This window comes from Tetranychus urticae, chromosome 3, assembly GCF_039701765.1.
Source record: "Tetranychus urticae isolate SD_2017Ah chromosome 3, NJAU_TeUrti_SD_1.0, whole genome shotgun sequence".
In the NCBI taxonomy this organism is placed as follows: Eukaryota; Metazoa; Arthropoda; class Arachnida; order Trombidiformes; family Tetranychidae; genus Tetranychus; species Tetranychus urticae.
The window spans coordinates 18,864,299-19,091,293 of record NC_142960.1 but is presented as its reverse complement, the minus strand read 5'-3'; the positions used below and the strand labels follow the sequence as shown (position 1 = coordinate 19,091,293).

The 226,995-nt window shown below is 32.1% G+C and overlaps 17 protein-coding genes and 5 long non-coding RNA genes across 47 annotated transcripts; 11 read left to right on the top strand and 11 right to left on the bottom strand.

The window, feature by feature from the left end:
* The first annotated feature begins 235 nt into the window (after positions 1 to 235).
* Positions 236 to 2,920, top strand: LOC149093551 (uncharacterized). Its single transcript, XM_089269368.1, has one exon. The coding sequence runs from the start codon at positions 236 to 238 to the stop codon at positions 2,918 to 2,920; it is 2,685 nt and encodes an 894-aa protein (XP_089125494.1).
* A 281-nt stretch (positions 2,921 to 3,201) lies between these two features.
* Positions 3,202 to 7,240, top strand: LOC107362844 (puromycin-sensitive aminopeptidase). Its single transcript, XM_089269601.1, has 3 exons — positions 3,202 to 3,561; positions 3,639 to 4,663; positions 5,644 to 7,240. The coding sequence occupies exons 1-3, from the start codon at positions 3,222 to 3,224 to the stop codon at positions 7,012 to 7,014; spliced, it is 2,736 nt and encodes a 911-aa protein (XP_089125727.1). The 5' UTR covers positions 3,202 to 3,221; the 3' UTR covers positions 7,015 to 7,240.
* Positions 7,241 to 7,767: 527 nt separating this feature from the next.
* LOC107370276 (puromycin-sensitive aminopeptidase-like) lies at positions 7,768 to 11,321 on the top strand. The gene is made up of 3 exons (XM_089269602.1): positions 7,768 to 8,077; positions 8,155 to 9,179; positions 9,855 to 11,321. The coding sequence occupies exons 1-3, from the start codon at positions 7,861 to 7,863 to the stop codon at positions 11,223 to 11,225; spliced, it is 2,613 nt and encodes an 870-aa protein (XP_089125728.1). The 5' UTR covers positions 7,768 to 7,860; the 3' UTR covers positions 11,226 to 11,321.
* IFT46 (intraflagellar transport 46) lies at positions 10,990 to 12,475 on the bottom strand. 2 transcript variants are annotated; one of them, XM_025160977.2, is made up of 5 exons: positions 12,223 to 12,475; positions 11,963 to 12,131; positions 11,502 to 11,889; positions 11,352 to 11,437; positions 10,990 to 11,285 (listed from the first exon to the last, which is right to left on the bottom strand). In XM_025160977.2, the coding sequence occupies exons 1-5, from the start codon at positions 12,339 to 12,341 to the stop codon at positions 11,268 to 11,270; spliced, it is 780 nt and encodes a 259-aa protein (XP_025016745.1). In that variant the 5' UTR covers positions 12,342 to 12,475; the 3' UTR covers positions 10,990 to 11,267. The 2 variants fall into 2 exon arrangements, with proteins under 2 accessions (XP_025016745.1, XP_089125733.1); XM_089269607.1 differs by lacking the exon at positions 10,990 to 11,285 and having other exon boundaries at positions 11,313 to 11,437.
* A 711-nt stretch (positions 12,476 to 13,186) lies between these two features.
* PH4alphaEFB (prolyl 4-hydroxylase subunit alpha-1) lies at positions 13,187 to 15,601 on the bottom strand. The gene is made up of 3 exons (XM_015930153.3): positions 15,497 to 15,601; positions 14,926 to 15,357; positions 13,187 to 14,657 (listed from the first exon to the last, which is right to left on the bottom strand). The coding sequence occupies exons 2-3, from the start codon at positions 15,248 to 15,250 to the stop codon at positions 13,261 to 13,263; spliced, it is 1,722 nt and encodes a 573-aa protein (XP_015785639.2). The 5' UTR covers positions 15,251 to 15,357; positions 15,497 to 15,601; the 3' UTR covers positions 13,187 to 13,260.
* Positions 15,602 to 21,328: 5,727 nt separating this feature from the next.
* Positions 21,329 to 24,357, bottom strand: LOC149093550 (uncharacterized). Of its 2 annotated transcripts, none has more exons than XR_016200133.1 (3): positions 24,092 to 24,357; positions 23,860 to 23,933; positions 21,329 to 21,686 (listed from the first exon to the last, which is right to left on the bottom strand). It is a non-coding gene; the product is annotated as an uncharacterized LOC149093550 (long non-coding RNA). The 2 variants fall into 2 exon arrangements; XR_016200134.1 differs by having other exon boundaries at positions 21,521 to 21,631; positions 24,092 to 24,233.
* LOC107362993 (A disintegrin and metalloproteinase with thrombospondin motifs 18-like) lies at positions 22,076 to 38,267 on the top strand. Of its 2 annotated transcripts, none has more exons than XM_015930150.3 (16): positions 22,076 to 22,709; positions 29,227 to 29,305; positions 29,592 to 30,019; positions 30,316 to 30,466; positions 30,957 to 31,342; positions 32,337 to 32,467; positions 32,619 to 32,777; positions 33,072 to 33,474; positions 33,551 to 33,949; positions 34,023 to 34,146; positions 36,296 to 36,499; positions 36,596 to 36,734; positions 36,802 to 36,977; positions 37,110 to 37,307; positions 37,384 to 37,855; positions 37,966 to 38,267. In XM_015930150.3, exons 1-16 carry the CDS (start codon positions 22,596 to 22,598, stop codon positions 38,150 to 38,152), a joined length of 3,750 nt encoding a protein of 1,249 aa, XP_015785636.2. In that variant the 5' UTR covers positions 22,076 to 22,595; the 3' UTR covers positions 38,153 to 38,267. The 2 variants fall into 2 exon arrangements, with proteins under 2 accessions (XP_015785636.2, XP_025016744.2); XM_025160976.2 differs by lacking the exon at positions 22,076 to 22,709 and adding an exon at positions 25,539 to 25,652.
* On the top strand, positions 26,397 to 27,313 carry LOC149093549 (uncharacterized). Its single transcript, XR_016200132.1, has 3 exons — positions 26,397 to 26,508; positions 26,946 to 27,045; positions 27,175 to 27,313. It is a non-coding gene; the product is annotated as an uncharacterized LOC149093549 (long non-coding RNA).
* LOC149093548 (uncharacterized) lies at positions 27,342 to 27,866 on the top strand. The gene is made up of 2 exons (XR_016200135.1): positions 27,342 to 27,440; positions 27,714 to 27,866. It is a non-coding gene; the product is annotated as an uncharacterized LOC149093548 (long non-coding RNA).
* On the bottom strand, positions 37,882 to 40,067 carry LOC107362996 (nucleolysin TIAR). Its single transcript, XM_015930154.3, has 2 exons — positions 38,583 to 40,067; positions 37,882 to 38,145 (listed from the first exon to the last, which is right to left on the bottom strand). The coding sequence occupies exons 1-2, from the start codon at positions 39,862 to 39,864 to the stop codon at positions 38,138 to 38,140; spliced, it is 1,290 nt and encodes a 429-aa protein (XP_015785640.1). The 5' UTR covers positions 39,865 to 40,067; the 3' UTR covers positions 37,882 to 38,137.
* A 168-nt stretch (positions 40,068 to 40,235) lies between these two features.
* MED24 (mediator complex subunit 24) lies at positions 40,236 to 43,989 on the top strand. Its single transcript, XM_015930151.3, has 2 exons — positions 40,236 to 40,761; positions 40,853 to 43,989. The coding sequence occupies exons 1-2, from the start codon at positions 40,410 to 40,412 to the stop codon at positions 43,894 to 43,896; spliced, it is 3,396 nt and encodes a 1,131-aa protein (XP_015785637.1). The 5' UTR covers positions 40,236 to 40,409; the 3' UTR covers positions 43,897 to 43,989.
* A 617-nt stretch (positions 43,990 to 44,606) lies between these two features.
* On the bottom strand, positions 44,607 to 46,766 carry LOC112538915 (uncharacterized). Of its 6 annotated transcripts, none has more exons than XR_016200128.1 (4): positions 46,557 to 46,766; positions 46,210 to 46,480; positions 45,687 to 46,129; positions 44,607 to 45,516 (listed from the first exon to the last, which is right to left on the bottom strand). XR_016200128.1 is itself a non-coding variant. In XM_089269608.1 (3 exons), the coding sequence occupies exon 3, from the start codon at positions 46,094 to 46,096 to the stop codon at positions 45,779 to 45,781; it is 318 nt and encodes a 105-aa protein (XP_089125734.1). In that variant the 5' UTR covers positions 46,097 to 46,129; positions 46,210 to 46,480; positions 46,557 to 46,766; the 3' UTR covers positions 45,656 to 45,778. The 6 variants fall into 6 exon arrangements, 3 of the variants coding, with proteins under 3 accessions (XP_089125734.1, XP_089125736.1, XP_089125735.1); XR_016200130.1 differs by having other exon boundaries at positions 46,537 to 46,743; XR_016200131.1 differs by having other exon boundaries at positions 46,210 to 46,506; positions 46,557 to 46,710.
* A 1,738-nt stretch (positions 46,767 to 48,504) lies between these two features.
* LOC107363235 (uncharacterized) lies at positions 48,505 to 87,500 on the bottom strand. Of its 2 annotated transcripts, XM_089269600.1 has the most exons (9): positions 86,768 to 87,486; positions 57,658 to 57,734; positions 55,496 to 55,681; positions 54,522 to 55,283; positions 53,885 to 53,968; positions 53,574 to 53,747; positions 52,551 to 53,487; positions 50,910 to 51,160; positions 48,505 to 50,854 (listed from the first exon to the last, which is right to left on the bottom strand). In XM_089269600.1, exons 1-9 carry the CDS (start codon positions 86,820 to 86,822, stop codon positions 50,849 to 50,851), a joined length of 2,532 nt encoding a protein of 843 aa, XP_089125726.1. In that variant the 5' UTR covers positions 86,823 to 87,486; the 3' UTR covers positions 48,505 to 50,848. The 2 variants fall into 2 exon arrangements, with proteins under 2 accessions (XP_089125726.1, XP_015785917.1); XM_015930431.3 differs by having other exon boundaries at positions 48,505 to 51,160; positions 86,768 to 87,500.
* On the top strand, positions 55,677 to 57,520 carry LOC107363236 (uncharacterized). The gene is made up of 3 exons (XR_016200126.1): positions 55,677 to 56,309; positions 56,401 to 56,880; positions 56,992 to 57,520. It is a non-coding gene; the product is annotated as an uncharacterized LOC107363236 (long non-coding RNA).
* Positions 87,501 to 88,930: 1,430 nt separating the features above from the next.
* Positions 88,931 to 190,700, bottom strand: LOC107362958 (uncharacterized). 11 transcript variants are annotated; one of them, XM_015930104.2, is made up of 12 exons: positions 190,560 to 190,700; positions 166,070 to 166,351; positions 150,611 to 150,656; positions 118,741 to 118,792; positions 98,122 to 98,289; positions 93,592 to 93,759; positions 91,915 to 92,100; positions 90,794 to 91,798; positions 90,656 to 90,730; positions 90,425 to 90,598; positions 89,694 to 90,339; positions 88,931 to 89,593 (listed from the first exon to the last, which is right to left on the bottom strand). In XM_015930104.2, exons 7-12 carry the CDS (start codon positions 92,071 to 92,073, stop codon positions 89,118 to 89,120), a joined length of 2,535 nt encoding a protein of 844 aa, XP_015785590.2. In that variant the 5' UTR covers positions 92,074 to 92,100; positions 93,592 to 93,759; positions 98,122 to 98,289; positions 118,741 to 118,792; positions 150,611 to 150,656; positions 166,070 to 166,351; positions 190,560 to 190,700; the 3' UTR covers positions 88,931 to 89,117. The 11 variants fall into 11 exon arrangements, with proteins under 11 accessions (XP_015785590.2, XP_089125719.1, XP_089125714.1 ...); XM_089269593.1 differs by having other exon boundaries at positions 90,425 to 90,592; XM_089269588.1 differs by lacking the exon at positions 93,592 to 93,759.
* On the top strand, positions 190,413 to 192,277 carry LOC149093547 (uncharacterized). The gene is made up of 2 exons (XR_016200125.1): positions 190,413 to 190,523; positions 190,589 to 192,277. It is a non-coding gene; the product is annotated as an uncharacterized LOC149093547 (long non-coding RNA).
* A 4,650-nt stretch (positions 192,278 to 196,927) lies between these two features.
* Positions 196,928 to 200,620, bottom strand: LOC107362957 (WD repeat-containing protein 3). The gene is made up of 4 exons (XM_015930102.3): positions 199,441 to 200,620; positions 197,424 to 199,382; positions 197,235 to 197,328; positions 196,928 to 197,124 (listed from the first exon to the last, which is right to left on the bottom strand). Exons 1-4 carry the CDS (start codon positions 200,058 to 200,060, stop codon positions 196,951 to 196,953), a joined length of 2,847 nt encoding a protein of 948 aa, XP_015785588.2. The 5' UTR covers positions 200,061 to 200,620; the 3' UTR covers positions 196,928 to 196,950.
* On the bottom strand, positions 200,065 to 200,620 carry LOC149093546 (mitochondrial import inner membrane translocase subunit Tim9-like). The gene has a single exon (XM_089269599.1). The coding sequence runs from the start codon at positions 200,540 to 200,542 to the stop codon at positions 200,273 to 200,275; it is 270 nt and encodes an 89-aa protein (XP_089125725.1). The 5' UTR covers positions 200,543 to 200,620; the 3' UTR covers positions 200,065 to 200,272.
* A 651-nt stretch (positions 200,621 to 201,271) lies between these two features.
* On the bottom strand, positions 201,272 to 211,555 carry LOC107362956 (MAM and LDL-receptor class A domain-containing protein 1). Of its 2 annotated transcripts, none has more exons than XM_089269587.1 (7): positions 211,431 to 211,555; positions 209,929 to 210,066; positions 206,374 to 209,615; positions 202,847 to 206,263; positions 202,296 to 202,761; positions 202,162 to 202,218; positions 201,272 to 201,694 (listed from the first exon to the last, which is right to left on the bottom strand). In XM_089269587.1, the coding sequence occupies exons 3-7, from the start codon at positions 209,479 to 209,481 to the stop codon at positions 201,453 to 201,455; spliced, it is 7,290 nt and encodes a 2,429-aa protein (XP_089125713.1). In that variant the 5' UTR covers positions 209,482 to 209,615; positions 209,929 to 210,066; positions 211,431 to 211,555; the 3' UTR covers positions 201,272 to 201,452. The 2 variants fall into 2 exon arrangements, with proteins under 2 accessions (XP_089125713.1, XP_015785587.2); XM_015930101.3 differs by lacking the exon at positions 211,431 to 211,555 and adding an exon at positions 210,134 to 210,459.
* Positions 211,556 to 211,610: 55 nt separating this feature from the next.
* On the bottom strand, positions 211,611 to 214,346 carry LOC107362965 (uncharacterized). Of its 2 annotated transcripts, none has more exons than XM_015930118.3 (2): positions 213,885 to 214,346; positions 211,611 to 212,141 (listed from the first exon to the last, which is right to left on the bottom strand). In XM_015930118.3, exons 1-2 carry the CDS (start codon positions 214,106 to 214,108, stop codon positions 211,973 to 211,975), a joined length of 393 nt encoding a protein of 130 aa, XP_015785604.1. In that variant the 5' UTR covers positions 214,109 to 214,346; the 3' UTR covers positions 211,611 to 211,972. The 2 variants fall into 2 exon arrangements, with proteins under 2 accessions (XP_015785604.1, XP_015785605.1); XM_015930119.3 differs by having other exon boundaries at positions 211,611 to 212,138; positions 213,885 to 214,280.
* On the top strand, positions 212,059 to 219,812 carry LOC107362959 (protein white-like). Of its 4 annotated transcripts, none has more exons than XM_015930109.3 (11): positions 212,059 to 212,197; positions 215,977 to 216,365; positions 216,481 to 216,648; positions 216,842 to 217,020; positions 217,620 to 217,751; positions 217,826 to 217,924; positions 218,015 to 218,356; positions 218,420 to 218,641; positions 218,736 to 218,867; positions 218,940 to 219,274; positions 219,351 to 219,812. In XM_015930109.3, the coding sequence occupies exons 2-11, from the start codon at positions 216,263 to 216,265 to the stop codon at positions 219,685 to 219,687; spliced, it is 2,049 nt and encodes a 682-aa protein (XP_015785595.2). In that variant the 5' UTR covers positions 212,059 to 212,197; positions 215,977 to 216,262; the 3' UTR covers positions 219,688 to 219,812. The 4 variants fall into 4 exon arrangements, with proteins under 4 accessions (XP_015785595.2, XP_015785594.2, XP_089125723.1 ...); XM_015930108.3 differs by having other exon boundaries at positions 216,478 to 216,648; XM_089269597.1 differs by lacking the exon at positions 218,420 to 218,641 and having other exon boundaries at positions 216,478 to 216,648; positions 218,015 to 218,131.
* A 3,219-nt stretch (positions 219,813 to 223,031) lies between these two features.
* On the top strand, positions 223,032 to 226,347 carry LOC149093545 (protein white-like). Of its 2 annotated transcripts, none has more exons than XM_089269598.1 (9): positions 223,032 to 223,489; positions 223,609 to 223,776; positions 224,022 to 224,332; positions 224,403 to 224,501; positions 224,592 to 224,933; positions 224,998 to 225,219; positions 225,303 to 225,434; positions 225,521 to 225,855; positions 225,932 to 226,347. In XM_089269598.1, exons 1-9 carry the CDS (start codon positions 223,390 to 223,392, stop codon positions 226,266 to 226,268), a joined length of 2,046 nt encoding a protein of 681 aa, XP_089125724.1. In that variant the 5' UTR covers positions 223,032 to 223,389; the 3' UTR covers positions 226,269 to 226,347. The 2 variants fall into 2 exon arrangements, with proteins under 2 accessions (XP_089125724.1, XP_015785599.2); XM_015930113.3 differs by having other exon boundaries at positions 223,118 to 223,489; positions 223,606 to 223,776.
* Positions 226,348 to 226,995: the final 648 nt, after the last annotated feature.

Genomic DNA, 226,995 nt, shown 5'->3' with positions numbered 1-226,995 from the left:
ATTACTACAGGAGTACAACTCAGTCACAATCAACTCATTCATCATAACCACTCAGGACTCATCATGCTTTCATCAGAAATATACAGCCATCATCATAGATAAATCAACACATCCTAAACTTATCTATCAAACTGATTACTTCACCATTATTACTTTCAACTTTAATAACTCAAGAACTTTCTGTGCTTCACTCTACTTACCTACGCCTTCCTCATCTAAGATCAACAAGGAAATAATGATAGATTTCTCCAAGGGAATATCAACTGTATCACATCTACCTGGATTTATCTGTGGAGATATGAATTGTGACAACTCCAACTGGTCCTTTAAACCTAGACCTAAGCTTATCTCGCAATCAAATCATATTTGGAGAATCCTTGCAGAAATCGGTATGAAATGTCCTTTCAAACCTACGGAAAATAATTATACCTTCTCCAAGGGTAAAGATGTTTCATGGATAGACGCCATATTTGTCAATGAGCAACTTATTGCTGATCATTACACTCAGGAATACATAGGAAACGAATCTGACCATAAATGTCTCTCATTTGATCTAACTATAGTTAGAGCTACCACCTCATATCAATCGCGTGAAAGAATTGAGTATCAAAGACTCAATAAAGAGATATTCTTGGAAAAGACACTAAACTGTTTTCCTGGTGAAGACAAATGGAAGCAGATAAACAACATCATAGAGCTCGATAAAGAGCTGACATCTCTTACACACAATATATTATTATCTGGTGAAGAAGCAACTGAAATGATTACAAGAAAGAAGACGGATAACAAATGTAATTCCATGCTATATAGAGTTGTGAGAAAAATTAAGAGAAAGTTCAAGAATGATAAACATCCTGATAGACGCTTCATTTTAGACCATATGAATGCGGAATTAACAGCTTCCTACGCACAATTACATACCAATCACTATCAACATGACGATCCCAACATTTGGAGAAAACTGAAAAGTCTTGTGACACCCAAATCCTTTGAAAAACCTGAGTTTGAACTCAACAAAAAAGATCTTCTATCTACTTTCGACCAAGAAGTTTCTATCAGAGATACATCATCAATCTTTAAGCCCACATCCCTCCCACCTCAGCAAAACCAACAGCTGGACGACCGGGAGATACAGGAAGCTATTCAAAGTATGAATAATAATGCAGCTCCAGGAATTGATAGAATAAATCTAACACTATTTAAACGGATCTATCAAGAGAAATCTGAAGAAATATCATTAATATTCAGAAAAGTTTTCAACTTTGGACTGTTTCCAACCTCATGGAAGATGTCTCGGGCTACTATCATTCCTAAATCTGATGGAGTACGCACAAGAATGATACAAATACAGAGCTGCTTTAGCCGTATACTTGAACAAATCATAGCGAAAAGACTTGCAGTCGTAACACCATCGAACTACTTCGAGAACCAGTATGCCTTCCAACCAAACAAGTCTATAGTAGATGTATTGATGAGAATTAAAAACCACTACCAGACAGTCACTGGCTTCAACAGTGTACAACTGATGATAGCCGATGTTGAGTCTGCATTTGCGAAAATCAGGCATAAAGATATAATCGATGCGCTAATTGCTCTAGGTATCTCGATTGATATGGTATACATGTTGATATCCTTCTTAACCGATCGGAAAGTATGTCTTGTTGAGAAAGATAAGCTGAGATGGAAAAAAATCAGTAATGGCGTCCCTGAAGGGTCTGGACTAGGTCCAATCTTATATGCTTATGGTTTTCAAAACACTCTAAACAAGCTGCAAGAAGTTGGTAAATTTGCTATTTTTAGTAGATCATTAAAAGTCAAACCGATAAGTCCAGCAATGACCTTGGCCTACGCTGATGACCTCATCAACATCGCCTTGAATGAAAGAGATCTTTTACCATCCATTGATCGTAGATTCAATAAGATGAAGAGTATCATCAATGAGATCCAGTTAAATGTCCTTCCACAAAAATCAAAAATAATACTCAACGTAATATCGTCTTCGGAAGTCAACCTGAAACAAGTCCTAAGTGCCAGTGTACTAGGAGTTCCTATTACGACACTCAAAAGCTTCATGGACTACAAGACCTTGAAAGTTGACCTCGAAAAGAAAGTTAACCTCTTATATGCTAGAAGAAGTATCCTTAAAATAATTCCACCTCGAACATCACAACTGGCGCTTGAAGCTTTTAATAATTCTCACTTTCTTAGATTAGCTCCATTAATTGTCGAAGATATGCTGAAGAATTATTCACTAACTAAAGAACTAGAAAGACTCTACGGAAAAACATTCAGATTTATAACCAAATCAAGAAATTATCACAACCATGAATTACTGGGATATATATCCAGCAATGGATGTCTATTATCTAGATGTCTCAGCATAGCTTTAACTAGGAATCTCAGTAGATTTTTCGAAGGGAATCTCACCCCTGAATACCAAAGAATGATAGAGTTCAATAACACCTTTGCTCCTCAGATTATCTCCAACAGATTATACTTTGGGCTAAAACCAATGGTAAATACAATTGTCCATAGTTATATGACAGAAAGGTTCTTTAAGAAACATCATTCGAGACTATGGTATGTATGGCCTGAGAAATACTTCCCAAAAGAGACTGAAATCAGTTGGATGCACGCTTTTGTCCTTGGATGTTTTGATTGGAGATATGATCCCAGAATTAAATGTTCTTGTGGCCTTGGATCGGCAACTCCTCACCATATTATTCAATCATGTCCAAAATTCATGGACTGGAAATATTATTTGTCCAGCCAAATCTTCCGAACCCCTGGCAAATACTCATGGCTACTAACAAAAATAAATAAGCCAATAGTAAAGAAGCTGATTAAAGCGATGTATAGTGAACTGGCCTCCACCATAGCTTCCCATCATAGATCCCTAGCTCTAGGAAACCAACCTTAATACTCCCCTTCACAACTCCACGACTAACATTTTCGATTAAAACTATCCTCTAACAACCCATTAACCCACTTTCTTACATCTTTTTCCTACCAAAATATCAATACTGATCAAAAGAATTTGAAATATTGTAACCCTCATTGATCAAATCCAAATTGTACACTAAGAAGTAACTATTTTGTCAATAGTTTACTCCTTACCTTGAATTTAAATTAAGATACACATTTTGTAGTTCGCAAGCAGGCGAACAGAGGGCATACCCCATAAGACTACCAATAAAACCGTTTGTAATTGAGTAATTCAAATGCCCCTTCAAATTATAGTTACCACTTTGCGTTCATCTGTTACCAAATTTGCAACCCACTCTCTTGGAAAGGTAATACGTACACAAAAAAATACTTTTTGTTCAGTTACATTACAATCTAAAATGACATCAAGTTTAACTGCAGTGAAAACCTATGAGCGTTTACCTAAAAATGTGATCCCTCAACTGTACAAGTTGGAACTTACCCCCAACCTGGAGAATTTTACTTTCACTGGAAAAGAGGATGTCGAGGTTTCAATTAAAGAGAGTACAAATCAAGTTATCCTCAATGCAAGTCAGCTTGAGGTTCAAGAGGCGTTATTCAAAGACCCATCTGGCAGTAAGTTTTGATTTTATTTATGCTATCTATTGCTGATTCAATTATATAATGTCATTCTCTTTTTATGGCATTTAAAGGTACTTTAAAAGGAAACGTCACGCTTGATACAAAGGATGAAAAAGTATTGATCAAATTCGATGAAAGCTTGAAGATTGGCTCTGGTACCCTTTCAATAGCCTTTTCGGGTATTCTTAACGATCAAATGAAAGGTTTTTATCGTAGTAAATATACAACCCCTTCTGGAGAAGAGCGATATGCAGCAACAACTCAATTTGAAGCTCCTGATGCTCGTAGAGCATTCCCTTGTTGGGACGAACCTGCATTCAAAGCGCAATTTGAAGTTACACTTATCGCTCCTAAAGATCGAACAGTGCTATCTAATACCGAACCAGTTCAGCAAGTCCAACACCCTGACAACGCTAATTTGCAAATTGTTAAATTTGCTCCAACGCCCATCATGTCAAGTTATCTACTTGCTTTCATTGTCGGGGAATACGATTTCTTGGAAACAATCACTAAGAATAAAACTCGAGTTCGTATTTACACACCAGTTGGAAAAAAAGAACAAGGTCAATATGCATTGGAAATTGCCTCAAAATCTTTAACTTTCTTTGAGGATTATTTCAACATTCCTTTCCCTTTAAGCAAATTGGACCATATCGCTATTCCTGATTTTGCATCTGGCGCAATGGAGAACTGGGGTTTGGTAACTTATAGAGAGGCTCGGATTTTGACTGATCCAAAAAATACCTCAGCAATAAACCGTGAGCAAACGGCAATTACTATTGCCCATGAAACTGCTCATCAGTGGTTTGGTAATTTAGTTACAATGGATTGGTGGACTGATCTTTGGCTCAATGAGGGTTTCGCATCTTTCATGGAATACCTAGCAGTAGATAGTATACATCCTGAATTTGATATTTGGTCACAATTCGCTTCATATGCAGCTCTCCCAGCACTTAAACTTGATTCACTTCGTGATAGTCATCCAATTGAAGTTCCCGTTTCTCATCCTGATGATATTGATTCGATTTTTGACTTGATATCTTATGAAAAAGGAGCTTCCATTATCAGAATGTGTCATGACTGGATCGGTGATGAGGTAAATTTTCTTTAAACTCAGTATTTTCTTCAGTTTTATGACCGCTGGCTTCTAAGTGAACTACCGGGGCAAACAATTAAATTTACATTTTAAACGATTGGTTCAATATAGTGTTCCCCTGTAGCCTCTCTCCTTTTCGCTTTAGATATGCCCTTCACCAGCTTGGGCTAATTATTCAAACTGAAAAATTTAATTCTTTTCCCTTGTAGTTCACATGCATGTCAAAACTCCCAAAAGTCAAAAAACTCTATGGAGTACTGTAATTTATTATTTTGCAATATCTTGAACTTTTCTATGAGTTGGCAGTTGGTGAAAAACTGTTTAGTTTTGAAGTTGAACTGACGTAGAAGGGATAGAAAGAAAGGAGAAAGAGCATTTGCGTAATTTATATGAGTGTAACCAATTATTTCTGCAACTATTACAATTTTGCTAGTGTTATAAATTGTCACTGAGATTCGTCATCAACTCACCTTTGTTCATATTTCTTCACTTAGATTTATCTTTAAGAATTAACTTGTTAATTTGTTATTAAGAATACTCTTTGCAACCACTTATATGCAAGCTTTTCATGAACAAGTACCAACAAGTTGTTTTATTCAATCGCAACTTGTTTGATCAGAATCCAAAGAAATTTTACAATGTATTTCTGTTGCTTGAAACGGTAAGAGTAAAGACAAACGCTTGTAGTAGACTTGAAATCCACTGTTGGAATTGTGAAGAGACAATCTTCTAATTAGTATTTACTTCTAAGCAGCTAAGTAAGTAATTAGGATGATCAGTTAATCCACTGCAGTTTATTGAATCTGATTCTTCAAAGAATATATCTCTAACTTTATTAGCTTCCTTTCCTGTTGTAACTTAATTTCGATTATATGATCAACTTATCTGAAATTTATGGCTATGATTATTGTATGATTACATATCATATTACGTTTGTATATTTTTTAATTATATTTGAATTTTTTTTAATATATTTTCAGGCATTCCGTAAAGGATTACACAATTATCTAACTAAACATGCTTACAAAAACGCAGTTACTCAGGACCTTTGGGATGCTCTTGAAGAAGTTAGTGGTAAACCCGTCGGTAAAGTCATGGGGTATTGGACCAAACAAAAAGGTTATCCAGTTATAAAAGTTGAATCTAAACAAGATGGCAATAATAGAATTATTAAACTAACGCAAAGAAAGTTCACAGTGGACGGAACGCTAAATGACGAAGAAAGCAAGGTTCAATGGATGGTACCAATCACTATCATCACTTCTCAGGACCTTAATAAAGTTGCTTTATCAGCTCTTATGGCAGAAAAATCGACTGAAATAACCTTACCTAATGTTACTGCTGACACTTGGGTTAAGCTCAATCTTAGATTAAATGGATTCTATCGTGTACAATATTCAGCTGAAATGTTGAAAGCTTTAGCACCGGCAATTTCAACTAAGCAGTTACAGCCAATCGACCGTTTACAAATCCTTGATGATCAATTTGCCTTACTTATGGCTGGCCAAGTCTCGAGTGCACAATTTCTTGAGTTGCTTAGCTCATATGCTAATGAAGATAACTACGTAACCTGGGTTGCTATTGATAATTGTATCAGTAAATTAGATTTACTATTATCTTACACTGACCTGTCTGAGAAATTCGCAAAGTTTGGTATTAATTTCTATTCTAAAATTTACAATGAGCTTGGTTTTGATATTAAAGACGAAAAATCTCATACCGAGAACCTTCTCCGATCATTGGTTTTGCTCCGTTTGGCTAAATTTAAGTATGCTCCAGTTATCGAGGAGTCAATCAAAAGATTTAAAGCTCATGTTGCTGGTACACCAATTCACCCTGATATAAGAAGCTCTGTTTATAGAGCCGTTGCATCTTCGTGTGATGATGAAACTTTCAATACCTTTTTCAAATTGTATCGTGATACTGATTTACATGAAGAGAAAGTTCGATTAATTCAATCAACTGGAAGTTCTGGTGACCTTGCTAGGATTCGGCAACTTCTTAATTTCACTTTTTCACCTGAAGTAAGAAGCCAAGACGCTTGGAGAGTATTTATTTGTACTGTTGGAACTAAATTAGGTCGTGAAGAAGCCTGGAAGTTTTTCAAAGATAACGCAGACGAGTTTAAAAGAAGATATGGTTCTCATATTGCTAATGCATTCGTGATTGAACATCTTACTAATGGTTTTGCTTCTGAAGAAAAATATAAAGAAGTTGAATCATTTTTCTTACAAAATTCATTTTCTGGCCATGAAAAAGTGGTTCTTCGAAGTTTGGAAACGATAAAAACACACGCTGAATGGTTAAAGCGGGAAACTGATAGTGTCAGAAACTTTTTGGAATCGATTTAAAAGTCATTGAAAGACGTGTTCTTTTTGCCTTTTTACTACACCTAACCTTTTACAGCGCAATTAATGGTTGAAATTGAACAAAAATTAATTTTGATGGATAACAAATTTTAACATTAGATCCAACAATTCTCCACTAGATCATGAAATTTGATAAATTTATAGTCCATTTATAACATACTTGATTGAATTGAAATACGAAATAAATTCAAAAAGATTGAACAAGAGATTTGAATAATTGCGGTTTTAAAAATTCTTAAAATTCAAAGGGTTACATTGGTGTTGATCAAATTTGTTTGACGTGCTGTTATAAAATAAAACAAAATAATTGTCAGTCAATTATTTTCCTGGTTTATACAATTGAACTTACCTGCGAATTTGAAACTCATAATAGAGATTGAAAAGGTTTGGTTGAATTTTCTGTCTTGGTAGTTTCTGAACCTGATTGCTTTACAGTGACTTCTTTACCCATCGTCCTTAACTTTAAATTCAATAGAGCTGGGTCCGATTGATTTCGAGAAGAATGTTCATCAATAATTGTTAAGCCTAAACTATCATTGACCTTATCCTGCCTTGGTACCAATAATGAAATTATATTGTGCATACACATTTAGTTTGATATCTGCTAAGATTTAAAGCCTTATCTAACTTACTTTAATGAAACCATCAATATCTCAGACAGCAGCGTCTTTACTGTGATTGGTTTAAATCGTGTGTTAAATTAACGCTCCTCCTTGTGTCAGTGTAACTAGACTTTTACCACAATATGTTTTGAATTGCTGTCTCTTGAGTAAATTAAATGCCCCTTGAATTATAGTTACACTTTACACTGTCCCACTTTGCGTTCAAATGACCACAAGTTTAACTGCAGTGAAAACCTACGAGCGTTTACCTAAAAATGTGATCCCTCAACTGTACAAGTTGGAACTTACCCCTAACCTGGAAAATTTTACTTTCACTGGAAAAGAGGATGTCGAGGTTTCAATTAAAGAGAGTACAAATCAAGTTATCCTCAATGCAAGTCAGCTTGAGATTCAAAAGGCGTTATTCAAAGACCCATCTGGCAGTAAGTTTTGATTTTATTTATGCTATCTATTACTGATTCAATTATATAATGTCATTCTTTTTTTATGGAATTTAAAGGTACTTTAAAAGGAAACGTCACGCTTGATACAAAGGATGAAAAAGTATTGATCAAATTCGATGAAAGCTTGAAGATTGGCACTGGTACCATTTCAATAGCCTTTTCGGGTATTCTTAACGATCAAATGAAAGGTTTTTATCGTAGTAAATATAGAACCCCTTCTGGAGAAGAACGATATGCAGCAACAACTCAATTTGCAGCTCCTGATGCTCGTAGAGCGTTCCCTTGTTGGGACGAACCTGCATTCAAAGCGCAATTTGAAGTTACACTTATCGCTCCTAAAGATCGAACAGTACTATCTAATACCGAACCAGTTCAGCAAGTCCAACACCCTGACAACGCTAATTTGCAAATTGTTAAATTTGCTCCAACGCCCATCATGTCAAGTTATCTACTTGCTTTCATTGTCGGGGAATACGATTTCTTGGAAACAATCACTAAGAATAAAACTCGAGTTCGTATTTACACACCAGTTGGAAAAAAAGAACAAGGTCAATATGCATTGGAAATTGCCTCAAAATCTTTAACTTTCTTTGAGGATTATTTCAACATTCCTTTTCCTTTAAGCAAATTGGACCATATCGCTATTCCTGATATTGCATACGGCGCTATGGAGAACTGGGGTTTGGTAACTTATCGAGAAGCTCGGATTTTGACTGATCCAAAGAATACCTCAGCAATAAACCGTGAGCAAACGGCAATTACTATTGCCCATGAAACTGCTCATCAGTGGTTTGGTAATTTAGTTACAATGGATTGGTGGACTGATCTTTGGCTCAATGAGGGTTTCGCATCTTTCATGGAATACCTAGCAGTAGATAGTATACATCCTGAATTTGATATTTGGTCACAATTCGCTTCATATGCAGCTCTCCCAGCACTTAAACTTGATTCACTTCGTGATAGTCATCCAATTGAAGTTCCCGTTGCTCATCCTGATGATATTGACTCGCTTTTTGACTTGATATCTTATGAAAAAGGAGCTTCCATTATCAGAATGTGTCATGACTGGATTGGTGATGAGGTAAATTTTCTTCAGTTTTTGAGAGCATCTAATTGTACTACCGGGGCAAATAATGCAATTTACATTTAGACAATCGGTTCAATATAATGGTTCCCCTGTAGCCTTTCTCCTTTCTTCTTTAGGTATGCCCTGCACCATTGATTTGCTTATTTCATATGAGCGTAACCAATCATTTCTGCAGCTATTGCGATTTTGCTAGTGTTATAGATTGTCACTGATAATTAACGTGTTAGATTCGTCATCAACTTACCTTTATTCATGTTTCTTCACTTAGATTTATCTTTAAGAATTAACTTGTTCATTTGTTATTAAGATTACTCTTTGCAACCACTTATATGCAAGCTTTCCATAAAAAAGTACCAAACAAGTTTATTTGGATTCGCGGCTTTGACTTTCTATATTTTGCTTTCTGTATTTTGTCTTTCCTTGTTTTGTCCTTCTCGGTTTTGAGCACAAACCAAGTAGGTAATTAGGATTAGTTAATCCACTGCAGTTTTTTAAATCTGATTCTTCAAAGAATATATCTCTAACTTTATTAGCTTCCTTTCCTGTTGTAACTTAATTTCGATTATATGATCAACTTCTGAAACTAATCTGAAATTTATGGCTATGATTCCATATCATATTACGTTTGTATATTTTTTAATTATGGTTGAATTTTTTTTACATTTTCAGGCATTCCGTAAAGGATTACACAATTATCTAACTAAACATGCTTACAAAAACGCAGTTACTCAGGACCTTTGGGATGCTCTTGAAGAAGTTATTGGTAAACCCGTCGGTAAAGTCATGGGGTATTGGACCAAACAAAAAGGTTATCCAGTTATAAAAGTTGAATCTAAACAAGATGGCAATAATAGAATTATTAAACTAACGCAAAGAAAGTTCACAGTGGACGGAACGCTAAATGACGAAGAAAGCAAGGCTCAATGGATGGTACCAATCACTATCATCACTTCTCAGGACCTTAATAAAGTTGCTTTATCAGCTCTTATGGCAGAAAAATCGACTAAAATAACCTTACCTAATGTTACTGCTGACACTTGGGTTAAGCTCAACCTTAGATTAAATGGATTCTATCGTGTACAATATTCAGCTGAAATGTTGAAAGCTTTAGCACCGGCAATTTCAACTAAGCAGTTACAGCCAATCGACCGTCTACAAATCCTTGATGATCAATTTGCCTTACTTATGGCTGGCCAAGTCTCGAGTGCACAATTTCTTGAATTGCTTAGCTCATATGCTGATGAAGATAACTACGTAACCTGGGTTGCTATTGATAATTGTATCAGTAAATTAGATTTGCTATTATCCTACACTGACCTGTCTGAGAAATTCGCAAAGTTTGGTATTAATTTCTATTCTAAAATTTACAATGAGCTTGGTTTTGATATTAAAGACGAAAAATCTCATACTGAGAATCTTCTCCGATCATTGGTTTTGCTCCGTTTGGCTAAATTTAAGTATGCTCCAGTTATCGAGGAGTCAATCAAAAGATTTAAAGCTCATGTTGCTGGTACACCAATTCACCCTGATATAAGAAGCGCTGTTTATAGAGCCGTTGCATCTTCGTGTGATGATGAAACTTTCAATACCTTTTTCAAATTGTATCGTGATACTGATTTACAAGAAGAAAAAGTTCGATTAATTCAATCAACTGGAAGTACTGGCGACCTTGCTAGGATTCGTCAACTTCTTAATTTCACTTTTTCACCTGAAGTAAGAAGCCAAGATGCTTGGAAATTTATTATTGGTACCGTCGGAACTAAATTAGGTCGTGAAGAAGCCTGGAAGTTTTTCAAAGATAACGCAGACGAGTTTAAAAGAAGATATGGTTCTCATATGGCTAATGCATCCTTGATTGAACATCTTACTAATGGTTTTGCTTCTGAAGAAAAATACAAAGAAGTTGTATCATTTTTCACACAAAATTTTTTCTCTGGCCATGAAAAAGTGGTTCTTCGAAGTTTGGAAATGATAAAAACACACATCGATTGGTTAAAACGTGAAACTGATAGTGTCAGAACCTTTTTGGAATCGATTTAAAAGTCATTGAAAGACGTTTTCAAAGGATTACATTGGTGTTGATCAAATTTGTTTGAAGTGCTGTTATAAAATAAAACAAAATATTTGTCAGTCAAATATTTTCCTGGTTAATACAATTGAACTTACCTGTGAATTTTGAAACTCATAATAGAGATTGAAAAGTAGATGTAGTGAAGCAATTTTTGACTGATGGATAGGGATGTCCAGAAGAGCTATATAATTAGACGTTAAAGATAAATTAATTTCATTTAAATTTTCTGTATTCAAGAAACTCACAACAAATTATTGTAACATATTGATCAAGAGTGACATCTAATTCTGCTGTGGGTAAATTGAAATTGGAAAGAGCCGATTCAACTGATGGATCCCATTCTTGCATCAACTGTTCAACATCTGGCAATCGAGCTGAGGAAATCAATGGTATATTTGTCGCTATCGAAGCAGTCGTTTCATGTAAAAGTTTTATTGAATCAATCCATGAATCAATATCTTTGGTTGAATTTGCCGTCTTGATAGTTTCTGAACCTGATTGCTTTACAGTGACTTCTTTACCCATCGTCCTTAACTTTAAATTCAATAGAGCTGGATCCGATTGATTTCGAGAAGAAGGTTCATCAATAACTGTTAAGCCTAAACTATCATCGACCTTATCCGGCCTTGGTACCTATAATTAAATTATATAAAGCATACACATTTAGTTAGATACCTGCTAAGATTTGAAGCCTTATCTAACTTACTTTAATGAAACCGTCAATATCTCCGACAGCAGGTATATAATCGGGAATAAAAGGTTCTAATCTCATGTCCAAGTCAATGATTTGAGGCGAGTAAAGAGTTATATAATTAAATAAATTTCTGACTTCTGATGAAACTCTCAAATCCTTGAATTCTTGAGGATCATAAGCCCTATAATCGAGTATAATAGCCAAAAGGGTGAAATATTAATAGATCATCACAATTAAATAATATCGAAAAATGCTTCAGAGAAACAACTTACCCAACTATTTCGGCTTGTTCATCTTCATCTTCTCCATCCTCTTCCTCATCGTCTTCATCGTCATCATCTTCTTCATCGTCAATCTCTTCCTTATTTGGGTGCAAATCAATTTTTGACATTTTAACAAATAAAATTTATCAAACGAACAATCTATTGTTTGTAAAATTAGAGAAGGTAAGAGTTTGTTATTGTGAAGAGATGATCAGCAAAAGACTGATCTCCATGGTTTCATTGGACAAAACAAAGATGGAATTAATCATTCTTTAAGTTACCTTGAACTGAAGCTTGATTTCAAATGAAATTTGGCAGAAATTCATATTAAAAATTGACTATTTTACCATCTATATTGGGTTTTAATCAAAATTTGATTATCTGACTGTCTTCAAACTATGGATATGCATTTTCATTTGTCATTATCATTAGTAATAATTGTTCGAGGCTTCGGTTTTAATCGATCAACCGATCAAGAATTTAGTAAAGAAAATATTAGATACTGAAGCTAGTGAACTTAGTGAGTGAGTGAGCCGGTTATAGCCTGGCTTTAGTTTTAGCCAATTTTTTCACCACTAAGCCAGCTTTAGTGAGTCAACTAAAAGCTCGCTAAAATGACTGAAATTTGAATTTCGAACTCAAGTTCGAGTGTTTTCAATAGTTGGTTTGACACTAACCAAAAAAGGTCACAGCTCACTCCTAAAAAATTGAAGAAAATTCTTTGCAATCATGACAATTCTGAATTTGTTTGGTATGATTGATTGAACTATGATTGGTAATATCAATTTCTAGTAATAAAATTTTGTCATAAAGTCAAAACAATACACCTTTTTGCCTTTAGTCAGTCAGCTAGCTAAACATAAATTTCCAACTAAGACTAAGCCAATTAGTCGACTATTAGCTTAGTGAGTGAAAAATATCATCAAGTTAGTGAGCCGAGAGACTTTCGGCTCACTTCGGTATCTAGAAAATATTTTGCTGATTTAAAAACAGAATTTATTTTGTATTGCTATCAATATATAAATATGGCGAATTATTTAATAACTCTTAGTCGTTGCGTTTTAATCCACAAGGTCTTCGAAATTCTTGACCGCGTTCGTGAAACCATTTATTTGACACCCATTTTGATCCAACTAACACGGGACAAGCTGCATGTCGTGTTAACAAATCACCATCTCCGCTTGGATGAAGATTGTACCAAAAAGCTGCAGATCCTTTTTCAGGCCAAAGAGCCAGTTCGAGTTGAGGGAAAACAGTTGCTCCTCCGGCTTCAACATTGGACATATAATTCAACCAAGTTGATATTCTATTTCCAGTCCCAAGGCTTGCAAATGGGTCCGCTTTGTGATAGTCCATTTCTCTTTGAGTAGCGAAATCAAAATGAGGTTCATAATGGCCTCCAATACCATAGTTGACAACTTGGAGTTCCTCTGCGGTATCGACTGTTAGTCCTGTTATATCTTCAATCCGTTGATTAACTCTGTCAACAACTTCGTGATCTGATCCTTTTAACCAGGCACTTTTGCTTATTCGGTAATTTGCTGCTTCCAACTGTCCAGTTTTGTGATTTTGTACAGTTGCTCGCTTTAATCGTGGAAGAGCTAATTGTTTGACTATTTCAATTTCATTATCAGACATGATGCCATGATAAATCAAAATGGCTGGTTTGTTGTAAGCCTGTTCAACTTTGACTCTCATCAAACGCAAATATGGATGCTTATTAGTTGTATTCAAATAAAAGCAAGTTAAGGTTTTGGCAATTCTGGGTGGTAGAACAGTTTCCCCACGGCAAAGAGCTTCATATGATTGTCTTTCAATGGATGTTGAAGAATCACCAGCTGATATATTTTCATCAATGGGAACATCATCATCACCGACATCTCCTCGTAATTTTGCTTTGCCGTTTTTACCCAATGACTCTTCGTAATAAATCTTATTTCCAATAGCTCTAGGATGATTAGGAACTAATTTTAGAAGCTCTGTTGTTAATTTCAAAGCATGTCGAACGTTTCCTCGGCGAAATGTTGAAAAAGCAAGATATTCAAGAATTTCTGCTTTATCTGCTGTTTTCACCACTTCATCTTCCCAGCGATCCGCAGCTTCTTGCATCCAAAGGATTGTATGATAATGGTCACCATTTACATAAGAATATCTTCCAAGTTCGAAACAGTCTCCGGCGCTCAATTCCATTTTCTTTGGTGATACTAAAGTAGCTGGCGAGTTTTCATTATTAAATTGTTGAGTATATGATGGCTGCTGAGCAATACGAATTTCACCTCGAGCTAAGCTTGATGTATCCAATTTATAAGTATCTTGAAGCCGCAAAAGCGCATCAGCTGCTCCATTGAAATCTTCGGTTGAAGGAAACGTTTCTCCGCTTGAATTTTGTACTCGACTGACTGATTGTTTACCAATTTCATAGGACTTTTCGATCAATGCCTCAGCTAAAATAAAATGAAAATAAAAAATTAGTTCAAGAGATCAGATACATGGAAAAAAACTTTGACTTGCCGATACGTTAAATATCGATATGATCATAGTTTCATAATAATTAAGTGTTCATGCTAAGTGCAATTCTAATGAAAATCTAATGAATGGGTTAAAAACAAATGTTTCCTAATAGAGTGATTGGTACAAATAAGTTGAAGAGATTGTTGAAGAATGAAACGTAAGAAACCTAATCAATAAAAAATGCTGAGTTAACTACTTTACCATGTTTCCAATCCGAAGTAAGTGTTTTGACAAGAAGAAATGCATTAACAGGGTTGGCCAAATATGAGTGGACATCTTGACTAGCAATTGACTCTATGGAAGCAAATTTTTCTCGTATATTTTGCAATTGTCTTAAACGTCGCTCTTCACCAATTAGATAATAATCTAATGAAGATACAATTAGTCTTTCAATTTCAAGAAGTTTTTCCAAATCCACTAAGGCTGTAAAAACCTCTCCATTTACATTGAATCCAAAAATTGACACAAATAACAAAAGCTTGGTGAACTGAAAAGGCCAGCTTCCATAAAGTATAGAGACCTTCATTTTAGTTGTACAAAAGGTAAGAATAAATTAATCCAAAAATTATGAATTGATGAACACTTTGAGTCCTTAATGTGATGACAAATTCACTGATCCATTATGACTGACATCTTAAAAAAAGAAAAAAAACATCATGGAATTACGTTAAAAAAAGAGATACACTTATTTCGCATTTTCACAATATTTCTCGCTGTAAACAGCCATTGTGTACAGAGGAAAAATGTAAACAAAGTAAACAAATTGACTTACCTCGCTAGTATCGAAACACATTTTTAAACAAATTAATTTATATTCACTGATTGTTAAGGCAAGACAGTAGATAGTTAATTACCAATAAAGTTTACATCTTAAATTATTAAAATACAAGACCAAAAAATATCAAAGAAGTTAACCAGGAGGAGTCATGGATCTCAAGACGCAGATGTAAGATGGTGGATGAAGATAAACACACAGATGGAAAAACAAGTGTAATTTTAGTATCGAGAGATTTTTTCAAAAACAGAATAAAGATTCACTAGAAAATAGATAAATTAATGAAAAACCATGCAAAGGCGCAAAATTTTCTATAACCAGTAGCAAGATTTAATCCAAGCTTGTCAAGCAGCTTTAACAACAGAAAAACTAGAAAACTTTGTCACAAAGTAGAGCCAATTCTAGCTCTCGAATAGTCATGAATTAAAGTTGAAATGACCAGAAAAATTTACTTGATCAAGAAATGAATTAGTTTGTGATGATGATTAACTTCAATAAAACAAACCAAGCACAAAAACTTAAAACATATGTTCCTCTCTCTCTTTCAACCTTCGCCACTAGGGCTTTTTCAATATAACTTAATGCATTACAAATGTATCTTTCCAATCAAAAGCAGGTAACCCTAGCGGTAAATGTAAACGTGAAATATTGTACTTTTAACTACGCTTATTTTACCCATGATATTTATATGTTTATTATGATTATTTTTTATACTGAATTTAACTAAACCATTTGTACCCTGACATCTCTATGTCCCATGGGAGACATATATACTCCGAACTTTTCTCTAACATTATCAATAAAGTTTGACTTAAACTTCCAACTTTGCCTCTTCACTCCCTTGTGCTGCCCTCTCTCCTTCTTACTCTTCACTTGAGACCGAAAGGTCTTAGAATAGTAAGATCCCTCCCCTTTCTCTCTTACTTTTCACTTTTGGTTCATCTCCATAGAAAAGTAAGTTCAATCTTCCTCTTTTGACTGTTAACAGTTGTGAACGGTCACATTTGGCGCAGTCGACAGGATCTCTTCTCCTGTTTTTCATCAGACGTATCTCTTGTCTCCATCTATCAGCCGACTTTTCCAGCCTAATTGTCCTTTGGTGGAACAGAACCCCCCTAAAACCAGTTTGCCGACCCAGCTTCCTCCGTTCTTTGATAACTCCTCAAGTTCAAGCTGTTGAAACTCCCGCTGGTCCTTCTGCTCCATCTAGTGGTCTAATTTAACCTGGTAACATTTAACTTTAGCCGAGAACAAAATGGCATATGATCATATGGATACTAACCTCTCTGATCAAATATCCACAGATCCAGATGCCCAAAGAGACAACCTCGACTCGAACCCAATCACAAATCCAAATCAACCAACCCATCCACCCTTGGGTAACCAACCAAATGGTCGTCTACCAACATTAATCCGTAATCCATACCTCCCGCCTACACCAGCAGTTCGATTCCAAGACCAAAATAGGAACCGTTTATCCACTACATCACAACTAGACACGACTATCGACCAACCAACGCAGTACATAACCTTACCACAGAAGAAGGTTCTCAAATGTTACACGGGCGAACCATCTGGCATCCGCATCCAAGCTTGGTTAGTCCTGTACGAAAGACATATCAACACCAACGATCCATACACCCTTATCAGAGACTTAGTCTACAGCCTAGACAAAGAAGCTCTAAGTTGGTACGCCGAGGAAATCGCATCTGAAGAGCATGTTGATTGGAACGCTGTCAAATCTTTAATGATCACTCGCTTCGGTTCTGAATTTAAGGACCCACTTCTCGAAGCTCAACGTATCCGTCTTGAGCGTACAGAGACAGTGACTGAGTATTATCGCCGCAAGATAAAACTCCTCCGTGAAGCAAAATTGGCTGAACATCAAGTCATCTCTCAACTAACTTCTGGTTTACCCTTTGCTTGGACTCTCCATATGAGCTCTGGACGCCCTCGTACACTCTCTGATTGGCTCGAAATAGCCACTGAAACCGAAATGCGTTACAAACAAAAGGAAAAATTCCTAACAAAGCAACAACCAAAGAAACCCGCTGCTAAAACATTGGTCGCCGCACCTCCACATAACAATAGCCGCCCTCGTCAATCTGCTGAACGCCGTCCTCCAGTCTGTAGGTACTGTGAAAGACTTGGTAAAAAGGAAAACCATTGGCATCGTGAATGTCCTAATCGTTCTCAAACCAGTCAACCTCGACCATCGACCCACACTGCCGAGGAAGAACTCCATCCAGATGACCACGGAGACGTATGTTTCGCTAAAAACATATCCCCAATACTGAAATTCATCGATATCCCGCTAACAATCGAAGGTATTTCCGTCGAAGCCTTCATTGACACCGGTAGTACAATCAGTATAATGAGTCTAAAGACATGTAGAAGACTCAACCTTCCTATCAACAATAAACAACAGATAACCATCAACCAATTAGAAGGTTCAACAAAGAGTGTTGGATACACTCTCGCCTCAACTACCATCCACAAAACAACCAAGACGATCAAGTATCACATAATCTCCAACTTCCGCTATCCAATCTTAATCGGTCTCAACACCAGTATCGAATTCGGTCTTCACCTTAACCTAGAAGATAAGACTGTCAGTATTCGATCTCCAGAGACTCAAGAATTAGTAACCCTGTTAGGAGAGACACATGAGAAAGATCAACTTGCCGCTCTCATCGAAAAACATAAATCTGCCTTCGCCCAAAATGAAACAGACATTGGCCGCATCACTGTTGCCAAACATCGGATAACCACTATAAACCATCCTCCAATTCAACTTAGAGCCTATCGTCGTCCTCAAGCCGAACTTGATGAAATAAGTCGTCAAGTCAAGGAATACAAAGAAAAAGGATTGGTTCGTGATAGTGAAAGTCCTTGGGCCTTCCCAGTCACATGTGTACCAAAGAAAGATGGTGGTACACGACTTTGCATAGATTTCCGTCGTCTCAATGCCCTCACCATAGATGACAAGATGCCGCTGCCACGGATCAATGATGTCATTGATCGTCTTCAAGGTAGTAAGTACTTCTCGACACTTGACGTCAAATGGGGATATTGGCATATTGAGATGGACCCAGAAAGCATCGAGAAAACTGCTTTCGTAACTCATGAAGGACACTATGAATGGCTCGTCATGCCATTTGGTCTCAAAAACGCCCCAGCAACTTTTCAAAGAATTCTCCAAAGAGTACTTGGTTCTCTACTCTACAACGGCGCAATAAATTACTTAGACGACATCATCATTTACAGCAAAACCTTCTCTGAACATCTTCAACTCTTAGAGAAGATCTTCACTCTTTGCAAGGATAACAACATCAAACTGAAGCTGTCTAAGTGCAACTTCGCGCAAAATGAAGTTGACTATCTTGGATACATCATCAGTGAAGAAGGGGTTAGACCATCCAAACAAAAGGTCAAAGCTGTTGAACATTTCCCTGTTCCAAGTAATGTCAAGGAAGTTCGTCAATTCTTAGGACTTGCAAACTATTACCGTCGCTTCATAGACAAGTTCTCAACCATCTCTAAACCATTAACCAGACTCCTTTGTAAAAACATCGCTTTCCACTGGAAGGATGAACATCAAACCGCTTTTCAAATCCTCAAAAACAAGTTAATCAATGAACCAGTTCTCGCTATTTACAACAAAGATGAACCGTGTACCCTTTACACTGACGCTTCAAAGATTGGTATTGGAGCTACGCTAGTTCAAACCGACAAACATGGTCTTGAACATCCCATTGCTTATTTTTCCAAAGCACTCAACGAACACCAAGGCAACTATACCGCATTCGAACTTGAATGCCTTGCAGTTGTAGAAGCTGTTGATCACTTCGAAGCTTATCTCAGCCTCCCATTCAAAGTCATCACCGATCATAGTGCATTGAAATGGCTCCTCACACTCAAGAAACCCAAAGGGAGACTCTATCGCTGGAGTATCAAGCTCTCTACTCGATCCTATGAGCTATTTCATCGAGCTGGCGTCTCTCAACAACACGTTGATGCCTTATCAAGAGCCCCAGTTACTTTCCTCATCGATGCTGATGAAATCAAGCAACATCAAGCTACCACTGACTTCTCTCATATTCAACAATCTTTCAAAGTGGATGGCATTGTCACCGTGAAAACCCGTGGTTCCACTCGAGCTATCATTCCACCATCACTCCGTAATAAAGTCTTGCAGCATTTTCACGACGATTACAGTCACCCTGGGAAAAACAAGACTGTGAAACTTATTACTCGTTTCTATTGGTGGCCCTATATGATCTCAGACATCAAAGCTTATGTCGATTCATGCCGTTCATGCCAGCTTGTCAAGCAAACCCATCGTCCAAGTATTGGTCAAATGATCCTCCCTTCAGTTGATCTCGAACCTGGTGATCTCGTCGGCCTCGATACTATAGTCATGGGACCTGCAGCTGGTAGTACTCGACATAAATACATCCAAGTCTTCATAGACCACTTTTCACGTTATGTTTGGGCCTTTCCCACAACCACCAACACATCAGCATCCGTAGTAACCCTCTTAGACAAATTGATTCAATCTGGTATTCGCATCAAAGCTATTCTAACTGACTGTCACAAGAACTTCCAAAGTACAGTCTTGAAACAAGCTTTTAAACGACACAACATAAAGCACATCTTCAGTACTCCATATCATCCACAGACCAACGGTATTGTCGAACGTATCAATGGAACTTTGATGGTCAAAGTAAGAGCTGCTTTACAAGATCATCCTCATCGTAAATGGACAACACTCTTACCCAAGATTGTCACTGACTACAACAATACTCCGCATGATATCACTGGTTATGCCCCTGCATATCTCTTCTTTGGAACCGATCCAACTCCGACTTTCTCCGGTGAAACCAACAATCTCCAAGAAGCACGAGAATTAGCCAGGACCAGGACACGTACGGAACAAGAAAGAAGGAAACAAAGACATGACGCTAAGCATCCCGTCGCAAACTTTGAGATTGGATCCAAAGTACTCAAGGAAGTACCATTCAACCATCCATCCAAGACTAAAGTCACAGCTAAGTATACAGGTCCATACTATGTCATCAAAAAGATCACGGACGTAACATACATCATCTCGGAATCACTTTCAGGAACACCAATTCAAGCTCATTCATCCCAGCTCAAGCAGTTTGTTGATAGACAACAAACTCAAATTACAGTGGGCGAATGTGATGATGATTAACTTCAATAAAACAAACCAAGCACAAAAACTTAAAACATATGTTCCTCTCTCTCTTTCAACCTTCGCCACTAGGGCTTTTTCAATATAACTTAATGCATTACAAATGTATCTTTCCAATCAAAAGCAGGTAACCCTAGCGGTAAATGTAAACGTGAAATATTGTACTTTTAACTACGCTTATTTTACCCATGATATTTATATGTTTATTATGATTATTTTTTATACTGAATTTAACTAAACCATTTGTACCCTGACATCTCTATGTCCCATGGGAGACATATATACTCCGAACTTTTCTCTAACATTATCAATAAAGTTTGACTTAAACTTCCAACTTTGCCTCTTCACTCCCTTGTGCTGCCCTCTCTCCTTCTTACTCTTCACTTGAGACCGAAAGGTCTTAGAATAGTAAGATCCCTCCCCTTTCTCTCTTACTTTTCACTTTTGGTTCATCTCCATAGAAAAGTAAGTTCAATCTTCCTCTTTTGACTGTTAACAGTTGTGAACGGTCACAAGTTAATAAATAATAAAAAAAAATATGGCAAAGATAAAGATTAAAACCTCTTCAATGTACCAAAGGCTTACAGAGTAAGTTTACTAGCGTCACTCACTGGGTATTGGTGGTAGTCCATTGCAAACCGTTCATTGAACGAGAAGCTATTCTGATGAGGAAAGGCTTCCGATTCCATCCAAGCATGGATTCTCTTACCATGGTTTTAACCATTTCCTTTATCCACTTGTTTATTCACTTCAGCTTTATATCCTTAGGAGTGGCAAGCTTTTTTGTTTCAAGCTTCCGGAATAGCTAAGAAAACGTTTCAACTCAGAATGGCTCAGATTAAGTTAATTAATCTCGTCTTTTCACACATTATGTTGTCACCAAAGTCAACGGCCTGACTTGTTTTGTATCAGGTCTATGAGTGAAAAAAGCCACCAAAGTCAGATCAGTCTTTCATCTAATGGTCAGAACTTACAATCACATGGTAAATTTAAATAATGAATAATCCTGATTGTTGGCTATTTTAAACTGAATTTGATGTGTTTCAGGGTGAGACATTTGACTATTCAGAAAGCCCATTCAGAAAAAATGTAGGCAAGTTTTTAATGAGGAAACTTAACCATTATTTTGGCATTGTTTAGCTTTTATCAGTGATTGGGTTCAGTTTTCAATTGAATAAATGTCGGTGTAATAAACATCATTTTGGTGAATAAAAAAGCGTTTATAACAAAAATCTGAGGGAGCAACTTTTCTGGTCCAAGTAAGAGGAAGAAAGATGGAAGGAAAGAGAAATTGGGAGCAGCTTTAAATGGGAGAGAGAGAGAGTTGTGTAAGGTTTTTTTTCATTTTGAACTCCCAAAACTGTCCTTAAGAAGTTTCTTTTATTCTTTAAGATCATTCAATGATTAAGTATCATTCTCATCGCTATCAATTCCATCTTAGTCATGTTCAATCTTATTCCATGTGCAAGTCATTCACATCACTATTATCATCTTAATCATCACCAATAATCAAAATCAAATTGTCAAGCTTACGGTGAAAGAAAAAGTGAAAAGCGTTTAGCTTTGAAAACAAACCCAAAGTCATCAGTTCAACTTTATATTCTCTCTGTTCATGTTTACTTCTCTGGATTCAGTTATGGTTCATTGTTCGGTGTTTCAGTCAAAGTGTTCTCTTAATTTGTTCAATTGTTCAAAATCTTAATAAATAACTTCTAATTGATACCATTGTGGTCCATCAATCAGTGGAAAGTTTAAATTGTGTAAAGCCTTTTCATCTATTTATTTGGTTCTCCTAAAAATCTACTCTTTCGATGGTTTTTTACCTCCGTTGGATTAAATGAGAAACTCTAATCATCTCTGGTTTTGTTTTAATCAATTATGCTACAAAATTTTTATCAACCAACAATTTGTATCAATCACACTAAAATAAATTTCCTTCTGTTAACTATTCTGATTATTTGGCCCTTTACCTCAGGAACCATTCAAACAAAGGTAAATATAACCAAAATATCAGTCAACAGTTTAAAGTAAGTTTATGCCTTTGCAATGTTATTCAGTGATCATGATTTAGAGATTTCGGTAAATATGATTACCAGATTATTACATGGTTATATTGTTTTGAATACTAACAATTTGGTCATCCAAAATTTTAAGAAACCTGAAAATAAACCAGTAATCGTTAGTGAACTTTGTTATTTCATTTGCTTTTACTTTTACTTTTCTTTTCGCCTCAGATTGCAATTCTAATTTCTCAGACCGATTTATAGTCTTCCAATTTCAATTTGGCTCTTTTTTTATCTAATCTCAACTATCATGATCTTCTTTAATTAAACTCCTACGGAAAATTGAGAAGATGATCAAAATTGCTGCTTCATTTTCACTCAATTTTTCCTCTTATTTTGCATATGCCTTTTTCAGGTAAATCATTGACATCATCGTTACTCACCTTAAATTTAATGTATCTTTATATTAAACATCCCGATGTCATCTGTCTAATGTCAACAGTTGATTATTATTCAGTCAGCTATTATTATCCAAAATCTAACATTTAAAGACTTCTTTCATCACTTTGGATGACCATTCAATCGGTCAATCATCATCTGTTTCTAATGAATATAAATCAATTTATATATTGGAACAGATACATTTTCGTATAAAAAAACTTAATATTGTCCAGTAACTGGATTAAAAACAATTGTCAAAACCTTTCATTTGTGTTTATTGTTGGTTATTTTTAACACTGACAATTGTGAATCTCAACCTATTTTCAAACATTTGATTAAATGCAAACTTTCACTTGTCGATATCAAAAGATTATCAATTTTACTTTCAAAGCTTGATAAAACGTCAATTAGAATCGTTTTTACCATTTCTTTCCATCTTGTTTATTAGCGATTAATTTTAATTGTTAAACCAGCATATCAATAAAAAGAGATTTGAGGTTGAGCGCGCAATTTAAACTTAACTTAATCGAGAAACCTTGACATTAAACCGTTAACTCCTTACATTGTGTTTATCTCATTATACAATTTACTAATCAATCCACGCTTACCTCATCACCATCATAATCATATTCAAAGGTTTAAACATCATTTATAATATCAATTAATTGAAAAATTGTAATCAAGAAAGGTTTACTTACTTTTGAAAACCCACTTACTGGTTAACTTTACCAGTTTTCACGTTGCTATCAATTATTTTCAAACCTTTTCTCTACTGTAAAATAGAAAAAATTTTCACAGCATTAATTAAGGATTGATCTATTAAAGTTGCGAGTGAAGTCAATGGTTGAAATGAACTTGAATTAAATCTGAGTCTGAATAAAATCTGAATCAATTAAAATATGAAAAAAAAACTCACGATAAACAACAAACCTTTATATTAACTTTCACATCAATAAATTGAAAAGCATAAAGTACAAGGTGAACAATTTCAAATTCAATTAATTTACATAATTTAGGATAAGGATATTAAATGTTGTTCAGGTAGTTGTTAACAGTTAACTATGATTAGGTGTGAAACTGATAGAAAGTGAAAAAAGAAAATAATTAAATTACTAAAATAAAGCAAATCCACTTTTTGGTTAAAGTCTTTTGAATCCGTTGTTGAGCTTAACCCAAAGTTACTCTTTGGTTTAACCCGAAAATTTGAATTGTTTCCCTTTTTGCTTATTATTAAACTTATCTTGATCAGTAACTATTGGCAACCGCCACTTCTGTGGATAAATAAATTGTTAGACTTTCATTTGAACTGTGATAATATTTTCTTATCAGTAAAGCCGTTAAAAGTGTCTCAAAATATAACCTTTGAATCAGTTTTAACCAGCTTTTTGTTAACCAATAAAACCGTTTTGAAATTCACTTTTCAACTTAAATTTCATGTTATGTATTTGATTGTTTTTAGATTGTTATTTTGAATTAACTTGATGTGATTTGATCAGCGTGTTTATATTTAAAATGATGATTACTCCCAACAAATTAAAAGTTTTTCCATCAACACCAATCTTGATTAATATTTCAATTAATAATCAAGCAACTTTTCATTTTACCTTTTACGTTTTAACCTTAAATTGTTTTATTCCTTTCAGTCTTTTGTAAGCGTAACTGTGTTATTGTGGTCAGTTATTGATTTAATCAAATGGCTACTTACCGCTTACCTATTGTAACCAGTCATTACCATTTCTTGTTGGTAACCTTGATTAATTTGCGATGATTTAAACTGATATGGATTCTGAAAGAAAATGATCTTCTGATTGTTACCAAACGTTTATGTCTTTTGTTTGTGGGCATACACTAGAGTACCCGGTTAAAGCAATTTTTTTGTGTCCCATTTAAAGCAATTTTCACAGTCGCCATCTATGATTTTATGAAAATTTACATTGTTTTTATAATCCTTGCATTACAGTAAATTCACACTTATTTTGACCAAAAAATCAGAGCCATCTATTGGTATCAGAGCTTTAGCCCTAGCATAAACAGTGCTAGGATAACTTAAATAGTACTCTCGTCTTACTATTGGCAGTATAATAGACGGCGCTGTTTTTTTGGTCAAAATAAGTGTGAATTTACTGTACATAAATCTTAAGCGCTGCCACTTTCTGAAACCCATTATCACTAGATGGAGACTTAGAAAAAAAAATTGCTTTAACCGGGTACTCTAGTGTACTTTTATATAAAGTCGCCTTAATGGATGTCAACATTTGTTTGTGTGACTGTTATATCAAGTTCAGTGTCAATTGTGTTTTTTTGAATACTTGCATTTGTCTGTCTTTGTTTATTGAGCTTAATTATTTGAACATAGATGAAATGATTCAATGAGAATATACAATTCAAGTTAATCGTAATGACAGTATGGTGAGTACAATTGATAAAAGTCAACAATATCAATGACAACATCAACCTTTCCGACAACCAAGAAGGAAACAATGAAGCTCAAGTAATTTTCATTTTTCTTACCTTTTATTAATTGTATTTCTTCTATTTACCTAAACCATTTTATTCATGATCATCTGCGATTGTGTGAGATGTGTATTAGACGGTATTATCCCAACAATTGGAACAACATATTCGTAGATTAGAAAATTAAATCTGAAAAACATTTTTTCTTTTCATCTACCAAGGCAAAACGTTTGCTTCTCTCTCCACCCAAAAGTGCTATTAGGGTCATGTCAACAACCATTAAACACTTAATTATGTAATTTAATATACGATTATTATCAACTTTTGATTTTAATTGTATATTCTAATTTCTGATTCATCAACACCATGAGCTTTCATTGTATTAACCTGTATTAGTAATAATAAGGTTACTAATTAATATCCATTTTGTAGCGCCAATGGATTATAATTTCGCCTTCTTTTTGGATCCTTTGTTGTCTGTTTTGGGTTTTGTTGTCAATTTCAACTGGAAACTCATCTGGTTCACTCTAACAGTTTAATTGTGATCTACTTATCCAAGATTATGAAGTCATCTTAACCTCATTTTAATTGATGTGCCATTGGAACAGTTGAAAATTCAACTAGAAAATTCAAGCAAAATCTGGTATTTTTCTGGTAACATTATTTACCGGGAATCTTGTTTTTGGATTCATGATTCAACCAAATCTCTTGTTTAATGTTACATCGTAATTTGGTATTGCAATTACTGTTTGTCGGCGATGAAATACTGAACAATAATTTGGTTCTTTATCAACACCTTTATACCTGTTTGGATCGTTGAGCTGATGAAGATGACCAACAATGGAGGAAAGAAAGCGTTTCCACTTTGTTTATTTACTAATTCAACTTTATTGGTTTGTGTTTTTTGCATTTACAATTAAACATCGTGATTGAGATCACACAGTGAAAGTGTTAGAACAGGTTAGGGTGTTTATTGCAACCCTGTAAAAAGGTGAATGTAATGATGATTATGAGGATGTTGCCGGTCGTGAGAGGCGTCAAGATGTTAATACACTTAAATGTACTTGAGACTAGCAAGTAACTGTCATTAATCAAGACCAATTTTGACCAATTGATTGTTAGATAAAATATACTTCTCAATACTTTTTGGCTAAACCCATAATGATGAGGAAAAAAGTCATTGAGTACACTCGTGAGGTTTACTTTTTGATACATTATTCTGTATTGGATGTTGTCCTTACGCTATCTTTATTAACATCATCCTCATCTTCATCTTCATGATCTCCTTTCACTCATTTCCTCTAATTAACTCATTGTTATGATTATTAAGCAAAAAACACACACAACCACACATATCAATATGATGACCACAATCAACCTCCTCATTGCAATTTTAGACAATTACACATTTAGTGGTGAAAATTATTTTGGTAAGTTGGACTTTTGTACACATTCACATGAGTTGATCTGTTCCCGATTCCGGTCATATCATCTCATTAATTTCCAACTTTCATTTTAAAACAATCAACAAAATTAACTAATTTTTTCATTCTTTGCAGGTTAAAGGCAAAGCTACAACAATCCTGGAAGATTTGATGAAAGGACGATCACAATCATCTTGATATATCTCGATTGTTATACAGTTTTGTTTAACCTGATGATACAGTTAGCATTTTACTCGTGATGAAGACTGCCTGAAATTTCAATTCATCTAACATATTCAACATTTACACGTCAATAGTGAAAAAAATTGGACAAAAAAAAGTGAAACCAACTCACCTCTTTTTTAATCATCATAATCATCATTGGCAACAATAACAACATCGTTATTATCATGATTATTTGTTTGCTTTGACTTTTGCTTTCTTCCCTTTCATCTGACTTCATTTAGAAATTTGATTATTCATGATTTTAATTTTATTTTTGAAATCAAATTCACCTTGCATGTTATTTTTTGTAAAGCTTTACAAAAAAAAACCTCTCAATCAGTTGATTGTTGTATTAAACACAAGTATCTATCTCAGGGAGGAGGTTAATGATGAAAAGGAAGGGAAAGCAAATCAAATTAATTAATGAAATACATTTCTCATTCTTCCAGTAATTCAGATTGAAATGAAATCTAAATTGTAAAGCAAATAACATTTGCATGCTGATCGATTTCCGCAACTAAATTGTGATGTTGGGTTAAATGTTGACTAATCGAAAGCGCCGTTTACTTGATGAAAATGAAACAAAAGCAAATTGTCGTTAACTTGCTATCAATTGTTAACAATTTCAATCTCAATCTTTTAATTTATTTAGCAAACTTTTAGCAGTAATTGTATGAACAATTTGAAAACAATCAAAGTCTAAAAACGATTAACTCTATCAAATGATGAAAATTAAAATTCTTTGATTCCTCATCATATGTTTATATCTTCAAGGTTATGCCTTTAATTGTTTCATTGCTTTTCGGATTACATTTTACAATTAACCTTGATTTGATTCTTTTGTCACCTTAATTTTTTGTAATGTTTGTCAACAGTTAACTGTGATTTATCCTGAAAAATCAAATGCTTCTCATTTTCAAGGATCAGATGAGATTCACTGGGTGAGATTTTGGCCTTTTGTTGAAGCAAACATTTGATCAAAAACCTTGAAACAATTTATTAATGTATTACCAAACAATGAATTGATTTAAGAAGCTAAAAATTGTAACAATTAAGCTAAAATGTTTAACAACAAATTAAGCTCTCAACATGAAAAAAAAGGTTACCAATAAAGGTGTTGCTGGTGTAAATAAGGAAGATTCACAATGAACATTTTCAATTCTTTTCTCACCCTTAATCCATCAGTCGAATCACACAATTACAATCAACGGTTAATTGTTAAACCTTTAATTGTAATATAAATAGTGAAATATTTTTCGCATATATCTTACAATCAAAGCAAAAAATCAAATTGAAAATCCCAAAGTATTCAAGTTAACTTCAACCTAAAATAGTGAACCAACCATCAAATCCAATGCAAGATGTTAATTTAATTTTTAAACGATTAGATGACAATTCTTGTAAAATCAATTCTAAATAACTTCAGATGCTTCCGTTTTCTGATTTAATTGTTACATCAAACTGTTGTGGGTTCATTTGATTACAATTCATCTTTCAATTTCTAATCACATTTGCACCAAAAATGACTGTAATCACTGGTTACTTTCATCTTTACTTTTGACTAAAGTCTTCATTACTTGAATGGCGATTTCATCTAATTTGAATTTTCTGATCACTGAATTTTAATCCAACTGGTTATTAGCTAATCAAGGCTCCTATCGATTTAATAATGATGTTATTTTGACAGATCTTGATTTACAATCAACGCCTAATCTAACCACTTATTTCCAGAAAACAATCCAATAACTAAATCTAATCTTATTATTATAATTTTTGTTTTTAAGCTAACACATTAACCATCATTGATGAATATTGATCAACAATTAGGGAAATATTTCACCAATTGATTACATATAAATATTATGCAAAAATATGGTAAACTGTTGACTGACAATGAATTTAACTTTCCATTTCATTATAACTTGATTTTAATTGTTGCTCCTTTTCATCTTATTATTACAGCTGAAAGATGGAATCAACTGGGTTCATCAAGCAATGTCAGAATCGGAAAGGCTGCTGTTTCTTGATGGTAACAATCAAGGTATGGTTAAATCAAACTCCTTAATCCTCCTTTCATCGATAAGATCATCATTCAGGCCAAATATGCCAAATGAAAACCCAACCCTACGCATAGGAAATTATATTAAAGATCAATCAATATTTTCTGTTGATTGGTTAATGATAATGATAATGATGATTGTAAACAGTTTCCGATGAAACTTCCGACTTAAATTGTTGACACTCCAAACATTCACTCACCTTTTTCTTGTTTACTAATCAACCAACCTTTTCTTTTTCTTTTCTCCTCATTTCTCCTCACAATTTAGATAATGATTACCAAATTATTGCCTCTTCAAGTATTTCTGGACTTGATCCATTCAAATCAAATCGTAAATTGGTTCGACGTGATACAACTTCATCTTTGGACAATCAATTTAAATCATCTCCTAAGTCAACCTCTGAAACATCTGATCACTTTGGAAAGCCTTCCAAGTTACCAGATCAACTTGAGATACAATTTACTGTTTTCAATGAAACATTTAACCTCTCATTGAAACGAAATACTCACTTAATTTCACCTCATTTTACAATTAAGGAGCAATTTGTTGATATCAATAGTAATAATTTTAATTATAATAGTAGTAATAATAATAAATTCAATGATCTCACCATCCAAGAGGCCGATTGCTTCTATCAAGGAGTTTGTCTCAACCATTCAAACAGTAGTGTTGCCTTATCATTGTGTGATGGATTGGTAAGTAAATAAATAATTAACTCTCCTTTTTAATCAAACAATTTATAATAAGGAAAATACGTTTTGTGTTCACGTAATTGTTTATTGTATACCTTTTTAGTAGCAATAATAATGAAATGATTATTGATTACAATGAATTGAAACGTGGTTAAACATCAGCAATTGATTTTATAAGCAAATTAATTTCTTTTGTTCTTATCCATCAGTTTCAAGTTAATTTCAATTTTCCTTAACAAATTGTTTTCATTTTCAAAATCATTATCAACTAATTTCTTGATTTACCTTTTACTTTACAGAGAGGATTAATTGAGACAAATTCTGGTATTTATGTGATAAACCCAGTTCCACCGGGATTAGCTTCTCATCCGAGATTTAATTTATTTGATACTCAAGCTCACATAGTCGTTAAGAAAGGAGCTTTGGATGATTATCATTGTCCTCACTCAGGTAGCTACAGTTTATTAATAAAAAAGGTTGATAATTATAATGGATGTTAAATTGAGCCAATTGTCAACTGTCAACAAACCAGCAAACAAAAAGTTAAACAAACAACTCTCCATTTACCAAGAGCAACCTAATTGACCAGGCAATTAAATTTTGACATGCACTTGAACTTAAAACTTATCGTCAGATAGCATTTCAAAGGTTGTTAAACATGAGTTAATAGTGATTCATGATAAATTAATTACACGCAGTCATTAAAGTGTACAGTAACAATAGTAACATTATTAATATGCAAAAGTAAGGAAACTGAACAAATGGACAAATTGCAATTTCGATTCAACAATTATATGTTGACCAACCGTTGACCAAATACAATTGACTCAATAATTGTCAATCATTATAAAAATGACATCAAATAATGAAGTAAAATGTGGTTTACAGAATCAACAGTTAAAATCTCAAACTAATCATTTCCAATTTTCTTTATTTACAGGTAAAAGAGTCCCAATTACACTGAATTCATTTACAAATTACAACCCACCTTTATCACCTCCATCAACATCACCTACACCATCAATAACCACCTCATTTCAACAGTGGCCACTTTCATCCTCCTATTTATCATCCAACCATACCAATCGTAGTCGACGGTCAGCAAAGGACAAGATTACTGGGATAACAGTTGAAACTGCCGTTTTCATTGATGAAACATTATATCAGTTGATGCAAAAAACTTTTCCTGGTGACACTGAACACCAAGTAGTTACTTATGTGTTAACCATAATGAACGCTGTTCAATTGCTATTTAGACAACCTTCACTCGGAATGTCAGTTAATATCTCAATTGTGTTACTTGACATTCTTAAAACTCAACCAAAGGTAAATGATGATCATCATTTACAAGTCTCTCAATTATAATACCAGCTACTATTATTATACATTCACTAATACAATAATGATAAAAGAGAGCTGCTTTTTTCAGCTTCATTCTTGGCCATTAACCTTACTCATTTCCTTTCTACTGTTATCCTTTTCATCTTCTTATCATCAATGGTCTTTTCAATTATCATCTTCCTTTTCATTATCACTTAAATAATGGAGAACATGAAAGAAATATCTCAACTGAATCAAGCTTCCCCTGTTTGTGTCATGTTTGTATATTGTTGTTAATTTTGTTAAACTAGCCATCTAACACCAATGGTTTATTGACCTTCTAGTAACTTTTTGGTGTATTGCTTTATTAATATCAACAATTACAGGGGTAACAATTCATTTATGCATTCAGCTTTAAATGAATTTAATGGCTCTGAATTCAGTTGAAAGATCTTTATGTTCCTGCTTTTTTTCAGCTCAATATCAACCTGACCATTGATATCGACTTAGATGCTGCCTTTCCTTATTTAATTTGATGATAAATTTTACAAAACTAAATTTAAGGCTTAAATCATTCAATTGATGACATATTTTCATTGAACAATCTATCATTATTTGTCTATGATTTATTGACAGACGATTGATAGTGAAATGAAAAGGTTTTACATTTCACCTCAAATGCTCACCTCAATTTAAATAGTATTTCCTTGATATCTGAATGCTACTAAACCAGATAATAAAGTATAAAAAGGTTAATCGTTATAAAATTAGAATTAAGTTAAAGTGTTAACAATAAAATTCCTATTCAGAATGACAAAGTAATGATATCGAATGTATTTAATATACATTATACTTGAATCGTTTTTGAACGCAATTCCAGTTTAATCTTTGAATTTTTTTCGTTTACCTGTTAGCTTTTATTGAAATGAAATAACCATTGATGAATGAATTGTTATTAACTTGCTATTTTACTAATTTGTATTTTTCATTCTTCTTCCAGGATTTGATCTCTTCAGATAATATTGACACTTATTTGACCAATTTTTGTGTCTGGCAACACAATAAAAGAACAATTAATAATCAAAATGGTGAATCAAAGGCTCGATGGGACCATGCTTTATTATTATCAGGGTAACCACTTGAATAAGCATTCATTGATTGACTCAACCATGGAAATCGTGTGAAAATTGTTTACTTGTATGGAGAGAGTGCAATCAATGAATGGTATTTTTAATTATTGTTTGCTAATGTTAATTTGTATTACCGATTTCACTTTCAATAGGATCAACATGTATGTAATAGATAACCAGGGACGGAAAAAGCGTCATGTTGTTGGACTTGCCCCGGTAAGCGGAATGTGTAACTCGCTTAATAGCTGCACCATTAGTGAAGGGACAAGCTTCCAAACTGTCCTGGTTGCCGGTCATGAAATGGGACACAGGTAAAGTATCACCAGAATCATCATCTTATTAACCTGCCCAGAGAAATTAGTTTCACTAAACAATTAAAATTAATTGGAACGAAAGTAAAGCTCAATGCTTAAACTTTCTATCAATTAGCTTTTACTTAAAATAATTACAATCCTTTACACTTTTCATTTTTGTTTCTCACTTTAATTTGCCCTTTCTTAACCAAAACCCTGACAAAAGGAGGAATACATTCAATTAGAATTAAATAATGTAAACTAATGTTGATTCTTCTGATTCTTTTAATTCTCTAAATGGTCAACTTATAGCTTAGGAATGGAACATGATGGCAACCAAGATGGAAATTCATGTGATCATGACAATTTCATAATGTCACCGACCCTTGGAGCTGGTAAAACATCTTGGTCTTCATGTAGTCGAGATTATCTTGAAAAATTTGTATCACAGCCTCAAGCTTCATGTGTGTTAACACCAACCTCAAGTGTCAATATATTGAGCTCATTTAATCCCGAGTCAAGTAAATTACCAGGACAGTTATTTGATGCCAATCAACAATGTGTTTTACGATTTGGTTCGGACAGTAGACGATCTCATGTTCAACCAGAATCTGATGTTTGTCGTTTACTTCGCTGTGATACTGGAACAGCTCGGAATATTGCTGCTTTTCATGCTCATCCAGCTCTGGAAGGAACCCGTTGTGGTGAAGATAAGGTTTGTTGACAATCAAAGCGCTTCATCTTTTTCATTGTTTAACTGGTCTAATTGCAAAACTGCTTTCCATTTTTAGTGGTGTCGTGAAGGGAAATGTGTAGTTAAATCAAATTTAATTGAAACGGCTGAAAGTAAAATAATAATTAGCTCAAATGTGGTTACAATTCCTGGTCCAGAAACACTTCAAGATGAACCTAAAAAACAACTTTGGAGTGATTGGTCAACTTTTACACAATGCACATCAGATTGTGTAGTTAAAGGTCATTTAAAGCCAATAGGTGTTATGGTTTCAGTGAGAACTTGTAATACACCTTCGCTATCAGCATCAAAATCACTAAATTCATCCGAAACAATGACATCAACAATAGCCACAACAACGGCAAGCACGATGACAACTTCATCTTTGCAAAAGTCTAATGACACAACAATGTGTTTAGGGGTTGACAGGAGACTCAAAATCTGTGATGCATCACTTGTAAGACGAAATTTACTAATTTAAACTAAATTGAAAACGCCAAATAATTAATTGATATTTCTTTAATCCTTAGCAATGTCGATCGATGCCCCACAAAATAATTGAAATTGAAAATTACGTTCAAGAAATTTGTAAAGCGGCCTCTTTACGAGATCCTATGGTTAAACCATTAGGAACTCAATATCCTGGTTATGGTTGTAAGTTACATGTCTTACAGCTTCATCAAAATTTCAAAAGGAAATCAATTGTTTGATTATTTGACCACAATTTAGGTTATGAAAACAATCTGGCTTCAATATTTCCTTAATGATAATTTAATCACTTGTTACATATATCGGTGCATAATTGAGCTTGGATAAGTTGACCAACAAAACATTAAAAAAACGCACTATTTAGTATAAATTAAAATTTAGTTTGCACTCAATGTAAACTTGAAATGACCAAGAATTGAATTTACTGAAAGGGTCAGTGTAGTTTGGCTATGAAGTGCGATTAATTTAAATCTAAATTGTTACAGATTAAGTTACAACTCCACTTTGTTTATTTACAGATTTTCACAAGTAATAATTGATGTTAATCACAATATTGACATTTGACAAGAGCTCATATCGTGTTAGTTTGATTGTACTTGAAGGCAAAATGTAAAACAATTGTCGCATATTGTTGAATATCATTAATAATGAAGCAATAATAGTTTTGTTTAATGTAACAATTAGGTTAAACGGATTCTATCTACCGAATCGTGTTTAAATGGTAATTAAAAAAAGTATATGAGTTAGCCTGGTCACTTTTCAATGATTTTTACGCATCAAATACAAACAGTTGATTCAATGAATTTTGTAACTGGCATTTCAACAGAAACAGCTTAAAGCTTCACTAAAAAAGCTAACGATTAACTAATTAATGACAGTTTGACTTGCTGGTATCGCCATCATCAGAAACAATAACTCTTGATCAATTGTTTTCATCTTTAACCTAATATTTTTTTCTCTTCTTATTGTAAACAATTTAATACCTTTTGGTGAATTCTTATACAGGGCTATTCAGCTACTTAGTAAGATGTTGAACGCCAATAACTTTGCAACCAGACATATCTTTGACCTGGGAATCGAATATAGTGAGTTTGGGGGACATTCATTTTTTATGTTTCAAGGACAAGGTCATTCAAGGTCATTTTTCGGAAATCGCTGCTGCTCATGTTAGAGGTCATTCTGAGAACAGGACATCATTTTTGAAGACGAAAAATCTTCCTGGTCAAGTTTCGACGCTCTGTGATGAACGCTGCTTGAGTTATTGACATTTAAGTTACAAAACTTCGTTAATTTAAATTTTTCATTTTTATGAAAATCTGCATTTTTTATGCTCATTGGGGCGCAATCAACCCCTAAATTCATTTTTCACTACATTTTCGTGATCCAGATGACTGAGCAAAGCTCCAGCAGCGCTTTACACGAATAAGGTTAAGCAAGTTTATTTAACAAGGTCTTATTCAATTTTTACAGTATAAGATGGATTATTTCTGTCAATTAGTTCCAATTTAGTCTCAATGAGCATAAAAAATGCAGATTTTCATAAAAATAAAAAATTTAAATTAACGAAGTTTTGTAACTTAAATGTTAATAACTCAAGCAGCGTTCATCACAGAGCGTCGAAACTTGACCAGGAAGATTTTTCGTCTTCAAAAATGATGTCCTGTTCTCAGAATGACCTCTAACATGAGCAGCAGCGATTTCCGAAAAATGACCTTGAATGACCTTGTCCTTGAAACATAAAAAATAAATGTCCCCCTAACTCACTATATTCGATTCCCAGGTCAAAGATATGTCTGGTTGCAAAGTTATTGGCGTTCAACATCTTACTAAGTAGCTGAATAGCCCTGTAGGTGTTTCTCATGTATGATCTTGATTCCCTTGCAGCTCAAATTGTTATTTTTTACATTCAGTTAACCCTTAAGGCTAATTGTAGCTATTATGTCAAGGTTAATCTGTTCACGATTAAAATCACTTACACTTTATTGATACATTCGGTGAAAAACATTGTTTACCATTTAGGATTGGAGTTTAAAGCATTGATCAGGATTATAATGTTATTACATGTAAATTGAGTTATTAAATGGTTTAAAAGAATAGAGCTTAGAGAGAGAAAATCAAATCGAAGTGTAGATTCATCAAATTGAGATGCAATTGTAATTTAGAGTGTAATTAGGTGAACAGTAAAAAAGTGAAGTTGATTTTTTCATGTCTAATATCTTGATTGGCTTTGAATTTTTGATAAGCTTACTTTGTATTGTAGCCAAATTGTAGGCAACTTATTATAATGTTTTTATTGCAATTTATTCCTAATAAGATACACACTCTTGTTACGTATGGTGTCATAAAAGAGGAGGAGGATTAATAACTCATGGATGGAAAGTGCCTGATGGTACTCCTTGCGGAGTCACTGAATCTTCATTAACTAATCAATTCTGTTTCAATGGTGAATGTAAATCGTTTGATTGTGCGGGTAAAAGTTTAGAGTCACCAGAAGATGAGGCATGTCCTAAGATATCAGGTAAAGCTGACTTCACCACTTCAAGTTAACCTTTTGTTTGAAACAATTCCAAGTAAAAATCTAATCATGAATTAATCTTTCTCTTCTTTTAAACAGTCGATAATACAAACAAAGTTGAAACAATTGATCTCTGGAATACATATTCGGGTCCTTGGATTCCAACAAGTAGCTGCCGTTATCCATGTCTATCAGGCAGTCGAGGGTTAAGATTGGTTACTAAAGAATGTAGTCCTTTGTAAGGCTTTAAACACGATAATTGTAATGAAATAGAAATTAATTGTTCTCTTTCTATCTATTTTTAGTGGATTTTGCCATAAAAAGAAGGATTCATTCCAACTGTGCTCCAGCTCTGATATAGCTTGTCCAAAGAGAAGTATTAAATCGGTTGATAAATATGCTGATGATTTGTGTTCAAAGTACAAGATTAAATATCCAACTCTATTGAGCGGAAGAGGTCGACAACTGCCTCCTCGACCAGGTTGGTTAAATCAATTAATATCCAAAAATATACTTTCTATAAATATCAGTCGTGTACATTATTATAAATACTTATATTTGCTTGAATCTGTTAATCTAATATTTGCCTTTTCATCGATCAATTTTGATTCAGACAACCCTCATTCAAGTTGTGTTATTGCCTGCCAAGACCGGGTTTGGAAAGATATGCACTACCAAATGGATGCCTTTGATGATGGCAAGTTTCCTTTGGGCACTAAATGTTCATTGGGTGTCAATGCCGGTAAAAAGGCTTATTGTGTCAACGGTCAATGTGTTCTGTTCGACGAAAATGATTTGCCCTTAGTTGAAGGTAATATCTACCTACATAGGAAACTCAACAATTTTATTAATCACTGTTTCTATAATATCTTGAATTATTATTACAGGAGAGTCTAAATTGGAGAATATTAAATTACTGTTTGGGCGAAAACATCAATTTTTAAACCGTCACCGGCGATCAGTTGTTTCAACCAACATCTCACTAAAGAATGAAACCGACACGGAAAAAAGGAAACCCGAAAAACAAGCAGTTGATGGTTTCAATGGTGGAATCAATAGTGAGATAAATAGTGGTCAATGGTTTACTCAGCACGAACGGAAGAAGAGTGAAAATCTCAAAAACCTTCAACAGTCAAGAAAGGTTGAAATTACTCCCTTGACCATGAATAATACTAATGCAATCTTTTCTTGGGGCATTTCTTTGTCTGCTTGTTCTAATCCGTGTGGCGGTGGCTATCGAACATTTGATATCTATTGTCACAATGGAGATCAAATTGTTCCAGATTCCTTTTGTAATTCGATGGAACAACCTAAGATTAATAGAACCGAATCTTGTAATAATCATCTTTGTGTTGGAATGTAAGTTGCCAAGAAACTAGTTTAGATTTGGGTTTAATTCTCAGAATCTCTTCAATTGAGATTTTTAATTTTATTTTTCATTCTTATTTTATTTTTGTATGACAATAAAGATGGCGAGCTGAAAATTGGAGCCAATGTTCATCATCCTGTGGCAATGGTTACCAAACTCGTGCAGTTGTTTGTATTCAAAAAGTGGTCGATGGAATCGATACAATTTACTCTCTCATTTCTCATGATCATTGTTCACCGAAAACTAGACCAAAATCATTGAGAATCTGTAATTTACCTCCCTGTTAATAAAAGTTGAATGGGAAAGGTATTAATAAATCAATGATTAAAGTACTACATGTTAAATAATACAATTGTTTTTGCTTCATTCAGTGTTAATCTCATTCACTTTCATATTTTTTTTTCTCGGGAATCAAAAAGAGCAAACTATTTGAGATTGATTTTCAATGCAAAATGTTGGCTCACATTGCTCACAGTCATCTTCAGATGATATTATTTTATAATATTAATTTTATACATATTATGGACATTAATTTAAGTCAATTTTGTATTTAAAACTGATGAAGATTTAAGGACTGTCCCTGTTATTAATATTAAGGTTGTGTCAGTTTATCAGATGATGTAATTTATTTTCATAATTAAACGATTTGTTTTTAATTAGGATAGGGCTGCATAGGGTAATGAGTACCGATCATCGCAGCTGTCGGTTGCTGTATACCTTGACCTAGAGGATTTTGATGATGCGTCGCAGCGGCAATGTGATGCGGTTGTCCAGCGGCTCCAGAAGCTCCAGCTCCAGGCATACCTGCGGCTCCTTGCCAAGCCATTTGCATTCCAACAGCTGCAGCAGCCGCAGCAGCAGCGTTAAAGCCTGCCGCTGATGTACCGGTTGGAGCATTATAGTATTGACCACATGGGTAAGTTTGAATTGGTTGTAAATTGGAGGCAGCAGCAGCGGCACCCGCCGGATTGAAAGATCCTTGCATTTGAGGATAACCTTGAGCATACCAGTAGCCCATTTGATGAAAAGGATAAGTATATTGTGCGGCAACTGCACTGGTAGCTGGAACCTGGTTTGATGGGTCACCTGTTTCTTTGCCCCAAGAACATTTAACTGCTTGACCATTTATTTCGGTATTATGTGTTGCCACGATTGCAGAGGCGGCTGCCTCCTTGGTTGCGAATTTAATGAAAGCATAACCTTTCTCCTTAAAAGTTCGAATCTCTTGAATCATCCCAAAATGTGAGAAAGTCTTTTGTATTAGCTCATCACTGAGACCTTGTAAAATTCCACCACAATAGACGGTACAGTTTGATGGACTTGATTGTTGATAAACTTCATCGAATGAGAGCTGCTTACTGCTGGAAGTAGTTGTGATATCTGTGCTTCCTCTAGTAGGAGGTTTCCTTGTGGCCCAATTGGTTCTAATGGCTCTTGATCCTAACCATTGTCCGTTCATTGTTGAAATGGCTGTTTCGGCATCAGTTTTTTTAACAAATGAAACAAACCCATATCCTTTGCTTTTAAGGGATTGAGGGTCTCGGACGACACGACAGTCAGAGATTTCACCAAAAGGAGCAAAAGCCTCCCTCAATTGTTGTGTCTCTATTTCTGGACTCAAGTCACCCACAAAAATATGATAATGTTTACTGGTATCTTGTTTAGGTCCCGAGGCTCCTGGAGATGTTGCCCAGTTTACTTTCAATTCTTTTCCAAGACACAATCTTTTGTTCATAGTTAACAGGGCATTCGATGCAGCAGAATGTTCCGCAAATTCAACAAAACAATATGGATCATTGCCGGGTTCATGGATAATTTTGACATTGGTCACTTTTCCCAGGGAACCAAATAAAGCTGCTATCAGTTCATCACTAACCTGAGGATCCAGGTTACCAACATAAAGAGTACGAGGCAAATCACTGACATGATTGTTACTCAGTGACATTAATGATGCCGACATTTCATTTAAGTTTGTGTGGTTGTTTGTTGAGCCCTCCATTTTGTGGAACTTAACCCACGTAGAGTGGGGTAGACACTTTTCAATCTAGAAATTGATTACTTTGGGGAAGTTACGAGCACAATAATCATATACCATGTGAAAGACTGGGTGTAGTGAGAATAAAAATTAAATAAATAATGACTGAGTTTATAATTTATGTTGATTAACCAATTGTTAATTTCTTTTAACCTTAATCAATCTAAACCACAACTGAAAAGAGTAATACAGCTTCCAAACCAAGGCACACTCTCAAATCGAATGGATACTCATTTTATGACTACCAGATGGCTCTGTATTCTGCATCTTTTGGTAACTATCGATACTTATCGATTTCGGCTTGATCATCTTGTTTGAATTTCTCAAAAAATTTCAAGTGTAAAATGTTTGCATTTTTGGTAATAATTATGTCAAACTTTTACTTTTAATTATCAGTATAAATAATATTATTTCAACCATTTGATGTTAAGTGCTTTTACTTTTCTAGCTTCTACTCTATCGCTTCAATCCATCATTCATCACCCCTGTCTGACCTGGAATTTAGTTTAATGATTGGTGGACCTATCATACCTCCAATGGATATTGGTGCAAATCTTGTCTCTACCTCCAAGACCAGTAACATTAAATCACTACTTTTGGAGGCTTGGAGGCAACGATGGAGCCCAATTGACTGGGCTGTTAACATTAAAAGAGTTCTACCTCGTGGTGTTAGCGGCGATGTCTATGATCTTTCAAACTGTATTATAATTCAAGCTCTTATTGGACCGGCTCCCAACCCGCTTTTCATATCCTACCTTAATCATTGTATTAGTGCTCATGTAGTTTCATATGGTGCTGTTCTCTCGTCGATATCTAAATATCAAGAATTCAGTAAATCAAAGTGTATCATCTGTTTACTTGGTGAGTACAGTTGTGTTACGTAATTGCCTTCACAATATTTTGATGTTGGTTTTCAAGTTTCTAATGTGTTCTTTCATTCATCTTTTTACAGATCTTTGCAATGATCTTAAAAAAAGGGTCAATTGTTACGGTAATGAAGAAGAATGTATATCATTATGTAAAGCAATCATAGCTCTTGCTCATTGGCTCTTCTCCTGCTTATATCATGCACTCAACAAAATAACTGAACTGAAATCCGTTACATCAAATCAAAATACAAATCAATTTGGTAACTTGGGCCACCATCATGGATCATCATATGCTGCATTAAGTGGTTCTTTAGGTGCATCTGGTAATTCCTCAGTTTCCGGGACTAATTCACAGTTAAACGAATTTATTTCCATTACCGAAAAATCTTGTGACATATTATCATTTATTTCGAGTTCATCATTCATCAAATCTCTCTTTCATGTGGGTAAAATGGAAGATCAGTCTGGTTATTCACAGCTTGTTTCTAAAGTTGATGCAGTCGAATCTTTGCTATCTTCTGGTCCGTCTTCATGTTTCCCTCCAACTTTAACCAATGCCAAGGAATTATCCGATGTAATTGTCAACTTTTTGAGTACCACCGAGTGGAATAATAGAGATCCAACAGTATTAGCAACAGAAATTCTTACAAATCGTGAACTTGCCAAAGGTCCTATTATTCATTGTTCTTCTCCATTGGACCTTTTTGCTCAGAGCTGTAATACTATAATTGCTATCAATGCTATTCTTTACCCAACGAATGAAATTGAAGCACTTGCCCGGCAAATCTCTTTGGCGGCTAAATTCAACGATATCCCGTATCCCGAAGTTTGCTGTGAAATAGTTCGCTCGTGTTTTATCGAGTTAGTTGATTCTTCATCAACAGAGAGATCAATCAATCTTAGGGAAGATGAGAAGGTTGGGGAAGACTTGAAATGGGCAGCTTTTACTTTTCTCAAAGTTCCTCATATTTTTGCAAAGCTTGATTTCCCGAAAATGGACAAAAAAACTATCAGTTCCGATCTCGAAGCCGGTTTTGACAAACTTTTAATGTACACACCGCTTCTTGATTTAACTGATTCAAGATCTAATTGTGACTGTCTTGATCTCTTCTTAAAAGAACTTTGCCAAAGTGAATTCACAATTGAACAGAAAAACGCTATAATGGCTCGAAGACACAAAGACTCACCCAAGATCAAAGATAAAATTATTGAACCAGCTCCAGGCTCAGGTGGACAAGGAGCAAGTCTCATTTTGAGAGCTGAACCAACTGTAACAAGTATTCTAAAAACTTTAGATTCTGATTATTCTAAAAATCAAGATGGACTACTTGGTGTTCTTAACCATATGGTGCCGGGTAAAAGTTTTGAACTTATTTTGAACGCTGCTGCTGCTACTGGCAAGCTGAAAAGTTTTTCTATTAAACTTGTTAAGTTCAACGAGTTCAACAAACAAATTAACGGAGAGGGGGGCAAACAATCACAAACTCGTGCTCTTTTATTCGATATAACTTTCTTAATGCTTTGCCATATTGCTCAAAACTATGGAACTGATTTCATTACTCAAAACGCTGAAACAAAAGATTCTTTTTTTGCTACTTGGTGTGCCCAATCATTACCAGAAGGGGGTAAATATCGTTCTTCAGATGCTCTACTGTTAAATTGTGATCCACTTAAAGTGGATAATCTACTATCACAATTTACTTCTCCTGATTTTGAATTGAAAACTAGTCTTGTTAAATGGCACGAGGTGTGCCTTAATGCACCTGCTGCAATAAAAGAAGTCCTTTTGGCTTGGGAACATGGAGTTATCACTGCAGAAAATGTAAAAACTATTTTCGACAATGTAAAAAGTAAGATGTGTTGCCTTCCAGTAGTTATCTCAGCTTGGTTGTCTGCCTACATAACAACGCTGCCTCATGAAGAAAGAATAAAACCCATGAATATGATTCAACAATTCATGACTCCAGCATCATTTAGTGAAACAACTCCTTTATCTGGTAATGGAAACAATGGTAATAATGGAAACAATACACCAGGATCAGAAGGGAATTCTAATAACGAACCAACAAATACATATTATAAAGAAAGATCTATGCTCATGTCTAATATAATTAAGAAAATGTTTTGGGATCTACATCCGACTTCTCAAACCAAATCTAATGGTGTTTTATCAACAGTTTCTCATGGATTAACAACGGAAACGGTTTTATGGAAGCTATTAGAGGATATTTTTATGAATGCACACAACCGGTCTTGGCTTGATCAGCGCGATGTTTACAATATCGATACAATTTTTTGTGTTGGTGGGCCTAATTGGTTTGTGGAAGCTCTTCTTCGTTTATTAGTCAAATTTGATCATGCTTCTGAATTGAATAAAGCCGTGGGATTGATTTATGGTTTATTTCACATGGATATTGAACAATGTGCACTATCCTTGTTAGTTAATGGTTTAGTTGGTTACATTTTAAATGAAAATAAGCAAAATGCTCTTACTGAACCGAAAGCATCTGCCTTGGCTAAATTAACTGTTATGACAGTTCTTGCTGCCCTTGCTGAAGCTGAAGAAAGGCGTTCAACAGATTCGAAGACGAGCCTTAAAAGGCATGGATATCAACGAGATGTTTCTATGGACTTTGTTCCAATGGAAGTCGACGCCAACAAAGTTAACAGTGTAAATAATACCAATGAAAGGCCAAACAAGATGAGGCGCACCGAAACAACTAAATCTTTAAATATTATTATTGAAGATACTCCTTTCTTTTATACAATGAATCAACAGCCAATTGACCCTCGTATTTTGAATGAACCTTTAACCAAAGCGATCGCTGATCTACTTCGTTTGCTTAGTACTATAATTGCTGACTCGGTTGTTTCTCAACGAACATTATTTCCATTGATTTTCTTAGAGCAATTAATTATTTGTGGGAAACAGGATGCTCATAAAATTATTCAATTTTTGCCTTTCCAGGCTATTAATCGACTCATCAAAATGATGCCTGGTTCTTTATCATATGAATTTTTACTTTCCATTAGCAATTTACAAACATCTAAAGCTCGTAAAATTGTAGCGCGAGCTTTGTGTCAATTGAAAACAGCAAAAGTGGATATACCACGCTTCTCATCATAGACATTGTCAAAAAACTTACCTTTTTACATACCTATTTAATTATCTAAGAAAAAATATTTATAAAACGCAAATAAATTTCTATCTCTTCACCTACACTTGTTTAATGATATCAAATTTATTATCTCTATTATAGCTTCAACTAAATTACAAGAGCATGAAATTACCGGATTCAGTTGCAGGGTTCCTTTTGTTCTCAGGATTTTTAAGAAAATTTTCCCAATTGTTTCGAAGCAAAAACTTAACTATCTTCTTCATACTACATCTGAGCTACTTCAGTAATTTGGTGAATCAAATTGAATAAAGTAAATTGTAAAAGCTTGTCCCATTAATTTTGCCTCTCCAGTCTTACACAATTAGAATCTAATTTCTCATGTATTAATACAAGCAACAGAAGCCTCAATTGTTGGATTGTTTTACTCTTATAACATTCTCGAATTGATGGTTTCATTGAAAACTCTTTCATTGATTCCTGAACTATTGTTTACTAACATGATTATGCATCTGAATTAGCTAGTCCCTAAATTAAAGACCAGATTGTCGATTGTTGAAAGTAGTGACTACAGTCAGGAATTGTACAAAAAAGCCAAAGTCTACATGGAAGAATGATTCCGTTTCTGAGAGCAAATTGTCCAATACTAACGGCAATCTTGTTTAATCACTCATTACTTCTAGAGAACTAAATCGAGGAATATTAAGAGGATCAATTTATATAAATGATATAAATGAAAATTTATTTGCAACGCTTTAACTACAATTTCTGCATTAGGAAGATAACTTTGATGATAGCATCCTTTTAAGTCCACTTTTTAAATTCACAACCATCAGGGGGCTTGACTTCTGTTTTTCCTTTAGACACTTGGTTCCAGTTAGTGCTCAAAACAGTTCCTCCACTTTCCGTGAAACTTTTAACCATCGCTCGTCTGACCTCTTCAGATCCGTTGGCGTAAATTTGGCGAAATAAATCATCAGCTGATCCTTCATTATTTTTAGCTTCTTCCTCTTCGAATTCTTTCACGATCTTGTCCCAATCTTTAATAAAGGATTTTTTCGTCTCTTTCTTCGTATCCATATCAAATGTATTTACAAAACACAATTAGACAATAAGTTAAACTCAATTGAATTGAACAGCAAAACCAAAACAAAAACAATTTCTAGAAAAAACATTGAACCTCAACTTAACCATAACAACGATAAACAAATTGAAATGCCCTCTATAAGTAAACTCTAACCGCAAAATTTAAAAATAACAAGTCTGTCAAAATTTGATGTTGATTTTTGATGCCAACAATTGATTTACAATTAATAGTCAACATTGGAAACTATATTTTATTATTAATAACCTTTGACAAGATGCTCATTATATTTTGACTTGCACACTTATTCATGCTCGTTATACAAAGTTGTACACAAACATAAGCAAAAAATGTAACATGAAATCAATTAACTTAATTGAATTTATTGTTGACCCTGGATAAACTCTTGTTTTTGGATAACTTTTTTGCTTCACTTTCGTTTTATCCTTTGACCATTTGTAACACGTTCTCGAGTTAATGCCAATCTTAATCACGTAAACTAAATTGTGTGGCTAACTGTTTGTAAAAATGATTGGTACAAGGTTAACTAAACAACAACAGGGAAGAAGATGAGAAAAAGGCAAAAAAAAGGAATGATTAAGTTACTCATGATAAGGTAAATAAAACTAATTTTGTCACGAAATATTAGGCAAAGAGAAGTAATAATAATAGTAAAAAGAGATATATAATTGATAATAATAAGCTTTTTAATCTTACATGTTTTTTTGATGGTCAACAAACATTGGAAAACAATTAAACAATTAGATTATTCGTAGCTTTCAATTAAATTGATTAGAATGCCATTTCTTCTATTTTCCATGTTTATCACATTTTCTATGACTCAAATCTCCAGGCTGATCACCATTTTCGCCAGATTCTTCTGAACTGGAATCGTCATCATCGTCATCGCCATCATCATGATCATGATCATCGACATCGACATTTTTATCTCCATATCCATAACCGTCCATGGCATCATTTTGACCTCCTTGATCTGGACTAACCAGTTGGGATTCATCATCGTTATATGACCATTGATACAGACTGTGACCAGCAACTGGCTCAAACAATAAGCCAACCACAACTAAACACGAAATGACTGTTATCGCCAATAGATGTGAGTTCATGGTTGAACAACTCACTTGTGACCACGAACAGCACTAAATATGAATAAAAAACAATTTTCAAGTTTACTGGGTACTAATTGATTGAATAATGTTACATTTTTTGTAAACCTCACCTGGTCTTATACTGATAAATCATAATGATCTGGGTATTGACTTTAAATAATCCAAATAATGTAAATACATGTAAAAGCAGAATAAACAAATTGTCTCCAGCATAAAAGATACCTTTGCATTGGTCGAGCAATCCTTTGTTTAAAACTGTCTTGTAAATATTTTTAAATATTAAAAATAGGATGGAAATCATTAGCATCAGGTTGTTTAATCAGCCTCTCCAGAAACCTTGATTGATTGGAAGATTTGTTATTGTATTTGTTCCATAATTTCCTAATGAAAAATAAAGATTAAATAGACTACAATTAATGATTTATCAAATCACTTACCATCACAGACACAAACGTACCTATTTAAAGTATTAATATGTACTCTAACAAAATTCATTGCTGTACAAGTAAACTTTTCGTTACCAGAAAGCAAAGTTTGATGAATCTCCTTGTTCATTAACACATATTAAAAATAAATAAATAAATAGCTAATGAATTTATAATTGCAAGATGTAATTACTGTAACAATTCAGTTGATATCAAAACACGAAGAATCACCAACAGACCACCGTTGTCAAATATAGTTAATAGATGGCGTCAACAGCATCCAAATGCAAATAAATAAAATTTAATTTTCTTCGTTAATCAACTCTGTTTAATTAATTATCCAACAACCATAACCTTTTCCTTACACAAAATTTACACGCCTAAATGTCCAATCACGAGAAGCAATCCAAACCTTTTTATTTCATCCATTTTCACCCTTTTCAACCTGATATAACCAAAGATCCAAATCCAAGCCAGAAAGCAAAGAAGGAAAATTGTAACTGAATCAATCAATTGGTTGATCAAAATTATAATTTTCATGTTTTAAACTTGATTTCACTCAAATTGTTCCAACAGAAAAATCTCAGTAATTAAGGATATTTGAAAGAAACGCCAGAATTGCTAAAAAAGATTGTAATTCAGGTGCAATCTTCAAGATTGGTTAGGTTGTAATGTAAAGTAAATGAAATTCAACTCTTAAATGATTTTCTATTTAAACTAATATTCCTTGCTTTTTTATAATACCTTGAGTTATCAAAGCTATCAGGAATAAATACATTAACCAGAATCAATATTAATTCAAAAAAGTAAAACATTAATCTTAAAGTAAGTAGGAAATTGTGAACATAATGATTAGGGAGGAAAAAGATTGTCCACAGAAATGGCTGGTTCATATGCTAATTTTGTCCATTTTATATATAAATGGGAAAATTATGGAAAAATGATTAAGATTTACTCTTGTATTTACAATAATTGTACCTCTAATTCACCTTCTTATTTCTCACCAGGTAATGCACATGAGAAACCAAGTTGACTACTCAATGATAAAGCTAATTAACCGTTAACATACATGGTAATCATGGTTAGGTTTACATCGTTGCTTCCTCTCAAACTTAATCAACTATCAAACTCTTTTTTTTTTCTTGTTCACTGTGCACCATTTAACGGTAATTTAATTCCTCTGCTTGACTCACCATTTGTTTGTTTATTTGTTTCATGGTTTCAACCTTTTCTCGGACAGATATGTTTCCGTATTTATCATCATTATCTCACAATGTCATGAGTATTAATACCTTTTAAAAATGATAATGTGAAAGGAACCCAAAAAATCCTGCAAACAATGACCAGAAGAGTATTAGGTTACTTTATCCAGTAATGTTACATTACCAGTTAAATCATCATTAGAAGGTAAATTACAATATCACTGATCCAGTCTCATTCATCTCAATCACCTAGAAATACATTGATTTTTGTATTCATCTTGAGACCTTGATTAACTAACCATTTAGGTGAGCGTAATAATCAAACCTTGTTGACAACATTTTATCCTCAATCCATTTTAAAAATTTCAATGATTAATGAATCAAGTTTCAATATTTTCTGATCAACTGTCAACCTTTGGGTAAAATTGACTTGAAAATTGCTGATCAAATGGTGTTTAACTGGTCAAGGCGAGACAAACGTTTTGATCGGTAAAAGTCAAGTCTGATTGTTGGTGTAATTTCATTTCTCAGCCAATCTGACAGATTGAATATAAATGATATTTTCCAAACCATTTATCATAGACAACAACCAAAACTGGTCAACATCTTTTGCATTCACAATTCATTCAATTGAACCTTTTGTTACCTTGACTTGATTAATGCATGGCCAGTGTAACAAATATTAACAGATATTCAATGTGTTTTTTTGTTGTCCCGAAACCGTTAATGAAAGATCTTCAATATTCCGAGAAATAAAAAGCAATATTGTCAGCAAAGGTTCAATTTTTTGCTCATGTTTTATTTTCAGTCTCATTGCTGTTTTAGTGACATGATGATAATTTATATGCCAAGGAAAAAAAACACAAGACCAGGAAGGAGAGAAAAGTAAAGATGATGATGATGATGAGTCTGGTGTTTTCTTGATGATAAAAGCCATTGACAAAGAAAGAGGTTTAAGAAGATGACCATCAATGGAAAGTGTTTTTGACATAATAAAGATGATAAAGATGAGCATGAGATTGGTGTCCATTTCTACATGTTAAATCGGGTCCATGCGACCAGAATCCAGATTATTGTTGAAGCTTTTGTTACTAAAATTGTTGCCGCAAGAATCATTGGTATTAATATCAATAATATATTTATATATATATTCAATAGCAATAATGGTTATAAATTAAAGTAAAATGTGAAATAACAAATTGAAAGATTTTTGCTTTTCCATATTTTCCTTGGTGAAGTTACATTCAACAGATAAAAACAAAGGTCAAGAATGACAAACATGAAAAGGTAAGATTAAAACGGAGAGAGGAAGAGAGATGAAGATGAGGATGAAAAATGGTGAAAGGAATGATAATTGCCATGGTTAGGGTTCCTTGTTTTAGGAATGGGAAAATGTTTTGGATAATATGTTGATGATGAAGATACAAGTGAAGTTAATGATTTATTTGACTATATTGTGTGTGTGTGTTTTTTATACATGATCATCACTAACATCATCATGATCATCTTCATGACAAAAAACGAGGATAAAAAAGGTAAGATTGCATTGATTTATTTTGTCTTATGACTAATAATCAAACTCAATAGTAATAAGAATGATAATAGCAATAGTAATAATAATAATAGTAATAATAATAATCATTCATATTCATTTTTCTTTTGTTGCTTTGCCCTTTTTTTCATACTATTTTGTGTTTGTTTCTTGTATATATTTATCATGATCATTAATGTGTTAGATTTTTGTATTGTATCATTTCAGTCTGATTTCTGATTAAAGTAATAATAGTACATAATATTGTTATTATTATCAATTTGGCTGTACAATTAAGAAATGAAAAAATGTCTCATCTCCATACAGTTGTTTCATGGTTAAAAATACACTTGAATATGTATAAATTGAAAACGGGGAGAAACAAAAGAAAAGTAAATTGTAATTCACAATTAATGAGTGTCTATTGTGATTTATGTTAGTGTATTTTGTGTCTTGTAAATTATCTTTCCTTTCCTTTTTCATCATTGTTAATCAATTTATTAAAGGGTTTACTGCATTTGTTAAACGGATTGAGTGTGTTTGTTGTGTGTTCAGGTTTGCTATTTGATTATTATTAGTGATGATAATGTTCAACTGGAGTTGTTGATAGATGAAACTGTATCAACAACTCATGTGCAGTAACTAATGATAACTTTTCATGTAATATTATTATTATCATTATGCATCAGTTGATTTTTATAGTTTAGCCTTTTTCCAATTTGGTATTGTGTTACTGTTGTGTGAATCTTTGTTGAGTGCCTGTTAATGGTTTCCTTGCGTTACCATCTCTCATGCGATTGAATAAAAAAAAAGTAAGGTGAAAAGAGGAGAAAGGCTCAAGTTTGTGATGAAAAAGGAAGGTTGAAAGGAGTTTTCAACTCTTTGCTTTTTAAATTTTATACAATATCCAGAAGGAGAAGGAGGAGAAGAAGATGGATCAGAAAGGGATTGGAGCTTAAATTTGCTGGGAGTGATAAAGAGGATGAAATTTTAAGCATATCATTAACATTAACAAGATGGAAATAAAAGTAAAAACAGAAAAAAACAACGGGTATTACATTGAATTAACTGATTATTTGACTGCCAGTAAGAGGATCAATTGATTTGCACCAGGATGCAGAGTCAATGAAACTGTTCAATTTTTCTGTTCTGAGTTTTCTTGAAACTGAAAAATTAAAAGACTACTGGGACAAATAATTAGTTGAGAATGTAGTTAATAATGTTTTTGATAAGTAGTATGATTGAAGTAGAGATGATGAAAGGACAAGTCATCAGAGTTTAACAGGTCAATATGATGGTGTTGATGCAGGATGCCGGGTAAAGATATATTTATAAGTATCTTAGAGTACTTTTGTTTGATCTTGCTTTTACTGTTCAATTGGCGATGGAATCGGGCTGTTTGGATTGCTGTTTGTCAAACCATTTGAGCCCATTGAAAGGTTTGCGTGAAACGGTGAACCTGATCCATTAGGTGTTGGTGAGGTTCCAGATGAATTGGGCGGTGGATTTATTCGCTTCTCCTTTTGCCTTCTATTACAGAACCAAACTCGAACCACTTCTTTCTCCATGCAAAGGGAACCTGCAAGCATAGTTATCTCTTCGGATGTAGGCTTAGGATTAGAGATGAATGCTTTTTCAAGGGCAACACGTACTGTTGTCTCAATGCTTGTCCTCTTCTTGCGCCTTCTTCCAATGGCATCAGCAGAAGCCTGGGACGATGACATGACTCCAGGATTGGTCAGTGAGGCATCAGCGTCTTTCAACCATCTTTCCAGTAACGGCTTTAATTTGCACATGTTTTTAAAACTCAGGTTAAGAGCCTCGAAGCGACTTATTGTTGTCTGACTGAAATCATTTCCATACAGTTTACCCATTGCCAAACCAACGTCACCTTGGGTATAACCTAAATAACAACGAGATAAAAAAAGTGAACCGTACGTTAATATCACAATTACAGAATCAATAACAGCAGTTGAAATCAGTTTAGCCTAAACATTTTATGAAAGTCAAATTTGTGTTATTAAATGCTATTCCAAATGCAATTGAATGGTCTTATCATCTATCATTTGATGGAAGCTTTAAGGAAACTAATATGCAACAACTGTAACAACAAGTTTTTTATGTAAAACACATTGAACATACAATTATCGAATGCTAATACAAATAATATAAATAGTTCGATAATAGGCAAAGGATCCTTTAAGTAGACTTAATTTTGTAAATTAAATATGCTTAATAAGGCCGAACACGCAGTAATCCATTTTTGCCAGAAAAAATTCATTACATGTTCATTCCCACTATTTCTTGGTGAATCTTTATACATCAATGATAACCTTTTTAACCTCATTTTTCCTAGAATCTTATCCAACAAAAAAAAATATAATTCTCACGTGACAAAATGATAAAATTACATCAAAAAAGGTAATTCTGTATAGCCAAGAATATCAATAGAAATCAAAAAAGTTAAGTATCTGAGTTGCTAGTTTATTAATGATGCGGTTTTCATTTTTCTTGTGATTGCCGATCCACTGATCCATGATATTTTAAGAATCATAATTTTTGTAATACATTAATAATGGTAAAAGCTGAAAAAAGAATTATATTTAACTTTATTTTCATTCCCTTTTGATACCTTATTACCTATGATGGTATTGATGATGCAAAGCTGAGGAATGAAAAAAGTTGAAGTTGATTACAGATAATGATTTTGTTGGACTCTTTTTTTCATTCAATAATGGCTATTGAAAAAGTCTAAATCATCTGATGTGACCAGCATTGAAAGGCTAACCAAAGAATCAGTTTCATTGAATGGTGAAAATTGATATTATACAATTTGTAGCACTTGATTTACATTCATTTTCTGCTGCTACTTATTATAATATCCATCAATATGATCATCATAATCGTAAATACTTTGTCTCCAACAGTCATAAATGATGGAAAGGGACAAACTTTTACATTCTAATGAATATTACTAATATTAATCCTTGTTATTAATGTTATATATTATATTAATGCATGGATATATAAATTATTTAGGTAACATTCTCACTCAAGATTAGTCAATAAACATAAGTTTGTTCATAAGATGATGCTAATGAACATTGTAGATATAATATTTCAAGTCAACAATAACAATAATAATTGTCTTTACCCTGTGCTTTGATTACTGCAAATATATTAGATATGATTTATTAAACTTTCAGAGTTAATCTTTATGAAACTCCCACAGAAGAAAGATGTAAGAAAAAGGAGAAAATGAAGAAATATCAAAATAAGGTAACAATTCTTACCCAATTTGATTCTTCGCTGTTTAAACATTTTAGCAAATTGTTCCAATTCTTCAAGATCAGTCATTTCCTCTGGACTTGTTTCTGTACGAGATCGTACAGAAGATAGTTGATGATGATGTGAATTAGATGAAGATGAGGAAGATGCAGACGATGCCGATGAAAGGGGATCATTTAAACCATTAATACTGTGGTGATGGTTAACTAAGTTAATTACTTTATTTTGATTGCAGAAAACATCCGATGGGTCCGAAGTGTTTCTTGAGTTTTGCTTATTTGAATTATTACTAAGACTATTGGTAACACTATTATGACTATTGTTTAGTGCGGATGTTGTTGATGATGATGATAACATTAATTGACTGACTTTAACATTAGATAATGAGTTGGTTGATATTGAAGACGATGATGTATGAGAAGATGATAATGAGGAGGAGGATGAAGATGACAATGAAGATGGACTTTGAGTTGATGTACTGATGACATTTGCCATTGATCCCGCTGATGTTATAATTGTTGTAGGAGTTTCGCGACCATTCACTTGTTTAACCATAGATTTAGATGATTTTGAACCAAGCAAACGATTTATCTGCTGTTGAGCTGTTTCCTTAATTGTCAAAGGAGATCGTCGATCAGGAATGGGACTTGACTTCCGATCACTTTTATTATGATTAGCATTGTTATCGCCATTGTGAAAATTACTATTAACAGAGATGGATAAATTTTGATGGTGATTAGCTGTGGGTGACGATTTGTTTAATGATAATTCCTGAGATAATGAAGATGAGGTTGATGATGATGAAGATGATGGAGATGAACCATTGAGACCAAGTGATTCTTGAAGTTGTTGCAATTGTTGAACAGCTACAGCTACTTGAGGTAAGGACATTCCATGACCAGCTAAAGATTGCAGTGTTTGTTGAAGATAACCTTGTTCAACCTATGGAAATGTAAAGCTTGATTAGTAAAAGTAAGAAACCATTGACTCTGAAATCAATAAAATGTGGTGAGAAAAGGGTAATTTACCTGATTCTGTAATAACATTGTTTGTAAATTAGGAGCCAGTTGTCCAGTTGATTGAAGGAGAATTAACTGTTGAAGGCTTTGTAAATTTTGCTGTTGTTGCTGTAATTGCTGTTGAAATTGCTGTAAATCATTAGGATTTAATGGAAATCCACCTAGATTAGGTGTAACTTGAATCTGTGTAATAAAATTAGACAATATGGAATAGAAATTGTATGTTAAAACAACAAGAAACACACATAGCCATTGTGGATACAATGAACTCAATATAAATCAGGGTTACATGCTATTTGAAAAATATTTACAAAACTTACCTTAGAAGTTGCTTGTTGTAATTGCTGAGCTAATGTAGCTTGCAATAATAATTGCCCTTGAGCTGCACCAGCAGCAGCCATTAACTGAAACATATTTAAATTAATAATTAAACAATTTATTTAAAACAATATTTTAAACACTAGAAAGAAGAAGAAAGCAGACGAGAAAATCTTTTGGCTCATCAGTTAAAAAACGGTTAAGTAAGGAACGTGGACGACAATGAGGACTCTCTTATCTCTTAAGATTACATTAAGGAATCTAAAGCTTTTGTTTATTTGAAAACATCCTTTCTTTAATCATAATATTCAGCAAAAAGGTTCAAATCAAATTGTCTATTATTTCATGGTATTTTAAACGTCTGAGTTTTTATAAGAAAATGTGCAAATATTCACAAAATGCGATGTTGACGTCTTAAATGACAGTTTCCTCAACCGCGTGGACTTTCGTACTACTTGACTGGGTTATCTAAAGACTTGTTTTTTGTCTCATTTCATATCTTTATTTTCGTGTATCTCAACATCTATCGACCTTTCATCATGTTTTGAACATAGAAAAACGTGTTAACTGTTTTGTATGATAAGTTCTTTCCTCAAGTGCATATCTTCACATTCAAAACAAGTGTTTTTTTATTCTTACCTGTGCCAATTGATTGATTGGTAAATTAGATCCTGTTGTTGCTGCTGCTGCCAAAGCCGCTGCTGATGCTAACAAATTAGGTGCTAATGAATTGGCTCCACGATTTAAGGATGAACCAGTTGAGAGATCATTTGAATTGGATAAGCCACCATCAATATCATTATTACCATTGATTGTGTTTGATGGCAAGCTTTTATTGTCATTTTTACTCTTGTTATTACCATTGATAGAGCCCGAGGAGAGATCATTGTAACCATTTATCGTTAAATCAGTTCCACTAGCATTAGCGTTACCTGTTCTAGTGTTTATTCCACTTTCACCATTTCCATTTCCTCCACCCTTAAGATTCAATGGTATACCCTGTAATTGGTCTAATTGGTGTAAATTATTAGCTGATGCCGCTGATGCATTTGGTGATGATGATGATAAAGGTGAAGAGGCAGGAAGTGGAGACATTGTTGGAGGCGATGTTGAATGACCAGACGAAGGAGATTGAGAAGATGAAGGCAAAAATGCTGTTTGATTTGTTGATGCCGTTGTTTTAGCCGTATTTGGTGGTAAAGGTGATGATATTGAAGGTGAATTGAATACATTGGAAACAGGATTAAGGATAACTCGATTAGCAGGATTGAGAGATGATAAATTATTGATCAGATTGACGGTTCCATTGGATGATGAAAAATGTTTATCACTGTAATTTGTTGGGATAACCGTTGTAGTTGATGTAGGAGTTGACGTATCCATTGAATTATCTCCCATAGTCTATAAAAGAACAATTAACGATAAGAGTCAATCAACATATTCAACAAGACTAATCACCATCCTTCATGCTATCATTAAATATTCATCAACATTAATATTAAACTTGGTCAGCATCAATTAAACAAGGAGATAATAAATAAAGCTGACTTTTGACTACATCACTCAACGAAAATGAAAAAGAGGGCAAAAAATCAACTAAAGCAATTTCTCACCAAATTAAGAGATTTTTCCGAATCCATTGAATCACAGTCATCGTCTGGCTCCAGATCGTCCATCTCGGAATTATCGGAACAATAATTATTTGATTCTTTGTGATTACCATTTTGGCCAGCATCAATCTTTTCACTCATTCCGTAATCTTCATTGGCCATGTAACGAACCTTAAACCGAGCTGATTCCTATTGAAAGCCAACAAAATAAAGCCAGGTTATAAATTGGAATGCAAAAGATGGCGATTGAAAAAACAATCTGGATGACTTGTTACAATATAAAACAATCAAATCTAAATGCTCATGTAAATTGAATAACTTAACTCATCATCAACAACAATCAAATCAATTGGAATAGAGTTTAAATGCGAAACAAGGAAGGATATTGAATTATTATTCCATATTTTGAATTGATAAAAGATTTTGCCTGTTTTTTGTTTCCTTCATTCACCATCACCGTTAAACTGAATACCTTCGGAATGCAATTTATAATAAAAGTAATAATGAAAGTAATGATGATGCAGATAAAGATGAAGCTGGTGAACAGAACAAGAAAAAAGCTTGATTGGATTGCCCGTGGATGGAGAGTCAAAGATGATGGAGATGGCAATGATGATGATGGCGATGAAAAAAAAAGATAAATACTAATACAAAGCAGGCAAAAAAAAGGGCGAAGGAAAGTGAAAATTAGGTTGTTGTTGTCGAGCAAAAACCTTTTTTTTCATAGGAAATTAGAAGCCATTTATATTAACACAAAGACGAGGAGAAAGCAAAAAACTTATTCCCCAGGAGTCAAACACAGGGAATGAATTGGGAGGTAAAATATGAAACACAATATCAATTAGAACTGGATAACATTTTTTTTCTCTTCTATTAATATATATAATTTTTTTCTCTTTCTCTTCCAGTTCAACTCAGTGTAACGAATGGACTTTTTGCCTTCCTCTTTTCATCCTCATCATTTTCCTCCCATTTCAACATCAACATCATCATCATCTATTATAAAATGCACAAGCAACATTCATTTCCATGTTAATCAAGTTTCCATCATTATTAATTTTCAATTTCATTTCCTGTTAATTTTAAAACAATTTTCATGAAAGGATACATTCAACACCAGCTAAATTGGAATCAAAAAAGGGTTGTATTGCCATTCATTATGCAAAAAGTATCCAAGTAAACAAGAAAATCTTTTACCTCAATCTTAGCAATTTTCAATCTCAAGCCTAAAAAAGACTGTTGAATGTAAAATGAAATTCAACTTTTTATCCAAATCTTTTTAATCCTGTTAAATCTAACTTCATCTTCTGGACCCAATTTATTATCAATTTTACTCTTAAATATATTTGAAATAAATATATACATGAGAGGTAAAAAAAGCTGAGAAGGTAACAATAGAGAGAAAGAAGGAAAAGATTTCTTGTTTATTTTGATGCACAGAATAAGGTTAATAGTGAATAAGATAAAGAGGAATATACTAATTTTCTTTTCATTTTCAGAGAAAAAAAAGAACCGGACAAAAATTCATTCTTATGTCAATTCCAGGAGCAACAACATCATCCTCATCTTCATATCTTCATCTCCTTAAGGCTTCAAGAAGATTTCCATTGGTCTTCAAAAGTTTCAAGCAAAAAAAAACCAAGTCAAACCAAAGGAGCAAAAAGGATGAAAAGTTTCTTTCCTCAACGAATACATTTGACTAACTTTAAGAAGCAAAAATTCAGTTTCATATATTACATTTTTTTCTCCCTCTTCTTCAGCTCAGGTATATTCTTACTCTGATTGTTATTAGGCTGCATAAATTTTCCTTGAGGGATTTGTTTGTTTATTTGTTTATTTCATCTCATTCTTTGAGTTTTGTAGTAATGTCTCTTTCTGTGTGTTTTTAGTCAATAGGAACAGTTTTTATGTACATTTTTGCTTCTTAAATAAACCTCACTTGACAGGGTCAAAGGTAAAAAGATCAAATTATTCATTGAATTGTATGTAAAAATGTAGACAGTAAAAAAGGCCTCTAGGTATTAGTTACTAGCAATGAAATATTTTATTCAAAACTATTATCTCTTTTGGGTTTTACCAGCAACAACCAGGATACAGAGTAAAAAAAGCTGATCACAAATTGATTGATTAAAACAATTGTCAAATGATAAGGAAACATTATTTACTTTTGAATCAGGTGAATCCAATAAATGGTGATGAGAAAGATGGAAAGGTGAATTTACCGATTTCAATCCCAAGTTAACTGTAAAAGGAAGAAACAAAAATGGTTAGATTTTAATTTGAATAGCGAAATGATTGGATCAAGAGTACAATATCAATCAGATATTAAATTGACAATTTACTATCATTTGATTCAATGAATATTTGATGAAATGAACAAATAGATTAACAGTATAAATAGTCAATGGTCAACAGTTATCAAGTAAAGAAAAAACAAAAATCATCAAAAAAAGGACCCAAATAAGATGTACAAGAATGACTTGAGGCAAAATTATTTTCATATAAATGTATGTATTAAAACTGAAAAGCTATTGATTCTGAAATCATTTTTTTTGCTTCTCTTTCATAATGTATTACAAAGTAATGAGGTAAAAGTTGAATGAAAAATGAAAAGATTACATTAAATTGTGGTAAATTTAATTACTGAATTAAGATGTTAAATGATAACCTTTGGTTTATACACTGAAATAGTGTGTAAAGTAGAAACATAAATTAGATGCAAATCCCAATTGATTTTGGTTAAGGGTTAAGGTAGGGTTGAGTAGCAAACAAATTGAAGTAAATCTTGTAAATCTTTTGGGTTTTCATTTAAACACCAAAATGTAAACCATTGTTATTAAATAATCTAACCGTTAATTACATTATTATGAAGATTATTTATAAACACAATTTGTAAATTGTGTTATATTGAAGCAAAGCAAGCAAAAAAGCCTTTGACTCTCAACAAGAAAACCCAAATGTATGTAAAGGTGTTGAATGAAAATGTAGTATAATTTGCTTTCTCTCCCTAATATCACCATTATTATGATTATTATTATTGTGATTATTTTTATTATATCTGTTGGTTGTTCAACTAATAACAATAATAATAATAATGCATGTATAGATGAGAGGTTGGAGTTAAATCATCAATTCTCAACACACACATACAATTTGAATTAATAGACAATAAGATGAGAGGGAAAAAAAGCCCAAAGATTTGAGATTTGAGTTGATTAGTGAAGAGTTGGAAATCATGATTTGCCTTTGCATGGTTAGGTTTACAAATAGATGATGATGAAGGAAGCAAAGGGTTAATGCAATAATAATGATAATAGGAAATAAATTTGAGTTAGCAAAAGAAGCTGAATGAAGAAGAAGAAGAAGAAGAAGAAAGTGAATAAATGAAGATGAGAATGATGTTGATGAGGGAAGATGAGCTTGACCAGACAAACAATTGAAATCTCACAAGGCTTTAATTATATCACTGTTTCAAGTGACCTGGATCAAGTTGAATAATGATATTGAAAGGAAAGCTTGAATATTATTGATAAATCTATAAGAAGATGAATAAATGATGACAATGATGAGATGCAAAAATGATTACCAATTTTTGTCCCTTTTTGGCTTTTCTTATTAAGGTTAGTCCCTTTGGTCGAACCCATTCAACAATATTTCAATCCTTTTTTCCCTTCTTCTTCTTCTTCTTCTTTACTCTTTGGTTCCTCTGATGATCACAGAAGATGAACAAAGAAACCAACAGATAAATCTATTCAGATTGTTCATATTCATCATTTCTCTCATCATCACTATCATCCTTCTTTTTTGTCTCTCATGCATATTGAATCCTTAGATTATAACATTGATTTCCATCTTAACTCATACAAGTCCATAAGGAATCAGATTATTCACAAAGAAAGTCCCGAGAAGAAGAAAGAAGAAGAAGAAGAAGAAAATAAAAAGAAGATAAAAATCGTTTCTTCTTCCATTCATTCTCATCATTTTCATTCTCATTTCAACTCATCCTTTCTCAATCAACCAACAAATACTATTCAAGTTACTCACAGTTTTTTTTTCATCATCACAACCAGATACATTCACTCATCTTTTTTCCTTCATCTTTTCTCATCTTTTCTCATCTTCTCTATTTCAAACTCTTTTCTCTTCATCCAATGTGTGATCATCATTTATTGATGAAAAAAAGGCATTCACTGATTGCTCCTCAATTATTATCATCAGCTACAGAGTAACTCTCCTCTTTGTCTGCCTCAATAAAAACACAAACAAATAAACAAAAAGCTGAATCAAACCGAGCAACACCATTCATTGAATTCACAGGCAAAAAACACTCAGCTTCATGTATTGATATAAATCTTCTTGTTTTCACCATTCCTCAGTCTGATCATCATCTTTCATCTCATGGTAAAAAAAAGGAGTAACAAATAGCATTAGTACGTAAGTTTTTTTCATATTCATTGAGAAGGAGAAATGGTCAAAAAACATTTTCTCCATCATAATACATCAATACTTATTAATAATTGCAAGATTGGGTTACACTTGAATTTTGTGAAAACAACAAAAACCATTCTAATCTGAATGCTGATTGATTGTAAAGTGAAATGGTAAACGATTTGTTTCCACAAATTTAATATTCTCAAATTAAACTGATTTATATCATTTGATTTTAAATTGTTGTCCAAATTGCCGATCATTTAGGTAAAGGTTAAAATGATTGGTAAAAAAGACTTGGCAAAAAGATTGAAAACACTTTTGTCAAAAGGCAAAGGAAAAAGAAAAATGAAAATATCGAGTTTGGACTAAATGAGTTTCTTGGGATTCTTCATGTTTCAACCATTGGTGTTGAATGGGCAATCACTCACGACTTGTAACTTGATAAAATATTAACAAGCAACGAGAATCATTTGCATCAAGTTGATTGAATTTTGTCAACAATTTAACAGGCAAAAAAAGCAACAGCAGTCATCATCATTATCTTCATCACTTTCCATGTTTGTCCTTTTACCAGTTTGAAGGCAAAAAACTTTTCATTTTCATCCTTCCATCTCTACCAGTTTAGACCAAAAGTGAAACGCTTAATTTTACCCAATTTTACAAATGCATTGTTATTTGGATACAAAAAAAAACTTATTGGATTGACAGACAAACACTGAAGTAAACCGTAAGATTTGTGGTTGATATTGAAATTCAAATTGTATCCAATAAAGTTGAGCACAATTTTCCGATATTAAGTGTGCCCTGTGCCCATGAGCCTCATCTGCATAATCTTAATAACATTTCATTTCGATTTTATGTCACTTTTTTTCTGTTATTTCTTCCTTTTTTTCAGCTTATTTTTTTTCTCTCTCTCTCTCCAGCTTAAGTACAATGAGAGGTAAAAGCAGATGTTGATCACATACAGTTAAGGAGTTTTGCATAAAAAACAAGGTACAATTGATAAGCATCTTTTCATTCCCATTGAGCATCACATTGCAATAATGAAAAGTCGCCAGAAAATGTTGGCGATAATCACAATAAAGTACAACACAAAAAGTCCATGTTCAGACAAAAGGGAAGAGGAGAAAGCGATAAGTGCGACCGAGAAAAAAAGCTTTCAATTTGAGGATAAAAATGTTGAAAAAGTGCAATAATATTGAAGAGAAAAGTGAAAAGTAAAAATGGAATATTTTGTTGAAGAGAAATAAAAAAAAAGTCCATCAAAAGTTTACATTTTTTATTTTCTCTGTTTGTTGATGAAAGCAGTGAATTGGGAGCGAATTAACGGTTGATTGTTGAAGATGATGAGAGGGAGGAAGATGAGGTTTGCATCAAGATGAGGAGGTCAGACTGGGCTACTGTTTAAAGTGGGAATTAGTGATGAACCAGGGATGAGTTGGAGAAGAGGAAAAAGTGGCTTAAAAATGCAAGTTTATGAAGGAAGAAGATGAAGATGAAAAGAAGGCAGAAATATGCAGAAATAATGGGAATGATGAGGAAGATGGGTGAGCTGACCAGATGAAAAGAAGAGGAAAACAAAAGACATTTGATAAGCTAAGTCTATTTGAATAGTGCTAAGTCTATGCAAAAAAGGATCATTTCCTTGGTTCCATTTGATCCAACTTTATCCAAGTTCATTTTCATTTTCAAAGTACAGGTCATTTTGAAGAGACAAAAAGATATCTTCTTTATCCTCATCTTTTATCCTCATTTTCCAGGCTGATCGCCCAGATTCATTGTCGCTTTCACATCTTCAGATAACAATCCAGAAAACATTGACATTTACATTGGAAAACATTGGAAAGCCAGAGAGAAATAAAAGTTTCCCAGATTAACATCATTAACCATTCCATCCAAATTTACATATAATTTGATTCTTTCATCATTCGTCCATTCACTGTTCGACCATTAATCGGAAAAATTTTGCTTTTCCTTCAACTTTTTATTTCTTTTTCTTATTCCAATGTTTTATGGAAAAAGGTTGAATGAAGATGGACTTACAATTAATTAATAGAGTCAACAAGATTAAATGACAAAGAATGGTGGAAAGTGATAAAGAGAAGATCAATGTTTCTTGACCATCATCTTCATCCTCATCTTCATCTTATTTAACCTCGATCAGGATCAAAGAGTAAGACGATGAAATTAGCTTAATCAGGGTTACACTTTGGATTCTTTTTCCTTGAAACATCCTTCTAACCTTATGGTGTCGAGAGAGACACCAACATGTAACAAGACCATTTAAGAGATTGACCTTTTTGTTAAGAGAATGGAGCAACTTGTAAGCTGACCATAGGTGACCTTACAAGTCTTTGATATCTCATTGATTGACAGGAGAAGAAACAACAGAAAGAAATCTTGAAACACCGAGCAAAGTCAAATTCACCATTCTTCCAGAGTCTAGAGTTTCCTTTATACTCGTCACTCTGTTTGATTAATGAATCCAAAATGAACAAAATCAAAGCCCAAATACACACAAAACCAATGTACAACAGTTGATTGTAAATTGAACATTTTCCTATTCTAATCATTACTTCATCATGTCTCAAGGTTCACCATTTATTATAATTACAATTATAATTCGATATTCAACTTACCATGATAATTCATGTTAACCTTTAAACTCTTTATCACACTTTTGCAGCCTTTTATAAACCAACATCCAATAGAAACAAAACCAAGGGAACAATTGTTTATCATTATTCAAATAATTAACAATCGAACGAGAAAAATTTTCGAAATTTGGAAAAAATCGAAAACGAAAATTTCGAAATGAATTTTCTGCAAAATTTTCAGACTCAAACTTTTCTCGACTAAACGTTATCCAAAAACTCCCAATAGCTGGGAGTGAGATTCTTGGAGTTGATAAATATCATAAACTGTTTCAACTCTAACTTTTGAATAAAAAAATTGAAAAGTTTAAAAAATTCGCATTTTCCTTTTTCTGAAATTTCCATTTTGAAAAGTTTTAATTTTGAATGGCTTTTAATTTGCCTTTGAAAAGATTGCTGAGAAAAAGCTGAATGTTCAGTAATTTGGCGAAAAGCTGAAAAGATTGAACTGAAACTTCTACTTGAGAAGCTTTTTATTGATCAAATATGATGATCCCGTTGTTTTGCATGTTGACAACATTTTCACATCACTTTATCCTGATCATAACCCTCATCATAATGATAATCATCTCCTTCATGGTTATCTGAATATCAGATTCATCTTTTCAAATTGACCTAACCACTTACAGATTCTCAATATCAAAAACTTATTCTCTCACCAAATAACATTATCATTATCATAATAATAATCATCATCATTATCATCATCGTCATCATCATCATCATCCAAGAATCAACCTTGAACAACAACCAAATATCCATCCATTCAATGGTCACTCTCGCCATTTATCATGACCATATTATGTAGAATCATTTCATCTTCCAATCCAAGTCTCATCCTCCTTCAACATATCATCATCTCTCACTCTATTGTCTCCATCCTTTTTGCATGCTCACTGCCAATAAATATCATTATATCAGCATCAAATTACTATTTGTCTTCCCTTAACATTTCAATGGAAAAAAAGTCAGAGAAAAAAATTTCTCTCCTTTTCCCTTCTTTTGACCCCAAAATTTCATCTTCTCTCTCCACTTTTTATCTTTCATCTCTTCTCATCATTTTATGCCTTTTCTCTACCTTCTTGATTCCATCGTAAAAACTGGACATGACATGAAGATTCATTTCAAAACATTGAACAAGAGACACACAGAGAAAAAAGATGAAGAAGCAAATATACATAAACATATACATATCCATATATTTATCATAAGGATACAGAACAAGAAGAAAAGAACGATATTTTTCATCCTTTTTCCTTCTTCTTCTCCTTTTCATGTAAGAAGTGATATTATTGTGAGTGATGCTTGAAAATGCTAAACAAACTGACAAGAGTCTTGCAAATATAAGCAAAATACTCAGCGATATGACTTGAATACATTCACTTTTTTTTGGTCCTCTTCATGTTGGCCTTTTTCACATTCACAGCAATCTTTTTTTTCTGCCTTACAATACACTTTCTTAATATGCAAACAAACAATATTTTTTGCTCTCTTTTTTTTGCTCTCTTCCTTTCCCTTTTCCAACGATTCAGATAAGCTGAAACCAAATTGACATGAGGTCAACAACAAGGCTGTCCCATCAACCATGAATGTTGAACATGTTAGTTACTTGAAAATCACCATTATCCGTCTTGAAAAGCAAATGATGTAAACAATTTGTTTTTTTGGCTGCTCTTCTCTTGATGTCTCTTTACTCTTCATTTTATGTATTCATTTTCATGGTCGCTTTACATTTTGCCTTTTAACCTTGCTGAGTTATCATTCCATGAATCAAATATGAATGAAACATATAAATGCATTTTTAAATAGAATGGACATTTGCTTTTCAACTTGACAGCTTTTCTGGTCTTTTGTTTCGAGCTGCTTCTCCTCTTTTAGTCACAATACATTTCATTATTTCCTATCAAACTTTGCTTTTTCATCATATTTTGCTTTCTCTTTTGGATTCTGTGTTTTTGTTTTTGCATCCACAAATAAGTAAATAGTTCAAGACCATGATGGATAAAGGTTTCAACTTTACAATTCCCAATGAAACTGTCATTTGACAGTTTCAAGAAATAAAAAATGTCTTGCAATGGAAGGAAAAATGTTGGCCAAAAAGTCGACATTTTTCATTCTCTTTTGCATTTTCCGAGATTTTTTGCTTCTGCCAAAAAAAAGATTTGGTTTTACTTGCTGGTTAAAGGTTTGGAATGACTTTTGTTTTTTTGTTTCACCTTTGCTTCATATTTTATTTTCATAGTCAACAATTGATTGTAATAAACTGTCCAGTCAATTTGAACATGTTGTTTATTGACTCGACTGTGTGTGTCTTAAATTGTTGATGTTGCCGTGTTGATGGTTGACAGTTGTTTTTACAGATTATGTCATTGATGATGAAGAGACTGGTAAAAACTGATTGAGAGGAGGAAAAGGGAAGATAAAAGTTTCATCTCACAACATTCACCATTTGCTTACAGTTAAGAGTCTTTACAGGAGGACAACTTGTTTTACAAGTCGAGTCTTGTTTTGGTTTGATAACAGATTGGATAACGAAAGTTGCGAGTTTCAACATGAAATTGTTGACAGAATAATCAGATGTAAGATTGAAAGGTGAGAAAATGAAAAGATATAATGAAGGTGAAAAGAGTGAAAAAATATGAGAATATGAGGAAAAAATAGTCTACTCAAGAGCTTCACAACAACCTAGCAAGATGACTTGCTTAGGTTGAAAAATTTTTAAATCTTGGCCTGAATCAACTTGTAAATGTCTCTAAAAACAAGTAAATTATCATGATAAAAATTACGAGAATGTTGGAAATGGAATTGAAAAATCCCAAAATCCCAATTGCAATCAATTCATTTCATATCAAAAAATAAAAATTGCGAAAATAATTTGAAAATTTATACAAAAATTGACGGACAAAATAGGCCGACTAGAGACTTCATTTTGTGCAGTAAGAGCAACCTTCTAGGTTGAAGGATTAATGCCATTTAGCCTGATCGTCTTTGTATATTGTGATGATGGAAAGACGATGAAGATGGTGATGAAGGAATCTCTTGAATGTAGTAAGGTAATCAGAATGAGATTGATCAGTGTATTGCTGGAAGCAAGGTCATGATGGGTCAGAATTGAGATGTTTTTTAGCTGTATTTTTCTTGTTTTGGCTTTGTCCATTTTTGCACAATAAGATTTGCAAGACAAAATGACGAATGATGAAAGGCAAGAAAAAGCTAAAGATAAATTGAAATGGAAAGGAATCGGAAAATATACAAAATCAAGTTATTTCCTTGTTTTACCTTTTTTTATTCTTCTTTTTTTATCCAAATAAAAATGATTCATTTTTGACTATCTAAAATCTCTATTCTTATTCATCATGTTAGTTGGGAGTTTTTGCTATTCTTTTTGTTTCTTCTCTGCATTCCCTGTACATTTGTTTTTACTTGTTCAGTTTAGGGTGCAATTTAAGTTGATGAAAATCCAATAAACAGTTCAAGTAAGAGTTTAAGGTTTTAGTGAGCTGACCATTGGTCAAGCTGTTGTTGAAGGTAGGAAAGAGGAAAAAGGAAAAAAACAAAAACAAAATGTGTTCCATGAAATGGTCATAAGCATACTTTTACGATTAGTAAGTTAACAAAATGTAATTGCAATCCGATAAACAATCAAATTCAATCTGTAAGATGATTTACTATTGCCTTCCCTGTTGATGCAGAATTATCAAAGTTGTAAAAACTGAACGATGAATAAAAAAAGCAAACATGAGATTAGTTTATTAAGATGAGGAGTTGAGGAAGGTTAAAATGATGTAAATAAGATAATGATATTACAACAACAAGTCATCCATTTATCATCAGATTTGCAGGTAAACAGAAAGATTATGAAAATGATGAAGATAAGGATGAAGATGAAAGTGGAGAAAAAACAAGAGAAAAGATGATAAACTGATGAGCAACTGATGAGGATAAAAGTGTTTGTCAATCAGCTTGATGCAAACACGATGATCAAGAAGATAATTGAATATTAATACAAGTTGATTAGTTTGCTTAAAGTGTGTGTTTACATGAAAAAAGCACATGCAAATAATCATTTTATTCATAAAATTCTTTGCCGAACATGAGTTTGGATATCGAGACTAATGATAAAAAATAAATTCCATGTGATGAACACTTATGTTTAAATTTACCGCTAACTGTTCAGGGTGTGTACCAACCAGGCCGCCACCTTATCATTCATGTTTTATGCAACTTTCTAGTCTCAATATATCCTTTATAAAATCTAAGAATATTTTTTACTATTTCAAGTTGAGACAATCAGTAAATTGTCATGAAGAACTGCTAATTTAAGTCTTCTTCATTTTGTAATTAAAACAATCAACTTTATTGAATATGTGCTTCAGCAAGATATAACTGTGTCGGAAAGCTGTTTCTAGATAAGCTAGTGACATTAAACACTCGGTTTAAACAGTCAACGGTGACTGAGCTTAATTATTACATAGAGTCAGGTATCCTAACCACTAGACAATGCCGTAAAATAATTGAACAAATATCTAATCGGGTTGAATCGATAAGATAAGCGAGCATCTGAAATTTAAAGTTTAGCTCAAAAGCTCGTGGTAATACAAAATTGACAAACTCTAAGGTTGATGTGTGTGTGATTATAATGATATTTATTGTGATTATCATTATAATATTGAATGGCATAATTTGCAAACAACAACAAAAGATTCACGTTTTTATATTTCCAATAATAATAATAATATTTGACATTTGCTTTTCTCTTTTTTTAGTCTCTTTCTCATAACCATCATGATCAACTCTTGAATCAACGTGATGATATTATTATCAATTATATTCAGAGAAGTTCATCCCTTTATTTTTGTCTCATTTTTTAGATAACATTTTGTCACCTTTTCGCATCTCGTTTGTCCTCTATGCAGCTGGAACATTATCCACATAATTATTCTTACTCTTTGTGAATCTCATTTTGCTTGATTGACCACTTGACCGTGTGATTAATGGCACATTTTCATTATTCATTATCCAACATTCAATCATTCAGAATATTCATCTAATTTGTATATCATCACTCATCATCTCAAGAGATTGTTCATCATTTTAACCTTGCCATCTTGCTGTATCAATCTTATTCATCGAGTTGATTGCCTCAGGAAAAAGTCTCTTGTGAATAATACTCTGAATAACCTTTAAATCTTCCATTTATCATTCACCTTTATTTACATGGAGAGACAAAAAAACCTTGCAATCTCCATGATAAATCAGAGTAAACAATCAAGCTAAAAGTTTAATGAATTTTCAGGGAAAACGCTTTCTCATCTCATGAACAATCAAATTTCAAGAAAATTTTGAATGAATGAAACCAAAATGAAACTGAGAAAGTTGATGATCAAAAGATCTTGTTCATCATGAAAATCATTTGTATAACATTTCATCTATTTACTCATTGGGTGTGTATTCAGATCATTATTGTAGCAACTACTATTAAATGATTAAATTATCATCAACAATCATTGTTAATACATTTCATGTTAAAAAACATTTTGCGTGATAATACTTCTGTCATCCTCTTGATCATCATCTTCTTGGAACAAGTTTCATCCCAACAACCAAACATGGACTGATTAAGTTGAGATCATTATTCTCAATTCATCAACATAATCATTTGATTGTTAACCGGTTCCAATGAAACAAAACAATTTTTGAGTACAAATGACGTGATGGTCAGTTTACTCTTTCCTTTCCTGGTCAATGGTAATCATGACATCAACCTTGTCATTGACTACGCCTAATGATACACTTGACCATCTATTCACCAAATACATTTTCATCTTGAATTTTTGTTCCCTTTTCTGCTTCTCTCTACTTTCCCAATAAAAACACCGAAAAACTCGAAACAGATAAACAATAGAGTCTAATTTAAACGCGTGTCCACTTTAATTTGCTTGTCCATCCTAATGATCCTTTTCATTACAACAAACTCGAACCATTAGCTGATTACCATGATCGATGTCGAAACAAAAAAAAAAGACTTCAATTCGAAATCAATATTTCGATTCATTACATTTGTCTTTGCTTATTATTCGAGTGAAAACTTTTCACAATTTCCATTGAAATGGACAAAACTTGAAGAGGAAAATCGAGCTGAACATTGAGATTAAGTTTGAATTTTGCACAAAGTTTGTTCGATTAATGAAATGAAAATTAATTTGCTCGATATTCAAGTGTTTCAGTGGAAAGGAAACTTAGTCGATGAAAAATTTTCGCGAAGATTCAGTCTTTTGCTTAGATCAGGAAAAGTCATTCTTGGCTTTTGAATGATGAAAGGATGCTTGTCTGGACAACAGGGAAGTTATGTAAAAATTTGGAAAACTATTGAGATTCTTTCTTCCTGAGAAGGTCAAGAACTTTAAAATCTTTTCAATATTTTCTTGAAAATCAGTCTTCAAATTATCAGACAGAAAAGATCACATGTTATTGTCAGAAACGAACCAATTAAAGAGTTAACAAAAGTCTGTAATTGAATCTCGTCCAGACGTTAAATTGCTTCCCATCTACAGGTGACTCAATTGGTCTGAAAAAATGTAATTTAATATATTTATCAACAATGAAACTAAAAATTGGAACCAATGGATTGATAAAAGAAAAGCGATTCCAATCATTGGCAATCAAGTAAAATTGATTGATAATTGAAGGGTTAACCAAAATTCACTCATCACTTGAACCATCAAACTGTTTTAAACTCAATTCCTGTTGCTTGAATAAATTGTCTGGCAAATGATTTTTGACTGATCACTCGATTAGCAAATACAGAAAAGCCATTATTTTGATTGTAAAATGAAACGCGACTTGTAGCCAGGTTTCATGTCGTGATTAGAAGCAATAAACAACCCGAAAAAGGAAACGAAATGTTGACAAGTTTAAAGTGTATCAATGAATCAATTGAAATTGAATACACCAATTGAGTGTTCAACTGCAATTTAGCGAAAGAGTTTGCCCAAGAAATGGAGTAAAATTTAAGCACAAAAGAAGCGAGCATTAATATTGAATTAAAGTTTACATTTGTTTCAATTAGTGTTGATGAGTTTGCATTAAAGGGCCAAAAAGTTGGTCAGTAAAGAGGGAAGATAAAGAAGTAAATAAATGGTTGAATCGCAATTTACATGAAAAATGCAAATAAATGCGATTACAGTGTTGATCAAAAGTGTTCCTGTGCATGTTGAGATGTGCATAAAATATTCACAAGTGATTGCAACTGTGTTGGTCATTTAAAGGAAAGTGCAAACTGAAATGAGCACAAGCTTTACAAGTTTAATGTTTAAATGGTAATCCAGGCAAAATGACCAACCAAGAAGGAAGAAGTAGGAGGACAAGAAGGTGGCAATGCTAGACGATAGTTTGTGCTACGCTTAACAGGGAGTCATTCCCAATATCTAATAATATCAAGAAATATTTCACTTTCTTTTTGACCCATTCTTACTTTTCTCTCTCTCTCCTCCTCCTCATCATCATCATCATCTTTTCCTCACTCAGCAATTTCCATTTCCAATATTTCATTCCCTTAAATATCAACCCCACAGGGAAGCACATTTTTAGGTCTTTTGCCCTCCAACATTTGGCTCCCTTTGCAACCCTCATCATCATCATCTGCCTTCATCAATAACTACATGCAAACATATTTATATTGACCTTACATTCATTTACAGTTGCAAATATTGCTACACCTTGAGTCACTCAACAGTCGAACATTTAAATTTCAAAATTCGTTGAAATTAAAAGATTTTCGAGATTTATGTTCAACACTCATCAAGAGGTTGATATTTACAGATACAAATGTCGATATACCGCAAGTTAAATTAACAGTCGAAAGTTTGTCAATCGAAAGTTAATCGAATGATTTCTTTGACTTTTTCCAGTTTTCATATTTTCTGTACTTTCATAATTTAAACACTTGTAAGTTAAAGTTTGATATTTAAAGTTACAAATGTCTTGACTCGCATCAACATCAAGATCAAAGATTTGAAAATTCAAAGTTCTTTAATTGTCATTGGGATTGAGCTCGATTCTGTGACTTTTCCAGTTTCAACATTTTCTGTGGTTCCATCATTTTCAAGCACTTTAGAGGCTGATATTTTGCAAATGTTGATACACCTTGACTTGAATCGTCAAAGATTTAAAAATGAAAGTTGTTTGAACTGATTTCTGAGACTTTTCCAGTTCTGAGATTTTCTGTGGTCTGATGGGGTTAAACAATTTTCCCATCTCAAAGTCAATGTTTGATGATGAATAGAATTACATTTTGCCCTTTTTATCACTTGAATTATTACAATAAGTTATCATTAAATTACGCACTTGCTAGTCTTGGAGTGCATTGAATAGATACAAGAGCCAAAAACCCTTTTCAAAGTAATAATTTTATTCCCTTTACTTGTATTTTTTTGTTATTCAATCGTTTGTTGTACCACACTTTAATGGACCAACAATGATACAAATGTAGGTTAAATGCGATTATTAATGGAAAGGAAAAGAGCATTGGAAAAATTAACTTTCAATTTAAAAGGTAAAAGGGTTTCAAATGGTTATTTATTTATTTGTGAGAGACATCAAAATTCATTGGCAATTCAGCTTCAATTCAATTTGCATAACAAAGTTAAACAACTTTTGAATATCAAATGATGTTCACCTGCACACATTCAATTGCACTTTTATTTTACTGTAAACATGCTTTTGGTTACCTTTGCTTTCGTCTTTTCCTCCTTCATGTTCACGTTAAAGATGAACATGATTAGGATGAAACCGTTTACCCTGCAGGTTAAATAAGGAAATGCAATAATATCATCAACAGAATGGAATGCAAATGTTCATTGGATAAATGGTTACAGCAACTGATACAATTGTGTTTGCTAAGTAAAGTGAATGCAATTGTTTTGTTTCCTCGTAAAAATTATTACTCGACTAAACCTGTTTAACCATCTTGATTCATCTTAATCCTTTATCCTGAACCATTTGATCAGCTCAAGAGCATTAACAAGCAAACAGCATTTGACCCTGTTCAACAGCTTATCCAAACCCAAAAGGGAATCTCAATAATGGTAATGATAAAAATACCTGTAGAATGTTGCATTTTTATTCCAAATTGGCTTCATTTTTACTCTTTTCTCTGTTCACTATAATTCAACTGAACGCCCATTCAATTTTTTTTGAAACGTTTTTTTTCAACATTCGATTCTCTCCTAATTGCAAGATTACAAACTTATCCTTTGCAAGAGTTTATTACCATTTTGAATAACTTTCAATCAACTTGATTATTCAGTGGTAAAGGTAAAGAGTTCAAAATGAAACATGGAATCATGAACCTATATGGAAATGTGATATTTGGTTTGTTAACAATTCCGAGTTTGCTCAGAATTTTTGATTCTTTATTTTTCTTCTCTCTCTTTTCCTTGAATATAGATGGGAATGCATATTAAACAGCATTTGCTGGAAATGAATAGATAAAGCGGTGAGACTGAAATCGGCATGGAAATTATTATAATGATAATGATAAATATGTATAAAATATGTGCATCATATAAATCATTGAATGGTCAACATGATAAAAGTGAAAATGAATAAACATTGAAATGCTCGGTTCAACATTATTTCCTTTTCATCTTTTCTCAACCTTTTCTTCTTCTTCTCTTTACCCTTCGAAAAGTTATCCTCAAATTTACTCTCATCAATAAGGAAAAGAGGGAAAAGTTTTCCTTCTCTCACATCAATTGTAACCCATTCTTAAATGGTTTCACTTTTCATGGCACAAACGATTCTGAAAACAATATCACTTGTAAACTGAAATAAGAACAAGATCAAATGTCTCTTGATAGTAAAAGTTATCACTTAATGTTCAACGTGTAACAATCATGAGTCAATCTCAAATTACAACTCTTTATTTTGAAACAAATAAGGCTAAATCATTTACTATTCATCTTGACCTTTCACCTAACCTGAAGTTGTTTCACTGCATATCACAAATCACTTGACTCCTTTTTTCATAGCAACATCCAAGTCTCCAGTTATCATCAGCAAACTTCACAAATTGATTTTTAATAACTCATGGTCAAGATGATAACAGAAAAAAAACATCAATGAAATCGATCTGAATCGAGAAGGGCAATACTAATTGTAGAAATGGTAATTTAGGCGAAATCAATCAATTAAACAAGAAGGAAATCACGATTCGGTCCAAGCAAATGTTGTAAATAAGCTATTCCCACCTATTCCCATTTATTCCCATCACTGGATGACTTTGTTCACTTGCTTAAGGGCCGCTCATACTGTCATCTAAGAGCTACAAACACAACCTAGCAGGCCTTATGTAGCAGCATTAGGAATGGATGTTGGTCATGCCAAAGTCAGTCTACATAAATTATTAGGTACTCGATGAGGATTGCAACCTTTAACTTAAACTTTCTCAGCTTTAAGTGCCTTATGACTTGGCCACTGAGCTACTCGCGCTCAGTAATTTTACTTTAGTTATCAGGATTTAATTTCCGTGTAAACACCCTTAACTTGATGGAATTTGATCAAGCAATTTAGACTCTATTTAATTTAATTTTCTAATTGTTACAATGAAAATAGTCTACAAGTGAAACGAGATGATGACGGTAACCCTACTGTATTTTGTTTTTGAGCTTTTTTCTCGATCTAATTTACTCGTTTAATTATCCAATTACCGATCTAAACTTGACTAATGAGATGCAACAAAACAAATAACTAGAATAGCAATGGTTAATCAAATGGATTCCTGAATAGTCAACATGTTTGACACACAAGAGAGTCCTTGAGGATGAAAAGAAGTCGATTACTAAATAATCACCACAATAATCAGCAATTGTCTTTCCATGAATCTGAATCTTGGAAAGAAAAGCTCATCACTTGCCATTGATAACCCTTAATCACCAAGCAAGAGTTAGTTACAAACAGTAACAATGAAAATCAACAGGTAAAAACCAATAATTGACCCAAAAGAGGAATCAAATTATCGCTCAAGATAAACATTTGTGTTCCCTCATGAGAATGTTTATTGTCTCAATCAAAGCATTTACAAGTAACATTATCTGTAAATGTGACAAAATTATTCATTACACATTGAAACTCTGAGCGGCAAGAAAACTGATAGCAAAAGTTTTCTCAAAAACCAACAGCGAAAAAAAGAGGCAGAATTTCCAACTCATCATGGATTGATTCATTCATCCGTAGATTAAAATTTACTCTGATTTACTATTTTTACTACACTTTTTTTTTCTCTCCCAACTTTACTCTTTCATTGAAGAAAAAATCTCTCTCATAAACTTTACTCTTCCATTGTTGTGACAGTTGTAACACATGATGATGAGCATGATAAAATGTACTTAGAAGAGTAAATCATCTTGATTGTTGAAACTTTTTTTTCGCCTTCCTTTCTTGCATTGATATTGAACAGGATTTTTGTAAAATGAATAAGATGAAATGAACAGCAAAAAATGTGATTCAATTTAAAGTTGCTTTTTCATTGATACAAAGCTTCTTATTATCATCAACATTATTAGGCTTGCATCAATGAAAAAATTCATTTCCTTCATTTCATGGAGATTTAAACAGCAAAATTAATGCCTTTTACCAATCACTTTTTATTCAACCAAAAAATTGGCCGCTTCAAGGTTTTCATTGAAAAAAAAGTTTACCTTTTTTGTTACCTTTTGGTGAAAGAAAACTTTAAACCCAAAAAAACGATGAAATTCAATTGAAACGGTCAAAAGTCTAATGAAGAGCCTGAATAAAATGTAATTACATGTTATTTGAATTGTTGGTTAACAGTCGATTAACAATTAATTAAAGTCGACTATTATGGTTCAATGAAAATGTTAATCAAAACTTGAAATCCAAAAGAATTTTGGAGAAGCGAAAAAAAAACAATTTAAACCAATTGTAATGATGAAAAGTTTCAAAATTCAATTTAATGATCAGTTCAAGATTGAATGAAAAAATACCCAAAAAGAGCAACTTTTCTGTGCTCAATCAAGCCGCTATTTTGTCGGTAAATGTTTATTCAATAATTTACCAACAAATAAGGTGAGAATAGGAAAACATCGAAATCGATAAAATAGATTGACCGCAGCAACAGTCGAGTCCACAACTTGACGACTTTGGTCCGAGATGAATGGAATTTTCCAAAAGTCAACTTTTGCTTTTTACAAACTTTTGAACAGCTATGGCAAAACTATTGATATTGAAAGTCTTTAGACAGAAGAGTTTGGTAAACCTTTGGAAAAACTTGAACACTATTTAGAGCACCAAAGTTCGAGATCGGAATCTCAATGATACTTTCGTGTGTTCAACCGAAGAACGCAAAGATTTCGGTGAAATAATGGAAGCAAAAATTGAACAATGAATACGAGGAAAGAAATGATGGAATGCATGATAAAATCTTGCAAGTGAACGATACTTCAGTTCAGAAGAGTTCGAGGAAAGATGGTTTGTTGAAGCCAAAGCTTGTAAAAGTTTCAACTTCTCGTCTTTTGCATAAAAAATTGCATTTTAATTCTTATGAATGGAACTGTTTTTAGCTATTCATTAAGATTGAAAGTTGACCTGAAAAATAAATTGAGTTAAAAAGCAATGAAATACTATTCGTTTCGTTTGCGTGAAGCTTCTGAATAATATGCAAGAACGAAGTTGATCTCTTGAATAATTTTCTTCTCTCAAATTGATCTTTTCCTAATTCGTTAACGGAACTTTTTTATAATATTTTTTGTAAAAAAAACTTTATGCTAACATGATGCATTATCATATCATTTGACCAAAATTTGAAACAATCTCTTCTCAATGCAATCAATTGTTATTGATGATTATATCAGATGAAAACTGATGACGGGAAAAGGCCTAAAAAGGTTGTAACACTATTCATGTTGAACAGAAAATTCAAGTAATACAAGTTAATGATTTATATCTTTTCATCTTTTCCCTTTCATCATCACCCTCATCATCATCATTTTCACCACAATTTGTATATACATATTGATGGAAGGCAAAAGTTGAAGCAGGCAAAAAGAGTAGCCAAAAACGATTCTCAAAATTTTCCAATTTTCTTCCTTTTTTTCCATCAAAAGGCGAAAAAGAAAATGATTTGACTGAGCAAAAAGGAAGAAGAAACTCAATATTTCAATTCTGTAACATTGAAACATTTCCAGCAAATAATAATAATAATAAAGCACAACATTATTCAGATAACTGTTTGTATATTTGAATCGAGTGTGAAAATTGAAAAGATTGATTCCATATTTTCCACTTTTCTTTTGCCCAGGAAAGGCCACTTTAAATGATGATCATCATCATCATGATAAAGGGAGAAGAAGATATTCAAAGAGAACCATCATTATCACGAGTGGAACAAAAAAGGTCCATAAAAATGTTGGAAAGCAAAAATCATTTCCATCTTTACCATGGTTCAAATGCAAAGTGAAACTTTGATTATAATTTTTGCTTGCAACCTTATCCCTTGTAAATATCCATGTATATATTTATATAAATATAAATCCGTAAATACTATTCTTAAGCCATGTATATTACTCTCTGGAGTTTGAATAAAAATTGACTCCAAGCTTCAACATATCTCATCTCTCTCTCATCATTACCATGAATAACAATTGAGTGTCAAAAAGCCTGAGAAAAGGCTTACCGCTTTCAAACTGCCTTATTGAGCCACAAAAATCACATCCTTTTCTTGCTTCAAAGTACACATTTAGACCATCAAAGTTATTCAACAAATATTATTCAAGATTTATTTCCTATTTACTTGCATACATATTATTATATATCGATATTTATTGAACTCTTTTTCCTTTTTTTTCTCTGATAAATTGACAAATTTTACTTTTCCATCAAAAAATATTACTAATTTGAACAGTTTAAATTGTGATAATCATGCAACTCTACATTATTTATAGCATTCCCTGTCAATCCCAGTAACAAATTTTTCCGATAAACTCTAGTTCTCTGGATTAAACTCACATCATTACAAGTTATGGAACAATTTTTTTTGTAAAAATTTTCTTTTTCTTCTAAATTCTAATAAATTCTGTTGAAAAGACAAAACTGAATAAATTTAAACTTTTGTTTTCCGAATTTCATTATTGAATTTCAATGTAAAACTTGTAATCAGAATTGATAAATGAAAAGAAAGAAAATATTTTCCAAATCAATATTAATATCATTTGTTTATTAAAATGAGAAAAGTGGAAAAGGTCAAATGATGGAAACTACTGATGAAGAATGAATGGAGAAGAACATTTTCTCACATTTTCTCCCCATTCTTCATGGCAATTCATGTGCTCATGAAACACACTTTATGCACTTTGCAAGAAGAGAAAAAATGAAAAGAAGAAAAAAACATTGGACATTTGTATCTTTTGTGATTCTTATTCTTTGGTGGTGGTTAAATTGTTCACATCCACTAATACTTCATCCCCTGATAATGTTTATATTTTCATTCTCAGCAAGACAGAATTGGAATATCATATAATATGAAAGTTGCCTACGAAATGGACTCTTATTTTTTCTCATATCCAATATTTGTTTCACTCAGACTATTAACATTGTTTTAAGACATTTTTTGCTTTTCCATTTTCTTCTTGTTTTGCGCTTTTCTGCTTCTTTCTGCTTTCCTTTTCTGTCCCTCTTCTTGTCTCAACTTGACCTTTATCATTGATATTTTATAATATAATATCAAAACCATTGTCATTATTACATGTATAAATATACATTGGATGATAAAATGATGACAAGTTAACACGACTTTACAGACAGAATGGTTTAAAGCCTTGAAAAGTTTCCGCTTTTCTTTGCCTTCCAACATTTTTCAAGTGTAATAACATTTTTTTCCTGTTCAACTTTTACTCCTCGATTCGCATTTTATTATCATCATTATTACATTTGTATGTGTTGTTGCTTCTGACAAGATGCTGAACACTGAATATGTTACTGAATATGATAATTTTGTCTTTTGAGCAACTTTTGTTTTTCTTTTGTAAAGTTAAATTAAATGTTGGAACAACTTTTTTTTGCCTTTTGGATACATTTTTCTGACCAACTTGGATCGATCCCGTTGATGGATTTCTTGCCGTGTAATACTGTTCATTTACACATCAATTGTTACCATAATTTATGGTTCAAGTTGAGGTTAACTTTTTTTCTGCTGCTCTAGTTGATCAACTTTCGTTGCGTTCAGTTGATCATTTCCTTTGGTCTGTTCATTGTTGGAGTTGAAACTTATTCTTGTGACACTGAAAAGTGACGGAAAATGGGTGTTGATTAGGAAAAGTAAAGTCTCAAGTGACGAGACAATTTTGGGAAGAAAAAAAGGCGATTTTGAATGTTGAGAGAAAAAATTTTGAACTCAATTGTGATTAATAAAGGAAACAAGTCGAGTCAATCAACTGAATCTAGATCCGTCTGTCAGCTCATAACAAGCATTTTCACCAAGCATCACAATCCATCAATCACGGATGGTTAAATAATATCATTGTTTGACAATAATTAAAACTTAATAGCAAGTTGAAGTGCAACAAGATCAATGTTCATCAATCCAATGTAAAGACAGAAACTGGTGCAAAAAAGAATCGCTTTTAATTCAATTCTACCAACCTAAAGATTTGCTGGATCGCGAATCTTGAAGTTTCCAAAACTCTTGCAACTTCCACAAAGCCACAAAAGCTATTCAAGTTGTTTCCATCGACAAATCGAATTGAAATTTGCATCGAAAATGAAATGCCAACTTGCAAGAGAAGCTTGAGTTGTCCCTTCAAGGAATGTTGTTTCATTCGCTAACATTCGCTTTAACAATTCGCCCATGAATACTGAAGAAAGAATTCATTTGAAGTACTGAAAGGTTTCGATTGCGAGTTTTCTGTTTCCTTCTGGCACAAAAGCTATTTGAGTTGACAAATCGCATCGAAGTTTCCATTCAAAATGAAATGTCAAGTTGTGTTAGAAGTTTGAGTTTTCCCGTTAAGTAATGCTGTTTCATGCGCTATCATTTGCTGTGCTGATTTATTGAATGCCTAAGAACGAATCTCTTTCCGTAGAAAGAAATGAAAGGTTTCGATTTCTGTTTTGTGTTTTGTTCTGAAAGGAAATTCGTGTTTTTGAATTGTCCAATTTGCATTCTGTTTGATGTATAAGTTGATGTATCTTTTTGCATTTGCATTTCTGCCTGTTGAATGTGAGTGTAAATTGAAATATGATAACAATGAATATTACATTTGAATGCAAATTTGTTATTCAGATTTATTTAAATGTTAACCTTTTCCTTTGCATTTCATGTTTATAGAGGCAATCCAACCCTTTTAGATGTTGAATAAAAAGCAAATTTATTCAATCCTTTCAACTTTGACTTGCGCAGGCCACTTTTATATTAACATTTTTATTGCATTTTAAATGTTTTATGCAAATGTTAAATTTGTTAAACTGAACCATGATTGGCTTGTGGTAAACAGGGTTGTTACAACATTCAACAACCATGAAACATTAAATATGCTTCTATTGAAACATTTCATGAATGGATAATTTTGTGCGTTTAAAAAAAGGATGAAAAATGAATCTCGGATATAAGCTGTTCTGGTTTCATGGAGATGAACTTGCTGTTTAACCAAAAGAGCAAAAGATAAACCATAAAATCTCATGTTTATACACTTATCGTCACACAATTTAATGCCTGAAAATGTTGCAAAATTAAATTTATTTCAACATTTTTTCCCTATTTTTCAATCGAAAAGCTTGGATTACACTTTTCTTCCGCTTCCGATTTTTCATGTTCTTTGTTCAAAGATTTTCTTTGAAACTGTTTCACTTTGATTCTGCAACAATTCATCTGTTCGATCATTTTTTTCTCAAGATTAATGTGCATTCACTTTCCGGGTGAATTTGAATTTGAATTCAAATTGCGTCCATGAACTGAGAATAGAACCACAATTCAATTTAAACATGAGCCACATTGTGTTTAGACTCGAAGAGTGTTGAACAAAGTTGCAGGTTGAATGGAAAAAGACATTTTTCTTTTCACCCAACAACAAATCAATTGAAATTGAATAATTTTGTCAAATTACTGAACCCGAGATAGGCATTGAGTAATGATAATGATCAGAACAAAAGATGATCAAACGAGAGTCTTGAAAGAGAGCAGAAAACTCGAGCAAAAAGACTTGGATTAAACTGCCAAACTGCATTTGCAAAACATAAATACAGTCGAATGTCCGTTTTCCCAGACCCACAGATAACTCAAGTTTAATGGACATTTCCAAGCCATTTCGTGTTCTCAATGTTATACAAGCAATACAAAGATGAGTAAAGTTGATGCTAATAAACATTCAATTAAATCACATTCAACTCGCAAGCTTCAAACCAAACAAACTGGGATTCAAGTTATAAGCAGAGTTTTGCATTATTGTAACAAAAAGTCAACACTTGAGACAAATGATTGTTCAGTTTAAATGGTAATTCAATGTAAAGTTTCAAAATGTTTAAAGCTGAAACTCTGTTGCGATTTCGGTTCAAGTTTTGCATCTTAAGCTTAACTCGCTTAACTAATTGATCATTGGATTGTTTTGCACTCCGGTAACACGAAATGATTAACTCTTAAGACAATTGGTTGTTTGATAGTTTACTTTGCCTAAATGTTTAGCGATTTTCAATCTTTTAGTTTGACTAAAAGTCTATTGATCATTGGGTTATTTTGCATTAACAAATCAGTTGGAACAATCGATGTCTGAGTCTATTGTTTTTCGACTTGTCGATGTTGTTATCAGTTCAGCTTTCGAATCATTTGCTATCATAATCTGTTTACTTCCTTGGTTGCTTTCCACGTGATCTCAGCCCAACTTACCAACATATTTTCTGGTCGCCTAACAAAATTTGACCCAAAACATGACAGCAATTACAATCCATTGGAACCACGTTTATGTTTCACTCTATGTTTCCTCAACAAAACCTAATTTCAATGCGATATTCAGTTTAACATATGTGACTATTTTATATGTTGCCCTCATGTTTTACAGAAGGAAGCGGAAAAATTGTTGAAATTTATTCAAATTAAATTAAATGCTTTAGGCTTTTCCAATCATCAATTTTCCCTGATTATTCAGACACAAGAAAAAGGAAAATGTTTGTAAATGTTTGATTCTCACCAAGCATTTGTTTGTCCATCAATTTTCATTGCAAATTCATTTGTTTATACTCTTTCAACTGATTACAATTGTAAAGTCCAGCAAAAAGAGACTGAACAAGAAGAAAAGGCAAAAAAATAAAAATAAAAATGTTTACCAAATCTGATTATGGAAAAATATTGTTAACTTAAATTGAATCAAAGGCAAAGTAAAAGCTCGAGCAACTCCAATTGTTGAATAGTAAAAAGTAAAATCAAATCTGACCCTTGCTTCAATTAACATGATATCCAGTTTAAGCAAATAAGGGAAACAAACTAATGAAAGTTGGTCAAGAAAATGATGAAAAATGTAGAGAGAAGAAGAAAAGTCATAAATTTCATTTAGAAACCAATTCGAGTGTTAATGTCTTGTTGCCCTTGCCCAAGTCAATTAAAGACAGACTGACCAACTGCCGGTAAAGGGACTTTACCACCTCAAGGGAATGCACTGGGAGTAAAGTAAACAAAGTTGTATGCAAAAAGGACGCCAAAATGAGCACATTTAAAAGCGAAAACTAAATAAAGTAAAAATGCAAAATTGAAGGGAAGTGAAGCCAAAACAAGGTTAAGGTTAATGATTGATCCTCTTGCTTCCACCTCTTCCCACTGGCCTGATGCCCTGCTACTGTCCCTCGAATGCTACCAACAAGAATCAATAATTCGCTCTTCATCTTTTCTTCCCTCAACATTGAAACAGCTATTATTAGATGAACAATTTGAATAATCAGTTGTTTTCCTGCAACATTGTATTAACATTTAACAAATGAAAAATGCTTCGATTTCTTGTTGCTTTGCACTTGAAAACTCGATCAACCTTTGCTGGTCACAACTCGATTTTACCTTAAAGGCTAACATTACATTTAAACGGCTTTTCCATTTTATTCATGAAGAGAGAAGAACTTTTTTTTGCATTTTCTTTTTTTCCTTTCTGTTCATCAAAACTCTTTCAATTGAAGTTGAAAAATGTAAAAATCTCCAACTGTTATTACATGATGATGATGATGAGTTTACAGTTGGAGTTGATGATCAACATCTTTTCCTTGTCATCTTCACAGCAACAAACAAATGTATAAAAACTGTTGACCATTGCCTAAGGCTTGAAACACATTGCAAGTTACTCACAAGAGTTGGTTTGTTTTGTCATTGAAAAGATGGCAAAGAAAAGAAAAGTAAAGTAAAAAAAAATTATGATAACTGGGAGTTGAAAAGGGTAAAAATATAATAATAAAAAATAAGTAGAGAACTGGAAAGATAAGAAATATGAAATTAGACTTGAAATTTTCTCCTTTTTCTCTTCTTCTTCTCTCTACAGTTAACATGGTAATAATAATCATGTATTACTTTGTAAAATAAATAACGAAAAGTGAATGAAAATTCCATCAACAGAAAAGGGAAATAAATAATAAAAAGTTCAATAACAGGGAAAACGGTTTAAATTGACTGACGATAACCAATTCATACATTTAGTTAACCAAATAAGTTTCAACTGAAATCTTTTCTTGTTCAGTATTTTTCAACTTTTCCCGACTAAATATTCAACCAGCGATAATTTGACTTGTTTATGTTCATCAATTTCAGTGTTTAAGGTTTGTTGAAATGTTTATTAACATTTATCTTTTTCTTTCGGTGAAAAATTTAGAAAAGAAAACATTTTAGAATTGAATTTTCAACTTTTTTCTTTCATGAAACTTGAACAGGGAAAACGTTGAAATGGTCAATTCATCTTTATTATTTGTTAATTTAATGTAGTATCATGTTGACGGTGAAATGGGTTTACACTTTGAATTCAACCCTTTTCTGGTTCATATTGGTGTTTATGGGTTGTTATGGTTCAAGCAAAGGAACTTTAGATTGAAGATTGAAAGTGAAGTCAATGTTTCGTCAAATTGAAGACGAACTGGACTAATCCTGGACTTGTGCTGAACAAATTCAAACTGAGCAGCAGCTTTCGGTTTGAGATTTGTTTGAAAAGGTTTGCTTATGAAAGCCGCTCTAACAAAAGTTTTGTTTCTTCTGCGTTTCCATCATAATGCGAGCAATGAGATTAGACAATTTTTGGACATAAATTTGTGTTCGATTTCGAGTTTCTGTCTACTGTTTAGCAGTTGATTTGGAAATTTTGTGTAAATTGATTTGAACCTTTTGAATGAAATGTTGAAATGCATTATTTTGATTGTTCTGTTGCTTCACAACTTTACTCGATAAACTTGATGATTATCATTAGAGGAAATATTGTAATACTAATGATGATCACTATGCAACCCAAATGAACTGATAAAAAGGTAATAACAAGGAATTTAGTTAACCACATTCCAATAACATTTCATGATAATAAGGGAATCAAAGCGTAATGAATGTAAACCAAATGGATTGTTATTAACCAAAGTGAGGATTCTTATCATCATCATCATCTTTCTTGTCCACTTTGACCAGCCATCAAAATCCAGACTCATCTTTATTTTTCCATGTGAAGAAGAAGAGAAAAAGAGCGAATTTCGCTCAAATGTTTGAAATTATGTGACATCCGTTGTCCATGGCATTCATTTATTCCTAATCAATTGATTGGAGTAAATACAATGGAGTCAAAGGTATCATCTCTTTCATCATGTTCATTATCATGAACCTCTAACCCTATAACAAGAAAGCAAAACCACAAGAAGAAGGTCGCCCAATCGCCAAAAACATTAACACAAATAATCTCTATTGTCATTCCTTCCAATAATCATAAAAACCATGGAATAATGAACATTTCTAATGAGCATCGAAAAATTTGCAATTCCAAAAAGAAGATCGAAAAAAAGAAGAAAAGTTTTCAATGAATCATGTTAGGTGAAAATGAGGCAAAAGATGAAATTGAAAGTTTGGGTCAAAAGATGAGTAAAAATGAATTGCTCGTCATTTACATAACTATATTAAATTGAAAATTTGCGTCCATCAAAACTCGCCTCATCTTTTGGAGCATAAAGTGAATGGATGATAATGAAGGTTCACTTCACCCTCGGACTTTAAAAGCCTTGAGGAGAGAAGAAAAAAGTTTTTTTTCCTCTTTTCTACTTTCCTCATCTTCTGTCCAGAAATGATTGTTCCCGTTGAAGCAAAAGACTGTGACTGGGAGTGTGAAAAGTAAAAGTCAGTGAATATATTTGAACCATTTTTCTTGCAAATTTAAAATTATATTCAGATATGGTTAAGGTAAACTCAACAGTTTTTCATCTTCTTCTCTTTTTTTAATATTAAACTTCTATATTCAACTCTAGAGAGTTCAATATTATCAAGTTGAATAATATATATATGGATATGTATTCTGTTTTGTCTATTTCTATTTATTATCAAAAGAAAAGAACTTTTTTCCTTCTTTTCCTGTGAATTTGCTATGCTGCCTGCTGCGGCTGAATATTACCTTAAACTGACCTTCATGGTGATGATGGTGAAAAGTGAAAATGAGAATGAAAATATTGGAATATGTTTCATCAGATTTATTCGTCGAGAATTGAACATTCGTTTCCCTTGGAACATATTATTTCAACAAATTTTTTCCTTTTCACCTTCATTTACAAGTCAAACTCATTTTCACACTTTTTTTCAAATAAATTTTCATCTTTCATCACAAACTTGAAGAGAGAGAAAAAAATGATTTCTTTAAATCTTTTTACTTTGAAAAGTTTTCATTTTAAATTCATATTCAACTTGGAAATGGTCAGAATGGCGAGAAAATGGAGAATTATTTCTCTTCTATTTTCCATGCAAATTGAGAAGAGAGTTTGAAAAAAGTTTCATGAGAAGAGCTTGATGAGTTTCATGAAATTTTGAGAAATTAAAAAGAAAAAGATTGGAGAAAAATTTTGTTGACCAGATTCAGGATGAAATTGTAAACCTTGTAATATAATCTTGATATCAACTCTGATCATTTGATTGTCAATCGAGTTTGAAAAGAATACAAATGAATGCAAAAAATGGAATGAAGGAGAAGATGAAGATAAATGCAAAGAAGATGATAAAAAGTGAAATGATCATTTTGATGGACAAGGTATTAAAATGGGAAAACCATGGAAACATGTATTTCTGTAAAGTGTCTTTCAATCTCTTCTCATCTTCATCCTCATCCTGATCCTCATCTTTTTTGCATTCTCTTCTCATTTTCATCTTCATTCTTCCTCTTCTTTTCCTTTAAATAATGGCCATTAACATCGGCCAACTTCTTGAAGAGCAAATTTTCCTCCTTGCATTAAAAGATGAGTGGACAGTGAGAGAAGCAAAAAAGTGGAATATTTTTTCGATTGATTAAAGTTCTGAAACTAATTTAAACAGAGAAACAAAGTTGACCAAAAAGATGTTCAATATTGATTTTTACATTTTATATTCAAGATTCAATTGTTGAAATATTTTCTTGCAATCAATTCAATGACAATCACGACAAGTATTCAAATATCAACTGTTCACCTCGTTTCTATCGTATTCCCATGTGATATCAGTTGAAAACATGTGGAAATGGAAAGAAAGGCAAAAGAAAGAAAAAACATGTTTCCTAGATTCAGTTTTTGCATTTGGAAAACATTTTTTCTTTAACCTTTACTCTTATATAATATGCAACAACATGGAATGTTTACTCCAAGAGAGAAAAATTTTTCGACCAAAAATTGAAATGAAACTTTTGACAAAGCAAAGTGACCAACATGAAAAAGTGGCAAAACAATTGAAGTAAAATGTTGATAATTTGTGCAGAAGAAGAAGGAAAAGCATTTTTCAACTTTTATTCAAAGTTGATCATGAAAAGTAAATCTCGCCTTAAAGGTCTCTTCACAGCAAAGGCAATCTCATCTCTGGTCAGTGGCAAGAGAAAGGAACAAATTTAAATTTAAATTGAGAATTTGAATCTCATGTTGTTTTTGTCAACAAATTTTCCTCTTTTTTCATCTTTTTTGCTCTTCTTCTCCTCTTCTTTTCCTTTTATTTCATTATTTTCATCAAAATAACTTGATGTAAATTGAAGACAACAACAAAAAAAAGATGATAATACAAAGCATATCAATTGCATTTGGATATTTTGTTGGACTTGGATTTGGTTAAAGAATTTTTTTCCTCTTTTTCTTCTCCTTCTTTCCTTTCAAACATTTGAACCAAATCAATTTTCAATTTACTGTTCTCATCCTCATCTTCAACAGTTAACATATCTTTATCCTTTATCATTTTTACTCTTCAATCTAATATGAAAGGAAAGACGAATTGTCCAAACTGATGATCCATTTTTTTCTGGTCAATTTTGACCTTTCTTTACTATTCTCACCTCATTTACCTGACTTGCTTTTTCCAGTTGTTCATCAAGTTACTTTTTATCTTTCACATGAAAAAGTTCAACAATGAGAAAATAATAGTCTCTCTCTCTCGTCAAAAATCATTTGATTACATCTAACCAAGCTTACAACTCTTCTTGATTGTACTGATTTGTTTCAGAACCAAATCAGTTGAATGGTCAAAATGCAGAACAAGCAATTGGCTGGTCAATTCGGTCAAACCAATTTTTCCTGTTTGCTCTTTTCACAGAAGAAGAAGAAAGATGCTAAAAATGAAATAAACTAATAAAGACAATATGAAATATTTGGACGTCAAGAGAAGCAAATTAGGAAAGATGAAAGAGCAAGGAAAATCATTCAAATTCATAATTATCAATTGAAACAAACAAATGATGCAAAAGTAATCAGTTTAACCTCAACCATTCCAATCAAGTTGAATCAAGATTCAGAGTCAATTGAAGTTCAGTTTGTCACAATAATGAAAAATAACTGAGTCTATCTGTTCAAGGAATGAAATATTAGGATAAATCTTCAATCATTTTGACCAGCATTTTGCTCTCACAGCGATAATGCAAATGAAGACTTGAAACTCTGATCAAAGTGTCTCTTCACTACTCTTTGAATCGGGAATGGAATTGAACAAATGAATTAATCTGATTGATAACCTAAACAGTAAAGTGTTACTTACCCAATTTAATTTGCTGTTGTTTGGCACATTGTTCAAGCACTTCTAAATCAGTCATATTTTGTCTGTTTAGTTTGGTCTTCTTTGGTCAAATTTTTTACGGTCAAAATCCAGTTTCTTTTAAAACTCAAAATTGATAAATTTTGGTTATTCAAAGTAGCGAGAAGGAAAAAAGTGACTCAACGATTTGCACTTTCAACAATTAAACAGTGTCAAGATGACAATTGAACGATTAACAAGTAAACAATTACACGGAAAAGCACAATCAATTTTGTCGAAAAGTGAGGAAAAAAAGAAGAATAAGTTTTGCTTTTTGTCCCGAAAAAATTTAAATCAAAAGACAAAAGCAGCCGATTGTTGAATCACAATTTATCAATGTAAATATTTACGTCTAATTATAATATATTTAAATATCAATCACTTGATTAGCAACAAGCAATATTTAAAACCAACTCAATGAATGGCTGGGAGTAAAGTGATTATGTTGACTTGCCATTGAATCGTTATAAAGGTAAAGTTGACTAAGTTTTGGTAAACAATAATTACGCACGCAAAATGAGGGAAAAAAATATTTGATTATTTAAGATGCAAAAAAGCTGTTGTCAACATTTTGTTTGGTCACTTGAGCTGACATTTTGTTATTCATATTGCAATGATGAAAAAAATTGTTACACAGACAACAAAAAATGGTTGTTACAGTTTCCGATGTTATTTGCAAATCAGAACGGTTAAGAGTGAGAGTGAGTTTACAAGAGTTTAGAGAGAGCCAGAGAGAGAGAGAGGCGAGAGAGGGAAGAGAGAGGATGAAGAGGATGAAGAGAGGAAAAGATGAGAATGAGGAAGAGAGTGAGTTCCCCTGTTGATTAAGGATGATAACTGATTCGTGATTCACTTTCAAAGGAACATTTTTCTTCATCTTCTTCTTCCCCCCTTTTTTCATCTTATTTTTTTTCATTTGTGGGCGGATAAATCATCCAAAATATTGTTTCAACTTACGCATGTGCTAGGACCACCCTTTTTAGTCCACTCAACTCCTCCTGTTTTCATCTTTTTTTATCATTATTATTATTATTTATTATCATATTATAATCATTGAATCCAAAATTCTGTATTCCATGTACTGGCTCCTTCAATCAATTTTCCCATTGTCAGTTTAAATCTTTGAACACACTCAGTTGGCAAATGGTTTACATATTTCTAGAGTATCGCCACCTTGCGGAGAGCACTAGAAATAGATTTAAGCATTTTCTACCGCCTCAATATCTTCGACTTTTGTTTTATCGCGAAAAATGCAAATTTCATTATAATCACGCAAAGATGCGCAAAATTTGTTTACATGGTGTTAGGCTAGGTCACGTTATGTTAGTTATCTCATAACTAAGAAATGCTTTGCTCCATGACGACTCTTTGACTCAAAGTTTAGCCTCTTATCTGATAAACTTTGAGTTGGCAAAACAATTGCCATTTGAATGAGTAAAAGTTAATTTAATAATCACTTTATTATTAACAGTTCAAGTGAAATGGTTACAGAGCTTTAAGTTTATCTTGAAATGAATCATTGGTTATTTTTCATTACAAAATTACCAACCTCTAACTTTCGTTCTTGATTAATGACGCCAAATTTGTTGTGACCTTTGACGGTTTCAGTGACTCGAGTTGTTTGATCCTTAAACTTTTGCAACTAATTTAAATCAAACTAATTGTTTGAATTGATCAAAATTTCCGTTTCATTTTTTAATTTCAACCTTTTTCTCTCTAGTTAATCGACTTTTTGTCGAGTTTAATTGCTAATTATTAAACATTTAATTGAAAGTTGATGAAAATTTGCTAAATGTTTTTTCATACTCGTCATTGAGATTGATTTACTTTTTTTACCTGTTTCTACCGGAAAATTAATCTAAATTGATTGATGAACAAAAAAAAGTAAATGCAACTGAAGTTTTTCAATTTTACTTTGAATATTGTGACAAAAGGTGCTTTTTGATCGTGAAATGAAAAATGGTGGACAAAAAAGTTTTGTATCAATGAGGAAATGTATTAATCAATAATAATAGTTAAGCATTAATAATAAGAATGATAATGATATTAATAGTTTATAATAAAGGCTTGTCCTTGCAGTTTCATGTTGTGTTGAAAATGAAAAGTTAAAGTTCACACAAAATGAAGTTGATGGTTGATTTTTTTATTCTGTGTCATGACAATTAATTATTATTAACAATTATCATTAAATTGTTTTACGATTGACCTTTTCACAGAAAGGAAAAGGGAATCATTTAAATTTTTATTTATAATCGAAGAGGGTCGTTTGGGATTCATGTCATTCTCTTGTCATTGCGTTTGTTCACATTGTTTATCAACAAGGAGGTGGGGAGGGATAAGATGAAGGTGATGGACAACCATTGCCTGGATTGTCCGATGAATTGGGCGGTGGATTGATTCGCTTCTCCTTTTGCCTTCTATTACAGAACCAAACTCGAACCACTTCCTTTTCCATGCAAAGTGAATCAGCCAACATGCTTATCTCTTCGGATGTAGGCTTAGGATTAGAGATGAATGCCTTTTCAAGGGCAACACGTACTGTCGTCTCAATGCTTGTCCTCTTCTTGCGCCTTCTTCCAATGGCATCAGCTGAAGCCTGGGACGATGACATGACTCCTGGATTGGTCAGGGAGGCATCAGCGTCTTTCAACCATCTCTCCAGTAACGGCTTTAATTTGCACATGTTTTTAAAACTCAGGTTAAGAGCCTCGAAGCGACTTATTGTTGTCTGACTGAAATCATTTCCATACAGTTTACCCATTGCCAAACCAACGTCACCTTGGGTATAACCTTAAGAGGGAAAAACAGAGAATCGTAAAAATTTAAATTTAGTTTTCTTTTAATCGAACTCTTGATTTTTCGATTTTTTTTTCGTTCGTATGCAACTTACCCAATTTGATTCTTCGCTGTTTAAACATTTTTGCAAATTGTTCCAACTCTTCTAGATCTGTCATTTCCTCTGGACTTGTTTCTGTACGAGATCGTACGGAAGACAGTTGATGATGATAATGGTTAATCTGATGGGACGAATGATGAGAATTAACATTGTTATTGTTGGCTGTTGTGTTGTTGTTGCATGTGCCATTGTTGTTGGAAGATGAGGATGAAGAGGCTGAAGATGCAGATGAAGTTGGATCGGTTAATCCATTAATACTATGATGATGATGATTAATTAGATTGATTACTTTCTTTTGATTGGTGATCATGTCGCAAGGTGAACCATTTCTTTGGTGATATTTACTCGAACTATTGTTATTGGAATGATTACTTAGGTTGTTATTATTTTTACTATTACTATTATTACTATTGTTATTATTGGTAGAGTTAAAATTGGAACAATTGTTGTTATCATTTGCATCTTCCATTTTAATTTTAACCGAAGATGAAGATGATGTAGATGAAGAGGAAGAGGATGAAGTTGGTGATGAACCATTGAGACCAAGTGATTCTTGAAGTTGCTGCAATTGTTGAGCTGCTACAGCAACTTGAGGTAAAGACATTCCATGGCCAGTTAATGATTGTAAAGTTTGTTCAAACTGTAATCAAGAAAAGGTACAAAGTTTCGATAAGTTTCGAACAGAGAAAAAAATTTTCTTCTTTTATTCAAAAAGTTTCATTTACCTGATTTTGTATCAACATTTGCTGTAAATTTGGAGTCAATTGTCCAGTCGATTGAAGGAGCAACAATTGTTGAAGGTTTTGAAAGTTTTGCTGTTGTTGTTGCAATTGTTGTTGAATCGTTTGGATATCATTCAATGGGAATCCGCTTAAATTTGTTGCGACGGGCGCCTGTTGCTGATGGAAAAAGTTATGGTCAGAATTGGTCAGTTTGGTCGAGTGAAGTATATTTACCTTTACTGTTGATGCTTGTTGCAATTGTTGGGCCAAAGTTGCCGTTAAAAGCAACTGTCCTTGAGCTGCCATCAACTGTGAAAATAGAATGAGTTTTTTTTAGATTTTTGTTGCTTTCAGTTTGGTGTTTGAACTTACCTGGGCAAACTTGTCGATTGGTAAATTTGATCGGGCGACTGCTGCTGCCGCTGCTACTGCTGCTGGTGAGGATAATAAATTAGGTGCTAATGAGTTTAATCCGCGATTCAGGGATCCGCTTGTTGATAGATCACTTGGACTTGATGAACCATTGTTAATGTCGTTGTCACCGTTGCACGAACTTAAATTCAATGATAAATTATTTGCGTTACTGTTGTTGTTACTGTTGGTTCGATTGTTGTTTAAACTGGTGCTATTGTGGTTATTTGGATTGATTAAATTTCCATTCATTGAGGAGTTGGAAGATAAACTTTTGAAACCATTCATTGATAAATCGGTTCCACTTGGAGATGATCTTGAATTTGTACTGGACAAACTTGAACCAGTGGTTAAATCAGTTCCACTTGAACCGCCTCCCTTAAGATTCAATGGAATACCCTGTAATTGTTCTAATTGGTGTAAATTGTTTGCCACTGCGGCTGCTGCGGCTGCTGCTGTAGCTGCTGATGATAAACTTGGTGAGGGTGAAGAGGATGAATGTTGATTGTGATGAGCTGGCTGGCTGTGTTGATGGTGATGGTGATGAGGGTGATGAGAGTGTGAATGGTGAAGGGAAGAGGCTGACGATGTAGGTGGTGGTGAGGATGACATTGCGAGGGGAGATAACGGTGAATGTGAGTCTCGTGAAGAGGTAGGCGATGACATTGGTAACTGGCTTGGGTTCATTGAGGTTGACAGGGATGATGATTTCATGTTGGTTGGGGTTGTTGATGTTGCGGTTGAGGGTCGATGTGAAGGGGACGAGGATGAGGTTGGTGATGCAGTGAACACACTTGACACTGGGTTAAGGATAACACGACTGGCTGAATGAAGTGAAGACAGGTTTAAAGTTCCATTTGAATTGTTGTTACAATTGTTGTTTCTATTGTAATTGTAGTTGGGTGATATGAGTGTTGAACCTGTTGGAGGTGGTGTTGAAGTGTCCATTGAATTGTCTCCCATGGTCTGAGAAAAAGAAAATGATAAAAATGAATCAAAATTAAACAGAGTCCAGGTTAGCTTTGAAAATTTTGGTGGACAGCCAAAAAGGAAGAAAAAAAAGATTTCCAAAAAATTCTTACCAAATTAAGAGATTTCTCTGAATCCATTGAGTCACAATCATCTTCTGGTTCAATATCATCCATTTCTGAATTATCTGAACAATAATTAATTGGTTCTTTGTGGTGTCCATTATGAACGTTATCAGCCTTATCACTCATCCTGTAATCTTCATTCATCATGGAGGGAACCTTTGATTGAGAAGATTCCTGTTGTTTAATGAAATACAATTGAACAACCATAATGAATGAACAGCAATTAATCAGATTGAAAATGTTAAACAAAACACATAAAAAAACAAAACAAAACAAACCGCAAAGAAACAACGAAAAAAGGTGACAAAAAGTGCTTAACCTTTTCCAATTAAACCAAATCTAATGACTAGGAAAAGAGTGAAACAAGATTTTCAATTAAAAATCAACTTCTAAATGTAATTGAAAAAACTGATTGATCATAATCACTCGACTAATCATTAATCAGCAATTTAATCAAACAAATTGTGACACTTAATGATTAGCATTTAAAATTGTGCAAAGAAGTTGAAAGTGAAAACAAAAAATGGAAACAAAATGTTACCTAATGAATGATTAATTTGGAGATAAAGTTCTGATTAAATTGTGATGTAACAACTATTTTAATCGTCGTTGGTTCAATCTAATTTCATCAATGTGATTCAACAAACAATCAAGTTTTTATTCAAAAGTCAATCGCATCTAAAAAAAGCATCTTCAAGATTAATCATGAACAAAAATGATGTAAATGCTGGTAAAGATAGTAAAGTGATGCGAATGGATCAAAATTAAGAAATGTTTTCATGCTGTTGTCTGAACAGTCTGATAATCAATCGAGTTTATGATAAGAGCATTTTTGAAATGATAATGTATTAATAGAGATGAAGATGAATAAAGGTGATAAAAATGATTCAGTTTCCTTTTCAATTCAGTCGATTGTCAAGAGAATATTTGACTTGAAATAGAAACTTATATTCAACTGAACAACCTTTTCTTTTGATTGGTTCATCATAATGATGATGAGAAGGGTGGAAATGAGGAATGAGGAACCATGAGAATCACCGTAAGATTTGATTTTTTCTTCTTCTTCTTATATATTCTTCATTCCCAGTGTTCATCTCCATTCTTTAAGAAGATTTCCTTTGTAAGATTTATTAATCATGAAGCATTTTTTTAAGGATTGATGTGCTCTGAATTATACAAGAATGAAATGCAGGCAAAAAGCTTATCTAGAATTGTTTCCTTCTCGAACTTTTTTTTCTCCTCTTTACTCTCTCTCTTCATTCGGTGGTTGTTTTGTTCAAGAGTATGATGAACATGATGAAATTGATGAAAATGATAGGAAAAGATGGTGATTGTGATCAAGATGAAATGAAGCACAATTGATTTTCGTAAAGAGAATTTTTTCTTCTTCTAAAATGAATCAAACAGAAAAGAGATTGAAATTGAAACCATTGAATATGAACAAATTATTACATGAATAACGTTTCCATTTATTTGGAATAAAGAAAAGTGAAATTTCCAAAATTCATGAATTTCTTTACAGATGAACTTGAAAGACAATCGAAAAGGAAAATTTCTGAAAATTTATCAATTTCGAGTTAACCTTCGAAAACAGTCGAACAAAAGGAAAAGTCGATTTTTTCAATTCTTTCTTTGCGGTTAATTTAAAGTGAAATTTGTGCTTACCTTTGGAGTCGATTTCTCAATGAGATGAGAAAGGTGAAAGGGCGATGAAACTGATTTAAGACCCAGGTTAACTGATTGGTTAATCCGGTTTTTCGGTCAACAATTAAAATCCAAATGGAAATGCGCTTAAATCCAAATATTGGCACTTGAAATGCACACAACAATAAACTGTAAGCAATGAGATGAAACGAAGTTGAGTTTTAGAACGAAAGTTTTGACCAAAATTTTGCACAAAAGTTTTTCGATTTTCAAAAGTTCGGCTTTTGTTATCTTTGGAAATTGAGTAAACTCGAAAAATTCAGTTGTCGAAAGTTGAATCACTAAGTTGAAGTTGAATGTACTTTTTGTTTTCCAGTTCAAGACTCTTATGAAAATGTGCTGATCGATTGAAAGTTTAATAATAAAAGGAAATTTGTAATTTGTTAGATTCTAGTCGCAATCAAATTACGAGATTTTCAATTAATACTTTTTATTCAATGAGCTAAAAGTGATTAAAAATAGACCAATCAAGTGTATGATGTGATTCCAAGTGCATAATAATAATAATCATCATCATTGGTTATAATCATGATTATCATCATTTGTAGCTCATCATCAAACTTAGCTTTTTAATAGCAATATTTAATGTTAATAGAAAGCTCACTTTTTGCACTCAACTTGAAGAGCAACTTTGAATAATTTTGCTTTTCTTTTCAATAACTTTTGTTTCATTAGGAAAATGAAATGAACCTTTCAACGGAAACTTTGGTTGACCGGCAAAAGGTTTCATCGGTCTGTCCCTTCAATTATCATCGGTAAAATGGCCAACTCATTGACTTTATTACCATGAAAGTCATGAGCCATCAAATGACATTTGAAGGACTTTTGGAGCAAATTTCGAATAGAACTTTTGATTTAGAATTTTTTCATGTTAAAATTTTATTCCATTGAAACAAATATCTAATACTTATGGATTAAAATGGCTTCAGGGTAAAGTCATTTGATTGCCCATTCAGGATCATGTAAAGAGAAGCGACGACAAAATGATTAGAAACATTGACAGAATTTTCTAGTTGAATTTTTCCAGCAAATCGACTTTTCTCTTTTCCACATTTTCTTCAATTCAATTCACCTTTTCAGGGAAAGAAAGAAAAAAATTGACTGAATTTAGACAAAAGAATAAAACATGAAAATTCTCATGCATATTGAATTTGGTGTAAAAGATGAACCAAGGTAAAGTTGATTGAAGCATGAAAATGAAAGTAAATTAGATTTCAAAGTCAATTTGAATATCATTTAAACATTTTGGTCAATCATTTGAGGTTTGAACTTTCCCATTAAAATTCAGTTGCGAATTTTTATCAAAAAAATTCATATTCGCTTTTGTAAAGCAAAAAGCTAAAAACACATTTTCACCATGAAAAGAATTTCGGCGAAAATGGAAAAAAAAGATTTCAAATTACATACCAAAGATGAAACTAAATGATTCCAATTGCATTAATAGATAATCAGTTTGAATAAAGGTTAATAAATCACACAATTGATATAATTACAGTTGATTACATCATGAAGTAATTGAACTTTTTAAGGTTAAACTGATTGGAAAAGTTAGACAAAAACTTGGTTAATCCACGAGTTTTTCAGGTTAAAATGAAAGTTGTGATTCTGAATCAACAGATTAATGTTGATTAAAAGGTGGTAAAGCTGAATGATGTTCAACTGATTGGTTGAACATTAAAAGGTGCAAATGCAAGTTGTGACTATGAAAATGTTTGATGATTAATTGAATGAGATTGTAATTTATTGGTTATAATTTTCAATTGATCAATATTATCATCATCATTCGCTAACGGAATCTAATTAAAAGTCTCAAAATTTCCTAATTGTCATTCTGTTAATTATAATAACAATAATTGTGAATGATATGAAACGTTACCTTGACAGTGAAAATAAAAGTTACGCCAAGATAACAACAAAATTGTGACTCAATTATAAACTCCAAGGTTAGATGTTGAGATAATGCTACATTAATTGGGAAACAACCAGATTCATTATGATAATGTATTTATGTATAAGGTTCAAAAGCACCTTACAGGGAATAATTTTAGCCATTAGATGATTCGCCTACAGAATTTAATTTAACCATGTTATGCTTATGCTAAAACGAGAATCACATAATTCAACCCAACGAATATTAATATTCTGTCTAATTAGTCCTCAGATTTTCTGACAACGAAAAGTTACAAGTTTCGAATTAATTTCAATGAAAAAGTTGCAAAACTTCAATCATTGACCAAACGATATTCAAATATGAAATCTTTGAAATCTAATTTGTTTTCATGTGCCAATCAACATTATCTTTGTTCATCTTTCACACCAAATTCAATATGCATGCGAATTTTCATGTTTTATTCCTTTTCATTTTTTGTTCTTTTACTGAAAAGGTGAAATGAATTGAAGAAAATGTTGAAAAGAGAAAAGTTGATTTGCTGGAAAAATTGTGATTCAACTAGAAAGGAGCATCTGCGAAATCGCCTGTTCTCGAATTTTTCTGTAATGTTTTTTTCAGACACGAGATTTTATGATTTCTGATTTCGATAACGCAATCTATTTTCAAGTACTAAAGACAGCCAATTCTATTCATGATCCATGTAATCAAGGATGCTGAATAATATAGTCAAGGTTTTATTTGTGAAAAATCACCAACAGGGTGGAACATTGTGAAAAACTGAATTGAAACATGGATTTATTAGTGTATTTTGATATACTTTTGAGATGCTGTCTAAGCCAGCTGATTGTTGGCGAAATAAATATAACACAGTACACTGAATAATATGATGTGATTGATTTGCTATTCAGTAAAATTTAACGAAATTCACGTTTCAGTTTTCTGAAATTTTCACTCTGTTTGGATATTTTTTCAGATATGAAACCATCACCATATTATTCAGCATGCTTATGGGTTATGAATAGAATTGGCCTGAAATTGCGACTTCTTTCAATTAGATTCAAAGTACCTTTAGCTCATTGAATCTCACTATCTTTATAAGCATTTGAATAATTTTTCTTGAAGATGCTTTTTTACGCGTTGTTAACTAACTTGTGAGATGAAGATAGGGAAAACGAGCAGAACGCGATGGCGCCACAAACAATCCTTTTTAAGGAGTTATGCCAAAAATTTTACTTTCGCGTCAAGAGTTGGGACTAAGAGCGTGGATAATAGAGAAGGAGCTGAAACTCATTTTCACCGATAAAAGTTAATAGTGAACATGTTTGATGTTTCAACAACAGTCTTCTAGATTTCGGCCATAGGTCTTAAAATTTTGGGCCTGAATATTTCAAGAATGTTAGCACCTATTATACAATCATTATTCTTGTACCAATCATTAGATTTTATTTTATTGTGCCTTAATATCATATGACTGAATACTGAAGAACATCTGAGCTAATTCATCAAATAATGAATATCCTTCTAACACATAAGATTTGTGTTTGAGTAAACATTCACCTTTATAAATCAATATAAGTCAATACCTTTATAAGTATCAAATCCGACAAAATAAGTAATATAAATGAATAACTCATTTTGTAGAATCTTGAATGATCTAATATTTCAAAATATCACAGCACATAATAAAATCTAATGATCGGCAAATTGATCTGATTCTCGAAATATTCAGGGCTGAAGTTTTAAGGCCGATGGTCCAAATCTAGAAGACCATTGTTGAATTGAAAAAAGCGTCCGATCAAACAAGTTCACTAATAACTTTTATCGGTAAAAATGAGTTTCAGTTCATTCTCTATTATCCTAGTCAAAAGCGAATAACTTTTCAGTAAATCGAAGTGACCTCTTGTACAGAAGCAGAAAATTTTATTTCCCGGAATAAGTATATTCTCTGGTTGCCCATCAAAAGTTACATGAGAGAAATGAGTTTTATGGAAAAAAATTGTTTACTTTTTTTGTCATTTCTTCATCTCTTTCCTTGTCTCTTTTTCGCTGCTAACTCCCTCTTTTACTGATTCTTTTAACTTCTTATCGCTCTTATCTATAGCTCTCATTGTCGTACTCTCTTGTTATACTCTTTGCTTTTCAATGAAATAACTTGATATTGAATCACATTGATTAAATTAGATTGACTCAACAGTGATTAAAATAGTTGTTACATCACAATTTAATCAAAACTTTATGGCAAAATTAATCATTCATTAGGTAACATTTTGTTTCATTTTTTTGTTACTTTTCAATTAACAATCGATTTTCGTAAAGAAAGCATTTTTTTTCTTCTAAAACGAATCAAACAGAAAAGAGATTGAACAAATTATTACATGAATAACGTTTCCATTTATTTGGAATAAAGAAAAGTGAAATTTCTAAAATTGATGAATTTCTTTATAGATGAACTTGAAGACAATCGAATAGGAAAATTTCTGAAAATTTCTAAAGTTAACTCGAAATCGATGGTAAAAGTTGACAGATAGTTGACAGTCGAACAAAAAGAAAAGTCGATTTTCTCGATTCTTTGCGGTAAATTTAAGTGAAATTGTGCTTACCTTTGGAGTCGGTTTCTCAATGAGATGAGAAAGGTGAAAGGGCGATGAAACTGATTTAAGACCCAGGTTAACTGATTGGTTAATCCGGTGTTTTCGGTCAACAATTAAAATCCAATGGAAATGCGCTTAAATCCAAATATTGGCACTTGAAATGCACACAACAATAAACTGTAAGCAATGAGATAAGTTAAATGTTGATAAAAGTTGAAACGAAAAATTTTGACGAAAATTTTTGCACAATTTTTTGTTGTCGATTAACTTGGCCTTTTGTTTTGAGATAATTGAGTAAACTCGAAAAAAATTTGAAAGTCAATTGTCGATTAATTTGAAAAGTTGAATCACTAAGTTAGTGATTCAAATGCGAAAGAAAGAAACGTTAACCAAGTAAAAGGCAAGTGAGATGAGAGTGATGAGAATGATGATGAAGGAGCAAATGATAAAATAAAAAACACACTCAAAAAGGGGGTCAAAACTTGTTTAACTAGTAAACGCTCAAGAAGTTTAAGAAAGAAGGCGGAGAAAAGGAAGAAATGGGCAGTTTCAAAGTTTTTTTTTTCATTTTTCCATTTCTTCTTCTTCTCGCCATCATCATCTTCATCTTCATCTTTTCTTCTTTCCCTTAATTTAATGTGAAAAGCATGAATACTGAAACCTGAATGTGAGTTGCGGCTCAACACAACAAAATAAATCATCAAACTATTTATGCATTTAAACAGGTAACTAAAAAAATTGATATAAATCTGAAGAAGAGAAAAGTTCTGTTTAGTTCAATTGATGACAGATTTTGCATCTTCTTCTTCTTCTTCAATTATTGTTTACCTTTTACTTGTTTACATGTCGACGTTTTATTTAAACGCAAATGACCTCATTTTGTTGTTTACTTTGTCCAATTAATTAGTTGATGATAATTGAATGTAATTAACGATTCAACTTTTTTTATTTTACCTTCTTATCGTTTCTGCAACTTTGAATATTAATTGAATTTTAAGCGACTTTTACCTTTTATTAATAGTACATATTGAAAGCAGCAAAAAGCAAGAAAAAGATTGATTAATATTGCCATTAATTTTCCAATAAGATTCTGTTTCAATGTTTCTTCAGTTTTTTGCAACTTTTTCTTCTTCTTCTCCTGAAGTAAAACTTGAAACTTCGAATCAACTTTTGCAACTTTTACTTTTACTGCGCTCTTTACCTTTCCTTTTCCTAGTGTCAATAAAGTCGTCAGTTTTTTTGTTTCAATGAAAAACTTGTAACCTTGACAGAACAACAAAACTCCTACAAAAAAACGTTTGACCGTACGCTGAAGGTTAAGCTTGGTCAACAAGGTTGAAGGTGAACATTGTCAGGCAAAAAAAGAAGAAGAAGATGGAAAAAGATAAGATAAGATTTGAAAGTCGATTTTATCAGTTGTTCAGATTCTCTGGTTTTACAGTCACAAAACTGCACAAAACGGTTCCTTGTTTGGATTCAATATTCACTTTCTTGTCTTCTTCTTCTTTTACCTTTCCACCCTTGGGCATTATTGACCATTTACACTCACTTAACGAAAGTGCAAGAAGTGAAGAGCCGAAGAGAGAGAGAAAAAATTGGCCAAAATTTCGTAGCAAAATAGAACAATTTGAATTTCCATTTTGAGGCAACTTTTTTTTTCTCTTCTCTCGCACTCAAACTTTGAGTTGCAACAATTTAAATGACCGAAAATGCTCTAAAAGTTGAGGATGGAAATTTCATTAAAGAATCAATTAATTAGTCAAAAGCAATTATTTTCTGGGCAATTTCATGAAGTACAACTTTGCAAGATTATGATGATGATGATGATGGAGAGAAAAGTAAACCCGTAAAGGTAAACTTGATTAAGATCATCATTTGCTTCTGGGTTACCTTTTTTCAGCTTCAAAATGTGTTTTTAACTCCAAAAAAACCAGAATAAATTAAGTTTATTGCTGAGTAAAGAGAGTCAGTTTGAGAGAGAAAAATTATTTTAACAAAATATCTGTTTGAATTTTATTTATCTATCTTCAGTTTCTTTCAGTTTTTCTCATCATCATCATCATCATCATTTCTTTCAAGGATAAATACAGTCTCTTGGTTCTTTTGCTTTTCTCCCCTGATTAAGCTAATCTAACAAGATTTATATTAATGAGATGCATTAATCAATGCTTTAATTGTATCCATGTTTCAGTTTTTTTTAATACTTGCTTTGCTTGCTTTATCTAACAAGTTCAACTCTCAATAAAATTGTTCAACATTAAAGTTGAACAGTTGATAAATATTGAATCACAAATCATTGACATTTTGTTTCAATAAAAAAAATTGATTCAACTTTACTAATCTTCAACAATGAAATTTAAAACTGCCCGCAAGCACAAGGCAATTATCATTATCAACACTAAACGTTTATTCAGTTTAACATTCATGGTTGGATTTGCAAAGTGAAAATGCTGCAAGTCTCAACGAAAACTCTACGAACGATAATCATCTCTTGATAGAGTTCAATCAACTTGTCTGCCTTTGCATTGCTTTTTGCATTGGTTTATCGCCGTTTTTCGAGCTTTAACATTCTGTAATATATTTTCAAATATGTCTGATTTGGAATAATTTTTCAATGTTTCTTGTTCAGATCAATTTCAGTGGCAAATAGAGTGAAAATTGTTTTCAAGTTTATCATCAGATTATTTGGCACTTTTTTTCTGTGCAATCGAAAAGTAAATGAATGTATGAAAAAATGTTGATCCCAATGATAAGTTTAGATAAAACTTGTTCATTATCAAGAGTCACAACTTTGACTTAAGGTTCAACTGTCTGGGTTGCCTAACAAGACGTGAAAGCTGTGAAGTTGTAAATCGTTTCATCGGGTTATTTTCATTGAAAAAAAGTTAATGCAGACACATTTGATTTTATCCCAACAAACATTTTGCAATCTTTCAGTTTTTTAACTTTTTAATCACAAATCCTTTTACCAGATAACTCATAAGGTCAAATTGATTATCTCAAACATTGTGAATCACAAGTGAGACACGAGTTGAAGCTTCTTTCGGGTAATCTTATCACACTTCACGCTTCTATCTTTAACCGATCAACAGCCATTTTCATTCAAAATTTTCGGTCTTTACCGAGTTTCCAAAAGTCCCGGCAAGAGTTGTCTTTTCTTTGTAAGGTACCAAGTCACTGGAATCGGTTTATCGGATTGGATCATGATAAAGCACCGCAACTCATGTGGTTCTCAGTGCCCTTATGGAAACCCTTGAAAATCTATGTTAGAGATTATAACTTTCCCGTTAGATCGACCCATATCCGAAACAGGTCAATCAACTCGATAATCGTAGAGAAACTTTCTCATCTCGAGTCAACTCGCTCTTCATCTTGAATCTCTGTTTACACAAGACTCGTCACTTTAACAAAAACTATCAACTGAATAATCGAACAGAAATCGATTTAAAATCGAAACATTTCCCATTCGATGTAAACAAATCGTGATCAACTTTACCTTTAACCTTACCAATGCAAGGTAAAAGGTTAAATATGTTTCGCAACAGAGACACAAACAAATCGCAGCAACTCACGAACAAAGGTAATGAGAAAGGTAAATATGTTGATCCATTGCCTTGAAGGAATGAAATGATTATCTTAAAATGATTAACTTTAAATAGTGTTAAGGTGTGTTCCAATAATAATGATGATATTAATATAAATACATTAATAAAGCAGAAAAGGAAGTTTTTAAAGCATCATAAATATGAATGGCAACTATTATTTTCCTAAATATTAAATACTCTGAGGCCCATGAATAATATCATTTGGCGAAGAAGCTAAACGTTTGCTTAACCATATCTTATGATAATATCATTATTCCTATTAAGAATATTAGTCTTTTTTTTGTTCTTCTCCTTGCGCTTATTCAACTTATCAGAAGAAAAATTTTTGTTATTTTTGTGGTTTCCATTTTAAACACACCTTTTCTCTTACCTTTAACTTTACCTCTCATTTTACTGGCCATAATTAATCGATCAACAACAACAACAACAACAGCAAAAACGAATCAACATTCTCTTTCTTTCTTGCTCTCTTTTGCTCTGAATTTACTCCAAACGATTAACAATTAAGATTAACTAATAACACATTCTGAATACTAATAACACTCAACGACCAATGAAGCTGCACCAAAGCAAAATGCATCTCATAATGAATATATATTATGGAAGAGAAAGTTTGCCTTCATCGATTGAATTAATTGAATTTGCTCATTGTTGATGTAATTTATTTAACATCACATTTTGAATAGTTTAGCGTTTTTTGTTTTTTTTCAGGTAAAAAATGTGAATGAAAAGCAAACAATTTTAAAACAATTGCTGCATTTTTTGCTCAATGATTAAAATGTCTTTACAAAAGCTTGACTATTGATAAACATTATTACAATTTATGCACTGAAAGTGGTTAATATTGGTTGAAATAAGGACAATGAAACTGAAACAAAAAGCAAGTGAAAAACAGTTGAAGTTGGTAAAAATTAGCATAATTTATACAAATGAGTAAACAGAAAAGTTGATTTTTAATCAAATGAAAAGTTTCAAATTCATGGAGAAAAGTGAGCAAACGGTCAGAACGACAACAAAGAGATGATGATGATGATGATGATAATGGGAGAGGATGACGCAGGAAAAGGAAGACAAATAAATGAAAATTTTAGAGTAAAAAAAGTAATGAGAGTTTTGAAATGAAAATCAAAGCCAACAATAATCCGGATTCAGATAAGATTAATGTCCGGAGATGAGGAGAGGCTATTGATGTTAACATTGAAAACAAAGAGAGTAGAGAGAAGATGGAAAAAATGGCAAATTTTGGGGAGAAAAAAGTAAAAATAAAAAGTAAAAAAAAAAGTTGGAAACCGTTGGTGGACAGTGTAAAAGGGCAAATGAACCGGAGTCTAGTTTGGTTTAATCTAGCGAAAAACGAGGGAAATAAATGAGAGAAAGTAACACTCAGCATCCTTCATCCTCTTTTCTTCCTGTGAGAGTCAGATGAGATGCTGAGATGATGGCGAGAGAAAGTCCAGTGGCTATGAGAGAGAGAGAGAGAGAGAGAGAAAACAATCTTTTATATAATAATGAGTCATTTGGGAGAATGGAATATATTCTGGTGAAGAAGAAGAAAAAAAAGTAAAATTCTCCTCCCACCTCCTTCTTCTCTCACTCTTTTCATCATCATCATCATCATCTTGTTCTGTCTACATTATGTTGTTGCCTTGTTCTTTGCCTTGTTTCTCATCAATTTGACAGAGAATCCAGAAAAAGCTTTTTTCGATTCCATTTTTGCTTCTTTCTCTCACAAAATAACAATGATAATTGTATTTGATATTGAAATGATTCGAGTTGAACAATTTACTTTTTAAATAATAACTTGGCTTTTCATTTTCATCTTCACCATTTATACACTTTAATGGATAACCAATGATAATGTTGATGTTATCAGTTTGCAAACAATTAAATGAGCTTTCAGTTTAAAGACAAAATGTAAATCACTAATTGCGCTTTGTTTGCAAATCATTTGCCAAATGTTCATTTAAATTGCTAACTAAACCCAATTTCAGCAAAATTTTTACCTCAAACTTTTCTCATCCTTCGAGTCATTGCTTCATGAATCTGGATCATTTCATTGTTTTCATCTATTTGCCTAATGAGAATGAAATTCAACTTGAGATTTTTTCATCGATTCATTTTCAGTGACTTTGAAAGTGAAAAGGGAAAAACAAAGAAAATTTCAATTGCAATTTCAAATGATTTACAAGGAAAGTAATGATTAAATTGAAACGGAAAGGTTTAAAGAAGATTCCATAATCTGAGAAATTATCGGAATGTAAAAAGTTGATCAGGAAAAAGAGTTTTTTTTGGATAAAATTTCCAGATTCAATGATAACTTTATAGTGGAAAGGTAAAGTTGGAGAAGAAGAAGAAATCTGAAAATGTCCATTCAAAGGTATTGGACAATTTGAAATTTCATGAAAAAGAAAAGAGAAAAAAAGGAAAAAAAGAAATGTATCAATTGGAATTAAAGTTGCCAGAGAAAATATTCTTGTTCAGATGAGAAGAGAAAAGAAGAAAAAGAGAAAAGAAAATGAAATGATAAAACCTTAAGAATAAAAAATATCTCTTTTTAAGACAAGCAAAAGTTCCAAATGTTGAGATGATATATCAGATGGTAAAGAGAGTAAGAGATAAAGATGAACTTTACTCAGTTCCATGAAGAAAAACCTATAAAAATGTTGAATAGAATGTCGTTAAAAAATTGAAATTCTCCTCCCATTTTTATACATCATAATAATAATATAATAATATAATATAATATCATTCTTATATAATAACCAACAGCCTATAAATATACAAAAGGATACACTTTGCCTGCTTATTTTAAAGTTGAATTTTGTTGCTCTTTTTGAACACTTTAAAATCTAACCCAACCAACCTATAAAAATGTTATCAACAGAAGAAAAGTTTTGAAAGGAAAGGCAAAAAAAACTCTGAGCATTCGAGTTGAAGATTCAATATTCAATCCCTTTGAGCTTTTTTGCCTCTTTCCTCTTGGATAGAGAAAAATTGAGAGTAAAAAAAGGAGGAAACTTTTTACTTTTTTTTTAAATCGACCAACATTATTCACTCCTTCTTTCCATAGAAAAGACATTTTCTCATTGTATAACTTTTGCTCAATCTCAATATTGTCATCATACTTAGGTATTATAATGAGATGAACACACCTACAAGAGCAACTTGTATTAACCCTTTATCGATTCCTAACCTAACCTTACCTAACCTAACTCTGAGGTTGAGTTCAACTTAAGGAACAATTATTTTTTGGATTTTTCCGATTCACCAACTCGCCAACTTCACCACTTTTCATCATTTGCAGGTATTACAATGATGCGAGATAACGCGTCTAGAGCATCTTGTGCTACCTTTAACCCTTTATCCTAACCTAACCCAACCTAACCTAACTTTAAGCTCTGAGTTCGAGTTCGACTTTAGGAACGTTTTTTCTTGGATATTTTTGATTCTCCAACTTGCTTCGACTTGCCTTGCTAGTAAAAATTAATTGAATGTTATCAATTATTCTTTGACCTTGAGCGCTTTTCCTTGTCTCTTTGGTCCACATTTTCATCTCACCTCATCATTTTGTTGTCATCTTTTTACTTTCACTTGTTAAGTCTTTCTTTCCTTTCTTTTATTTTCATCTTTTTTTATTTCACTCTCTTTTGGCAGTCTCTTTTACTTTCTAATCAACAAAGAAGGTCAATAGTTACATAAGTTTAAGGAAACATCAACATTGACCCAACTCAATGTTTTTATCTCTTTTTGACAGTTATGTACAGCTATGGACACTGGTCACTTCAAAATTAACAATCAACATTTACAATTGATTTTTTTATCTCTTCTTTTCTTTTCTCTCCCTTCTCTCGCCATCATTTTTATCATCTTTTTTTTCTTCTTTGATATGTGTGAGTGTGTGTTTACACTTGACTTCTTATTTCTATTTCTTCTTCTTCTTCATTCTAGTCTTTACTTTCCTTCATTAACCTTGCTCTTGGCTAAAAATTGATCAGAACTTTTTTTTCAACAAAAAAATGTCTCATCATGATGGTGATTCTGGAGATGATGAAGATGATCATACCTTTGAGGCTTCTTTTTGTTTACAAAGGAAACAAGATGATGAAGGGGAAAAGTGAGAAATGAAGTAAAAATTACAAATCAACAGTTTACATCGGAAATGATTCTAATCATTATTCAGTAAGAAAAGAAGAAAATGGTTCATTTTTCGTAAATCATCCAAATTCATCATCCAAACTGGTGGAATTGATTATCAAGTTTACTCATGAACCAAGTAAAAAATAGTAATTTTGCAAAACTAAAGTTCATTGGGATCAAATCAAAAGTGAGCAAAGAGGTGAAAATTGTTTATCAAGACTGTTGAGCAAAGCTTCATTGATCAGGTTAAGTTAGGCTAGGTTGGGTTAGGTTAGATGATTCACAGGTTTGAACTCTGACGAGCTTTGAAGGAGTTTTGGATTAACTCAAATATTCATAGTTTATTAGACTCAACATCATGCGATCACTTTTTGTCACCCGGTGATGTTAATTTATTGTTCAACGTTGCAACGTTTGGGTTGTGATTAGTCGTGACTAAACCTTGAACAAAGTTCAAACTCTTTAAAAACTCAAGGAATTTCAAAACTGAAACTTGAGTTACTGCTCAAGTCTTGATTATTTCATAAATGAACCTTTCTTTTACCGCCAAATAAAGATAATTTTGACTGTCAAAAATGAAATTAATCAGTTCATTTTTTTGGTGGCAAAAAAGAGGCGATCATTTAAATGAAAAGCTTTTTTTTGTTGAAGTGTGCCAATAGCACTGTGGCAAAGTTAAAAGAGACTAATGATGAAAATTTTGGGCTGACCATTATTTTCATTTCTTTTCAAGAGAAGAGAAAATTTTTCTCTCTTCTGTCTAAATGAATATGATATATTACCAATGAAATTGGCAAACTGATTACTATTAATATTGATATTTATCGAGATTACATCTTGTTTAATGTGAAGCACTTTTGTGCACTGAAAATGAAGATGAAGTGGCGAGCAGCAGCAAAAGTGACAAGAAATGACAGATAACCCAAAGAATCAAATAGATTTAACTTTAAATTACATTCTCATTGCAATTATAAACTGAGCAAAATTGATGAAGATGAATAAAAAAAAAGGTGAAAAACTGTTGAGATGAGTTTCTGCAAATTGAAGTAACAGCAGCAAATGATGAAGATGAAGGAATAATTATATTTCATTTTTTGTCTTATCAAGTGTAAAGAGTAAAGAGTAAAACATTTTAATTATTTTTAATTAAGCTGTTAATCAAGTTAAACTTTTAACTGCAAATTGCAAATCAATAAGACTGTAAACTGGGCGCATGAAGAGGGCAAAACAAATGGCAATTCATGTTGAGCTTACCCTTGAACAGGCAAGAGTCCAAACATGAAGCACACAACGAAAAAGGTAAAGTGAGGAAAAGTAATTAACAAAAATCTCATTTGAATGTTAATTGTTTTGCCGTTCACAATTGCAACAAAAAAAATGAAAGGTTGAAATCGATGGTTGATTCAAGATTATCAATTATGTTTTCTTGTTTGCCACTTTAAACAGGTAATCATTTCAATCAATTGTAATTAACAATTGATGCGGGTTTTCAAATAGTTTTCAACCTTTTTTTTCTAGTAAACTCACAAAACAATAAAATACTAATCATTGTTAATGTAAGAAGAAGAGAGAAGAAGAAGATATAAAGATATTTGTAGACTGAGAGAGAGAGAGAGAGTGGAAAAGGTATGTTTCGAAGTAATAAAGGTAAAGGTAAAAGGCAGGAAGGTGAGTGAGAAGGATAAGCTGGGAGTGAAAGTCATCAATTAATTTGCCTTTTGACAGTGAAAATAAAGTAGACTTGAAGGTGTGCTATGAGCATTCACCGGTTCAACTTGTTTTGTTTTACAACCTTTTGTCTGAACAAATTTTTGTGCTCGCTTTTTCAATTTACTCAATGATAATGAGCAACAATGAATACTTGTAAAATGATATTGAATCCAAAATTGGATTGCCTTCCGGTAAGGCGAGATGATAATCACACTTCGCCCCCCAATGGCCAATCTCACCCACTTTTACTCTTGCTTCCTCATCTTGATCAGACCATTGTTGATCCATCCCAATGAGAAATTTTTGCTTTTTTGACTTTTCTTCTTCTTCTTCTCTCGGATTTTAAAAGCAAATTTTCATTTCTCATTAAAATTTTCAATCAAATTTCTTCCATTCTTCATCTTGCACTTTTCACCTTTTCTTCATTCTGTCCTTTCAGGCCATTTGACGATGATGATCTTTTCACTTCTATTTATCTTCTTCTTACTGTTTACTTCTAATGAGACTTACCCACAATCGTATTGATGCTCCTTCAACCATAACTTTACTCTCTTACCTGACCTTTTCTTGGTTAAACTTTGGGCTTAACGATTCATTTTTTTGGCGTTTTCTTCTCTCTTCTTGTTGCTTTTCCTTCTTTTCTCACTCTGCCTTTTTCAATGAATGATAATCTTACAATAAAAATAATAACAACTACAGTAACAAAATAGTAATAATAATGATAATGATAAACATAATAACAGGTAAATAACAATGGTAAAGTTGTTTATCTAAAAAAGTTGCTAACTTGAAGAATGACCAACAGAATGAGAAACTCTTCCTGCAATCAATTGTGCTTTTTTGTTCAAAATCTTTGATCAAATGTTGATGCACGTTGTGGCTGTTGTTGATGATGATAATGATGATTAAGATGATTAGATGTGGAAAGGAAGGAGCAAAAATGAAACATCGATTAACTTGAAGAGATTAAGAAACAAATTAGCATCAAATTAACTTTTGAAATGAAAAGATAACAAAACATGATCAATGCATCATTTGGTGTTCCTTACAGTTCAACTTCAAAACGAAGACAATTTTCACTGTAAAGCATTTTGGGAAAACAAAATAAACTTAATGTCCATTTGGAAACTTACGCCAAACGAAGAAAGTAAAAGTGAACTTTGTCTGTCTGGCTAGTCGGTGCTTTCACATTCGAATCTCAATCGGAATGAAAATCTACTGAAGTCGACGAAAGATCGACTCACCACTCTTGGGTAAAGTTTTGCTCTCAAATATCGCTAGACTCAAGACTCAGAAATTTTATTCGAAAAAATCGAATTTCAAGAAAGTTCTGAAGCAAACTTTTTTTTGTCACCGTTGAACGTCTTTGTTCGCATGGGCCAAAAGACATTTAGATTGTTGAACGAATTAGTTCCTATTGGTAACCCTGTTGGATCGAAATTCATTGTCTGAATTCGATGCTTGGTGTTTCTTGATCTGAAACTATTTTCGAGTTTTGATTTTAAGTGCACTTCTGAGTTGTAATTTTAATCGATTCGATAGTGAAAGTTGTAGTGGCAAATGTTGAAAATTGCTGATTGAGAGTTATAAAGTTGACAACGAATTATCTGTTTGTTTTGGGTAAACCTCAGAATGCTATAAACAAGTACGTGATAATGTTTACCAAAAACGTAACTTTTTTTTATCTCTTTTTTATATTCTTTTTTTCGCCACCATCATCAACATGAACATGAACATCATCATCTTGTTTCCCATCTTAACCATCATTATCCTTCTCATGTTGATAATTTAAAGTCATCTTGCGTTAATAACAATAACAAGTTGATCAGCAAGCAATCAATGGCTCTATAAAATTGTAAAACAACGTCAAAAGTACAACCAAACCAAACAAAACAATCAAACTTAAAGATCAATATGTTTCTCAAATGAAAACAAAACCAAAATGATCCTTTTGAGGCCAGCAAAAGCCATCAAAACTCGACTCTTCCCATCCCTTTCATCACCTTATATAACTAAGCAAACACACAACACACAGAGCGCGTGAAAAGCACACTTCACACACCAAGAATAATTAAACATAAAAAAGTTCAAAGTTGCTTCAAACGATTGACCATCAATTGAAAGGTGCAAAGCAAAGAGTAAAATTGCAAGACTCAGAAGCGAGCAAAAAAGGTAGCTTCACATTCCCAGTAGCCGAATGAGATGATAAGCGAAAAAAAAAATTGTCTGAGAAACAGGAAGAAGAAGCATCTTATTGACTTTTTTTCAACCTACAACACTTAGTTGCTCAGCATAAAGACACACATAGAGGCACACACAGACTGTATTTACCTCTTGGTAAGGTAGTAATTTCAAGACGCGATTTTTTAACGCCACTTGTGCTTGCTGACCGATAACCGGACAAGCTGAAGCAGAGCCGAGCAGAAGAAGAAGAAAAAAAACATCAACAACAATCTAAAAAAAAGCAGAAGTATATGGTTTGCTGTTAACCAATTTGGTTCCTCACTAAATTACTATCTACTTGAAAAGACGTCTAGCAAAGACTCAACAATCATCTCAACTAATATCAACGTTGACTTTTTGGCCAGTCAACGTTAAGAAGCAAAGAAGTTAGAAAAAAAGCAACTTTTGTCTGCCATTTATTTTATCAACACTATCCAGTCATTCACTGCGAGTCTAATAATATACAAAAGGTAAAATGGAAAATGTGTTAAAATCTTTAAGCCGGAAGTTGCCAGGTAACTAGCTTTTTTTGGCCCAACACTGTTACCTGAAAGTTGAGTGTCTCTCTCCATATTTATTGACGCTTTTGCAATTCGCGGCTGGCAATAAACCAATTGACTTGTCTCTGTGTTCAAAAGCTTTCCGTTGAGTCTTGGCAAGAGAAGCCGAGAAAGTAAAAAAAAACTAAATAAATAATAATGATAATGATAATAATAATGCAAAATGCAATTATTTTACTACTCCTTCTAGTCAACTTTAAACTCCTTCTACTCCTCCTTTTCCTCCTCCCTCCTCATATTCAACATCATCATTATCATTCAAACTTCATCACTTTACTGTTATAACTTTCTTGGAACACTTTTCTTTCTCTTTTTAACATGCAATAGATAATTTTACTTTAAACCTTTTAAGCAGGCATAATAATTGTAAAAAAAGGGTTTACTTTTTTTCTGCTCCATGAAACTGTCATTTTTGTCCTGTAAATACGATTATTATGTTGAAAATGAAAACCCGCTCATTTCGATAGCTGCCAACTTGCCGATCAAAACTTATAATCTTTACAATATATAATTTAGTTGCGCTGTGAAATATTGGCCAAATTAAACTGGAATAAACTTTTAATTTGAGTGCGAAAAAATGTCGAAACGAAATTGAAAAAGATTCGGAATTTCGCTTTTGATCTTTAATTCAGATGTGCTTTAAGAGGAACAATTGTATATTGAAAGGTTAAACTACAAAATAAGAAATTCGAGAAAAAGTTGTTCGAATAACGAAAGTTTGAATTGAAATAACGTACATGTTTGGTCAGAATAACTGAAATCTTGAAATTTGAATTTTAATAAAAGTCTTGAAGTAAAGCCGAGCAAAAAGCTGCTTTTCTGATTTTTTGAAGAAATGCTAAAATTTTCGAGTTTTGGACGAAAATTGAAAAAAAGATTTTCAAAAATGTGAAAAGAGATCGAAAATTAGGTTCAATATATTTCAAAATTTAAAATTCGACTAATTTTCTAAGGAATTATTTTTCAAACTTCATCTTGGATGCTCTAATCGGACGAATAAATGGCCAAAATTTTGGATTTTGCTCAAAATTGGAAAAAGATTTTGAAAAATTGAATAAAAACGAATCGAAAGAAGTGAAAATTCAAATTCGACTGATTTTCCAGATAACTTTTACTATCACTTCATCTTGTACAACATTCGTAACATTTTTTATCGATTGGACGAAAAACTCAACAAAACTCTTAGATTTTAAAGTTGTTCCAATCGAACTATTCGTTTCAGAATAGTTGAGAATAATTCTTGATTCTTTGCTTTTCCATTTTTTCCTCTATTCTTTCAGTTTCCATTGCCTTTTCCCGTTATTACAATTGATTAATTTGATTCACTTTTTTTGCCCTTCCATTCCGATTAGACTCATTAATTATAGAAATGGCAACAAATAATAGTTTTCATCTTTTCAGTATTTTTTGCACTCTATTTGCGCACAACTGATGAAGTAATAATTTGACCAAACAGCATGATAATATTATCATTATTAAAAGAATAAGACGAAATAATATGTTATTATTTTTCATCCAAAAACTGGGATTAAGTGAAAATAACTTTAGCTTCTTTTGAACATTTACTTTACTCGTCTTCCCCATCTTCATCTTTACTTTGTATCGAGCAACTTTTTCTGGACTTTTGTCTTTCACTTTCACTTGAACCATTTCTCGGCGATTTGATATTATGATTGTCAAAATAAATTTGCTCCTCTCATTATTTGATCGAGAATAAAAAATGTGAACTCGAAGCATAATTGTAATCATAGTTGGTTACATACAAATTGTGATTGATGGTCAATGAGCAACTTTGAACAACTTGGAAACTTATCTTCCTTTCTTATTCTGCTCAGCATCCTCATCATTCTCATCTTTCTCTTTTCACCCAATCTTCATACTGATATATATTTTTTTAGATTATTATTATTATACTTATTGCTATTATTTTTGCTTTAGACTATTCTGAATCTGATCCACAATTATCGAGCCCAATATAAATCACCAAGTCAAGTTTTACTTTTTTTTTGCTTTTTTCTCTTTTTTCTCTTCTTTTTTCTGGACAAAAATATCAAAAGAAATAACTAGGATTTTCTCAATGTTTTGGAAAACTGGTAACTCATCCGTTTCAATGAGAGTATCATCATCATCTTAACTTTCATCTTCATTTTTTCTTCTCTTTTTTACCAGGCTACCTTAGTCAATGATAATGGACAAATGAAGCTCAACTTGAATCAAGAGAAAAAAATCCAAAAATGAAATGATTCTTTTCCTGATTTATCCTCATCTATTTATGAAAAATACTTATCAATTTTACCTTTTCATCTGCGATCGATTGATCATTCTCATTCACGAAAATTTTTGGTTTGTACATTCATCAGCTCAACTCGCTAATTTATGAACAGAACTTGTAGAAATTTTTTTATCGAAAAATCCATTTGTGCTGATTTCTTGTTGGAAAATTTAGCTTCAAGATTCAGTTTACAAATCTTTAAAAATATTTGAATCTTTTGTTCGAGAAAAAGATCGTCCATGTTCCATCATGATCAAATCTTATACAACGATTATCAACCAAAGTCTAAGAATTGAAATTTTCGCGTTGACAAGAGCGTTGATAAAAATTTTTCATTTTCTTATCATCGAGAAGTTCTTTGAAAGTTCATGAATTTCATTAAATTTCTCGTTGCAATATGTCGATGCATTGGAAAGACAATATTTTTAACCCAACAATAAAGCGCAAAAATGAAGCTCAAAATTTTGGTAAATTTGCTCGAATTTGAACATTTTGAAATTCGCTATCGGATTATTTTGCATTATTATTGTGACAACAAAATAAACTTAAAACTTTTAATGACAACAAGTCGAGTTGAGCCTAATTTGCTCACCAACTTGTAATTTTACTTCACTTATAGTCAGACTTTTTTACTGGAATCAACTTGTTGGCAATAATATTCAAAGGTGATTGTTCTGAACCAAAGGAACCCAAAAAATTGATGAATTCATTTTTGTTTGCTTACGATGGTCAAAGACAAGGTGCAATAAAACTGCATAAAAGTGACCATAAATGTTACCTAAATCATAAAATTATCTTCTTTCACGGAATGATATTGTTTGAATTATGATTGGGTCAAGTAAATGGTTTAATAGTGAATAACAATTGTAAACTGATAAGTAGCTTTTATTTCCATGTCGTTTGGTGATAAATGACATTGAGTAAAAGGAATGAAATGAATAAGGAAAAAAGATGATGTTAATGATGGGGATCATGATGATAGTGATGAAGTGAATAAGAAAATTTTGTGAACTCGGATGAAGGATGGCGAAGAAAACAAAGCAAGAAAAAAGTGTCTAAAAAACTAGCATCTTACAAGAAAAGGAAAATCATAAGAATGAAAAAAGAAGGAATCAAGTCAAAGAATTTGATGAAGGTTGAAAACTATGGATCAAATAGTTGTACTTAATCAACATTATCGGGGAAAATGAAGCAAAAAAACAAACAACCTACAAGTTCAGGTCAACTTACCGGTTGATGAAAGGTTACTTTTGAGAGGAGAAAGAAAAATGACAAACTTGTGGACTGATTGAAGATGGATGATGCTCATGACAGTCCAACCATATCGATAATGTTGATGTGTAGTAAAGAGAGAGAGAGAGAGAGAAAGGTTGTTGAAATAAAAATGGAAGTGAAAAAAAAGTCGAAAAAAGAAAGAAAATTTTTTGTTTCCATGATGATGCTGAGCAATCACAGAACCAATGCACCAATGGGACTTGATCAGTCAATAACAACAAACTTTTTAATTCATCTTCATCATCAGTACAAGATCAATATTCAACAGAAAAATCAAGTGACAGAGAAAATGATAAACAAGCCCAAAGGAATGTCACTCAAAATGGAATAACAAAAGTATAATTTGGATCAATCTTTCTTTCTTCAACAAATCAAATTCATCGATTCACGAGCATAGAATAAAGTTATCATGAAATTTTAGATAAAGTTGTGCATTCAATTTTCAAAACTTTCAATCACATTTTCATCCAATTTTAAATTCAAAATTCTAATCCAACGAAATACGAAATGATTTTCAAATTTTTTATCTCAATAATAATTCAAAATGTAAAACGTCACCTCAAAGTTCAAGTTATTTTATTTTTCTAATTATAAACATTCAACTCTGAGTCGTCTTGGTTGGGTTAAATGTTGCAATCAACTTTACACAACAAATAAATCAGCAACTTAATTTAACCTAACCTAACCTAACCTAACCTAACTCAAACTCATGACTTCATAAGTCATAGTTTACAGCAAAGATGTTTAGTGTAAGGAGTTGCGATTGCAAAATTCAAATGTTTCTAAGCTTACAAGGGAGGTTATCGAGATACCCGAGCTACTTTTGAATGAGTGAGGTGTCATTCGATAGAGGATGATGAGTTATGAAAAACTGTCGAGGCTTTTTTCTGCTAATGCAGTGGTTCCTAAGATATTTGGGTTCAAAATTTGGTCATTTTTATTAAAGTCAAAATTAAAAATCTATTAAAATATGAGTTGAAGGGTAGCTCAGTGGTTAAAGGTGCAAGGGTAACTATGAAGGTTTTGGGTTCGAGACTCACTAACATTATGTTTTTCCCCTTCTTAATTGAATTATTTATTTTAATTATTTTTTTGTGAAAAATTAATCAATTTTAGATGAATTTATCAAAATTAAAAAATATTGATGAATATTTGTTAATTTTTCACAAAAAAATAATTAAAATAAATAATTCAATTAAGAAGGGGAAAAACATAATGTTAGTGAGTCTCGAACCCAAAACCTTCATAGTTACCCTTGCACCTTTAACCACTGAGCTACCCTTCAACTCATATTTTAATAGATTTTTAATTTTGACTTTAATAAAAATGACCAAATTTTGAACCCAAATATCTTAGGAACCACTGCATTAGCAGAAAAAAGCCTCGACAGTTTTTCATAACTCATCATCCTCTATCGAATGACACCTCACTCATTCAAAAGTAGCTCGGGTATCTCGATAACCTCCCTTGTTAGTTCAAACATAATCTTCAGAAGATTTTGAACTATTCGTTATTATCCAATCAATTATCGAAAAGTGTGCTATCTTGTGTATCTTTATTACTAGTTTGTCATCGGAATGATCAGTAAAGTTTTTCGTTTTAGAAATTCTGACTTTCTAAATGACGATGCAAAGCAATCCAACCAAGTTTAGGTTTAGTCAAAGCAATTTTGTTCCGAGTGAACATATTGATATTTGATCAATATTTTCATATTAAAATGAAACTTTGATTAAATCTGTCACAATCGTTTCTCTTGGCTCTTCTAATTGTCCTTTTGTCATCTTTTTTTATTGAAAATAACGAAATTTATCATAAAATATGCTCGAGCCTTGATAGAAGATATTAATTCGCTGATTCCATGATATTAATATAGAATCTCTTTTTTTCTGCTTTTCATTCTGGGCTCAATTTTTTCTTTCCTTGACTTGATCAAAGAAGAAAAAAATGAATTAATAAATCAAAATAAAAATCAGAATTATCTCATTGAAAATCAATATTCGGAAAAGTTTTTTTTTCTTTTCTTATTCTTTTCTTCTTCAAATGATAATTCTTGTCATATTATTATTAGTAGCAGCAATATTATTCTGTTGACTCAAAATCCAATAATAATAATAATATATTCTGAACAATATTCTGTTCAAGTTTACTTTTTTACCTGGCTCATGTTTGAGCTTTTGCGTTTTGACAGATTTTTTTCTCCTTCTTTCCAAGTCTTAATATAATTTCAACTTGCACTGAATCCTGTTCAAGTCAACATTTCATTTATACTTTTAGATTTCGATTCTCATCATCATCACCCTCATCATTATCATCATGAAGCGAAAGAGAGAGAGAAAAAGTTATTTCTTCTCTTATTACCTAATCGGTTCATCATTGATAAACTCTGCAACTTTCAAAGTTAAAGAAGAGTTTTGATAATGATAATGATATTTGAGATCAACAGACCGTTATAAGGTTCTTTACATTTCCAATTTCAATTTCAATTCAATGAGAGAAAAAAGAATGAATCATGAGAACAATTTTGTACCAAAATGAAAGAGATGAACGAGAGAGAAAATCTGATAATAATGATCATGGAACATTCCAAGTGAAATGGTTTAATTTTGTTCCAATTCGAAGGCAAAGTAAAAAAGTTCGACCAAAAAAAGAAAATAAATTTCAATCAAAAAAACTTTTCCAATCAAATCAACCTCCAGAGGAATCGTTAGCCTTCAATTTCTAGTCGCAATAATGCAAAATAGACCAACGACATTGACAGAGGCATCATGAAGCGATTGCCGTTGAAACATAATCGTTGCAACTTGAAGTCGAAGAGAAAAGTTTAATTTGAAAATTTTCTCAATTTTGTTGCTCTTGTCCAACCTTTCAATTGTTGACTATCTTCTTGTGTTACAATCGTGATTGGGCAAAGGCACGAAACGGAAGAAAAGAAAGAGAGAAATGATGATTTGGATGAAGAAACTATGAGGTAGGTTAAGTAATGGAAGTTGGATAAATGTTGAAATGTGAATGAATACAAATGTTGAATAGTCTTGTTAAACGTTTACTTATAGAGTTTGATTACATTTCAACATTCAATCTCATCTTGTATCTCAACATAATCATCATCATTAGGAAGATCGTTAGATGAATAAAGATGTTTCCGCTTTTTTTTCGTATGTTTAATATTCAAGTATTATAGGGTTAGTGGGTCACACCTTGTGATGGAATGGTGAAATGAATCAAATGAATTGCAAAGTGAAAAGTTGAAAAGGGTAAAAGTAAAGGGATGGGAATGAGAAGGAAAATGTTGTGAATGCAAGGACAACAATTGTTTCCATGTTAGGTGAACCAGAAACTGAAATGCAATGAAGAGAGTGAGAATAGTGATGGAAGAAAAGAGGCAAAATTTGGTGATCATCCATGTAAATAAAATGTATCAAGATGATGAAAATGATGAGAATAAGAATTAGACTGATGGTTGAATGTTGAATGATAAGTCTAATTAATGGAGTCAAAGAAGAAGAATAAGATGATAATGATGAGAATGGATGAAAAATCCATTGATAAGAAATGAAGTTGAACAAAATTTCAACTTAATGGAAGACAATAAGACAAGATGATGATGATGGTGATGAAGGAGGAAAAGATGTAAAGATTTTTCTTTTTCTCTTTTTACTTTATTCGACTTCATTTTCTTCTTTTTTTGGCCAATCTTTAGTGGAATGACCAATGAAAATATTCAAAGGTACATCATGATTAAAGGATATACAGGGATGAAGAAAATGTTCAACTTTTTTTTCTCTTCTCGGTTCTCCTCTTGCTTCTTTTTTTGCAATGGTCAAAGTGATTAAAGTTTCTTGGATTTTTCTCTTTTCGCTGACCATTGTTGGAACAAAGGTTGAATCGTTTTAATGGGTAAATGGGCAGATGCTTTTGACATTTCACCTTCAATCTGGAAGACACTACAATCTATTAAAAGTCCAATTTTTGTTTCCATATTCTTGTATCTTCTTCCTTGATAACCATTATTATTTTCATTTCATTGTAACATTTATTTTGTCAGAACTTATTGAGAATGGAGAAAATCAAAGGACAAAAAATCTATTTTTCAATCATTAAACTTAGTATCTTTTCATTTCAACTGCAAAATAATTAGACTGAACCAAAATGTCTACCCAATTGACGATGTTTTAAAAAGCAACAAAAACGGAGTTTCAACCGATGTCCAAGACTCGGATGCATGGTCAACTCATGAGTTTAAGTTAGGTTAGGTAAGGTTAGATTAGATTATACAATAAGTTTTAAATGTTCCTGCCTAAATTACTTCAAACATAGCGACCAGCACTAAGGCGACTCAGAGCCTACCGGCTTGACGAAGGTTGGTAAAACAACAAAACCAGAGTTTTGTTCATGTTTAAATGTTTAATCCCTCAATTATATTTCAAATATGAAAATAATTTTGAAACAAAACTGACTAAAAGGTTTACAAAACCTGTAAAAGCAGATAACTGTAGCTTTATTGAAGTCTAAACTGCAACTTGAATGGATTAGTCAAAGTTGAAGCGAGAAACTTCACTGACTAAAAGTTTAGTCAGCATCGAGTTATTTTGCATTATTGCAACTAAACAAGTTTCTTATGTGTTGATGACAAAAGGTGATAAAAACGATGAGTAAGTTGATTTGATCCCAATAAACAGTCCAATATTTGCCATTTAAAAGGGAAACTTGCTAATTCTTATCGAAGTTTTGCCTTGACTCGCAACATTAGATAAGCTTTTTTTATTGATTTTCAGTTTATTACTTTTTCTTTTGTTAATCATGTGCTCATTAAATTTCAGTGAACAATAAATGTTGCCATTCTTACCTTTAAAGTAAAAATCCGAGGTTGATTAATTCCTGATCAAGATGGAAAGTATCTGAATAACGAGAATAGAAAGAGAGAAATGATGAGTAAAAAAAGTGAGAAAATTGATGATGAGATTATGAAGATGTAAAGTGAAGAGAGTGAGTGAATAGAGTGTTACTTTTCCTCTTGCCTCTTCATCTGCCGACGATAATAATAGATTAAGATGATGATGATGATGATGAAGCAAAGACTTTTGGATGGATCATTGATGGATGTAATCGTTCAAATTGGTTCAAGTAAGAGAAGCTAATCAGTTGAGGTAAGTAAAGGTAAAGTCAATGAATTTTTAAATGATAAATCATAGTAAATGATTGAATTGACTCAACAAATGGCAATGACCAATTCATCAACATTAAAAACATTGGTCAAGCAAAAGCTGAAACATTGAAACTGAAAACTGATAACGAAAATGAAAACAAAATCAAAAGGCGATCAACAATAAAAAAGCGCAACGAAACAAAAAAGGTAAAGCGATTAACGAAAGAATGCATTAAAGAGACGAAAATCGCATCATCAAACAAGGTAAACACATGAATGATGATTAAAAGTAAAGGTAAACCCTGGCAAAGGAAAAGAGCAGCAAAAAAGTCAAAACCAATTAACCTTGTTTTTCGCAAATTGACCTTAACCATCGACTTGATCGTTGGTTTATAATAATAGATTCAAAGTGTTTGACGCTAATTATCAATTCTGATTGACAGAAGCCCATCAAGGAATCCAGCAAAAATTTCCAACACTTTTCACTTTCATGAAAAGCAATAAGTCAAAGGCTTTTAAACGTTTCAAATTTTATCTCAGATTGATCTCACTATCTCTATTGACGAATCGAAAGGTAACTACAAGAAAAAAGAATGAAAATTTTCGAGAAGAGAAAAGGAGAAAAAAATGTTATTCCATGATAATTATCATCATTATTGGTGGTCAATTTTACCTGACTTTTACAAAAGAATCGAAGAAAAATTGAAGTCGAAAAAGTCAGTTTTGTTTGTTGAAGCTTCTAAAGGGTAAATTGATTGCACTTTACCATACATTTTGCATGTTCAGGTAAAGTGATTGAAAAGTGTTGAAAAAAAATGAAAAATGAGAAAAAATGGAAAAAAAATATTTTCCTTTCAACTTTGAATAGAGTTGTAATTGCAAATGTTATTATTGATTACATGATTAGATTTTCACAAATTGTTTCAACTGCTTCGTTCAACAGATGACTTCAACATTCATACAAAGTTTATCAACAAAACGATTACAAGTTGAATAGGAGGAAAAAAGATGAATCTTTAAAGTTGGCCTTTTTGTGCTCAAAACGCTAAATGAGTTTATTCAATTGACCGTAACTTTGAAATTTTTTGCCTTCTTTTTGCCTTCTTTTACCTTTATTGTGTTATTACAATTATTGATGATAGTCTTGAAGATGCAATGAGAAAAGTAAAGCTGAATAATGATGATAATGTGTGATAATCTGGTGAAATTGATTCAATCTGTTTATATGTAAAACTTGAATTCGTAATGGGATTGAAAGGTGTAAGTAAATTACTTTAACCACATCAACAATCAATCCAATTGTTCACTTATAACTGTTTCTCGGTTAATCACAGGTTAGTCTTTGAACAGTTAGAAAAGCTAATTGAACATTCGATGGATATTGCGTGTTCGTACAACAGTACAATCAATCGTTTAATTTATTGAACAGAGATGAAGGAGGAGAAGGAGAAGAAGAAGAGGGAAAAAAGGTTAAAGAGTTTGATTATTCTTATCATTAAATATGATGTTGATCGCAGTTTCATTGAGAGTTTTCAGTTCTTCTCTCGCTGCTTCTCTCGTGTTTAAATGCATCCAACAATATTGCAATTAATTGGTATGCGCAAGCTGTTCAATCATCCATCAAAATCAATGGCAAAATCATTTTACCAAATAACTCTTCATTAGTGCATCAAAGGGTTTCCCATATTCAATGTTTTCCTCATCATTTCTCATCCTCATCTTTGCTTCCTCTTAACCATTCTTCCTCATTTCCAAATCACTTCAAACTTTTAGCTTCTTTTTTCTCACAAATTTACCTTCCACCATCTCGAGCTGATCACTCTAGCACTTTCAATCAATAACTCATTTGAAGAGAGAGCAATCATTTTAACCAAATGAAAATTCATTCTCAATCAACTTTTACAAGATCCTTTGGATTCACTTTGACTAATAACAGAGCAACAAAAGTTTGCAAAAGTTTTTGCACATCGAATGCTTTTTAATTTATTTTTATTTATATCGACCAACTTTTCCACGAAAATTTCAATAAAACATTCGAAAGGGAAGAAAAGTTCTTAAAATTTGAGCATTTCTAGTGAAGAAAAGAGGTTAAAGTAAACTTGAACAACTCATAAAAATACAATTTGAAAAGTCAACTCTTGAAAATCAGAAATTATTATCGCTCGATTTCGATCTGAATTGAAGTTTTGATGTTTTCGAAAGATTCAAGTTTCCAAATTTTAAAATTTTTCATTCTTCCATAAGAAGACTTGTTTCGATTTTGAAAAGGCTCGCAAATCATCGGTTTGAACGTTTAAAATTTTGGAAAATTTGAGTTGGAAAAGTTGAAAATCTTTTTCATTAAACTTGACATTGTAGCCAAAATTAGTTGGAAATGTCTGTTTGTGAAAGGCAGAAACTGGACCTTACTTTAGACATGAATGGGCGAGAAAATGAAATTTACTAATTTGTATGATTTCCATGGACTTCATGGTAGAAGAAAATTGATGGATTTTCTGGTCATAATCAGAGCATCATCTTTTACCCTTGCTTGATCAATTTGAATGGGTTAACGTGTGTAAAGAAAGATAATTGTGATTAGAATAGGGAAAAGAATGGAAAAATGGTGAAAAGGAAAATGAGATGAAATCGATGATGATAATGAAGAGAATGGTGAAAATGTAAAGAGAGAAAAAAAAAGTTAAATGAAGCATTTGTTTAACCGTTAAAACCTTACCTTTTAGAAGAAGATGAAGAAGATGAAAAAGAATGAGGAAGCAAAAGAAAAGGAAGAAAAACTGGGAATGAAAATTGCGTGTTTCTGTTGTTATTACCAATAATGAACGATTCTTCATATTCCTCATGGGAATCTTGCATCTTTAACCTTTTCACATTCATAATAATCATTTCCAACCCTTTTCATATTTAATCAATATTATATCTTGTAATGTTGCTCGGATGAGCAAACCTATTCCTTAATTCATCATCATCACAATTCACATCATTCTCATACCGTAACCCAAAGAAGGCAGCAGAAGAAGAAGAAGAAAAAAAGTAAAGAAAAATTCTTTGATTTTCTGGTCCCAACCTTTTCTCCTCTTCATCCCCATCATCCTGCAAAATCACTAAATTGATCATTTCTCTAATAGCAAATAACAACTAAACTGTCTGTCAGTTTCCCAACCTTTATCATCCTTTATCATTGTTAATTTACTTTTACTCAGTTAGCATCACTTACTGGTGTCTCTACACATAAATAATTGTTGATAATAATATGGATAAAACCATTTGCTCTCTTAATCAGTTTAACCCTTTTTACCTTATCCAGCCATTTACATTGTTAACCAAAATGAAAGTAAAAGTCAGAAAAGGTGAAAACTTGACCAACACTGGCGAGTCATTAAAAGACTATTTTTTGGCAAATCAAAGGCGCTAGCAACTTTTGACTATATTTTTTAATAGTTTTTGTTGCTTCAATAAATTTACCTCAAAAGTGTGATCATTTTTGGTGTGATTTGGTGAATTCACAATTGAATGGGTTAACCTTGACCAGAACAGTAAAAACAAAATCTCTTTTTTTTCGCTCATTCTTGTTCCATTTTGTTGTTTAAATTCCCTTTAAGTGTTGCCAAATTCAGATTACAATTGAATCTATTATTATTGCTGATTATATTTACTTGTTAAATTAATAATCACTTTGATTGTGGTTAAGTTGCCCAGGTATTTAAGGTTATTCTCATGTCGATAAAAAAAAGATAATATTCATTGCAAGGTTGAATAGAAAAATGTTATTTTACTATTTTCTTCTTACCTTTCATGATTCAACCTTTTCTCACTGAGTGAGGAAGAGTCAAATTATGTTGATAAAGATGATGATTATGATGAGAATGATGATCATGAATGATCGTGAAATTGGTCTAAAAGCATTGGTTTTAAAGTTGAAAGTAAAAAGTAATTGATCAATTATTGAAATGCATTGGAAAAAGTTTTCAAATAAAAATATTATAACCTGATAATAGATTTAATGTTATGCCGCTTCTCTTTGGGTTATCTTCAGAATTTCAAGATTCTTCACCATTCTCATCATAACCATTCTTTTGATGAAACTTGAGAAAACGATGTTTTCCTTTTATTCACTTTTCTGTAGTAAAAATTTGCTTCAAAATTTTCATCGTTCAACGGCTCAATGTTGTTCAATCAAGTGTATTCATGATTTGCGATTCAATGAAATTGTCAATCTTGTCAGTTTCGAAAAAAAGCATTTCTCCTTCAATTGAATCGAGCTTGGAACTTCTGAATCACTAAAACTTCTTCAACTTTTTTTTCGATTTTTTCGCCTTCTTTTAACTTCTTGCGCTGAATAATTGTTGGAATAACATTGAAACAATCTTTACTCTTTTCAAGTGTGAATAGATTAAACTGTATTGGATTAAAGTGATTATCATGATTAAAGCCTAAGGTTAAAGTTGATTTGTTGGAACAATTTTTTTTCTTTTGCAAGTGCTTTTTCAATTATAGTTGTTATTGTGCTGTTGAAACAATTGAGACTCACAATTATCTTACATAATGGAATAGAGAGAAAATAGGAAAACAATTTACTTGATAATTACAAGTTTTTCCTTCTTTTAATCAAGATTTATTTAGTTGCTTCTTTTACAGAAATCAAATTAAAGTGAATTATCGTTAATTATAACTTTTTTTTCTCTTCGTTTCATTTCTCATTCAATCTTTCAATGTTCAGTTAAATAGTATCAACAATGATAATTGTAATTTGACTGATTGTTTGTTAATCATTTAAAGTTGATTTCATTTTTTCTTCTCTTTATTGATTAATAATTGCTATTTTTGCAGCCTTTTTGCTTCATCAAAAATAATCGAAATGTTGAATTGGAAAATTGATTGAACTTGTAAAATATGGAAAAGTTTTTTCTCAACTTTAGTTCAATTTATCTTTTTTTTTCTTGCTTGCTGTATCTTCATTCATTGCCTATTCAGTTGTGTAATTAACTATTTTAATAATCTCAAGATTGAACAATTAACAATGAAACTAATCACTTGTTCAATCAAGTTTGAGTTGTTCTGTAAAGTTCACACTTGATTGAGTTTACATTTTAAATGAACGGAAATGGGTTGATACTATGATGTTGATGATGATGAGGAGAGGATGAGAAAAAGATGAAGAAGGTAAAGGCGGAGATGCAGTGAGTGTGTTGAGGGAGGAGATGAAAGATGTTTTATGAGAAATAAGTGAGTTAACATTACTTTGCACCGAGTTACAGGTAAGTGATGAAAGTCAACGTAAAGAGTACGAAGTGGAGTGTCTTGGTTGACCGAGCAGTCTAGTGCCTTGGGTTAGACTTACGCTTGTCTTGGGCTTCATCAGACACTGACTTGCAACTGATTTGCCCTTGAAATTTAGACTCAATTTACTAGTTAAAAATGATTGCAAATTTTTGCCAACTATTCGAGTTAATTTGGATTCTTTGAAAATTAATTGGTTAAATTTTAATTATCTTCGTTCATGCTAATCTGTTTTCAGAATAAGTTGTGAGTTTATGTAAAAAGTCCGAGGCTAAGTGTTTCCAGTTAACCGAGCAAAGTCAGATCTTGGGTTAGGCTTGAGGGTTTCATCATACGTTCACTTTGCCAATGATTTGCCCTTGAAATTTAGACTCATTTTGCTAGTTAAAAAGATTCAGAATTTTTGCAAATTAGCAATTAAAGTTAAATCAGTTTGAATGTGATCCTCTGAAAATTAATTGGTAAAAATTAATCATCTTTGTTCATGCGAATTCGTTAGCAAAATGAGTTTTAAGTTGATGGGGAAAGTATCGAGTATAAGTGTTTCTGGTTGACCGAGTAAAGTGAGGTCTTGGGTTAGGCTTGAAGTTGTCTTTGGCTTCATCTTACGTGAGTTTACTTTCAGCTCATCTAATTTGTCTTGAAAATTTAGACTCATTTATTGGATAAAAAAGGATCTTGAATGATTGAAAACTGGGGAAAATATCTAGTTGAACTGAATTTGAAATGAAATTGAAGTGTTGAATGAAGAGCACCTTTTGTCTTTTCATCTCGATCCACAAATATTTGCGGTTTGTTGATGAGGTTAAATAAGTTGACAAGAATAACGAAAGAAATGAATTCTAAACAGTTATTTTGATTTTATTTAACCATTCCGTGTCAAGCTCATGTAACTTTAATTCAATGAAATTTTCACGATTCCCTAAGGTGAAAAAGAAAAAGGTGAAAGAAAAAAATTCAACAGATTTAGACACAAAGTTACACTTGTAATGGTGGTGAAATAACACCTATTGAATGTGAAGATGCTGATGAAATGAGAAGATACAAGGGAAGAAAAAAAGACTTCTCTTTAAACTGCTCTTCCAGTTTAAAGTGGCAAACAGAATAAAGTTTATTTTAAAAAAAAACTGGATTGAAAAGTGGCAATGAGAGTGAGAAGATGATGTGACAAGTTAAATACAACAATAAGGCCTTTTTTAAAGATGTTTTTCTAAGTGTGCTTATTGTAAAGTGATACAGTTGAACGTGAATGTATTAGAAGTGAATAAGTGTAAAAAAAGAGAGAAATCATCATCTTCTCCATCTTCATCATCTTCATCATCTTTATCCTTCAATGTACACACAGCAAAAAAAAAGCTCTAACATGTAAACCATGTTTTGTGTCCAACTTTTTATTTCGCACTTTTGCCTCCCTGTTAAGAAAACTGTAAAACTGTATTTAAAATGAAACGGATGTTATCATATTATTATTTATATTACATTATATTAGAGGTTAACCTTGAAGCCTTCAGCTTCACAAGGGAGATTCAATAAGGTCGGTCTGGGTCACCAAGGGAATTGAAATATTTCAATTACGAGCCTTCGAAGAATCGACAAAAAAATGAAAATCTCTTTTCAAATCATATTTTACAGTCAAAATAATATTGCATTTTTCAATCAAATTCAATTGGAGGGAACAATTTTTTAAAATTTTGGCTGTCAAACCGTAAACAACATTGATCATAATAATGATGATAATAATGATGGTGATAATAATAAAATAATAATCCATCAATAAACTGTGCAAAGAGTCGAGTCGAGAATCTCTCAATCATATACGTGACTTCATTTTTTTCGAGAAAAATTTTCGTGTTCAAACTTGAACATTTCCCTCTGTTATCCATACATGTTGATGCCTTGTTGCTTTTGGTTTTTACACTTTACCACTTTTTTAAACATCATTTTATAATCTAACAAGTCACTTTAAAGTTGCCTCCTCTTGATACCTTTTATTATTTCCTCTGATAATGGACCTTTTTACATTGAATTTAACATTGATTTTCAAGGTATGCCAAAATTATTTTTTATTGGCAAAAAGTGTCTTTCGATTTTGCTGTTTCTTCTTTGCTTCGAGTTTCATTTCTTCTTCTTTTTTTGCTGTCTTTCGATTAAATGAAGTTTACTCCTCTCAACATGATGACAACATCATTAGCATTCAACTTGTTTCTCCTTTTACTGGTCATCATTGTCATCATGATCATTCTTTTTGACAATGCTTAATTGTAAATGGTCAAGATAAAGATGATCATTTTTATATGCAATAGGAAGGAAGAGACTCTTTTCAAAATTGATGTAAGGTAAGGAAAAAGAAAATGAAATGAAAGATTCAACTGAATGTTAAATTGTCTTTGAATAGCAAATCTTTTTTCTCTCTCTTTCTTATTCTTCTTGTGACAACTTTTGTCTTCCTTTTCTGCCTTTTCGACCCTCTTCTTGTAATCATCAAAGTTTGTACTTTCAACAAGATTACAGAGAGACTAATCTTATTTCCGGAAGAGTTAATGCTCATTTCAAATGTTTAACCTTCTTTTTTGTGTGCTGCAACCAAAAGAAAGGATAATGTGAATATTAATGCAATCATGAAATGATAATCTATTCTTGACATAAAACCACCCACTTTTTGACAGGCAAACGTTCTGAGGTTGAAATGATTCAACTCATTTAGGTTTATAACTTGTGATTATTCAAGTAAAATGAAATGTTTATTAACATCAAATCAATTCAAGTCATTGCTTTCATCGGTTCAATCATTCAGATTTTGTCGAGGAAACAGGTATTTGTCATGCAGAGTGATGACTCTTGACGGTTAGACAAACTCAAACTGCTGGATCAACAACTCGTAGTCGTAATACACAAGATAGCACACTTATCGATAGCATGTGAGGTTACGCCAAATCATCACCGTTCAATCGTTAATTACAAGGGAAGGTTGTAATTCAAAATGTCTCAACTTTAAACCCAAAAATATAAGGAACCACTAAATTTCCAGAAAAAAGATACTTGGTCTGCTGATATGGAAGGTTGCCTTATCGATTGCGCCGACACATTAAAATATCAGGTAAAGTTGAAATCTTGTTAGATTGCAGTTCTTGATGATTTAAGGGTGCAATTAGGAGGAAAGTTGAGTTGTGAATGTTTGTCCATCTTCGAGTTAAGGTAATGTTTTGAACTTTTATTAGTTTTTCGTCACAATAATGCAAAATGACCTGATGTCTGTGTTTGATTTGATCGTGAGTCAACTTGTTAGTTTAACTTTGACAAAAGGAAATTTTTTGATGGAAATGCTAATGCAAAGCAATCATGTTAAACCTTGAGTCAACTCATGCATCTTGAACTTTTAAGCAATCTCTTGCAACTCCAACCCAGTACTTAGCAAATGAATGCATTTTATTATGTATGCTATTAACATGATTATCAGATTTGATGTTTCAATTGAAACTGGAATTTAACGAATTGAAAAGATAATTAAACATTTAATTACTTCATTTCAACATTGAAACAACAAATGAAAAAAACTAACTCAACAGAATAATCATTAAAATGATAAGAAATCTTTAGTTAATGATCATGTTTTCAGTTGATATAAGTAGAAATTTATAACAATTACTTATACATGATGACGAAGTTTATGAGTTTTGGCAGAATACAAAAGGAAAACATTTTTCTTTTGCATTCTTAAACATTCTTTATAAGCATCTATTAAGACTTTTATTCTAAGTGCACTAACATTCTTTCAAGAATAACATTCGAGATTCGCTCTGTGCAAAAATTTCTATATCTTCATCTTCGAATTTTCTTATTCCAGTTTCATGAGAAATCCTAGCAAATCCAAAGAGTTTCACATAAATCTCGCATGAAATATTTCTCCAAAATGAAACAAAACTATTCAGAACAAGAAATATCAAGAAATTTTCCCACAAAAACCCGAATTTTTGCATTACTCGACAGAATTTCATTTGCAAAAACCATCGAATTCCAAGATGAATTTTTCGATTTACGCGAATTCGGTGATGGCATGATCGATAGATAATATGGCTTGTTCGAAACTCACTGACGCCCACTTCATTACGCTTAATGATAGACTCAATTTCCATGGCCAAATACAATGAAATCCGTTTGCAACATTAGAAATGGTTCATCTGAAGATATCGATATTGTCTTAAATAGCAAACACAATGTCAATTTCATCGAACTGCATAACAGTAAGAACATCAACCCAGAACAGGTTTCGCCTTTAAGTGATTTAAGTCTATCGATATCTTTAAAAATTATCGCACCATTCATCAAAACTGACTGCCCAACCTTTCCTTGCAATCGCCGGTAATCACAAGAGCCATTTGGAAAGTCGACTTGAGCGCAGTCGTACCATCTTGACAGAGCATTTCAAGTTACATAAAACAATAATGTTATCAGCATCTCCAGCAATTTGCCAATTACAATGCAAAAGGTAAAAACAAAGGAAAACAAGAGAAAAAGGTAAATAGTTATCATTATAATTGCCATTATTGCAATTGTAATTGTAAAACTGTTGGTTAAGGCGTGTATTTACTTGTCAGTAATTATCTTTCAGCTTAATTATATATCGAGAAAAGAGAAAAGAAAACGATTTAAAGATGAAAACTAACAAGGTGAGAGTTAAAAGGTAAAGTAAGAAAAATGATGAATGCAAAAGGTAAAGATGGCAACACAAGAAAAAACAAAAGGTAGAAAAAGAAATGGATTCAAGTTTCATGTAAAGTGCCATTACTTGTGTTTGGCAAAGCAAGCTAATTGTACCAAAGATATTATCTGACAAGATGTAAGATTCAATGGTCAGTACATGTAGTTTAATATGGCCTCAAGGTTTGGCATAGTTGAGCATAAAAAAATGTTATCTCGAGCATATTTACGTTTGATTACTCATTGGCAGTCTAATGAATGAAAGATTATTGGTAAAAGACAAAAATGTGAAAAGGCCAGAAAATGGAGAAAAAGTTGAAGCAAAAAAATTGTTTTGGAATCAATTTTTACATATTTGCTCATTTGGTCGATGAAAAGCAAATTTGACTGACCATTGAAGCAAATGTTGATAATGATGAAGAAAGCTTGATGAAGTGGACCACACTTGGTAAGAAGAGACAAAATTTTTAACAAGGAAAAGAGGAATTACTGAACAAGATTGAAACATGTTTCAATTACAAACTTTTCAGTCGCTTCTCTTGGCCATCTTTTCCCATTCTTAACAAGATAAAGTTGATAAAATTTTTTTTTTCATTCTTTACCATTTTTCGCTTGCTTCTAATCTTGCAACTTTTTTATCTGATCATGCCTCAGGGAACGAGCTATTGACACGAAATATGACAACTCTGTAACAATATTATTCAGTCCAAAGTGTATGATTATTTTAACAGTTCATCGTTTTTTTGTTGTTGTTGTTGCTTTTGAATGAATCTCGAGCAAACTTGGAAAGTGAATAGAAGCTCAAATATGATTCATTATTTTGAGCCATCATTTATTTCAAGACTTTTTGTTTTCCAACGGATATTTTCATACTCTGCTTTTCACATTTGTTCACTGATACCTTACATGATAGCCTTAAATAGCATCAATCTATTCCTAACGATGAAAGAACACACAGACAGCCTCATCATCATCATCTTCTTCTTCCTTTTTCTGCTCATCTTTTTCATCTTCAATTTGCAGCCTCAAATGACCTTACCAAACTTTTCTTCTCTACTCTTAACAGTTACTAATAATCCTCATCGATATATCATACAAATTACAATGTAAAGTTTACGATCTCAACAAAACTTTTAGTTTCTCACCATTCAGTATTTAAGTATAAGCTATTCTTTAGTGCAATTTTTTTCTTCTTCATCATCACCATCATTATATTTTTCATCATTTTTATCAAAACCTTTACATGCATTTTTCATCATTAAGTGAGCCTATCAGATGAGTCACATTCAAAGTCTCTTTATCGTGAATTTTGTACTTTTCGATGAAAATTTCGAGCAAGAAAAAATATTCTTCGGCTCTGTATCAAATTCAACATTTCAAACTAACAATTCTGTCCGTTCAAGCAGATTCAAATTTAGTCCAAATCTGATTTATGAACAAGAAGTTAGATAAAATGTGAAGTCTTTCTCAATCTAAAATCCTGACAAATTTTTTCAGAAATTTCGCACCGAAATAGAGTTTTAAGTGATTATAATATTTGGAATAGTCAAATTTTCGGATAATTATTATTATTATTATTAATATTTTGAATTATCTATTGAATTTCGGGGAAAAAAAGATTTCTGAAAAAATGCAAAAATCTATGTAAATCTGGATAGGCGAAGGTTGGAAAATCCTTCAACCTAAAAGTCCATCTCACTGGATCAAAGTCACTCTACACTTGGGTCTTTTGCACGTAAATATTTCAACATCATTTAAACTCTTTATATCAACTTATTCCTGGGAATTCACGCACTTGAACAGAATTCCAAGTCATTACATGATCTTTTTAGCAAATGTTGGATAATTATTTTGAATTATTAATCAACTTTGGAAAAGAAATTCTGAAAAATACGAAAATCCATGTGAATCTGGTTAGGCCAAGGTTGGAAAACTTTTCAACTTAAAAGTGCTTCTTCTCGGATCAAATTCACTCTACACTTGGGTCTTTTGTGCAATAGTGTTTCAACATTTAGACTCTTTTAACAACTATTTTTCTGTACCAATTGGCCAATTCAGATTAGTGAATATCTCTAACAATAATCATTACAACCTTTTGAAAGTTCAATTTTTGATACTTTTCTTTCTTCCATGCACTTTTATATTCAATATATCTTGCTTGTCATATTAACCTTATTAACACGCAATCCAATGTTTACCTTGACCATCATCACAACAAGTAAAGGTAACAATATGAAATGAAACACGAAATTAACCTATTATCCGATTGTTGATGGTTCAATATCGATTATTATGATTGCTATTAAATAAACATCGAGATGATTATTTACTTATTTATTATCATTAAAACACAACATTTTTTCCCTTCTTTTCATTTCTGTCCACTCCAATAATATAAATACAAGAAGAAAAGTTAATTTACTCTTCATCTTGTCAGCCTTTTTCATCATCAATTGTTGACGATTGTTCCGTGTTTGCATGCTTGTAACGTTAACGATAACGAAATGAAAGATCAAGAAAAGAAAAGGAAAGAACTTGCAAACAAATTTCCAGAACATTATTCATTTTCCAGTTTAAATATCCAAACATCAATTTCAATCTCTTGATGAGTTTCATGAGTCGCCGTTTTGCGGAACAAAAAAGTTGATTAGTTTCCATTTTCATTTATCTTCATTTTACTCTGAGTTTTTTTTCAACTAATTTTGCTCTTCCATATTTATCTTGCTATTCTGATTTTGATCATGATAAATGAAAAAATTGTGTTCTTTTTGATTTACTTTTTTTCTGTCTTCAATGTAACTTTGATAGAAATAATTGCAATGACAAGTCAACTGGAATTGATTGTTGAAAATTACTGAACAAAAATGATTCTTGATGAACAACAATGATTATGATAATGATGAGCAAATTGTAAGATTTAATATTGAAAGATGATGAAGATGACAAAAAATAAGGACAAATTTCGATGTTAACCTAATCCATTTGGAATCTCATCATCATCATCATTATCATCTTTGATTGTCTCGAGTTGTTGGAGTTTCTCTTTTTTTGTCCTTCGATTTTTTTTCTTCTTCTGTTACTAAAATATCATCAATTTTGATTCCATAATGAAGTTGGAGACAATTAAATGATTTTTGTTCTGACTATTAACCACTTAAATGATTCCAATTGATTAACTGAGTGGGAAACAGAAGAGATTCAGAAGAGAAAAAAACACCAATGATGATGACATTGGTGATGATAGTGGATGAGAATTCATTAAATGACCAACAAACTGAAAATTCATCTTCACTCTTGTCCTTTACCAGTTCATCTTAAGCTCATGAAAAAACATCCAAATAAGAATGGCAATCTCAGTGATGAACATTTTTTCAGCTCAGTTTTTATGCAATGGTTACAATGAGTGTTGGCTGATGCTTTACCATTAATGATGAGATGAAACTGCTGCAAAAACATAGTCAATGGAGCGCCATGTCAAAGATCGCAATTTTCATTAGTTAACCTTTTCATCGATGCCAAGTTGAATGGTAATACAAATTGATTGCAGAAATTTTTTTCTGCACTCAAACAAACTCAAATCTTATTGACCAATTAAAAATTGAAATTAAATTGCAATTTTCATAGAAACTGCAGTTGAGCAAAACCATTTTTTATCATAATATTGCAAAATAAACCGATGATTCAATTTTTACTTTGAATAAGCAAGTTGAAAAAAGGATTAAAAAGTTTAACTGGTTCGTCAGACAAGTGTTTAAAATCAAATCAACTTTAGCAACAAGTCTGGTGATCTTTTTGTGCAATGCGAGTTCACCTGATTCTTATCTCGAGCTTACGAATCTACTCGCCAGCTAAAAAGGCTGCACAATGGATACTAGCTGAAGTAATCGACAAGATCACAAAAACACAAGTTCGGCATAAGTTAGTTACCCAACATGAGCCAGTCTTGGTATTTTGCAGTACTTGCCTCTGACTTCAGCCCGACCAGCTTAGTTTTGAGAGCCAATACTCATCCCGAAGTTAAGGATCTGCTTTGACAACTTCTCTCATCTACATTATCTTAGAGGCCAAAGGCTGTTCACTTAGGAGCTCATAATGCTGGTCCCCTAATTCAAGTTGGATTTGGTGTCGATCGAATAATTTTCAAAGCTAATTTATGAAATTTTTACTAGAGTCAAATCAAATCTATTATAGTCATCAAAGGGACCTTCACGACTAATCAAACTGTTTCGAAGCAAAATGGTCTGATAATATAATGAAATGTATCAGTTTTTGAGGTACAGATTGTAAAAAAGATTTCATATGACGATTGTAAGTTGAATAAACTTGCATAAATTTGAAATATCTGATGAAAAATGAATTATTTGCCATTGGACATGAAAATTTAATTCGCTTCAAAGGAAAATCTCATTTTACCTGGAAAAGTAACAAAAAACTTGATCATTAATATTTTACTTTTGCAACGAAAAAATTTTCTCCATGAAAAAAATGCAAAAAGTTAATTTGCTTTTATTAGTGGTTATAAATTCATCACCAACAGTAATCATCATTTTTTCATCTCGTTCTTGATCATCCTCATGATGTAAGTTAAATTAAATTAAACGTCTTCACTCTTTCTTCTTTGGTAATAATATTACAACATTGACATCGTTGACGATAAATTATGATAACTACAAGCTCATTATCAGGTTAAATTGATTAAACTTTCAATTTACTTGAAACAATTTACCTTGCTTTTAATGCAACAACATTGAGCAACATTAACATTAACAGATTAAAGATTGTCATTTTGAATTAAAATGTTTGTCAAAGTACATAAATTGGAAACGCAAAAAAAAGACTAATCACAATTATCTCAATAAAATGCGCATAATATCAGCGTCTTTAATGGCAATCACGGCTAATCAACTGAGAAGATCAATGACTAATAATAATGATGCAAAGTTGCACATTAAATGGAAGCAAATATTTAAATTGTTGCCGTTTCTGGTTGTGTTCAAAGTGATTTATTAAAGTGTATAAATTGAATAGAGAAAAATGTTGAAGCAGCAAAAGTTGTTAAAAAAACGAGCACAGATTGACATCAATTGATGAGTTGAAAGTAATACATTGATAACAGGTAATAATGATGAAAGTGATCATGATGATGATTAAAAAAAAAGGTAAATGTTGAGCCAAATTGATTGAAATGATAAGCTAAAGAGCAAGTAAGGAAGCGTGAGAAGATAAGTTGAAGATTGAAAGCATTTCCATTGCGAGCTCATCTTTACATCTTTTTACCTGAAGAAAAAATTAATGGCTGAAAGGTAAAGAAACAGGTAAAAAGTGAAAAGTGGCGAGAAAAGAGAAAAAATGAAATTTCTTTTTTTGTTGTTTCTACTTTTTCCTGCCAATTCAATGTTATAATCTCTGGTTACTGAAACCACTAAAGATGCCTGACAGTTACCTTCATCTTGAAACTTTTTTTTCCAAGATTCTAAATCGATACTTTATGGATATTTTGTGGCTTTTAAAGTCAATTATTTATGTAAACGGCTTCAGGTTGATTCAGGTTAAACCCTTTAAATAAATTTCTTTTCATTCCCTTTGCATGGTAAAATTGAAACAAAATATTGAAACTTTTGCAAGAAAAGAAAAAGAAGATTTTTTCATTCCATTTCTCCAGCCAATGATATGAATGATGTAAACAAGATCAAAGCTCATCCATTATGATGATGAGCATCATCATTATCGTTAATCCTTTTTCAATGGTTTCATCCATTTTTTGCTTCTCTCAAAAAAGTAAAGAGAAAATAACTTTTTTCTTCTTCTTCTTTTTCTTCTTACAAATCCATTTTTACACCATACTGTTTACATATCTTAAAGTGTGTAACTCAGTGGCTAATAATCCTCCATCATCAACATCATCAAAGCTCTATCATTCACTCACGCCTTATCATCATTCATCCTCATCTTCAATGTTCATTCATTACACTTTTCCTGGATTGATAAATATTCAAGAGTTCAACTATAAATATATTGTTCTGATTTAATCGGATTACGAGCAACTTTTAACCTGATGAGAATGGCCAAGATGAAGTTGCATGTAAAAGTTGACCAAATTGATGGAGCAAATTTTTAGGTAAAAGTTTACATTTGCTAATCAACTGATGAAGGAAGAGGCAAATTTAATCACGTCCGAGTCAACACTTTTTAGTAATCAAAATTAAAATGGCTGACCACAGCAAGATGTGAATTTATGAGATCCATTTTGATGCAGCTTTTATCCCTAGTTATCATCATCATCCCTTGTCTCACTTTCTCATCAGTTTTCCCTCCCTTCTTTGCCCACTTTTACTTTTCTCTTGTGTAATGAAGAAAAATTTGATCCAGAAAAAAAGAGAAAAAAAAGAATCCAAATTTTTTTCCTTTCCAATATTGGGTTCGAGAAACATTGCCTGGAATGACCAGTTATTTGAGAATGGACAAAAGCTAAAATAATATCTTTTACCTAACATTTTCTTCTCTCTTTACTTCAATATCATTTTTGAACGACAAATGCTTTACAATTTATCTGAATTATTACCTAGAAAGTTATTTGTCACAGCAAAGAGCAAGTTAATTTGAAAAATTGAAACAATTGCAATGGCAAAATGCTTCTAATGTTCAACCTTGCAAGACTTTTAAAAAGTCGACTTTTCGCAAGAAAAATGTTCGATTATTTCGAAATTCATTTGTAAAGTAATGAAAATTATCTTGAAATAGATTCACTTATGAGTCAAGAATAGCGCACTTTCAAGATGGATTTTGAAACATTTCATTCAGAACAGCTCGACTCTACTCGTTGAAGAGTCGAAATTGCGATTTTTAAAATTTTCAAAATTTGATGCAATTTTAGCGTTTTGGACGAAATACTGAAACTGCGAAAAACGAAAAACATTTCGATATATTGACTAAAAATAAGCGAACAAATTTGGTCGAAAATTTTTGCGAATCAATTTGGAAAATCGAAAAGTCGAAATCTGTTATTTTAATGTTTTTTATTTGAAACCTTTTCTCAATTTTATTGGCTGTTCAACAATATTCACAGCAAATAACGCATGTTCGAGTTTATTTTGTTTGATGAAAATTTTAAAGAGTTTGTCAAAGTATTAGAGGATAAAGAGGAGGATAAAAAGGAGGAGGAAAAGGATGATAAAGGGCAAAGAGGAGTGAAGAGTTATTGAAATTTTATGTAAAATAAATTTGTTGCCAATCGAAAGTGAATCAATTATTAAAAGTTGCTTTTCCAGTGCAAACTCGATAGCATATTAAAGTTGACATTTATTTAGAGGATTTACTTTAAAGCTAAAAATGGCAAAGTTTATCCAAAGGTTTTTGGCCTTTTGTCGATAGAGTTTACTGTTGTTACTTATTGTTACTGTCAACTTGTATTAATCAATTAAATGATTTATAAATGGGATAATCTTTATTGATACTTTAATGAACCGTTGAGTGTAAAGGGAAAGCAAAGAAACGGTTAAATTGTTTGGGTTAAAATCAATGAGTATGTTAATGTTGGCAGAAGGAAAACAAATTCAAGTCGACAATCAGGTGTTGCTATTAACAATAGGTGAAGTAGAGTTAAATGATGCAAGGTTAATGATCAGTTTGGATAAGCTTGTTTAACACCTAATTCAGTGTAATTTAGATGAGAGAGAAGAAGAAAAGATGATAAAGTTGATTAGAGAGGAAAGAATGGAAAGTGAACGAGAAGAACAAAAAAGTTAATATCGAGGTTCGAAATGTTAATGTTTCTATTTATTCTGTGGCTAAATATCAAAATATTTTCTGGGATTGAATGAAGCTTGAGATTGATTGTTCTTGTAACAGTTACAAGTTGCAACGGCTAATTGTAACTCTTCATCTTGCTCTTGTCAGGTTAGGTTTGGTTAGGTTAGGAAGTGAGACTGTTTAACTGTTACGCAAATGACACCAATTGTCTGGTTATCCAGACTCGAGTGTTGCCCTGTGTTGACCCTCTTGTGCTCCTTTTTGTTTTGCCCTGTTAGTCTGTTATTACTTGTTGGATAAGATAGTCTCTGTAGGCTGTTAGGTGATTACTTTGAACCTTTACTTTTGGCCTTTCACTTCAACAAAAGTAACTTGTTCATCATCATCATCATCTAAAGATTACTATTACAAGTTAACTGACTAATAGACTCACAATATTGAAACATTTAAAGGATCTTGTTGTGATAACCTTTACGAGTGTTGGCCAAGCAAAAAGAAGATGAGGAAGAAGAAGAAGAAGGTGAATGAATGTTTCACAAAAAATACTTTGACACCTCATTAGTGGATCACCAAGATCACTAAATAAGAAACAACCTTTAATCATTTTGGGCTTGATTTTTGGGACTTTAGTCTTTTCCTTCTTTCTCACTCATTTGGCTTACTTTTTTTGCTGCTTCTCTCTCTCTCTTTACTGTAATACAACTTTTTCGCTGGACTTTTGCTTTACTGTTATTACTTGAGCTTTTACACCTTATTTGTTAGTAATAGTTTTTTTCTTCTTCTTCTTCATCTTTCCTCTTTACGCTACTTCTCGGCCGAGTTGGACATTGATGGATAAGTTAATTGTATCATTAAGAGGAGTCAAGTGAGAAAACACACTTTGAAACATGATTAAATGTTTCTCATTCAAATGTGTGCAAAACGAGCAAAAAACAAGCGCAACTTTATTAACTTCATTTTGATCAATAACAAACACTTAGTCCAAGCTTAATTAAATGTAAACACAATGATTATCATTTAATTAACGGAAAAAGCAAACAAATTAACTTGATTGACGTGACCGGGAAACATTGGGAAACATTGAGAACAAAAAGTTTCAAGAAAAGGTCACAAAAGGGTGAAAAACATTTTGAGTAAAATGCCTTTTCTAAAGCAACTTACCTGGAAAAAACTTACAAGAATCACAAAAAAATTCAAGTTTTCTCATTTATCCTAAAAAGGTGGCAAGAAAAAACTGAATTTCCAAAAAAGGCGAAGTTTTCTCATAAAATTTTGAATCTTTGCCATCCAAAAAAGTCTCGATTGTGAATCGAAACATCGAAGAAAAGTCAAAAGCGACATTAGAACTGCAGAGACTATTGGCGCACTTGCATCGGACTAAAGTAAAACTCAGAAGGACTTGCAGATTTAGTTGAAATAATCGAGACTAACCATTACTCGGCATCGCTTTTCACCTTACAATGAAAAGCGGGTTTCGCTCGCCGTTACTCAGGGAATCTCATTTGATTTCGTTTCCTCCGCTGAATTATATGCTTAAATTCAGCGCATAACCTCGCTTAATCTGAGATCAAAAATATTGTCTCGTCAATTGAACTGCAATCAATCAACAAGCAAATTGTGGTAAAGAGGATGACAATGAGTGACAAAATTGTCGATTAAACAAATTGATTTTTCAAATTTCAATTGGCCGAGTTTTAAAGTGAATCGTAAAGTTAAAAATGATATTCGAATAGGAAAATAACAAAGCAAGTGAGAAAAGAGAGAGAAAAAATGTTTTCCTTTTGCTTGTTTCTTTTTGAGCAAAGCATAAAGATGATGATGTAAAGATGATGTGAAGATGATTTAAAGATGATGCGTGTCAGTAGCGCATCACGTGCCAATTGATCCCTTAAAAATTTGCTCATCATAATCATTGTTAAAAGCTTAAAAATGGCGTTAACAATAATTTTAGGTTTTCCTTTCTTTTCCTCTCTTTACTTGTAAGCTGTAGTTGGAAAGTATCTCAAGACAAAATAAAGTGAAAACTTTAAACTTATTATTATCCAAAAGTCAAGCGTAAGTGAAGGCGCAAAATGCGTGCAAAAGAGGCGTTTTAAAGGTTATTATAAAATTGATTTTCTGCTCTCCTCTGATCAAAGAGACTCGAAGGGAAACGCAAGACTGCAACAATTCTGATCCGTTTACATGTCATGACAGTATCACACAATATTGACATATTGTTATGAATGATCTTTGCATTTTCGAGTTTTCCACTTGAAATCAACATATTTGACCTTTTCCGTTGAATCTTGTTCCTCAATGATAATTGCAAGGTTCAACATGATGGAAATGTTTTCACCATGAAGGGCGAAAGAGAAAATGAGAAAATCTGAAAAATAAATGCCTTTTTCTTCTTCTTTTCCTTTTCAATCTTTTCTTTGAAGCTAAAAAATCCATTAGACTTGAAATTGAAATGGGAATAAATTGCATTACTCAGAAGCAGAACAAGAAAATAAGATGAAATTTAATCTTGATTTTCTTTTTTCTCTTTTCGACTTCTTTTCTCTCTACACAATGTGGATGCAAAAGTTTGGATGATAAAAAAAAGGTTGAGAAAATTGTTCAGAAAAAAAACATTCTTTTCATCTTTGCTATTCTTGCCTTTTTCACCATTCATTTCCATGACAACTTTTGTTTTCCCTTTCAACTGAGCAAATCATCTGAGCCAAACTCGTTGATAAATTGAATACAATTTTTCATCGATGCGATAATTTTCAACGAAAAACTAAATTCTCCAAATATTCAATTCCATTTTCAGGAATGCTTCAAATTTCCAAACTCTGAATGTTCCAAAGAAGAAAAATTTTGCGCAAAAAAAGGTAATTAGCATAACAATGGAAAACGACTTTCATGATAACTCGAAGTTGAAATTTGATTGGAAAATGCGCAGTTATCATTATTCCAATGGAATGATGAGTCGAAGATGAAGAAAGATGAGAAGGAGGAGAATGAAATTTCTATAAAATTTGTCATTTTTTCCTTTTCTCTCTTCGAACATTTTACTCTTCGAAACCTTACTTTAACTGCAACAGTCTAATGAGTATTAATGCTGGTGATTTACCGGTTTTACTTTGCAATTTAATAGGAAGAGAAGAGAGAAAAAAAGATTTTCCCAAAAAAAAGTTGTTTTTTTGTTATCCAAAAACGATGGACACTCGATTCACTCAATGGCGAGGAATAACTTTTTAAGGAAAAAAAAGAGAAATATTTTTTTGATGTTAATGTTGTTGAAGGAGGAGGAAACAGGCCTTGGATGTGGGTCATAAGTGGACTTCAGAGTAGCCGCCAATTGATGAGTGATTTTTGGTTTCCTTCTGTAAAGTGTTTTATATAATGTTTAACTTTATTTCTCTTCATCTTTTTATCCGCATCTTTTACTCATTTAGAGTTTGGTCTAAAATGTAAAACTGATGAGAAGAAGAAGAAGAAGAAGAAGATAAATAAATAAAATTGCAATTGCAATGCTAAGCACATCGGCTTCATCATCTTCTTCTTCATCATCATCATCTTCTTTATCATTGCACAAATTGTAATCTTTCTATACAATTGTAAATAAATAGACTCAAATTCAAGATGGAAACTGTCAAATTCTGTAAACATTCCCTGAGCACTTGGAATATCATATGTTAACATATTTTCCTTGCCTTTTCCTTGTTTCATCTCATTGTCAAGTTGCAAATTTAAAACACGAAAAAGTGCAACATTCAACCATGACCAATGTCCAACTTTAAACTTTAAATAAAAGTGCAACTGGGAGTAAACATTATCACTGTGTGTCATTTTATTGTTTATTGAAAAAGAAAAGCCAAATTTTCCTTTTTTTCACCATTTACAGATTTTCTTTCAACATTATGCTCATTTGTTTCTCTCAGTGAAGCAGAACAAAAAGAAGAAGAAGAAGAAGGAAAAAAATCACTGAATCCTCATGCAAGTTTAAAGAGGTTCATTCCGTGTAGATTCAGATGTAAGGTGAAATGATGAAGCAAGTGAACCATTGGCAGATTCAATGAGCAAAGGTAATGTTAAATTTAAGATGTTGGACCATTGATTAGTCTCAATGAAAAGTGCAATAAAAAATGGTTCAGAAAGGAAGAGAGAAAACAGTAAAAGAAAAATGACATTTTTTTGTCTGCCCATTTGTGGACATTGAGGACAATATTTGACGCTTATGTAAATAGAGCATTAAACTATGGCCAACTGATTTTATTAAACAAGATGGCAAAAAACGATGTAACCATAGAAACTCGATTTTCTTTTTTTTCTCTCAAATTTGATGATTGCATCAAGTCTTGGACAGGGAATGAAATAGTTGCTGATGAAAGATTAAAATTAGAACAGAAATTGTCCTTTTTTCCTTCGACTGTCCAAGGTTAATTATAAAATTGTACTCGAAATGGATCAGCAAAGAGGCAACATTTGCCATTCATTTCGAGACCTTTGCCTCTCCCTGTCAGTTACCGTTATCAGTTGCCAAATTTTAGACCCAAATGGACAGTCCATTCTCTCTTCTTTTTCCCTCTTCTTGTTTCTCATTTTACTAACATTTTCCCGACAATCTTTTGTCATTCATTCACAGTTAATTCTGTTTGAAGTTTTTTTCCTTTTTTTCACTCTCATCTTTGCTCTTCATCATCTTTTACTCATCTCCATCTTTATCTTCATCTTCTTTTCTCTCCTGTTTTTTATCGATTTTAGATTGATTTTTAACACAGCAAACAGTTCATGCTCAAATTGTTAACTTGCTCATTACTATTGATGAAACTTGCCTGACCAAGTTGACCAATGGAAATGTTTAATTTCCTTCTTTTTTCTCATTTAAATTTGAGATATTTTCATTGATTTTGACATGAAAAGTGTTTTGAAAGCAAAAAGCAAACAAAAGTTGAAACAAAAAGCAAATGTAATTTAAGTTTCAAGTTTAACCCTAAAGGCATCAAGACAAGTGTCGATGAGTGAATCTGAAGACAAAGACTTGATGATCGGCAAAACCAAAAATTGAACCAGAAAAATAGAGTTTAAACGTTTCTCTCAACATTAAAAGTGATGATATAAGTGATGATGATGATGATGATAAATTAACACTTATTTTGACTTCTCTCCATCTTCATCAGAAAAATGGCGCAGAAAAGGTAAATGGAATGTTTCAAGTTGAAGTTGAGCGAATACTTTATAGGCTTGAATTTTACGTTTTTTTTAAAGTTATCCCTTCTATCATCATCAACATCATCATCATGTTGATACAAAAGTTAAAGATGCAGACCTATGGATATAGTGATTGGATAAGAAAATAGGATGAGAAGGAGGAGAGAGAAAAGAATAAAATCTAAAATGGAATAGAAATTGGATGTTGATGATGATGATAATGATGATGGAGATGAAGGAGTGGAAGGAGGAACCGTAAAAAGAAAGAGTAAAATAAGAGACAATTTTTTACTGGTTAACATTTTTTACTCAACCATTTTGCGACAAGAGGAAGAGTGAATGATGATGAAGTGATGTATAAAAGGATAAAGCTGATGCTGAGAGGATAAATAGTTTTAATGTTGATGCTGTGTGTGTGCAGTATCAAAGGGCTTTGCGGGCATAAAAAATCAGAGTTAAAAAATACATTTTACAGGATAAAAAAAGAGTATTCATTCAAGATTGGTTTAAAAAAATTGTTGCGAAAATAAAAAAAAGTAAAAAATTGTTTAACATAATAAATGCATCACTTTACTTGTAAACCCTGCGTGAACAGTTATTGACTGTTTTCATCCTCATCCTTCCTCTCATCATTTTAAAGTTACTCTTGCACCAGCCAATAAAAGACTCCATTATAAACAAATTTTCAACTATTTGGTTTGAATTTTAAAATTTTAAACTTCAAACAAATCCTATAAGGAAAATTTGCTTTCATTTGTTATGCCATACAAGGCATTAGATATAAAATTGAAGGTTAGGTTAGCTTAGGTTAGGATAGACTCAGAGTCAAAAGTGAGTTTAAAATGTATCATCGGGTTATTTCAATGACTTTTGAGGATGAGTAAAGTTTACTCTAATAAACTTTTCGCTTGCACATTACCAATTTGATTCAGAGTTGAATCTGAATAAATATGTATTATCTATGTCGATTGAAATTGATAAGAAATTTTTCAAGATTGCATTTCAAACTAAATATTTGATCTGAACTGTAAATTTAATTGTCATGCGCTTATGACCTACAGCTGAAAATATTGACATTTATGTAAAAAAGCCTAAAAGTTTTCAATTCACATACAAATTCAATCTGAATAACTCGAAATTTTCTTATCTCTCAATAGTCGATATCTAATGGACGTGAATATTATTGTAAAAACTGGACTCTTGCATTCACTAATTAAGACCATTGAAAGATGGTAAAATTTGTGTCAAAAAGTTTGAGCCAGCTTTGCAAGCTTGGACCAGTATGGACATGTTGAACCAGAAGAGGACATTTCACTGCTACTTCGATTGAAAAAAGCATTTTTAGGTTAACTTTAAATATTTAATTGCAACATTTTTCATTCAACATTGACATGTTTAAAGAAATAACTTTTCATGAAAACGGCATAAATCAACAATCTTGACCAAATAATCTTTTATTAATATTTAATATTCTTCTCCCATTTTCCTGCTTCTTTATCATTTTCATTCTAACATTTTCACCTAACTCTCTTTAAAAGAGGTTCAATCTTGAAGAAATGATTTTCTTTACTCAGGTCAAGAAAGAGAAGGAGAGAGAGAGAGAAAAAAAATGACTGGCATTGTCCAGTTTTGGACAGAGTATATCAAGTGATGTAGTCAGATGAAGATGAGGATGAAAAGTAAAGATAATGGAAACTAAGTGGAATGAATAGAAAAAGAAAGAAGGAGAAAAAAAACTAAAGAAATGGACATTGGACAAGTTTTGTCATCATCATCTTCATCTTTTTGCCTTGAAAATGTCCTTATGATGAAGAGAGTTTGGTAAATTTTGAACGGTTCGATGGATTTTTAGTATGAAAAAGTATCTCTTATTATTTGAGAAATGTATAAATATATATGTTACTCTGTGTTAGTTGAAAAAAGCAAAAGATGATGATGATGAGAAGGAGGAGAAAGATGGACGGCAAATGGACGACAGTAAAACAGACAGAAAGCATGACAGTAAAGAGAGAAAAGTAAATCTCAAATTATTTTGCTTTCATTTATATATTAAAACAACTTCACTTTGGTCTTGATATTGAAGCAAATAAAATGATGATGATCATCATCATGAGATAGGTAAGCAGTGATTGAAGCTGAACCCAAAAATAATAAGAAATGAAGAGTAAAATGTTATGCGAAGGAGGAAGAAGAAGAGGAAGAAAAATGAAACTTTTCATCTTTAGTCTTGTAAAGATATTGTGCTTTTGGTATGAAAAAAGTTCATCATCAAGATATCATCTGAAGAGGCAAATGTAAAGAAAAGAAGGGAATTAAAGGTCAGTTTAATATTTTTTTGTTGGTCACTTTTTTATCTCCATCATCATCATTGTCACTGATGGACACTTAATATTTGATACTCTTTCAATAAGAGACAATTTGTTGTCCACTTTTGTTCACTCATTCATCTCTCAGTTGAACATGACAGTGATTATCAGTTGACATTTACTTATTAACAACATTTAATTTTCAAATTTTACTTTCGATTATGAATTTTGTTTCAGAGAGAAAAAGAAAAATTCCAGTTTTTGGGTTGCAATTGCAGTCTAAGTGGACACTAATAGATGGACCTTTGGGAATTGTTCTGAATGAAATGAAATTTATTCGCTGCCAACTCATGTAATATATTTTAAAAGGTTCAGAAATCATCGCTTGTCCAGCTTTTTCTTTGGAACATTTTTTTCTTCTTCTTCTCTTGTTTTTTCTCATTTCTTTTCCTCTTTTGAAAGATAACAAAACATGCGTTTATTAAATGAGATGATAAAAGATGATGATGATGATGAGTAAAGAAAGATGTTAACAGGAGAAGAGAAGAAAAGACTCTTTCAAAGGTTATTCCTTTAGGGTAAACTGAATATACAACATTTCATTTCTCTCATGTGTGTGCTTAAGGGCGACTCTTTTAGAGGCAGCAAGTATGATCAGAATGATGAACATGATCAACATGGAAAAGTCGACTTTGGTTTAAAAGGCATGTTACATGGAAATTGATATTTTGACTCTTCTCTTAAAAATCAACTTTACACTTTTCGATTGTTTTTTTGCATTTTAATCAACTTCAACTGAACAATTTTTGATGAGTTTATCATTTGTTTTCATCCTTACTCGGCCTCTTTCAACGGATCGACAATTTATCAATATTTATCTTTTTCACTGTCAAAACCATTCCAACCTCTTCAACTGACGAGTTTATTTTTTTGTTATTAGCATCATCATGTGTTATACTTGATGAAAGGTGAATGCTCGTCTTGAAACGAAATTGAGTTACTTCATGTTTTCACCCAACTTTAGCCAATCAATTCTTGTCACAAAAGTTCAGTTTGAAAAAGACAATCTTGAAAATCGATTGAAAATTTCGTCGAATCTCAAAATGTTTTGAATTTTCAAATGCAAATGCGATTCAAAAAGAGCAACATTTGCATAAACAAAATGAATAAAGTCAATTGATGGATTTTTGAAAGATAATCATAAAAATGTTTAATCGACAGTTCGCTGGACTTGAAAGAAATGATGGAAATGAAAGTCGAGAAAAATGGCCATTTTTCTGTTGACCATCTGAATATGTCGAGACAAAATGAAAAGTAAATAATAATGTTTATGAATGGTAACCCATTATGGGTGAAATGATTGCAGAGAATAGAAGAGAATAAAAGAAGAAAAAAAATGTGAGAAGAAAATGAACATTCACTTTTTAGAAGCATCACCACCATCTTCATCTCCAAGGGTAGATGACCACTGACCATTGACCGTTACTCTCATCACAAATGACAATATCATTGTCTCACTTTTATCTCTTAATGGTCAGTGTATTTGAGAGAGAGAGCAAGAGAGAGGGAAAAAAAGAAATATATTCTTTGAATATATTCTTTTTATTAATAATTCTTAGGGTCCATTCAAAATATTAATAACAACAACAAACAAACATTCTTATTATCTAATATATTTTCATAACTTGAAGCAACTAATATTTTTCGAGCAATAAATCTTTACTCGCCTTTTCGAGCCTCACCAAGTCTGGATAAATGTCAAAGTTTGATTGCGCTTCTTAACTGCAATTGAAAAATTGACCAAAAATTATGGACTTTTAACGAGTTGCATTTACACTGGTCAACAAGCACACGAAATTTATCGCTCAAGAACAAAAAGAAAAAATCTTTTCATGCAATTTTCAAACTTCGATAATCTCAGACCAATAGCAAGTCTGGTTGCAAAGTTATTGGCGTTCAACATCTTACTAAGTAGCTGAATAACCCTGTAGATAAGCTCAACAGAGCAATCCTTTTGGCTTCCTTGGCTTCCTCTTGTTGCTCCTTGCTTTACATGATCATTCTTGGTCTTCCCTGTTCAACATGCAATATGAACACTTTATGAGTCCTTCTTACCCTGCAAGTCACACTTGGCTCTAAAGATTTTTCCATATAAATGATTATCTTTATTCACCATTTTGGCCATTAATAAGCACGAGAAGAGAGGCGAGTTTATTACGTTGAGAATAAAGCTATTAATTAAGAATAATGGTTCTAATATTATTATTAGCCTAGTTATTATCGCTCTTGTTATTGTCCCTCGATAATGACCTTTTCATTTAGTTGAATGGGAAAAGTTCAAATATCGATTGTAACATTTAGAAGACAAAAGACGCAAAATTCAATTTGTGTTCAATTTGAATTGAATGCTAACATCTTCAGGATAAACAATCTTCAATGTATCAGTTTCATTTGCTTCTCATCTCTGCTTATCGAGTTCAATCTTGAATAATGTTTCCGTCTTTGTTTTCTCATATTTATATTCTGCTGCTTCGCCTATTATTACTATTACTAATACTATTACTATTATTACAATCATTATTATACTATCATTATCCATGTTAACCACTTATGCTATGTTTGTTTTAGTAGTTTACAGTTTAATATTGAACATTATTATTGCAACAATATTGATATTTGATAACGCACACTTGATTATTGATATACAACTTATCAGGCCTTTTGGTTCAACTTTCAACTCAAGGTTATTGGCACTTATCAACCCATCAATCACTTGACGAGTGTTGAAAATACTTGTTAGCGTGACAGAGAAGAAACAAGAAAAAAGATTGAAATTGCGTTGTGAAACTTTAGTTTTTTCAAGCGATATTTTGCTGTACCTGGTCGAGCATTAAACTGAAATTAGCTGCAATAAAAAAATGAAATTTTTATCAGAATCAAATCAGTCAGATCAGTTATCAAACAAATGATTAATTGGCGATAAATGAAACAGTATCGGTTGTTGGTGAAATTTTGAGCCTTTTTGCTAGTCACAAAAAGTGTGCAAAATTGAAAAAATAAGCGAAACTTCACAAGTTAATTAACTTATAGATTGCATAGTCGCTTAAAGCAGCATAATGATCAATCCTGATTAGTATAGAATTTTCAAATTCGAAATTGATTAGGTCAGGTCAGGTTAGGTTAGAATTTTAATTGAAGAGAATCCAGTCACTTCGTTGCAGAAGATGAGAAATGAAACAATGGCATTTCCAAGCAGTTAGCATGAGCAGAACTTTTTTCAAATTTCATTTCTGATGCATACTATTTAAGCTTGCCGACCAAAACGACAAAAAATAAACGGGATTTTTATTTTAAACCAGTCGAGATTGTTCACCAACTAATAGGAAACGTGAACTGGATTCAAACCGTCATAAGACAAGCTAGTTTTACCCTACTGATGACTTGTCGTTGCAAAAGAAATCCTGCTTAGTACGAGAGGAACCAAAGGTTCGGACAAATGTGACATGTGACTGCTCGACCCAACAGTGGCACGAAACTTTCGTCCGAAGACAAAGGAAAGTTGCTTCAAGCTTAAAGCAAATCACCCTTATCAGTGTTTTTACACTCTAACCGTTTTGAACAGTAAAATCTTTCGAGTATAAACTTTTTTGTCACAATAATGCAAAATGACGTGATAGCAACTATTAATTAATGACTTTTAAGGTGAAAACAAAAGATTATCTGTTGAATCATTAAAGGGCATTTAAAGTATAAATGTTGTTATTGAGTGTAAAAGTTGAAAAATTGTTTTTATCTAATCTTTCAATCGTAATCCAAAGTTTGTTTGTTTGGATGAATAAGATTACCATGATATTTACCAAAAGGATAACCTACAATGTTAAATGACATGTTATTTCTCCATAAAAATAGTAAAAAAATAAAAGAATAACATTTTAGGTAAATTTACTGATTATATTGAGTAAAAGAGAGAGAGAAAAGAATAGCGAAAGAAGCGAAATAAAGGTTACACACTTTTTCTGTTCCAAAACAAGCGGATTATCATTACTTATCCTCATGTTATCCTGTTCATTCTTCTTCCATCATCATCTTCATCCTCAAAATGGTTCCTTCATCTTCATCTTCTCCTTGTTCATGGTGAACAATTTTCTGCCTGATTCACAAACAATTACTTGATAACTATTTATAAAAATGTTGTAGATCATGTATCAAGTGTGATCTATTACATTATGATGGTGATGCTGATGATGATGTGAATGAAAAGTAATGAAAGGCCAAATGCAAAAGTAAGGCAAAAAGTATCGACGAAAAAAAAAGTGGAGCAAGAAAATAATATCCAATGATAAAGATGATGATATATCGATTTAAGAAGGTCGGAAGTTTGTGGACAAAGTAGATCATTTTTTTGCCTTTCTTTTCCTCTCTTTAACTAAAAAGTGTCTACAACAGGCAACAATATTATAATCGATGATATTGATAATGATGATGAGAAAGATGTCCAAGAGAGAAAAGTTGATCAGAAGAAGAGAAAAAAAATTTGGAACTTCAGGTAATTACTTTTTATCCACAAATTTTTTGCTCATTGATTCCAATGTGGTCCATTATTTATGATCATTCACCATCATTTTCATTCTCATAATCATCTTGATCATCTTATAAGCAACAGCAAAAAATAATCAATTATTTATTCAACCCTCAAGGGCTGAAGCAAAAAATGGTGAAAATGAGAAAAGAAAAGAGTGAAAAAAGCAAATTTTTCTTTTCGTCAGTGAAAGTTTTGAATGAACGTTTTTGGTGAAGCCAAAATTTATGCAATAAAACAAATCGCTTTATGCAAGATTACAAGTCACTCTAAACATGTTGGCATTCATTATCAAATGACCCTGGGTGGAAAGATTTTTGTTGCTTGACGCAGAAAAAATGTGATTAATTTTCAAGCGATGCGATAATTTAAAAGAACAGCAAAAGTTTCTCTTCATTATCTGAGTTTCCAGTTTCATGGAGAAAAATGTTGCCCAGGCAAACATAAATTACGCATCTAGATATGCATCTGCATCTTCCGACCTCCTCCCTCTCATCATAATCATGATTCCTGAATTTACTTTCAATTGCAAATCAATTTATCTTTTCCCTGCAAAATGGGAGTCAAAAAGGTATCTCAACACTCATTAATATTATGCATATAAATAGTCATCTTCATCCTCTTGCCTTCTGTAATTGCCTTGCCAAGTAACTTTTTTGCTTCTTACCTTTACAAAGTTTCAATTGATAATCTTTGAAACTTCATTCACAATCATGTGAGTTGAAATCGTCATGAATCAATGGAAACAAGAAACAAGAAAAAAGCATTAAAATTGAATCAAATGCTTCTCAAGATGAAAATGTATCTTTATTAGTTTATCTGGTGATGATCATGATGAGTTCAAATTGAATAATGTCCAAGGTGGAAAAAAGGTAAATTGAAATTTTGAAATGTGAGAAAAGAAGTTTTTCTTCGATTTTTTTCTTCTTCTACTTTTTTTGCTGTTCAACCTTTTCGCCCTTCTTGCACCATGTTTCCCATCTTCTTGGTGAATACATAATCGCAACAATAATCAAAGTGTAATCACTGGCCAGCCCACTTGATTTACCTTGAGGCTTTGGTTAAACAAATGTTAATCATTATAATTATCTTAATACGATATCAGAAGCAAAAATAAATATCAAGCTAAACGGTAACCACTTTGTTTCTCAACCTTTTTTCTTGCTTCTTTTTCTGCTCGCCATTCAATGAGCATTTATCAATAAATACGGAAATTCATTTTCATGAGCTCAATATCGTTTTTCTTGATTCTGGTATTTCATGTTTTTCCATCATTTGGCTAAAGGAAAATTATTCAATTTGTATTTTAATTTGTTTACTCTAATGTGCACCTCAATTGATGATGTTAATGTTGCTTGAATATTCATTAATCAGTAAATAATGAAGGAGCGTTGAGTGAATTTTAATTAAATGAATCAGTAGCAATGGTTATCATCATTTTTAGTCGCTCACTTTAATGAGAGGTTTTCCTTCAAACATTATCATTAGAAACAATTTTGCACCAAATTATTTGTAATTAATTTGTTTGACCTTGTTAATTGTGAACAAGGCGAGTTTATTGCAATTAACTAAACATGTTAACAATAAATTTGCATTGATTAGCAGAAACCAATGAAACATTTTCGCACAACTTTGCATATCGAAAAGTGTTTTATGGTTTAAACAAGTTTCAAGTTTCAAGTAAACTCTAAACGTTGCTTCTGTTACTTGACCAATTTGATTGAATATATTTGAATAGAAACTGAACTTTATCGAAAATTAAAATTTCTTTACTCACCGAGTTGGCTCCAGACTGCATATAAAATGATCCAATTGTCGTCAACCTAATTGGGAGAAGAGTAAAAAGTTAGATTAAAAATCGTCTAAAAATTGTCTTGAATGAAAGTTTCAAAGCAAAGGTTTACAAATGTTTTCATCAAAATCTGAACATTTTTAGCAAAAAGTTTTTTCTGTTTTTCAGCTTCATTGCAATTGCATAACATTGAGATCATTCACCATGAAGATGATCATGCAGAGAATGCAGATGAACTCTTATTTCGAATGGAAATTATTCTAAATTTCATTAATGTTCCATTCATGTTGTGATTTTCGTTGTTTCTGAATTAGCTTCTTATCCGATTGTCCAAGTGTTCAATCTTGACGAACTTTGAAATCGTAAAAATCGTAGCCTTTTCTTTTTCTAATAGCTTTTTATCCGAGAATGGCGAGATGATTTTCTGATGTTAGCTTGATGATCAGGTATCATGATGAACATTATCATGATAATTAGCATCTTAAGCAAACATTATCGTCTTAAAGAGTTGAAACTGTGCCATCTATTAAGTTACAAATTAACTGAATAATAAATTGAAAGACTGCATGAAAATGGCGAAAGCAAAAGTTTTTCATCTTTTTTACCTTTTACCACTCAATCATCATCATCATCTTCAGTATCAACCTCATCATCAGCATTTCTCATGTTAAATCTGATTTTCAAGTAATTAATCATAACATCAGGTTCAGTAGCGAATAACATTGCTACTGGTTATTATTATTTTTTTAAATTAACTTACTTCTAGAATAGATTAGATATTTACTCATTTTTTGTTATAAATTTTTGTTTTCTCGCTTCTCTTACTTTTTGTTACCTGTTTACTGATGAACCAGAACTTCAATCATTTTCATCCTTCTCATCAATATCATCTTCTTCATCTTAATCATCATTATCTTGTACAACAAAACCGCAATCTTGTTCATAGTTACACTCACCTTTCACTTTACGCTCATGTGTATGTTTATTATTATCATTACCATTATTATTATTATTATATGATAGATTACCTGGGATGCTTGAACACGTTAATAAAGTCAAGGTAAGATTAAAGAGCAACACAAAATGATACAAATTAAGGTCATTCATTTGAACGCCTTTTCTTTTCTCATCTTTATCATCTTTTTCTTGGCACTTCACTTCACTTTGCTCAATTGAAGAGCTGACGCAGCAAATTGTTGCCATTTGCTGTTTCAATCACATGGAGAAGGTAAAAAAAGAGCTAATTAGTTATCTTCATTTACCTTTTTCTGCACCTCATCACAGAAGTTATCTTGGCGTTATTCATTAAACCAAACATTAGTCTTGTAATCATCAAAATGAAGATAATTTTGATAAAGATTTTCATTTTTTAACTCAACTTTTTAGTCAAACCTTTCATCTCTCTGTTCCTGGTTCATCATAGTTGAGCTTTCAGCTTACAAGGCTATGGATAGCAACACTATCCTAACCTAACCTTACCTAACCTCATTCGTCATTCAATCATTTTGGTTTATTAAAAGTGATTAAAAGTTCACAATTGTCGATTTAAGAGTTTAAACTCCATGAATCAAAGGTTAACTTTTAATCGCAACTAACCTTGACGCTGTTAATCCTAGCTTACTAGCGCTGTTGTCACATGAAAAATACATTTAGAACAATGATTCAAGAGTTTTGTTTTTGTCCAACTTCCTCACTAACTTTCCCAACTTTAAATGCTTTCAGGTTTTCAATTTTACATTAACATTGAAACAAATTAATTGGATGCAAATGCATTGATAAAAATGATTGCCTTGATTAAGGTTGATTTAATCGCTATAAACTAATTTTACTTTGAAATATTTCTAAATGTATGTTTATCATTATTCATCAAATCAAGATTCAATTCGAAATCATTCATTAGAATCTCTCTTTTTTCCCTGCTTTTATATCACAAAATTAATACTTCTTCTAATGCAATCATTTCCACCGAGTTTTTAGGCAATTTATTTCACTGAAAATAAATGAAAAAAAAGATTCTCATGTGAGAATATAAATGGAAATTATTCATACAATAATCATATAATAATGATAAAAAAGAAATTATGTTAATGTTTGATTAAGGCTAGAATTCATCTGAATCGTGTTCAGAATCACTAATTCAGTAGCAAATTAAGATGAAAGAAAAAGTTGCTGTCGACTACTTTATCTTGACCATCACTTTGGTTCTTACTTTTCATGACAAACTTGAGGAAAGTATCAAGTGAATTCAAACAAAATTTCAATTTCAAAATTCAAATGAGTTTCAAAGTATCAATAAATCAAAGCTTGAAGCTTGTTTTTGCAACCAAAAATGATGCTTAAACGACGACAAAAAGCAAACATTAAATAACATTTAAAAGGCAACATTGTTTGACAAAAACTTGTGAGTTTGGGAATAAAAAAAAAGTCTAATAAAGAAAGGTTAAATTGTATTGAAAAATAGTGACCATCAAAGGTGAAAAGAAGCTCATTAAATTCAGAATTGAATTGAATGTCCCATGAATGTCCCTAGGAAACCATTGAACCGTCAAAGTAAATCCAAATGAAACGAGAAAATGTAAAGAGAAAAGGAAGAAAAGAAGAAGAAAAAAAGGAAGAGAAAAGATTGGAAAATCAACTGAAAACTGTGGAGTATTGAATGAAGATGATGATGAAAATGATGAGGAAAGATGTGAGAAGAGGTCGAAAATGCGAACAAGAAAATAAATAAAGAAATGTTCTTTCAACCAATTTGTTTCAACTTCTTGAATAATCTCTTCTCCAGAATTGAACGAAAAAATTGTTGACCAGAAATAAATTTGCTTCTTTTCATTCTCATCATCATTATCATCATCATGTACTCAAATTCATTTCTCAGTTTCTTTGCCTTCTGTGTGTGTTCACCATCTTCTTGAATCAATAGAGATGAATTTTATTCCATTATATTTACACTGAATTCTTTCAATTTTCTTTTCTCTCTTTTCTTACATTTTTGTTCATTTACTTTTTTTCCTTCTTCTTCTTCTTCTTCTGCCTTCAAATCCGGAATTTGATTGAAGTCGTAAAAAGAGGAAGGCAAAGAGAGGAGTGAGCATCAAATAATAATCATCATGATTATGATTATGATTATGAGTGATTCCAAATGAAGCCATTTACTTACATTTTGATGGTAAACAAACAGAAAAAAACAGCCAAAAAATAAGAAACATTTCACATGAAAAGAACAAAAAATCTCCTTTTTTCATCATTTCACTTTAATAATAATGTCCTCTTAATGCATCATCATCCAGGTTTTATCGTTAATTTTTCTTCTTTCTCTTCACCCAACAAATCTCATCTTCCTCTTCATGAAAAAAAACAACTCATTAATGGAATGAAATTTTGCATTTGTAACATCAACAAAAAGTTTAACCCAAAATTGAACCAGAAAAGGTTCATTAAACCAAAAAATGTCTTCAATTTTAAAACAAAGTAACAATTTCTCGTCACAATAATAATGCAAAACTGAATACCAGGAAACTTGTAAAACTTGGCAGATGCCGAGTCAAGACAAAAGTTTAACTCTTGAATCATGTTTTAAGTTGCGATTGAAACTTAACCTTTGACTCAAAGTTTAAACGCAACGATTTCTTGTCACCGAAATCGGAATGACAAAAAAGGTTAGGTAAGGTTAGGTTAGGATAGTCTTGCTATCCATAGTTCATTTTTCAACTTTTACTCAGCAAGATAAGCAAAAGCCTTTCAGCTTATGGATGACGATGAAGGTTAGGTTAGGTAGGGTTAGGTTAGGATAATGTTACTATCCTTGGCTTGTAAGCTAAAAGCTCAACTATGATCAAGTCACAGTAGTAATGCAAAATAGTCGGATGATGAGTCTCAACTTTACTTAACTTTTTAATCACTTTTAATCGACTGAACCAGTCAAAGCCTTGAAGCTATGTGAGCGCCTTTTTGCTGTTAACCAGTCCATTTTGAATTATTCATCAACTGATTGAACAAACACCTTTAACTTTTAGTTGACAATTAAAATGAATCAATAGTGACATCATCATCACGACTATCACTGGTATTATTATTATCATAATGATTATCATGGTTATTATCATGAAACTGGAAAATACCTTTCCATTTAAAAAGGGCTTTTAACAGTCACTTGGCATTATCATCATTTAATGGTTAAATAAATTACAACCCATTTAATTGGCACAACACAAAGATCAACCTCCCAAATTGCGCTCATTCAATTCATCCTTCATCTTCCACCATCTTCAACCATTATCATCATAATAATCATCATCACTGTAATAAGCTTCAAACAATTTTCAGCATCAATCAATAATAAATATATTATATAATAAAAACCTGTGGAGTTAACATCAATCAACAATCATTTTCCTCTTCTTAATGTTGATGAGTTCAGTGGTTAACATGAGCGTACCCGATAAGACAATCACCTCATCATTTGTTAACAAAAATTGATCAACTTTTTAACGCAAACTTCCGTAAATGAATAAAAGGCTAAAAATTGAGTGATGCACAAAGTGTTTCAAAAGTGGTCAAAAAGTGATCAAGAAAAGGGTCAGCTCTTGACTTTGAGCTAATTACCAATTGAATTTGTTTTGATAAATGACGATCATTTTTCATAAAAGTTCATCAATATAAATGTTGAGTTGAATAAAAACAGGGAATGAAAAATGTTGCCAAATGTTGATTAACTTGAAGATAAAACTAATGTTAAGATTAATGCTATTGTTAACCTTTGCATGTTTAAAATGGTTGAAACCTGAAAAGAATGGCAAACTTTTGGTTCAACTGTGCAAATGATTTAAATTGGAAAGCAATAAATTAACCAATTTAATCAACCTTTTGCTCTTGGAGTAATTATTATCAATCTTGTTAGTTAATGTTGATAGATATGATTATATTGATGATAAACACACACACACAAGTCGCTTGGTCTTGCAAGAGGATGGGTAAACTTGGTGATCCTTTACCTTTTTGTTTTCAATCATTTCTTCAGTTAACTCATCTCAGCCATTCATTTTATCATCATCAATATAATTAATTTAGGGCTGGTTCGGGTTGCTTTTTTGTTGTAATAAATAATTAACTTAATGAACTAAACTGAATCAACATTTTTCTTCTTCTTTCTTCTTCTTCTATTCACTTTGCAAGCAATTTAAATTAAACTACATAAACTAACGTTAAATTATCACATTATTATTATTATTAGCAACTTGACTTTTTTATTGTTTATTATTATTAAAATTAAATGATTCACCAGGTAAACAATATTAAGTTGCAAGTACACAATTAAGGTAGCAAGGGTATAATTAAAAGGAGGTTGGATGGTAAAATGAAGGAAACAATTTATGAGCAAACTCTTTTTTTTTAATTAACCTTCATTTTGTTGGATAAAATTAATAAATTTCAATGTGAAAGGTTAACAATAGCAGGTTGATTCATTTGCAGACCATCAACGAGGATAACCTGTCAAGGTTCTGGGTGTCATTGCAATATTTGAGGTTTCCTGAGAAAACTCGAGTTCAACATTTCAAAGACGTTAGATTGTCTAAAGGATATTGATTGATAGCGATGAGATGTGATAGGTGATGGTCATGTTGAACTTGAACGGCAAGGGTCTCACGTCACCCACCGATTTCAATGCTTAGTCTTGTGCCTACTGTGATGAGCCTTTGGCTTCACTCATTTTGTTTTGTTTCCTCATTACGATACTAACATGTGGAAACATTGATTTTTCATTGATAGTCATTCAATACTCATTTGTTAACTTTTCAAGCAGCAAAGAAAGTATCATTTTCGACGAGATTTCGCGTTCATGACAACAAAGTTACTTTCGTTAGAACCAAATTTGAATATGAATAAAAGGCATTGTTAATCAAAGGTTACAATGGTCAACGATTCCCAACTAAATAGCCATCTTCATCTTTACGAAAGCATCGTTAAACAGCTAATTTTATTGATTACATTTTCTTGTTTTCTGTGCAAAAACTGTGAAAAATTATCTCGTAATGTTAAATTGTTTAATTGAAATTAATAACATTTTTGTCTGAGCAACAATTAACATTATAATCTTATTCATTAGGATAAAAACTATTAAATGGATTGGTTATCCAGTTAAAGTTGACTCGAGAAGAGGGAAAAAGTTAACAAATTACAAAACTACTTTATATGATTTGATGGTGTTTCATTTCATTTTCAAGATTCAAGGCGCGATTCAAGCTACTCATTTATAATCGCAAAAGTTTCACAGGCTTTGTAAGAGCACTTCGGATGATAATGATAATGATGAAGATAAGATGTAACGGGGTGCAAAATACGAGAAGAAGAAGAAGAAAGGAAAAGCTCGAAATTGGCTAAATAAGTGAATGAATATAATCAAAATGAATGTGGCATCGCATAAGAAGTTAATGGCTGGTCAGTCTTTTCAAATGAGTTTAGCTTTATATGTTAGTCCTTTTTTTCATTTTATTTTATTTTCCTTGCAAGCAACTTACAATATTGAAACGCAACTTGGATTCTCAATGAACATTTACCACTTGGAATATTCATTGATTTGAGAGTCAACCAAATGGCGATATTTATTCAGGTTTCATGAGCAACTTTTCATTTCTTACTTTTTCTTTTTTTTCTTCTTCCTGATTAACAACGACAAATAAGTTTCATTTGTAATTTGAAACTCAGGGGAAAAGAGTGCAAGATCCATAAAAGTGACCAATAGTATTTTTAACAGTTTTACGGTCACTTTGGGTGCAGTTAAAGGTCAACACTTTTAACATGTTGTTTTTATCCTTTTTTTAGTTTACCTTAAACTTATGCATTGAGGAGAGGAGGAGGAGGTGGGGGAGGTTTGGCCAAAATATCCCAGTGAGGATATCACATCAACAAGAAACACACATTTTGCAATATTGGACAGTATCCAAACATGAAAGGTCATCGAAGCAAAAGGACCGTTTCCTTTCATTTTCACTATTTTGCAACTTTTTCTTTTCTTTCTCTCCCTCTTTCCATGCATTTATGTGATTCAATGTTGGAGTCACAAAAATCTAATAATATTACAAAATGGCAATAGAAATGGTAAAAGCAATAGTAATAGTAATAGTAATGGTGATAATATCACCTCGAAACATTAGATTACATTATTACATCTTTAGATTAAAAAACGTAAAATTTTCAGCTTCAAAATGGCCATTTATTGGCTTTAAATTTAAAGACGATCTACTTTAAACTTTATTTGCTGTCAGCTTTAACAAAATTAAATCTTTACAACGAAAATAACTCATCGAGTTTAAAACTTGCTTCATCTTATCTCAAGCTGAGGCATAGGTTAACCAAGTTGAAAAACAATCGCTTTATTTTACATTATTTTTGTAACAAAAAACAATTGTTCTGACCTATGTAAACATTTTTGTATTTGCGATTTTTGTCTTAAAGTTACAGAAAATCAGTTCAATTAAAACGATTTTCAAAGTGAAATTTTGCAAATATGATCATCATTCAGTATGGAATTGTAAAAGGTTTTAAAATGAATTTTCAATATCAATTGGATTGGTTTGCAAAATCAAAGAACTTTTCGGATTTGAATGAATCATTCTTTGAACTTTTCATTTCATTTCCTAACCTAACGTAACCTAGCCTAACCAGAAAAAATAATAATATAAAGAGTTAAATAATAATGAATGCAAACGATTTTGTTTGATCAAACATCATGATCGAAGATTATCGAGATCAGATCGGAGATCGTCCGGTCACTTAAGCAAATCTATCTATTGGCTCAATTTTGGCACTATCACTGGATTATTTTGCATTATTGATGAAATTCTCGGTGAATGATTGGTTACTTTGACGATCAAAGTTTAAACAAAAGTTTTCAATTCCCTTTGATTGAAGCTTGCAATGAACATTTACTTTTGTTGAAATGTTATGACTATTTGACGAGGAGAAACCTTGAAATTTGAGTTTAAACAAGAAAAAGAGTGACTTTTTCGTTTTCACTTGTGAATATTGTTCATCTTTTATTCAAAGGTAAACTTATTTCTTCCCTTACTTTACCTGATTTTCTTGTATGAATAAATTCAATGAAATGCCGTGTATCATCACCAACATCATCATCATCTTACAAGACACGTGTGAAAGATCAGAATGATTTGCAGAGAAGAAGAAGAAGAAGCAAGAGAAGAAAAAAATGTTTTCATTCTTTACGCTCTTCAGAACAAAAGAAGATAACATTAAATTCTGTAAACATATTACATATTATTTTGTTTTTTTTGCTTCTTTCCTCATTCCCTGTTCTTTACCTTAACCAAAGGCTGCTGCTTCCTGAATCAGCGAGTTGTATTAACTATCAAATGAGAGTGGAAACAAACAACTCTCCAAAGATTGAGGCAAATTTTGATTCCTTTTCAATCCTCGGCGGCTTTACTTTAATAAATGTTATATTACCTTGTGAAATGTATTTTTATTTATCTCTATTTTAGGCTCAACTTTAAAAGGCAAAGGAGACTTGAAACTTAAACTTAAACTTTCCAGACCCTATAACCGTGGAATCACTGGGAGTGCAAAAGAAGAAATAATATCAAAATTTATATTATGGATAAAAAAGTATGTTGAGAAGAGTTCCAAAAAAATGTGTTTTCTCCAAATTCTTTAAAGTACATGCGGTACACCAAGAGTATTCAGTAGCATTTTCAAAGGCTAAACCTGGGCGTGATTTTCATTCAGCCAACAACATTCTTCAACTCAATTGGCTTAAAATATACTTCATTTTTTGCTTCTTCTGATAACAATTTTCTTGATAATATTCCGAGTTTTTTTTTCCTTCTTTTCTTTCCTTCTCTTCAAACCTCTATAAATATAATAATAGTTAACATTTTTCACTTCTTCACCATATTATATTAGATATTTTTTATTTATTATTATCATTAGAACTTTTTTTTGTTATCAAAAATTCCTTTTCCCTTTCATTTCGATTTGATTTGATTTTTCAATTCTGATGCCTTTTCCTTTTGATATTAATGTTCAATAACGAAATCCAAGGTGTTTATGAGTTTTCTATTTTTTCGAGTTTTTTTCTTTTCGAAGAAATTTGATAAGATAAAATTTCGAAAGGTTGGACTTATTGTTCACGATTCTTCTGGGCTTTTTTTTCTTGAAGAGCATTTCAAGGGTGAAATTTGATTTGATCATGTGTCAGGAAAAGGTTGATTCATATGCTCATGATGATTGGGGATGAGAGGAAAAAGGTGAAGAGAAAATTGTTTTCAGAATAAATTTCGAGTTGGACTATGAAAATTGAAGGATAAACTCCTATAACTTGATGAGCAAATTTGTATCAAGAGTGGGTTTGCGGTTCCGGTCTCATTACAATGGTGAAATTTGAGAGGCAAAAAAGTAGAGGAAAAAATTCATCCCAAGAAGAGAAGAAAATTTTCTCTTGGAATAAATGAATGGCAAAGAGAAACTGTTAAGATTCTGATCTCACATGATGATGATGAAGACACGAGAAAAGTGTACATTCAAGACTGCTTTTCTTGGCAGATATAAATTGATTTTCAATCATCTTTACCCAAGAATCTCTTGAGACGTAAAAAGATGAAGAAGATGAGGAAAAGGAGAAAATGATGAAAAGACGAAAGACGAATGTAGACACATGTTTATCTTGGTCATTATCATCATTTAGTCTTGGAATTAGAAAATTATTTTTTATTCCATGTTCCCTCACCGAGCATGGTCAACTTGGTGAGGATGAGAAGAATGAAGAAAATGAAAATTTTCTTCCAATTTCTTTTCTTTATATTCTGATTTTCCAATGACAGTTTTGGCAGATCAGTTCATTAAAATGATGAACTTTTCATTTTAAAATCTTCTTTTATCACCAATTTATTCAGTAAATGATATCTTTGGAAGTTTAAGGTTTACCTTTTTTTCAGTTAAACTTTTGGCAAATCCATTTTATTGGAAATTAAATTCACTTGAAACTTTCATCTTGCATCACACTTTCATGTCTTTTCACTTTACTTCTACCAACATCATGATCATCATCATCCTTAAAGATATTTTGTAATATTGAAACCTTTGTTAACCTTAAGAAGCTTGGAAAAAAAGGCTGAAGAGGAAAAGAAACTCATGATAATGATGATAATCTGATAATAAAAAGAAGAGAAACTTTGGAGAGGAAAGAAAAAGTTTGCTTTCAGTGAAAAGTAAACAAGGTAAAACTGAATTGACTGTGAATTTAGTCTTTAAATTCAATTCTCAGCCAGAGAAATGGAAGAAATAAAAGGAATTATAAACACAATTACAGGGAAAAAGAGTAAAGAAAAGAGCAAAATAGGATTTCAAAATTAAATTCAATTCGAGTTGAGTCAAGAGTACCATTAAAATCAACATCAAAACTGGCGAAGAAGCAAAGAACGAAAATTCAAATCTTTTCAAAACTGTTGCTCTTTACCAAACCATCGAACTAAAACTCAACGAATTTTCCAAACAAAACTCAAACATCAAAATGCTAAAACGAATAATCATGGAAACGAAAAATTCTGCTGACAATTTCTGCTCCTCTCCAACTGATGATCGAACTAAAATCCAACGAAAATCTCATTTTCCAAATAAAATTGAAAGGAGAAATGAAAAAGTTTCCAAGTGAAAAGTTGAAATTGGAACAATCGTGAAAACGAAAAATTGTGATGACGATTCCTTTTCCTTTTCCCATAAAGATGTATATCTATAAATCATTTGCCATATTATCTTTCATATCATCATCTCTTTGCTCCTCATCATCATCATTATCATCATGATAACTCGATATGTTTTATTCGCTTTCAGAATAGTAAATAACTTTTCACAGTAAAGCATGAAGAAGAAGGCAAAAAAAACAAGAAGGCAAAGCAGCAAGCAACACTGGATAAATAAATATTATTTCATAATATAGATGAACATGATGAAGATGAAGATGAGTTGGAAATTTGGAACAAGCCTTACAATGTCAACATAATTTTAAAAGCCAGTGGGGTTACAGTTAGTTGACAAATATTATCATACATTAGACTCGACAAGTGGACTTTACACAGGCCATAAAGAGTCATCTTCATCTTTTTTAATATATCATAATATATTACATTATATATGATAATAATAGTAATGATGCCGATGATAATAAGCAGTATAATGATGATAGTAATAACGTTAATACTATTTTACCAAATTGAATCCATAAAAGTTATGCTTGGACTCTTTTTAAAATTATTATTATCGTTTAACTCCCAGTTATTTTACTCACTATTATTAGTTTAATTTCATTCCTTTTTTCCGAGTTTCTTTTTTTCTTCTTCTCTTTTTTGGACAAAAAATTCTCTTCTTTTTCGCCTTTTTTCAGTCATTTTACTTCGCTTTTTTTTCTCTCATTTCAGGGGCTATTTTCTGCTGATGATGATGATGATTGTTATTGTAATGATTACTTGCTGGAAACTGTTATCAATGGTCATTATTTATCCGTAAAATTGTTTTCATTTAAACTTTTTTTTTCTTTTCTTTTTTCGATTTTTTAGTTTTTTTGTTTTTCCTTTTCTATTCTTTTCTTACTTTTCTGCATTTTTGACCGACATTTGAATTTCCGTTGCGCTTTTAATGGATTTTATTCTAATTTTTTTTGGGTTATTAATGATAGTCAGTTGAACATGAACATGTTACATGAATGTTGATTCCTTCCGGAACTTTTTTTTCTGTTCCTCTTTTCTTGCTACTTCAGACTACTTGGTTAGAGGAAAGATTATCTAATTGGATAAGAATTCATCTGAAAATGGCGATAAATTGTATGGTTATGGGATGGTTGGATATTCAATTGAAGCAGAAACTGCTTTTCGTTCTCATGTAAATGGCTGGTTAGTTGGATTAACATGATACTCTTGGTAAGATTGATGTTCTTTTATTTAGCCTCGCCAAAGATTTACTCTGTTATCATTTCATTAAGTGTTTATGCCTAAAATTAGCATCATTTTTTGTTTGCTTTACAAGGCTGATACAATCTTGTCTACATCTACAGATATCTGTTGCATTGTATTCAGAGATTTTATCAAGTGGTCAACATCACCTGGTTGCATTATTAATGTAACAAAAAATGGATCAAAACCTTCAGATTCAACGAAAGACGATGAATAAGAAGGGAAGGGAGGAATGAACGAAAAGTGAGTCCTTGAGAAAATGCAAAAAATTGAGTTCTCTGCGTTGCAACAGTATCGTTGTTTAGGCAGAGCAAGACTAACATCTAGTGCAGAGGTAGAGTCTGTTTCGGTCAAAGTTAGACTGACTTGTGACTCCAAGTTTAGCTTATAATTTCGGGTCATTTCGCAAGAAATAAATTGATCGCTTCAGGGTTAACTGATGACAATTTAAATTTTGCGACGAAAAGAAAATCAAGTTTTCGAGAAAATTGAAACATTTTGTGTTCTTCGTGTTGAAGCCATTTACGGTGGGAAATCGTCGATGCAGAGCAAGACTGATTTCTTGACCTGAGACATGAGTCTATTGCGGTTGAAGTTTGACTGGCTTATGGGCCTTTAGATGACACCATTAGATTATTTTGCATTATTATTTCAACAAGAAATGATGAAAATTTTTGAGTCGATGACAATATTGGCGGCTTTTGATTTAATATTGAAAAGTTAAAGTCTACTTAAATGACATTTAAAAGAGACATTTATTAATAGCAATAGTTGGAAAGGTGAGAGTCTTTTTTTATGTTGATGATGACAAGTTATTTTTTTACACGTTAAAGTGGCAAAGGGTCGAGGAAAAGGTCATCATGACAGGTTAGTGTTGACAGGGAACGCTTGTTTTCTGCCTACGAAGGATGAAAAGGAAAATAAGAACGACATTATGCATTACATATTGTCATCATCTTATGATGAAGAGAGAGTAAGTTAGTGTGTCTGGAAGAGTGTGAAAGAGAGGAAAGGCAATAAAAAAGGAGGTTACTTGGACATAAAATGAATGATTGATTGTTAACATTTTTTTTATCTTCTTCCTCTTCGCCTTGTAAAACTAACATTTGAATGGCTTAAAGTCAACGAGAAGTTAACATTCAATGGATTCAATGAAAGGTCTACTTTTGTTGATCAAAAATGAATCTGAAAATGTTTTCTTACTTTTTTCTCTACCTTATTCTGGTTCAATTTTTCCTTCATTAAACTTCATTCTCTTCAGATTTTTTCTCTCTCTCTCTTTCATCAGATTCTCTTTCATTTCAAACATCAACCTTATGGTTAATATCACGTTTACCATGGTTCCTATTGTTGTGTTTATCATCATTTTCAATAACAACCTTTGAGTTCTTTTTTTCTTCTTCTTCATAATCAGTTTTTTACTTTTTTCTCTCTCTTTCTTCTTCTTCCTGATCAAACAGAGAGGATGAAAAATTCTGGTGAAAAATGATGATAATGTTGATAATGGTGATGATGATGGTAAAGAAATATGGTTTCAATAACACACAACAAAGAGGAGAGGAAAATGGAATAACCTTTGATGGAATAGAGAAATAAAAACCTTAAAAATACCCTGCGGCTGTTGAACATTTTACTTCTTTTTTACATTGTTATTGAGCTGAAAAGCCACAAAAAAACTAAATCAAACCAATGTAAAGAAGTTAAAGAAACATCCAAATGAGAGTTCATTAAAAATGCACTTGATTCATGGGTAAAAAACATGGACAAATACCAAATGAGGAAGCAACCAATTGAAATATTGAACTTGATTAAACATTTAAAACTTTTCAAAATGAAATGTTCATCAAGATCAAAGCAACATTAGCCTACTTGGCTATCAAATCTCAACTTTGAATCATGTAACAATATAATGCAACAAAGCACGATGTCAAACTTTGAGTCAGACTGATAAACTTCTAGTCAAAATTCATAGAAAATACTCAATCGAAAATTGAGATAACTTTTTAAATAATCGATTGAAAAAATTAGAGAATCGAAAAATCGGTAAATTCATTGACAGTTATCGAGATTGACAAAAAAATGGAATTATTTAGCGTCAAAATGAAAGAAAGTACAAAAATCAAAATTTCTTGATTCATCGAAATTGAACAAACATTTCAGAAGGAAAAAACTCAAATCTCAAATAAAAATGGAAATAGATTTCAATCACAAATAAGCTGTTGAGTGCTCATCATGAACAGTCAATTTTTTCATAGCTCAAAGTAGCAACAATAGTCTATGGATTAAAGCATTTGATCCTTCACAGTCAAAGCTAGTCACTTAATTTCAACATTTTACTTCATGTTCGAAGAGTTAATTTGTTCGAACAATGAGACAAACAGGCAATTCTTGGCACTATTATACAAGCGCTATTTAAAACACAGAGTTAGGTGAAAATACTGAAAACTTTTGTAACATTTCGATTTATGGACAACAAAAGGTTACACTGTTTCATTGACTTGAAGATTAATCCATGGTCAAGATCAACTGACAGTCTGACCTAATTAAGATGTTCCAATAAACTTTTCCGTTCTCTCTTCTTCTTCCTCATCGTCATGATGGCAAAATCCATTCAAGTCCCTCTCCATCCCCTGTTTATCACCTAACCTCACTCATTACAGTGACACTTTCTCCTCCCATCATCATCATCATCATCATTTTACACCTTATAAACCATGGAGCCATCATGTCCACAAAACCATCATTTAAACTGTCCAGCTGACCATCAGCAAGACTAGCAGAAAAGGGCTAAAAAAAGTAAATATCAATAATTTACAGTTGCGATTACATTTCAATTTGAAAGCAATTTTTTTGCCTTCATCATCTTCCTGTAAACCTTTTCATCTTTTCAACCAACTCAATTCAACTCTAGTAAAACCTATTAAATACAATTTTCAAATCCATTTTCACTCAACTTTAACGTTTACAAAGTGCAACATTACTTTTGTATTATAAGTACATGTATAACCAAAGTAAAGTTTTGTATAGAAAATTCAGTTGCCTGTGAACATACATCATGAAGAATCATGTTTATTCCAAGTTATAGGTTCACATTGAAACTCGAAAAAAAAGTATAAACTGAAGAAGAAGAAGAAAGAAGGAGAAGAAAAGGTCATATATTTATATAAATATTCTTGATATAACTTCAATTCTATTCAGTTGAGAGACTATTCAGCCAATCAAAATTTCATCTCAATTATTCTGTTCGCTATATTTCAATTTGTATTCTCTCTCATTCGCCAGTAAATATATGTACTTAACAATCTTCTTCATCTTCCGTTTATCATCAGTTTCCTTGAAAACTTTTAACATAATACAAACAAGAGGTGATGCCAAGAGTAACCAATTTAATAATGATAACCCAAGAAAAAAGCATATCAATGACATTAGATGTAAACCTTTTGCTTTTTAATACAAGGTTTGCTTTGAATTTCAATTTTCTGCTTACCTTTGGTTCAATTATTGGGTCCAGATTTTCATGTAACTTTTCGTTGTTAGTTTTCGTCTTTTCCCTTCGATTCGCTTTTTTATCCTGTTTGGACCAATGAACATTGGAATCAGCTTTTGAAGCAACTTTTTTTTCTCTTCGTTTTTTTGTTTCTTGCTTCTTCTTCTCTTTTCTTGGTTCACAATCAATTCACCATTTTTGGAAACATAATCAACATTGTACAACTCTAATTGGTTATGCTTTTATCGTTTCAAGATTTATCAGCAACAATAAATTGTAAGCCTGAAAGAACGGGAGAGAAAGAAGAAGAAAAGTGAAAAAAAGATAAAGAAGAGAAGACAATGAAGATTTCAAGAAAATGATTTTGTCATGAACGATCAATATTACAGGGAAAAATAAGATGGTGATGATGATGAGAAAAGATTCATTAGAATCATTGCCTTTTCATATGCTTTTCTTTTTTCCCTTGCAAACATGTTCACCATCTTCATCATCATCATCATGTTTTTTGTCTCAATTACTAATTTCATCAATCTCAAGCTTCAATGAAAACATTAGCTAATCGAATAAGAAATGTTTTTCCAATGAACGAAAAAAAAAGGAGAAGAGCGAAGATTCTTTTCATTTTCTCATCATTGTAATATCATTTGAAACATTTTTTCTAGTTTTAATGATGATAATGTTGGCCAATTTAGGAAACTCGAGCTCTGAACTTTTCTCGAGGACTTTTCAGGGAAATTGCAGTTGACGCTCTTTACTCGACATTTGACTTGATAATGATAATCTTTGTTTAGGATTTCATGAAATCTATTGAAATTGATTCATTGATTTCCTTTTATTTGCTTTTGTTTTCCTTTTTTTTATTTTGCCTGCTTTCTTCAATTGTTTCACTCATTTTCTGATTATTATTTCAATTCAATGAGAACTGAGTTTGATTGATTAAAAAAAACGACTTTTGTCATGAGAAAAAAAGGAATAGAGAAGAACAAAAATGAAACTATTTTATTTGAGTTGACAGTAAATTTTGAAATGAATTGTTTTCACCAGTTGGTTTTACCGTCAATTGTTGTTAACATTGATTTTAATCGGTAAAAAAAAGTGTGACATTCTGATTGGTTTTGTATTATTTTCCCTGTTTCCGAACTCGCAATTTATTCAATTTGAAGAGAAAAACAAAAGTTCTCAAGTAAATGAGTCGTTTTGTACTTCAACTTTAATCTCATTTACAAATATCAATTTCGTTTCCTTTAAATGTCAACTTGAAATTTAATCATTTCGACTGTTCAATCAATCAGATAATTTCCGTTTTCCTTACAATGTAAGAAAATATCAACAATTCAAGATTCAATACAATAATCGATATTTAATAGCAATTCAAGATGAAATTCAAACTTAGGTTAGATCAGGTTAGATTAGATTAATCTCCGTTTGATGAATTATCTTTCACTTCACTTGCTCAGAACCAAACCATTTGAATAATTGTTTTGCATCAAATATTTAGTGCAAATTTAGTCAAGGGATTGTTGACTAATTTAGCTTTAAACGTTTTATCATTTCCATAGATTGATCGATGAATCAAGTGAAATGGCAAAATTCAAGCTTTCAATTAAATTTTGTCCTTGTTAATGAACGATGAGTTAAAAATAAAACATTAAACTTGCATTAGAAGCTTGTGATTCATTGAGTTTGAAAACAGTTCAATGATTGTCAAGCTCATAACGCTTCTGTGTCGCCCTCTTTTGACACAATTAGATCAACGATTATCTCTATTTTTGGTGTCACCAGATGTTATCAAGTCCAAGTTGACTCGACTGGAGTTGCTTCACATCAGGTCATTTGGATTATTGATAAAAATTTGTACTTTGAAATTTTCCATAGACTTACATGTTAATTTTTCACCATGAGATATAAATCTTGGTGATAACATTTGATGACAAAATTGTGTAAAAAATTATCAAAAACGATACTGAATCGACATTTTGATTCTGAATGATTCAACCTGAAACTTGCGAATATTGAAATCTAAGAGCTGATGAAACTCGAGATGAATAAAGTTGAAGAAAACAAATTGAAATAAAGAAACAATTATTCAATTAAAAGATCAACTGTTTGCTATCAATGAATTTGATCGATACAAAAGAAGAAAAAAAACTGAATTTTTCTTGATTGTCTTGTTGTTCCTTCAGATTATTGAACGGTATATTTAATGAAATATGAGAAACCATCGGTCAATTTCATTTGCAGCATCTTTTTCCCTTCATCATCATATTTATCCCTTAACTTTTCCCCAAACTTTATCCTTCAAAATTATCTATTGATCATCATAGAGCTGCTTAATTTATTTATTTTTTTTCAATGTAACACTCAAAAAGCTGAGAAATATTTTTTGCTTTCTTGTTCTCTCTGACTCTTAATTCTATTTATCCTCTGTTGATGATGATGAGGAAGAAGATGATGAAGATGATGAAGATGGCGATGCTTAAACGTTGAATACAATGTACAATTTCAAGTTTACTTTTCTCTCTTTTTTTTGTTTCCTTCTCAACCAACCAAGAAGATGATTTATGCCATTCATTTATAAACTAAAGTCAGACCAGAGGGAACTTTCAATATCAAAATAAGATCAAAATCAGTGAAAGGTAAGCAATCAAGTTAAACAATAACCGTAATAATAGAAAATAATAATCTCATGAAATGTGAGATTAGACCTTTTACCATTTTTGCTTGCCCATCAAGTTTCACTATAAATTCATTATAAAATACCAAATTGAACATCTTTGAACAGCCAACAAATCTGGCGCAATTTTTATATCAAATAACAGAGTCTCGATAAATAATGGCTGGTGACACCTAACAGTCGGTTGGTCATTAATTCATAAAATTTGGGTCTTTTTGCTCCTCTCTTTTTTTTGGTCAACACAAAAGTAACCAAAAGAGACCAGAATAAATAAGCAATGAAGAGCCAAAAAAAGAGAGAAAAGGAAAAGAGAATAAAAAAAAGGAAATTTTGATGAAAAGGTAAAGATGAGGCGAGCAAATAAAAAGCTCAAAATTTGTGATTCTGTTCATAAAGCATAAATGCAATTAACATTTTCATGATTAAAGAGGAAATGAAAGGCGGGTTTGATTTTGGAAAAGTTCAGGCAAGAAAAAAGAGAGAAAAAAAGTTCTTAATATTGGTTGAATGTTTAAGAAATGATTGTAATTTTGGGTGAAATTGAATTGCATGTGAATCATGTTGAGCATGACGATAACTATGCATTCAATCAAGACGAATTGTTAACGCAAATAAACGCAAATATTATGAAAAAGGTTGATGAATAAAGTGGATAAAGAAGAAGAAGAAATGGAGAAAAAAAAGTTTGCACCAAATTCAATTGTTTTGCTTCCATTATTTTGTACCAACTCTGACAATTCAACAAATGATTATGATGATGATTATGATGATTGTAAATTGTATTCAAAGTCTCGACGTGAAAAGCGCTCTCAAGCAAAAAACAATTAACTTTTTGTTTGAATATAAAAAAAAGTCAATTGCACAAATGTGAATAAAGTTGAATTAAAAAGTTGAGTAAAGAAAAAAAAATTCATTGAAATGAGCGATTCCTGTGATTATATAATGATGTTGATGAAAGTCATGTTTTACCTTTGATTGATAACAAATGATTAAAGAGTTTTGGTTTCAACAAGAAAAGGTTGACTTTACGAGTTTGAGTTTCATTTGAAAGTATAAATTAATGGTTAATTGTTGTTGATTACAAGGTGAAGAAAAGCATTTTGAATGGAAAATGATACAAAATTGTTGCAAAATTGAACAGAAAAATGCAATTATCAGAGAGGAAAATGATTCTCATGAAGAAGGCATGATTAGAGCAAGGTTAGGGTCAAACCTTTACTAAATGATCAACATCATTTTCATCATCAACTCTTGATAACTCAATTTGCCTTTTCATATTTTACCTCATTTTTTGCCCCATTTTGTTTCGTTAAACATTGAACAAGTTTTTAGCTTCTTTTTTCTTGCCTTCTTCTCGTGAAAGGTCGCCAGCTTGGTGTTTGCTAATATCAAGATGAAGACTATTAAAGGAGCTGTAGTTCCGGAGGAGGTTAACCCTCCCTCTATTCAATTCATCTTCATCATCCAACTGTAGCTTGTTGCTAAAACAAATGCCCAGCAGTCAAATTGGTTGCAAGACCAGGCAAAGATGAACAAGAGAGGAATTTCACGGTTTCTCATCTTTTGCACTTGGCCTCTGCTGGGCCAAAGAGGCACCCTTAAATCAACTACTTATTGCACACATTTAGCCATCACCATAATCATACTCATAATACTCATCAGACTCACATCATACCCATCACTCTGAACTACTTGTTTTAAGGAAAGAGTCACGACAAAAGTGGACCGAGGGCTGGGCTGACCAGCCAAGTGTCTTTAGCTTTTGTTTTCATCTTCAACTTATCTTCATCCTAATCATCCTAATCAACCTCATGTTCATCATTTAATTTTTCTTCTTCTTCTTTTTCATTTTTCTCTCTTCTTCTTGCCACTTCTGTTGACCTTACAGGTTTTAACCTGCAAGAGGCCGTCAACAGGTTAACATGATGATGATAAAGATGATCTTGATTAACATTGAAACATGTCTCGAGTATTATGTATTTATTATCACCTTCATCTTTCTCATTACATTTTTGCCTCTTCTTTTTCATCTTCTTCTTTCCATTCAATTCAAAATGTTCACAACCACTAAGAACACACACACCAAGAACTTTAAAGATAATTAAGTAACAAGCATAACTATTATTATCATCACCAACAACACACACATCATCATCAGCACCATCATTATGAACAACAACAGAAGAAGAAGAAGAAGAAGAAGAAAAGAGTAAAGAAAAGCTTCTCAAGAAAAAATAATCATTTCTCTTCATCATTCATTATTTGCGATTTAACAATTATCAAAGGTTAATATAATGTAACAACCCAAAAGCAACATCAATAATATCATCATTAATAAGCGAAACAAAATGAAGCCAAAAAAAGGGTTAATATTGATGAAAACATCTCTGGTTTTGATTGCAACAATTTAAATTAACCAAAGAGAGAGAGAGAAGTGAAGAGTTGAATAAAAGCCAAACCAAGCCTTTCCACAAGCAAATTATCATTACAACTTAACCATTCCCTTGGCTATTAACCTTTTCCAATCATAATTACCATTAAATTGTAACCAAAAAAGCATCAAACCAATTGATTTTCAATTTTACTTCAACCGTCATTTACATGTAAAAAGGTGTGAATAAGCATAACCAAAGTTGAAACTCGTTTAGGGTTTCATTGTTGATCAAGCCTCTGCACTTAGTTTTTGCCTTTTGCAAATTAACACAACAACTTGAATCTGCTTCTTGTTGATCAGCATAAACGCATTTACATAATTTTATGCAACCTGCATTTACGCCTTTAAACCCACCCACATTTGGTAGGATAAGGAGGAGTTGATAAAAGTGGGAGTTTTGAATGTTGATGTAAATGCCATTTTCATCCCTTTTCATTTCGATGGCAAATGAGCAAAAATGAAAAAGATAACTTTTTAAATTCAAAGCAGCTAATAGGGAAACTCCTTTTTTAAACTCACGCACATTTTACTCTTTCCTTTTTTCCTTGGCCCTGCTTCATCTTCATCACGAAGACATACTCACAAGGCAACTTGATCATCATTATTTTTCATCCTTTTCATCCTTTACAATTTTTTCCCTTTTTTTACCAATCTTTCTCTTCTCGTCTTTGCTAAGTTCAATTTAGAGAAGCAAAAAATTTATCATTCTTTCTTCTTCCTCATCCTTCATCTTTTCATTCCTCCTATCATTTTCTCTCTCCTTGACAGCATTACTCTTTCATCCTTTTTTTCCACTCTCTTCACATCATCATCATTCTCAAGCCACCAATCATCAAATTTGATGAAACTGTATTGGTTAAAAGTTAAATTTTAAATTTTACTTCCTTTGGTTTCAAAATTGCGCATAAAGTGATTTGGACAAAAAAAGAAACGCAATGAGATCTTCAGCAGGATCAAATCAATTTTAACCATTACTTGTATCAACCGTGCAATCATTTTACATTTACTCGCTGAAATAATGCAAAATAACCCAATAATGTAAACTTTCCACTAATAAGGCAAGAAATTAACTTTTGATTGCCCTTTTCTCGACTATTAAACTGCTGCTAAAGTAAACCACACTGAAGGCACGATAAAAAGTGATTTATTATGCAGTAAGGTCAACCCATTACGGTGGCAATGAAGAAATTGTAAGGCATCAAGTCTGATGAGTGAAACATATTTTTAAAAACACTTCATAATTCCGATTTGAATCCACATTCTTCCAAACCCAACGGTATAAACATAGAAATCAAAATAGAGGTAAAATTCTGGGACCGTCACAAGACAGACTACAGCGAAAGCATTTGCCAGGAATGTTTTCATTAATCAGAACGAAAGTTAGAGGTTCGGAGGGGAACAGTAAAATTTAGGAAATGAAAATGCTGAACAATTAAACATTAATGAAGATATAATAAAGAAAATTACGTTTTATCTAGAGAAGCAATGATGATTCAGTTCGACCAGTTCGAAGTTGTCACTAAAGACGGACGGTATGGATCGGTTGTTTGGATTTGATAAAAAAGTACCAACTATTTCTTCGATTCAAATATTGGAATGATAAACTTTCAGTTTGCTTAGACAATTTGCAAATCTCCTAATCAGTCATGGTTAATCAGCTATTGATAGGCAAATACAGTCATCAAGCACAACTCGGTTGGCAATCGATGAGCAAAAATGTCATTTATTTACAACTTCATCACTCGAAGTTGCAAACACTACAATGATGCAAAATAATGTCAAATTTTAAAACTTTTACCTTTTGCATTTGAAAAAATGATTAAATCAACTCGAGTATTTCGCTATTTTTAATTGGCCAACAATTTGTAAGTTTAATTGTTTGCCCAACTAGTTACATTGAAATGTATTCATATCTGTTTATCTTATGGGTCGGGTCAAATAATAAGGTTCATTCATGATTGAAAATGTTAAGTAAATAAAAACATCAAGCTAAATAAATATTTAAAAGTTTACTATCATTTATTATGTTCATTGATTTGCACATTTTTGGTACCATAAAAGGCAAGACAAAAGGTGAATCGAAGGGAAAACAAGAGTTGATTCATTTGATTCCTACAACAATTAATAACAGACCTACCAGGATGTCTCGTGAATCCATGATATTATTGAATATTATCTTCTTGATAAACATTATTATGAATGATGGTGAAGATGAGAGAAGGAAGAAGAAAGTTATTATTTAAAGAATGAAATGATCATGTACTCTTGCTATGGTACTACTACTACTAGGCAGCTACTAATAATAATAGCTTGAACAAGATGATAATAATACAATAATAATTGTAAATAGTTGTGATAATATAATAATTCAAAAGAGCTAAAAATGTTCTCAAGTTGAAATATAAAAAAAAGTAAAACATGGAAACAAGAAAAGAAGGCAAAAAGAAAGAGAAACGGAATGAATTGAACTCCCTATTTACACTCTATTATTCACTCAATGAACGGATATGGCTGAATGATTTCAAATGAATGAGTGAACCAGAAGCTTGATAAAACTAAATATATTTTTTTCATTCATCAAAATAGTTTAAAGAAGCAAAGATTCATCTCAAGGATTCATCTTTTTTTGCTTCTTGCAATAATAATAAAAATAATGGTAATGATAATGATAATGATGATAACAATTCAAACTACAAAATAGTTTTTTTTGGATCATTGATGGATTTTGATTAGATGGAGAAGAAAATTTTTATTTGATTTATATTTTTTTGTTTTCGGCATTTTTTGTTCCATTCTTGGATCGGATTGAACTGCTGGCAGATAGTGATGGCGGTGCTATTCAGTCGTCATGTTTGAAATGTTGAGGAATCAATGAATGTTTACAGAGAGGTTTACGGGTTTAACAATGAGAAAGTTTTGCGCTTGAGAGAGAATGATGTATTAATACAGATTCCAATTTATTGTGTTAATCATATTGATGATTATGATGATGAAAATAACGAGATAGTTAAATGAATTGAATACATTTCCTGTCTTCTGTACAATCAGTTTATTGAAAAGTGGGTGTGGAATTGGTTTGTGGGTGGTTTAACATGATTAGTTTCATTTGGTGAAACTTGTTTAAATTTATGCTCAATATTGAATTTATATTGTTGCCATATTGCACCTTCATCAAACTTGATCAGACTGATGAAAGTTTATTAAAATGTTGAAAGTTTCACTAACGATTGAATCAAGTGACAACTTCTGACAAAATCTGGAAAGATGTTCAAACTTGATCATTTAGAGGAAGTAAAAGTCGTAACAAGGTTTCCGTAGGTGAACCTGAGGAAGGATCATTAACGTATTACCCTCATATTATAAGAGAAGTACAACCTTCAAACAATCTAACGCTGCATAGTGATTTTGTTTTATTTCATCGTTTGAACTCTTGACTAACTTTTGAAAACTTGTGTTATGTTATTTCTGAAAGATAAGCTTCACTTCAGAAACATCATCGGGTTATTTTGCTTTTTATTGTGACAAAAAGTTTATCAACTATGAGCAGTCACGTCAAAGGGTCAAAAAGTTTTATCAGATCGTATTATTAATCCAACTGACTAATCAGAAAGTGGTAGTCGAGTTTTCTAATGAAATATATATTTTTAGTTAGCCCATCAGAAGTACTTAAAAAGTGAAAAATAGTAATTGCAGTTTTTTGATTAACGAAAGTTATTGGCACTTTCATAGCGAACCCAGGCATTTCTCTATGCATTATGTTCATTCAATGTCATCATACAATGTAGCCTTTAGCAAGTTGGTCGCACTTGAACAGAGCATCTAAGTTTGTCCTTTCTGGACGAATTTCTTTGTCCATTCTTGATCTTGACTTCGAACCAAACAATTGAATGAAAAAGTTACAAGGTTAAAATCTTTTCGATTATAACTTTACTTTTTTCCGATTTATCGATTCATTCAACTGAAACTTGCTAAATCAATTCGTTCTTCAAGTTTATCTTTTTTATTGAATTTCAACTGTCAAAAGCATGGACAAATCAATAGACGGAAAACGTTGACAAACATTAAACTCGTTCTTGTTTTCAGTTTTTCCCTCAACATTAATTTCATTCAATCAAAAGTGATTTAATAACACTTTAGCTGTGCATTAAAATCAATCAGTTGAGCAACATATTTCAACTTATTGGCCATCAAAGTGATGCAAACTTATCATCATGTTAATGATGCTAATCACACCTTTATTTATCATCATCATCATCAAGTTAAATATGTAAAGGATGAAATAAATGTGTGTTCAAATGATGAAAAAATGGTGAAAAGAAAAATTAATATCAATATTATTCAGACAATAAAAGATTAACATATAGCCCATTATCATTATAATAAATAAAGAAGAAGAAAGAAAGTCTTTTTTTTAAAACTTAAACTTGTATAATTATGATTTTGTTTAATTATATTAATAATAATTATCAACAATTATCATTTTTCGTTGACCAAACATCGCCAGTGTTCAACAGTGAAACAAGAAAATAACTATTATCATTATCATTAACTTTATTATCATGTTTATTATTATCACTTTTCACATGATAATAATGATAATGAAGAAGATGTTTTATAATGAAATGATTTTCTGTGTGTGTGTTTAAAATGTTAAATGTTTTATTGTTGGTTAACAGTTGATTAAATAAATGAAATTATAAACCATGTAAAGTGTCAATACATAAATCAAATGGGTAAGGTTCATTGATAATGTTAATTCAACATTTTAAATTTAAAGTTGCATGGAATGCCAAGTTCTTTTTTCAACTTTACATGTAAACTTGTATTATTGACTTTTAGCTGAATAGTTAGAAATGAATTGATTTCAGTGTGATAATGAGTTTCTGTTATTTCATTATCACAAGTTGAACACTCAAGGTAAGGAGTTTAAAGATGCGTTCACTTGACCGTCTAGCCAGTTCATGTTTGGCACAGTTAAGGTGCAAAGTTGATCTCACTTGGCTAGACGAAATTAAAAGACTGAAGTTTCATCCTCGAATCAATTAAAGACAAGATTAACTTTTACTGTTTTTCGTTGGTGAAGCAAATTTTCAGCTCAACACTTTTCATGATCGACTAAAATCTTCATGTTGATTTCAAGACGGATGTTCACTCTTTTCCTTTTAAATCAGTCTACTTTTACAAATGAAAAAGTCTTCAGATTTCATTTTCTACAAATTCAAGTTTTTTTGGTTCTTTGGTTTTCAAAGTTTTTCTGCTAAAAAGTCAAATTCAAAGTCTTGAAATGTTTGCCATTTGAATATTTGATCTGTGTAAAACAGCATCGATTTTGTCGAATTTTAAAAATGAACCTTGCCAATTGCAGGAGACTTTTCGAAATGCCCACGACGAGCATATTCCGACAGCAGATAGACCAAGAATAAACTATGCACTATTTAGCGCAATCGATGCTGAGATGGCACCCAGCAAGCCCTCGAAATATTGCTTCAGATTAACAAGATAAATTAGCTTAGACAAAGCTGCTCACTTCGACTTCGAGATGGTCGAACAGCTAAAATCTTTAACCCGCTGTGAATGATGTTGTTTGGCCATCACTATGCCTCTGAACAGACAGCAAGAGACTACTAGGGTGATGATGTCCAGTGCAACCAGCACCCGAGTCAGGCAGTCAAAGTTATTCCAGTAAAGACCTTTTACCTTACATTAAATACACTAAAAAGCTTTACCTTTCTATCCGCTGTCGGGTCATGTTGACGATGCAGACTTTCGCAAAGAACGACAAACTTTTCATGAAATTTATCCAAAACGAAAGCAAGTCTTTCAAGATGCTTCAAGTTTCAAGTCTGCAGCACTGCAAACAGTCAGAGAAGAAATTTTTATTCAAACTCAGTTTGACTGAAAGACGTCATTATTTTGCATCATTGTCATTTTGAAATTGATAAGCTTGAAACAATTGTCTTGATATCTTAAGTTTCATCAACTTTGACTCACTTTCATTTCAGCTTATCGAGTAAATTTTGATTTGCTTGAGCACAACATTTGAGCATTTATTGTAGCTCAATGTTTAAGTAACCATCATGATTGAGATTAATGATTAACCAAAACGAAGGGGAAAAAGGCGTAACAATTAACAGCCTAGTAACAAAATGATTACAATCAGGTAACGTTTATTTGCTCAATAGCTAATGAGTTGATTGACTCAATAATAATAATGATGATATTACCGGTAAAAGAATCGAGAATCAAATTAAGTCAAGTATTCTAATTAACCTTTTTCATTTGGATTCTTCTTCTACTTCAAATGGGATGGAAATTTTTTTCTCATCATTTTCTCTTCTTCTTCTTCTCCACAATCAATTCTTAATTATATTAATAGCTGAATCAAGTCCAAAATCGATTGATAGATGAAGACTATTGTTCACTTGTTGTTCAAGTGTTCATGCAATTATCTTTTTATTTTTATTAGAATATAATTATTACGTTTTTATTATTATCATTTCAGAGAGAAGTAAACTCAAGGAAGACATTACAATAATGATTCTGATTAATATTAACAGTATCTATTGAAATCAGTTGGCACCATGAGAATGGTGATCATCATCAAGTAGGATGCAATGAAAATATTGAACCAAAATGATATTTATCTTAATTTGTTGTTATCATTGAATATATTGTTGGACTTATTTAACATGATGATTGTGAAGAAAAGGAAATTATGATATTATTTTTCATCAATCAGAATTGATCAATCTTTTGATTCTTTTTTCTCTCTCTCTCTTTTTGTTCATCATTGCGCTCATCATCATGATAAATGTTTTTTTATCATTTCACCAAATTTCATTGTGATTAAGAATAAGCTAAAGGTTCAAATGAATTAAGATGAGCAACTTATTAATCTTTGGTCAACAATGTGACCACAACTGAGTCTTTTGTTTTTTTTTTCATTTACCAAGATTGATTCAAAAACACTCGAGATCAAGTCATTAGAAAGTCTCTGATGAAAAGATCAGTCAAATTGCGTTTTCATTGATAACAAATCATTCAAATCTCTGCGCTTGATAATGGCTGCTCGACAAGTTTGATTAGCGATCAACAGTGCTATTAAATCATTTTTTTCAATTAGTGATGAAAGTTGCTCTAAGCCGGAGTTTTGTAAAAGGCGGGATTTGGTTGGGTTGGATTACGGTTAGAAGTTGTCCATTTCATCAATTCATGATCGTCGATATCTCAAATGTTTTGAACTCTGTTTCGCAAAGATAGGATGAATATCGAAGGATCAAGAAGTGAAGTCGCTATCAACACTTGGCTGCCACAAGCCAGTTATCCCTGTAGTAACTTTTCTGACACCTCTTGATGGAAACTCTCAACAGTCAAAAGGATTGGTACTCGCTTTCGCAGTCTGTATTCGTACTGAAAATCTGGATCAAGCGAGCTTTGCAGTTTTGCTTTAAGCGAGGTTTCTGTCCTCAAGAAAGCTGGCCTTAAGAAACTTTTTGACAAATGACCAGCTCAGTGATAGTTTGACTTTTGTCGAAAGTCACACTTTTGGGTTGAAAATGAATTTTCGGAATCTCGATGTCATTTCGATTTTCGCTGGCCAAAACTCTAAACTTTTCCGTAGCATGTTCAATATAAAGGCTGGCAGAAAAGTAAAGAGACAAATTAATAAACGGCTTAACTTATTACGCGGAGCTATTTTAAACTTTCTAACAAGCTTTTTAGATAGAACCGTCCTTTCGATTGATATTAATATTGTCGAACAATTCAAATGAAAAAGGCTCGAAAAACGAGTTTGAAATTTCATGTACACAAATGTGTTTGCCATTTCCCATAGTGAAGATCAAAAAAAGTTCAGCGCAAACCAGAAATTTTCAGGAAAAAACTCGCCTCAGGGCCGTCCTTTTGAAAAATTCTAACTTCGATTCAGCTTAAAATACTTAACCAGATAAAACTAATCCAAAACTCATTTTATTGAAAAAAAATCTGTAGAAATTAACACCGAAAAAATTATTTAACACTTTGGCAAGATACTTATGACTAGCCGTAATTAAAAATTACGTAAAATCTCTCAAAAAAATCCTACATCAATAATAAAATAACCATCTGATTACCCAAGTTTCAATCTACAATTTGTTGCAAGATGAAATAATTAAAATGAATATTTGCTGAGGAATTAAGTTATTAATTTTGTCTCTTTACTTTTATGCCGGCCTTTAGTAATCCATTTAAAATTCCAGTCTATGGAAACTCTAGTCTTGATATGGAATCAGCCACAGAGTCCCAAGAAAAAGGCTTTGATTGTGTGCTCACTTGACTAATAATGACTTTCAATCCTCAAACACGAAGAGAAACCTTCAAATTTTTCCTTAACAAAGAAACTGTAAACTCGAGTTTTTGGATATTTTGAAGAATCAAAATCGATGAGCGGCTTGTATTTCAAAATTGGCCGATTTTTTCATGAACTTTTTTTGAGTATCGATGTTCCCAGAAACGATCACAGTACCAAATGAAAGATTTTTTGGTGAATTTTTTTTTATCAAAATTGTGATTGAAAAAGTCAAAACCTGATTGCCTTTTGAAATGTTACAAATGTTTTTGTTCCATCACCCTGTAATTGTGAGACTTTTTTCAAGCTCCTAATACATTTTCACCTTATTACACCTCAATTACTCAACGATTCAATCATTTTTTCCCTTGCCTTTTAGATTGCGCTGAACAAGAGCATGATGATGATCAAGTTTACCACACAATGGTATTAACCTTTGTTTCGCCTAATTTAAGCGAAAGCGTATAATTATCAACAACGAAGAATCACTTTATATGGATATTAGGGCAACCTCAACTATTTAATTATTATTAAAAGGTAGTTATAATAATTATCATCTTTAAGCTTCCATCAAGTAAACCTGAAGCTCAAATGTTACCTTGAATAAGCAACTAGATTAAAATGTAAAAAAGCAAACTTCATTTAATAATAATGATAATCATGTTGGGATCGTGCAAACTCAAAATGATCTCAATATTTTCCTTGCATTTGCAAGTTTAACCAAAATTAAAGATAAACCAAAATCTGATACCAAATGAACTTTGAATGGGTAAACAGTAAAGTGACCGAAACTTTTCTCGTGAAAAACCGAAACTCGATCTCACAAGTTTCACCTAAATCTTTCGAGTTTTTTTCTCAAGAAATTATTTAAATTTCAATGGAAAAAAAGTTTTCGTTTTGCAAAGTTGAAACATTGGCCACAACGAGTTTTTTCATGTGCAAGTTATTTGATACTTGGAGTTACTCTGAAGTTTATCTTGAAATTTGCGTCTTTCAACAGCAGCTATTGAAACATGAAATTATCTGGTTGTTCATTATCAATAAGTATAATTATAAGATATTTGTGAGTACCAAGCAGTTGTACTAAATCGTAATCATTTGTAGTGTCATGTTGAGATTGCATTGGATTCAACATAATCTGATGTAAATGCGTATTTAAAGACTCAACATGTTATTAACAATTAACGGAAAAGTTTAAGGTTATTTACCCGTCAATGGGTATAACGTTGATAGAAAGCATTGAAGGACTTCGGAAACAGTTAGATAATGGGGAAAATGTTCGTAATTGTATCGCAATAAAATGGAATGATTGAAAACTCTGAGCTAATATTCAAGATTAGCAAAGATCAAGTGTGCAAGAAAGAATCGATTTTGGAAAAAATGATTTTTGTCATTTCTGCTAATTTGGTCCTTTGGTAATTTTTTATTGTTATAAAAGCATGAAGACCCGAAAATCGCAATGTGCGTTGGAAGCTCAAGAGCTCAGTGTGTGCTGCAATTTGCACCGATTATAGTAGCTAACTACGTTCTTCATCGATTGGTAATTCGAGTGATCATCCGCTTGATGGTTCAGATCTAACAAAAGCTATTTCGATCCAGATTTGGACACTCCACAACTACATAGCTCGACTGAGTTACCGTTAGTCATTTTCAAGGTCAACACATGAGATTCACTCAAAACTCGGGTGAAACTCCATCAGCCTGACCAGTTACATGAACTGGAATCAGGTGAAGAGCAAAAATGATAACTTAATACTTTCCCTAGTGACCCCTGGTGAGTTGAGTGTAGGTTAATTTGTTGATTGAAACAAAAGTTGATCTTAATTTTAAAACATAATTGATCATTTGCTTTGTTGTTCAAGGGCAAAGTTGATGACCTTGCAATAATGCAAAAAAAGAGAGCAAAAGGGCCAAGAAAGGTAATGAGTGAGGGGAAGAAAAGGCTTAAAACTCTGTGAAAAGGTAAGGAAAGGAAGAAAAAAAATTTCAAAAGCAGTTAGAGAATCGTCATTAATCTTTTTTCTTGCAGTTTCTGGTGAGTGAGAAAAAGTAATTAACTGAAAACTCAATGAGCCAAATAATCAATTGTTACAATGGACATTATTTAACTTATCATTTTATCATCCATCTCTCTCTCTCTCTCATCTTACCTTCAACTGTTAACAAAAGGGAATGTCTTATTCCGCGAAATTGACATTCACCTTTAACTTTCGCCTTGAGGTTAACAAATTTGAAAATAGGAAAAGAAGGCAAAATTTACAAAACAAAACATGAAAAATGATTTTCATCTTCATCATCATCACTTAATTTAGAAACGCAAAATGCCTCAAAACTAGAGGCGTATTTTGCGTAAAATATTCAATGAAACTGTTGATGTTTTGTTTTTCCAGATTCAATTTAATATTGAACTTTTTTCTTTGCTTTTCATTTTCAAAATGTTGATGTAATGATGCACATAAATGAATATTAAAGACAATTGTTAACTCGATTTGCAAACATTTCTTGTTTTTCCAGGTAATTTTACTTTAATTATGATTGTATCGTAAACAGATTTAACTTGCAAACAAATTGAAGCAAATGAAATGCATTTTACTGTGAAATGATACAACATTGAGAAACAATCGCAACTATTGAAAAGAGGAAAAACATAGAATCACGTTACTGGACTAACAGGTAAAGGTAAGGTTAGTTACTTCTACCTTTTGTTTCATTCTCATCATCATCTGTGAGAGAGTGAATGCTCAAGACTGCCGCAGGGTTTAAATTGTGCAAAAAAAGACGTCGCTCTTGTATAATATTTAAGTTAATTATATAAAGATATTTTATGTTTGTTTCTTGTTTGCTTGTTCAGCTTTTGCTTGTTGACCATATTAAAAGTAATTATACTTGGAATAAATTATGCTTATGTAACAGTGAATCAAATTGATTAATGAATTTGTTACTTATTAAGAAAACATAATTCATGCAACTAAAAGAAGAATAACATGATAAAAATTAAAATTTCATTCCATGTTCATTTCTATTCATCATTATTGTAGCCAATGATGGAATTCAATTTTTTAGACATTTGTTTTTCTTCTCATTGCAATTTAAATTGCTTTTCATGCAAATGTCGAGTTGCAGGTTTTCTCAGGGTTAGCAAAAAGTTCAATTCGAGTTCAAGTCGACGTTACGAGTTGGAATATCGACTCATTGTTGAATTTTACTTTTGTTAAACAATTGCTTTTTGTTTGGGTTTTTCCGGTCACTTTACACTCTGATAAATTGTGAGTTTCAAGTTTCTGCTGAATAATTGTCTGATTCAATTATGAGTTTTTCATTGAAAAAAAAACTCTTTTCATTGTTGTTGTTTCATTTACAGATTTTCTGGCAATTTCTCGTTCCAAAGATTCTGGTTTACTGCTCACATGTTTGTCATGTTTGGTTAACTGTTTCTTTGAGTTGAAAAACTTGAGTTTCTTGGTTCGTCATAAATTGATAAGTTGCAATTAATCACTAAGATTAGTTGATTCAGATTGTGATTCTAAAATCGTCGCATTCAATGTCGAGTGTTTTGAACAAGTTTCAATTTTTTTCAAGGCTTCAGAATAAATCTTTTAAGTTGAACTTCGCACAGAACTAATGGTCGACCTTATACAGTAACCTAAAGACTGATAATCCCGTTATAATAATTTTTTATTTTGTATCAATGTAATGCTCAAATATTGGTCGATATGGAACTGTCCAGATCGAAAATTTGAAATTTCACTCGATTTCGATTACAATTCTAATTGCATCTTCAGCCTTTAGACATCAATAGATCCATTCAGATTCAAGAAATCTTTGACTTCGGTCTTAATGCTATTGAGTTGCAAAGCTTCCCTAACTAACCTTCAATTTTCATCCTAACCGAGTCAAGCTTGCTGCACAACCAGACATCCTCTTGTCTGGTTAAGTATCACATATTGATGCAATCTTAGTGTGACTTTAATCCTTATTATTCAAGATTATTCAACTTTCCTGATAACTTGAAACTAATTATAAATTCAATGGAAACAATGCGAAGGTCAAAAAATTGGACAAAAAGGCAAGTTCTCAACGGATTAAAAGGATGACCGCTTGAGAACAATCACAATGTTATTCATCTTTACCTTGATTCTCATCATTCCTCCCTCACACCCATCCTTAACCATTTAAATGGCAAACTTAAAAAAGGTACAACTTTTTGAATAACAGCTAAAGTAACCCACAAATAAATGAACTTTTTTTGTCCAATACATTTTGTTCGAGTTGCCTTTTTGCCCAAACTTCGTTAAGTAGGCAATTTGAATGCAAAACACAAGAGTAAGGTAATTTATTACTCCTGCAAGTTTTGATTGTTAAAGTAATATATTTTAACTAGTAACATAATGATTATCATTATAATAAACACAAACACCTAGGAAGGTCTAACCAATTTACTGTGCACTTCTGTTTCTGTGTGTGTGTGTCTGCATTTCCTGGACCAACCAACCTTTATTTTTGAGCACTAACAACGAAAGCAGAACAACAAGAAAAGAAGAAAAAATTTGTTTTTCTTCACTTCTTTAACGTAATGGTTTTCCAATTAACTGGATCTTAATTTGGTTAGCATTGCCTAAGGAACCAAACCTTTGAAAAACAACAAAAAAAGCTCAGGTCAAGTTTTAAAGTTCACCAGTTGATCGAAGATGAAAGTAAATATACTTTTTGAATTGTTGATTATGATAATTAGTCTAATGATAATGATGTCTAGTTAGGTTTTACACAGGAAAAAGGTGAAAAGGTAAAAGCTCACAAAATCAATAATTCAAAAATCTATCAAAATATTATCATCATTAGATTACAATAAATGTTTACAGGCAACTGGAAAGCTGGTGATATATTGGCCAGTGAAACGCTCGTTACCCTTTTAAACTCGTTAAAAAAGGTTAAAGTTTAAAGGTAAAACCTTTGCCCATTATTGTTCAACCCATAACCAGACATTAAAAGTTGAACGTTAAAACCCAATAATTAAAGTTGTTTCTGGTAACGAGGTAAAAAAAGCAAAGGAAAAATACTTTTTACAATCATTTCTCTCCTCTAAATCATTGACTTTAATAGGCAGCAAATTACAGGTTAAAGGTTGAAGTCAACATTTATCATTTGGTAAAGGATTGTTCAAGTTAATCCAATTTGTTGATGATCACTTTTGCACCGAATCAATTTGAAACTGATTATGAAGGTGGAATTAATTGTTTCACTGTTTGTGTGGTTCATCACGAACAATGCATCACAATTGGCTTCCATTTTCCAATCGTTTACCAGAAAAAAAACGCTGTTTAACATATTAATTGATTGTAATGGACAATAATGTAATTACTATCATTACCATGATTACATGATTATATACCTTTGTTAACCTTTAACCAATTAACTTTGGTGTCTAACTTTACTTGTACAATTAAGGATTGTTAATGTTTTTTATGCAAATGTAAAGGCCATTTAATTGGTTAACATACAATGATATGTTATTATGAATCTAATTGAATGTGAATGCATCCAGAGTTGGGCTTGTTTCTGGCCGTTCAAAATCACGATCAAATGCTCTTCTTGATAACTTTTTAATGTAAACATGTTTAATAATGTTTAATAATGGTTATCATGATGATGATGGTGAGGATCAACAGGATAATGATGATAATTTGATTGAAGAAAATTAAAGTTGATTTTCTTTGCCTTCTTCTTCTTATTACAATTAAGATTCACTTGTCAGGTTTGTTTTTCAAAGTTAATTTGCTTCTTCTTCTAGGTTTGTGTTTAAGCTCAACTTTGCCTTTTCTGTACTTTGATAACTTAATCATACAGTTTTTTTTTCATTTACCTGAGTTTTCATAAACTTATTGAAACTGATTGGCGGTGAAACAAGTTCAGTAATTAGACGCAAATTTGAAGACGTCTCATAATTATTATGTTCGTGTTGACTGGCGCTTGCTGCTGTTGACACAAACAAGGTGAGACTAGTGATTATCATTGTTGCTCGCCCATTCTGGATTCACAGTTTTTTTTTCACTCATGATAATGATGATGATGGAACAGGTAAAAATGATCCTTTTAAAATCATCATGTAATTATGTCTAACCAGTTATCACAGGTAATTTGAATTAGATTATGATGATGAGTACAATTGCAAATGGTTACATGATTATCAATTGGTGACACTAAAAGGTAAACTTTTCTTCTTTTTCGTGTAAAGGTGAATATAAATTGGAAATATCATTTAATTTACATTCCATTTCAATTTACTAATTGTCATTTAGCTGAAAAGGTTGAAATATTTGCACCTTTACAGCTGATGAAACTGAATCTTTTAATTTCACGTTTCACTTTTGATGCTTCAAGTAGCTTCAGGTCAAAATCGTAAAACTATAGGAATTCATTGAAAACCTCTCATGCAAATTCAATTCTGACGAATCTTCACAAATTTTCAATTCGACCGAAAAATTCTAAGCCTGCAAAAGCGAAATTTTCATGAAAACTTTTCGAATCCAGTTTTCGTTGCAAAATTTTTCGATCTTAAAATTGAACGATTCTTACGAAGGTTCATCAATCATATTAACTCACCATTGACTCAAATAAACTTCGAAGAGTGACATTTCCAAATTAAGAGACAATCGGATCAAAAAGTTTCGCTACTCAATACGATCTGAGTCAGAAAATTTTGAGTTCGTTAATCAATCCATTCAAGCTGAGAAAATTTCCATCTAATGGACTGAAAAATAAACGTCAAAAGATTCGTCAACTAATTATGGGACTCGAAGATGACTATCAACTAACCATTAAAGACCAAGAACAAACTCGAAGTTGGACACCAGTAAAACTTTGGCTCAACGAACAGCACATTTCTATTGCAAACTTTTTCTTCTCTTCAGATGTTCATTTCGATTGTGCACGGAGAACCAACGAATTTTCTCTAGAAAAGATTTCAATTTCAACTGAAAATTCACCTGAAATTTTCACGTTTTATCCATTTATTGATTAGCAAATTCAATGTGCGTAAAAACATTGTTTAACCAACGTTTTACGACAAAATTAACATCAATATTTTTTTGGTGTGAAACAGCAACAAATGAATTATGAATAATGAAAAATTTGTCATTTTTTTGTGTTCAATTGTTTTCCCATTTGATTAATTATCATCTGGAACCAATTGTTTTCCAGCATTTGCATGGTTCAATAATGAACACACACACACAGATGAAGGTAAAGACTTTATAGGTAAATCGAGACTCAACTTTCAAACCAAAACCTGTTGTCAATACACAATAACAGGTAAAAAGAGAAAAGGTAAAAAAATAAAAAAAAGAAATGAATAATGATTTAGTTTATTCACAGATAGTCTTTTCTTTTGATATTCATTGTAAGTCATAAAATCTATCATTCAACATAAAATACATAATAGGTTGACGAATATTAATAATAATATTAATAATAATATTAATAATAAATGATAATAACTATAATAATATTTATAATGATAATGGCAATAATAAACTGTCATTTAACTTGTAAAGAAAAATGGAAACCTCAGGGTTATCGGAATGGTTTATATCCAAATATTAAAAGATGGGAAACACAAAAGGAACAAGCTGATCAAGTAATCATCAATTAACTGTCATCCAGTGTTTACAACCTGATTGTAATTGTTATTCATCCTTTTTCGCCATCATTTTAATTTTAATCAAACTCTCGCAAAGTTTCAAGTCTCTCTTGGATCGCTTCAAGTAAACTTTGCTCATTTGTTTTCATTGCAATTAAATTTTTGGGTTTTGTTTTAAGTTTATCATTCGTTTGGTTTGATTGTGATTTGGGTTTTGGCTGTTTAAATTCAATAAATTGGTGAATGAGCTTTAAATTTTGTTTTTATTTTGTTAATATTAATGTGAGGTTACCACGCAGGGAACACAATAATGATAATAATAATTGGTGATAATCAAAATGGTTAAGCTTCTTTTTTTTCACTGTAATCATTTAAGGTATTACCAAAGAAATAAAAATGATGATTGAAATGATTATAAATGAAAAAAAATGAGAGGAAAATATATTTTAATGATAAATGTTCATGTTGGATTGAACGCAAATCAATAACAAATCAAATCACCGAGAAATTGCACCTTTAATTAGGGAATCGATGATAATAAAAAAATGGTTTTCATCAATTTGCACAATTTAAAAATATAATAAAAACAAAAGGTTAAATTCATTAGATTGATGGATAAAACGTTTAATGTAAAAATTTAATGAAACCTTTTTTGGCAATCGTAATGACTATTGTAATCTTCATATTTTATCAGTCAGTCAGGTTAGGCTGTTGGTCGACCATTTTCAACCGATTAAAGTCATTCTTGTCCCATCAACATAAGTATAACGAGAGTCTCTCAATCGCTGATAAACTTCATCATTTTCATCTTACTTTTCATTATCGCTTCGATCACCATTTTCATCATCACCGTCATCTTCATTCTCTCCATCCTCATTTTCAACATCTTCATCATCGTCATCTTCATTATCTTCATCTCCATCTTCATTTCCATCTTTATCATATTGTCATCAGTCAATATCGTTAGGCTGATGGTCTACCATTTTCAACCTAGCAAAGTCACTCTTGTAGAATCAACAATAGCACTGTAAGGACCATTTGTCCGTGAATAATTTTCATCATCTTCGTCATTTAAAATGATTCATTTTCATCATCAAAGTTGACATCAAGTAGCCGGTGAAGTCTGTTTTTGCAACCTGGAAGAGGCACTCTCGTGGAATGAAAATTACCACAAAAAGAGCCCTTTGACCGTGAAATAATTTCATTTTCATTTCTACTTTGACTTACATTTTTTGACATTCACTCACTCATCATATTTATCATGCAAATGTTAGACTATCATTCATGACACTTTTCACCTGAATCAAGTCACTTTCTCCTCTTTTAACCTACATCAATCTATCTAAATTTCATCCACATTTATTTCATACTTACATTATAATGAACACTAAAATGAGCCTCATTTTGATACCAATTTTCAGTCTCTCCATCATCAGTAATTTCATTTTCATCATGATAATCATCATTTATTTAAAAAAAATTATTCCAAATTTTGTGTGTTCAACTTGCATTCTCTCATCCCATTCATCTTCTTTTATCATCTTTTCACTTGTTACCTTATTTACCTCAATTTGCTTCTTCATTTTCATCATCTCTTTGTTGCTCATCTTCACACTTTGCACCAACTTATCACTCATTATACAACTATAATTAGCAAGTTTATTATTACAGTCAATCCATCAACCTAGAGCCGAGATTTAATCTTTCAAGCCAATTTTTCATACGCTTATTTGGAGGAAAGGATTATTACTATCGTGTTATAAGGTTGTTTTAGCCGCAAGCACTTGCAACATGAAAAATTAATGTTCAACTAAACGGTAAAAGCCACTTTAATCACTATTCAAGTGTTTAATTGTAACACTTTAAAAATAGCGATTGTCCATGAAAAGCAAACAGCAACACAAGACTAGTTTCACACTGGTTTTTGGGTTCATTTCAATGTAATTTACTGTTTATGGTTGAAAATCAATTGGCGGTTCAACGGTTATTTTACAAACTGAATCTGATTGATGAGAACAATCAATCCAATTGTTGCATTGAAATAATTTCCTGTCTTAATGTGAACGGATACATGAACTGAAGGCTTTGTATTTTAAGATGATTGTGGGTGGTTAATGATGAGATTAAATGTTGAAGATCGGTACATTATACTCATTTCACCTTGAAATTATTATGATGAGTGACAAACCTATTGTAATGTGGATAAATGTCTGTCTGATTGTACAAATAAATTGTAACAATTAGGCAGAGAGAAGGCAAAAAAAGAAGGAAGAATTGTTATTTTTGATTTAGAGTAAATTTTATCAAAAAAAACGAAAGCAATGCCTAAAATGACGTTCCATAAAGCCTAACCTTTCTTTTGTCAGACTAATATGCAAAGCCTTACCTTGATATCTTTCATTATATGCTCTTCTCAATTAGGTAATTTTAAACAATACCGATATGGTTAACATTCAATTAGTAAATTGTAATTCACCTTAGTAACATCAATATCAATCAGCTTCTCTCCTTTTTTTACTTTGCCCGATTTTTCAAGTTGCATTCTTGTTACTTTACAAGGATGAGTCTTTCAATTGATAGTTGACTTGTAATTGTGATGATTATCGCACCTTTTTTCTATCATCTTCATCTATTTCTTCATTCACTTGAATTGTAACAAAGGGAAAAAAACAAAATGTTCATGCAAAGCAAAAAATAAAAATCAGCAAACCAAGGCAATTATTATTTCTGTATCAATAATGTTTAGACACAATCAATTTGGCACAATATTATCATCACTATAAAACTTCCAATTTCTTCTGATAATCAGCTATAAATTACAGTTGATTATTTATTCACATTAAAGCTGGTAATCAGTGTTAGTTTACCTAAAACTGTAGATAGTAATTGGGTTTAAGGTAAATAAACAGGTATCAAAATGAGACTGGGAAAGCTTCAGGTCAAGGTTTTGCTTGTTTATTAAACACTGTACTAGAGATAAGTCCAATTTGAATCAATATTTACATAAAATATGTATTCTTTGATAGTTAAACAGTTGTAATCCAAGGTGAAAGTTCACTATTAATTTGCTTCAAATAAATTAACATGATAAACTAATTTAATTTTTTCACAGACAAGTAAAAAGTCGTTAATAACTTTAATGGTTTGCTTTTTCAAAAAAAAGAGTCAGTGCCATCTATTGTAATTAAATCCATTTCTCTTTCGATTTCTCTTTCCTAATCAAAGTCTAGAAGAAAAAGAAAAAAGAAAGAGATTAGATTTTTAATCACTACAGATGGCGTTGACTGTTTTTTTTGTCAAAGTTTATTGGAATCTCATTGAATGATTAAACAATTTTTGTTTCATAAAACCGTTAAACTTTTAATTTGAAATCTGTTTTAGGTAAGTTTTATTTTTAATTTTATGACATCTACTTACTCTTTGTGTTTATTTTTATCCACTCACAGATTTAATGGTTTAATTGGAGGAATAAATTGTCACTCATGTGTAGTATTTGGTAAAATTTTTCATGCAATCCAAGAGTAAAATGACGACGAAAGATGTCCTATTGTTTTTGGTTTTGTTGCTGTTGAATCACTTTTGGTTAATTTAGTAACACTTTCTTGGTGGAAACGAGCGTAATCTTGGTTATAAATGAACATAAATACACTGACACAAGTATCCAGGATAGGTTTTCAAGAATGGCAATGCGTAAAGGTGTGATAATGGTGGTTCGGTTGTACACTTGCAAGTGGATTGATGCGTTAGATGGATAACCGTTGTTAAACCTCAAAAGGATTCAAGACGCACAAGAAAGGAAAACAATTGGAATTAATCAAATTAGTTTGACGTGTTTATTTAAATCATGGATGAATCAGGTGTCCAGTGAACACCTTAAAAGGAGGGAATATTGCTGGTGAACAGTTTGAAATGCTAAAATTGTGGTGGTTAATGTCACTGTTGGATCTATGGTAAAACGTCAATGGTTAGAAGGTGATAAAAAGTGTTGATAAACAGAGGATAATAGTTGATGATGATTATTGTTGCAACACGGATGATGATGATGAGACAGAATGAATGTTAGATAGAGACAAAGTGAGCATAGAGTGAGCTTATAAATTGTCATTAATACATCACATATTAGTGATAATTATTAGAAATGAAAAAACAACAGAGAGACAAGCAAAATAGTGAAGGAAAACATGAGAGAGAAACAGAAATGGAGGGAGAATAGAAAAGTGTAAGAAATTATTTTGAGCCATTATTTTGACAAAAGTTGACGATGATGAACGTAGTAAGATGATCATGAACAAGCTGAATAGAGAGAGAGAGACAGAAGGAGAGAGAGGGTGAGAGACAGAAAATTAGAAAGGGCAGGGCAACGGTAAAGACCATGAAGATTAAGAGAGAAGAAGATAAATTAATATAAAAAAATGAAAGATAAGAAATGGAAGGCAGAAAGAGAGAGAGTAGAAGGAAAAGAGGAGGAAGAGAGTGGAGTGGGTGGTTTGAGGGGAGGAGTGTGTATTAAACATTTAATCTACTTCTTTTCAAGCTTACCAACTTTTCATCTTTCTTCATCACCAGTCTAATCATCATAGAGATCATAGACATTAGAATGTCTCTCATTGCCATCATCTTCACCATCCTTATCAGTTTATCTATTATATATTATTTATCTTTAATCATCATAATATAATAGAGTAATAATAATCATAATGAATATATGATTTAACATGAATCGACAACGACAACGTTTCAATGATAATCATCAACACCAATATCATCATCATCATCATTGACAACCTTATCATTATCATCTTCTTCCTTCTTTTTTTCTTCACCATTGTAAGTTCAATTTGTTACCGCAAATTGAATAGTTGACTCTTGATCCAATTGTTTATTGCAACCCTTTTTTTGTCATCAATTCAATTCCGTTCTTTATTCAATTTAAAGTTTAAAATTGATGAAAAAATGCGCCAATCACTTCAACTTCAATAGTCTTGTTGGGTTTACTCGAGTATTTGTTTGCATATTTTTGATTCACTCTAATGTTATTGACTCGTTAATTGTTACAATTTTTAGTCTCAATTTATCTTATCATTTCCTTTTCATCTTATTTTCCTTTAATTAACATTCATTATTATACAATGCAACCTTTGATTCCTTGCCATCTTAATTACGATTGTATTGTCTAATAATTGCCAGTCTTTATAGCTGATTGATAGGAATCGTAATAATTTATCATCAATAACTTTTGAGTTTAATTTTTTCACCTTAAATCATCTTTTTTACTGCCAATTTCATATTGATTAAGACAAAAGATATCAAGCAAAAAGTGAACAATTTCAAAATGGTTTCCCTAATCATTTGATAATCATTTGTATTCTTATCAGAAAAAGGTAAAGAATTTTCTTCATCAAGATTTCATATCAACATATTTTGAATCAAAAATCATTTTCTGGTAAACTGGTCAATCGGTTAACCCATTAATGGATTATCAAGAAAAATCAGAATTCTTAATTCTGTAATTCACATTTTCTGCTCTTCTCTGATCATTATTTACCAATGAAACAAAAGCAATTGGTATTACAATTATAATTGTTGGATGGGAAAGAAAAGATTGATTAGGTGAACAATGAGTTAATTATGATTTGATGTGTATTTTCAATTCTCAAAAGTAATTAGACTGTTGTTTATAATACTATTAATATTATTAAATAATAATGAGAAGTGATTGAACTTTGCATTTACGTTAATTGCAAAAGTTAATATACAATATAAAAAAAAAGCTGAAAATGATAGAGAAAAGATGAAAACAAAATGAGCCCGATAAGGTGAAGTAAATTGTTGTAATTAAGACCAAATGATTTAGGTAAATAGAGATTGAAATTAACTATTTACTTTAGGTACTCTTGAAAGCTAATCATTTACAATAATCATCATCTTATAAATTAATACATTTATATTATGATATTTATACTCACGCTGATATTTTCATGATTAAATTATGCAAAATAAACTTAATCAATGAAAAGGCCACTTAAGACGATTAATAATAGTAAATGATAACAAATTGATTAAACAACAATTCACCTTTAAACTTAAATAATGACTGATAATGAAGAAGCCATTTGATCATTACCTTTGATTAAAAATTGAATTCATTTTTATTTTCAATTGAAAATGTTTTCAACTGGAAAAAAGTAATGAAAATTGAAACTCAACTTTTTTGGTCCATTTTGTTCAATTGTCTTTACCTTGATAACTCAATCAATTGCCATTTGTGTTTAACCTCATGTTTTTCAGGTCAGTTGATTAATTAATCCATAGTTTATGTAAGCGTATTAATTGTGTTGATCAGTCATGAAAAACATGTTATTAGAGTGTCACCATCTTCAACATTTAATGTTGTTTTTTCATAACTAATTGCTTAATTTGATTGTCAATTTTCACGTCAATCATATTGTTGCACGATAATGAGTTGCATTCAATTAACACCTTGAGGAAAGAGGCAAATGTGAGGTTAATGAGAGTCATGAAGAGACAAAATATTCAAGAATATTTTCATTCTATTAAAAGAATTTTCATCAAATTCCATTCCTAGATTCATTCCGATATAAATTATTGACATCAAAATAGAAAGGTTTATAAATACATTCAAAGAATATGCTAAATCTCAGAAATCTATGATTAGTGACTTAATCTATTCTGGATTAATGATAATAACGCTTTTCATCGTCATCTTACTTGTGGTACATCCAAGTGTAAGCAAAATGATTTGAATTGTAATAAGATTTTAATTTGATTGTAAATCAAAATTCATTTTAAAATTGCTTTACCTCAAGAAACTGACATTTCAAGCGCTTCCAATGTCTTGTAATGTAGTCAAGGAAAGATTTGTGAAGATCGATTTTGAAAAATCCTTTCAATGTTTTTTGTATTGTAAATTTACTGTTAATTGTAACAATATTAGAGCACAATTGAGTCCAGAATTTGATTTAATCGTCAATATTTCTTGCCTTTTTCCACTAATCATTCACTGATTTAATCTAATCTTGACTTGTTTTTGCATACAACAATTGAAAATGTGTTAAAATGTGAATCACACAAATTGTTATTTTGTTTTATTACCATTTGAGTTATGTTCATCTTTACTGATTATACTGATGGCAACAATTAGACAATTGTTGATTCATTACCATGACTAACGAGCTAGTGGTTAGTATCAATAGTTGATTATTTTAGACTGTTGAGACAATTGTCGCCGTTTTTCCCATGTTATTTAGATATGAATAACAAACATTTATGATTATGGTCATGCTGAACGATAAGCAATGATGATGATGCTGAACATGATAATGAAGGTAAAGACGTTCAAATAGTTGGCTTTTCTTTAATGATTATGTGAATTGTTTAATTTGCTTAAATGTTTAATGTTAATGTTGACGATTCTTTGTGTCTTCAAGTAATTTTCAATTTCCCTAGCAAAAATGTTCAATTCATTTTCAGCCTTTTCTTTGCCTTTTTTGTTATTCAGTTAAATTCATTTTTGTTCACTGATTAAAATGCATGTGTTAACTATAATGCTAATAGTAATGATAATAATGGTTTTAGTTTTGCTTGTTGCATGTTGATTGTCATGTCAAGTTTTATATCACTTTATTATGTTAATCAACTTTCCTTTTACCTTTGTTATATTCATTAGTTAATCTTAATTTGTTGTGAATCTTTTGTGTCAGTTTCTTGTTTGTTAATCAACAGCAACCTCAAGTTGACAAGTTCATGACAAAATGGAAATGAAACTGAAATAGAAATGAATTATTAGCCGTAAGGCATCCAGAGAGTAACAAGTTGACAAGACTGGTTACAATTGCTTATCTAATAGTCGACCAGTTTTAATAATTTTGTTATCATTCAAAATTATGTGTATTTTACAATTAGACTGATGACTGTGAAGAGGAAAGTACAATTGTACAACAATAATGAGCAACGTTGATCCAACCATGACAGTTACAAGACTAAATATGAATTAATCAGTTGTATTAATTAACAATGGAACAAGATTAGATTTGAGCTTTTCTTGGCTTTTTTTGTCCAACTCAACGCTTTACTCATAAAGATGCAACTCTTTTGACAACAGCAATGGAAGCACAATTTTTAGAGTAAAATTTTGCTCTTTTTTAAGTTTCTTTGATTCTGTTGATTGAGTTCATCTTTTGTCGACTCAATTAGGTCCAATTGTTGATTAAAATTGACTCTTCAATCATGATCAAGAAATGTGAATTTTTGTTGGACAAAATTATCGGTAAACCTTTTCTCTGCATCTTTTTTTACCTCAAGAGTTTCAAGATAAGATTGAGATTGAGATGAACAATTTTTTTTTCTTGAAAATTGAAGATATTATTGTTGTTAATTTACTGACTGATTAGTGATCAAAATATCAAACCGTTAACTTGAACGTTTATGAGCCATGATTGCAATAATGAAAACAATAATTCCCAGTCTGTATTATCAAACCTCTTTTTTTTATATCATCGTCACAATTATTTAACGTGTAAAATCAACTTGTAACTAATCAACTCTCCATCAACTCTAATCAAATGAAAAGTTGATTACAATTTAATATGAAAGTCCACCATTAACTGTTCACGATTCCATTTTGTTTGTGTTGCTGTTCAAATCTTGGAGTTGGTGACAATAAGGTAAAAATATGAACAAGATACAAAATATTTTGACAATATCAAGTTAATGGTAAATTTACTGATTATGTCCGATGAGAATTAACTTTAAAGGTTAATTTTCTCGCCGCAATGGACCGTATTATGAAAAGCAAAATGATATTATTATAGACTTGAAATTCCAGTGTAAAGATTTTTTTATAACTTCTTCTTCATATTCTTCGTCTTCCTCCTCCTTTAGCTTTTTTTGCTTGCTTCTTGTACTTCATCTTTTCTAGCTTTTTCTTAATCATCGTCTTTGAATCTTTGCTTGAAGAAAAAAGATTGTAAAAATTCTTGAGCTTATTGATCCGTAAAATAGCTAACAATTCAAGGAAATGGGCGGCTTAAAGATTCAACAATATCAGGTTGAGGGAAAGGTAAAAATGGTGAAAAAATGCATCCAAAAATGAAATAAAGTCAACATTTGAAAGGTAGAAAAGGAAAAATGTTTTTCCTTTAACCAAGTCAATCAGTATCATCAGGTTAATTGTCAGTTTACAATGGAATCGTGTTGAGTCATTGAGCTTGGTGGACACTTTCAGTTTGGTCTCAGTTGCTTTGAATTTGTTGATGGACCGTGATTATCGGGACAGTTGTGATTCATTGCAAGTTAAATATCCAAAAATATTGGCTCAACATGATTTATAATGTTAACAGGTCCATGGTTATTAGTTAAACGAGCCTTTTCATCTTTTCATTTTTCCATGGTTTACATCATTAAAAGTTATGGATTCACAGGATCAAATTAACAGGAAACGGAGGATCACTCAGCGAGAATGAATAGTATAAGAAGTATTTTATGATTAGTATTATTATCATTGTTATTATTAAATAATTGGTTGATTTAAAGGAAAAAGAGAAACACAAAAAGATGATTTTTAAGTTGATTCACTTTTTCTGTGAATGATCATCATCATCATTTTCTTGTTGCTACCCTTTTTGATTCAACTTTTCAAGAGTAAACTCTTGCTCGATCATTCAAGATTCATATTTGTAGGCTTAGGTTTGGTGTAAGGTGTATTCATCCGACAAAAAGATAGGAAGAGAAGAAATCATGAGAAAATGAAGGTAAGAGTTAACCAATCAACTGTGAAAACAATCTTTATTCATTTTAAACTTAATATTGGAGCATTCTCAACAACTTTTCTCGCCTTTTTACGCTTATTCCGAGATTTCTCGCGCTTCTTATTAAATGTCTCATAGAACAATCTAATCTCTTCTCTTGATTCAATTTCACTTTGTAGGAATTGGAAAGCCGATTGATTGAAACCAAATAAATCCTGAAAAGATATAGAAAAGCGAAAGTAAAAAAAAAGATAAAAGGTTAGAAAAAGAATGAAATATTGGCTTTTGGAAAATGGTGTTTGTTATTTCTCATTATTATTGTTACCTTTGTTTCCATCAGTTTTGGTTTCATAAGAGATCGCAATTTATCAATGGTAGGAATAAGTCTTGGAGTTGAGCTAATTTGGCCGAAATGGGTTCTAAAAGGAGAAAAGAGTTTAAAATAAGAAATTAATTCAGTCCATTTGAAGATTAAGAATGATATTTTTAGAAAAATTTGTAGGTGAATATTTACCTGATAATGAAACAAATGTACTTTAAGATCATTTCACGATCCCAACCTTTCTCTAAATGGCTGGTTAAAATGATGAGCAAGTCGGAGACATAATTGAAAGGTAAACTTAAAATAGTCTCTTGTATTTCACTTGGTTTAATCCGAGTCAAAATAATGTATATATAACGGTATGGATCATCAGTTTTAAAGGCTGACAGAACTGGATTAGGAGCTAATGATTTTGGTGGCTTTTTCCCTTCACTTGTTGCTGTTTGACATTGAGCGTTATATAATGCATTCGCTTTAATTTGTTCCTTGAAGATGTCAATCGCTTCAATAAGCCGTTCAGTGGCAATAATGGTTTCTTTGGTAGATTTTACAGGAAGCGAAGATTCTTGATTAACATCACCTGGAATAACGCGATTGGTGTCATCATCGGTTAAATTGTTCAATTCTTCTTCTCTCTCAATTTCTCGTTCTTCTTCCAAAATGAGCAGTTCATCAGTTTCCATCCAAAGACGTAAAGTTTTATCATGAGAAGCTGAAACAAGGTATTTACCATTAGGACTACAAGCGAGACACCAGACCTCCGATTGATGCCCTTTAAGAGTCATTATTCGTTCAAAGTCACTAGCATTCCAATATTTGATTGTTTTATCTCGGCTACAAGTGAATAACAGCTTGCTATTTGGAACAAATTTAACCCCTGTTATTGCTTCGTCATGAGCAAATATTGAACGTCGACAGTCACCAAAATCGAGACCCCAAATTTTCAAATTTTTATCGCCTGAACCAGTAACAATTATAGATGAATCGTCTGATATATCCATTGATAGAACGGGTAGTTTATGACCATAAAGCGAGAGGAAAAATTTGAGTGTGTCGAGGTAGAAAATTTTAACGGTACAATCCAACATGGAAACGGCTATAAATTTTGAATTGGGGCTAATTTGAACACAAAGAACACCCTCATCAGTGGACAAGGTTCTTGAATGAACCAAGGTAATAACCATTTTGTTGGTTTTTGGTGATTTGACAAGCTCAAGGTCCCAAAATTTAACAATCTTATCCTCTGATCCGGAGATAATACTTTTTCCATCTGGATGGGCACATATTGACCATATTGGTTTACCCTCTTCTGACGCTTCAATGGTCTCAATTATTTCTGCCAATCCGATATCAAATATTTGAAGTTTACCAGTTTTGGTTCCAGTAATAGCGTACTTATCTCCATGAACAAACAATGAACATAAAGCATATTCAAAATCTTCTTTGATAGTTGTTATACATCTTCGGGTAGACCTATTCCATATCTTCAAAGAGTCACTACTTGCTGAAAGAATCAAAAGATTATCCGCACTGAATGAAACAGTTCGAACATCAGTCCGATGACCTTCATTTTCCAGGCTACCAAGTTTTTCAACTTCAGAATTGACTAAGTTGAAGGAGAAGGTTTCTGTAGTATTGTTCATCAGCAACAAGGTTACTTTGGATATTTGATTTTGAACAAAGATATCACAGAATTTAACTTTTGCACTTGCTTTAAAAGATTCTAGTCGTTCAATTTCATCTTTGATGGTGATTGAGACTTCATCGAAAGTCTCTTCAATTTCTGGTTCATTTTCATTCGCTAATCTTTTCTTGCTCTTTTTATTTCGCTCTTTTCGAGCCTTTTTCTGAACCTTTAAAGTAATTTCTTTATCCGTTCTGATTTTGAAACACTCAACTTTTGCAGAGACACCATAACTGAGGAAAAATCTTTCTTTAGAATCTATTCCAAAACCTCGGAAACGAGAATCACACTCTCGCAAAATTGACCCATAAGATGTTACTTTGAACAAACTAGACTCGTCTTCGACATTTTCACTATCCTCTACTTCTTCCTCTTCTTCCATCTCGTCTGTGTTTTCTTTAGAAAGTTCCGCTTCTGATTTGAGTTGGATCTTCCAAACTTTGAGTTCATCACTACCTGTAATCAATCTGTAGAAAAAGAAGATATTAGAAAAGGACAGATGGTAGAAAAGTGATAAATATATACCTGGTATCATTCTTGATAAGGATGAAGTCTAAAACTTGGTTTCTATGAGCAATAAATGTTTTGAAACAGTGTTGAGTTTCAAGATCCCAGAACTTGATTGTACCATCTTTAGAGCTCGAAATCATACAATTATGATTTTTCATAAATTTGACTTGGGTGATGAGGTTTTTATGGCCTTTTAGTTTGAATAATCCACATTCATTGACTATGTCCCAAACAATGATAGTCGTATCAACTCCTCCAGATACAAGTCTCATCTCTTTAGAATCGAAAGATAGGCAAGTTATGGCTCCTTTATGTCCGTTAAATGTTATTTTAAGATCTTGCGTGGCATAATTAACAATCTGAATGGAACCATCATCTCGTCCAATGGCAATTAAAGGTTCATTGGTGAAGTCTACAGCAAAATAAGTGATCATGGCAGTGCCAGAACCAATGGTGTAAATCAATTGTTGTGTTTTGATATCCCAAATGTTGATGTGTTGAAGTCCACTCGTGGCTACATATTTATCGGCTATTCCATTGATTTTCACATATCTAATACAGCTATTGGATGATCCAATCAATCCAAAAGGATCACCACTGGCAGAGAATCGCGTGTAGTCTGTAGTTAAACCCATGTTGAAAATTAGTGCAACTACTTGCGATACTAATTAATAAAACTAAATAAACAAAACCAAAAAAATATGAAATCTAGTGTATAGATAATTGTCCAGTAAACAAAAAAATTAGAGTTTCACTTGAATATAATGTTTGTAATAAACTACTAATAAAGACTGATCGGTTTAGTAGAGAACACGTGGTGAAACATATGAGCTAGAGACTTAAGGGCTTAAGCAGAAGCTTTGTCCAATGGATTTTCAACCGCATGGATCTCGTAAAATCTTTTGCTCAAACGTTGGTTTACTTTGAAATATTTTTGAACACAATTGTCTTCACATTTTTCTTCTTTGGGTGTCATTTTACGCTGAGTGAAATCAAAAATGCAATCATTAAAACACTGTTCGGCCAAACGATTAAAGTCAATCATATATTCTTTGAATAATCGCATCTGTGTTGATGGTGAGCTGAAATCAGCCGGCATTCCTGGAGGCGCTGCCATTATGTTTCAACTTCAAGCACCGGTTAATTAAATACTGGTATAATTATAAAGATTAAAGAATAAGAAATAGATGATTTTATTTCCTATTTAAACAATTTAAAAACATGTGGTCGAGGGAAGCAAATTATGGGTAAACTAATACCATCTAGTGAAGTGTTTAGTAATGAATCAAACGAAAACTATGATTTAACTTTAAATACTTCAGTTAAATTAACTATTGGTTTGTGATCAACAAAAAGTCATTAATGTTTGATTTAAATGCATCCGGATATCGGACTGGATTAGGAATTAGCTATTCAAATTATAAAACTCGAAACGATTTAAATATTGATTTCTGAATTTAAGCCAATGACTTTTATTTATAGACACTCTGATGTTACCAGTTAAGCAATTTTACTGTTCCATCTAGGATTTTTGAAAATTTACATTGTAATTATCCATTTTTATTATTTAATACAATATTATCAAATATTAAAACAACATGAGAGCTCAGGGCAAAACTTCAGCTTGAGATTTAGTTCTTACCTTCTTAAGTTCGCTCTCAGATGGCGCCATATATTGTTTTGAGTTTCAATAATTTACTCTTTGAGTAAAATGTATTTTTGCCGATAAAAAATAAAAAATTAAAATCAAGTCTATCAAAAAAAATTGAGGCTGGCAATTGAAAATTTGAATACAATCGAAGAGTCATTTTTGTAGGCAACAAACATTTGAAATTGACGCTAACTGTTGATGTGTATAAAACATTTTATTCATTAAAGCCATTAAAATACGCAGTTCTGATCTGCTTTGAATTTTTCTTCATGAATTTGTACAAAATTGACAAAAAAATTTTAGTCTCAAAATATAAAATATTAAACATCTATAAAATATCTATAAAATTAGTCGCCTTACCAAGATGATTGTAATGTTATAGTGAATCTTCTCGATTTCTGTATCTTGATTTGGTTTCTGCTAGTCCAAACAAATTACGATCACTTGATGAATTTCGATAGTTACCACCGGTTACATCAAATGTAACATCTTCATTGAATCTGTCATCAAGAATTGCTTGACGATATTGGCCATTCCTTCGTCGTGCAATTGCAGGGGAAATCAAGTAAACAAAAACGACAACAATCGCAATTGAAGCTATTACTCCAAACGATATATCTAGAATTGAAGTTGGAAATTATAAATTAATATTTTCAAAATTAAAGAAGCGAGTGAAACACTCTTGGTGAGTGAAAACAGATGATACTCAGATAGAGCCAGGGAAATATGGTGATATGAAATAACTAAGCGAATAAACTTTTTTGTCAGACTTTTAGACCTCAGAATTCCCAGATTTAATATATAATTGAAACTTAAACTCAATAATTTATAATTTAATTATGCATCTTTCATAATTGCTTAAATGATCTCATCTGATTTTCATTAAGCATTGATTTAAAAGCCAACTTTTTCGTGCAAAGCTTTCTGACCAACTCATATAATTTTAGATTTCACTCACATAAGCTGCAAAAATTCATAACTTAACTCATAATACAGGTGAATAATTGATTAATTTTGCGTTGTAACTAATTAAAGCTTTAAGGAAATTATCGCATTCCCAAGATAATAACAATAAGTATACTTACATAATATTGATGCACTATTGGAATGTTTTTCAACTGGTTTGGTTTGTTTTTGTGCGTCTGAAAAAAATGAAACGAATGATTAATATTCCGAGAAAATTTGAATAATAAGGAAAAATACTAAAAATTGTACTTACCACAAATTTCGCGACACTCTGCAGGAATCGGACTTTCTTCACATTTGCAGTTCGTTATTGGTTTTGGTGTTGGCTTAGGAATGGGTTTAGGAGTTGGTTTAGGGGTTGGTTTAGGGGTTGGTTTAGGAGTTGGCTTTGGAGGTGGTTTTGGAGTAGGTTTTGAGGTAGGTTTATGACTTGAGGGCTTTGTGGTTATTGGAGGCGATGGCGAGGTTGGAAGTACCCAAGGTTCCGTTTTATTTGTGTAAAGGTCAAGTGTTAATGGTTTTCCTGAGTGACAGTTAGGTGAAAATCTGAAAGATTTAAAACGAATCTTTGCATCATCATCGATTGATCCAATTAAATAAACTTGATAGGGTTGTGTGCTATTAATTGCAATATGATAAGTAGTCCAATCTTGCGACTTTTGGTTTCCTTTAAATCTTCTTAACTGTTGAACTGGACTGTCACTTCCTTTAATACCGAGCTGAAGAGAAAGGAAATAATTAAATTAATTACACTTGGGTTCTCAAATATCGGCGTAATTCAATAAAAAATTGTAAGTAACTTACTTCTATAGACGAATCCGCAAGATTCGAAACTGATTCAGATTTGAATTGGAAAGTAAAATGGCAATAATCTTCTACCATTGAAGGGAAATTGGGACTAATCAGAGTAGATGAACAAGGCCACATCGAATTCGATTCTAATTTTATAGAATTAGGATATTCTGAGTCACCGCTTACAAGGCTACAGGATTGATCAGAATCAGTTTCGATCCAACCACAAGTATCTCTCCATGAATTTTCTTCAAAGTCACAGTTTCCAATTGGTGTTGTACACATATTTTCATCGTCACCATTAGTACAGTCACTTACACCATCACATAATCTGTCAATAGGAATACATTTCGATTGGCATTCCCACTCGTTAACTGGACAGTCTTCCATAATACTTTTCTTCAATGGAGCACAATTTTCAAAGGAAATATCATCGATGGTTTCAATTGCGTGTTGTTCATTTTGTTTGATAGCTTTAATTGTCACACTAAAGTTTGAATCAATCTGTCCTAGTTCAACATAACTGTAGAACCATTGTTTTTCGTGATGAGCTGGAACAGAACTAATTAATCTACTGTCGTTGCCGGGCTGGTTAAGTAATACTTCCAAACGATGATCTGTTAATCCAACATCATCCCAGTCTAGAGGCAGGTAGTAATAAAATGAAAATGAGCATCTTGGCCCAGACGATGAAAAACTAGGTGAATTCAGACTGACTGAAATGTTTGTAGCGTCTGGTTCAAATAACACTAATCCATAAGATCCAGTAGCATCGCTTTTTGTATGATCTGTAGGTATTTTACCATCGGAGTCTGATGCTTTTTGGATTATCCATTCGCCATCTTTCACATCCCCGGACGATGAATTAGTCCAGTTACACCAACCATCTTCAAATGTACAGGTCGTAGGACAGTTTGATTCATCTGTACCATCACCACAATCATCTTTAAAATCACATTCAGCTTCAATGGGATAACATTTAATCACAGATGAGCATGGTTTGTAGCCGTAATAGCAGCCAAATAATGGTTCAGTCGGTTGAAGTGTTGTCGGTTCATCTTCTTTACCAGGCAATTTAGTGTCATTCGGTGCGATATAACAACCTTCAGTAAGTGTTATATCATCAATATTGATTGAAGCGTCGCTGTTTTTTTCAATGGATCCTTCCAAAACAATTTGGTAGTCGTCTTGAGTATCGGGTAATTTTAGCACATATTTTTTCCAGTAGTCACCTAAGAAATTCACTGAAATACGCCCAACAACATGATAGCCAGATGGAGAATAATTGAATCTCTGATAAATTACAAGCTCACTTTTTGATTGAAAATCAATAATGTTTGTCCAAATCTTAATCATACAATTCTTTGATTTAGAGCCTCTAATGATTTGTGAATAATGTTGCGCCAATACATCTACAGGCTTTTGAGCTCCAGAAAGACTCAAATAAGTACCGAATGAGACACCAAGAGTGTGATCGAATGCAGGTAAATCAGGAGTTTGAGCCCATGAAAGAGGTGAAAATCTGTCTGTTTTGAAAGAATCTGACATCCAAAATGTGCAAGATGACTCAAAATCACATCGCCCAGGTAAAGATTGGCATGATTCACTTTCATCAGATCCATCAAGACAATCATCTACAAAATCACATTCAGACGATTTATCTATACAGTTGTCATTTGCACACTGGAATGAAGATTCTCTATCACAGCCAAATTCTGATGATTGAGGAGGTGTACAGTCAATGAAATTTAAATCATCTAATCCGATAGAAAATTTTTGATTATTAAAATCACTGGATGCAGTAATCAATATGCGACTATATTTAGTTGCACCAATGAAAGCCATTCCCGATCGCCATTTAGCTGTTAGGTCGTAGGCTGATGAAGGTTTATGAGGTTCCCAAAGACGCTTTAAACTAGCACCAGGTCTATCGATGTCCGTTTCTAAGTAAATGGCTAAGTCACATTGGTTTAGTTCACAAAAATAATTAAAACTGAGAGAGCATTGAGCAGCTGATCGACCAATCATTTGAGACCAAAGTTGAGCTTGTCCAGAAACATTTGCACTTCTTGAATCAAACAACAATAACCAACCAGATGAATCTTCATTAGTGGCATCATATTTTGGTATTATAAATGATGGTTCATCTGTAGGATCACTTATGGGTTGATAAAGTCTCCAGGACAAAGAATCCGAATCGTTTGCTTGTACGATATCCCAATGACAAGTATCACCCATGCCAAATGGACAAGTAGGAGCTGTACAGCTATCTTCATCTTCACTGGAACCGTCGTCGTTAACACAATCTGCAATAAAATCACAGCGATGATCCAAACTGACACAAAATTTGTTCTGACATCGAAGGTAACAATCAGCCAAAAGGCAATCTGAATTGAATGAAATATCATCTATAGCCCATGATGCACTCGAATCTGATGAATGCACAGCCAATAAACTCATTTTGAATAATCTATTATTTTTTACGATTTCTGGTCCGATGTTAATTGCTGCTCTCTTAAAATGAGGTGAATCCAATACGTATGATCCTTGTATTATTTCCAATGTATTTCTGCTATTGGGTATGTGTGGTAAAACAATTGAAACTTCTAGATAATTATGATCTGGTGAGGCTGGATCAAGACTTTTGATTGCTGATTTATCATCAGTAAACTGATAATAGAATGTTAATGAACAAATGGACTCGGGATCAGAGCGAAACAGCGATGGACTATCCAATGAATACATTTTGTCACCTGTTGTTCCAGTGTTAACTAAAAATTTTCCTAATCCATTGTTTAGTGTGTGATCACGAGTTGGATAGATTGACCCTAGATCAGATGAAAGATCATCATGATCAACTATACGCCATCTTTCAGTAACATTTTGGGTTAAATTGATTGACCAGTCACACAATGAATCCTGATTAAAATCACATCGACCTGATCTTAAAGCACATCCAGTTGATTCGTCTTCTCCATCACCACAATCATCTCGATAATCACAAGTTAACGATGAGCTGATGCATCTTTTCATTCGAGAGCAAAAAAATTCTTGCGAGGAACATGAAGTTGCATCTCCGACTCGAGGAACAGCACAGGCAGGGTCAAAATGTATATCATCAATTGCAATCGCATCAGTACCTTTTGAAGTTCTTGTCTCTATACGTAATTGAAAATCGCTATTGATTCGGCCAATATACAGATTGATTGGATGCCACTTTTTTCCCAAATCATCAAAGATACTGTGAATTTGAGTTACCAAAGTTGAACGTAAGTCAACAATACTAATAGTTAAATGCGGCAATAAAGACTTGTCGGAAGATTTGGTTCTAGTTTTACTCGCAATGTTCATGTATAGCGATAAATAAATATAACAGTTTTCACCAGAGTTTCTCATCACTGGACTTAGGTAAACCAAATTTCTCGATGTCTAATAAACAGAAAAAAAACAGAATGTAAAATTGAATTTCATTACACTGGTTTATGATTTTTATTTAAATGGCAGCAATTGTAATGCCTTGCTAAATATTCAAATCTTACCTTTGTGTTCAACTTCCAGTAAGAGCCTTTACCTGCAGTGTTAAATGTAACATCCTTGTCAGGTGTAACCTTCTTTTTGCTTGTATCGACAATCAACAAATGTTTATCAGTATAACTGCCTCCCGTCCAGCCACAAGAATCAGTCTCAAAATCACAATTATCCCCACATTTAGATTCATCCCAAGAGTCCTTGCAATCCGGGTAAAAATCACAAATTAAATTGCCAGTTATGTTATTTGCATTTGAATCACATTTAAAAACAGTTTCATCAATTATCTCTTTACTCTCTGAACATATACCAGGATAGAGTTCAATGTCATCAAAAGCGATTAGAGTGGGTCTTTTGGTATTCATTTTGGCATAAGCTTTCAATTCAACTGCGAATGGTTTGCCTGAGTATCCTTCAACTGGATTTATTGCATAGCTTCTGTGATGCCAAACCGGTGTTTGATCAGATGGGTGAATTGTATCCAGACCAAGGACATTGTACTGACCATCGGGCTCATATTCGCGGATGTTTACAAAAAATGCAGCTACATCCTTACCATTACCATAATACCAGAAAGACAAACAATGGTCAGTTGTTGTTGATATCAATGGAGAGATTAAACTGTATTTTTCAGAAGCATATTTTTTTGATTTGTTAGAATCAAACAAAGCTAATGCATATGAGCCCGAATCTTTTCTGGTGGTAATATCATAGTCTGGGCTGTAAACATTTTCATCTCTTCCATGGGCACGTCTGAATGATTCCCAAACATCTGAATCAGTTGTCCATCCACACAAATCAGTCTCAAAATTACAATAACCCAAAGGTTGACATTCACTTAGAAAAGTAATATCATCCAAGGCAGCATAACCATTACCTTTGAAGCTAAAAGCAATCATTTTTAATTCACCAGGAAAAGGTAAAGGCATTCTAATCAAAGTCCATATAGGAGCGAAATTTAAAGACCAAATGGTTGTCTGAGACGATTCATCGATGTCTAAACCGACAATGAGGGACAATTGGCCATCTTTTACCTTCGTGGCAAACTGTATACAATTTAGATTACTAGCAACGAATTTATCATAAATCAAAAGACCCTCTTTATCATCAAACTTTTGCTTTTCATCATTGAATTGGGCATAAATAAATGATCCAGATTCTGTTTGAGTAGAGTAGTCGAAAGCGATGGAGTCAGTTGACGAACCATTGGCAAGTTTCCAGACTTCATCATAGAAGTTACCATTATCATAACCGCACGAACCTGATTCGAAATCACACAAATTGCGATTAAATGAACATGAACCAGACGAATAATTGATATCATCCAAAGCAATTCCAGAATCATAATTATCATGATTAGCAATAAATTTTAAATGGAAATCAAAAGTTACTGGTTTAATGTTAACATAGCCTTGATACCAATAATCATCGCTAATATCAGAACGTTTCCAGATAGTGATTTTTTCTGAATCAGATGTTACCATTTGAATAGATAGTGAGCTTTCCTTATTTCCTCTTATATAGTACCAAAAGGTCAGACAGCCACCATCAATTGATCCCAATGCTTTAATCACTCTAGTTGATAATTCACTGATCATTTCATCTCCCTTACTTTTAGCTTTTGAAAACAAGAAATGGCCGTTCGGGTCATCATATGTATGATCAACTTTGGGTACATTTGGAGCATCACCTTTACTTTTTAAAGCAGAGCGCAAATACCAGGGAGAATCTGATTCAATATTGTCATTGATTAAATCACACAAATCTTTTTCAAAATCACAAGCAAAATTATTTATCGAGGGTGTAGTTGGTGGTGGATTGGGTATTACAGTTGATGTGATTTCTCCGCACGTTCCTTTAAAAAGATTGATGTCATCAATGGCTAAACTTGCAAATGGATGAGGCAAAGGTCTTCCATCAGGCCCTAATTTTTCTTCCTCTGATATATAAGCCGCTCGTAGGCGAAGAAAATGAAAATCGTTTTCCGAATGAGTATTATTCACGAAAAATTGTTCCCTAAAAGGGTTCCAACTCTTTTCCATTAAACTGTCACTAGTTAAAGTGATAACAGGCTTCAATTCATTTCCATTTGCCCACATTTCAACGATCAATTCTAATTTAGCATGATTAACAGCAAACAGGTTAAAACTTAAACAATAATAACCACTTTCACTTGAATCAAAATCTCCTGAGTCGATGATTGCTGATTTAACAGATAGTTGTGGATCAAAATATGCATAAAGGTAGAAATCATCGCCACTCTCCTCGTCATTCTTGCCTGGTCCATCAAGTGAATCTTTGAGTAGATTGCCATTCATTCTTATCCAGTCAAATGTTTCTGTTTCTGCGACTGTAGTCCAGAGACAAGTATCTGAACTGAAATCACAGCTGACAGGATCAACACAAGTTCCAGGTTCAATAGAAATGTCATCAATGGCATATTCACTAGCATCCAACACTCTGCCAAATTCAACCCTAAACTCTAAACTGTACGATTTCGAGGCTGACTCTCCAATGCTGACAACACCTTGTCGCCAAACACCATAATGATCACGATTTCGATGCCATAATCTTTCCAATGGATTAGTTTTGAACACAGAAAGGGTAGCATCGTCAGTGGTCGAAGTGTACCAAAACTTCATACAACGATAACCAGTGTGATTAAAAGTGATTGAAGACATAATTGCTATGTCTTGGCTCTCAGCCCCTTTAACATAAGCAAAATGACCATTCGTTGTTTGATCTGTGTGATCACCTGCAATTGAAGAATGCTCAAGTTCTCCGGCCTGAACTGTTTTCCATGACGTTTGCCCATAAGATAAAGATGACCAAGCACAGTTAGAAGTTTCAAAATCACAAATATCGGATGAACATGATCCTGGAGTCAGTTGAATATCATCAAGAGCAATTATCTCATAATTTGAAAACGAATTTGGGTATCTTGCGTGAAATGAAACAATCCAGGGTTCAGTAGAATCAGGAAATAAATCAACCGATGCTTTTATCCAGCGTCGACCATGGTTATAGATTTGTTCCCAAACTGGCTCCGATGATGAGGAGGAAGAATCATTAGGGTGGTCAAGAAAAATATTAAGGCTACCAGATTCCAAACCAAACATATAATACCAAAAGGTTAAACATGTCGCGTTACCAGTCTGTTGTGGGCTTGATAATATAGCTTCATTTAATTTTTTCGGTGACAACTTGCGTATATCAACAAACAAATAGCCTCCAGATCCACTGTCATGGTCACCTAAAAAACAGAAATCACAAAAAAAACAAAACACTGTTAGAAAAAATTAAAACCTTTGGTTATTCTTTGGATTTGAGAGACACTGATTTATGGATATATCATAAGGTCAAATCTTATGATCAGTTAACGTTATCTTTGAATGTTTTAAACCGTTTGAACTGGAAGCTCCAAAAACAGAGTCTTAACCAAATAATGACACAAGAGGTTACTTAGCACATTAAAGCAAAACCAGACTCTTTTAGAGATTCATCAAAGAGATAATGGAAAGTAAAACGATCAAGAAAATATTCAGAGTTCATGTGAACAGACTTACCTTGTATTGGTGTCCAGGAGAGGTTATGAAGATCACTAATTGAGCTACCAATTGTCCAAACTTGATCTTTGTCTATCCAACCACATGTATCATTGTCAAATTTACACGTTAATGAGTTGAAATCACTACCATAAACACCTGTATTTTTTAATAACAAACAAGACGAATGATTAAAAGCATAACCGGTAAATAATTGAAAACTTACCTAAAATGTGAAATAAAATGAAGGTTATTGTGAAAGGATTAATGATTAAAAGCAATTTCATGATTAAAATTGAACTAGATTCATCAACAGATGAATTAATTAATGATAAAAGGCAGCATTAGCTGTAAATTAAACTTAAAATTGAAATCTAAAGTCTATTGTCATTGGTGTTGTTAAATGAGAAATGGATTGACAATACTTTATTAACCAATTAATTTATTTATTTACTTATTTTTTGCATCTCTAACCATTCTGATTGACGGGCGTTTTCCCCGGTAATCAGCTGAATTAACACTATTTTCAATTTATCAATTAATTTGATAAATAATTAGTAAACAAGAGATACAATTGCATTTATAATGAAGGTTGCTCGATAGATTTAAGATAAAATGATCAAAAGTGTTAGCATGGTACAATGATTGAAGCGTTAGCTGAAGACCTCACTTTCATTAATTCATATCCTATCAATTTGACATGATTATGTTACAATAATTATTAATTCCTGGTTAATCATGATTGAATGGTTAGAACGAAAAAATAGTTGATTAGGAATCATCGATAATTTATTTTAATAGCTATCAAGCTCCAAACTGAGCTATCTTTTAACCATAAATATGATGGAGTTGACTGGAGTGAATAAACCTTAATCAAACCCAAAGTCCTATTGATGACCAGAAAATTTCAAAAAATACAATTGACCTTTTGAACGCTCAGTAACCATAGAGTTACCAAAAATATCTAAATTTAGAGTTATTAAGATCAAAGTCAAATAATTTTGTTGCAAATAAATGAAAGATTGCTTCAATTTTTGTTCATTTCAACGATTATATCAAATTAATTGTAGATAACTCGACTAGCATTGAATAATCATTTTGTAACTTTAACCTTTTACTGAGACCTTGTTACCAGGACATGTAGACAATCAAAATTTATGGTAATCTCGATGGTTTATATTGAACAATATGGACATAATTCAGGTTAATAATGTCTGGTAAACAATTTGATGATACACTTAGCTTCTGATCAACATTTCCCTGTTACGGTCAAGCGACAAGTCAAGTGTCTCAAGAGGTGAAAATGTTACCAAAAATGTCAACCTTTTTATGTTGAAGCAAACTGCCTTGACTAAAAGACTCTTACAATCTCAATTGGTGGTGAAGATGTACAATCAGATTTATGTAATCATTCTGGTTTTGACATACAATTAGACATGATAACCATCAACAGAATCAACGCTACAGTTAAAATGACAAGTATTGCAATCTAAAACAGAAAACCAGGAAAAAAAACTACTTACCATTTATTTATCTTACCTGATTGTTGATAAATATCATTGATTGGATATTAATTGGGTGAAAAGAAGAGCACGAAACAATAAAAGATAATTCAAAACAATTTAAGCTTCACATTTATTGTTACAATTGTTGAAAACGTAAATATCAGACGATGGAAAGTGGAAGAAATGCAACAAGATGGCGACAGTAGTCAAAAGTTGACTTTTATTTTTAATTTCATTATTTCAATAAACATTATACAATCTTAAAGTAACATTTTAAAAGATGGTTAATTCAACAGTTTAAGAGTCTTAATCAATTGTGTTTTATTTGATGAGATCAAAGATTGACAAATTAACTTGTTAAATATTATTATATAGTTGTCTAATTAAAAGATAATTGAATGATACAAGAATTGGTGAAAGAACAAATTTTGGTTGCTCTTAGACTTTCCTCTCCTTTTGGTTTGTGCTTACATCTGGAAATGTTGACATTATAATTTTACATTGGTGACACTTTTGGATCCTTTTTCATCGTTAATTTGACCCTTGATTTTAAATTGTATTTATCCTCTGACTCCAACAAATGCATCTTTATAGACTGAATTATCCTTCTTGTTGTAATGATCACTTGATATTGGAATCATGTCATCATAATTGAGAAACATTTTCTTGAATCGATTCTCTTTACGCACTAAATCAGCCAAACCAAATGACGATTCATCAATTGGACTTCTTGGAAGCCAGCAAAATTATCCAAATGAAAGATAGAAATAAAAATAAGAATAAAGGTAAGAAGTTATTCATTTCTGTATTTTAAATGAAAAAGGTAACAGTTTAAGTGTATCCTTAATTGTTTCATTTAAATACTAGAGTCAATAGCAAACTTAAATGTATGCTTTTAAAAGAGTGAAACCTTTTTGGGTATTTCTTTACTCTCATTGTATTCAATGTAACCAGTTTTTAAAATAACAATTTAATGTTTGAAAGCCTTTCAATTTTTCCAAATGATATTTATAATGTTGGTGTTGTTGATTCGGTGATTGCGAATTAATCAACAGTATTAATTGAAAGGAAATTCAAATTCAATAGCTAATGGAGAGAAGCAAAAAAGTAAACTATATTTTTGTACCTTCTTTGTTTACCCATTTTGTTTACCAGAAAAATTGAAACTCTAATATATCATGATATTTTCTTGCTGTTTATTATGTAAATTTATCTTTTCCGAAATTTCTATCTAGATATAGATTCTGAATAATCGTATGATAATCAATTGATTACTACCAGAATTGACACCAATAACATCAGTAAACATGGACAATTTTTCAAATTCAATTTTGGGTTGACTTTTGATTTGACATTTTCAAAAGCACCAGAAAAAGGTTACCAGAAAATAATTAATGGCTGTTGATCAATAATGACATTTATAAATTGCTAACCAAATTGGTGGAAATTTTAATGAAAATTTCAATGAAAATTTCAATTCAAATGTTAATTTCAGTTTTGACGAAATTGTTGAATCTTGATTTAAATATCATCGAGTCAACATTATCAATCAAATTGTTGCCAATTTGAGGTTTATTAATGAGCCTGGTTATTAATGCTTTCAACATAAAAAGGATTTTGAAATCAATTCAAACCCATTTAACCCAAAACTGGTTAACCTAAGCTTGTTAACCTCAAAATCCTGGTTATTATTATAACTTAATCTTTGGTCTGCCTTGGTAGCTATTTATTGTTACCAACATTAAGTTGACTTAATCTGTGCTTTAATTAGCCATGATTTCAGATACCATTGAACTTGTGTTTTAAGAAGCAAAAAACAAATTCTGAGCTCAGAAAATATTTGAATTACAAATTAAACATTTAACCAAAGGTTAATACAGTATATTAACCGAGGACTAATAAATTTTTTGCTTCTTTCTCATTAATATTCTGGATAAAATTCAACTCTTATTGACCGATAAATTTCATCTTATTCATAAGCAATCCCTGAATCCATCAAGAAAATCGATGAATAACCAATGAACATCTTTTTATATCTCAAATCATGAAATTTATTTACAACTGATAACTCACAATCAAATGAAAATTTGACTCATTTTTAAATTAAATTTGTTTTTCGACAAAAAATTGACCTTAAATCAAATTGCAGCAACAGTTTGTTGTCTAAACCAGCAACAAAAGGCAAACTCATTGAAACTTTCAAATATTAAAAGCTAATCATGAAATATGAAGAGAAAGAAGATCTTGAATGTTCAAATTTCATGAAAAGTCAATAATTGAATGATAATCAGAAAACTGTTAAAAGTTCATCAAACTAATGGAGAGACAAAAAATGTTGCTAAAAGTAAACTAAAATTGAAAGGTTGAGTTAATTACATTTTAAAGATGTTCAAAAAGATACAGAATTTTGATTTTCTATCAAATTGACATTGAAGTATTGAAATTAATGGACAATTAAAGTTAAATACTTACGCAGTTCGGGCAATAATGAATGGAGCAAATCGATCAATTAGATAACGAGTCAACCTATTATCATGATCAAGGTAAGGTCGCTGAATAACGGCTTGGAAATCGTTTGATTCCAGATTGTTGGCTTGATTGTTGTTATTACCACTTGTTGATACAAATTTAATAAGAGTTATCATAACAATAATTGTTGTCGTGAAAATCAATCCTTTTGACTGTTGAACCATCATTTTGGAGACAAATTTCCTTTACTTTTCCGTCACTTGAAATGGTCAAGAATCTGGAATGAAAGTTGTTTCAAGTGACAAAATGAACAGTTGCGATGCAAACAAAAAACTGATCAACTTTCCTGAAATGCTGCCAATAAGATGATAACCTAAGATAGCAAACGGTTGCCTATAAATGAATTAGTTAAATGAAATGATATATTAATGATGAACTCCTCCCAGTTCCGGATTATTTCACTCCCAGCTATAAATGATAAACTCCAAGTTAACCAGAAACCAATATCAACTGTGCGTTTCTTGCGCTTCTTCAACCTCTTGCCGTTGACCTTATTCACTGCGCATTTGATCATCATCATCATCTTGCTGTGATCAACATGAAAAAGGCAAATTTCCGTTTTCTGTTTATATTTTTATTCTCATCTTTTTGTTTTTTATTGTTTATCAACAATAAAAAAGGTACAAATCAATGATTAATCTGATCTTTCCCATTGAATATCAATCGCAATTGTTTCAACTTGAGATGTTTCTGTTGTTGAATTTTGCTTTATTTATTGCTTTAATCTGATTTAAAATTTCTGTTAAATTTGATTTCTCTGTTTGCTGTTAAATTAATTTCAATTGTTTCAACCATTTATCTTGTGCAATTGTTTCCATCAAATTTAATTTTACTTTGAAAATGAAAGTCTTTATAATTGTCTGTTTACCTGTTGGTAGTTAATTGTCAAGTAAATAAACTTTTATCCTGTTGTGAACAGGTAAAAAGGTACAACATTGATAATTGGATTTGTGATATTTAATGATAAAAGGTAATATTAGATTGACATTTTACCCAATTTAGCGGTTGGTCAGTTGTTGTTACGTTTACTTTATCGGAAACTGGTTCATTGTATTGGGTTAATCAACTCGATTGAAACATTGATTAGAAAAGAAAATAATTTCAAATTAAATTCAATTTCCGTTGCATGTTAAAAATCAGGTAAACTTTGACCATTGAGTAAACCTTTTTCCTTCTTTGAGAAGAGTGTTTTTCAACACTAGATTATTTGGTCATTTGGACACTTGATTATTGACGCAATATGTTAAAACATGAAAGACCAATTAACTGATACAATTGTCCAGTTTGATCCAATAGCTTTAATGGATATTTTATCATCATTCAGTGAATAAGTGCTTTTATCGTGATTAATTCAAATAGACATTGAAATCATATTTTTCCTTAGGCAAGTTTATTATATTCATTAAGGCACCTTTTTGTATTATAACCTTTAGGCCTGTTGAGTTTCAATTGTCTTAAACAATAAATCAAATTAACCCGAATATCATTTTCATTTTGCTTTCTATTTTCAATCAAATGCTTACCAAAGGTCGTATCAGGTGAAAACCTTCAAGCAAAGATGAACAAAATATTGATAAATCGCTATTTAATATAAATGTTTATTGTGAACAATTTGATCAGCAATTAACACGATGATACCAGGTGAAGATGGTTGGATAAAATTGCCTTCATTTTGAGAGTGTGAGGCAATTTCACTTGAAAAATTGATGGTTTGAATAGATTTGGTGATTATTAGCTGAAAAAGGCAAGAATTGACAATTTCCAGTAAAGTCATGTTAATCTTTAGCTCATTATATTGCCATATTGATTTGTAGATGGATTAACAGGAATCGGTGACACTTTTTTTATTGGATTGATTGGTTTTCATTGGAATTTCAACTCAACTAAATTCCATGGATTGAGATTTGATGGGACTCCCCTTTAATTGTGTGAAAAAGTTGCTTTCATTAACTTGATCTCAATCGATTCATAAGAAATTGTTATGTTATGAGAGATTTTATATTGTTTTCACTTTTGATGTTTTTACTTATTACAGGTAATATTGCAACGCGTTCCAAGAAAGTTTTATCAAGTGATTATAATAATCTTAGTGTAATCATGGATAGTTTATATTTCAATATCATGACTAACCCATTGTCGAGTTGCGGATGGATTGAGATGAATAATTTTTTTCAACTTGAATCAATCTTCACTGAGCCAGTTCTGGTGCTTATACGTGCTTTCCTCAGATCTTACCTTTGCCTGTGTGAAGATGATCTGATTGAATTTCTGAAGTCTGAAATTCATTGTCCATTCAGTTTAACCAGTTAATTCAGATCACAATGTTTACAGCTGAGGAGCAGACGAAAGAAAACCCGGGAAATGGATTCCAACGTTTCTTCACTGATCTCAACAAATCTTCATCAGACGATATTGACTCAATAGGTAAAGTCTTTACTGTTTTGCTAATTTACATTATAATATGTGAGATGATCACTTCTCGATTAAATTTTTTCTGTAAACTGTTTGAGTATATTAGAATATATTTTATTCTTAGCAGAATTGACCGACTGCGCTTCATGTTCATCAGAAGATTTAAGCTCGAGTGCTTCGAATTTTAAACCCACTACATTAAGTTGGAATAACCTTAATGTTTACTCGAAAGGATCGTCTGGTTTAACTGATTATTTCCGAAAACCAAAGGAACCAGTTCACATAATTAAAAAAGGTATGTTTAAATTATAGTTTAATGTTGGTTGTTTTACTGCTTAAATAGAGTTACATCTTTAGTGAAGCTCTTGCAAATTAGACTTTGCTCGTCTGTTCTTATTATTGTTATTGAAAATATCCACTCAAACCACAACAATTCTGGATGGTTGTTTTAATAATAGAATTTAATATTTGATTCTCTCTTTGAATAGTTTCTGGTCAAGCAAAACCTGGTAATCTGTTGGCCATTCTTGGAGCTTCTGGAGCAGGAAAAACCACTTTACTCAATGTATTAACTGGTCAAAATTTGAATAAATTGGCCATTGAAGGACAAGTCTCTTTGAACAATGAGCCGATTACTATCGAAAGGTTATCTTCATGTTCATCATATTAGGTTGATCAGAGCAAACTGAGGGAACTTTGAATATTAATTGTTTCAAATTAATTAAACTATTTTTCATAAAATGTGCTCAAAATGATAGATAAATTAGTTAGAATTATTTCACAATTAATTTTATGAAAATGCAAACTTTAATTAAGAAATTAGAACAATTTAAATCAAAAAAGGTCTTTTGTCAAAGTGACAAAAATTGTGAAAAATTAAAGGGGGGACCCTTTGATTTGCTCGGCACTTTTTTTCAATTTTTCGACGTTTTTCGATAATTACATGAAATTGATTGATTTTTGCAAGGAGATTAGTATGCTATCCATAGAAGGAATACAGAAAGAATAATTTGCGTTGATTTCATGATGCTATCATTTAAGGTTGAATTTAGAGAGTCAATCAAAGAAGTGAAATCTACGATTCTTGATTTTTTGCATTAAATTGTTAATAACTGTTTAATTAATATTACTATCGGGCTGCAATTATGCAAGATGATTTTTGTGGTATCTGTTCATAATTTTCTGAAATTACAGGGAGCTAAGAAATTTCTAGAAGAAAATATTCGCAATTAAATTTCCATCGGTTTGCTCTGATCAACCTAATATGTCCAACAAGAGGATTTATTCTTTGGTGTTCTTTCTGTGCGAGAACACTTGCGATTCCAACTTAAACTTCGGACAACATTTTCAATGAACGCTAGTCAAATTAACAAAAGAATCGATCAAGTACTCGAAAAAGTAAGTTTTGTTATCATCAAGTCATTACAATTGAACTTGTTTATTTATTTGTTTTGTAAACTTATTATGTTCAGTTAGGATTAATGAAAGTTGCAGAAAATCGCATAAAGTGCGGATCGAGCGGACAACGGTTGTCTGGTGGTGAACTTAAAAGGTTATCTATTGCTACTGAGGTAAATATGCTTCATTATTCTCGATTTATCAAGATGTGACTTATAATTTGTGAATCAATATTAATCTCAATTTACAATCTTGAATGATAGATTTTAACCGATCCTGCAATACTGTTTTGTGATGAGCCAACCTCTGGACTTGATTCATTCATGACTCAAACTGTTGTATCTGTTCTCAAATCTTTGGCTAATGAACAACGAACCATTGTATGTACCATTCATCAACCATCATCTGAAATATTCAAAATGTTTGATCAAATCATGTTGCTGGCTGAAGGTAGAGTCGCGTTTCTAGGAACTGCAGATAAAGCTCTTGATTTCTTTTCACAACTTGGATTCAAGTGTCCATCTAATTATAATCCATCAGATTTTTATGTGCAACAATTATCCATTGTTCCAGGAAACAAAGGACAGTGTTTGTCCAAATTAAATGTACGTACATTATCGATACAAAAATGACACTCAATTTACTGATATCTTCTTCTTTTAATGTAGATGATCTGTAATTCTTATGAAGCTTCTGATTATCATCGAGATCTTGAAATCGAATTAAAAATTGTATCTGAAGCAACCTTTGGTGGTTCTGTTAAATATAATCAATACTCTAAACCAGCCCAAATAGATATATTTTCACAATTCAATCTATTAACTCATCGATCTGCTCTCATTAATTTCCGAGATCCCATGCTGACAACCTCACGAATCGCTAGTACATTTGTTAGTCAACTGATATTAATATTTTCAACCTTGTTCCTCATTATCGTATTTTTTATTTTATTTATTTATAATCTATTCCTACTTGTCTTGACAGTTTTGTACGCTTCTTGTGGCATTGGCTTACTGGGGACAAGATTATAATCAAGAAGGCATAATGAATATAAACGGAGCTATTTTCCTTTCGATTATGAGTGGAAATTTTTCTGGCATTTATCTGATTATTGGTGTAAGTATGTCGTAGACTTATTTTAAATTTATTTTTGCCAGTTGATTAATTCGGGAAAATTTATTTTTTCAGACTTTTTGCAATGAAATGCCATTATTCTTGCGAGAGCATGCTGCTGGACTGTATCGAGTTAGCATTTATTTTATAGCGAAAATGGCTTCAGATTTACCTTATTTTATCCTTTTGCCTATCGCTACATGGTCAATATGTTATTATGCCATTGGACTTGTTAATGATTTCGAGACATTCTTGATTGGTAATGCTGTCTCCATAATACTTATGCTTGCAGCTGCTGGCTTTGGTTATTTTATATCATCCATTTCAACTTCATTGATTGTTGGCCTTGAAGTGGCATCGCCTTTAATCTCTCCGTTGTCTTTACTTGGTGGGACTTTTGTGAATAATCGGTGTGTTTTTGTAATGAGATAATTGATAATGTATAGAGCATATTATAAAATATAAATTGTTTATTTTTATTTTCAGTACAATCCCGAAATGGATAAATTGGATAAAGTATTTCTCTTGGTTTTACTATTCAAATGAAATCTTGACAGTTAATCAATGGCATGATGTGACTCACATTGACTGTGATTTTGAGACGCCTGTTCCAAGTTCAATAGTAAGAGTTTTGCCCGATGTGTCAAAGGGCACCATTCCAACCGGACAAGGTTGTTTAGTCAATGGGAAGCAAGTAATTGCCTCAGTTGGTTTCAAAGAATCTGATCTTAAATTTGACTACTGGATGTTAATTTTCGTCATAGTTATATTTCGTGTTTTAGCTTACGTTGCACTTCGTTGTCGAGTCAAACTACAACGGTAATGATCAATGTGCATGCTTTTTCTTGTATATTTTTACTTGAATTAATATTGTAATATTAAAAATTCCGATTTTTAATAAAATCTTCGGGTTTCGCGCTATTACAGTGATCACTCAGAAACTGCGCCGATGTGGAAATAGTTTATTCTCAATATTCGTCGAGTAGTCGACTTTTCAATCTTAACATATTTTATTTCATCAGATTCTCAATTCAAACTGGTTACACGGACAAAAGTTAAGCTTATGAAAAATGCGATAGACAAAAATAAATTTTGCATTATCTCGAAAGTTCTTATTTGTCCGAAAAACTCGGATAAATAGGGTTTGAGACTAAATGTACAAATTATTGAAACAGCGTCATCTCATGATAAACTTTTCAAATTCAGAATCAGATGATTTTATTCAAAAGTTCAAAATTTCATTAAAATGGCCGAACAATCCCAATCATGTCATTTAATCATTCAATTCATTTGAAAAGTATTTTAAATATTGAAGTTTATTCATCATTTTTGAAATTATAATTGAAAAAACAATTATAAATTATTATTATTATTAATTAAATAATATGTAATACTTTTGAACTGATTTCAATAACAGAGACAAGCTTGAAAATCAGCATGATCATTTTTTGAGCAGGAGCTCCTAGGATTGGATCGGGGGACCACCGGGGCCTGGATTATTACCACCTGGAGGACCACCTGGTTGAGGGTGGTGCGTGGTGATAACAGAACCGAAGAGAGCCATTAAAAAGACAGTGAGCACAATTTGAGTCAATTTCATTTTAACTTTTTGTTATTTTGATTATACTGAATGAATGGATTGAAAAATTACTAAATCACTTTTCAAACTTGAATCTGCAACTGATACTTTTCCTTTAAAATAGCTTGACTTTATACCCAATCTTAACGGGCAGATGTTTATATAGCTTCGATAGTTGATTATTTTAAGCAAACATCATTGATGAATTTATTTTTTATTGTCTCGTGTTTAGTTGTGTTTCCTATTGTAAATATACATTCATCTATTTGTGAATAAAACAAGAATAAATTTGAAAGTAGAAGATACGCTTACAAGGGAAGTGAGGTAAGTGGTACGGTTAAAATCGGATAAAAAGTGTATAATTCTATTGATCATGATGAAAATAGTTGGTTACCGTACAAAGTTGAGAACGCAATTTTCCTTTTCTACCATAGTGAATAAAATCATATCTTTTGACTTTTCAACAAATCCAAAAGTTTATCTCTGAGGCAAGTTACACAATTTCAACTTATCGCTATGGCTTTATGCGTTTTGAAAAGCAATGATCGGATTTCGAGGTAGAAAAGGACAATTGCGTTCTCAACTTTGTACGGTAACCAACTATTTTCATCATGATCAATAGAATTATACACTTTTTGTCCGATTTTAACCGTACCACTTACCTCTCTTCCCTTGTTAGTTTTCTATTGATACATGTTTCAAAATCCTGAGACAATGAGTCATTAATTCAACAATGATGTTTGCTCAGAATAACTAACAATCCAGCTACACAAACATCTGTGGCCATCCACCATCCTTCCAACATTGTTTTTCCTCTTTCCTATTTTACAATTGTCAATTTTGAATTATTCAAAGCCAAGTTGACTTTTATCTACACCAATGAATAGAATTGGAAATTTATATCCAAAACTTGATACACATAAAAGTACTGAAACAAAGTTCCTCATAGCTCTGGTTCCATGTTTTTTTTGCCCTTAAATCCTATTGTTTTTTAATAGTCTGCTTCCAAAAGAGACCAGTTTCTTCAGCATTCAGAATTGACTCCTAAAATTGAGATAATGCACTCAATAAACTCAGATAATGAGTCTTGTTTTTCAGCATTCAGCAACTTTACTTAATTTTGACCGAAAAGGCCGTTCGAAGAACGCGGCTTCAAAATTTTTTAGTTCATCTCTCAGTAGAGCTCAGAAATTTTTTTTTGCTCACATTTTCAGCCATTTCGACCTCAGCCATGTTTGCGCAAACCTGTTTTACCCATATTAGTTTTTTTGCATAATTTTATGAACCTTTAATCAGCGGCTTATGAGTTTCAAAAGTAATTGTGAACACTATTTTGCTCATAGTTTGATCTCTAGCTTCATAGGGATTTGACAAAACTGAACTATAAAATTGCACTAATCATTTAATCAAAGTCAATTTTTTCTATTGAATTAAATATTCTGATAAAAAATTATATATTTGGAAAGAGCATGAAATGCTCGTTAATTTACGCTTAGAATCCTTTATTCGAAGAATCCTAACATATTTGAAATTTGATTCAAAATTTGTCCAATTTTTTAGGGACCACTCCTTATAATAAGAAATCCTTGATTCTGAATTTGCGCCAAAGCCAAAGCATTGATACCGATAACTCAAGAAACTGATGCAAAAACCAAGATATTATGAAAGGATTGACGTTCACGATCCAATATCTTGAATGATAATTCTAATGCAGTGTTTGTCTCTATTTTTAAATTTTTTCTCAATGGTTTGCTTGTTAAAACCATTTGTTGAGATTTTGAATCTCAATATCTCAATATCTATGACGCATATAGTAGATAACGAGATTTCATAGCTTTTTCTCATGAAGACTATGAATTTAGATAAAAGTCCATTTATTGAGTAGAGATCACTAAAGGAAACGTCTGTGAATGAGTTATTTAAAATAAAAGGTTTGATTCCAATTATTAATATTAATATTAGAAATTTTTTCTAGAAAATGAAATTCATGAATACATTCGGAATGGTAGGCATTAATGAACAGTATTTTGTATTGTCTTTAATTTCATCTCAATCATAACAGATTGATGAAGAGGCATCTATCCAAGACCCAAACTACAATAGCTTGAGCTTCTCTACTTAAGATCTCTTCGGATTAGAAGACACACTCAAGTCATTGTAAATTGAGTGAAACCTTAATCAATCTAACATTCAATATGATTCCTTTCCTAGGTGATTCAGATGTTTGTAGCTAACAGAGACTCGAAATTCACGTTCGTTAGAACATTACTGAGTGAGTGTAGCTGGACTATGGACAGTAAGGAAGCTAGAAATTAATTTCCAAATTTTGCAAAACAAGAAATTCCAAAAATTTAATAGTTCAAAAGTTCAAAATATTAATACATGAATCATAATACATGTAAATTCACAGCTTATCGAGTTATCTGGTTAAAGGGCTATAAACTTGTAATGGATCACGCGCTTCCATCGGAATTTCAATTCAAAAATCAATCTCGATTCTTGGTATTGAGATTTGGTGGGATTCCCCTTTAATTGTGTGAAAAAGTTGCTTTCATTGTTATGTTTATTAAATTGATCTCAATCGATTAATGAGATATTATGTGATATTTTTTTCACTTCTGGTGTTTTTATCTTATTACAGGTAATATTGAAACTAGTTCCCAGAAAATTGGGTTGCTTGCAATGGAGAAAGATGGATGTTATCATAGTGATTATGATAATCTTAATGTAATCATGGATAATTCATATTTCACTATCAACTCATTGTCGTGTTACGAATGGATTGGAATGAATAATTTCGTTGCAACTTGAATCAATCTTCACTGAGCCAGTTCTGGTGCTTAAACCTGTTTTCCTCAGATCTTGCCTTTGCCTGTGTGAAGATGATTGCATTTCTCAAGTCTAATCTGTAATCCATGGTACTTTCAGTTTAACCAGACAATAACAATGTCAACAGCTGAGGAGCAGACAAAAGGAAACCCGCGAAATGGATTCCAACGTTTCTTCACTAATACCAACTTTTCAACAGATGAGGTTGATTCAATAGGTAAAGTCTTTACTGATTACTATGTTTACAAGCTTGATTATAATAGATATTATAATAGACATAATAGGAAATTATTAATTCTTGATTAATTTCATATTGATATATTTTATTCTTAGCAGAATTGATTAACTGTGTTTCATGTTCATCAGAAGATTTAAGCTCGAGTGCTGCTAATTTTAAACCCACTACATTGAGTTGGAATAACCTTAATGTTTACTCGCAAGGATCGTCTGGTTTCACTGAGTATTTCCGAAAACCAAAGGAACGAGTTCACATTATTAAAAAAGGTATGTTTAAATTATAGTTTGATTGTTTTATGCCTAAAATGGAGTTACAACTTTAATCGAGTTCTTGCAAAGTATACTTTGCTCGATTGTTCGTGTTTTTGTTATTGGAATATCTCCTCAAACCATGGATAGGCTTCGCGATGAATTTTACTATTTTCAACCATGATGATCTATTTTTAATTGTATCTTAGCGATATTGTGTTAATAATAGAATTCAATACCTATTTCTTTTAACGTTTAAATAGTTTCTGGTCAAGCAAAACCTGGTAATCTGTTGGCCATTCTTGGAGCTTCTGGAGCAGGAAAAACCACTTTACTGAATGTATTAACTGGTCAAAATTTGAATAAATTGGCCATTGAAGGACAAGTCTCTTTGAACAATGAACCAATTACCATCGAAAGGCTATCTTCATGTTCATCGTATGTTCAACAAGAGGATTTATTCTTTGGTGTTCTTACTGTACGAGAACACTTGCGATTCCAACTCAAACTTCGGACTACATTTTCGCTGAATTCCGGTCAAATTAACAAAAGAGTCGATCAAATACTCGAAAAAGTAAGTTTTCATATCATCAAGTCATTACAATTGAAGTACTTATTTACGTGTTTTGTAAACTTATTTTCAGTTAGGATTAATGAAAGTTGCAGAAAATCGGATAAAATGTGGATCAAGCGGAGAGCGGTTGTCTGGTGGTGAACTGAAAAGGTTATCTATTGCTACTGAGGTGAATATGCTTCATTATTCTCGATTTATCAAGATGTGACTTATAATTTGTGAATCAATATTAATCTCAATTTACAATCTTGAATGATAGATTTTAACCGATCCTGCAATACTGTTTTGTGATGAGCCAACCTCTGGACTTGATTCATTCATGACTCAAACTGTTGTATCTGTTCTTAAATCCTTGGCTAAAGAGCAACGAACCATTGTATGTACCATTCATCAACCATCATCTGAAATATTCAAAATGTTTGATCAAATCATGTTGCTAGCTGAGGGTCGAGTCGCTTTTCTTGGAACTTCAGACGAAGCTCTTGATTTCTTTTCACAACTTGGATTCAAGTGTCCATCTAATTATAATCCATCAGATTTTTATGTTCAACAATTAGCCATTGTTCCAGGAAACAAAGAACAATGTTTGTCAAAAGTAAATGTTAGTACATTATCGATACAAAAATGACACTCAATTTACTGATATCTTCTTCTTTTAAATGCAGATGATCTGTAACTCTTATGAAGATTCTGACTACCACCGAGATCTCAGAAGCGAATTAAAAATTGTATCTGAAGCAACTTTTGGTGGTCCTGTTAAATATAATCAATACTCTAAACCTGTCCAGATAGAAATATTTTCACAATTCAATCTATTAACTCATCGATCTGCTCTTATTAATTTCCGAGATCCCATTTTGACAACATCACGAATCGCTAATACTCTTGTTAGTCAATCAATATCAATATTTTCAACCTTGTTCCTTATTATCGTAATGTTTATTAACTTTATTCCTACTTGTCTTAACAGTTTTGTACGCTGCTTGTGGCATTGGCTTACTGGGGACAAGATTATAATCAAGAAGGCATAATGAATATAAACGGAGCTATTTTCCTTTCGATCATGAGTGGAAATTTTTCTGGCATTTATATGATTATTGGTGTAAGTAGTGTTTCGCAAACTGATCTTAAAGTTATTGATTAATCATTATGTATCAGTTGATTAACTAATGAAATTTATTTTTTCAGGCTTTTTGTAATGAAATGCCAATATTTTTGCGAGAACATGCTGCTGGACGGTATCGAGTTAGCATTTATTTTATTGCAAAAATGGCTTCAGATCTACCGTATTTTATCCTTTTGCCTAGCGCTACATGGTCAATATGTTATTATGCCATTGGACTTGTTAATGATTTCGAGACATTCTTGATTGGTAATGCTGTCTCCATAATACTTATGCTTGCAGCTGCTGGCTTCGGCTATTTTATATCATCCATTACAACTTCATTGACTGTTGGTCTTGAAGTGGCATCGCCTTTAATCTCTCCGTTGTCTTTACTTGGTGGGACTTTTGTGAATAATCGGTGCGTTTTTATAATGAGACAATTGATAATGTATAGAGCATATTATAAAATATAATTTGTTTATTTTTATTTTCAGCACAATCCCGAAATGGATAAATTGGCTCAAGTATTTCTCTTGGTTCCACTATTCAAATGAAATCTTGACAGTAAATCAATGGCGGGATGTGACTCACATTGACTGTGATTTTGAGACTCCTGTTCCAAGTTCAATAGCAAGTGATCTGCCCGAAGTGTCAAAGAGCACCATTCCAACCGGACAAGGTTGTTTAGTCAATGGGAAGCAAGTAATTGCCTCAGTTGGTTTCAAAGAATCTGATCTTAAATTTGACTACTGGATGTTAATTTTCGTCATAGTTATATTTCGTGTTTTAGCTTACGTTGCGCTTCGTTGTCGAGTCAAACTACGACGATAATGATCAATGTGCATGCCTTTTTCTTGTATTTTCTTGCTTTAAGTAATATTTGTACCCAATAAATCTATTGTTTTTTAAATATTCATATGCATAGCATTTAATACTGGCCTCAAAATTCAAAATTAATCGGTTTGGTTTAAAATTCAAAAAGAGTATGTAAGAGTATTCAGATCAATCTTCTAGCACAGTATTGAAGTATTAAAATTCCGATTTTTAAGCCGCTCGGTTTCTGCACTGTTGCATTGATCACTCAGAAACTGCACCAATGTGGGGAAGAGGAGCTATTGTAAAGTGCGTCAAAAATAAAACGGGTTCAAGACTGAAACCAGAATAAATATAATTGGTTTTAGATAATCAAAATCCAAACAAATGCAAATATTAGGCGGGAAGATAAGTCCGTTTAAAAAATTAGTTCGCATTTTTTCTCATTTAAGTCACTAGTGTAGCATTGTTGCGGCCATTTCAAAGGCAAAGTTTAGAAAGTTTCAAGTAGTACCGTTTCATACGCTTCTGCTGCCCAGACCGGAAACAGAATTACCCACCACCCCCCTCATGCATGATTAGTTTCATGGTCCATTGAATTCACGGCTGACTGATTTAACGGTTGACCTTGAATACCATCTCATGGTCACTATTGTTTTTAATGCTTGAATGCTTCTTCATCACTACACTGACCGTTTTGTCTGTTTTGATCTATACTTGTTCCTTTGATTAAGGCTTAACCTGG

Excerpts from the sequence above, each read along its gene's own strand:
- LOC149093545 (XM_015930113.3), top strand. The coding sequence starts at position 223,390 with ATGTCAACAGCTGAGGAGCAGACAAAAGGAAACCCGCGAAATGGATTC. Across the intron at positions 224,333-224,402 it reads TCGATCAAATACTCGAAAAA|TTAGGATTAATGAAAGTTGC; the intron begins GTAAGTTTTCAT and ends ACTTATTTTCAG. Across the intron at positions 225,856-225,931 it reads GGGACTTTTGTGAATAATCG|CACAATCCCGAAATGGATAA; the intron begins GTGCGTTTTTAT and ends TTTTATTTTCAG.
- LOC107362957 (XM_015930102.3), bottom strand. The coding sequence starts at position 200,060 with ATGGGTTTAACTACAGACTACACGCGATTCTCTGCCAGTGGTGATCCT. Across the intron at positions 199,383-199,440 it reads CTTATCAAGAATGATACCAG|ATTGATTACAGGTAGTGATG; the intron begins GTATATATTTAT and ends CTTTTTCTACAG. Across the intron at positions 197,125-197,234 it reads CAAAACTGATGGAAACAAAG|GATTTATTTGGTTTCAATCA; the intron begins GTAACAATAATA and ends ATATCTTTTCAG.
- LOC107370276 (XM_089269602.1), top strand. The coding sequence starts at position 7,861 with ATGACCACAAGTTTAACTGCAGTGAAAACCTACGAGCGTTTACCTAAA. Across the intron at positions 8,078-8,154 it reads ATTCAAAGACCCATCTGGCA|GTACTTTAAAAGGAAACGTC; the intron begins GTAAGTTTTGAT and ends TGGAATTTAAAG. Across the intron at positions 9,180-9,854 it reads ATGACTGGATTGGTGATGAG|GCATTCCGTAAAGGATTACA; the intron begins GTAAATTTTCTT and ends TTACATTTTCAG.
- LOC107362956 (XM_015930101.3), bottom strand. The coding sequence starts at position 210,194 with ATGAAATTGCTTTTAATCATTAATCCTTTCACAATAACCTTCATTTTA. Across the intron at positions 210,067-210,133 it reads CATTTTATTTCACATTTTAG|GTGTTTATGGTAGTGATTTC; the intron begins GTAAGTTTTCAA and ends TAAAAAATACAG. Across the intron at positions 206,264-206,373 it reads ACTGGAAGTTGAACACAAAG|ACATCGAGAAATTTGGTTTA; the intron begins GTAAGATTTGAA and ends TCTGTTTATTAG.
- LOC107362844 (XM_089269601.1), top strand. The coding sequence starts at position 3,222 with ATGCCCCTTCAAATTATAGTTACCACTTTGCGTTCATCTGTTACCAAA. Across the intron at positions 3,562-3,638 it reads ATTCAAAGACCCATCTGGCA|GTACTTTAAAAGGAAACGTC; the intron begins GTAAGTTTTGAT and ends TGGCATTTAAAG. Across the intron at positions 4,664-5,643 it reads ATGACTGGATCGGTGATGAG|GCATTCCGTAAAGGATTACA; the intron begins GTAAATTTTCTT and ends ATATATTTTCAG.
- LOC149093551 (XM_089269368.1), top strand. The coding sequence starts at position 236 with ATGATAGATTTCTCCAAGGGAATATCAACTGTATCACATCTACCTGGA.
- LOC107362993 (XM_015930150.3), top strand. The coding sequence starts at position 22,596 with ATGCTACAAAATTTTTATCAACCAACAATTTGTATCAATCACACTAAA. Across the intron at positions 33,475-33,550 it reads CCCGTTGTGGTGAAGATAAG|TGGTGTCGTGAAGGGAAATG; the intron begins GTTTGTTGACAA and ends TTCCATTTTTAG. Across the intron at positions 36,500-36,595 it reads GGCATGTCCTAAGATATCAG|TCGATAATACAAACAAAGTT; the intron begins GTAAAGCTGACT and ends TCTTTTAAACAG.
- PH4alphaEFB (XM_015930153.3), bottom strand. The coding sequence starts at position 15,250 with ATGAAGGTCTCTATACTTTATGGAAGCTGGCCTTTTCAGTTCACCAAG. Across the intron at positions 14,658-14,925 it reads TACTTCGGATTGGAAACATG|CTGAGGCATTGATCGAAAAG; the intron begins GTAAAGTAGTTA and ends ATTTTATTTTAG.
- MED24 (XM_015930151.3), top strand. The coding sequence starts at position 40,410 with ATGATTGGTGGACCTATCATACCTCCAATGGATATTGGTGCAAATCTT. Across the intron at positions 40,762-40,852 it reads GTGTATCATCTGTTTACTTG|ATCTTTGCAATGATCTTAAA; the intron begins GTGAGTACAGTT and ends ATCTTTTTACAG.
- LOC107362996 (XM_015930154.3), bottom strand. The coding sequence starts at position 39,864 with ATGGAGGGCTCAACAAACAACCACACAAACTTAAATGAAATGTCGGCA.
- LOC107362965 (XM_015930118.3), bottom strand. The coding sequence starts at position 214,108 with ATGATGGTTCAACAGTCAAAAGGATTGATTTTCACGACAACAATTATT. Across the intron at positions 212,142-213,884 it reads TTCATTATTGCCCGAACTGC|AAGTCCAATTGATGAATCGT; the intron begins GTAAGTATTTAA and ends CTGGCTTCCAAG.
- LOC107362958 (XM_015930103.3), bottom strand. The coding sequence starts at position 92,133 with ATGGTTGTTCAATTGTATTTCATTAAACAACAGGAATCTTCTCAATCA. Across the intron at positions 90,731-90,793 it reads CAATCGACAAGTTTGCCCAG|TTGATGGCAGCTCAAGGACA; the intron begins GTAAGTTCAAAC and ends CTATTTTCACAG. Across the intron at positions 89,594-89,693 it reads ACAGCGAAGAATCAAATTGG|GTTATACCCAAGGTGACGTT; the intron begins GTAAGTTGCATA and ends TTCCCTCTTAAG.
- LOC112538915 (XM_089269608.1), bottom strand. The coding sequence starts at position 46,096 with ATGAACTCACATCTATTGGCGATAACAGTCATTTCGTGTTTAGTTGTG.
- LOC107363235 (XM_015930431.3), bottom strand. The coding sequence starts at position 86,822 with ATGACTGATTTAGAAGTGCTTGAACAATGTGCCAAACAACAGCAAATT. Across the intron at positions 53,969-54,521 it reads CAATCAATCAATTGGCACAG|TTAATGGCTGCTGCTGGTGC; the intron begins GTAAGAATAAAA and ends AATATGTTTCAG. Across the intron at positions 53,748-53,884 it reads TACAACAAGCAACTTCTAAG|ATTCAAGTTACACCTAATCT; the intron begins GTAAGTTTTGTA and ends TTTATTACACAG.
- LOC107362959 (XM_015930108.3), top strand. The coding sequence starts at position 216,263 with ATGTTTACAGCTGAGGAGCAGACGAAAGAAAACCCGGGAAATGGATTC. Across the intron at positions 218,357-218,419 it reads AGTGTTTGTCCAAATTAAAT|ATGATCTGTAATTCTTATGA; the intron begins GTACGTACATTA and ends CTTTTAATGTAG. Across the intron at positions 218,868-218,939 it reads GCATTTATCTGATTATTGGT|ACTTTTTGCAATGAAATGCC; the intron begins GTAAGTATGTCG and ends TTATTTTTTCAG.
- LOC149093546 (XM_089269599.1), bottom strand. The coding sequence starts at position 200,542 with ATGGCAGCGCCTCCAGGAATGCCGGCTGATTTCAGCTCACCATCAACA.
- IFT46 (XM_089269607.1), bottom strand. The coding sequence starts at position 12,341 with ATGTCAAAAATTGATTTGCACCCAAATAAGGAAGAGATTGACGATGAA. Across the intron at positions 11,890-11,962 it reads ATATTGACGGTTTCATTAAA|GTACCAAGGCCGGATAAGGT; the intron begins GTAAGTTAGATA and ends ATTTAATTATAG. Across the intron at positions 11,438-11,501 it reads ATATGTTACAATAATTTGTT|CTCTTCTGGACATCCCTATC; the intron begins GTGAGTTTCTTG and ends CTAATTATATAG.